The following is a 257,304-nucleotide window of genomic DNA, read 5'->3' on the forward strand; positions in this document are numbered from 1 at the left end:
GCCCAAGGTCACCCACCTGACTTCGTGCCTCAGGTGGGACTAGAGGTGGGACTCATGGTCTCCCAGTTTCTAGCCCAGTGCCTTAACTACTACACCAGACTGGCTCTTTGTCCAAAACTAATTGGGAGGATGGTTCAAATTGTTAAAAAAAGGGTTGTCTAGTTAATTCAATAGAAGATAATATATGTAGCTCAGGGTTGAACTGTGGAGTCCTTGGTGCTCTCTGAGCTTGGTTGCTTGCTTGCAGATGTTTTGTTACCCAACTAGGTACACCATCAGTGCTAGTGAGTGTGGGGTTTCCTCCGTTTATGTACAGTAGCTTGCTCTTGAGTGCCCGACCACTCAACTCACTACAGCACAATCAACAAAAGCTATGAAAAGGATAACACTACCATGCATCAAAAACATCTCAGAAACAACCAACAGACTATTATAACCACACGGCATCACCAAAGCACACAAACCAACTAAAGCCCTCCAAAACATCTTAAGTAAACCAAAAGACCCAGTAGCCCAAGAAGAAAAAACCAGGAGTCATCTACAACATACAGTGTAAGGACTGTAACAGCCACAATGTAGGACAGACAGGCAGAAGACTAGCAGAGCCCTTCCATGAACACCAACTAGCAGTCAGAAGACATGATATAAACTCCTTAATCTCACAACACATGGACAGACTCAACTACAATTTCAACTGTAAGCATTATAGACCAAGCCAAATCCACAAATGCTAGGGAATTCCTGGAAGCTTGGCATTCAGACAAATCAGTCGTCAATAGACACATAGAAATAAACAATATTTACACATCATTCAAAAGAGACAATAAAAAAGCTAAGGAGGAAACAAAAAGACCGGAACACATCCTCTCCAGCAGCCAATACCCAGATAAGCAAGGATTAACACCAGTCAAACTATCACCCAGAAAACAATACCCTAATCAAGGAACTACCAAGGAGAAAACCCTAACCTGTTGACATTGGCAGGGCAATTTTTTACAGTATAAAAAACAGGGAGCAAACCCCACACTAGCACCGATTATGTTATCTAGTTGGGTGATGAAATGTCTGCAAGCAAACAACCAAGCTCAGAGAGCACCAAGGACTTCACAGTCTAGTTAATCTTAGCTGATTAATTTTGAATTGTTTTTTCTGAACACTTCACAGAGATATTTAACTCTGTAATTGTACAGTGGAGTGAATTAGTATGAAATATTACATTTAAACCAGTTGTCCAAGTAGTGAGAAGTTTCAGAAGCACAGTGCTTACCTTTCTTTTTTTTTGAAATGAGATACATAGCAGCTTCTTGGGGTATTATAAAATGTCTAGTGTTTAAGGGGAAAGTCAGTCAGTGCTCTTTAGATATTTTGGACAAGAACTGTCATACACTTTGATCACGAGTAATGCCTAGCATTTTATTAGATTTGTAGTCCAAAACACCTGAAGAGCATCATGTTGTTTACCCCAAATGCATTCCCATGGAATTGGTTTGTGTGACTATTGACATATTTTGTCAGATACAAGATTCTGGCCAGGTATTGCCTCAAGGCATCCTGCAGTGAAAACCCAACTCAAAGGGTGAGTCCAGACAATATATATATACCCTAAGGCTAAGTTGTTAAAATACAATTGCTATGTTTACATACTGTAGCATGCTAAGCCAAAGCAAATAACTATGTTATGGCCTAACATAATTCTCCTCTTCACACTATACACTAAAACAATGGCTGGGGCCCCACAATAGTCTGAACCACAATGTCTGAACATTGCTGTGCAGGCTGCATTGGGTACCAGTTTGCTTCCGGGTCTAATTCAAGGTGTTGGTTATCACCTTTAAAGCCCTACATGGCATGGGTCCAGGTTACCTGAGGAACCGCTTCACCCCCATCACATCGACCCATCCCACCTGGTCAGGCAGAGAGGGCATGCTACGGACCCTGTCCATGAGGGATTGCCGATTGGCAGGGTCCAGGAGGAGGGCCTTTTCTGCTGTGGCACCTGCACCTGCCCTGTGGAACAGCTTACTCCTGGAGATAAGACAGGCCCCCACTCTCCCGGCCTTCCGGAAGGGGGCGAAAACATGGCTATGCCACCTTTCTTGGGATGGGAGGGGGGATAGCCATTCTTGGGGGTGGCTGGTACAGTGATTGTGCCAAGTACAAAATCCAATTCCCATCTTGAATTTCACATTTTATATCTGATATTTTTATATTTATATTGCTATTTATTTATACAGTACTGATTTTATATTGCATTGTTTTTTACTGACTGTTGTTTTATTTGTAAGCCGCCCAGAGTCATTGTGTACGAGATGGGCGGCAGAGAAATTTGATAAACAAACAAACTACAAAATACCATATTCAGCTCTGTTTTAGCCTAGTCTAGCATGTTGTTGAGCTCAGCCAAAGAAATCCAGCCAGACATCCATGTGGTATATTTCAGAGTTCTAGGGCTGAGTGCTGTTGAAATCTTCCTGATTAAAGATAACTTTATCTGAGTAAAAAGAAGGTTGGTATTAAACTTCCTTATCCTAATGTATATGCACACATTTTTGTGTGCAAAACAAAATTTACATGATTTATTCAACACATTTTTGTTTTAAACTTTAGAAACTTCGTTTTAGATGATGGAAGGCTTGTTCAACACTATCATGAGAAAAACAGTGAAATAACACTAGCATTTCACATTTGTTTACCCAAATACTGAATAAAAATACGTACAGGTGTTGAACTTTGAAGGATATAGGAGCATATTACTAGACTGGTTCCCATCAGTACATTTTCTAATGGGAGATTAGAAATTATTGTTACTGGGTTATTTTGAATTCAGTTTGATATATGTGAACAATGCAGTAAGAATGCTTATTAGTATAAATATTAGGAGAATTGCTCACATGAGATGTTTGTTCTAGTTATTACCTGGAGGACATAATACCAAATAGAAGATATTTAATAAATTTTACCTGCTGCATTTTTATATATTTAGACACTAGAGATGAAAACAACAAAGCATTAGCAAACCACTAGAGCTAATGGAAGCAGCTTCATAGAAGTAAAAAATAATTTATTTTCCTTTGCAAACGTACAGCATATGTAGATTTACAGATACTTTTTATTTAATTTCAAATATTGGTCTGAGAGGTTAGCACAAGCAATCATAAACCCAGTACCTAATTACTGTAGTCTCTACTTGAATTTTTGGTTGAGACTGAATTGAAAACAATACTACCAAATAATAGAATGGATCTGATACTAGTTTGGCTGAAAATTTTACTTGGGAAATCATCAAGGACTTGTCTGGGTGTTCTTAAATTATTCTAGACTCTAGAAGAGTGTTTCTCAACCTTGGCGACTTGAAAGTGTGTGGACCAATTCCCAGAATTCCCTAGTCAGCATGCTCTAGGATGTACCTTGGGAACTGGGGTAGTGATTGACAGAGTTTACAGTCTTGGAGGGAAAGAGATACAGGAGTTGACAGTCTGAGTTGGCTTTAATGAAGCTTCCTTGGGGTGCAAGGAACTATTGTACTTTAATTATGTGAAACAGGAATAGCAATTGTACTCCTTTTACGAGTCTGTTTGCTTCTGCTCTACTACAAAACTACTCTATGTCTCCCATATACTGCCCAAATAGAAAATAAATTTGGAGTTATTCCTCTAAAGACCTTGGAAAATAAAACAACTCAAACCAATTTAACCATATACATAAGCAACTAAAATCCTATAGTTAGCCTTCACAACTTAGTCATCTGGGCATATTTTTTACACCCCTATTATTTCTGTGGGAGATTCACCTGGTCCTCAGTCTTTCTTTTCTGGTTCCAGGCAGAAAAGATTCCTTAAAAAATGAGCTGAGCTTTGATTTATTTCATGGGAATATTTGTGCTCTTTGTTGTGTTGTATTGTTTTAACCACACTACTGGCCACCTTGAAAACTATACTAATATGGGAGGATACAGCATTTTCATTATTTAATGGCTTACCAGAGGCTGGGATTTGAAAAGAAAGGTGTAGGAGGTACACTTAGTTACTACCCAGGTTTTATTGACCATAGCAAGCATAAGCAACCTGCAATAATGCAACAGCGCAGATTGCAAGAGGCTATAAGAAAGTGGAAGGGCTTCTGTCATACTCTTATGTATTTCCAGCTATCCTCTACTCAGGAAAGAACACCAAGTAGAAATGACTAAACAGCAAATACAACTTGAATTATTTCAGAGGGACAAAGATTTTGGTTCAGACAGAGACTGATGGTACCTCAAAATCTGATTCATTGTTGTGTAAGCAATATACTAGAAGCCATTTCATCATCATAATTATCCATAGTAAGCAGATCCATTTCTCAGCCCATTTTATGCCCAACTATAGTAGGGCTACCAGATGTGAGCTGCAAAAATCCAAACAGCCACTATGTGGCAGAAATATGGAAAATTCAAAATCTTTGCTGCCACCTAGTCATCATCTGGATTTTGCAGCTCACATCTGGCAACCCATTATGGTAAACCAAAAGGTACTAAATATCTTATATTCATTAATTTAGCTTAGCACAACTGCATCTTTGTCAGCCTGTTACCACCTTCACCCAAAGCATTGTTTCTTTCTACAGAGGTTACACTTAACATGCCTTTTTCCAGTTAGCCTATTTAGGACTCAGTGAGTATGCTTGCATGACACAGTTGCCCATAGGTAATTGAAAGAGTTTACTCTATTGATCCAATGTTGGGGGTTCACACATTATTCTAGGGTAAAATGTGGCTGGCTGGTTTGTGGCTTAGTATTTATTATATGCACACAGCCAATGCTTCTTTGCTGTCTAATCCAGAAGTAGACATCTAACTGAATAGCTAGATAGCAGATGAGATATTCTCTGCATATCATATATGAATTTGAGATCCTACTACAGCTGTATCAGTCCCCAGAATAGTTATGCCTTGAAACACACTTTTACTGATAACCTGATTAAACAGTCACAGAAGGCATGTAGAAGCACTCAACAAAAAGCTGTTGCTACTGTCGATGCAAGGATATTTTCTCCAACAGAGAAACAAAAATAAAGGATAACAAATAATCAATGACGAAATGACAATTTTTGTTCTAAAGCTTAATTTTTCCCTAAACAAAAAGCAAGGGTATGTTTAGGAAAAGGAACAAATAAAATCTAGTATATACATTTGTTTCTGTATTTCCGCACAAGATCTTGCTGACCATGAAAGCTTCAAAGCAAGTTCTACAGAAGATTATTTTTACTTCATAAAAGATCCTTCTTGTCTTGCTGAAAATCTGCTGCTACACTAGTCAGAGTAGAACATACAAATCTACAAAGATACTAACCTAGTATCAGATATGACAGCCTCCTATGATCACACATGAAGTCCCATAACTCTTTCACTTACTGGGTGATGGTTTACAGTGCCAATACAATCTTGGTAGGAGACTGATTATAAGACATCACTATTTCCTCTCCACTCCTGAACTATTAAAATATATTATTACAACCACCTGAATAGGTACACATATCTTCATAAATAGCAGCTTGTATTCAGTGTAACTACTTACTCAGTTGTGTTACTAAATCTGAGGAATTGTGGATCAGGACCAGTGTGGCATATGTGACAATTTGTTGTATTTATGACAATTCAGTGAGAAGTATATCCTTTCCCATTGCAGCTAGGAAGCAGCATGCCTGCCTATGTCCTATAATGGCAAAATCCTTGCACTTATAAAGTTAACATGCCATGGGGAAGATTAGGTCAGAAATCTTTTCCTATAATGCAGTTACAATGTGAAAGGTTTTCTCCCTAATGACTTGAAAATATTTAACCACGTCTTGCAATTATCTTTGTACAAATTAGAAAGTATTTACCATTTTATCTGCTGTAGGTGCTAAACCTACTTTTATTAGGTACTTCCCTTTTCTTCATTTTCTTCTTATTGGGGTGTTTTTTCAACTTTCCAGTCTCATCTACAACTCTTGAATTTCTTGGTGATCTCCTATCAAAGTCCTAACCAGGTCAGACTCTGCTTAACCTTTGTAAAATCAGCTAAAGACAGCTAGCCGCTGCCACCTATGTGACAATTTCAGAGAAGAATTACTTCTGCAGGAAATGGAAATTGTTTTTCAGAGCTGAAAGCTGAACATCAGGTCATCACTACTCATAGGATATAACAGTATCCATCCTGATTCAAAATGTTTTGCAATTATTTTCCTAATGCTTCAAAACCTTGCTTGATAATGGCAATAAGGAAACAAAACAAAGGAGTGTACATTGCTATAGGCAACAATGGCCTCTCACCTGTTTTTTTTTAACATACTCTCTGAATCTGTCTCTTGCAGTACATCATATAACAATGGAACAAGACTGTATTTATTCTATTTTAGTTTCAAGATTGTTGTGATTTAATTAAATAGGAAGGATCTGAAATTTAAAAAACATGCATAGGGCTAGAATTTTACCATTATAGGTATTGTTTCTCCTTCACTATCTCTGCCTTTTTTGGGAGTGTTCTTCTCCTGACTTGAGAATAAAGTCCACTCTGAGGTTGTCCATTTGGAGATTGTAGCTATTTTTTTTAATAAGACATTTTCCTAAGGAAGCTATCCATTCCCTTGTCACCTAATCATAGTAACAATGCCCACAGTCCCTGAAGTAGTACGGGCTGGCTCTTCCATTGCCTGCTCTCTTTCAAAATAATTCTTAGTCGGCTCTTAAAATTCATTTTTCTCAATACTATCTAAGGAAACTTAAAAGAGTTGGAGCCAATTATCAAGGAAAATGGTGGCCTCCCCTTCACAGGCTGGACAGCCACCTGTTGAGGATTTTTTTTACTTTGGAATTTCAACTCAGATTTCAGCTTGAAAGTGTATATTACATAATGCATACACCAGCAGGGTAATGAAACCAAATATAACATTTCTATCTTTGTAATCTTTTCTATTAGATACTGATTTGTCTCAGAAACATTAGGAACGTAACATTTTCAGAAATCGTTACATAAACTCTGGTTATTTCCTTTCATTTGCTGACTAATACAAGGTTAGTTGAATGACACAATTAACTAATAATACAGCCAAAAAGAAAAGGACTCAATTTTTATAACACATTTCAATTGTTCAGACAGTATATTTTACAATTAATTTTTTTTAGAGAGAATGACAGAATTCTTGGCATATTACAGCAGGGGTTACCACGACCAACTGTTAGAAATTTTAATACCATAGTATGATACAGCGTGACCAGAACTCTTCTTCATCTGCTGAGACCAAATAAGAGTGTGCCATGGGGAGAACTGTAACCCCATACTTAAATCATACTTCTGCAGTTTCGATCAGGTAGCAATATTTATATGTATATGTATAAAACTTCAGGGGCAACTCTAGCACACAAATCAAACTGCCAGGATGCTGTGTGGCTTAACAGAAGAGATCATCACAATTCTTCTCTATACAATCTTTACATATGTTCAGTATTTATAGACTACAATGGTCATTAAGCTGCCATGATGCTTATTTTCTGGTCACTAAATTTCAATTAAGTGGGTTTGTTTTTCTTCTGAGGCTAATCAGAGGGTTCTGAGCTTGGATTATCCTTTTCTGGCATCGGCATTTGCTTCTCTGTCTCTCCATTTACATTTTCCTCGCTCTCACTCTTCACAGCATTAGATTTCTTTTTTTCCAGATTTTGCTTCAATTTGACAGATGACTCTCTCTTGGACAGGACTGCAGGATTAAAACCAGGGAATCCTCGGCTCACCACAGTACGCTTTTCTAGAAACCAGAAAAGAAAAGCACATGGCCAAATTTATTTTTATTTTAAAAAGTTAAAGATCAAAGCATTACTAGGCATATGCCCATCACTGTCACCGCACTGAAATAGCTGTAATTGATGCATATGTACAAATGCACAGAATGCATGTGTTTTACAAATTATGAACTGCCTCTTTTGAAGCAGAACCTAGCAATGGTAGGAAATAATAGCAAAGCCCATACACAAACAAATGGAATATTCCAGATTGCTGGACTTCAACCTGGACATCATAATTGTAATAGAGGACAAACAATCTTTAAAACAATTGTGGTCATAAATGCTTGAGGAAGATCAAACAGAAACACAATGTCTATTCAAAAAGTACAAGGTTATTCCTTGGCAGCCAGATAATTATAAATTTGTATGCGCTTAACTAGAAAGTCTGAAACAAGGTAACTGGCTACAGTTGCATATTTGCTTCATAGCTGAATACATCTGCAGTAATACCTCCTGGGGCAATGGGGTGCATCAGTCGATTCATCTGAATATTCCAGTGCTTTACATTGGTGCTGGCTTGCTGGAGCTTCTGCTGGGCTATCTGCAATGGAAGAGGACAAGAATAGATCTGGGTGATACCTGTTTAAAACCCGTGTAATGTTTCCAGGTATTCAAGTGGTAAATACTTGATGAATTATAAATCCTGAATCAAGTGAATGCAGTCATCACACAAAGACTTGTATTATATTGAGCAGCAAAAATGCAAGCAGCAAAAATACAATCAAGAAGAAAACAATACCCTAATCAAGGACTACCAGGGTGACAAACAATCAAGCAGAAAACATTACCCTATCAAGGAACTACCAAGGAGAAAACCACACCCCCACCAACACTGGCAGGGCAAGCTACTGTATACAAACAGGGAGCAAACCTGTCAGTACTAGACCATTCAAGCATTCACACAATGACAGTCAGGAGACCAGGATCCTTTAACTGTTTAATGAAGCGAAATGACTAGGACAGAGGTCAAGCTGCGAATGGAGAATTCCCGCTAAAACATACATTTAAAACTACATTCCCTTGATTGCCTTCCTTTCCCATGAAAGTATGTCACCGCCCTTCCCATCCAGGTGGTCTTGCTGGTGTATCTCTACTGACTGGCCTTGATGTGAACTGTCATAAATCTGTAGCCATAATAATGCAATTCACACTCCAACTCAACACCCCCTCCCATCCGGCGACAGAGAGTCTACCCCATTGATAAGGAAGTGATGGAAGATGCTCCAATAAGAGGTTCTGTGAACCTTTTGATCGGAGGAATCTGGCAAAACCCCACACTCATGAGCACCGATGATGTTACCTAGTCAGGTAATGAAATGTCTGCAAGGAAACAACCAAGCTCAGAGAGCATCAGGTACCCCACAGTTCAACCCTGAGTTACATATATTCTCTTCTACTGAAAAATGCAGGTGGAAAGGCACGTGCATCATCAGCTGTTTAGACTGTTAACAATGTTTGGATTTGGTTCAGCATAATCTGTTAACCTACCTACTGTAATTGGCAAACCATAGTTTATGGATCATTATAATGTGTGAACAAGGTCGTGGTGCTTTATACAAGAAGCCATACTTAAAATAATGGCCTAGAATGTTGTATGAAGCAAGACATAGTTAATCAGCTAAGACCACTTTCTTTAACCAGATCTAGTTAAAAGGAAAAGGACTGATACAACTGAAATTGTAGCAATTTCTTGGGGCAAGTGGTATAAGAGTGCCAGCATTAAATCAAAGAAGACCAACTCCTTGGAAGAACATCGCAGACTCTGTGATACAATTCTCAGGCTGTTTTCAGAAAAGGTATTATAAAGAATTGTACAATGGAATTTCATGGGATGCAAACAGTTGTCAGCTAGTTGTAATCTCCTATGTTCTCCTACTGTTTTCTTCCCTTTTTTTTTTTTTTAAATACAGAATATCTATTAAGAAGGGAAAAAGAAGCAGAACTCTGTTTTGCAGTTTATAGATAGAAAATACACCATTAAGGCACAGGGAGAAGAACTGTCCTGAGGGCAGCTGGATATTTATGTGGTCATGACAACTTCTCTAAAGAGTTCTGTTTTTCTTTCTCGCATTTCTTTTTTATCTTTGAAATATTTTATTAACAAAAATAGTTAAGTAGAGATGTGCAAAACATTCCATACACTAAACAGCTAGTTTTGGATGGTCCATGACTAGATCCGCGTAGTCCAGGCACAACCCTGAAACATGCATATTTTGAGGAGAAGCATTTCAAAGGGAGGGGGAGAGTGGGAAAAATCCAAGGACACTGGTTGCTAGGGGGAAGTAGAAAAAGGAGGGTGCTGGGAAGATTAGGGGAGCGGCAGGGCAAGGTTGGAGCCAAGGACTATTTATTTATTACAAAAACTTTTATGCCTCTTGAATCACCAGACTCTGAAGTAGCTTACAAACAACATACAATAGGTAACAATACAATAATCAAAGGTATTAATATGATCAGTATATCAAAAATAAAAAAACAATCAACAATTATTACAGTCATAAAAACATGATGTTTCTATCATCAAACAGGATTCATTCCAACCCATTCTTGGAACCTCTACCTATTCTTGCCTCAGTTGCCAAATGCATTTTTAAACAATTGTGTTTTTAAAAGCTTTCTGAACGCTAGAAGTGAGAGCTTGTTTCTTATATCTAGTGGGGGACATCCCATAGGTTTGGAGTTTCTGCAGAGAGGGCTCACCTCTGAGACCCCTTTGGTCAAACCTCATGAGGAGTGGGGATTCCTCAGATTCCATGCTGGCTGGGGAATTCTGGGAGTTGAAGTCCATACATCTTCAAGCTGCCAAGGTTGAGAAACACTGCTCTACAGGCACAATTTGGGCAGGTAAATTCTATTTAGAGCAAGCAGTTTTGAAGATAGTCAGGGCCCAAGCCATATAGGATTTTAAAGCTCATCATCAGTGGCTCAAATTGTAATAAAATCAAAATCAGGGAAATTACAAGTAGGGCTGTGTTGTGCTCTGAGCTGGAGATAAGAGAGGGGAGATGGAGACTATTTAAAGATGAATTTCAAAACTTATTAATAAAGGGCAATCAAGCTGGCGAGTTTTTCTATTCACACAGTGACACCAAGTAGATCAGATGAGATGTGGTAACTAGATGCAGATAGCCAGGGAGACAGCTTGAAGCAAATATTCAGAAACCTTTATGAAAACAAAGACGATGGAAGCATTCCTTAAGTCCAGGGAAAAGTGATATTATTCCAGATGTCAAGGAATGGTTGTCGGAAATGTGAGATTTCCAGTTTTGGAAAAGGCAATATTTTCTACCAAACAAAGGATGCAGCAATATGTGTTGTTATGGTAGAGATTCTGTGATAGCTTACAATAATATACTGTACTGTTTATATTATAGTAGTGAATTCATTGGTACACCAGTGACTATTGATAAGTATAAATATGACTATATCTATATCTATATCATCATCACCATCCTCATCATCAAATTTATACACCATCCATCTCACTAAGCAAGTTATACATAATAATTTTTTTTATTTTCCTTCTTAGTTTGTATTTTTTAAAAAGTTTTTTTTTAGTTTAAAGATTATTTCATTACAAAATAAGTAAGTAAATAATAAGTAAGTTCTATAGCAAGAACAACAAAAAAACCCTAAATGTAGAGATCCAGGGAGACAGCCTTGAAGCCAATACTCAAAACCATTATGTAAACAAAGAGGATGGAAGCATTCCTTAAGTCCTGGGAAGGCTGATAGTATTAAGAAAAGACTTAAGAAGACTCCTCCCTGATTCGCTGGGGTATAAGAGGGAGGGGTGCAGAAGCACAACAGACTGCAAGATTCTGTTATTATAGCCCACCTCAATAACATATAGTTCTGATCATCCTGTGGAACATGTTTCCTGATCTGGTCTGTCTTGAAGGGCTGACACTAGATCAGGTTACCCATTCTGGAGCATCCTTAAGGAAAATCTGAACTGCCTCAATTTGCAACTATGTTTATCTATAAGTATGCTTAGCTACAATTATTTTACTCTATGCAGCAGACGCTATTAAAAATGCAAAGAAATCTGAAACTATTCTTGAGTGGAATAATGCAGTCTTTCAAGTGGTGGGCACAACTATCCAGTTTCATGCATTATAAGCCCTAAATATAAAATCAGAATTAAAAATGAATTTTAAATAATTATTTTTAATTTTAAAAATTAAATGGCCACAATCCATCTAAGAAGATGGAAAGCTTTTTAGATTTTGGTTTCCTGAGATCTTAGCAATTTATTATTATTTTTAAAACAGAATTAGAGGTTGTTAGTGCATGCCATCTAGTGGCATCACACTGCCAACTCACACAGTTATGTTAAAGTAAAGTCACCTTCAATTTGAGCTCAATTCCTGATGACATACATGGACACATCCATGCAGTTTTCTTGGCATAATAGGAGGTAGTTTGACAGTAACTTTTTCTGGAAAGTTCTGACTTCCCAGTTTAGCCCAACACCCCCCCCAGCTGTATTTGAACATATTTAGTTAAGTAAACAAGTGAAAAAATCTGTAGACTTAACACAGAGATGAAAGTACCAAGAAAGCAGTGGATTCCCTTAAGTATGGCTGGCCAACAGCCATTTCACTTGGACCTTACAGCAGAAAAACAACGGCATTCAATATGTTTGTAAAAACGGGTTCCAATGGTTTCACTAAATCAATTTAATGAATCTATCAATCTTACTGAAATCAATTCAAACCTCCACAACAATACTATTCAAATTGCAGATCTTTTAACATATGAATCAAATTGGATCATTCAGAATTGACAAACCGCATCAATACAACAACTATTTACAAAGTTTGGTTCTTAAAACCTTTCCATCTGGGCATTCAATTACAGTGGAGGCATGCATCTGAGATCATATTTTCTATAGTGTATTTGCTCTCTGCCAGTAGGACTCTTTAGCTTGGATTGCATAAATTAATCTGACAGTAAATGAATGCCTAAAAATAAAAATAAAACAAAAAATAAAATATTTTAAAAATAAAAATGTATTTATATAGGAAGAGGAAGTAATTTTGCTTCAAGTGGGCCTTTTGGCCCTTTTAACACCATAATAAAACCAGCAATCCTAAATAAGAGCAACATTTGGTCCTAGTGTAAATCTAAAGGTGTTTTGATACCAGTAACCTCATTTTTTTCCAATATGGAGCAAAGTCATGATCTTAAAGAGAATGTCAGTTTTTAAAAGGGAAATACTAGCTGCAGCAATTCAGAATGCGACAGGGAAGGCCTGCCTGGATCAGGATAAAAACCCTTGGCATTAGTAAAAACTCTACAGGAGAGAAAAGAAGAGATACAGCTCCATTACTTACCATGACATCTTGGTCCATCCTCTCCCTATTAAATCTGACTTCTTCCAACTGCAGTTTGGTTTCTTCCAGAAACTTGCTCTTGCTTTTCATCTCTTGCTTGAGAGCCAGCTTTTCATGCTGGGCTTTGATAATATATTCTTCTTGTTCTTCCTTCAATTTCATCAACTGCTTCAGTTTTTCCTCCTCCTCTGCCAGCAATCTAACAAAATTATACAGGATTGAATTCAAATTCCTCCTCGCTCTATGAGTGATTTATTGTCTAAAGCTTGGGTTAGTCCTATCATTCACTAGCAATCCATGACACTGTGTAGGAAATGGAGCAGCGTCTCTGCAGGGGTACGCATGCTTACCCACTGGCATTTGGGAGATGCCGACTGTACTATGAAGTGCTTTAGCACTCCTGAAGACCCACCTCTTCAATCAGGCCTTTCCTGTGGAAGTAGTTCATTCTCCTTTTCCTACTTTTTTGTTAGATATATTTTATACCTAATGTTTTTATTTATTATCATTTTATTTGCTTATATTTTAATGTTTTTTCTTCACTTTAATTGTGCTTAGTGTATACTGCCTTTGAGATATTTCAGAGTAGGAATGTTGTAAAAATAGAACCAATACATAAATATTCAGAATTATGTCATCAAACTCATTTGTCTCTCTTATTGCTCTAACCATCCAATGCCATCCTCACCTTAAGCCTCTACATTGCCATAATTAGCCCAGGTCCTCCCAGAAGTTACAAAATACCGGTGCTGCTAGAACTATTCAGCAAAGCAAATCTAGGCGTTCAGCAATCCTACCTGGCCTGTTCATATCTCAGGGCCTCTTCGTCTTGACGAGCTTTAATCTCCTGCTGCAGGGCGTCTTGGAGTCGTTGCTGCATGTCTTCCAGCTCTGCGATGCGCTTGCGCTGGCGTTCTGCCTCTGCCTCCTTCAGAACCATCTCTGCTTGCATGGAGGCACGAGCCTGCAGGTGGGTAAAGTAAACACAGTGAGCCGCTGGAATGTATCCCTGCTAACAGCAGGGGGCAGTTACTTAAAGGCAGCCTAGTCCTCAGCAGTAGTGGAGTAATGGTAAAGTACCATAAAGCAGTAGCTGGTAAATGGCAAAGTCTCTGGTTTGATCTAGATACCAACAATTTTATTACTTCCCATATATGGCCCACACACACCCATTAACCTGCCACATTTCAGGTTATTAGCTTACAACGGTCTTTGTGGGAGGAGATGACGAGCAGGGCCGCTACTGCGGGGGAGGGCAAGCGGGGCATGTGCCCTGGGCGGTGTGCTGGGGGGGCGCCAACATGAGTGCTGCGAGGGCACCAAGATTAGTGCTGGGGGGGGGCACCAAAATGGGCACGGAATCCATGTTTGCCCCGGGTGACACAGACCCTAGTTGCAGGCCTGATGATGAGTCCGTCACGTCTGGGGAAGGCAGATATGAGTCACTAATCAGGATACAGTCAGGACCAGAAATACTGGAACAAGGATAACTGTTTTGGCATTTGGCCTCTGTACACCACCACATTGAAGTTGAAAGGAAATACACCCAGATGGGAGCGAAGGCAGGACTTTCAGCTGTAATTCAAGGGGGTTGACAAAAGTGGGGCACTAACCATTTAGGAAGTACAGCCAGTGGCATACACACACCCCCATCGTTGGTGGCTCATAAGTAATGGAACAAACCAACATCATTGCAAACATAAAGATCACCTTTAATACCTGGATGAAAATCCTGTGCAGTCAATGACTGCCTGAAGTCTGGAACCCATGGAAATGACCAGATGCTAGGTTTCCTCCCTCAAGATGCTTTGCCAGGCCTTTACTGTAGCTGCCTTCAACTGCTGCTTGTTTGTGGGTCTTTCTGCCTTCAGTCTTGTCTTCAGTAAGTGAAAAGCATGCTCTATTGGGTTGAGCTCAGGTGACTGACTTGGCCATTGAAGAACATCGCACTTCTTTGCCTTGAGAAACTCTTGGGTAGCTTTTGCTGTGTGTTTTGGGTCATTATCCATCTGCAATATGAAGTGGTGTCCTATCAGTTTGGCAGCATTTGGCTGAATCTGAGCTGAAAGTATAGCCCTATACACTTCAGAATTCACCCTGCTGCTTTTATCAGCAGTCAGGTCATCAAGAAACACCAGTGACCCGGTTCCATTGGCAGCCATACATGCCCATACCATAACACTGCCTCCACCGTGCCTGACAGATGATGTGGTATGCTTTGGATCATGAGCTGTTCCTTTCCTTCTCCATACCTTTCTCTTCCCATCATTCTGGTGCAAGTTAATCTTGGTTTCATCAGTCCAAAGAATCTTATTCCAGAACTGGGAAGGCTTTTTTAGGTGTTTGCTGGCAAAGTCTAATCTGGCCTTTCTGTTCTTGAGCATTACCAGTGGTTTGCACCTTGTTGTGAAGCCTCTGTATTTACATTCATAAAGCAGTCTCTTGACTGTAGATGTTGACAATGACATGCCTACCTCCTCAAGAGTGTTCTTGACCTGGCTAGATGTTGTGAAAGGATTCCTCTTCACAATGAGCAGAATTCTGTGGTCTTCCATGGTCTTCCAGAATTCTTTAGTTGTCTTCCATGGTCTTCCAGGCCTTTTGCTGTTGCTGAGCTTGCCAGTTAATTCCTTCTTTTTCAGGATGTTCCAAAACCGTTGTATTGGCCACTCCCAATGTTTTTGCTATCTCTCTGATGGGTTTACTTTGCTTTCTCAGCCAAATGATGGCCTCCTTCACTCGCATGGACACCTCTTTGGACCTCATGTTGAGAGTTCCACTGAACAGCTACCAAATGCAAATGTAACACTCAGAAACACCTCCACGCCTCTTATCTGCTTGATTGGTCATGGGGTACCCAGGAAACAGGCCACATCTGGCCATGCAGCTGCTTGTCAGCCATTTGTTCCATTACTTATGAGCCACCAACGATGAGTGTGTGTGTATGCCACTGGCTGTACTTCCTAAATGGTTAGTGCCCCACTTTTGTCAACCCCCTTGAATTACAGCTGAAAGTCCTGCCTTCACTCCCATCTGGGTGTGTTTCCTTTCAACTTCAATGTGGTGGTGTACAGAGGCCAAATGCCAATACAGTTATCCTTGTTCCAATATTTCTGGTCCTGACTGTATGTACAAAAAATTAAACAGTACATAGCTCCAAATATATCATTTGGGGCAAAACGTATTGGAATGTTATTTACTATAATTTATATGCAACATTTTGATTTTTAAAAAAGTATTATGTGCCATCAAGTCCGTGTTGACTCTTAGCGACTACGCAGTTAGACCTTCTCCAGGAACTGTTTTAGAACAACAATTGTAAGAACAACAACGCCATAGAAAACCAGTTAAGTGTTAAAACCAAACATTAGAAACAGCAACTGATAAGATCTGAGAGCAAGTGACTTCCTAGTCCCACATTTTGACCACTAGGCCATGCAGGCATTTACCTTTATAGCCTGAAAGCCTCCTATCTCCAACTATACAGAAACCTTTGCATTAGCCTTTTTGGCTAATAAAAGTCACTGTTTATCCTAAATTGGATGGATGATTGTTTAGAATCCACCATACATTTTAACATTCTTTTCTGCTACTGTTCATTTCACACAGAGACAGAGTAATACCTGATGTATCACGACTCCTTTTAGAGCTTTCTCTGCATTAGAAATGTCAAAGAGTATGTCACAGACAACAGGAAGTGGAAAGCTCATGGCAGGTCCATATTTATAGTGAACTTATCCATGAAGGCAAGCAGTTTACCAGTTCACCTTGTCATTAGGATGCATGAATAAAAAAGGAAAATTACAACCTGTATAGTATAAACCATAAATATTTAGTCTGCTTCCTTAGGCGTACATAAGAAACTAACTGAGGATATAATCCTCCTTCACCACATTCTGTGTGCTTATACAACGTATTTGTCCTTTACTTCCCCTCTCTCTCTTGTAGCCTCTTGTTCTGTTTATCTGCCTTTAGCCTGTCTGGGGATGTAAGAAATCCATACTTAGAGTTATTAGGCAATGAGATTATAATGTTCAACTTTAACAAGTTAAGTAAGGCAGACTTCCATTCCTTTTTGCATTTCAAATAGATGTATTCTAACTCAACCAGAAAGTTTACGCTAAATGTCCCCAAGAACTTGTTTCACATGAGAAGAGGCTAAGGCACTGAGCAAGCCACTCAAAAATGGCATGACATTCAAAACATTTCTGTCACGTTGATTGATATAATATCTTTAGCAAGCTATGGATCTCTCAGAGTCTGATTTGAGTGTGCACACCTGTTCTGCTTCCTGAAGCTGAATTTCCAACATCTTCTGCATCTCCTCATGTTGCTGCTGGCGCCGCTGCTCTTCTTCATGGAGCAAAAGCTCTGCTTGCTTCTGAGCCTCTTTGAGCAGCTCCAATTCCTGCAGCTTGCGCTCCTTTTCTTCCTGCAGCTGCTTCAGGCGTTGCATTTCCTCCTCCTTGGCAGCTTTCTTTCGTTCTCGCTGCTCCCGCTGCTCCCTTCTCTTCTGCTTTAAGTCCTTGTGGAGAGACTTCTTACCTTCGGCTTGGAGACGAATTGCCATCTGGATGGCTGCCAAGGGAACAGAAGTATGAGTAAGGCTCGAACCTTTTGCTCCCTTGGTCATAGACCTTAAGGAGCATCTTTTCCCTTAGGATATAAAATATATCTACCACAGATTTCTTTTATATTGATATGCTGCAATCTGCCAAAACAGATTCCAGAGCTGCAAACGTGGCAGCTGTGAATAGACAAGTTTGCACAACTCACTCTTTTTGTGGGGAAACAAAAAAATGATCTGTGTTCACAATTAGCTACTCTAAAATAAAGCTACTCACATCTATCAAAATCTATTAGTCAGGTATGTTTGCCAAGCAGAAATGTAAAAGAAGATACTTGTATGTACGAAACGTACGTGGTGCACTGGGAAAAGATGTACAATGTAGTGCAGCTGAAAAATTTTCAGGTTTGGAATGAATAGCCTTACTCTAGCCACATCAATCTACTCAGTCCTTTAGAATCTGCTGAGATCCTTTTCCATGTGACATCTTTTTCGAAGTTGAGATGAGTGGCAATGAGAAGGTTTTTTCAGACTTCCAGGGAAGAAATGATGAACTCCATGAACAGCGAAGCCAATGACTGTGGCAAAATGAAGATCCAGTGAGTAGACCAGCTGTTCATAATTCCTCTCTGGAAAAGGACTTGAGATCAACCCACAAGTGCTCCAGACAGTTGCTCCTCACGAGCAGACTGCAAGACAGCAGTCTCAGGTGGGTTTAGAGCTCTGAGATGAGGGAACAGCCATCTTGCTCAAACCAGTCGGTTCCTTCATGGACACTGGGTTCGCATACTTCCTTTTCTAATCACTTTTAGAAATTGCTTGTTAATTGCTTTTCTGCTATTAGGAACCTTTGGATCAACAAGTCTGAAAACACTGGCTGAGTTTCCTTCAATCCTTAGTGAAATAAATTTTAAATACAAGTTTAAGGACTTAAATTTTTTTGGGGGGGGAATAAACAGCAAAAGGGTGATTAAACCTTTGATTTTAGAAAGTTACAAGTGGTCTAAGGGTCCAGATAAATTTGAAATAAGATCTTGGAGTTAATTATAAGAATGCTTCCCGTGGGAAAATGCTTTTGTTTTGAATTTTTTTAAAAAATGAGACAAGACTTTAAAAATTGGACACTAGAGGGAACTAGAAGGAACTATATATTACAATTAAAGGAGAAGAATACTTAAATTCAACTTACAAATACAGAATGAAGAAAAATATTTTAACATTGGATATATTGAAGGTATTTTTGAACAATGGACCCAAAAGTTAATTTTAAGAGTGTCTGCCTCTATAGATAGACTGTGTTTAAAAGATGTTATGGAAGAGGAACAAGTTTTACCTGACAAGACCGAGACTGATTTGAAAATGGATTTAAAAATGGCAGGCTACAAGAATGACATGGAAAAAGACGTTACACTGGACATACAAAAGAAACTGACTGATGTCTTAATCATTAAAATGGATATACAAATAACAAATCAAGAGAGTGACCTGGATAATTTTCCTATATTGGATTTACAAAAGAGGCTTGTTAAACCTTTGAAGAATTTTGTGAGAAGGAAGAAATAAAAAATGAAAAGAAATCAAGTTCTAGGACATTATTTGAAGGAACTAAAGATCAAGATTGTTAAAATAAAAGGAAGGAATATAAAGTTGGTTATCTCATCAAGGTTAAAATAGGTATGTTGTTATCTCTGGTAACCCTAAATGGATTTTTACTGGCATCAGGAGTGAAATGACGAGGCTATGAGGATTTGTTTATAGGTAAGAGATGGGATACGGGAAGAAGAGATCATTTGTTGTATTTTAAGAGAAGAAATTGTTTATACTTGTTGTGATGAAGGGGGAAGTACTTTCTTTATATATTTTTTTTCTTTTTCTTTACTATATTCTTATTTTTTTCTTTTATATTTTTCTTTCTATTTTTTTCTTTTCTGCACCTTCTATTTTTTATTTTTTTTAGTTGTATTAGTTTTTACTGCAATTATTTTTAAATACAATTACTATAAACATAATATAAAGAAGTTTTTTTCAGTTTGGCAATTCTACTGCAGAACAGCCTTCCCAAGGAAACTTTATTTGACATCACGTCAAGGCAAAACCATTACTTCAAACTTGTTGGGGAAATATTTCTTTTTATTGGCTATTATTTTTTTAAAAAAAATCTAATAATGTATTTTAGTTATTATTATACAGTATACTGCATTTTTGAAATGTTGTACATTGCTCCTGGATATATTTTAATGTAATTTAATGTAAAAATACACCACATGAATAAAATGTACAGTATTTTAGCATGTACATTATTTAGATGTTTGGGAGCACTGCTTTCCTCACTGGCATTATACATTTGAAACAAACCTAAAGCTTCTGAGATAGATGTTAGATGGAGGGCATGAACCATAAAACCTTAGTGGTGTGCAAGCAGAGAATGACATCACATACTGGTTAGATTTAGATTTGTTTTACTGGATCATACATCTTTTTCTGATATATGAGAGACTGCCTCTCTTCAGTTGTTTCTGCCCCTGTTCAGGCACAGTGGGTGCACTCCAGGTCTCCTCAGTTAAACTTTGCCATCTTGCAGGACCAAGGAAGCATACCTTCTGTGTTGCATCCCTCCCCTCTGGAAAAGCATCTCCCTGCAGATACGTATGGCTTCTACTCTCCAAGTGTTCCAGAAGTTCCTTAAGATCTGGCTCTGTTCCCTGGCCTTAGGTTAGGGTATTTGTAGGCCCCCTGTCTAATATTTTCTGAATGTTGATGTTGTTTTGTCCGTGTGGTCATGTGTTTTAAGTTGTGCATTTTAAATATTTTAAACTGCCCAGAGTCTTTTTGGAGGCAATTAAAAAAAAAATCTAATAAATAAAAATAATAATAATTCCTTCACATCTAATCAGTAATAGGATCTTCATAAGGAACATTGTTAAAATCTGCATTCAAATTCCAAACTAGTTCCAACACCGACATTGAATCTTGAAGCACAGATGCTTTTAACCTGTGGTAAAACTGCTAGCAATCTGACTTAGTTCAGTCATACTCTACAAGAAGATGGTCCATGAAGGAAGTCTACCTAAAAAACGACAGGCTTGCTACTAAGCAGCTCAACTTCTTCATCTCAGATCATCTCAGAAGAGAAACTTGATGCAACTATCCTAACTGCCAGGAAACACGCTGAGACAAGGAACTGGTCTCTAATGTTTTATTGCTTGTACATAACAGGAATCCTAACAAACTGAAGAAGCGTGGGAAAAACCCAGTCATATAAACCCCAAAGGTTAAGGCGGTCCCGATCTGTGTCTCTTTGAATGGCTACCTAATTCCTCAGTGCTACGCATGCGCTTAACAGTCTGGATGGGAGCCCCCTGCTTGCCATCCTTACTCATGACAGCAACAGTGCAAAGCATCATGAGAATACTCACCCAGTGTCCACTCCTGTCTTTGCCTGGTATCTGAGGCACTCATTTCATAAGTCCGCGAAGGTGTTTTCACACAGAACATGCATCGTTTCCCATCTTTGTCGGGCAAAATCTTTGTATCAGAAGAGAAATTTAAATCTTAGCTACAATCTCACTTGCAACAGTGGAGACTTCATTATTAATAAGCACAAAATCTGTTGCTTCCAACCTAGATGAAGATGGCCCCCTTTCCCAGGGCATCTCCCAAGTTGGGAACAACCACATTCCTATCAGAATTTTGCAGACTGGGCATGCAGAAAGCTTCTTTCACCTCACTGGGGCAACTGTAAGCACATTTACAGTACATAACTATATTAATCTCCCAATGGTTGAAGTGATACTGTTATTTATGTGGAGTCCTCCCTGAGCTTTGTTGTTTGCTTGCAGACATTTCATTACCCAACTAGGTCACATCAGCAGTGCTTGTGTGGGGCTTGCTCCCTGTTTATATATAATAGCTTGCCCTGCCAGTGTTGGTGGGCATGTGGCTTTCTCCTTGGTAGTTCCTTGATACCAAGGAACATTAACAATTTCCAGAGGGATAGCCAAATTGGTCATTATTATGGACAGTAAGGAAGGTGACTTCGACAGAAATGTGCAAGAACCTAGGCAAAAGGAGCTGAAACTTTTTTTTTAACTCCAGAGCAAAGAGGTAACATTTGGAAGTGGCTCAGGCAGAAGCCTCCCTAATGTACTGGAGTTTATGAAGGGGGAGGAAGTGCAACACAATCAGACTTGCAAGCTTCTTTTTTTATAGCCAATCTCAATAAAAGTAGTTTTAGCTTTCATGTGGAGTTGATTTCCTGGTCTGGTCTACCTGATGGGGCTGACATTTATAGCAAAACAATTAAGATCCTTGTGGCACCTCAAGGTTAATGAACTTATTATGGCATCTGTTACTCAGTCTGATGACCAGAATTCAAATCTACAAATTGTATTACAATCTTCCTCTAATTTTTTTAGTTACGTTTTGAAATTATTAAATTTCTGCCATCTTTGAACAGAACTGTGCATTTTTTTTGGAAGCGCTCTTTTCCTTTCTTTGTTTTTGTAATAAAACACATCTTTTTCTTCCTGTATGGAAACAACTTCTAGGGAAACTGTGTTATCCATGTCTTAGTCACATCTTAAAATTATAAGTGGCATAAAATGCAATAACTAGGCTGGAGACTGCTAATAGGGCAAGATTGAGATTCATATGATACTCAAGGAGAAATATTTATTATTTATGTATCTCACATAATTTATACACTGCTCATAGACCCTGGGCAGCTCACAACAATCCCTGAGCACAATATGGACCATGTAGACATTAACATTTGCCAACCGTTCAGAAATTTAAATGACCATCTATTCAGCATAGGAGTTTTCTAGAATGCATCTCCTTGGGAGTTCTATTTAGACTCTTCTTTCTAAATTTAGGAAATCTGTAAAGAAATATTTCTATAGCCAGGGCTTTAAAGGGCAATTGTTTTATTAAGTGTTATGATTTGTTTGATTAGAATCATCTATGCCTTGAGCATTTTCAGCTTGTGCACTTTTGGGTATGTTAGCATCACTAGGAATATTAATATTCCTTCCAGTCATGGTGCCACCACAGAAATTATCCTGTGCTCTATAATTGTAATAGGCTGTAGGAATAACCTTGAGAAGGAGGAAGAGCTGCAACGAAGACAATGGTCAGATAAAAGAAATTTGAGTCCGAGGCAGAAACGTAGTTTGAAAAAGTGTCCCAGGCTTGGTCCTCTCTAGTTCTCTTGAAGATAAGGGGAGGGAGGGGAGAGGCACATTCAGACTTGCAAGATTCTGTTACCTTATAATAAAAGTAGCATTAGCATTCATAACTTTGGTTTCCTAGCCTGGTCTACCTTGAAGGGCTGACAATAATTCTGGAATCAGGAGAAGTGCTCAACTTGCTGTTGTCCATGTCATCTTGTCCTGCTTCTCTTTATTTTAAGAGGCAGGGGATGGCAGAAACCTGTCCCTTGATTTTGTGAATTCTAGAGCATACTTCCTGCTCCAGGTGCATCAAAACTTCTGCAGTCACCTGCCCTCCTGAGACATAGTGGAATTAATCTGAGAGGTGTTTTCCTTGGTTCTTGCCTCCTCTGCCTTATCTATTGGAGGTGTATCTGTGTCAGTAAGCCAGGAACTTTAGTAGTTTTTTTCCTATTTCCCATCTGAAAGAAAGTTGGGGTGTGGTCTGTGGAATGAAAGGATAAAGATGATCTTCTGTCTGAAATGTCCATGTTCAGTGTGGACCAAGTGACGGCTATGGAGGCCTGTCTCTCTTCTGGGTCCTGGGCCACCACAGCAGGCTTTGCTGGATCTGCTTATATCATTCCTGTTCTGTCAGATCTCACCCCATGTTTCCTGTTGGCTTCATCTTCAGTAACCAAGAATGCACTGATTTCCTGTCCCTTCTTTGGAGGAAACATGCGTATTGCCTCTTTTCTGTTGCTTTTTTGCTAATGGTGAAGTAAGCTCGTTACAGGTTGAATCAATATTCTCAGTATGATAATAAACAGTTTTTTAAACTGGTATACATTTACATACTCTGTAAATGTTGATGTAACAGAAAAGCTAGATCACCTTAAAGAAGTTCTGAAGAGCTAAACCAAAGTGAAGAAAAAGAAATACCACCAACTTACATGAGATTTTGGGCTTCGGTCACTATTGCTACCTCTGCTGATGGGAAAAGGGAGTCACTACTTATTTTTGCCTTTCAGTAAAGGCAGTTGCTGTTTGGAGTGGGGTGGAAGAAAGCTGTTGTGGGGAGAATGTTTGTGTTGCTTAGGGAACAAAATGTTTTCTCTTTTTTATTAAAAAGCTCTTGAAAATACAAGTCTTATACTTGTTAGAAATGTAGGACTAGTGGAAATCCACATTCTGGCTTTTACATACAGTATTGTCTTCAAAAGTCTGAGAATACCTGGAGAGGATAGCATTCTCAAACCTGCCTTAGGATTGGAAAAGAAAGCACCACCCCTCAGAAAAGAATTATTTACTGGATCAGGCTTACATACTGTATATTATAACCTCTTAATAAAGCAACATACTATACTTGTGACCATTTTATAAAAGGCTACGCAATGCCAATGTGCTCTTTTTGAAATAAAGTATGTCCAATTACCTCCACGCACGAATTTCTGTCCAAATAAATGCTCCCTTTCTTTTCTTTACGTTCTTCACTCTCATAATAAGAGAGATCACTGGGCTTCAGGGTAAACCATCGCTCAGACCAGTTCCTTCTTAGGTGGCCTTTCTTCCACAGATAGCCCTGTAGTGGTAATGAGGAGGAAAAGCAGGCACCCTGTAAACAATGATTTGTACAAAAGCTCTTTGCAAGAGACCACTTAACAAAAAGTTATGTCACAAAAGAGGCCAAGCCACATTCAGGGCATATCCACAGTACTGGCTGGCTAGGAACTATGCAGTTTGACACATTACCAAGCAACTGTATGGATACAGTTGCAATGCGCTCTACATGGGGCTACCCTTGAAGAGTATCCGGAAGCTTCAGCTGGTCCAGAATGCAGCTGCGCGAGCAGTTATTGGTGCCCGAAGATCGACACATGTGACACCACTGCTGCACGAGCTGCATTGGGTGCCAGTTTGCTTCCAGGTCCAATTCAAGGTGTTGGTTATGACGTTTAAAGCGTCATACATGGCATGGGACCAGGTTACCTGAGGGACCGCCTCATGCTCTTAACATTGACCCGCCCCACCCGGTCATGCAGAGAGGGCATGCTACGAACCCTGCTGGTAAGAGAATTCCACCTGGCAGGGCCCAGGAGGCAGGCCTTCTCTGCAGTGGCGCCCGCTCTCTTCCCCTGGAGTTGAGACTGGCCCCTTCTCTCCCAGATTTCTGGAAGAACTTGAAAACCTGGTTCTCCCGCCTCACTTGGGGTGGGAGGGGCACCAGTTCTGCTCGGGGGTGGCTAGTACCATAGATCTCTCCCCAACAAATAAGATCTTCACCTCTTGGATTGTATATCTATTTTATCTTTATTTATTGGTCTGTCATATTGTAATTTATATGCTTTTAATTTTGATTTTATTGTAAACCGCCCAGAGTCCCCCTTTTGGGAGAGATGGGACAGTAATAGAAATTTGAAAAATACATACATACATACATACATACAATGCATCACATGGCAATGCACGGCTTCCTAAGTAGGGCTTGCCCTATTCCATTGAGAAGCAAAGTCCTTCAGTGGCAAATTGGATTGCAAAGAATTGAGCTGGTCCCACACTGGAATATTCCTCTCTGTTAAAAATTATACTTAAATAAAAAAATCAGCACAGTTGGCTGAAAGGCAGAACCACCCCCCACGATTAGTTTCCTAGATGTTTTTCTCAGTTTTACATAGGGGACCATTCGGATGTGGGATCTACCACCTGTAGTCCGAACTGTTTCAGTCCATTCCTCCACTTTATTTTTCTGTACATGTAAGATCAGCCTATTTCACTACTTAAGATATTTCAGCACATGTTGGAATAGAACAGCAAACGTATTATAGGGTGAATCAATATTCTCAACATGACAATATACTGTTGTGTTAACTGCTTTACATGTATATTCTATAAATACTGATGTGACAATCTAGATCCCCACTATCTAGGTAATCAATACCTTAAAGTAGTTCTGAAGTGCTAAATCAAAGTGGAGAAAAAGGAAGTACCACCAACTTGCATAAGATTTTGGGCTGCAGTCTTTGTTGCTTCTGTATGTGCCACATACTGTACTGATTCTCCTCTACCTTGGTTTGCCCTGATTTGTGGCTATCAGGAATGCTGACTCGTTTTCCTTCCTCTTTGTACAGAGTGTTCTATTTCCTTATTGATGTATTCTACATAACATCGCATTGTAAGCTTGTGGTGATTCCAGAAAGGAAAAGTGAGGGTATCGATTTAGCACACCTAATGACCCTGTTTATACAACATAAATGATCCAATTAGACACCAACCAGTCAACTTTTCTTATTGGTGAATCTGGCAGTGTCTAACCATGTTAACCATTTTGGGATTTCCAAATTTATAATACTGTATATATCAAAGGTAATTTGAATCCAAGAAGCCCTTGCACCAGAACAATAGAGGGAGGCATCATAATATCAACAGTTTCTTCACCACTACATAGGCACACAGCAGAGGATGTGAAAAGGAAAAAGAGAGAAAAAAGAAAGGGGCATTACTGGAAGTATGAGGAATAAAGCTGATGAGGCTAGAGAGAACCACGTCATCACTAATCAGACGCCTGATAAGGCCATCAAGGGAATGGCCAAGTAACCATTGGAAAGACAAGAGGAGAAGCTTAGAATTGGAGTCCTGGGGCACTGTCCTATGTGAGGGCTTTGGTTTCTGTGTACTGCAGAGGACAATTTTTCTGTGTATATGACTTCATTCTTGTTTGCAATACAGAGACTGATCATGTTGAGTCATGTTGGTGAGCCTTCCGCCATATAAGTCAAGTCCAGAATAAGGGATTGTCCAGACAGCTGATATTCACATTTATGCCAGGAGTGAAGTCTGACTAGAAACACCGATCCACATCAAAATGTATTAACCACTGGCTGCCTGTCTCCTTTTTTGGCCACCTTTCCAGCAGTCACCAATCTACCCCTCTCTACACATCTTCTGCTTTGCCCATCCCTGCTAACATCACCCCTTCTTTTCCCAAGATGGGATAGAGGGAAGTAGACAAACTGCCAGAGATAGCACTGAGAAACTTCCCACCTCTTCTCCCACCATCCAGACTGTCAGGTCAGTTCTCCCCCATCCCAAAATGACCCATGAGAATAAAAATCACTCCTTTTAACCAAGCATTTAACAAAGAAGAGCAACAGTATAGCAGACAACTATCTCCAATAACAAGTTCCGCAGGAGCGAGAGAACGGAGGGTGAGATGAATACATGCAAGTAACTCAGAGCACAACTAGAATACCCAGCCAGAAAGTAGCAAGCCTTAGAACCTAGGGGGCACAGCAGGTAGCCAACATATTGCCTATAAGGCAGAATCCTTCAAAATCCTGACCTATGGGCTTAGTAGCAAATAAAGGACAAATGAGGAGTATCTATACAAAGGGGAGGGGGAATGGGTGAGTGGCCATAACAACCTATGACCTGGATGAAATGCTGGGTCTCTTAGAAATGTGCCACCATTTGAATGAAAGAGAGGGTCTTTTCAGCTTCCCCCACCTCCCAAAGGAGGTATCTTCTATGGGATAAGTCAAAAATCTTGTTAGAGACAGAATATGCAGTTCCCATTTGCCCCCCTCCCCCAGGGAGGTCAATTCAAGGGGCCAGGGTTCAGCTTGGCATCTCGTTACTCTCCTGATGGTGGCAGCAAGGTGGTAGATAAGTGATCTCAATCATCCCCAAATTAGAATCCTCAGATTAAAACTCAAAACCCACGCTCTTTCATTTCAAGATGTCTCATCCCACTGGGGGTGGTCTTAGGGTTCAGTTACATGCACAAGGTAAGCATTTTTGAAGACAGGAGCAGGAACAAATGCAAAGCAGAACCCAGCTGTGAACAAACTTTATTTCCTGATTTGAGCCAAACAGGAACAGATAAGGGTGGTGTACCATGCCATTTAACTGCTGGCAAAATGGGGCAAGTGTATATGGCTAACTGAACTGGCAGAATGCTTTCTGGTGCAATAATGGTCACAAAGAGATGGTGAGGAGCTCTCTTGGGGCCAGCTCCACCACCAGCTCTTGCCTTCTCTTCCTTGTTTTTTCTGCAGATGAGATGTAGGAGACTGCAGATATCAAAGCAGATTCACCGCTCTCTAAACCAATTGGGTGTTTCACTTTTCTCTTACTTGCCAATATTCATCTTCTCTCATTACTAGTATCATAAATTAGATAATATTTTCCATCCAATTAATCCCATTGATATTGTTATTCAATGGATAACTAGAATGCCAAACAGATGCTCTCTGTGACAAGACAATGAGAATTTTTGTTAAAGAGAAAGGGGCTATCACCAGATCCTTTTTCATAATAGACTACTGCAATGCACTCTACATGGGGTTATCCTTGAAGAGTATCCGGAAGCTACAGCTGGTCCAAAATGCAGCCGCGCAGGCAATTTTTGGTGCCCCTAGATCGGCACATATTACACCATTGTTTTGCGAGCTGCATTGGGTACCAGTCTGCTTCTGGGTGCAATTCAAGGTGTTGATTATTACCTTTAAAGCCCTTCATGGCATGGGGCCAGGGTACCTGAGGGACCATCTCATCCTCATTGCATCAACCCATCCCACCCGATCATGCAGAGAGGGCATGTTACGGACCCTGTCTGTAAGAGAATTCCATCTGGCGGGGTCCAGGAAGTGGGCCTTCTCTGCAGTAGCTCCCGCCCTCTGGAACATCCTTGTCCCAGAGATAAGGCAGACTCCATCTCTTGTGGCCTTCCAAAAACAACTAAAAACCTGGTTCTGCCACCTCGCTTGGGGCAGGAGGGGGAGTAATCACCCCTGGAGATGGTTAGCGCCCTAAAATGGCCCCTTTAGATACACATGATATTCCAACTAGTATCATCATCTGGATTTTACACTATATTTATCTTCAATATTATATTTGTATTTTTATTTATTTAAGGTATTTTAATGCTTTTATTTCTGTTGTAAACTGCCTAGAGCCCCCGCTTCACGGGGAGATGGGTGGTGGCAAAATTTAATAAACCAACAAACCAACAAATAAACCTAGCCAGATACTTAACAGAAGCACATGGGACATGAAGGTCATAGTATCTCCTGATACAGGAGGTAAAGTAGTCATCATTGATTCTGTACCCTCAGCAGCCTTATTCTTAACTTGGTAGTGCCACAGTTCATTCTTGATCTACCAATTTGAGCCATTTTTTCCCCCAGTACTTCTAATTAAGAGATAATTCTTTACCTGTTTGAGCACATCTCCGATGATCTCCTGGTAAACCTCTTCAATGGCCATGCTAATGGCCTCATGCTCAATTCCACGTAGTAATCTGCCTGAATTTACCAAATCGAGAAATTGCCAAACTGTCAAACCGTTCTGTTGCTGGGTCTCTTGGGAAAGATAGTCATCTAATTCCCCACTATTAAGTTCAATGCTCATAGCTGTACAGATCTTCTTCAAGAGGTATTCCACCTGAAAAAATGGGTGATATCAGCATGGTAAAACTGCCAAACATCCCACCTCTGGAACAGTGTAGTCCTTTTGCATTCATGTAGATTTTCTTTTCACTCAAGGGTATGGGATATGGGCAGGCCACTGGTGTAGTAGTTAAGGTGTTGGACTGGTAAGAGGAAAACCAGGTGCAAATTCACTCTCAGCCACTGAAATTCACTGGGTGTCACGTGTCAAGCCCAAAGTAACAGTAATAATAGTACATGACCAAGAAAGCAAGATTTGCAAAGAGTCTCATTAATAGGCTTAATGCCAAGAAAATGGGTCAAGTTACAGAATTTTGAAAATTAGATACTGTAAGTATACTCCAGCCCGCATTTATTAGTGAGTACAGGTAGTCCTCGCTTAACAACCATTCATTCAGTGACTGTTAGAAGTTACAACGATGCTGAATGAATGGTACTTACACCCGGTCCTTATAGCCGCTGCAGCAACCCCACGGTCACACGATCAAAATTTGGGCACTTGGCAGCCTGGCTGCATTTGTAACTGTGGGGTGCGCTTCAACTCTCCTTACCTGCCTATTTGCCCCCCGACTCTGCCCTTTTGGCCAGCCCCACCACCCTGCACTCCACTCTGCACCCTGCATGCGGCCTTGGGAAGAAAGCCTTGTGCAGCCAGCAGCTGCTCTGTGAAAGGCTAGCCTGGGCGCACCTTGTCAGCAGTGGAAGGAAGAAGTTGGTGAAGGTCAGCAGGGGGCAGCAGAGCACAGGGTGGCAGAGGTGGCAAAGCACAGATGTGGCAGAATGCAACGGCAGTCAAAAGGGCAGAGATGGGGGGAGATAAGTGGGTGGGGGGAGTTGAAGGGGAGGCGAGGAAGGCAGAGCAGAAGTGTGAGGTCCTGGCCTGACAATGTTAGTAGCAACCAGGACTACAGAAACTGCTGTTGCTAAGTGGTGTGGTCATGTGATATTTCACCTAATGACTGCATTGCTTAGTGACAGAAAGTTTGGTCCTAATTAGGGTTGTTAAGTGAGGACTACTTGTACATTAAGGCAGGGTATCTGTGAGCTGTCTGATCCTCTTTCTCACAGATATGCTAATAGATGGACTGATGCTTCAGTTAAGAGATAAGGCTAAAATGTCCATCTGCTCTTACTCTGCCATGTTCTGAAAACCACCTTTTTCTCTTCTAGACTCCAAAAATTCCCTTGTAGCCAATCTATCTCACAGAGTCGTGTGGAAAATTGGGAGAAAGGAGCACTAAGTATGCTACCATGAATGAAAGGTGGGATATAAATCTAACACATAAATACATCATTCCATGTATTTATGTGTTAGATTTCAGTTTAAGCTTATTTCTAACACATTATATTACTTCAGAGAAATAACTATTTCCCTGAGCATAATATTGTTGTATGCTGCCCAGAATCGCCTTGTGTGAGATGGGCAGCCATGTATATGTGAGCAATAAATAAATAAATAAATAAATATTTTCCCTTTGGCCTTATATTTATTTCTACTGTAAGGCCCCTGTTCTACATCTGGCTATCTTTGCTTACATAATCTCCCAATTAGACTACTATAATGTTCTATATACAGTGGGAGGGCGTTTGTTCCAACACTAGTTCTTCAGAGTGTAGCTCCTAGACAACTAACTGAGACCGGGAGCTATGATCGCATCGCAAGTATATTATGCTGTTAATGGATCAATTTCCGGGGTCCATATCAGATGCTGGTTATTACTTTAAAGCTTTTCACAGTTTAGATCTAAGATAGCCCAAGTGCATGTCTACGTACCTATCCATGCATTCAGACACCATTTCAGTGAAAAAAAAAACCCAGTCTTTTTCAGTAGCTGTATCCTATCTATGAAATACTTTTTCCAGAGTATTGGATGCAGAACTCAAATGAGTGTGATCACATCATGATGCAAGTTTTGAAGGAATAATGGTAATTATATAACATATAAATACTATATGTTATAATATGTTACAATATAATATAATATAATATAATATAATATTATAATTATATTATTATATATTATAGCCAGTTTGGTCTAGTGGTTTAGGCAACGGGCTAGAAACCAGGAAACTGTGAATTCTAGTCCCACCTTAGGCATGAAAGCCGGCTGGGTGACCTTGGGCCAGTCACTCACTCTCAGCCCAACTCACCTCACAGGGTTGTTGTTGTGGGGAAAAGAGGAGGAGGAAGGAGTAATGGGTATATTCACCGCCTTAAGTTATTTATAAAAATAATAAAGGCAGGATAGAAAAAAAAACATAAATAATATGTATACATGATGTTTTTGTGTAACTCATTTTTAAGAAGTGCCTGTCTTTTGTACACAATTGTTCAAGCCGTGGACACTTCCACAGTGGGCCTTTATATGCTCCCAAACAGTTCTGCAGTTGAGACTTCCGGAGGAGGCATGGCGAACTGAAGGCGGCTCTGTGAAAGTGGAGCTGACGACTGTGGCAAAGACCAAAGAACTGGTGAGTAGACCGGGTCTCTGGAACCTCTCTGGATAAGAAAAGGATGGGAGATCACCCACATGTGCTCTGGGCAGGTGCTCCTCGCAAGGAGACTGCAGGAGAGTGGTCTTCTGTGGGTTTGAGCGCTGGGAGATGATGGGATTGGCCATCATGTTCGCAACCGTGGTGGAGCCTTTTAAAGGACACTAAGTTTGCAAGTCTCAGTTTCCACCAGTTCTGCAGCTGTTTGCTGTCATCTTTTCATTTGCAACAACAAAGTTTGGCAGAGCTTGTGGATGCTTGCTATTCAGTTAGCTAGAACTCTTATACTGTATTTCTAACTCTCCACTGAACTTCTTAAAAGGGAAGATGGCTTGTAGTTTCACAAATCCCACTTTTAGCAACTGTGAAGTGTGTGTGTCTGTTTGGTGTGTCCCATCCCTTCCAATGCAACCCAATAAATGCATACCATACAGCAATGCTCAGGTTTCGTTCGATTTTGGCAAATGGGCAAAAAAATGTACACATGTTGTAGATATGTGTGGGTGGGGTGGAGAAACTACCAATCTAAAGTAGATGTTGTTGCTTCAGGTATCTTGGAGCACAGTATCTTGGAGAAGGGTACAGACTGACATATTTTGGTTCCTGGAGGGAAAGCACAGACAGGCTCAGTCAACTTCAGAATATTCTGGAGAGACTGGAGAGTAGAAATAGTGATGTGTGGAAGTGCCCTAGCGTTCAGGCTTTTTTGCCACCTGTTATTAATCCTATCCATTGACTTAGAAATGTCACGTGCAGGCTGGAAGCCAGTGCTAACAGCTAAAAAGCTAGAAAAATCCAAATCCTGCCCTCATGGCCTTAGACCTTATGCAAGCACTAAGGAAGTCATGTGATTATTTCTCATTTCCTTCTTTGAAGTGGCAGGTGAAACCTAAAGCAGCTGACCACACAGATTGCAGAAAGCTCCCTTTACTTTTGCCTGGGCTTCTTTTCCAGGCCAGGCTATGATTGGAAGAATGATTCCACATACACCATACAAAAACACCACAGATCTACATTCTTAACAATTTGCTCCCTTTCCAAGTATTACTTGGGCTTTAACCTCTTGCCGAGTCAAAGAGATCAATGTTTGTCAATCTCAACAACTTTTAAAATGTGGCTGAGGAATTCTGGGAGTTGAAGTCTACATATAGTAAAGTTGCTGAGGTTGAGAAACACTGAGATAGATCAGTTCTCCACCATGTATACAGTATAAAAATTGAATCATAGCACTGAAAGAGACCATAGAGGCCATCTAGTGCAACCCCTTGCTTAGTGCAGGATCCACTACAGCATCTCTGACAGATGACCATCCAAGCTCTGTTTAAAGATCTCTAGTGAAGCAGAACTTGCCACTTCATGCGGCAGTCTGTTCCACTGGCTAACAGCTCATACAGTCAGGAAGTTCCTTCTAATGTCTAATGTGAACTTGTAGTTTTAACCACTGGTTCTGGTCCCACCCTCCAGGCAACAAAGTACAAATCCATTCCTTCTTCTGTATGACAATACTTCAGATATTTGAAGAATGCTGTAATATCTCCCTGTAGTTTGTACGTTACCTGTACCCAGTTCCTCTAACTGTTCTTAATAGGGCTTGGTTTCCAGATCTTCACTATCTTGATAGTGTCCTTTCTGAGCTGTGGTGCCCAGAACTGAATACAGTGGGCACTTTCTTTCCCCTTCCTCTTCTCTTAAAGAAAGACTTTTTAGGTTTTTGCTGTTTACTGTATTTCAGATTCTTTAAATTCTTCAGCTTATAATTGAAGTTTTCATTTGTTCAGGATTAAAGGCAGACTCACCTGGTGTTTTCAAACTTGTCATTCCTAGGTCTCTAATAGTTTAGAAGTAGCTAATGAGCGATTTCCAAAAGTGATTGGAAAGTGAAGTTTGTGAACGTAGTGTCCTTCAAAAGGCTCCACCACAGTGGCGAGCGAGATGGCTCATCCCATTGTCTTCTGGTGCTCAAACCTGCAGAAAACCGCAGTCCTGCATCTCCTCTCAGGGAGCAGCTGTCCGGAGCACAGGTGTGATCACCCATCCTCACCTTATCTGGAGAGGTTCCAAAGAACTGGCTTAGCCACTGGTTTTTTGCCACTTCCAAGTTCGCCATACCTCCCTTGGAAGTCTAGTCCCTGCACACTTGATAGCACAAGCAATTCTGGTCATATGTCTGACACAGTGAGCACTAATGTATCTGATCTGTGCGGGTGCAGCCTGCTTCTCTCTGGAAAACTGCTAAATCATCACATAATATGCAGAGCTGTCTTGTATCTACTAAGTTGGGTTAACCTCCGCTAAATTCAACAGGAGTTACATTTCATATTTATTTCAAATATTGATACCCTGTCTTTTAGTACTACGCATCCAAAAGATTACTTTCAACTGGAGCTTAAAAACTCAAAAGATCTCCACTATGTGTCATCATCACACCATTCTGCCAAACAGGCTTTGTGTTAACAAATGAAATGGTTGAACAAATGCTAAGAACCCAACAGGGCTCATGCATTTTTTTTTTCTGATATTGAAGTCTGGCCGGTGTGGCTCCTTACAGGAAGTTATTTGTACGTTCCTATCATATCTTTTAACTTTGCCCTGAGATAGCATTATTCTTGAACAACACTACGTCGAAATCACACTGTGGGAAGATTCAAATAACTTCTTCACCCAGAAAGCACCATCTTGGTGCATCTCTCCTTGGCTCAGGAACTGGATCTCCTGTGCATCACATAGGACTACAGTCATCTACTGCTTGCTCAGGAAACCTACCGCAGCCCAGTTGAGCCCAGAATAGGAAGGAAAGAGCATCTAAGTTTTCTGGGAACTTAACAGGGCCCACAACAGCAGCAGCGGCAAAGGGGCTGTTCTGAGGTGTTGGCTTTCCTCTCAAAAACAAAACGTTAACTGATACTCAACTCCAAACAACTGTAGCTTACTAAGATTTTTTTTTAACAATTTAGAGAAACAGGAAATACTTTGGTGGAAACAGGAAGCTTAGCTGGTGACTTCATATTCATGCAATGCTTTTTTCTGCTGAAGAACAGGCAGGGGGAGTGGGATGGGGCAACCCAGAAGACAGCAGTGTGTGAAGGAAAAGAAAGTTGACTACATCTACCTGCAGATGTTAGACAACATGAGGAAATGTACAAGAGCGAGCAAGATGATATACTCCTTTCTATTTCTGGCTGGTCTTCTACTGGCTTTCAGACTAATGCAAGTGAGGTGTCATGCATTAGGTTTACGAACCATCTGACTGAGATTTGCCTCTGTACTAAGACTTTCCTCTTGTGAGCAAGTACCGTGGAGTTTAGAGATTATTACTGTTATTAGCATTTCTTGACTACAATTAACTTTTTGAAGGGTTAATTATATAGAGTCGTTAATTAATTATACAGACAAATTAATATGGTGATTAAGAGGCTGAACTAGCCACAGAAGGCCTGGGATGATTTGGGACCAGCTTCTTTCTCTCAGGCAAATCTACATTATAGGGTAGCTGGGGATCTTCTTTCATTTGATCTCCACACATACTCTGCCTCAAGCTCCAGCGGAAAGGGAAGATATGCATGCAATAATACTTCCTTTTCGGATAGATCAGTGAGCCTAGAATGGCTGCTGCAACCCACAGCAGCTATTCTGTGCATAAGAGAAAAAGATTCAAGAAACATCCCACATCCTGTCACTGTGCACACTAGATGATTTTCTACCTCTGTCCCCAGATACACACACATGGTGTTACAGAGAAGGACAGCTGTATGCATGACTACCCTTAATGGAAGCCTCAAGCTACATATTTCCTGGCCAACATTCTCCAAGTTGAGTGGCTCATTTGATGGTTTAGGATGATGTTTCTCAACCTTGGGAACTTTAAGATGTGTGGACTTCAACTCCCAGAGTTCCCTAGCCAGCCATGGGGAAGAAACATTGGTTTAGGGCATTGTATTCATGCACCCACTGATGAAGAGAAAGTGTACATGAATATATATCTTTAAATAAAGATTTCCATGGGGACTTCTTCCTTAAAAATGTATAACCTATATAGTGGACTTACAAATGAAAATTACAAAGTTGAAAGTAACTGGAAATATACTAACTCATCCATCTTTATTCCAAACTGCTGTTTCTGACAAATTATATAAAACATGTCAGCTGCATCCAAATGTACAGGTAACTGCTATAAAATTTTACATAACTGCTATACATAAATTTTAAAAAGTATACCTAACTTGTATGTAGGGATGTGAAAAATTTGTTGAGTTAGGAATGGAACATTGCAGAGAAATCCAGAATGTTCTGGATCACGCCAAACTGGAAGTAGCTTGTGGTCCATCCCCCACCCCCACACAAAACAAGCCTGTTTCATGTCTGGAATACTACAAACGACTTTTAGTTTGAAGGATTTGCTTCTGAAAACCATCGAACTGCCTCCAAAATTGCACAGTTCAGAGAAGATTCACCCTCATCCAGAGGGAAACTGAATGTTTAAAAAAACCCTTCCATTCTTGGATCAATGAATTTTTCCCATACTTCCTTGTACTGAATCATTCAGTGAATTGTCAGTGAAATAACAGATTTTATTACTAGATACTAATAAATATGGGAAATACTGCTGCTAAATTGCATGAATGCTTACATGATTTAAGTTTAGAAAAGGAGAGCTTTTTCAAAATATGGGGTAAGGCAGCTGTAGATACTTACCATGCCACAACAGTGAGTTTCAAGCAATCATTATAATAATGTAACTAAAGCAAGAGCAACAAATTTTAAAAACTGTAATGCAATCATACCTCATCTGGGACCATAACAAGAGGGTATTTGTCTTCAGAGAGGAAGTTAAAGAGGCACCAGAGCTTGAAAGCATCTTCATGGGATACAACACTGTTCCCATTCCTATCTGGCTTATAATTCTTCTTTGCTGTCAATGTCCAGCAAAGTTCATCAAAACTCTCCTTGACAAAAGCCCCTTCTGCTACCTGCAAAAGCAAAGCAGAAGTGATTTGTTTTTAGAGAGACAAATAATCATGACTCATTTTCCAAATTGGAGGGAGAAACCCAGAGCCCACAGACCCTAATTGCTACTGAAATTTGGCAGCAAAATCAGCCAAATTTGCTTGTCAAATTTTGGGGCCTTTCCAGGAGTGATTTGTCTCCCAATGGCCTTGTGTGCCAATTCCCATCCTTAACACACCTTCCAAAGCCAGAAAATCATCCCTTCCATCGGCCCTCCAGAAGGCATGAAGGCTGAGTTGTGATCCCCACCCATTCAAAGGTTGCTCTCGTTAGTAGCTGAAAAACAAAACTTACTGACTAGACACAGAACACAGAACAACACAGAACAATAATCCTGTATCACTGATATAGGAGAGGAAATTTTAATACTCCTCCAAAGCCAGAAACTTGCTTCTAATTTGTGGTTTTTAACATGGTAGAAGAGAAAATTATTTAATATGTGGACATAAGTCAATGCTGTAAGTATTCTTTCTGCCATCAGTGCATTATCCCCCATATTATGGAGATGCGGGGAGGTGACTATATTATAACTGATGGTTGCTTGCTAAAACACACCTAGCAACCTTCTGCTAGAGGTAAGATGCAGACTGGAGCCTTCCTGATATACAATTCAATCTCTTAACCACAATGCTATACCAGCTTTCTGTTCTGTTTGCTTTGCTCATTTATGCAAAAATACTTGGCTTCAAGTAAAGCAGTCCACAATCATTGTGTGACTCTTTCAATGAGGTTAGAATTATTCTTTCATTCTTTGGATAGCTTCATGCCTGTTCTCCAGCTGTTTTTCATTATTTAATCAGGATCAGCAAAGTAGCATTTCCAGGCCATACATGTACACAATCCCCTTGTAGTGTCTGCCAGGTCCCTTTATCTTCTTGTCAGACTTCTGCTTTGCTATGGGCAGGAAACTATTCAGGTTGCAGACATGGCACACCAGATAAGCATCTTTACTGCAACCGGAATAAAGCTGCATTGGTCAGCTGATTTCTCTCTGTCAACATAAGAGCCCAGATCCTTCTTATATCTGCTGTAATCTTAATTCTAAGTTTCTTCTTGACACCTTTGTCACAAGGGAACCTCCCTTAGCCTGTATTTCTTAGGCTTGGTGCTAAGCAGCAATTGCATCCCTGGGTTATTAACATAATTAACATTTCTGCCCTGAGAAGCTCTAACTCTCTATGTAACTCCAACTCTTGCTCCTCCTTCACCAATTGGAGTAGTCTACTGCATGGTCAGATTAATGGGACCCATACACTCTCCTTCTTTCTAGGGAGGAAGTTCAGTGTTCTCTGGCAAAAACATCAAAAATGGAGCTACTTTAACGTGCTTCCATGGAAGGAGAGAAGCGGGCACCTGCCTCTCTTTCTCTTTCCAGTAAAGAGCCTTCTGTGCATGTGGAGGGATGGGGGGTATATGGAAGGGAGGAAGATTACATCATTTATGTCTGTGTGGGTGAATAGGAGCGTGAGAGCAGGCTTTTCTTAAGGTTTTTTATCTATTCAGAAGCTAGATTGTATATGGGGAAGACTGCATCTCTGGTGATGTTTTCTTCCCCTCCCTCCCTCCTTTCCATCCTCATGAAGGTGCTGCCCTAAAAAGCCTATCCTGCATCTACTGCATCCAATGCCCAAATGATTGCCTACCTCTGAAGATAGCCCTGCTCTATCACTTCAGACATATGTACCCATTCCAGAAGGGGTTGCCAGAGACCATAAAGCCCATCAAATAGCCATCATCCTTGTGATTTGTACCTGACACCAGTCATACAAGCTAGTTGCCTGCATATATTCAGCCACTGATTGAAGTGGGAAAGCTCTTCATGGCTTGGGGCCGGGTTACCTAAGGGACTGCCTTCTCCCAGTTGTTTCTGTCTGTCCAATTCATTCTAGTAGGTTGGGTATGCTGCGGGTCCCATCAGCCAGGGAGTGTCGGTTGGCGGGAACTAGAAGGCACGCCTTCTCTTCCGTAGCGCCTGCCCCCTGGAACATCCTCCCTCTAGAAATTAGGATGTCCCCAGCCCTGTTGGCCTTTCGTAAGGCCAGGAAGACCTGGCTTTGTGCCAGGGCCTGGGGCCTCGAGCATACGGATGGTCCTGTCTCTTGGCTGTATTAACATCCATGCATTGCTCACTTGGCAGCCATGTATATTTATTTTGTATTTATTTTATATTTTAACTGTTTTAATTGTAATTTTTTAAATTGTTTTATAGTTTTATTGTTGTAAGCTGCCCAGAGTCACTCGCTGAGGTGGGCAGCTATAGAAATCAATCAATCAATCGATCGATCAATCAATCAATCAAACAGATAATCTGGCATTTGCAGAGCATTCAGCAAATGTCCTGTGGCCCATGTCTGTCCTTTGTCCAGGGTATGAAAGAATCTAAAGCTCTCTTAACATAGATGACAACCCTCCTCCCCTCCCTTGGGTTTTCAGCTGGTGCAGAACCCAGAACCTGAGTCGGCACATTGCTGAGAAGGGACCCCCTGGGCCCAACCAGATCTTGGTGAAAGCATGCCAGGTTGGCACCCTCCTCCAAGATGAGGTCGTGGATGAGGGCAGCTTTGTTACACACTGACCTGGCATTCAAGAGCAACAGTCAAAGTCCAGGACCACTAAGTAACCAGGTGCCAGGCAGCAGGACAGACAGCAAGACCGCTTTCAACCAGTGGGCCCAATGTCCCCAAGGGTGGCCCACTCTCAGATTCCCGCCATATCTCCCTCTGCTTGTTACCATCAAGATGACCCTGCCTGTCCCCTCAGCTCCTCCTTTCCACCCTCCTCTGCTATGCTTCCTTCCCAGGCCCAGGCACTGATGGAGCATCAGCAGTAGAAGCATAAAATAGCCTTACTCTAGTGACAACTTAGAATATCTGTTCTTCCTGAGCTTTTGAGCCCTTAGAAAAAACACAGAAAGTAATCTTATACTGAAGAAGACTATTGATAGCCCCTCTCTTGGCAGAATTATCTATCTTTAGCCAACAAAATTGCAGCTGGGGATCCAGCTTAATTTTTTAATTAATTGTATAACAATAGTGCTGCTCCTGTGGTTAACCTGCATCATCTGAAGATGCCAACAGTTAACCCATCTAGGGTTCACCTGCATCAATTGAAGTTGCCAACAGCAACAACTTTCCATAGTATCACAGGACTCTATATGATATACTGTACACTAGGAGCTGTATTTGGGTTATTCTACATAAAAGGCATCTGTCCCACCACTGAACAGTGGTCTTTCCGTAAAGGAGGTCTTATTGTTGAGGCTTCCCTTGAATATTGGAAACTTATTCCTTTTGAAAGAAAAGTAGAAAGCGTTTCAAAGGCAGGATTTTCATGGTACTGTATGCAAAGGACCCTGCACACAACTATTATCTTTTCTATCTTTCTCGGCCTTCTAGACATATTTCTGAACTTTTATACTGTAGCAGAAGCACATTTTCAAAGCGAAGTTTCCTTTGTGCTCAACTTAAAACAATATGTCTTCATATAAGGGCTGAGTATAAATAGGTTAGTGACAAGACAGTTCCAGAATAATTTATTTTAAAATACTTCCTATGCATTTCCTTGACTATTTCACACTTCAGCTGGTTGGTTTGCTGTGTATACAATTATTGATAGCTCTTGAATCATGCAAAAGATAGGTTTTTTTCCAGCTGACTGAAGACAAAGTAAGAAAAGTGCTATCATACTACAATCCTAATTTAAGGCAAACTAATTCTGTTGATCCAGGTATCACAGCATAAGCTATAGTATAAACAAGATAATGGGAGACAGTAGGGAACATTTAATGACTTTTACCATCTTTGTTTTACAGACCATTTTTTGTTAAATCATGCCTTCCTCATTAGCTTTCTAAAAACTGTAACAGGGTTATTTTAAAAATGCTTATGGAGAAGAAAATCTCACAGAGTTCCATAGGTCGTGCTCCCAAAGAAAGGTGCTTCAAACTGCAATATAACAATGCCACTAAATAAATAACAGGGTGAATTCCTTTAATGCAAGCACTACTGGATTGGCTTGGGATGGACAATCTTTTTTCCTGCTGAGGATCATTCTCAAAGATAAACTGTTAGAGACCATGGGGTCAGCAGAGCTGATGCAAGTACTGTTAAGGATTGAAATTTGGCAAAGTTGCGTCTGCTTCATCGCTCCTGCACACTACCGCACCCCATGCCCTCCTTCCCAGGCTTCCCTGAGCTCCCACACACGCACCCCAACAAGCACCCTTTTTTGGGCCTCACTGCGCTCGCACGCACCCTGTGCCCTCTTTCCTTGACCTTCCTGCACTCCCACACACATGCATGCACCCACCAGCAACCTCCTTCCCAGGCCTCCCTGCACTCTCACACATGCACACACCCACCAGCACCCTCCATGCTGGCCTTCCTGTGCTCACGTGCACCCTGCACCCTCTTCCCTTGCATGCACCGCAGCACTTCCCTCCACCAGCTTGTGCATGGCCTCCCCCACCCCCCATGGCACCCCCGCAGCAGAGGTATCTGCATATCACACCAAGCCAAACTCAAGGGCAGAATGCAAATATGATTTACAACACAAGTGAGTGTGTGCGTTAGAGAGAAACTGAATGGCATTTAAAGGCATATACTACTTATTTATAACAATGATTAAGAAAACAGAAATATTAAAACTGGAAAATTAATGTTTTAGCATTCGTGTTTTTCAATTGCTCTATTGTAGACAATTGTTTTTTCAGTCAGAGGAGCTGAAAAAGGCAGAAATCAAAGCATTTTTCTTTCAAAAGTGGTGTGTGGATTAAGCCATTCCAGGAATTCTGTAAAAATTAGCATGAATGATAAAAATGTTTTAAATAAGCTGTCAGCCCTCCCTGGTAAACCAGATGGGAAACACTGTGAGATAAGCCAATTCTACTTTATTGTAAGGCTACATTAACAGAATCTTGCAAGTCTGAAGTACAAATCTCCCACCCTCCCTACTTACCTCCAGAGTAATTAGGGTGGGCCCTTTTTAAGTTTCTTTCTTTGTCCCTTACTCAGTTGCAGACTTCTCTCTCTTTTATCTGATTGTTTCCATCTCCCCCCCTCTCCCCAGTCTTCCAAGGCCACCCTCACATTCCAACACATCATGAGTACATCAAGGTTGGGAGTACTACTATATCACATTTGACATCTGTACTGCACGTTTTTGAGCACATTTCTGAATAGAAAGTTTTCCTACAATGTGCTAAGTAACAATTGTTCCCAGCAAAATTCGTGTGATGCAGAATAATAATCTGATCTTGACTTGAGACAAAAGCACATTTAATTAATAACACTTTTCTTCTAGGTAAACCACATAACATGTAGCCACACTACCCTTTGGGATCTGAAGGCTTCTCTTTTTAAGGAATAGAGATCATGTTCCCTCTTGTATATACAAGGAAAATGTAAGAACAACTGGTCAGAAAGTCCTCCTGAAAACTTTAACCTCCCACCAAAAACTGGAACTGTCAGTTTATCCAAAGTATCCAAGAGGCTGAACTTCAGGCTGTCAAAGCGAGTGAAAGAGAAATAGGCTTACCTTGTCCAAGATGTATTTGTTGAGATATGGCATATATCCCTGACTTGATACTGGACCATCATCATCATCTTTGAAATGCTCCTCCAAAGCTACAGGATCATGAGGGATACAAAGCACAGTATACAGGTTGTGAGAAAGCACCTGGGACAGTAAGGGAAAAACAAGCATTCAGGGATGAATTAGGTATAATATGGGAAGCCATGCTTGTTTGTTTATTGTTTACATTATTGCCTTGTTCACATACTAAACAGGATGAACTTAGTGCCTGCCATTCTCACATCCTTATTGAAACTATAATTGGCCCTATTTCTGAACAGACAACATGTCCATCCCCCAATATTATTGGCTAGGGGTAGACTAGATTAGATAACAAATTCTTGCAGTCCTTTCTCCCTTAAAGTTATTTTAATGCTACATCTCAAAATCTGAGCAAAGATAAAGTATTCAAGACTTTCAGAACCTATCGGAATATTAACTTCTTGTAACAACAGAATACAAGGCCTTGAGTGTTAAATAGTAGGTACAATATACTTTAACTCTTTCCCTCTGTACCATTTCCTTCCCTCAAGTAAAATGGCTCTGTATCCTTACTTATAGAAGACATTCTATAATGTCTACCTGAAGACATTCCTGGCTCTGCTCATAAAATGCACTGAGCCACAAGCTAGCCAACCATATTTCAGCCTAGTGTGTTGGACAAGTCCAACAAAGATTCTAGAAAAGTGAATTGAGTAAACCAGGGTTGTTCACTATGGATAAGTGTATAAACAAAGCTTCTATATGAAGGGATGGTTTAAAGTAAAGAACCATAATCAGAGCCTATCAAATGACCCATAGTGGTTATAACTGGACAAGAGAATGAACAAGCAGAGAGATTATATATCACAGTCTTCCTCTCTATGGTGATATGAACTGCACTTCTACTCTATTAAAATCATATGAATCATTTCTAAATGCATACATGTCAATTTGCACATGCTACTTAATGCAAATCTACATATTTTATGACATATTTCTCTTCTGGATGATAAATGGACATTCTGTTTCCAAATTATTGGGTACAGAGGGGAAGACACACAAGTATATGTTGCTTCTCTTTCCTGAATCAGATGTAGGAGCAGCTGGAATAGAAAGAGAGAGAGAGAAGTACACAGTACAACATCCAGCATCACAGCCTCAATTCAATTTGGAAGCCCTGAGACTGCATTAAAAAAAGATATGGAGGATTCCAATCATCAACCTGCCATGTCACCTCTACCTTGGGCTGACAACAAGGCATTGGGCTCTTTCTTATGGCCATGTTAACATGTGATCCTCCAACCAGTTAACAGAAACATATGCTTGAGTCAGCAGAAAAGTATGCTGGCATAATTTGCGCTACCCTGACTGCCCAGGCCTTTTCTGCCTCAGAAATAAGTCTGGGGAGTGGTGCTGTCCTTCCAGTTTTAATGATAAGTTAAGGAACATGACTGGTAGATTCCCTGGCTCCACTGTACTCTGATCCAGTATCACCTGTCAGTGGGAAAAATAACCACCAATCACTCTGTTTAATGTGTGGTGTGGTGGGATTGGGCAAGGAGAGGTGCTAGGAGGAAGAGTTTAGTCGCTTTTCAAGCTGCGTGAGTGATGGCTCTTTTGAAAGAATGCTAAACATGTGTCCAAAAACAGCCTCCTGACAGTTGATGGGCACGGAGAAGTGGCTCAAAATGGACCAGGGGTGTTCCTTCTCCCTTCACCCTGTGTGCCTGTGCCCCCTGTGATCTGTCACTCCAAGTAGTACTCTTTCTTGCTTTCTCTTTCACTTGTCCTCTTGCATCACTAAGAGAAAGCTAGTTCTAGTTTTTTAAAACCCAGGTCTAGTGCTTTCTCAAAAGAATGCCTAACCCTATGCACATAAGGAGCTCAGAAAATGTTGATCAGGCATCATACAGGCAAATACATATGATGTGAATCATACAGGCAAATACGTAACAAAACTGCATTGGGAAAAGTGAGAAAATACTACATTAAAATGGGAACAGCTAAAGACATTGTTAAGTTGTCCTTGATGAGGGCTAGGGATGAGTCAAAAGCAATGCCATGAGGACTTGTCATTTAAAAATGGTTAGTGGGTATGTGCATGCTGCAGTTACAGGAATGTGAGGATGAGCCCATTATGTGTTTTGATGCAGAAATAATAAAGTTCATAGGCAATTAAGCATATGATAAAGTTCATCACCATAATAAACTGTGCATATTAAAATGTTTTTCATAAGGCAAGGATAAGGGGCTCAGGTCTCATAGGTAGGCCACAGTTCATTGCTTACACATACAGTAAGCATAAGGAATACTTATTATATCCAGCAGAGAAAGAATGGCATAAATTAATACAGTCATAGGATAGCTGTACAGAGGAAGGCAAGTTCACAGATAGTAGAAGAAATACAAATAGGAAGGGGTTGGGGAAAAACAGTATGGGATAAGAGACAGACCAGGTTCTGTTTCTTGTTGTTCCTTAATCTCCTGTTGTTTTCAACAGGGCAAATCCTACCATTATTTTCTCTTGCGTCCTCAGAAGAGCATCTTGGCTCTAATGGTTTTCCATTTTATCTTGCCAGAAGAAGGAATATGTCAAGGTCAAGCTTGAGGAACCAGGACAAAGCAAACGGAAATTTCCTTCTGCAAAATCCTCTACTAATATGTACAAAGGAATAATTTGCATTTAAAATTCAACATGCACAAGACTTCCAGAATTCATAAGGGCCCAACCTACTTTTGTGCTTAAGGTAAGCAAGCCCTACTGTACACTTACTGAATTGGTCATTTAGAGCACTGAGAAGTAAAAGGAACACTACACAATAAAATTTCCCACTCAGTGCTAATTCATTATTTTCTCTATCAAGCGTATTTTGATCTACTGCTCACAGAACACACTCAGTGAAATCCTCTATATACAGTATCCACTCAGAAATTAGTTTAATGAAGTTCAGTTGGACTAACTCTCCAAGAAAGTGACTGCAATCTGACAGACTTAAAGGTCTCTCAGGCAGAAATGCTGACATTAGGTATTCTCTGTGATGACAGCCTATTCCAAACTCCAACCACTATAATTTTATGACTAGACAGAAAAAAAAATATTAAGCAGTTTCTCAGGAATCAAACAATGGAATAGTTCATATGGATGAATATACTCCTCTAAAAAGGTTTGTTTGTTTATTTATCAAATTTATCTCTGCCCATCTCCTCCCACCGGAGGGACTCTGGGTGGTCTACAATAAAATAGTCCATTAAAACAACAAGCATAAAATATAAATACAACATATAAATATAAAATTACCCTTAATAATAAATATAAAAATAAAGTAAGAATAAAATCCAAGTGGCAGGAGGATCTAACACAGTCCATATGTGGGAGAAGAGCTCTAAGGTACCAGCCATCCCCATGTGGAGCTACTCCCCTCTCTGCCCCAAGCGAGGTGGCAGAGCCAGGTCTTCAGGTTCCTCCGGAAGTTCATTTGGGATTTGTAGGGCCTATGTTTATGTTAACTTATTAAAAAAAAAAGTATTTGTGTTTTACACAGAAGGCATATAAAGGGCTTCTTCACTAAAAGGGCTCGCCAAAATGGGGCCTGCAAACACCAATATACTCATTTTACCAGGAAATGATAAAGTATGAAACCATTTTACAGAAACAGTAATAAAATGAGATAAAAAAATATCTGAAATGGCTAAACCTTGCACAAAATCATGCAGGATTTTGGGTAAGAACGTTGAAGCTTCATAAGATTTGAGGTGATTCTATGTGGTTTTGGGGTTCTTGTGAGAGATTGCACACAATCTCAAATCTAAGATAATCAAAATCTCACAAAACTGTAGCCATTACTTACTCACACACATACCCCTAACAGAATGCAGTTATATTTGATACTTGTAAAAACTGCCAATTTCTGGATTAAAGAAAAAATCTCTTCTCAGCTAGGGGAAATATTTATGTGATAGGATTTTATAAGTCACAATATGGTATGGATTAAACAAATAGTTTTGTCTCTAAAACTACAATGTTAGGTACAATTTCCTGACACAGTGGGACTTAGTCCTGAGTAAACACAGATAGGATTGTGTTTGCAGGCATCTTATCTTAACCTTTAGACAACAAAAGCTGAAAACAATTCAGGTAAACGGACCCAAATGAGGCCATGTGATATTACCAGGTTGTCACTTTTATATAGACTTTGACCTAGAGCCATCAGTAAAGCTAGTTATATTGTTATTGTCACAATTGTCATAAATGTAGCCCAACTTTTCAGTTTTCATTGTTCTTCATCAAGATCCTGGACATGGTGAGCTCTGCAAAAACTCCCAAAGCACATTTCAGATAATTCTTTGGTTTTGGGAGAACTCCTGGATTTATGAGAAATAGATTCAAGGATGTTTAAGTCAAACTGCATATAGTAGGCTAGCTCAGAGAATGCACATAATATATGATCAGACCCAAGGTCTATCTCAGGGTAGGCAACAATTTTTGGCCAGAAACATATTTAGTGTTCAGAACATGTTCTGGACACTTTCTCAATCAGGATGCCATAAGGGCATCATCTATTCACAAAAAGGTTATGATAGTGGATGTCGCTACTCACAAAATGTCCAAGTAGCAGAAGGTGTCATGTTCGCCGTTTCTATGTCTTTGATGCATCGTAACGTTTCGCATGTCATTAATTGGATGCGTGTTTCATCTTTCTGGGGAGGATGGGAACGGTTATCTTTTGGCTTTGCTTTGGAATGTATTTGTATTATCTACTGCGCTCAAGGTTACTTTCCCAGGCTAGCAACTCTGACGTTTGCTAGCACCTGTGCCGGGCGGGGCTGTTACGAGGGAGGCGGGATACGTTTGCACCAAGGGTTTAAGTTTGTATTTGGCGCGCTTTTGCTCATTCTCAGCTTTCTCTGTATTTGTCTTTAGTACTCTAATAAATCAGATTTCATTTAGCAGCCTCTTGTGAGTCTGAGTATTTGGGGCTAGGGCAATCATTACATAAAGCTGAGAATCTAAGTTCCTAACTCCGCTGGCCCCTGTCCAGGAAAGACAAGCGTCTAACCCTGTGAGGGAGAGAGCCGCGATGACTGAACCCGACATCATGATGATGGAGGAAGGGGAACCGGACTCGACCGTGAGGCAGTCCGGCCGACCGTCCCAAGGTGGGGAGCTGTCAGCCATCCGAGAGGAGGCGAGCTCCGAGTCGGAGAGTGAAGCCGGGGAGCTGAAAACGGCCCCAGAGACCACCGTAAATTCTCCGGGCGAGCTGCTCACCTGGGATGAGACCCAAGGAGATGCCACGGCAGCGGGGGGTCCCTCCTGGAGGCAGAGATACCCATTATCCCCCAACGTGGTGCAGGTGCAGCCAACGGAGGGCTCACCCACTCCGGATCGGATCCGAGTGTTGGAGTCCAAAATGGATTCGTTGGAGGCTATATTGAAACAGCTGAGCTTGGATGTGACCTCGTTGCGAGAGGTCCGGGAAGAATCAAGCCAAAGGCATTCAACCCCCTCTTCCCAGGGGCTGTCCCCGGAACGGCGACGGGTGGTGCGGAGGCGCGAAGGGGACCAGTCGGTCCAGATGGAAATCGCAGCATCGCCAGGGCGATCGCCCCGGGGCCCCGTGCCGCCCCGAGCCAGGGAAACACAAGCCGCGGCAGCACCGGTGGTGGGGCGCAGCGCGGCGGGAGGCGGCATGCGAGACTTCCCTGTCAAGTTTGATGGGGACCCGACCAAACTCTCGTTCTTCCTGACGAACGCGAAAGCCTATATGGAAGAATGGGGGGCGTTTTTCCAATCGGAAAAGGCAAGGATCATCACCATTGCCACCAAACTGAAGGGGAGGGCGGCAGACTGGTATGTCCAGATGTGCCAGTCGGAGGCGCCTGAACTGGAAAGTCTCGAGGAGTTCCTCGGGGCGTTGAAGCAACACTTCGAGGACCCCTTAGCAAAGGAGAGAGCAAAGCGAGCCCTGAAGGAACTCAAGCAGGGGTTCAGATCAGTGGCCGATTATGCTTTGGAGTTTAAAGCGCTAGCTGGGAAGGTGGATGACTGGTCCCAAGCAACCATTATCGAGCTCTTCAAGGATGGCTTGAAGACCGAAGTGCTACGCTGGTCCCTGGGGAGGGACGACCCATACACGCTGTATGAGTGGATCCTGCTGGCGGGGAGGGCTGAACATGCCCAGGAGATCTTTGCCCAGCGGAAGACCGCCAAGTCAGGGTGGGAGGTGAAGCCCAGCCGCCCATCGACCACCGGGGGGAAACCGGGACAACGACCCTGGGACGAGGAGCGGGAGAAGCGATACGCAAAAGGCTTGTGTCTGAGATGTGGTAAGGAGGGGCATCGAGTGGCAGCATGCCCGAAGGCGAAGGTAGAGGAACGGCCCGGAAAACCGCCAGCAAAGTCCCCTGCATTGCCGAGGAAACAGAAAGCTGCGGTGGCTGAAACCGAGGGAGACGATGTGATGTTCTTCGAAATTGAGGGGGAGACCGAAATCCCGCAGCCGGCGGGAAACGCCAGCCACCTGCTCTAAAGGGCGCCGCTGGGCAGGTGGTAGAGGACGGGCGCGAGCCTCCATCGGTGAGTGGCACTTACCGCATACTCATGGTGAAATTGAAATTGGGCTCCCAATCCAAGACTGTGGAAGTATGGGCCATGATTGATTCGGGGTGTTCCCGGTGTCTTATGCACCCCGACGTGGTGGCGGCTTTGGAGCTCCCCACGTTCCCTTTACAGCGACCCATCGCTTTTACTCAATTGGATGGGTCCGTGGCAGGGGGCAAACCGGTCACCCATTTTACAGGGCGTGTAGCCTTGCAACTGGGCAGTCACCAGGAAGGGTTGTCTTTTGTCGTGGCTCCTGTTGGGGGACCATTGGTGGTGTTGGGGGTACCCTGGTTGGTGCAGCAAAACCCCCAAATAAACTGGGTCTACCGAACTATCACGTTTAGGGATGGGTTTTATCAAGCGGCAGAGGGGAAGGGTGCCCCAGAGGAGATGGTGGGGGTTGCGGCAGCTGCGACTCCGCCTTACCCGGCCTCTCCTCTGGAAGGCTTGCTGGCCGAGTACTGGATGTTTGCTGATGTATTCGGTGAAAAGGAAGCCGATCAGTTGCCCCCCCATCGAAAGACGGACTGTGCCATAGAACTGTTGCCCAACACCCAATTGCCTAAACCAAAAATTTATTCCATGACGCAGAAGGAACTGACTCTGTTGAGGGAATTTGTGGACAAAAATCTGGCGCGCGGATTTATTGAGCCGGCGAATTCACCCGTGGGGGCGCCGGTTCTTTTTCGCCCAAAAAAGGACGGGACATTGAGACTTTGTACGGATTTCCGCGGATTAAATGCCGTCTCAATTTCCAACAAATATCCCTTGCCATTGATAAAGGACATGTTGTCACATCTGGCCAAGGGCAAGATCTTCTCTAAGCTTGATTTAAGAGAAGCCTACTATCGTGTACGGATCAAGGAGGGGGATGAGTGGAAAACTGCATTCAATTGCCTGTTGGGAGCTTTCCAGTATAAGGTGTTGCCGTTTGGGTTGGCTGGGGCCCCTGGGGTATTTATGCAATTAATCAATGAAGTTTTGCATGAACATCTGTTCAAAGGTGTACTAGTGTATTTGGATGATGTGTTGATTTATACTGAAACCATGAAAGAGCATGTAGCTCTGGTAAAGCAAGTATTGTGTAAACTCAGATCGGCTGAATTGTATGCCAAGCTGTCGAAATGTGCCTTTCATCAAACCCAAATTGACTACTTGGGGTATAGGATTTCAGCTAAAGGCATAGAAATGGACCCTGCCAAGGTGCAGGCTATCATGGACTGGGAGAGTCCCCGCACCCGCAGGCAACTTCAAAGTTTCCTGGGGTTCAGCAACTACTACAGATTGTTCATAAGGGGGTTCGCTGAGATTGCCTTGCCCCTAACTGAGCTGCTGCGAACCAAAGGGGTGGGAGATACTAGGAGAGTCAAGAATCCCGGAGCGCTGTTGAGGTGGACGCCTGCTTGTCAGACGGCGTTTGAGCAGCTGAAAGCAGCTTTCGTCAAGGAGCCCATTTTACAGCATCCTGATCCCTCAAAGCCGTTTGTTGTACAGGCAGATGCCTCCGATTATTCTATTGGGGCATTGTTGATGCAAAAGGACGAGGCAGGATGCCTCAAGCCCTGTGCCTACTTATCCCGCAAATTTTCCGAGACTGAGAGGCGTTGGCATGTTTGGGAGAAGGAGGCATTTGCCGTAAAAGCTGCATTGGAAGCTTGGCGGCATCTGTTGGAAGGGGCAAATCATCCCTTTGAAGTATGGACTGACCATAAAAACTTGGAGGCTCTTAGTACCCCTCGAAAACTGAGCCCCAAACAGGTTTGTTGGGCTCAATTTTTCAATCGATTCAATTTTCAGTTCAAATTTATTCCAGGGAAAAAGAACTTCTTGGCTGATGCCTTGTCAAGGCAACCTCAGGACTCTGGGGCAGCGCCAGATGTGGTAAGCACCCTATGGACGGCGCCCCAATTGGGCATGCAGGCTGTGACGCGAAGCCAAACGCGCGCGCAGCAGCCGCCCACCACAAGCGCTGTTCAGCCAAGTGCTTTGTCAATTCCCTCCCAGTTGCAACAAAAGTTTCTCAAAGAACTAAAAACGGATACTTGGTTGCTTGCGAATAAAGACAATGTTACTTTTGACAGAGGCTTCGCTTGGAAATCCGACCGCCTCTACGTTCCTGAAAGCCTCAGAAAAGATGTGTTACTACGTTCACACGATGACAAACTCGCAGGTCATTTCGGGTTTGTAAAAACCTTGCACCTCGTTCGGAGGCAATTCTGGTGGCCCACATTACGTAAAGATGTTAAAGACTACATTGCCTCCTGCACTGTTTGTGCAATGTCCAAGCGCAAGGCGGGCAAGCCCCAAGGACTGCTGCAACCAGTGGCAGCCCCTTCTTCCCCTTGGGAGGAAATCTCCATGGACTTTATTGTCGAGCTACCGCCCAGCCAACGCAAAACGGTCATTTGGGTGGTCAAAGACTATTTCTCCAAACAGGCTCACTTCATCCCTTGCGTGTCCATTCCGTCGGCACGTCAATTGGCTCGCTTATTCCTTGTACACGTGTACAGGTTACACGGATGTCCCTCCCGCTTGATTTCGGACAGAGGTACACAATTTACCTCGCAATTTTGGCGGGCGTTTCTCAAGCTGTTAGGCACGAAGCAAGCCCTGTCCACGGCTTGGCATCCTCAGACGGACGGGGCCACTGAGGCGGTTAACTCTACTTTAGAGCAGTACCTTCGAGCTTTTGTGAATTATCAGCAGGACAATTGGGTAGACCTCTTACCGTTTGCTGAAGTGGCTTACAACAATGCAGTGCATCAAAGCACTGGCCAAACCCCATTTCGGGTAGCTCAGGGTAAAGACTTTGTACCTATCTCTGATCTACCACAACCTCCAACAGCTGCAGTCACTCCAGATGATTGGACAACACAACTGGCTGACTCCTGGCCAATGATTCAAAAGGCATTGGCTGATGCTCAAGCGGATTATAAATTGTATGCTGATCGGAAGCGGGCCCCCCAACCTGCATTCCAAGTTGGGGACTCGGTGTACCTTTCTACCAAGTTTATCAAGTCATCACAGCCTTCAAAGAAACTTGCGCCTAAGTTTGTGGGTCCTTTCCCGATTATCGCTCAGATTAACCCTGTGACTTTTAAACTTGACTTGCCTCATAACCTTAAACGCTTACACCCTGTTTTTCATTGCAGCTTACTCAAACCGACTATTCCTTCTGACCGCTGGCATCGTCAACCTCCACCTCCCACCCCCATCATGATTGATGGTCAGCAACACTTCGAAGTTAAAGAAATTCTGGACTCTAGACGCCTTCGCAATACTTTGCAATACTTAGTTCGTTGGAAACATTTCCCTCATCCAGAGTGGGTCGCTGCACCAGATGTAGCTTCCCCTGTTTTGGTGGCCCGCTTCCACTCTGCTTATCCCACAAAACCGGGTCCCTAAGTCTATTTTTAGGGAGGCGGTATGTCATGTTCGCCGTTTCTATGTCTTTGATGCATCGTAACGTTTCGCATGTCATTAATTGGATGCGTGTTTCATCTTTCTGGGGAGGATGGGAACGGTTATCTTTTGGCTTTGCTTTGGAATGTATTTGTATTATCTACTGCGCTCAAGGTTACTTTCCCAGGCTAGCAACTCTGACGTTTGCTAGCACCTGTGCCGGGCGGGGCTGTTACGAGGGAGGCGGGATACGTTTGCACCAAGGGTTTAAGTTTGTATTTGGCGCGCTTTTGCTCATTCTCAGCTTTCTCTGTATTTGTCTTTAGTACTCTAATAAATCAGATTTCATTTAGCAGCCTCTTGTGAGTCTGAGTATTTGGGGCTAGGGCAATCATTACAGAAGGCTGCTCAGCTTGTCCTCTTCCTTGGTACCATCTTAGCTTATTTTGTGTGTGTCTATGTTTCCCTCTGTTTATGTTTTCTGGCATATTTTCTGAGCATATTTCCAACAGTGCTGCGGAGAGCCATCAATTATATCTTCTAAGAATGCTGTAGAGCCTATGCATTCAGAGATACATTTATAAAGACAAGGCACCAAGGACTCCACAAGGCACTTTGTTCTGCAGCCTGCCAACTTCCTACTACAGAAATTTTAATGTAGTTCTTTGCATGGTTTTTAAATGTATATAATGTATGATAAACTGCCCAGAGGCTTTGGGAGTGGGCATATACATTTGTAAAATACAGTAAAAATAAATAGAAGCATTCACCGACATTTTGTTGTCTATGGGCCTCACACTCCCAAACCCAGCCCTTTTAGTCTGGCATTTGGCTTCCCAGAGTTCAGCCAGCTCTTCTGTGTCTGTGTGCCTTCAAGTCAGTGTTGACTCCTCGTGACTGCCTGGACAAGTTCCTACAATTTTCTTGGAAAGATTTGAGAAGTGGTTTGCCATTGCCTGCTTCCTAGGGCTGAGGAAGAATGACTGGACTAAGGTCACCCAGTTGGCTTCGTGCCTAAGGTGGACTAGAACTCACAATCTCCCAGTTTCTAGCCTGATGCCTTAATCACTACACCAAACTGGCTCTTGGAAACTCACAAACAAAAGTTATGTGAATGCCAACAGTCATGGCCTCTACTGTTCCCCAATTAATAGCTTTTTCTTCAATTTTTTTGATTGAATCCCTCAAATTATTGGTTATCACTACAACTTGGGATGGCAAATGCCATATCACTAAGTATATCCCCACCCTTCCAGCATCTCAGTTCATGAAAGAGGGAACATACAAAGCCATTAGAGTAGAATCTCAGTTAACTGGCACCCATGGGGATTGGTAGATGCTGGATAAATGTAGTTTCTGGTTGTTTGAGGGTTACTATTAAAAATAGGCCCACCAAGTTTGGACTTGCCTTTCTGCTGGAGGGGGATCAGCCGATCCCTTTCTGGCAGAGGGGTGGGTTTGGGCTTGGTGTGCTGCGCCACACTGATCTGGTCCCTTCCTAGAGGAGGGGTGGGTTTGGGCTTACCTTTAAAAAGGTGGGTTTGGACTTGCCTTTCTGCTGGGGGGGGATCAGCCGATCCCTTTCTGGCAGAGGGGTGGGTTTGGGCTTGGCGTGCTGCGCCACACTGATCTGGTCCCTTCCTAGAGGAGGGGTGGGTTTGGGCTTACCTTTAAAAAGGTGGGTGTCATGAGTAAGGATGGCGAGCAGGGGGCTCCCATCCAGACTGTTAAGCGCATGCGTAGCACTGAGGAATTGGTCAGCCATTCAAAGAGACACAGATCGGGACCGCCTTAACCTTTGGGGTTTATATGTCTGGGTTTTTCCCACGCTTCTTCAGTTTGTTAGGATTCCTGTTATGTACTAGCAATAAACATTAGAGACCAGTTCCTTGTCTCAGCGTGTTTCCTGGATGTTAGGACAGTGGGTTTGGACTTGCCTTTCTGCTGGGGGGCAGTCAGGTCGGCGCGGCAGGTTTGGACTTGCCTTTCTGCTGGGGGGGTTGGGTCGGGTTGGCGTGCCAGGTTTCAGCTTGCCTTTCTGCTGGAGTGGGATCAGATCAGTGCAGCGTGCCAAGTTTAAACTTATCTTTCCACTAAAATTGATTTTATTTAAATGTTTATTTAATGTATTATTTCTTCATTTTTTTGTCAATTGTTTGAGAGTGCTGGTTGCTCGAGTTCCAGTTAACCGAGATTATACTGTATCTACTTTGTTCATAATTAAGTAAAATTTGATAAATCTACTGTGATCTTCCCATTTCCCTGTCTCTCCTTTTCTTCTAAGCTAAAAACCCCACTAAACATTTAAGCTCATCTTCATATGCAAGTTATCACTGCCTGATCATTTGGGTTGCTTTTTTCTGCATTTTTCCAGCTCTAAAATAGCTTTCTTTGAATGTGCCAACCACAATGGTGCATAGTATTCCAAATGTGATCACACACTTGTTAATATAAATCTGTGTTAACACTGACCATTCTCTTATCCTTTTCTTTCCTAAGAATCATCAGCATGGGTCTAAAGTTTTTAACTACAGCCATACTGTATATCTGGTTGACATTTGCATGGTTTCCTGGAATTTCCAAAAATAACCATTCGGGATCAAAACTCCAGAGAAATATTTTTGATTGCTGGATGCTTCCCTCAATGGTTTATGTAAATTTCTTCTCTTTGAATATGCAAACTATAGGGGGGAAAATGAAATTCTTGAAACTGTGAATCAGTTATACCTTTAAATCTATGTTTAAAGATTGGACTGGCTGATTTTTAAGTAAAGGAATAAGATCTATAATATTTTTGAACCTTACTTCCATCCCACTTTATCTTAGTATAGTTTTTATTAATACAAACACTCCTATAGCCATCAACAACCTTAATTTGCTCTAGATATAAAGCAATGAACAGCAATATTCTTTTCAAAACAGTGGCATTAGGTGAATTTTCACAATTTTTCTTTGTTCCACCAAACCAGTTCCCCTTTTTTGTAAGTAAGTTTATTGCCTCATGCTTATAAAAATATTTTATAAAGCTAGTCTATTTTTATAGCTGTTGGATAGATGTTTTCTTTACAATGAATTTATTTAACTTACTTTTATGGCCTCTATTACTGAAGAATTCTGCTTACAGTTTCAATAAAATATTTCCTTAAAACATTAAACATAAAGGAGTCTTGGCACTCTGAAGAATAACAAGCTTTTGTGAGCAAAGCTCACTTGATTACACATATTGGACCAAATTGGTTCTATAGTAGATTGTACAGTGGATGTCAAAATGGGTTAAGATGCCACAAAATTCTTATTTTTGCCATAATAGCCTGGGAGGAGACAAAGCCATGATATTTACCAATTTACTTTCTTCAAAAAGCAAAAGGTAAACTGCGAACAAAAATATGAAAAATAAATGTTAACATTAACTATGATTTTATCAATTTATTTTATTTATTTCTTTAATTTATATAGCCCATCTCACTCAAATGACTCTGGGTGGCTAACAAGGATTATAACACAGAAAAAACCCACAACACATAATCCTCAGCACTCAAGGATAAACAATAACAAGAGTCCCTCCTTGTGGGGGAGATGGGCGGTGCTAAAAATTTGATTAAATACATACATACATACATAAACCCAATCCATCAAAAAAAAAAAAAAAAAAAACACCACACATCGACAACAGCGGAGCCAATATACCCACCAGGCCCAAATGCCTGGGGAAACAGCCAGGTCTTCACAACCTTGTGAAAGGCTTAACAAGGTTGGGACCATCCAAGGGGGATGCTGTTCCACAGGACTCACTCTGTCACGGTGAAGGCATGACTCCAGGGTGCAACAAGATGGCACTGTTTGATAGAAGGTACCTGGAGCATGGCCTCTCTACGAGATTTGGTGGGGCGAGCAGAAACAATGGGAGAAAGGTGGTCCTGCAATTAGCCTGACCCCCTGCCATCTAGGGCTTTAAAGGCGATAACCAGCAGCTTGAACTGCATCTAAAAGCCTACTGGGAGCCAGTGTAGCTCATGCAGCAACTGTGTTATATAGGCATTATAAGAAATGCCAAAAACTGCCTGCACCACTGCATTCTGGACCAGCTGCAGCTTCCAAATACTCTTCAGGGACAGCCCCATGTAGAGCATTACAGTACTTCAAGCAGGAGGTGACTAAGGCATAAATCACCATAAGCAGGACCTCCCAGTCTGGGAATGGTGCAGAAGACAAATCTGTGCAACTGCCCCCCCCTGCTCTTTGAGCAAGAGCCAAGAGTCCAGGAGAACCCCCAAACTGTGTACCAACTGACTAGGGAAGTATACTTCCATGCAGGGCAAAAGACGGAAAATCCCCAGAGCAAGGAACCTTAAAACCCACAGTCACTCAGTCTTGCCAGGATTTGATGACTCAGCTATCAGCTATTATTCACACACACTTACATTATGTGCTATGTAAGACATCAATCAAGCGAGACAAGTGCAAAGTTTTTTCATGGAGATGAAAGAGGCATTCAGGGAACATGTGAAGGAGGTGCAAAACAATTGCAACTGTGAGCCTCATCCCCAAAGGATCAAGAAAATTACCCAATAGTCAGAGCAGGTCTGTGACCCTCCACTTTTTCTGTCTATGTAGTCCATTTAAATATACTATACACCTTAGCTGTGTTCAAGGAGTTAACCAGAGGAGCAAAGCCTTCTTCAGAAGTTGATCTGAAGAGGTGAAGGCTTGAAAATGGGTAGAACATAGGATTACATATTCAGCGCCACCTCCCCATCTCTCTGATTGCTCTATACCTTGCACAGGAGGAGGGTAGGCTTCTAGATCCATGGTGTTTCTGTCTGTGTTATTTTTTTACATTTTTATGTATTGGGGGCTTTCTGGCGTATTTTTCATAGGTTTAGCCACCTAGAGTTTCTGGGAATGGGCAGCATTCAAGCAAAATCTAAACACTATACATCCAGCTGAGATATTATAAGAATTGTACTTGTGTTTGCTGGAATGTAAGCACATCTCAACAAACAACCTGGGATCATAAAGCAGGAGCGCGAACTGCCCAGAGAGCTGTATTCATGTTCAAGTGAGTACAGCTATCCTTCAAATCAGGTGAAGGCTGGAGGGAGTAGGAGGCAAGGGTTGCCCACTTTCCCACTCTGGCATATTCAGGTAAATGCTTGAAGCAAGCTTGTAAAGTGATGGCTCCAGAAAACCAGTCCTTCTCTTCCCCCTCTTTTCCTGTTCAGCAAGGTAGGAAAGGGCAAAGACACAGGAGAATTTCCCTAAATCTTAAAGCAATGAGGGCCTAAAAGGAGGAGCTCAAGGCCTTTGCACACTAGATGGAGAGACCTAGCATTTAGCATGAATGTGCGAAGGACTTAATTCTGATGCAGCATGTCATGAGCCCACCAATCCTGAGCAGCAACTGAGACTGAGAAAGAGAGGAAAGAGCTGCTAAAGAGTTGCAGGACATTTTTCCACTAGTGCTTTATAGCATTTTGTAGTATCTTCCAGTTATCACTGATGTGATATTAAGCTTGTCCTCAGTACTGCTACACTGGCATAACAACACAACAGTCAGATAATGCTGGAAGACACTATAGATATAGTGAGGAAGCAGCCACAGAGGTGCTACACCCAGATAAAGGATCCTTCAATGAGTTTGAGCTGAAGCCTATCAGCCTGGAGGGCTCTGCATCCATGGACCCCTAATATAGCACCCCCTGAGTCAGATTACCTAAAAAAAAAAAAAATCACAGGCAAGGTCAGGTTGGGAGCTTACAGAAAGGCATGGTCGGTTCTCAGCCAGGGAACTGTCCCTTTAAAAGTTCACCATTTTTCATGAAGGCAGCAGAACCTGGTCTGGCCAGAAGGATAAAAGGCCAAACTGCACCCCAGCTTTCAATGAGTGCTTGGAGCTATCCAAGGTCCTGCAATCTTACAGTGACCCTACACTCCACTTTCATGGCCAAACTGCCCTTGAGTGATGGTGACACCCTGCAGGCAGCTGAAAAATTGAAACCATTTAAAAATGCACACAGCCCTACAATACATCTGCCCAACCTATTTGGGGCTAATAGACGTATTTGGAATATTGAGAACATGTGCTCTTGCAAAATGGGCTACAGGGAAAGACACATTCACAAAATGGCTGTCAGAAGGGACATGACCACTTATGAACCATTGATCAGAATACTACCCACCATCCTATCTACCACCGCCTCATTTCACAGGGTGCTCCCTGATGGAATTTTTAAAGGTTAATAAAAGAACTCCAAGCAGCAAACAGCAATCTTGCAGAGTAGAAGCGTGAACCAAAAAAGGAACTTGCACATTAAGCTTAATTGCGTTCAGAAATAAATTCAGTCTTCACACTGTAGTTAGAAAAAGAAAAATAGAGATAGCTTACTTTTATTCAGTAGATCTGGATACAGGTAGGTTCATAGTAGAAAGCATTTAGTCATCACTGGTTCTTGGTAGCAGAGGATGGTTGGGGGAGGGCTGCATTCCTGCAGCACCTCTGCCCATGCGGTAATGGAAACTGTTAATCTCCAAGCCCGAGGAGGAGGAAGAGGAACTCAGGTGACCCATGTGACATCCACAAGCACAACAGAGATGTGATTTGCTAGAGCGACCCCCTTAAGCTTATGAGACAATGCTGAGCTGATCCCTGATAATTCCAACACTCCCTAGTATCTTGTTTGCCTTTGTTTTGTTTTCTGAGTAGGTGAGCATACTTCCAAATAAAGCACTGGGCTACTGCCCCTATTGTTTTTATTTTCTAAGAAAACTATATGGGACACTTTGGGACCAAAAAGAATTCTTGGAAAAAAAGATGATATTGGATGCTGGCATTATGCTTTGCAGCATACCAGCTTCCTATTTCTTATTTTTATGTGTGTTCGTGTGTGTGAAAAAATCATGTTGGACCAATGGTGGGATCAAAGGAAGAATATATGGTCACATTGGAGCCCCAGATACTTTACTGGGACTTCCTGCAGAATCAATTCCTCTATGCAATCAGAGCTCTTACTCATCCAGATTCCTGGTTAAACTGAGGAGAATTTATCTAGGCATTTACAGCACCTAATGAAACCTAAGGCAAGAGCACCAGGGCACCATGCCACTTCTTGCTAAAATCCATTCATTCATTCACTCACTCACTCTCATTCCTTTTCAGTAGAACTGAAATCAAGAACATGTTCAATAAAGTACAATCCAGTAACTAAAATTACAAGGAGTAATTACATGTAAGGCTGTATGTATGTCGATTTTTAACTCCACTGTTTAACTTTAAAAAACAAACTAGAGATTGATTTTCTTAAAACAAATATTAAGAATTTAGAGCAGAGATCCAGAATATCCTTGAGAATGTTCCATACACATTGCCAAAGATACAGATTGATCCCATGGCTTCAGCCACATTGCCTTTGCATTGTGCTTTTGAATAGTATCAGTCATTTTCAATTCTTTTGTAGAGATTTTGTGCTATATGAGCAGGGAGGCTTAGCATCATTAGATTATTTTGATTCTACATCTACCAACACATTCCTCTCTATTGCATGCCCCTCCTCTACTTGTTTATATTTCTGTTCAAGGCAAGTCAATATTCAGTGAATGTCCAAACTTACTTGGCTAAAGCATGTATGATCAAATATGGGCTGATTTCAAAAGTAAGCTATGTGCTTCTTGCTAAACCTTTGCTGGCATTCCCACCCCCAGACAGAGTTTTGTATCCTGAATTGTAACAACATTTCCTCTATATGAAATCACTGGAAGGGCTGGAATGAACAGTGTTCTTTGCTCTAATTCATAACTGCAGCTGTGCTACTCCCAGTGGCTCCTGGGTAGCAGACTTGTTGATTATGGGTCCAGCTTAATAATTAGTTACTTTCAAATATCCATTTCTCTTTCTTTTTCTAGTGATGTATCTGGTCTTTCTAAGAACACATAACTTCAATGTTTTCACAAGGTTGCTATGGCTTCTGCCCAGTACAGGTGGACAGAAAACACAGTTCACTGGTATACAGTTTCATCATGTTTCATGTCTTCTGCAGATTATGGCTAAACTCAGTACAGTAATGTTCATCCTAAACTAGACAGCAAGCCAGCTTAAAGCTTGAGGCATTTGCTGATTTAATGATGAAGTTTAACCCTAGCATGATGGAATTGTTTGTTCACTATTATTCTTTGTCAATTCCAGTGTTGTCTTTCAGAGCAGAAGCATGATCCCGGAGAATACAGACTCTGTTGAGCAGGTGAAGGTCATGACCAGGAGGGCCTCTGCCCAGTTCCTACTGGTGCACCAGCTGCAGCCCTACTTGAAACAGGGGGCTCTCACTACAATTAATCTTGCCCTCATCACTACTTCATTAGACTACTGCAAAGTACTCTTTGTGGGGTTGCCTTAGAAGACCACTTAGAAAGTACAACTGGTGCAAAATACAGCAGCTCACTTATTCGCTAGCATTAGTCACTAATAATATATGACATCTGTATTATAGGCTCTGCCCTGATTGCTATTAGGTTTCCAGGTACAATTCAAAGTGCAGGCTTGACAAGACTGCCTTCTCCAGCAGGATTCAAAACATCCAATAAGTTCATCCTGGGAGAAACTCTCAATGATTTCCCACATTTGTGGGGTAAGGGGGGGGGCAATGCTAGGAGGGATACTTCTTAGTTATAGCTCTGGTACTCTGGAACAATCTCCCCCTAGAAATTAATTGGCTCAATCACTGAATGTTTTCCAGAAGCGAGTCAGGACAAAGCTCTTCCAGAGAGCTTTTGTGTTATAAAGATGTTGCTCTTTAATATGAACCTTATCCAAGTTTATGCTCCAACCCCTGATGCTGAAGAACAGGAGGTTGACAAGTTTTATGGTCAAGTTTAATCCAAAATTGACAGAACATGCAGGCAAGATGTGCTGCTTATGGTTGGAGACTGGAATGCCAACATTGGAAATATTAAGGAGGAAAACATAGTTGAATTGTATAGCCTAGAAAACTGAAATGAAGCAGGAGAATGATTTATCATTGGATTCTGCCAATCCATCATTTTTAACTGCTAACACAGTCTTCAAATACTGTACAGAATTTCTCTCTCACTCCTTCTTATACCAAAGAGAGTCAAAGCGAGGTAATCTTGAGTTTCTTTCTCACCCCCTTCTGTCTTTCTGGGTTAAGCTGATGTTTTTGTAATGGCTGTTGCATGCCTCCTTCAAGGCTATCTCTGTACTTCTCTACTTTAATTCCTGTACCTCATTGATAGGGAACCTGAAGAACTATGGAATAAAATCAAAGTAGTTGTTAAGGATGAATATGAAAAGAAGACTGCCAGAGCCAAAGAAACAGAATAAAGCAAGCTGGGTATCAGAACAAACAGTGGAAACTGCCAAGAAGAAAAGTGTAGCCAAAGCCAAGGAAGACAAGTATCTCAGGAAGGAACTTAACAAAGATTATAAGAGAACTGTTAGAAGAGAAAAGAAGCAGTATTACAACATATGTAAAGGTACTAAAGATGGAAGCAGACACAGAAAAACAAGGAAAATCTTGAAATGGCAGGATGTTAGGGCAGTGAACTTTAAACAGAACTTGGCGCCCTAGCAAATGCCCAGTCTTAACATTCCTGGAGTGTGCTACATTCAAAATGATGGTTTTGAAATGTAGATGACCAGGAATGAAACTTGAAATCTTTATACAAATTTACTGATAGACACTGCAAATTTGTGGATCTGTACTGATTTATACCCATTATAAATGAGGAGTGTTGAAAAAATGCTAATTGTGAGTCTCAGAGAAAGTTCCTCCACATATCTGATTGTGGATTCCCATGTACTTCAAGCTGACTGAGGGTATGATGGAAGAATATAGCCCTACTGCTTCAGGCAGGTGGTAGATAAGCATTCTGGCCACTTCCCTTATCTTTAGCATACTGGACTTGTTCTCTAAGCTGAATGAGGAATTATATTTGGCTTTTGTGTGGCGCAGAACCAGGCTCTAAAACTGGCGCCAGCATGAGTTGGGGCGGAATGTTTAATGCAAGAGGAGAATGACAGCTCCTTTTCTTCCCACTGTCTGGGGATGCTTTGAGACGCTGCTGAGTCTGGAATGATCCTTCTGGCTTCAGTCCAGAAGCTTGCCTAGAATGCTAAAAGGTGAAAAGATGCTTTTTTTTTTTTTTTTAAGAGTAAAGGGTGAGTTTCCAAAGTTCTGTACATCAAAGGGAAGAAGTGCCACTTCAGTGTCAAGATAGAAGGCAGTCTTCAGAAATCTTCAACAGATTTGGTCCATGCTTGGTTAAACTGACTTTAATGCCCCTCCCCAAAAGTTTCAGTGCCACTTGAGTAAGGGTTTCAAAGCCCTGGATTTAGGATTGTCCACAGAGGGGTCAAAATAGTCAAGGTGACATCTGTAATGGTGTAATCAAAGCCCTGCCATTTTACATGTGTTGCATGTTCAATCCACATAAAAAAGGGCTGGGTTCAATCACATGGTCACGGTCTCCATCTTGACTTTTTTGATCCCCTCAGGATACCCCTGCTTGGATTTTAAGTAGAAACTGAGAAATCCATACTGTAATAAAAGCATCACATCTCTGTCAGATGATGGAATAGCAGCGTGCCTATGTTCTGGACCCAAAGCACCTGGGCATGAGTTGTTTCTACCAAGGGCACATTGTGCAGTTTAGCCATCCACTGTTTCCCAAACAAGTTCCCTGTTTAGAATAGAATCAACATTAACCAACATTATAGATTTAGCACAAAGTTATGAGAAAAATTTTAGCTCATGTGGTTGTTATAAGAAAAAACAGGATCATACCATGTGCAGAAAAAAGCAGTCCTTCAAAGAAGATTAGGGAATAAATATACTTGAAAGCAGAATAATTGTTGAGGGGCAACGGCATGCAGGGTTCAGGCCATAGCATTTCCATTCAATGGGAACAGTTAGTAACAGGGGATGGGGAAGACTTTTATATGAGGACCCTGAACAGCCACTTCCTCTCTGAATAGATCAGCTGTTCCCAAGTTTTTTCTTCTTGCAAACCACTATGTCATCATCAAAAGCTTTGGAAGACCATCACATTAGACTGTACTAATGTGGCAGTTACATATACCATGAGTACATTGTACTCATGGCATATGCAACTGCTCCAGATGGCATTCATGGGACCCCAGCACTACATATAGTAAAGGTAAAGGTTTCCCTTGACGTAAAGTCCAGTCGAGTCCGACTCTAGGGGGCGGTGCTCATCTCCGTTTCTAAGCCTTGGAGCCGGCGTTGTCATAGACACTTCCGGGTCATGTGGCCAGCATGACGACTCGGAACGCCGTTACCTTCCCGCCGAAGCGGTACCTATTGATCTACTCACATTTGCATGTTTTCGAACTGCTAGGTGAGCAGGAGCTGGGATTAACAACGGGAGCTCACCCCGCTACGCGGTTTCGAACCGCCGACCTTCCGATCGACAGCTCAGCGGTTTAACCCGCAGCGCCACCGCGTCCCTAGCACTACATATAAGCACATTAAAAATAATATAAAATTGACACATGCTGGATCACTTGCAGTTCTTTCATGACATGCAGTTCCTCAAGACTGGGAAGTAGACAGTTGTGGAGGAGATAAACAGGGTCTCAGGAGAAGCTGACAATTACCTGCCCATTTCACTAGCACATTCTTAAGAGGTATAGCACACTGTCATAAATTATAGAGCTGAAGAATATTTTGTAAGCCATCTAATCCAATCTCCATTCCATAGGAAATCCAGAGCTAGTCTACTTACCTTCTGCTTGAAGATCTCCAGTAGAGTACCCACCACACATTAATAGATTATAGGAACATTTCAGTACTGGAACTATCAATATGTTTTGACCAATGCTTCAGCACAATCTAACTTTTTGTAATTTAAGACCAACAGATTTCTTTCAGGCTTCGGGGATAACAATAAGATTTTACCCTTTTCTTTGTGATACCTATTCAGTTATTTCAAAAATTTTACAACAGTTCTCCAGATGCAGTTTAACTATTGCAATAAAAAACAGAACATACAGATACATTCACATTTTAGATTATGGTTGCACTGAAAAGTAGGTCAGAACATTTATAATTTTATAAATAGATAAAGTTTTTCCACTCTATCACTATATAATTAGCTCCACAAATCAACCTTTTCCACCCATTTGCTATTTTAAATGAAAGGATAATATAACATCTATTTGTGTGCCAGAAGAGCACTTTAAATACTGAGCCACAGCTGAACCTGCAGGTGTTACATCTATGGGGGAATCTCTTTTCTGTGAAGGACCACTGATACACAGGAACAAAAATGACACAATGGTGCTGTCAGAATGAAGACAGAACAGGCTCTCAGAATTATTCTTCTCTTGCAGTCTCTGTCTCTTCCCACATAAAATTAAACAGGAAGCTAAAGATCCTTCTGATCTGGGTACCACAAATCTACTGGCCAACTTGACGGATCAAATCTCCTTGGGCCTCTGATGTAGGAGGCCATTTTGCAGCCCAGACACCCCTTCCCCTATGTTCTCTGCAAAACTGCAGAAGCTCCTGAAGTTGAGAGAAGCTCCTGTTTCTAGTCTCAGCATGTAATGAAGCCTATTCTTTTTCCTAACAGAGAGTTGGTGGGGTAGCTTTTCCTGCATGCTAAACCATGCAATAGACAATGTGCCAGAACCAGTACACTTTGAAAAACTACCATATCTTCTAAATTCTCAGGGACGCAAAAGAGGTTTAGGGGAGGAGCTACAAGCAGTGACAGTCACAAACAATGATCAGCTACTGAGCTAAGCTAAAATCTGTGGACATTCTCCTAACAAAGAATACTATTAATGAGATTCTCAACGGATGGCTCATCCACAACAATGCTGCTTCTATCTCCATATTGTCCTGCCTATTTTGTGATCAGTTTTTGCTCAAAAAATGGGGGGTGGGGGAGTGAAGAACATAGAAGCATATGATCAACAACAAGTGGGAGCATAGACTGAGATTAAATAGTATATCTGAAACATTTAGGCAAAACAGATTTCCTTCTGCTATCACCAATTCTGTAGTTAAAACAGACAATTCATTTAAGTTTACTTCAACTTCTGCCCAGAAGCTATACTGATTGATTCAAAGCAAAATTTAAATGTGGAGTTAATTACATAGGTTAAAATTATGATGCACTTTGATTTTTATTTGGTAATTTTACATCCATGAGTTTAATAGATTCTCTACATTCAGCACGAAGTCATAGCATTCACTAATATTTTATTTCATTAAGACCATATTGCCTTAGTGGTATTCTACAGCCCTGACGGGTTATTATCTTCACTTAATTTTGTCCCTCCAATATGTTCAGGGTGGCATACACGGTTCTCCTCTCCCATTTTATCCTTCAAACACGCTTATTCTTGCAACATGCTTCTGTAATAGTCCAAGGAATGAAAAAGGGATTAGCCCATGGTTTCTTAAAAAATTGAGAACATGTAATGGTATGTGGGAATGATCTTGGGAGACAGGGCAATGAGACACAGCCAAGGCAATGGTAGCTAAGGCAGCTTAGCCCGCAGCAGGAATATGAGTAGGGCAAGAGGCTCTGAAAAGACCCTCTCTAGTTTCTTGGGCTGTAAAGGGGACGGGGGAGAGAAATACTTTCAGACTTGCAAGATTCTGTCAATGTAGCCTTACAATAAAGTACAATTAGCTCATCTGGTCATGTTTCCTGTCTGGTCTACCTTGTAAGGCTGACAGAATTGGAGTATATTTTTAGTGTTTTATTGTTGTGAAGTATTACTGTAGCCACCACTGTGCTTCAACACTCCATAAACAGCTCCGAGACTTTACACCCAGAATATTATAATTAAATGAATAATTCAATAATTATGAAATAGTAAATAATTCAAATAAATAAAATTAAGGAGTTAGCAGGAATATTTTAATAATCAGCTGAACCAAGCAGGGCACTTAATTCTTGCACATCCTTATTAAAACAACAGGTAGCAGGCACCATCTTGTTCTACCCCTCTGAGATAGTGAAGAAAGGACAATGCTTCTTCTAAAATGATACCTCTACAGAAAATGGACATACAAGTTAGTGAAGAAAGCATGCCCCTATTTGTTAAAACTGGAGGATAAGTCTAGATGAAACAATAAACTAGTCTTGTCATGAGTAAAACTCCATTTTTGTTTAGTATTAAATCCAAACAAGAATTCCCAGTACATTAATTTCCTAGCAAGTGGAAATCTGAAGTCAAGGTTTAGATGGATGTTCTGTTTTACTTAGCTACAATTCTGAAGAACTGGGTTATCATTTCATGTAAACTGGACCCCTGTGCTCTCCTCAAATACTATTTTTAAAAAATCAGCACAATTACAGCTGACACAACTATATTTTTAGATTAGGTGTTAACTCTAATTCAGTCAATTAAAACATGTGAAAACAGCACAAATTAATTTAGAGCCATATTTAGCTTTCCCATGATAATTTTGCTACAAAGTAAAATATTTTACCTGGCACTAATAGGTTAGATCAGAAATGTCAAACATACAAACTGTAAAAAAAAGTAAATTTAGGAAAGAGAGAAAGGACAGATCAAGTAAGACCTGTCTTGTTGCAACATGCAAAATGTACAGACAACGAAACCATTCTGCACTTGCATACCCCATCTTTCTATTAAAAATTATAGCAGTGAATGCAGTTGTACTACGTTAAATATTTTCCTATAATTTCAGCTTTAAAAGCTTTTAATTTCTCGGTCAATCTATTATGAAGAATAAGGTTCTAGAAATATGCAGTATAGAAGAGGTACAAGTCTAAATAAATGATAGTCTGTAAAAATTAATGAGTGTTGAGTTGGAGCCTGCGTGGAAATGCTTCAAGCCACATTCGCTAATTCTACACAAAGAAAAGCTCTCATTTTTCCATCTTGAGTGGGCAAATATCTGACATTATTTTCATGTTAGATGTGCTGACAAAACAGGAGATAATGTTCTCAAGTTATAGATGATGGGAACAGCTAATAATTTTGGATAGTTACAGAAATAGCAAAAACCTGTGAAAAACCTCAAAGGAAATGGTTACTTTAATAAATGTAGGTTAGTGCAAGCGACACAACTTGCAGAAAATATAATTCATTTCACATTTACCATGAACAGGTAAATTTGTGGGGACAGTGGACACATTTGAAACTATGAGAGTATATCACAGATGCTCTCACAAAATGGCTGTCACGTAGATAGCATGCCAGTTCGTAAAATGATTGTTACAGTGGGCATGGACAGTCACAAAATATCTTTTTATTAATAGACAAACTGGAAAAGTTGCTTGCTGCTACTTAGCCCAAGATGCTACCTACTAACTCACCTTTTTTTCTGTGAAAAAGGAAAATTCCCTATTTAGGATTTTAAGGAAAGGAATAAAAAAGAAAACTGGCAATATTATATATAACTCTGTGGTATGCCCATCTGTGGAATGCTATCTCCATTTCTAATCATTAAAGAAATCCTGCAGAAATACAAACCATTTTTTTTCAATGCTATAAAAAGCAGTCGGATAGAGATGCGGTGGGAGTGATTCCATTATGGCCACCAAGCAACTCCATACTTACTCCATGACAGCTTTCATCCCTGGCTTTCCAAACTCATCAGTCTATGGAGACAGGCTTCAAAACATGAACTCAGAAACTCTCAGTATAGTTTTTCAATGTAGACTGAAGAAACACACTGCACAGATCCTAGATATGTGATCTCATGCTGTTAGGATGACTTTTCTTTATTTAGAAGAGTTATTTTATGTTTAACAACTGCATGTCATTTCTGGCAGCTTTGGTAACACAGCACTGGCAATGTCTAGTAACAGAGTCTACTAAACTGAGTAGACCTGGCTTCTGAAGAATGTGAACACCTTGTCTTATTCTTTTTCTTAATAAGCCTATTGGCCATATCTGAGTAGACCTGGTATCTAAATGACTGTTTTCCAAATACAAATAAAGTCTTGAACTCTTTGCATGGTCTGTTCACCTGTTCCAGTCCTTACCACATTATTTTTACTATGGAGTTTACACTCCCCTTGCACTTTTACCAAGCCTAGATAGCAACACTGGGCCGTACTGCAGAGTATCATACATTAACTCCCCTTCTGCTACCAGAATCAATATACCACCAGGCTACTTAACTGGCTGGAGAAATGCGTCCTTTCCCACCAGTAAATCATGAGTATACCAGTGCCCCCGTTTGTGTTCCTCAGCAGCTGGTATTCAAAAGCATGCTGCCCCCAAATTCAGGAAGGGCACACATCATGACTACCAGCCATTGATAGCCTTACCCACAGTGAATAACCCCATTTTAGCACCTTCTGAATTGCTGCACAGGCTTCGTAAAGACAGTCAAAGTAGTATATAAACAAGCAACAGGAAGATACCCTGTGGCATGTTCCATGTATTGCACAATCTCTTATTTTTTAAAGAAATATTATTTGCTGACAGAACTGAGCATCTGTTTATCTTCTTTTGTTTTTAAAAAGAAAAAGAGAAGCACTGAGGACTATTCAGATATTAACTGCAACTTGCCTAAAGAGCTCTATACTTAAATGCAGGCACTTCCTACAGACCATCAGCTGAAAAAGTTAATTACAACTTGGATTTTAGATTTAACCAGTGGTCTGTGCCAGTAATGGCGAACCTATGACACACGTGTCAAAGATGACATGTCACAATGTTTTGGGTGACATGCCAGCATTCACCAACACCTGACCACAACTATTCTCCCTGTTTGAGTTACCAAAGGAACTGAATGAACAAAAGGCACTGCAACTCCCCCTACTCACTCTATCTCTGCCCTTTTAGCTGCCCTGTACCCTGCTTGCCACGCCCCGGGCACCCCACCCCAGCCCAGTCCCAGCCACAGTTGCCCTCACCACCTCCGCAACCCCTGCTGCCCTGCCCTACACCAGCGCAGCTCACCTGGCCATCTTCTTGCTTCCTCTTGTGCGAAGCTGGTGCCTGCAGAAGCTGCTTGCAATTTGCAATATTTCCCCTTCATGCAATATTGCAAATTGCAAAAATATTGCAGTTTGCAATATTTCCCCCTTTGCACAAATTGCAAGCGGCTTCTCCAGGAACCAGCTTTGGGCAAGGGGGCAATACTACTACTAATTATTGTTATTGCCCCTTCGTGCAAAGCCGGTTCCTGGAGAAGCCATTTGCAATTTGTGCGAAGGGGAATGCCTTGGCGCCAAGGGGCACCTATGAGTGAAGGGGCGTGTTCGGGGGGGTGACACACCAGCAGAGTCAAGTTAGGGATTTTCTGAATTTTTGTTACGCCAAGCCCAACACTGCTCTATGCATTTCATTTATTCAGTTTTAATTCTATGAAACAATACATTTTCAAAATGATTTTTCCCTAATGGATAAAAGAACAGCATAGATAAAAAAAAAAAATTCCTGCTCATATCATTGACTATTATAAATATTTAAATGGGCCTATATATTGTGAACACTTCCTGAAAGTAGAAATCCCATTGTTTATCAACATATAAAGACTGTTTTATCTCTTATTGATAACTCTAGCAATGCTGTTACAGTTTATATAAAATAAACCACAATGAATGTTCAAGCCACGTTTCTGAAGACACCCGACACAGGTCACTTTATTTCAACTGATGATTTAGGCCTCAGCGTCTGGAGGACAGATAATTTGGGAGTGCATACCACTAGGAGATCCACAATGTAAGAAAGACAGATGTATGCCAAAATAAATCAAATAATATAATGTAGTGTCCTAAGGGAAGGAAAATTGCATTTGAACTTCAGATTCAAAAATATCAAATAAATCTTCCAGCTACAACGTCTGAAATGGTTATGCCTACTTTACAGCATTCAGATTAAAGAATAGAAATTGCTAGCTTGCTAACACAAGCATATAAAATAATTCCTGTCAGCACTATTCCATGAAGTAACAATGAGGTAATGGGAGCAATGGCTCAGAACTGAGGGTTTTGCCCTCACCCTTTCAAGCCCTGCTTTCTCTCTGCGAGCCTAGTAAGCACAAACTGAAGTAGGCCTTCAATGAGGTTTCTTTTCATGCTAGCTGCTTAAAAGCCCAATATGTAAACTCACACACATATACTAGAAACACATTAAAGATTCTGCTCTTGGATCTGCCCAAGTGCCACGTTCTGATAATCCTAGTCAACTCTAACTAGAGAAAGATGCGGTAAAAACCTTTGGAGAAAAGTGCAATCCAATCTCAAACTCCAATGCAAGACAGAATTTCTGTAGAAGTTTTAAAACAGCATATTTGCATCCGAAAAGCACAACTGACATGTCATGTCCCTGGGGTGCAAAAGTCTGCAAGAACATCTTGTGACTCCAAAGAGCAGCAGTGTGGGAGTTTTCTGGAGTGCTGAGGACTGGGGCAGCTGCACAGTGCTTGCATTCTTTTGACACTGTGGATAATGGTCCAGAATGACCAAACCAATTTTCCATTGGTTCAGTTCCATTATGTAAGAGAATAAGGAAAGGCAGCCTCTTTTATATCATTTAGATGCATCTGCTTAGCGCTGATTTCACAAGGTGTCACTGCTATTTGTATCAAACTAGATTTCTATTTGCCCTACTTTTCTTGCACCTATTTACATCTCATCTTCTTCTCCCACATCTGACAAGACCCCAGCCCTAAATTTTACATCCGAGCACCACCCTTGCTGCTATTGAAAAGTTATAATGCAGGAGGAAAAGGTTATTTTTTTCCCTCTAAACAAAATAGTCTTGTTACTTCCACGTAAGATCTTTCACACTCGCCTAGCCGGTTACCACGGGAGGAAGGAGCAAATATGAACACTTTTGTAAAGGAAAGAAATAACTATCAGTCGCTGTAGAACAGTTGCTCCGCATAGGAGGAACCTCTTAGATTGATCAAAGCTAGTTTCCACAGAATCATTACGATATTTGCTTTTTGCAACCAGATTTTTTTTCAACAACACTTCATCGAGGGTTTAAGGGAGCAAAGGACGCAAAACAGGATGGAAGATAATACTTGTTTCTTCAACTGACATCTCCCGCCACGACTGAAGAGAAACAAAGGGTTGTTACAAGACGACAGGATTCCAGAGTGTTTCCACGAAAACAAAATAAATAAATAAAACCTTGACTTCCCTATCTTTGCATGGAAGATATTTTTTTTAAATTTGATTTTGCCCTGAAATCGCCTCCAAACCCGCAAACTGCGCGTCCACTCAGCTCCCGGAGCAAAGCTAGCAGCAGCAAAGCTCGCTGCGCGCTCTTCTGACAAGCACGCCGCCTTCCTCGCGCTGGCACGACTCACGCCCTTCCCGCCCGAGTCTCAGCGGCTCTTGCGCGTCGCTTGTTTGCTTTTACTTACTTTCAGCTGAGATTTGGAGACTTTGCCGCTTTTCTCCGCGTCCAAGGCCGTGAAGGCGTACCAAATAGACTTTAAGAGCTCCGTCCGCAGCTCCATGATGCCTCCGGGCCAGGGCACCAGGCACAGAATCTGCTCGCTCAGCGGGGAGGAACCTCCCTCCAGCGGTGGCCAAACTCTCAGAGCGGCGCTCCTACCACGCGCAGCAGCCGGCGGGGCGAGCTCTGGAGCTGCAGCGCCTCCTCCTGGTCGTAAATATTAACCCTCCTCTTGGTCCGCCTCGCTGGCCGCCTTCTCCCGGTAAGTTGGGTTTGTTTTTCAGTCGGCTGGAAAGGTAACACATACTGTACAAAGAAGAGGAAGAAAACTTCTAATCTCGTTAAATCCCAAGGAAGTGTCGAATGTAGGTCAGGCGAGCAAGGTTCCGGCATCCCTCAGTCTTCCACGTCCGGGTTGCGTGCGTGCTTACTCCGGAGTAAGCTTACTGATTTTAATATAACTTGTTCAATTAGTCGAAGCTTGGAAATAAATTGGGCTGAATTTAGTGGGACGCGCATCGGAAGAAGAGTTTTGCTGGCCATTACTTGTAGAGCCAAAACGGCACCATCCAAATAAAACTGGGGAACAGGCGGTCTCAAAAAGATACTGAAAATGGGACGATACTGTTCAAAAAACTGTAGGGGGAAAAGGTGGGATGGGGGGCAGCCCTATGTGGACTGAGCATGCTCAACGGCCAGTCAATGTTGAGCAAGGGAGGGACAGAGGATGGAAAAGGGGCGGAAATAGTTTCTGGAGATAGGAATGGAGTGTCAGTAGCTGTAATCATCACTTTGGGGGAAAATCTGTTTCCTTTTACTCATTCGCGTTATCTTCGAAGCTTAGCGGTAGATTGCGGTTGTGTTTCTGTGAAAAACGTGTACTCAGCCCCAACTATGTAGGCAATGAAAATACAATTTTAAAGAAGTATTTTAATCCCGTTTCTCACAGGTATTGTCATTAAAATCACACTAAGATGCTGCTTTTCATTTGTTTATAGCACCAGCTCTTGTTTGGAAATTGCAAATGCAATCCTATATGAGTACTCTAAAGTAAGGCTTATGGGCCTTGGACTGTAATGTAAAACTCCACATTATCTACTTAATCATTGGGAGTAAATCCTGTTTTAAATACTGCTAGGATTTATTTAGATTAAACATCCACATGCTATTAATATGCTCAAATATTTAAATACTACAGCTTGCAAATCCTTTTAAAGAGGTTCCCCCCACCACGTACAAAGCATTTACAGTATTATTGAATTATTTGAATTGGTAAAGCGTCCTTGTCTTGTTCCAAGGCCATGCTATTGCTGGTTCTTTCAAAAGATTTACCTTGCTCTACTGAACCCCAAGATCTGGAACCATGGGGCACTTCAGCAAAACGTGATTTGTCAGGCTGTGAGAAAACTTCTGGATAGTGTCTCAATTACAGTATTAAAGTAAGTCCATTTTTCAAAAAATGGGAAGTAGCTTCTGTTTATTAGCAATGGCCTAGTTTTTTCTTAAGTGGCATTTTACTAAATATATCACTTATGCTTGTAAAGGTATTTCATATTTAGGTAAAGGTAAAGGTTTCCCTTGACGTAAAGTCCAGTCGTGTCCGACTCTAGGGGGCGGTGCTCATCTCCGTTTCAAAGCCTTGGAGCCGGCGTTGTCCATAGGACACTTCCGGGTCATGTGGCCAGCATGACTCACGGAACGCCGTTACCTTCCCGCCGAAGCGGTACCAATTAATCTACTCACATTTGCATGTTTTCGAACTGCTTGGTGTGCAGAAGCTGGGACGAGCAACGGGAGCTCACCCCGCCGCGCGGTTTCGAACCGCCGACCTTCCGATCGACAGCTCAGCGGTTTAACCCGCAGCGCCACCGCGTCCCTCATTTCATATTTAATAGTGTCATTAGGATTTCTATGACCTAAAATGTTAGAAATATGCAATCATTTATGACCTTAAAACTGTTTAAATATGACCAATTAAACGAAAAATACAACTTTTAAAACAAAAATATGACTTTACAATTTTTCTGAAATTAGCACCCAATTTTTAAAAATCTCTTACACACACACATTAAAAGATGTATTCTTTACTTCCAGTGCAGACGTGCTAGTATTGAAGGAATCAGATGAACATTTTGAGAATAAAATGGTCATTCCTGGATTAGTTTTCATTAACAGCAGAATTGCATTGGTTGACCACGTGCATCTTGAGGCTACCAAACTCAAAACTCCTTCTGTTGTCCACCATTATGTTCTTGTATCTGGAGAAACTCCATTTGACATCACAAGAGGTTATAGGAACAAGTTTGAAAAAAGCAAACTCATCCGGAGAAAATTCTGGCTTGAAGTCTTCAAATTTTGCTTCAAGTCCATTTAGAACATTACTTATTTTGCAAGGTGTTGAATAACCCAGATTAGATTGCAGCACTCTTTGCAGTTTATCACTAATTTTTTCAGCCACTTTCCCCTTTGCTTGCTTTAAATCACTCTGTTTGTTTTACAGTGTTCAGTGCATCACTAAGTTCCATTCCTACAGTTTCAAGGTGGGTGATTGCTCTTGATAATCCACTGAAGTTAGATCCTATATACGCTAATTTTCCAGCCAAGGTTTCAGAAAAGGAATTTTGCACAATCTTGATGAAGATTCACAACAGTCAAATTCTTTAACTATCCTCTGCAAGGAAGCATAATTTGTGAAATAATATATAGCTGCATCCAGCCAAGTCCCCCAACATGTCACGACAGGTTGGGGAGGGAGAGCCAGTAGGAGCAATTTCTCTGAACTTTTGTACTGGAAGTGGAGCTTTAATGAACATTTTTTTCCCATTTGAAATTATCTTACCTACATCAGGATAGTTGCTTCGAATCTCTTCGGCCACTCTGCGTAAACCATGTGCAAGGCATGTGATATGGATCATTTTTGGATAAAGAAGTTTAAGTCCCTTGGCTACTTTAGTCATGTATGGAGCGGTATCTATTACAAAGAGAAGGGTATTTCCCCTTTTTACACCATCCATCCAGAGTAGTTTCATAGACTTGTCAAAGAGCATAGCAATAGTGGAATTGTTTACTTTTTGTAGAGTTTCATATGTTAGAAGAAATACTTCACCAGGCTTGTCACATTTCAGAGTGCCAATAATAACACTGGCTACATATCTTCTGTTTACATCACTTGTTTGTATTGAAACCCTTATCTTATTGTTGTCAACAGCAGATCTTATCATTCCTAACACATCTTCATAGCAGGCATAGATGTAATTTTTCCTTACAGTTGAGTCATTTGGAATCGGGTGACTGGTGTACTTCTCCAAAAAATGCCTGAGGCTACCACTATCTAATTTCCTTAAGGGAATATTTGAAGTAACCATCATTGTATAGAGATCCTTACAAAATTCTGACTGGGTATTTGGTGAACCTGCAGTTGAAGAAGCAGCTCTCTTGAAATGAGATGCTGCTTGTTCTCAGTGAAGGTAAATCCTGCTAAACAACTCTTGTGTTTCACAGTGTCACAATGTTGTTGAATATTAAAACGCTTTTGGGCCAATACCTTAACTTCACACCATTTACAAAACAAAATATCACTATCACTACTGAAAATCTGATCCCCAAATTCTTGAATAAGACGCTGTAATTTCACACTTGCTGAACATCTATTTTTAGGCATGTTGAAATCAGATTGCAGCTCTCACATGACTCCACCACCTCGAACACACACACTCCTGAACTGGGGAGCAAATGAGAAAAAGAAGAAAAAAGGCAAATTCTTTTTTTCAGGCCTGGTCAGGGGAGAAGCCTCTGCCTGCTGAAGTCATCTGAAAAAAGGTTGCTCTCCCTCTCTTACACACACACACACACACACACACACACACACACACACACAGCCCTGAGTTGGGGAGCAAATAAGAAAACAGAAAAACAGGCAAATTCTCACCTTTTTTTCAGGCCTGGTCAGGGGAGAAGCCTTTTCCCTTTCCCTCCCTCCCTCACACACACCCCTGAGTTGGGGACCAAATTAGAAAAAGAAAACAAAACAGGCACATTCTCACCTTTTTTTTCAGGCCTGGTCAGGGGCGAAGCCTTTGTTCCCGCCTCTCCCTCTCTGAGAACACACACACCTCCCTGAGTTGGGGAGCAAATAAAAAAAAAGAAAAAAAAAGCAGGCAAATTCTTACTTTCTTTGCTGGCTTGAACTTGCTGGCTTATCAGGAGGGTTGCCAATGACCAAAATTTGACCAAAATATGATGTTTGTTATAAAATTAAGCAGAAATATGACATAACATCTTTACAAAGTCAAAATATGACTTTTCAGGCAAAATAAAAAGCATCTAATTCTTACCAGATTACTCTAAAACATGTTTTAACTTACTTATAAATTCAAATAAAGGTTCCAGAAAAAATATGACATGTCATATAAATCCTCACCCTAGTCATTAATTATGGAAGAAAATAACACTTCTAATATTTTGATCACTGCAATCAGAATAGCAAGAAAAACAAGTCCAGTCTGTTTAGTCACATCAGAATTAGATTTGTGAATACATTAAATCATTGACTTCAACTGAAAGGGTTAAGTTCTCTTTTCTTAAAGATTCAGCCCAAAGTATAGTGTGATCCAGGACTTTTGGAAAAACAGGTAAGCTCCATTGAGCTCCTTTGACACTTTCTTTTCAGAGAACAGTGATTAGGATTGTACTCTGTTTCAGCTTGAAATATCTGATACCATGGTTGGATAAAATACAGCTTTTCTGTCCAGCTGTAAATTCTACTTCCATCCAAAAAATCAGACATTGGGAAGCAGAGAGAGCTAATTCTTCCCAACTATAGACCTTTCAAAAATTCCAATTTGGTTTGCAGTTCTACAAATGATGTGTAGAAATTTCATTCCACAGTTAAAACTTTGCATCCCATTTCCATGCATGCTTAGCAAATACTATTGTATTGAATAGGACTTTAGCAAAATGTTTTTAAGGTGCAGTCACACAGCCCCAACCCTAAGCAGAGATGGAAAGAGCAAAGCAATCTGAAGAATTCAGTGGATTTAGGCCTATTGCTAGCTTTGAATATGACTGCAACATGTTCTGTGCCTGCAATCTGTAAGAAAGCTACAGAAATTCTAAGAATGTCCTAGAATTAAGTACTAGCTTAGCCGGCAAGGTAGTTTTATTTTCAGACCCAGAAATATGTGTACAAAGCTAATTCTCTTCGAGATTAAAACATTACTTGGTGTAACCATATTTTTTTTCCTATGCTTTTCATCTACCAAATAATCCACAGTTCCATGCCTTTGTTTTTAATAGGCATCTAACACTCAGTTAAGCATATAAAGCTCATCTTTATTTTCACAGTATGGAAAAAAACCAGCTAATTTTTTTGGTCAGCTTTCTGTTGCTGAGCATTTATCAACTGCCAGCTGCTGACAGAGCTGTTCTCTGCCTCACTTGTTTTGCATCCTCTTTCATCTAGGATAGGTCCCCATTCTTAACTCTGCAGTGGCCAAGTGCCAGTTTCCAAATTTACTGGCTGCATTGCAGGATACTTATCTGGGAATTCCTCAAAGTCAGGCTGGTGTTGGAAAACCTAGCAGTAGTGCCTATCCACTTTCCTCCCTTTAAGGGAAAAGAAGAAAAGTATTGTGAGAAGTACAGGAGACAATGGAAAATGTGCTTATTTCAGACCTGTCATTCTTTCTCTGAAAACTGTGAAGATAGCTATGACAACTAGCCAGGATATATATAAAGAATGATAAGGGGGAAAGTAAGGTTTGAGATTTGGCAACAACTCCATTAATTCTACCTTTATGCTTTGATCAAGCCTTCTTAGGAGACCTCATTCTCAAAAGGATTAAGGTTCTGATTTGTCAGAATCAGAGCACAAAGAGGAACAGTCATTTTCCTTAAGCCAATTTCTATTTCAGTGTTCCAGCTAAACCACATACTGTAACATTATTGTTCTGGAATTAAGTGCTGGGATCAAATATAAACACAAAAGGAAGGAGCAGTGGCTGGGTCCTATTCAATACAATAGTATTTGCTAAGCATGCATGGAAATGGGATGCAAAGTTTTAACTGTGGAATGAAATTTCTACACATCATTTGTGGAACCGCAAACCAAATTGGAAGTTTTACAACCTTATACTGGAATATTTCCAAGGATAAAAGCCTAGGTAGATGAGGTCCTACCAAAAAGACACAAATAGCATTGTACATGTCAAAGCTTAAACTGAACAACAGAACAGGAGATATTGTCCATACACTATGGAGTACAATATTATTTCATGAGTTATAGCAGACAGTCATACAAAAAACTAAGATAGCATCAGTTGCAAACTGACAATGTAGTAGATAATGCTCTTTTAAAACAATCTTCTTTGTCTGGCAGGCTGACTGGAAACAACTGGTTTTCTTCTTTCCAGTTGTATAATATGCATTTTGATGGCAGAATACCATATCCTCCCTAAGACATGTGAGCGTCCTACAGTCTGATTTCTATGTGGCCCACAGAACCTCATGACTTTTTATGCACAATCAACCATCATTTATTACCAGTGGGAAAATGACTGTTTTCACTAGGATTGGGATGTGTACAGAAAAGCCTCTTTCTCTGCCGCCACCATAGATTCTTGATTGAAATTATTGTTTCTTGGCTGTTAATTAGCAATAAGGAAACATGTTGATCACTAGTGATGGGAGCAAGTTTAAACTCTTCCTGATCTTGTCGTTAGGATTCCTGGAGGCAGGAGAATCTGTACATCATTTACCAAATGATCTTAATATATGGGACTAGGAGAGAAATGGAATGGTAAAGCTGAAGCTATTAGAAAACAAGTTCAAAGTTTTATTAAATAAACATCTGAACCTTTCATTATCTCTTCCAGAGTGAAAGAGGAAAATAAAATGTTACATAAAACCAATTCAATTCATTCCCAAGTTCAGTTTAGATTGTCTACCTCCATCTATTAGACTCTTGCTGAGATTTAGAGGTGACCCTGGTAGATTGGGGGGGGAGGGAGAAAGAAAGCTTCCATAGTGCTATTTCCCTGTCCCCAATACTATGCATCTTGGAACTGCCACTGGTAGTCTTATCTAGAGGGCACTTCATTCCTTTCATGCTAATAGTTCTCTAGGATATGGAGTAGCTATGATCCCTTTCTGGACATTCACTGCTAAACACATTCTTAAATGCTACAAACTCTGAAATGATAAAAGTTCTTGTTGCTGAAATCCAATAAAAGTCAAACTTTAAAGGCTTTCCAATCCAAAAATGGTCAGTGAAACACAACTGCTTGCTCCATTAATATGTACTAGAAATGATAAAGATCCAAATGATAAGACAAATGCTAGCCTGGGGAAGTTGCTTTCTTAAAATGGATATAAAGCATATTGTAGGTCCATTTATTTAAAAAAAGTCAAGCAAAAATGTTGCTCCATCATCTATTGTCAGTTATCAACTGCATGCATGACTAGCTGTAAACAATTCTTAAAAACTCTCTCCAGATTCAGATGGGCATTTAGTTACCCATCACCTGACTCCTGAACTGCAAGCCCTTGAAGAATCTGTTACCTATCCAACTATTCTTGTTTCTGCACTGCACTTCTTTCCTTCAAATGCTCAGGACAAAGTCTCAACATCCATTTTTCAATGTGGCTGTTTTCAGTGCTGCAGACTCTTGGTGAAGTGCTGTAGTTGCCACACTGATCGTACTTCCCAGGCTCGGTTGCATTTCCAACTAGAAAAGGAAATGATAAGACATGATTTTCAAACTGCTCAAAGAATGTATATTATACATAAGGTAGGAACAAATCACCCCTTTACATCACCATGATTGCCTCATATAGTAGCTGCATTTTATTTTGTTTTAAAGGAACAGCCATCTTAAAGGCAGGATGGAAGTGGTGGGTGACTCCTCCTTTCTCCAGTCCTGCAATGCTAGTAGCAAGAACCATTTGCCTTTTCCAAATGAGCTGGCATTGGCATTTTCTTCAAGAAGATAAATTTGGCCATAGGCTTCCACACTGTCCCTAGCCAGCATGCTAGTCTGTTGTATGAACTGATTTTAACATACAGTAGGGATGTGAAAGCAACTTGGTTTTGGTAGAAGGGAATATGGCAAAAAGAACTAAACATCCTAAATTTATTTTAATGCAAAAACACTGAATGCAAAATTAACAGTTAACGGCTTTTCTTTATATAAACTGTTTAAACCAATATTTCTCAGCCTTGGCAACTTTCAGATGTGTGGACTTCAACTCCCAGAATTCCCCAGCCAGTCCACACATCTGAAAGTTGTCACGGTTGAGAAATACTGGTTTAAACTGACAAGAGCTGCTATTATGAATGGTTATTATTGGAAGACTTATATGCAGAAGTAGAAGTAGCGCAAGGAGGAAGTGAAGATGAACATACCGAATTAAGTGGAAATCTAAAAACTGCAGAGTGGGAAAATAGTATAAAAAGATACATTTGAGGAACACACACACGTGCGCACACACACAACAATATTTTGCATGTCTATATGCAAACAAGTTTTCCCATTCTGATGTCTTGCAGTATACTGAAACTCAATCTTGTCATTCTCCAAGCAGGATGGCTATGTGCTATATATACTCAGCCAACTGTGATTTATTCAACATACCATGGCTGAGGATGTGTGAACCCAGTTGGCAAGCATGTTTAGAATATGGTTTGAATTCAATCCAATGAAGTTGGCTGTATGGTGATTTCATAGAATCCTGGAGGGACCTCAGAGGTCATACAGTCCAACTTCATGGTCAATGAAGAATCTGCTAAAGCATTTTGGATAGATGTCTAGCCAGCTTCTGTCTGAAGACCTCCAACATACTACTTCAACCTATTGCACTGGTTTACAACTCTTATCATCAGGAAATTCCTCATAGTATTAACCTGAATCTACTTCTCTGAAGTTTTAACCTATTGGTTCTAGTCCTGTCCTCCTAGGCCACAGAGTATAAATATCTGAAGACTGCTATCACATCTTCCCTAAGTCTTGTCTTCTGTATGTTAAAGATTCTCAGTTCCTTTAAACCTTCCTCATAGAACTTGGATTCCAGTTCCCTCATTCCCTTGGTAGTCCTCCTTTGAACTTAGCCCAGTGGATCAATGTCCTGTGCCCAGAATTGGGTGCAGAATTCCAAGTAGAGAGCAGGGGGACATAATAATTTCCTAAGATCTCAACTCTATGCTCCTGATAATCCATCCCAAAAATATCATTTGCCTTTTCAGCAGCTGCATCACACCGTTGGTTCATGTTCCACTTGTGATTCACTAGAAATTTGAATTAAGGTAACCTTAGCAGATCTAACTAATTTACAGATGAAATTCCTGAGAGCTCCTTTAAATGTCCCAAGCTGTCTTCCAAACACTGCAGTCCTTTTGAAACCAGATAACGCCTCCTTAAAACTAAAGCCTGGTTTGCAATAACATTATGGCTTAAAATTTATGTTTTTAGAACTGTAAATGGGTTAGTATTTGAACTCTCAAGCAATAGTTTTATCAGCTATTGGAATATGCTACTAGCCCCCAAAATTTGCTACCTAGATCTGTCACTGGAGTCTTTGTTTCAAAGGGGCTAACAAGTTGATTCACTTCCAAGTGAAGATAACAGAATATTCCTGTACAGCAATTAATAGCTGAAGTGAAATCATTGTGCTAGTTATCAAACAATTAATTATAATTATACCTTCTAGATGGCTTTCTATTTAAATAGTTTAAGTTACAGGAACTATCAGATTGCTTTTATCAAGCCAAATTAAACACTTAACCCTTGCATGTTTTTTTACCCTTGAAATAGGGAGACAGTTGATGGAATGTGTCCTCCTGCTTTGCTATTTTTGTTTGCCAGGACTTGATCTGCCTCATATTAAAAGCTGTATCAGATACAGGTTTGTATATGTAAAAAAGTTATCTAATAGAAATTTTAGGGTAATTCATGCTATACCCATATTTTAGGTGGTAGCTAATAATAAGCAACTTGTGACTTAATTAGTAAAGTATGACATTATTCTCAGTACATTATTAAAAGTTCACTGTTGTTGAATATTTTATGGTTATATTGCTTAATGCTTGGGCACGTAATATTTGTTTTGCATTTAGGTTTTTTGATGTACTATCTATGATTGAGATAGCAAATCCAAATAGGATGTGTCTACCTGAACAGCAACAGGAGTACCATTAGCTGTTCCTAGCACTGCCATGTGCTGATCATGGATGGATGCTCTGAATGAATCTTCAGATACCGGTGTCCCAGAAGCTACTATTGTGACCTGAAAAATATTACTCTGGTATAACAGCTACATTTAAAAGATTACTTTGAGACTATGTCCAAGTGAAATATTTTCAAGATTTCTGTACAAGATGTATCCCAGTTCCAATAGTGTTAATCATAGTCACAGCATTTGTACCACTCTCAGATCACAAATGCTGCAGTGCTAATTTGTGTTACTATGGTTATGTCACTGCTAAGTGTCTGCCAAGTCCTCCTGAAACAGGCTAATCTACAAACAATAAATGAATATCAGACAGGACAAATCACAGGCTACAGACAAAAAAATATCAAATTAATAGGGCCAGAAGTATGTTGCAGTCCTGAACTTCAAAAATACTCTATTTGCCTAAGTAGTCTAAGAACACAGAGAAAGTTATTATATGTGTTCCTGTCACTCTCTTAAACACATTGCTTTTCCTGGTTGCCAATTACTGCCAAGTTGTACTTTGATATATGTGCATGCAGGGAAAAGAGAGTGGACAGTCTTTGGGTTTTAAACATAGCAAGAGCCATTGACTCTGCTTCATTATGACAGGAAGAATCACTTACTTGAAGGTTTGTCTATCAAATTGGAATCTCCAGTGCTAAAATAATTAAATAAAAGTTACAGTATCTTGTTTACTGTATATCTAAGTCAAGATACATTAAAACTGTGTAAAATCAGGAACGAAATCTCTATTCATAATCAAGATATGAGAATAATTCACATCAGAAGGTTCACTCACCCAAACTGGTATAATCAGAATGTAGCTTTAGATCATGGTAAGTCAAAATGTTTTAGCAAGCCTCTAATTCATACTAAAAAAAGCAACTCAATTTTCTTTCAATTTTCCTTTAAGATGCCACAAAATCTTTAACATGCCTGCTAGTAAAGCTAAGAAAAAATTATGTGAGAGGTGCAGACGGATTGGCTGATGAGATACTTAGAATTAGATAATTCTGAGAGCATAATCCCCCATTAGAATTGTTTCAACTGATCTGCCTTGGATACTCATAGCCCAAGAATTCTCTCTCTCCTTTAATTTAACTTCAGCTCCGATGAATATCTCCTTCTATTGTCCTTCGTACCTGCTCTACACCATCCTGAGAAACAAGAGCTGCTGCTGATGGCACGGAATCTTCCTGTACTTCATCTTCCATCTTCATAGAAACAATACATTGGTGCTTCAGTTGAGGCATGCTGTTATCCACTATGGTATCTGAGAGAACAAAGGAAGAAGAATCAGTGGAAGAATCCAGTTAAGAATCCAATCCTACAAATGGCTTTGTAGGCAGAGCAGTTCCAACAGTGTTAATCATAGTCATAGCATTTGTACCAGTCTCAGATCACAAATGCTGCAGTGTTAATTTGTGCTGTTACGGTTATGTCACTGCCACAAAATGGAAACAAAGCTGTATGACAGCAAATTGGAGAATGGTAAGAATTACAAGGCCACCTTATGTGCTTACTCACCTTCCATCTGGTGTTCACAGAGGGCTTGCTCAGTCTCATCCATGGCTTCCAGCTCCCCATGCATGGTACGTTTATGCATTGCCAAAGTAGAAGTTTGCCGATAGGTTTTGCCACAGGTGTTGCAAGTGTATGGTTTGCAGTGTGTGTGAACTACATGGTGTTTGTAGAGACTAGAATATTCAGTGAAGCGTTTTCCACAGCCTGGTACCAGGCATGCATATGGCTTCTCCCCTGGAACAGAATTAGGATTTAGATAGAGAAGTCAGCTTTTTATTCATCGATTCACGGCCTATAGGTTGCAGTCCTAGAGCTGCTGCTAGAATAGTGCCAACTCAACATAACAGGGTTCTTCCCCAAGTAAACATCCACAAGATTGCATTGTAGGATTATTGTGAATGTAATCTACATGCCAGACTGCAGATTTATAATCCACAACTCTATGAGTGAGGGATGGCTCTGTCACATACAAGTCAGATTATTCTAGCCCCTTTCCAGCTAAATATAGAAAAGGTTTTGCTTTTTAAAGAACAAAAGAAGTCAGTCGGAAAAGGATGGGGCTACTCATTATCCCCTACAACCTCTGAAGAACAACTGAAATCACCAAGAAGCTAGAAAAGTCCTGGAAAGAAAGCAGAGGATCTTTGCTTCAGGAATCCTGCTATTTTCTGTAGAAACACATAGCACATATAACTAGGAATTTATGCTAAGTTTTGGATTTATCTTTTTTGTGTTGTGCTAAGTCTTACTTACTTTATGTCTGTACAAGTTATAGAATTGGGGGTTTACTTTCAGCCCTTATTGATGCTTCAGGCTCTGTTCATGATACTTTTCTTTAGAATCTCCTTGTGATCTTCTTGCAGCACTGTTGAAATTTAAATGTTTGCATTTTGACCTTTTAATCACTAGAAAGGTGAGAAAGCCCTGTCTTGCACACTGAGATTAGGGTTAGGGTAAGGAAAGATGTCAGATATTCAAGAAGAAAGCTGCTGGCAGCAGAAACGATCAAGTTGTTATTTCAAAGCAGGAAGCAGGTCCAGAGTGTGAAGACTCAGGGGCCCTTTAGGAGAAGACATTTGGGATCTCCAGTGTTTCACCCTGTGGGCTTCAGCACAGCTACAACAACTTTAAGCAGTCAAGGAAAAAAAAAGAGTCAGCTCCAACTCCAATGGCCTTACTTAGTAATTAACAATCTATTGCTTTTTCTGTTCATCTCACAGGATGAACAAGACCAGCATCATTCTTTATATACTGAATCCATAAATGAGTCCTTGGACCAATTTAACTTGGCTTGCCAAATATAATTAGATGACAGAACAAGTGGAAGTTTTGATTTATTTTATTTTATTTTATTGATTTAGGCACTGCCCAACTGAAAACAACTCTGGCTGGATCACACTATAACAAAGAAAACAAAGAAAAAATACAACACAATTAAAAAATATTACCAACAAAAAAACAAGTAAAAGATAAAAACCAAGATGATGAATATATTTTTTGAAGTTTACCTGTATGGATTCTCATGTGATTCTTGTAGTTGGTGGCACTAGTGAAACCCCTTCCACAGTTAGGCTCTGGGCACATATATGGACGCTCTCCTGTATGTGTTCGTATATGGACCTTGCGTATATTGGAGGTGGTAAAAGAGCGGCCACAGCCTTCAAAAGGGCACTGGAAGGGCCGCTCACCTTGATGGTGAGAACAGATAGAAGAACTCTTTTTTGTTGTTGTTGTAGTTAACCACTAAAACCCACAGAAAATTCAAGATAGATTACTTCACTTCTTTCAAGCATATCATACTAACTGGTCTGAATACCATTTTGTCTGGCAATTATCTTTGATCTCAGTATATTTTTAATTTAATTTTGCACAGCCAAATATTAAAATATACATGAACCTAGATTAGCCAAACAATTTAGACTGTCAAAGTATTATTCTTGGAAAACTGTAACTCAAACAGTGCCTCATTCTAGCTACTCTAAGATTGTATCAAATATATAGCCACCAAGGACTGAAAGTAAAGTGGAAGAACGTTTGCCCATCAGTGCCTTACTTTACTGATTGACTAGTGATTAGTGGGTCATATTTAGAGACCTATTAACATGTTCACACAGATCTTTGATAATCTCTGCTCCTCACAGTGTTACCTTGTTTGGGATCAGCCACTCAGAATCTCTGGAAATTAAACTGCATAGAAGTTGTAGTGAGTGAGTGAGTGAGTGAGTGAGTGAGTGAATGAAGAACATAGGCGCACAGCCTTCAGCCAAAGCAGTGTGGGAAGATCAACCCCCACATCCTCCGTATTCTGTTACTCACTAAAGACAAGCCCCAGTGCCACTGCTATCTCTTTCTCTCTCTCTCTGCCTCCTCCTGAATTCTTTTTAGTTTTTAATGTTTTTTTTCCCTCACATACTTAATTTATTTTAAACCTGGGAATCAAATGAGATGTAAGAGGGCATGGAACATTCTAAGTATATGCTTTGAAAAAATGTAAGATTTAAAGAATTAAAGTAATTAATGTGAATAACATAATCAGTAATACAACTATTTTATTTACACATTTTTCATCCCTGCTCATCATCCTGCCTGCTGTGCAGTATAACCTCTGACATGCCACTGAAACAGTGGTCACATTTCTGTTTGAATATGTGATTTGTCACTGAGCACAAAACATGAGACTAGTACAGAATGAAAAAACAAGCTTTCTGAAAATCTAGAACACTCTTCTAAAAAGACACAGCCTTGTTTTTTTCTTATCTTTTTGCCAAAAGCTCAGTTTCTGCTAGCCCTAAATTAAAATAATAATCCCCCCAGGACATACCAGTATGTGTTCGGATATGTTTCTGGAGATCTCCAGAAGTCTTGAAGGCTTTGGTGCATAAATCCTCTTGGCATTTGTATGGCTTCTCGCCAGTGTGGGTTCTCACATGGCTCTTCAGACTATAACCTGTCAGGGTAAAACTTTGTGTTCTAAGCACAATCACAAAGCAGTGCACATAGCATAGCAACCTAAGACTATAAGCCATGTCGTTCTGAAGATAAAAATAGCCAGAGCCACACCTTTAGCTTGTATTTATATTCTTTTCATCACTGTTTGTATAGTAGTTCAACAATCCGTGGGTTTCTAAAGCTGCATCTTCATTCCCAGTCACGAGTAACTCCACCAGAGCAACACAATTTCTCATTGTTGCTGTTCTGAAGGTTTCACAGCAAATGCCTTACCTGTAGCAAAAGTTTTCCCACAGCTTGTAAAATCACACTGGTATGGCCGATCGCCTGTATGAACACGCTCATGCACCTTCAGGAAAATAAAGGAAAAATCCCAGCTCAGGCCAGTGAGGATAGAAGAAGCTGGCCCTCAGACTCTTCCTTGCTGCACATTCAGATCCAGCACTCCACTTCTATTCCGTTACGGTGTTTTACTCTGTTTCATTTTCCTTGCATCAATTAATTCTTACTTTTAAAGTTCCTACGTGGATGGGAGTTTAAGGAGGAGTCTGTACTATAAACAAATACACAGATGTGTGTATTTTAATATTTGCTAGCTTAAAGCAATTCTTTAAATTCAGCCCTGCCTGCTAATTTGTATTTCAGTCAGTCTGAAATGGGAGTAGAATTATATACAGCATTACATAAACTATACAAACCTAGGGTTTCCGTGTTGCCTCTCTGGCAAGACCACTAAGGGAAGCCCTGGCTAATTCAACTTCAAAATAAGACTGGATTAATCATGGTTTATGACTGACATCTAGTATGCAAACTTTGGCTAGTTTAAAAATGATGTGTGTATATAACTAAGTTATAGTTTTTGTTGGTGGTTTATTGTAAAATGTAAAAAGTAAATTATGCTTGTCCAATCTTGCAGTATCTCATTTTGTATAAAATGAAAAATGAATTCTTTTTGTTATAGTAAGTTTCCATTTGTTTATTTTTAAAATTACGAATATTGAAATACGTAAAAAGCCAGTCTGAGACCATTTGATGTAGTGGTTATGGTGCTAGATAGAAATCAGGACACCATGAGCCCTAGTCCTCCTTTAGGAATCACAGCTGGGTGGCTGACTTTGGGCCAATAATTTTCTCTCAGCCCAACCCATCTCACAGGGTGGTGGTTGTGGGGAAAATAGGAGGAGGGGGCATTAAGTACACTGCTTTGAATTGTACAAAATAAATCTAAAATACATCAAAAGGCTAAGTATTTTCAAGGAATACTTGAAAAACTAATGCAGAAAGCAAATAAATAACTTCTAATCCTACTAATGCCTTGTTGCAAACGTATTCTACTAAGGAAACTAATAGCCAGCCTTCAGCAAACATTTCTAGCTGTCCTCAACCACTTGTTTCCTGCCTCTCCCCTCTCAACGTTATCAGATAAACTGCTTCACTTCACACAGGCTTGCATCTCTTACTGGTGGCGTTCATGATTTCCTGTTAGATATGTTTCTGTAGTGGTGCCATTATGCACTTAGGTTGAAGTTTGGAGAGGCAGGAGAGATTACCTTTAAATGGTGGGATGTGGTAAAGAGGCGGCTACATCCACTGTATCTACAACAAAAAGCTTTGTCTGGGATTTTTGGTTCATGTCCACTGCTCTTCACTTCTTCTTCCTGGAAATCCTGCTAGGAAAGAAAAAAAGAAGTTAAACCTGAACAATGCTTGCAATATCTAAATTAGGTAGGCCTGGATTTTTAAATTTTATTTTAAGGCATTTTGGGAGCCCAATATTGGCAGAAAGGCAAGACACAAAAGTTTTCAATAAATGCATTTCATACTTAATTTTTTTATTATTATTAGAATATATGTTGTGTGCAAAGTAATCTACCATCTTTGCCTTGAAGTAGGTCTTTCTAAATGCTATTTTGTAAGTGGGAAGCTATAGTCACACATAATCGTAAACCAAGATTTTAAACTATGGTTTGCTGAAAAAGTTGTAGTGGTCTGATCTGCACATAATGCCAAGCCATAATTAGTGATTTTGCAGATTACACTAAAAGTAAACTGCATTTGTGGTTTAGAATTAGTGCATGTTACATACAAAATCAATATTCAAGACTCTTATCAATGCTATTCACCTTAATGCCCTCCAGATATTTTGGGAATATAGTTCCCAGAATTCTTGCTCAACAATCAGCTAACCACCTATGAACAATTTTACTAAGCAGGCTAATAATCGAAATTAAGGTAAAAGAAACAAGTTGTGAGTGATGCATAAGGCTGTCCCAAATTTGGTTGCCTGTCTGACTTTCCATGGAGCCACACACTTTCTGAAGGATAGGATATGCAGTTTGGGATGTTCTTCAGTCTTGTTGTCTGATCCCTAGATGATTGCTGTGGAATGGGGAATATTCAACCAGTTTCAGCTGCTGCACCAAACTGTTTCTGGATCATACTGTACTGAACTTTCTAGACTGATCCAATCCCTTGCCACTTCTTGGTTAGATTACTGTAACACTCTCTACATTGGGCTGCCTTTGAAGATGCTTTGGAAGCCACAGATGGTCTAAAGTATGGTTGCTAGGGTTGTTACTGGCTCTAAAACATCAGAGCATATAATACCACTCTTTAGCTACACTGCTTACCATTTTGTTTCCAGATGCCATTTAAGGTGCTGGTTATTACTTTTAAACTCTAAACAACCTAGGACCAAAGTAACACATGAATTTGTCTGGCTTATAAAAACAACTACAGACACTTCCCTAAGGTGAAGCCAGGTTACTAGCCACACAGAGAACGTGTCTTATCAACAGACATCGACACTCCGTGAAATTTCTTGAAATTTGAATTACATCTCTTTTCAGATTTACAGTGAAGATGTTTTTTTTCTTCAGGCCTTTTCTAGCTTTATCTTGTGATTTTTCCACTTTCAGATTGATATTCTAAATATATAAATTTATTTTAAATCATAGTTTTAAATGTAGCTTGTATTGTGTTTGCCATTCTAACTAGAAAAGTTGGGCTTGAATGGAATAGAATGAAAATGCTTTTGGTTGAACTGAGCTTTCTGTTGCTGGCACACTAAATAAAAATACTAAAAGTGATCTGCACTGTTCTTTCCATTAGCAGGGAATATTACATGTGACATGGGTATGACCAAGGATAGTAAGCTAATGTACATCTTCCCTATTTGACTAAAAATGTTGTAAGAAGGCCTTGACTGTCCAAAGCCATGACAATATAAATAAATAGTTATTAGTAGAAGTTAGGCAGGCTGTGTTGGGGTACTACAGCAATTCAACTCAAATGTGTGTTTCCCTGGGACAATGTGATTGCCATGTGACCCTTTTCTAAAGAGACATTAACAGGTACAGCCAACATGCCCATATCCCCTGCAAAGTACCTTTATTGCTTTAGACCTGAATAACTGCACATCCCTAATCAATATCTATGGGCCCATCTGGTGATGGCCAGAGCAGATGAAAGACTGATTTGGAATATAAGAGGAGTAAATGGTGAAGAGCATACATTTATGAAAACAATAAAAAAGAAAAAAATAGCTATGCTGCATTTCTGTGAAAATAAGAAAAAGGGGAAGAATAAAATAGTTTTGAACGAAGGTTGTCTTCTGATCTTCTGGAATGGAGTTGGTGAATACATATAGGGAAGTGAAGATGTAGGTTTAATATGAATGAAAAGGATAAAATATACAGAGAAAGTATAAATTAGAGGTTTAAAAAAGATCTTCATTTCATGTCCATAGAGGCATTCCACTGTTTAAATGGCTTCATTCTCGTATATGATGATTCTTATCTAGGCATCTTGATTGTTAGGGAGCTTTTGCTGAGGTTGAGCCAGAGAGCCTGAGAAGTGTCATTCAGTGATTAAAGAACTAAACTAGCTACCTGAAACACTGCAGCTCACAGTTTGCCTCTCTCATTTGTGGACTACATCTCCGAGAATTTTCAACAAAAGCTGCTCTGGCTAGGGAATTCTGGAATTGAATTCCATACAACTGGAAGTTGCTCAGGTTGAGAAACCCCATGCTAGAATGACAATATATATGCTACACATTTTGCATTGTCAATAGGTAACTGTACATCATAAGATTAGGCTGTTGCTGCTTTGAACATGTTCCAACATCAGGAAATAAATCAATTTCCATTTTCATAAAGAAGATTTCTTTTAATTTTATTTATTAGATTTTTATTCCATTTTTCCTCCCAAATAAGTCCAGTATGATTTGAAAGAGGGGATGTGAAGACTTAAATGAAACCATCACAATAAAGCCAACAATGCTTAAAAACCATAAATAGAAAAATTAAAATAAAGTTCATTTTAAAAAGCATAAAAGCAAAATAACAACAGGCAACCTGGTTCTAAAAGATGCCATTTACAAATGTACAGATTTGGGGGTGGGGGAATTATCTATCATGCTGTTAATGCTGTTAATGAATCAAAAGATGATACAGTAAATCTCTTTTTTCCCCAAATATTGGGAGCACTATTATTCAGGCAGTCTCCTAAATATACTTCGAAGATTGAAGGGTAGCCTCTAGTTGAGGAAAAAAAAAAGCAAGCTAAGTGCCAGGAAGACCTGTGTGCAGCTACACATTGACACTATGCCTTGGAAAGATAGATTGTATCAGCTGAACTGCAATACAGTACACTAAACACAATGACAATAGTTACATAGCCTAAGCTATATCCAATACTACAACTGCTTCCCAGATGTAAGATGGCACCTTTGATGAATAATATTCAGAAATGCTGCCTCATATACCAGAATAAAGCAAATTCAAAACAGATTTTATTTGAAAAAACTGAAGAGCAGTTATACGTATTTTCATTCTACTACGAAGTTGTTTTCTGTTTCCTTCTCTTTATGAACTGATTTGTTTGAAAGACTGAAGCTGAAAAACCAAACTAAGATATAAAACAATCTAAAGAATACACTGCTTCTCACAGCTCTAATATAAAATATAGTGAAACAAGCACAATCACCTATATGTATAATCGGAATGACTAAAGAAAAAAAAAGCTGTGATGCTTGGTAGCGATATCCACAACATATCCAAATAGCTTGGATTGTTTATTACATCTGTTCAGTAGCCTAGTGTACCTATGCCATTTCATTCCATATTTAAAGTTCTTACATATCTCTTTCTGATGTTTCAACAAAACATTGAATTCACAGATAAGCCTTTCCCATCCAAGTGGCACCTATGACATCACAGCTGAACTGGCACTTGAGCATCCAATTGTACATATTAACACAGGATCTAAATTCTACAGCAGTCAATACATACACAGATGCGTGCATGAAGTTTTCTTCAGTACAAGCACATATTGCTCTAATTAGTTGTCAAAGGCCTAACTTCAGATGGTAGGGTTTATCCTTGCTGCTTACATGGTGAGTTCAACAGTTTCTTGTAATGGTGGACCAGGCTATTTAGGCCCTAAGAAATGTAATTCTCTGAATCATGTTATGGTTTAGAATTCTCATAAAAAAGCAGAATATTCTCACCTTGCTGGCATAATCCTTCAGAGTGGTATCAGTATCTAAATCAAAAGCATCATCTTTCTTCCCTACTGCCAATTCCTCCAGCCCCACATCTGCTTGCACAGCCAGGATGGTTCCACCTACTGTCGTGGAAACAGGATGGTGTATGAAAGCTGTAGATCCATCTTCCAGCTGGATGGCTTCCACGGTGTTGGGGTCAAAACCCTCTGAAGTGGACCATAAACACTGTAGTACCACATCTCAGCTCTAATTACTACGTATCTATCCCTTGATCATTTAGAGCTGATAAAAGGTGGAGGTTTAAGGCCACCAATAGCAAAATCTAAACTATACTTGAGAACTCAATTGCTACATATCAACAGATCTTACAATCCACAACCAAAGGTCGATAGAATCAAAAGACCTTGTTGCTTTGATGCAGCAGACTAACATGGCTGTCTCTGTGGAAGTGTTTTATCCATTCTTGATTTGGCTGAGGAGCACTTGAAGAATGGTATTGGTTTATTTTCAATACATGAGTTTATTATTTATGGCTGTAAAGAATGGGTTGGAAAAAATAACATATTCTCAATGTTCCAAACCACAGAAAAGAAATGAGTAGAAAGGTCATGCACTCTCCCTCCCATCTCTGAACTTCCTGGTTAATTAAAACCATAGTTTACCCACATCTTTTCCACCAAATTGTCAGTAGGTTTTCAGTGATCCCATTAACCAAGAAAAGATTCTCAGAGAAGGCGGGAGTGCAATACAAGATAACCCTATTGCCGTACGCTGCCTAGAAGATCTACAGTCAAAATAACAAATACAAATGTTTTATCCAAGGGTGGTACTTTTTTAAAGAAAAAACAACACGCAATGACAACTATAATCCTATTGCTTAGATGGCTTTTTATGGATTATTTATTGAAAGCAAGAGTCAAAGACTGAGAGCTACCTTTGGGAGTGTGATGTATAAAAGCCATGGTGCCATCTTCCAGTGCAACAGGCTGACCATCTTCAAAGGTAATCGATTCTATAGAGTGAACCAGAATATACACAGGCACACACATAACCTCAAATAAAGTCATCTTGCCCAGTTTTTCATGCAGCAGAACACAAGCAAAACTTAACAAGAACAAGAATCCCCATCATTGTTCACTTCTTTTGGTTTGAAGAATAGCCACTTCAGCCATAGGTATATTAAAAAAATACTTTAATAATAATATGAATGCAGAAGTGCAACAAAGAACCATTCTATGAATTAAATTTAGTGAAAGTGATATTATTATTCAATGTTTCTCTGACTGTAAAACTTTTTAGATATAGTAAACTAAAGTACCAACAAATGCAAGGCACTGCTTTATTGTTTTTACAGGCAAAGAGGGCACTGAAAAAATACACCATTTGCTAATCAGAAGACACTTTACCAGGTGATTTGCACACTAGAGAGTACTCTGTCCCTAAGATATTCACCTGGCTATTGCAAGTGCACTACTTTTTAATTCCTACACTATACAGGTAGTCCTCGTTTAACGACCATTCGTTCAGCGACCATTTGAAGTTACAATGGTGCTGAATGAGTGGTACTTACAATCAATCCTTGAAGTTCCAGCTGTCCCAGCACCCCCGTGGTCACATGATCACCATTTGCGACCTTCACTGCTGGATTCCCACAAGGAAAGTCAATGGAGAAGCTCGCAAGGAAGGTTGCAAGTTACTCTGGTAAGTCACTCGCACCCTCCCCCACCTGGCAACAGTCACCCCTGGCCCCGCCATGCTCGTGCCATGTGGGCCACTGGTGCACCCTCCCCTGCCTAGCAGCAGCCACCTCAGGCCCTGCCACACTCATGCCGCATCTTACTTGTCTGCTGCTTGCAAGCCAGCTGGGACTCACTTAACAATCCACGATCCTTGCTTACCAATGGCAACAGAGACTGCCATTGCTAAATGATGCAATCATGACGTTGCACTTTACAACCGCATCACTTAGCAATGGAAATTCCAATCCCAATTACCATCATTAACCGAGTGCTACCTGTACACCTCTACAGCTGTTTGATGTCAGTTTTGAGATACACATAAGCAACTATGCAGACAGCATACTTGGTGTCTCCAACCATTTTGGCTAGGGGACACATCTAGAATTTTGAAAATATAGCACTTTCATTAAATGGTTGCCATGGAGGGCATGGCTAGTCACCCAAAGTGCAAACTGATGAACCTTTTCCTAGCCACTCCTATTAGGTCCCCAAGATACTCCCTATTTATCTGCTTACCATTGTCAAGCATATGGACACACAGCTGCAATCACTCACCATTTCTGTTTTCTAAGAATGAACGTTCACCTTTATTTCTTAGAAATAAAGATGATGCTGGTGTTTTCCTTGTAGCATACTAGCTTTATTTTAATTAAAAATTTCTAAAGGGATAAAATGCGACCTCCTAAAATAATAAATCTGTGTGACAAACCCCCTGCAAGGAATACTGATATTGCGGAGTCCTTGGTTGTTTTCTTGAAGATGTTTCATTGCCCAACTAGGCAACATCTTCAGTGCTAGAAGGGAGTGGGCCTTGCTCTCTGTTTATATACAGTAGCTTGCCCTGACAGTGTTGGGGGGGGGTGTTCTCTCCTTGGTAGTTTACTGCTTGATTGTTTGACTGAGTTGGTGGTTCCTTGATGAGGGTATTGTATACTGCTTGATTGTTCATCTGGTGTTAATTCTGGTGTTAATCTTTGCTTATCTGGGTGTTGATTGCTGGCAAGGGAGTGTACTGGTCTTTTGGCTTTTTTATTCTCTCTTTTGAATGGTATTAAATGTTGTTTACCTCTATGTGCCTGTTGATGGCTGACTTGAGTGCCAAGCTTCCAGGAATTACCTAATGTTTTTGGATTTCGCTCGGTCTAGGATGCTCAGGATTCAGGTCTAGGATTATCTTGGATTGGTCTAGGTTTGGTCGATTGGTCTCTTCGATTGGTCTAGACCTAGACTCAGGTCTAGGATTCTTTTTGATTGGTAATACTGATATTGATGGTGGCAGAAGTAGTTGAGCACCCATGCTACTTTTACTGTGCTATGCTCTACAGATGCTGCACTCCATGCCCATCTGAATTGCCAACCTCCCTCAAATTTGCTCAGTTGGAGAACCTCTGGTATGAGGTTGGTAGTGTATAAAAAGGTGCTGCTAGGCACCACACTGGAACCTAAAGCAGGGATGGGGCACCTATGGTACTCCTGATGATGCTGAATGACAACTCCCAGCAATCCCAGTTCAGCAACTTTAGGAAGTCCACAAGTTCTCCATCTTGCTTTAAAAAATCCACAACAGGTATATCAGCAATTTCACCTCACCTTTCTGTAGTGTTACTTGTTGGAAAAAAGCTGTGGATCCATCTTCAAGTTCAATCACTTGTCCTTCAATTAACTTCTCTTCTGAAACAGGTAGAAAGAAAGTTCAAACACTTGTCAGTCTTCCAGGCTAGCAGGATAAAAAATTTTCACCTAGATATCCATTACAACTTCTTACTAAGGAACATGAAGTGGAATCTTATATAATTATTTATTTTTTCCTGAAATATTTTATCAGAAGTTCAGGTTTATATATGGGATCTAGAACACTAAATTCAAAGGCAGCACTAGTAGAACTCTTGTATACTGCATTTATCTCTCTCAGTAAAGATAGTATTTCTTCCATATGGTAAGGAAGTAAGTAAAGAAGACCCTAATACCACCTAAAAAAATATAGATTAAAAAAAATTGTTCTGTGCACATACATTTGCAACCAATTATAAAAACCTATAATAGTTTAAACACAGGAATGAAATTACTTTTTTCCTCAATAGATTAAAAAGCATTTTAGAAAAATTATGATAACTGAACCAGAGAGTACTTTCCAGCCTAAAATCAGAACACTTTTATTTTTCTTTCACTTCTATAGCAAATTTCTAACTATAACACTAAATTGCCAATATGAAGTCAAAGTACTTTGCTTGTTGCAACTGTACCACATTGATGATTTAAAGGACTCTGTTAATCTACTAAAACACATGTATACCTTTTTCTTTTCACTTTTACATCCATCTTTTATCAGTAGCACAATTATCAAAATGTTAAGTAATGTTAAGCAAAATACAGCCTATAAGTCTATCCTGCAGAATTGTTTTGTGAAAATTACTGAAAAGAACTATTCTATAAATTCTTCTCCTCGCAAGATTATTGAATGGAACAGTACAATTGATGCATCATCCTGACAGTTACAGAGCAGCAGGATACTTTATATAATAGAGGCCCAAGTGTGTGAACTTCTTCTCAGTCATACATACAGTTAGCCCAAGATATTTGCTGCTAGAAGTAAAGGCTTCAGCAAAGGATCGTTACCTTGCCGTGGTGCTGGAGCTTGAGCACCTCAATGATGCCATGAGCTAAACCGTGAAGGGCCACCCAAGACGGGAAGGTCATGACAGAGAGGTCAGACTAAATGCGATCCCTGGGGAAGGTAATGGCAACCCACCCCAGTATTCTTGCCGTGAAAACTAAATGGATCAGTACAACCAGAGATATGTCGGTATACCATCGGAAGATGAGACCCCCAGGTCGGAAGATGGTCAAAATGCTACTGGGGAGGAACAGAGGATGAGTTCAACTAGCCCCAGACGTGATGACACAGCTAGCTCAAAGCCGAAAGGACGGCTAGTGGCCGACGGTGCTGGTGGTGAACGGCGAATCCGATGTTCTAAGGATCAACACACCATTGGAACCTGGAATGTCAGATCTATGAGCCAGGGCAAATTGGATGTGGTTATTGGTGAGATGTCAAGATTAAAGATAGACATTTTGGGCGTCAGTGAACTGAAATGGACTAGAATGGGCCACTTCACATCAAATGACCACCAGATCTACTACTGTGGACAAGAGGACCACAGAAGAAATGGAGTAGCCTTCATAATTAATAGTAAAGTGGCGAAAGCAGTGCTTGGATACAACCCCAAAAATGACAGAATGATCTCAATTCGAATTCAGGGCAAGCCATCTAACATCACAGTGATCCAAATATACGCCCCAACCACAAATGCTGAAGAAGCTGAAGTAGAGCAGTTCTATGAGGATCTGCAGCACCTACTGGACGACACGCCTAAAAGAGATGTTATTTTCATCACAGGAGACTGGAATGCTAAGGTGGGCAGTCAAATGACACCTCGAATTACAGGTAAGTATGGCCTGGAAAAACAAAACGAAGCAGGACATAGGCTGATAGAATTTTGCCAAGACAATTCACTCTGCATAACAAACACTCTCTTCCAACAACCTAAGAGACGGCTTTATACATGGACTTCACCAGATGGACAACACCGAAATCAGATTGACTACATCCTTTGCAGCCAAAGGTAGCGGACATCTGTACAGTCAGTCAAAACAAGACCTGGAGCTGACTGTAGTTCCGATCACGAACTTCTTCTTGCACAATTTAGGATCAGACTAAAGAGATTAGGGAAGACCCACAGATCAGCTAGATATGAGCTCACTAATATTCCTAAGGAATATGCAGCGGAGGTGAAGAATAGATTTAAGGGACTGGACTTAGTAGATAGAGTCCCGGAAGAACTCCGGACAGAAGTTGGCAGCATTGTTCAGGAGGCGGCAACAAAATACATCCCAAAGAAAGAGAAAACCAAGAAGGCAAAATGGCTGTCTGCTGAGACACTAGAAGTAGCCCAAGAAAGAAGGAAAGCAAAAGGCAACAGTGATAGGGGGAGATATGCCCAATTAAATGCAAAATTCCAGAGGTTAGCCAGAAGAGATAAGGAATTATTTTTAAACAAGCAATGCGCAGAAGTGGAAGAAGACAATAGAATAGGAAGGACAAGAGACCTCTTCCAGAAAATTAGAAACATCAGAGGTAAATTCCAGGCCAAAATGGGTATGATCAAAAACAAAGATGGCAAGGACCTAACAGAAGAAGAAGAGATCAAGAAAAGGTGGCAAGAATATACAGAAGACCTGTATAGGAAGGATAACAATATCGGGGATAGCTTTGATGGTGTGGTCAGTGAGCTAGAGCCAGACATCCTGAAGAGTGAGGTTGAGTGGGCCTTAAGAAGCATTGCTAATAACAAGGCAGCAGGAGACGACGGCATCCCAGCTGAACTGTTCAAAATCTTGCAAGATGATGCTGTCAAGGTAATGCATGCTATATGCCAGCAAATTTGGAAAACACAAGAATGGCCATCAGATTGGAAAAAATCAACTTATATCCCCATACCAAAAAAGGGGAACACTAAAGAATGTTCAAACTATCGAACAGTGGCACTCATTTCACATGCCAGTAAGGTAATGCTCAAGATCCTGCAAGGTAGACTTCAGCAGTTCATGGAGCGAAAATTCCCAGATGTACAAGCTGGGTTTAGAAAAGGCAGAGGAACTAGAGACCAAATTGCCAATATCTGCTGGATAATGGAAAAAGCCAGGGAGTTTCAGAAAAACATCTATTTCTGTTTTACTGACTATTCGAAAGCCTTTGACTGTGTGGACCATAACAAATTGTGGCAAGTTCTTAGTGGTATGGGGATACCAAGTCATCTTGTATGCCTCCTGAAGAATCTGTATAACGAACAGGTAGCGACAGTAAGAACAGACCACGGAACAACGGACTGGTTTAAGATTGGGAAAGGAGTACGGCAGGGCTGTATACTCTCACCCTACCTATTCAACTTGTATGCAGAACACATCATGCGACATGCTGGGCTTGAGGAATCCAAGGCTGGAGTTAAAATCTCTGGAAGAAACATTAACAATCTCAGATATGCAGATGATACCACTTTGATGGCTGAAAGTGAAGAGGAACTGAGGAGCCTTATGATGAAGGTGAAAGAAGAAAGTGCAAAAGCTGGTTTGCATCTAAACCTCAAAAAAACCAAGATTATGGCAACCAGCTTGATTGATAACTGGCAAATAGAGGGAGAAAATGTAGAAGCAGTGAAAAACTTTGTATTCCTAGGTGCAAAGATTACTGCAGATGCTGACTGCAGTCAGGAAATCAGAAGACGTTTAATCCTTGGGAGAAGAGCAATGACAAATCTCGATAAAATAGTTAAGAGCAGAGACATCACACTGACAACAAAGGCCCGCATAGTTAAAGCAATGGTGTTCCCCGTAGTAACATATGGCTGCGAGAGCTGGACCATAAGGAAGGCTGAGAGAAGGAAGATCGATGCTTTTGAACTGTGGTGTTGGAGGAAAATTCTGAGAGTGCCTTGGACTGCAAGAAGATCAAACCAGTCCATCCTCCAGGAAATAAAGCCAGACTGCTCACTTGAGGGAACGATATTAAAGGCCAAACTGAAATACTTTGGCCACATAATGAGAAGACAGGACAGCCTGGAGAAGATGCTGATGCTAGGGAGAGTGGAAGGCAAAAGGAAGAGGGGCCGACCAAGGGCAAGGTGGATGGATGATATTCTAGAGGTGACGGACTTGTCCCTGGGGGAGCTGGGGGTGTTGACGACCGACAGGAAGCTCTGGCGTGGGCTGTTCCATGAAGTCATGAAGTGTCATGAGTAAGGATGGCGAGCAGGGGGCTCCCATCCAGACTGTCAAGCGCATGCGTAGCACTGAGGAATTGTTCAGCCATTCAAAGAGACACAGATCGGGACCGCCCGATCTGTGTCTCTTTGAATGGCTGAACAATTCCTCAGTGCTACGCATGCGCTTGACAGTCTGGATGGGAGCCCCCTGCTCGCCATCCTTACTCATGACACGAAGAGTCGGAAGCGACTAAACGAATAAACAACAACAAGAAGTAAAGGTGCTAGCCACCCTTCCCATTACTGTATATAGAACAAGCTAGCAATTCAATTGTACTATAGTACTATAATAGCAGAAACATCCCCAGCTGCTTAATTGTAGGCCCAGCCCGGCGAATAACTAAAGTAACTTGTAACATGAGCTCTCAACCATGAGTCCTGACCAAACAAAATTTCAATTGACATTATTCACATCTTACTTTTGAGAAGGAAGGCAGGCAGGCAGGCAGGCAGGCTGGCCACTATTTTTCTATATTGTTGAGAGATCCGGTGTGGTACAGAGGCTAAGGTATTGGACTAGCAGTGGGGACCCAGTGAGCGGAGACTCACCAGGCAAGTCTGGGCCAGTTATGCCTTCTCTGCCCAACATACCATAGAGGAGTCTTGTAGGGCAAATTAGGAGCAGGAAGTGCAATGAAAACAGACAGACATCAGAGCAATAAAGATTAGTTTATTGCCAACGAGTATTTCCCTAGATATATAACCTGCATCACATACCTTCAATTTTGCTTCACTATCCTTGTCTATTGACAAGGGATTTGGAGTCTATCAACTTCTGGAGGATTTAGGTGAACAGTGGAGGGCAGCATAAGCTTTTGTTTCTGTATGGCTGTCATGAGTAAGGACAATGGCTATCTAAAAGAATTGTTGGAAAATATACACAGACAGTAGATTGTGTGTGTGTGTGTGTATGCGTATGTGTGTGTGTATGTGTGTATATCTATCTCTAGAGACTCAGAGAGAGAGTGATGGAGAGCAAAAGAGCAAGGGATTTGTCAACTACCCTCTTGCTGAATAAAAACATATATTAAATAATTTGTCATTAATGCAAAAATAAACCGTTAATTTTGCAAATGACCAGAAAGTCTCTAAAATAAAAATATATAAAAACCTGGGTTGCTGAAAGACTTTGAACATAAAAATACCAAAGATGACAGAAATCAGATCCATGCCATATCAAAGGAACTGCCAGTTTATTACCTGTCTTTGACTAACAGATATATTTCTTTGAAATAATTCCCAATTTGCATTTGGGAACCACAAGACTATTGTTTGATTTCCAAGATTCTAATCCTACCAAACAGTCTTAAATTTCACTCAATGTGTTTTGAATGACTTTTAAACTTTATTACATATAAAGCAGAAATTGATTTAATGAAATATATAACCAAGTTAGATTGCCTTTTGCACTCTCTTCTGTACAATGTTTTGATCATAAGGTTCCTGATTTGACCCAGTCTCACTGACCAGAGCTGCCGCAGCCTTCAAATGACTTACCACTTGCATCCTGCTGAACATAGGCTGTTGTCCCATCAGAAAGGGTCATTGCCTGTAGACTCAAGCTCTCCATTTTGTTCTGATGGCAACTTCTTAGACATGTATTCAACACTGAACGCTGTTCCCACTGATGCAGCTATAATAAAAATTGAAAGTTATATATGTATATGTGTGCACATTTCTTCTTCCCACTTCCTGTTAAGCATAAATATAAATTTGGGGAAAAGTCATTAGAAAGGATTAACAAGAAAGCAACATTCTTGATCATTTCAGCCAAATGGAAACAGCAATACACCTCAGGTAGGGGACAAACAAAAAAAAGAACTGCTGTCTTTTTGCCCTACTTTTATGTTCTCAGAAGCATGTGGCAGCCAATGTTAGATATTGGAGAAGATGAGTACCCTTTTATTCCACAGAACTGCTCTTACTATTATAGAATAATGTGTATAACTTTTAGCGGTAAGCAGGGATCTGAAAGAAAATTAAAATAAATGTACACCTAACCGGAACAGGAATATATTCTCTATTAGGCAGATTCCCAAGATACAACTTGATATTTGAACAAAACCAAGATGAGAAAAGGTACCAAGATGAGAAAAGAAAATGTACCTCACCTTATTTGGCTATCCAGTGGTTTCATGCTTCTGTACCAAGTGAAGAACTTTCACAGATCACCAAACTGAAAATTAAGCAACCGAAGCATAGAGGTAGCTTGTCCTAAACCTATCCTTCTTTTTAAACCTTAGGAGAGAAAAGTTCAGGGTCTGAATATTGTTCATAGAATGTGTCTTTGGCATAGAATGGTAAAATTGGAAAAGGCCAATTAGGCCATCAAATCTAAACTAAAACATCCCCAACTAATGGCTGTCTGGCCTCTATTGAATACATCCAGCAAAAAATTTATAACTTCCATTGGTAGTTGGTTTCACTGTCAAACTACACTGGGAATTCATCTGGAATCTTACTTCCTGTGACTAAAGACCTTTATTGTGTTTTCTGTGCGAGGTCCCTCCAGGGTTTGAAAAGTGCTTTCCTATTTCCCTTTAATCTTGTTTTCCCCAAACTAAACATATCCAGTTCTTCAGACTCTCCTCTTCACGGTCTATTCCTGTGACATAAGAGAGATTTTTTTCTGCAGTATAAGTTAGACAGAGGTCCAAAGCAAAGTTTAGTTGGAAATTCACATGTTCAGAGCTGTAGATAAGCCAAACATAATTGGCTCCAGCTAGCACAGATTTGTTGTATGGGTGCTAAAGAAGCAGGGGCACCCTTATTTTTACTATACTGCAAAGCCTAATCTTCCCTCTTTAAAAACAATGGCAAACATATTCCTATGGCATAACTAGACTTATTTTTTAACTGCACTTTGTTTTTAGAAATAACATACATGAATGAAAAAATCAGCTAAAACAAAACAGACTATAATTCATTGTATCACTATAAAAGCAGATTGATACTGCAGTGGAATTTACTCTAGGAAATTTAAGAAATTATAAAAAGACATTCAAGGGATTATCAAATGTTCTAGAACCCCACTGATTTATGTGGCTTGTAGATGAGTTATAGTGAATTAGTACCAATTGTATTGTTTGCAGGCAGCACAGCATGATTCTTCTGTTTACACCTTAATTTTTACTAAGAAGTGATTAAAACAAATTCCTGCATTGACATCTTGAAGCTTTTCCTCCAGTACCTGTTGCTACCTAGAGTGCTATTTTTTTCTTGACCATTCCTTTATATAGGTATTCTGTTGTTGCAAAACACAGTATAAGGCCAAACAGAATATATATGAGGCCTTTACTAGAAATAAAGAGAAGGTAGATCTTTGACTGACTTCTGTATCTGTGAAGTTTCTCACTCCCAATTATTTCAAAGTAGTACAAAGATTACTCCTGCCAGCCCTAAATATCGCTGAACATTTCTTACCCTTAGAATAACTAGGAATTAATAATGATCTAATTCATTATTGCCTATGTTGGGTGGTAGAGTCTCACCAGGATTTCAGAAAATGTTTTCAGCTCTACCCAAAGTTGGCAGGGATTCTGCTCTCAAAGTATGTGATCTAACACTGAGATACTGTCCTTCTCATTTTTCCCCTTTTTATATAGAAAAGAGCTCTCTAAATGTAGGAATCATTTCTGCTTTTTTTCTCACATTCTGTTTGAAGAACTGACATGATTTTAGCATTTGTGAAGTGCCTCCTAAAATTCGTAATTCCATCTTTATTTTCTAATTTAAAAATGCAATATAATCAGCAACATTTATTTGAAATTATCCAAGTTTTAATTTTTAAGATAAGTTTTGAAGGAGAAGAAAGGGAACAACTGGATGGATTTGGGGAGAACTATTTATGGAAAGGGCACTTCTGAATAATTAGCAGGAATTTGGAGCACATCAACCTGTGGCTAATAAGAGTACAATAGCTTGAGGTGTGCACCAATAATGGCCCCAGAATGCAGCCACCAAACCTGACCAAGGTTGAAGAGTTAGGCTGTGTTCACACAACCTATGCCATGCATTGCTTAACCATGATTGATTGGATTCACACGTTAAGTTGTAAACCACACATTAACCACAATAGCTTGCTAACACAATAAACAGGCCAGCCATGTTTTGTCTAACATGTTTTGTGAACACGGTCTTAGTATTTGAACCAAGAAGTACATAACGTGTTCTCCTTAAGTGAGCTATCAGATCAGAGAGTTTCTACAAAAACTCTCCTCTCACGGACAAGTTTTAAGAGCATTCCACGAGAAACTTTTTTCCTCTGCTTGACTGGCAGGATTCAACCAGCAAAATCTTTTCTCAAGGTAACCGGGCACTGATGGCGAAGGATTAGGCCACTGCATTTCTGCTTGAGGTGATGGATTAAGATGGTATTGACCGAACAGACAAAAGCTGGCAACCCTGGCAGCCACCGGCACTACTCCCACAGGCAAAAACACAGCAGGGGCAGCTTCTCCTCCCACCCATAGAGAATTCCGCTCCGGTTTGTGCTCGCCGATTACAAGCTACAGAAGTCGGACTCGGCAGGGATTTGAAATGCAAGGAAAGGAATCAAAGTAGGATCGCAAACTGAAGGATCGCGCAGCGGGCAGGGGAAAGCGCTGGCGCCTAAAAAGGGGCCTGGAGGATCTCTTCCAAAATTCAAAAAAGGAGAATCAGGCCAAAAAGCGTCGGCGGAGGAGAAGGAGAACGGAATCCACCCCCTTAATTGCCAGGGCTGCGCATCTTCCCTCATCCCCGCCTCCCTGTCAGCACCGACCTGTGGAGGGCCGAGTCCGCCGCCTGACCGCCATGCACCGGGCCTCACTACAGCTCACAGCCCCGCAGCCTGAATTACACCTTCTTACTCCGGCTTCTTCGACTGTTCACCGCCTTTCATCCAGGTTCTGGGGCCCCGGAAAAGGAAAGCGGAGGCCGCGGTTCTTGGCATGCGCCGCATTTCTCGACATGCGCAGAAACCACGACGAAGCGTCTGCCCTTTCTTTTGCACCTTCGGTTTTCGGCGGAGGTACAGCCTGCCTTTCACCCAAATCCAAGTCAGACGAAGTCTGGCTCCCGCTGCTGGATTCCCAAATCCGGATCCTATCACTAGAATTCGTAAACCTCATGAAAGTTTTAATGGGCGCCTTTTCTTTAAGCAGTTTAAATACAAAGGGCAGAGATCTACTGTATTACAATTTCTAATTGTTGACTTGCTGGTGGGATTTTTTTCCTGGGTGTTGGAGTAAGAATGGATAATCTGCCCTCATTGGTTTAATTCCTGTGTGGGACTCTAACGTAGAAGCTACGGTATTCTCAGGTGGGAAGCAGTCCAGCAGCTCAACGCCTAGAAGTGGGAGATCCGAATCAGCTAGTTTCCTTTGCAATTAGAAGTTCTGCCTGTTTATTTGTTAATTGGCTTCTCGCTATTCTGCCCTTGTGCTGAGTTTTAAAAAGTTTCCAAGAGAAGTTTTCTTTCTTACCAGCCTAATTGTCTATAGAAGCTTTTGAGGGTTAAAAGGTACTTTCTCCTTCCCGGGGTCTGTGTTCCCCCTTGAAGTATCCCTTGAAAGGTGAAAGGTCCCCTGTGCAAGCACCGAGTCATGTCTGACCCTTTGGGGGGATGCCGCTTTCGCAACGTTTTCTTGGCAGACTATAGTGGGGTGGTTTGCCATTGCCTTCCCCTGTCATCACCTTCCCCAGCAAGCTGGGTACTCATTTTACTGACCTCGGAAGGATGGAAGGCTGAGTCGATCTGAGCTGGCTACCCGAGAATCCAGCTTCTGCTGGGATTGAACTTGGGTTGTGGGAGAGTTTTCAGTTGCAATACCGCTGCCTACCACTCTGCGCCCCACAAGGCTCTTACTGCTATTAAAAATAATAAAAAAGATAAGCCTTTGACTTGGGTCTAACTCCTGCTGACTTACTGACATGGACTGCGTCTGTGCAGTTTTCTTAGCAACGTACAGAAGTGATTTTCCAGAACCATCTTCTGAGATGTTTTTGGAATTCTAGTCTCACCTACAGCTCTGAACTTTGTAGGTGGTTCCCCCATTCAAGTGTTAGACAGGCCCAACACTGCTCTGGTTCCAGTATTAGCCAGGTGCTGCCATCTGCTGAGGCCTATTGGAATGCGATTCTTTATAAACATGTTAATACCAATGGAAACCTTTAAAAGCTTGATTGTAGAAGAGGAAGGATGGTGGTTGGAGATATGTGCATCTGGAGAAAGGAGCTAAAGCTGTACCACCCATTCAACAGTCAGCTCCCCACAAAGTTCTGTTCTCCCATAGAAATAAGCTGCAATTTGTATCCTGCAATGCTAATTCTTTTTATTAATGTTAGTGCTTCAAATTAACTAAGGAATTACTTTTATGTTTTTAAATCATTGTGTGCTTAGTGGGGATGGCAACACCAAAGCTATTTAATCTGGTTCCAGATAACTTTTATCATCTGTTTGATCTGGCTTAACACAAAACTTTGTAAGAGATTGTCTGGTTATTAAAAGCCTTGTGTTTTTCCACTGTTTCTGCCATCTTCTTACCAGAGCTAGGCATCAGCCAGAAGTTGGCAGCAAAAATCTAGGCAAACACAAGGGGGCAGCAGAGTTGATTGTTCTGTATTTATTCTAGTATTCATTCAGATTTTTGCAACCAATATCTGTAGCCCTAACAACACCTCTACCAGAAAGAGGAAATGGGAAATATTAATGCCATCTTTGATTAGAAGCTGTCCACATTAGAAGCACCCTGACTTATAAGTAACCACAGATACCTGAAAAATAGCAAGGTGGGAGAAAATTTCCCTTTTCCAAACCATACCCAAAGGCCAAGATTTCAGAAATCAGACAGAAAATCCATTTTACAAAACAGTTTTTATTTCTTAGTAAGCAAGAGCAGGTTCTGCTGTCCTTTTGCCCCATGATTCTGATATGCTGCACATTTTATTTGCAATTGTGGAATGCCAGAACAGCAAACTGATACACTTTTGACTAAGGAGTAAGTATGGTAGTATGCTAGCAATAAAGTCCCCAAGCATTTATTTAGCCAGAAAGATTTTGCAACTAACTGATCTTTCAGTATTTAAAAAAAGACTACCTCTGCACTGTAGCAACACGCAACACACGTTTCCTGAATGAAAAAAAAATTTTTTTTGATAGCAACAATTTGAAATTGGCAAAGGATCCAAAATTTCTCTCCATCTATTTGGCTGGATATACTAAGGACTGGATATAGAATTTGAATGGAGGGTCAAACTAATGTTATTTTGGCAAGTGTGTGGAGGAAAAGTATCAAATAGTCCCAAATCGTGATGGTTATATCCACCCTCTAGAAATAATGTGCTTCTGAATTACAGTTGCTGGGAAACAAAGAACACTTGCCTTTCAATCTGCTTGTTAGCTTCCTAAAGCTTTCTCCTTGAGCACTGTGAAAAAGAGGATGGTGGAGGAAATAGGCTCTTGGTCTTACCCAGCATGGCTTTCCCTATGTTCATTTGTAGAAAAGGGTCACTAGAAAAGAGTGCATCTTTTTTCTTTTCCCAGGTGATACTAGTTTTGACAAGCTGTGCCTATTGATGCTCCAAATACTCTAGCAGGGAGAAATGGTTATGAAATAAAAGCAAGAATAGTAGTTGTCTAAAAAGTGCATTCAGCTTTGCGTACAGAAATAGATTGCCAGAGCTATGCAAAACAAGAGGGCTATTAGATAACACATCTCTGAACCTGGTGCTTAAAAGTATCACAGTCCTCTTGAAGGCTCAGCACCATCTCTTCTACCCATCCCCTTGTATCAGCTGAACATACAGCGCATGCCAACAACCCTTCTGCCAGGTTTGACCTGCCCCTTCAAATGGTTTTGTAAAGTCCCTATGGGCTACTACTGATGGGGAAGGTGAGAACTGAAAATACGTCAAGTCTCTTTCTGGAAAACATTGCTGAACAACTGTGATTCACAGTACCTCCAGCCTTCCTAGACAGTGAATAATGTTGGGAGTTGCAGCTCAGTAACATCTAAAAAGGATCCTCGTCCCTGGTACAGAAAAAGCTAATCACTGTTTTCATACTATTGGCATGTTTTCTGTTTGTATTACTTTTATACAATTTTAATTACTTTTATATTGGAGTTACGGTTTTTATTTTTTCTTTAGCAAAAATGCATAACAGGCAATAGTATGCATTTCACAGTAGAAAGGCTATGTGCAGGCTTTGGAACTCATAATTGTTGGTGCCTACAAACTGTCTAGTGTAAAAAATCAGCTGATTTCCAAAGAGAAAAAGGAACAAAAGGGGAGGGAGGAAGAGATCTCCAAGCAGCAATAAATATGCATCAGCCATTTTACAAACAATGGAAGACAATCTGAAAGATCAATGCAACACCAAGAAATTCCATTTAATAATTTAAATGGGCAATATGAAATGCAAAATTTTATTTTTACAAATCAGATACAATTTCTTTAATCAAGTGCAAATAACTTTATGGACTACACCTTTTTCCTCATTTTTCAAGAGATACTGGATGATGACATATGGCACAACAACTATAAATAACTTAGCTTTGTTGTTTAAAAATGGTTATATTTCCTATTTGAGATGGACTTTTTTGAGATCTTTAACTTTTTACATATTGATACAGGCAAAATGGATCTCACCAACAGAAACCAGGTAGAATCCAAAGCAACATTCAACATATTTTTCTTTTCAAAGCTGCCTCCCATTTCTGGTTCTGCCCCTACTATCTTCCACTAAGGTAAATAATGACTTGAATGTCTGCCTCTGTCCTTTTCCACCAAATAAACAAATGCTTATAAGTTTAAGAACAGCTGTATCCAATTAGCACTCACAGTAATGGAATCTCACCTACTGAAATACTACAACAATGTTTACAACAAAACCAACCAATTCTGTTTCATGGTTGAAATACTGTGAATTTTGGTAGAACTATTTCTTGATTCTGGATCAGGTTCAAAGTGAGAAGTAGCAAACCCACAGCATACAGTGCCAGTGAAAATTGACAGTACTGCATACAAAGATGAACTGATGATAATTGCATCCTACTTTCAATAATTCTGATTGCTAATTTAGACCATGGCTTAAGACTGCATTTCAACATTAGCATTTGCACTTGAATATGAATCAGTGCTTGACAAACAGTTTAGGTAATTTTATATGGACAAAGAAGAAACACAGGTCATGATTTCATATCAACCAGAGCTACCCTAAAATCTAAATTCAATGCAGGACTCAACTTTGTAGCATAAGAAAATAAGAGTACTTCTGAGTAGGTGTAGGAAACATTTCCCTCCTCACTGAGAATCCACAACTACATTTTTGGAATTAGGAGGAAAAGAACCCTTGAGTTAAAAGGTATGACTTCCCGAAAGACCCGTGACCCTCATTGCAGAACCTGCAGCTAATTGGAGCATCAGAAAGAGAACCCAGCCCTCTCTGGATATCGGATCTTAGAACCAAATGTACCAAAATTCCTCTACCTGTACAAAGCTAAATGGTCAGAAATAATGAGATTACGCAGTATGTTGAATGTGCTAAGAGGGTTTTAACACGGGGACAGTTTCCAGTATATGGTCCTTGGTATGTTCTTTAAAGATGTCTTTGCTAACATTTGAACTGAGCTGCTTGTTGCCGAAGCATAATTTCCATGTCATCTGGAAATGCTCAGTTCATGTATTGTGTTACTTCACTTACACGAGGAACTCTAACTTCAGGAGTTATGTTGGAGTCTACTGTAGTGAGGAAAATAAAATTCCAAGAGCTGAAAATGTAGTCACATTTAGTCATCATTCTCCCAATTCCATGTTTGGATTCTTTTCTGTTTCTTACATATGCACACACACATTCTCTTTCCTCAGGCAGGTATAAATATTGTAGTTTCTAGTAGAAAAAAAACTCCTCTAAATAATATAAAGACAACTCAAAATGATTGCACTTAATAATATGGAAAAGGTAGAAAGGAGAGCATCCTAGTGCACAAACATTCACTTACTCCTGCCCTTCACAACACCCCTTGCTTTCTTATCACTGAGTTACTCTTTGGCAGAGCTTACAAGAAATCTGATCTCTCAGCACAAGTGTCTGTGGGGAGAAATCATGTAAGAAAATCTCACTTTTCACCAACTTCTGCTCCCCCTCCCCTTTTCTAGACATTTTTCTGTATGAGAAGGTGGCAGGCTAGGCTTTCTTCAACATCAAACTCCATCACGAAATGATGCTCTTCTAGTCACCACACTTGTCATCCCCAACAAGGGCAATTTCCATTCACATTTCTGTGATACATCTTTTCATTCTGTATGATCTACATCCACTGTATCCCCCCAATGTATCTTGTTTGATCCTCTCTGCAAGACTGATTTATTTTTCAATTAAAAACACAACAGTCTGATAAATAAGGCAGAACCTTCCGCATTCCAGGTGTCCACTGCTCTCAGTTCTTTAAAAAAGTGTTCAGCTGGACCAATTCCATTGCTTAGCAGTTGCTCAGTCTCCCCATTTCATTGGTGTGCCAGAAGCAGAGGCATGGTATGATAGCAGAAGTACTTCTCTTCAGAAGCAAACAGTCATGCAGAGAAATGTACCCAAACAGCTTCTTTGGCAGCTGCCCGGCAGCACAAGGGGCCACACATAATTTGCATATATGTGAGAAAGCTGAACTGACTGGGAGATACAGGTCCCAGTAGAGGCCTCTTGTGAAGAGTGTGTCACTTACTGGGATATGTGGTCTCGACAGGCTGAGATTTCAGTATGGAAACACAAGGGATGGGATTTAGTTCCTTGTGGTCAGCTGTTCCTTCCATGGTCAAATCATCAGTAAATTTGATTTGAAGAAAAGCCAAGGAATGACCAGTGGTTAGATGCATCTGCATAGTGAAGGATGGCAGGTTTCTATTTGTAGAAAAAAATCACTGAAAAATAACAATAAGCATAAGAAAGAGAGTTTTCTTGGCAGTCGAGAAACCTGGAAAGTTGGTGAAGATATGAGGCTATTTGTAAGGTCTAAGAAAACTTGAAACTTTGGAGCGGAGGAGTTTGATGAAAGACCGTGGAAGCATTTCCTTATGTTTCTCTGTGTATTTAAAGTAGTTTTGTGGATGAGCTAACACATCAAAGAAAGCCTTGATTAACTTCTTGTCCTGCAAAGAAAACAGAATGACAACTTTGGATATAACCACAAGAATCGTAATATATATGGTTGAAGTCCATAGGGTCTTCTTTGACAAACAGATGAGCAGCCTAGAAACTGGTACCACCTTTGCTATATAAATAGCAAGGCTGAGAATGGAATCAATAGTGTTACACTAATCCAACAGATTATTTTATACACACCAAGCCATTCTGAACCAAGTGCCAGGAAAATCCATGAAATCCATCTACAGCCCATACTGTATGTTATAGTGAGATACAACACTATTCATCCATGTCTCCCCAGCTATGTATAGGTAGAAAAAAATACAAAATCATAATTTATTATTTATTTATTAATCAAATTTATCACCTCCCATCTCCCAAAAGGGACTCTGGGTGGCTTACAATAAAACACAAAAAAGAAAAATATAAAACTGTAAAATACTATAATACATAATAAAATAAATATGATAAAAACCCGAATGGCTGGAAGTTCTCTGTAATTTGCAAGCAGAGCAGGGTCCTTCTAAGAAAGTAACTATCCCCAGGAATGACTATTCTCTCTCCCGCCCCAGGCATGGTAACAGAACCAGGTCTTTAGTTGTTTCCTAAAATCCAGTCTAATATAAATATATTATATATATTTATATAATATAAATATAATATATTTATATAATATGAAGTCTAATATAATACTATAGCACATATTTCTTTAATAATACATTATTGGGGAGAAATAGGGAATGCAATAGGATCCACCTCTTCCTGTGTAGCACATAGGTTGTACCTATGTCTGCTAGTATTAATACATTAAATCAGAGGTCATTCTTATGATTTATTGATGTGGCAGTGATCAACTTGTTTTTGACATGGCTACCATTTTGAATATTAGGTAAAGGTAAAGGTTTCCCTTGACATAAAGTCCAGTCGTGTCTGACTCTAGGGGGCGGTGCTCATCTCCGTTTCTAAGCCGTTAGAGCCGGCGTTGTCCGTAGACCCGTCCGTGGTCATGTGGCCGGCATGACGACACGGAACGCTGTTACCTTCCCACCGAAGCGGTACCTATTGATCTACTCACATTTGCATGTTTTCGAACTGCTAGGTGAGCAGGAGCTGGGACTAGCAACGGGAGCTCACCCCATTGCGCGGATTCAAACCACCGACCTTCCGATCGGCAAGCTCAGCAGCGCAGCGGTTTAACCCGCAGCGCCACCGCGTCCCTAGTTAATTTTACTGCTCTCCATGAAAGCTTTACATAATCATTCCAAATGCAGAAATATACTATCCCCACCCCTGAGTTCTGGTGATAAGCTTGAAAAGTATAGCTGAATAAAAAGTATTTTCATTATGTTTGAAAAGTATGGCTGAATTTCAAACTGTGTGTTAGGAGACAAATTGCCACATCCCTCAACCTTATGTTTTTCTAGTAGTATACCATTGGGGAAAAGAAGTGTGACTTGAGAGTCAACCACATATGTTAAGCTTGAACTCAGTAACATTATTACAAATATACCTTCTGTTATATTTTAAATTAAGTAAAAACAGATATTTCTACAATGTCTCCAACTCCTCGAGCTACTATTTGCCTCAAAGGGCCATGGAGCAGCTATAAAAGGAAAGGAAAAAAAATTGGCAAAAAGCTGGAGCAGGAAGGAAATCATTAAAGCCCTTCCTCACACAACCTGATGTGGTTCTGTATTCAAAACTTATATAGCTGCATCTGTGAAAAAAGAAGTTGGGGGGTGGGGAGACTAACTGAAAGCTATTTTCTAAAATGTGTGCTTAGTAAAATGCTTTTTGGCTTTTATGTTAGCAGTTTAGTATTTCTCCTCACATTACAAGGAGCTCTCCAAGTTCTCAAATAGAAAAATCATCATTAGTCCTGCTATCAAATATCTTTTTAAATAGGAGATGTGTAGGAAACAATGCACATATGTATATGTATGGTAAAGGATACCAGTGAGTCAAATCCATGTCCAGTAATACAAAAAACTAGCCTTACCTTCAATATTTCCTGATGATTTTCAGATGCATAGAGTCTGCCATCTCGGACAATGTCCTCTACCAGCTGTTCATAATCCTCTGCATTATTGGGCGAAATGGTCAAGGAGATATGAGAAAAGAAAAGCAGCCAGTAAATTTATTTCAAGTGCAATGTATACATACATGCATAGTAAAAACAATTTGATAATCTTGAGGTGTTGTTCAAGGAACTTATGGGGAGAAAATCAAGAAATACACTGCTGACTAGCACTAAGTTGAGTAACAATCAGGGTCTTGGAAAAGATATTCAGATGCCAATGTAGTTATACCTACAGAGATCAGAATTGTGCAAGCAATGGTTTTCCCTGTGACACTCTATGGAAGCAAGAGTTGGGCTGTGAAGGATAGAAAGAATATTGACCTTTTGAACTTTAGTGTTGGAGAAAAGTCCTGAGACAGACTGCCAAGCAAACAAATCAATCCAGAGTTTTTCATTTGTGGACAAATGATCAGACTCAAATTATCATATTTTGGACACATTATGGGAAGACTTAGCTTTATGAGAAGTCTATAATGCTGGGAAAGGTGAAAGGAAAGAATAAAAAAGGACAACCAACAGCAAGGTGGATGGAATAAATTAGAACAGAAATACTGTAGGTGCACCATTGAAAGACCTGAAGGACCAGGTTGGAAGCAGATAATCCTGGACAAAATCTACCATATGCTCTGTAAGAGTTGCCACTCATTTCATGGCACATCATTATCATCAGAAAGAGAAAGTGATATTAACAAACTCATCTATAAGATTCAGAGGCAATCGTTCCAGAGATAAAGATGAAGGGAAATGCAGAAACAGACAAGGATTTTGTTGTGCAAAACTTCTTTAAGCATAGTTCTAGAGTTACTGAGACTATAGGAAAAGATAATAAGAATTTTATCAGTTTAACCTTTTTGATGTCTACATATGGGTCAGCAACCCTGGTGCTTCAGAACCCCCTTCTGGCATTAAAGAATTTTGCAAAATAATTGCTTGTAATAGCTTGTAATAGCTATTTACAAAAGCATGTTAAATTAGATATTTAGAAGTAGAGGGAAGCTTGAAATAAAAATTTGCATTGTCTGATACATGAGCTTCAACTGAAGACTCTTTTGTCATATATTTGTCATGTTTCTATAGATTTAAAATAACACAATTCAAGAAAATTATATCATAGCTATTGCACATTTATGCCTTTTTGAAAGATATACCAAAAATTTGAAAACTAATAGAAAGACAACAGAACTGGACACTGTGTGCTTTTATGATTAACATCCCCCATCCCCAGATATTAAAAGGCTGGAAGGACACCCATTCTCCATTAATTATACATTGGTCTAAAGTACTCACCTTCTTTATATATTTGAACTAACATTTTACCGCCAGAAATCTTATTTGGAGAATTGTATTATGCCAGCCATGTTTTCTGGTATCCATGTATGTTGCATGAATACTGCAAAGGCTATAGATTTAAATGTATGATTAATTTTAATACAAGTATGTATGTATGTGTGTGTGTGAAAGTTTTGCAGATGTCCATGCTTAACATCAGAGACTGGGGCCAACTGGCATCAGAAAAAGGACTAGGAAGCATAAGTCCACTTCCAAAAGGTACCTGCATGCTGAAAACCTCTGTAAGATCAGACTGTATAGCATAGCTCTGTAACTTACTCATACTTACCATCATATGTGACATAAGGGATTTGGAAGCCTCTGGCGCTGTTAGCTTCACTAGTTTTAAAGTTGATCCATAATTTTCGGGATCTTGCAGTGAAAGCTATAGGCCTCTCATAAGTCTGGCAGGTCTCATAGGTTGTGATGGAGGAGGGAGATGCTGTAGGAGAAAACAGATCACGTACATGTATTATTTGGAATCACACAGCTCCTACACCATCAAACAGAATGCATTAAAACATTTTCAGAGGTGAAGGAAGATATGTCAATAATCAAAGACTCTTCTTCCTTTTGCCTTCTTTTTGCCAAAGATCCTTACACTTGAGAGATGAAAGGGACTATATGTTTTGAATTCCAATCTTTTTTTTTTTTAAAGGAACCATAACTTAACCAAGTTTTATCATCTTTGGCTGAAATCTCTAAAGGCCATTTAGGTCTGAAGTATAGAAGAGCAGATCCATTCACATGAGGACACTTTTGAAGACAGGATCTAAATACCCAAATTTGGGTGTGTGTATATTTAGTAGAATAGCAAGATTGCCCTTCATGCAAATACAATATGCTTTAGCTGCTTCGTCCTTCTCATCTTAACAGATTTTCTGGAGGAAAAAAAATGATGGAAGCCCTGGGACAAGAAGATTACAAATCAAAGTTCATGTGTCAATTTCATATAGAATTTTGTAAATGAGGAATGGAAACTGCACAGTGAAGATCTTGTCAGAAGGCTTCTGAACTTGGTGCAGTTAGAGAATCTCACAAGGGTCCCTCTTGAAGGATGCAGGCTTTCTGACTAACAATGACAATTGGTAAATCTTCTTATACTCATGGATTGCTCAGAGGTATCTGTTTTGAATGTCATTACATTCCCAATTTAAAATCTGTAAGCATATTCCAATCCAGGAAAACTCAGATCCTGAGTGTCAGTATTTTATAGGCTGTTATCACTGTAAGGCATCAGTTTCAATGTAGCGACTAAAGGCCCCAACACTAAACTCTTTACAGACCATTAGGACTTGCTAGAGGAATTAAGCTTTTGGTTTGCTTGCTACTTCCTCTCCAGTGAAGATCAAGGAGGATGGTACTACATCTACCAATTCAGCAGAGATCTGCTGAAAGCTGATCCTATAAAGCTATCTTCTGTATGGTCCCAACGAAGCATTTGGTTACCTACAGTTTTTCCGCATGACCAGGACATCCCCACATTCGTCCTCAGATGGCAGGAAGATTTCAGGCACCACAATCAAAATCTTGCGCTTTGGAGGTGGGTTGATGTTCCAAGTGCATTCCACATTTGCAGGGTAGTTTCCAGGGTAATTGGGAGACTCAATATAGCCAGTGTACTCCCCCAGTTCCCCCCCACACTGACGGTCTGCAAGAAAACACATAAAGAATACTGGGATATCAGCTGAGAAACTGGCTGTCAAAGGAGATTGGAGCACTGCCTTGTCAGTGTAATACAATGTAAGCGTGTGTGTGTGTGTTGTGTGTAACATGCACAAAAATAGTAGGAAGTCAAGAAAACTAAGATAATTTCAGGTAGTCACATCCAAACAAATTAACTCATTATATTGTTCTCCTTCCAAAATCCACACAACTCTTGCTAGACAAAGCATACTTTTGCACTGTGATACGGAAGTCGAGCCGTCGAAGTCTGTTGTGGTGTTCCCAGGGCATGCGATACAATAGTTTTGACGGAAGTCTGGCTGATAGGTGCCTATAACACAACGAATGCAGCGATGGACACTGGTGTTGTAGTAATGGCCTGGAGAGCACTGAACTGCAAATTAAACAAAATTTTTTAAAATCAGGGAATTTAAAATGCAATAGAAAAAAACACACCAATTGGATAAGCATCTTTTTAAATGAAAAGTCACTTTCAACAGAAAATACAATAACAGAATGCCTTCTCTTTCCCTCTCTTCATTTTACAGTACTTCTAAATGCCTCAGACCTGAAGGACTCTGGGCAGCATACAACATCAAATCAAAGAAAAAAAATAAAAACATAATAATGAACAACTAGGTCAAAGTCAGTATTAAAAAGCATCACAGAAAGAAAACTAAGATAACCCCCCAAATACATGTTCACAACCAGTAAGCTGGCACTCAAAGCACAGTGATATAAAATATTTAACTTTTTTGAGGAATTATAGAAATGTGGAGATGGCATGTACTTTGGGGGGGTGGGACTTATCCACAATGTGAGGGCTCCTATAGAGAAGGCATATCATTTTGCCCACATTCCTTAGAAAAAAAAGGAATTTTCAACAGTTCCTCTCCCAATGACAGGACCAGACAGACTGTTTTAATTCTAACAAGGCATTGCCTGATATATGCCAGTACTGCCCCATTAAGGGCTTTAAAGTAAGAACCACTTTGAATTAGGCCAAGAAACCTACCAGCAACCAATGCAGCTAATGCATTTTGTACTACATGCAACTACTGGGTCTTCTCCAAAAGCAGCCCCATGTAAAGTACATTGCAGTAGTCCAATCAGAGCATGACAAGGCATCCTGATCCAGATAGAGATATAACTGGCACCCATGGCCCTCCTGCCCAAGATTTCCACCTACTGTTTGGGCAGGAGTCATGATTCCAGAAGGACCACAGGGGGAACACAACCCTATCTAGAATAACTATTGTGTCTAATTGAGAATTTGTCCCCAAAGCACTTGGAACTGAAGCATTTAGTGCAATAGGTGTGATCCAGGGTAATAATATGCAGTACAAAGTGTATTGACCACTAGCAACTCCATCTTGGTAAGATTTAATCTGACTTGTTTTGCCCCTCCAGCTCCTCAGAGCCTCCAACACCAGTTCAAGGCTTCCATGACATCACTGACTCAGCCCAGGGTGGCAATGTATAATTGATTATCATCAGCATACCGTTGAAACCTCATGCCAAATTGATGGATGACATCTCCCTGTGGTTTCATGTACATAATAAACAACATAGGGAAGAGCCCTGAGCCCTGTGGGACTTCACATTGGAGCTCCCATGGACTTAAACATATTAAGATCACCGACTGGAACTACCATAAAACAGTGTGCACAATTTCCAGCCCTTGTAAGCAATCAACAGAAATTCCATGGTTGATAATACTGAATACTGTCAACACCCCACCCCATCTAGTTCTTGACAACATCACTGTGTGCACTGATGATGTTACCTAGTTGGGTAATGAAACATCTGCAATCAAACAACAAAGCTCAGAGAGCACCAAGGACTACCCAGTTCAACCTTGAGCTACATATATTATCTTCTATTAATACTGAACACTGCCAAGAGGTCTAGTAAGACCAAGAGTGGCATACTCTCTCCCCCACCATCTAGTTTTTGACAAAGGCCATCTACCAGAGCAACCAATATTGTTTCTGTCATGACTGAGCCTGAATCCTGACTGAAAAGGATGCGAATAATCAGCCTTCTCAAGGACCCTTTGTAGCTGATTCCCTACCACCTTCTCAATAACTTCCCCTAAAAAGGGAAGTTGTCAAACACAGCTAAATTCAGGAATGGCTTCTTCAAGAAAGGGCACACAACCACCTCCTTCAAAGCAGGTGCAAATACCTCCTCCTCAAGGAAGCACTGATAACCTCCTGGAATCAGCCACTCATACTCCATCTAGCCACCTGAAGAAGATAGGAGGGGCATGGATCCACCATGCAAGAAGGTGTAGAGATATAGGGAGATGACCTTGGAGAAGGAATCCAGAAGTAACACCAGGTGAAAAAGAAATGTATTAAGTCCAGAAAGGCAAGAGACTGTTATGAAGAGACTAGACTAGCCCTGCCTCCACTCGCTGGGGTATAAGACGGAGAGGAGAGAAGACCTAGGGAGACTTGCAAGGTTTTGTTATTATAGCCTATCTCAGTAGAGTATAGTTCTAGTCTTCCTGTGAAGTCTGTTTCCTGAGCTAGTCTACCTTGAAGGGCTGACAGAAGACCACATGAATATAATAGAAATTATGCAAAATAATTTGAAGATTTACTTCAGATTGAAATGCCTGTTGAACCTGATTATGACTTCTCTATTAGCCTCCTGATAAAATAAAATTATAGAATATTTAGTGGTTAATTATTTGGGGGCAATAATGCCAACAATAGCTTTTTTATCAAACATGGCATCAATACACCATAAATAAGAATCCCCTGTAATACAGATATCCTACCTATACAATTGTATAATACTTAAAGTTTATATAGCATTGTAAAGTGTTAAAATGCTTTCAATGCACTATGCTATATGTAAAATGAAAGCATTATTTTAATCCATATAATGGGAAAAAAGGTACTGAGTTAGAGAGAGAGAATGCGGGCACACATATAGCTTGTCTATTATAAGTTCAGAATGGAGATGAAATTCAGGGACTTCCAATGACTTCTTGAGTCCGAGTCATTACATTACACACAATTGATTCCGTAACTAGCTGCATTATTCTGCTAAGTTACTTAAAAGCTAAAGCACTAAATGACTTGGAAAACTCAGTCACACTGGAAAAGGTTCTACTATTCAATATGATTGTTAACTCCATTGTATATAAACTGGACCAAGGGTCATAAGTTGCTTTCTCTCTATCACTCCCATAGGTTGTTGGTGTAGCAGTGATTTGTATTAAACTCCGATGCTGCCACAAGCATACCTTTAGTATCACAATCCTGGAAGGAAAAAGCTCCATCATGCTTGGTATTCAACCCTCCACCACAATGGAAACATAATGCTCGGCCAGCTTCAGGCTGGTAGGTGCCACGCACACACAATTGGCAGGGCTTAAAGCCATTTTCAGAGTACTGTCCAGGAGGGCACTGACCTATGAGCGTTCAGGAGAAAAGACACTAATTGGACTAGATAAAGTACATTCTCTCTCCACATATGGCTTGTAATGTAATTTATCAGCAGCATGCAAGAGGCATTATAATATATGGAACCATGGAAAGGACCATGGGAACCATCCAGCATCCCAGAAATTACCTAGGACATCACTATGCCTCAGCTCTGGAATGAGATAATGGCATTGTAAGGAGACAAGCCATTATCATAGCTTTTTATCCAAATCCTAGATGTGAAGCTGATTTGGACAAAATAGTTATTAAGCTGATGATAGTTATTTAGCTGTTCTAGCTTCACAAGCCCTTTTGTTGTTGCTTTGTTGTCAAAGCATTCATCATTTGAAAAGAATGACAGAAGCTGAAGCAGCATAAACATAAAAGGGAAGATGCTCTGACCCCTAGAACACTTCTTGCCTTCCTGCTGCTCATTTCTGGGGGCATCTAGTGGCAATAGCTATTTTTCTGTCCATTTTCAGAGAATCAGGACATAATGTGGAAATGCGTAAACAGCGATAGCCTCTTGTGAATTAAGGATTTCATAGTAGTATGAACTCCAGAGCAAGACATTTTGCTGGAGAAAAAGCAAAATGCATGATATAACAGTTATCTTTGGGGTCCTTCCTCTGAGGTGACACTGAGATATTGTGAAAGCTTGCAGCACTAACAGTGCTGAGTAATTGCAAAAGCTGTTATTCTAAGCTTTTTGGACACATTTCTTAAATAACATAAAGGTTTAAGGTTGCCATTTTTGTGGAAGGCACCCTTACAATACTGTTTCTGTGGATTCTGATAATGCCACACTCTTTTCTGAAACACTAATAGCCCTTCTTCCTGGCATTTCTGATATACAAATCCTCCCATGTATTAGGATCTTTAACCTCAGTTCTAATCTTAGGGTCTCTTGCAGCTCATCTCTGTACCTGCGCAAGCGCTTATATTTGTTGCTCCAGCAGGCCCATAAGCATCACTCCCAGGGCAAAGGTCACAGGAGAGCTGGCCTTCTTTCTCCTGATAGGTCCCTGGAGGGCAAGGGACACACTGCTCCATCTGGCCATGGTAGTATGTTCCTTGCAGGCAGCTAACTAAGAGAGAGGCAAATGCACTAGTGACATAGGTAAAAAGACAATATTCAAGTTAACCCTTCCCTGTTTTATAGGGAAGGCACCTTGCCTGGTTCACCATAATAAAGCTTAAGCTTTTAAAAGAATGAGCATAAGAACTCTGCCTCTTGTTCATAAGAACAAGCAGTTGCCATAGATGTTAAAAGCTGGTAAAAAAAAATTTCAAGCAGCAGCAGCACTAAAGGCTTGTAGTTAATTTGCAAGTGGCTCTTCCACTCTTTGCTTCCTCACTCCTCACTGTCTTGGGTGTTTTTTTTTTTCTTACCACACTTGGATTCCAGCCTCTGCTGTCCTGGCCCACAACTCTCCTGCCTCTCAGGAGACAAGATCAGCTTCCGGGCCACCTCGTATTCCATCCCTGAGACACGGATGAGGAATCGCTCCTGGTTTATAGATTTCTTCAAGGCTTTGATAGCTAACTTCAGTTTTTTCTCAACCTTTTGCCGTACACAGTTCAGATTGCAGCTGGCTGAAGATAAAGGAAGGCGATTAGGTTATCTCCTAGCACTGGAATGAGGAAAGTCATTTCTTTCCTCATGTCAGTTCATTCAATAGCAATCTCATGTCAGGGAAAGGGTGACAATGAAGCAATAGGGCAAATTTTGCATTCAGAAGATACTGAGGTTTAGTCTTTCAGTGTGGCAGTCTGAACTAAATTGTGGAAACAATTTACTGGTCTTTTTCTATATCTACATCTAGTTATGCTCTGTGGATGTGTCATAGTGGCTGTGGCTGGGCTGTCTGAAGCTCAGAACCCACTCAAAATACACGTTGTGGAGTCTGCCATTTTATTATACTGTTCTTGTTGTTCTCAAAGATGGAAGACAGTTAAAGCTCATAAAATCTTACAAATCAAGAACCTACACAAGAGTGATGTATATTTGTATCGTTTAAAATCAAGGAACTTCTGCAGTTATCAAACAATATGTTCTCTTGAAAGTCTGTAAAAGAACTTTACAATAAAAATAATATATACAACAGATGTATTACATTCTCTTAACATTTAACTATAGTAATCAAAGATCTAGATTACACTGGAAAGTTGTAATCAAATGGATATACAGTACCAATGTATATCCAATGCCACTGGTGGCAATATCCATTTACTTACTGATTTTAATTTAAGATTTTTGAGGAATTTGCAAACATTACATAACAAACTGTGATCATTATTTCTAGGCTGGCTGTATTTTTTCTTCAACTTGACTTTAAGTGACTAAATGTTACAAACTAATTGTTGTATAGCTTTACTATACAAAATCAAAGGAAAATTTAAAAAATATTTTTCTTAGACCAATAGAGTTTTAAAAATATGGGAAATAGCATCGGCTGGAAATTAAACACAATAGCAAAACTTTTTAAAGAATCCCTTCCATCAAACATTAATTTATTCATGTTTAGTTTTAATTATTATTTACAATAAGTAAGTCCAAACAGATTACTTCCACATATGTGTGTGTGTGTGTGTGTGTACAATTTTGGACAGAAATATTGAATATGAACATTTAAAATTTTGTATTTTTCCATACGACTACAGTGTAAGGATACACATATATACACACATACACTCTCCCAAACTATGCAGCTCTTGTGTAGTTTCTTTTGAACCAGGCTGTTTTGACTTTCAATAATTTGTTGATTATTGTTTATGAGGAAAGAATGAGTAACACCTTAACATGACAATGCAATACTGTAATATTAATGTTTGCATTTTTGTTGGTATTATTATTATTGTATTGGCTGTTGCTTTTATATATTGCTCAGCATTCAACTGAAGCAGTTTAAACATTAATAATAAATAAATAAATAAATATCAATGAAAAATTTCCTTGTTCTTTTATCAGCATGGTTAGTGATGGTGATTGCAAATAATTTTTTAGGATTGCTAAGAAATCGCTTTTCCCTGCTTAAAAATAATCTAATACTTATAATAAGGGTGATGGTTGGTCATGAAATGCCACTCATCACAAGGGTTACAGGATGTGCTGATTCCTGTTTCTGATCTGTCCCTGTTCACAACACATCCCTGCCCTTTTAAAAAAAAAGGAAAATAGTGATAAAAGCACCTACATCTCTAGGGATTGAAAAAAAAATCTACTTCTCTAGAGATGCACTACCTTTGGTAGGACTAGATGACGAAGCCCTCCCCATTTCCCAGTCTTCCCTGTCACTTACTCTACCTGTGATCTCTTCAGGTTTGATTTCAGCTTCAAACTCCAGGGTGATGCGAGTCACTTCTTTGTTGGGAGAGTTGCGAGCCCGACGTCCTTTGCCTTTCTTTGATGAATCGCACTTTAGGTTCACAAAAGACACTTGGCAATCTGAGCAAGGGGCTGACCCGCCTAATAGAAACAATGTTAGTGTTCTTTAAGGAACATATTTTCAAAACCTTGACAAGCATCTTCCTCTGTCTAAGGAAGCAGAATGCTTCTTTCTTCCCCTGATGAGAGGACTGAACAGGCATAGGAAGGCATTCTAGATGAGGAACCCCAGAGCTCTAGCACAGTATAGGTCTGTGGTGAAGCAAAGGCTCCCATGCTTTGGGTTTATCTTTTTTCCATGCTTTCTACTCTCTCTTCTCTGCTTTTGGAGTCTGGCACTATCTGAAGAAGGCACAAAAATATAGAACCCTCAACTGTTTCCAGTACTTCTTAAATCATGCATTTGGAACTACCTTTCAGCAAGACTGCATGCAAGATAAATCTGGATTTCTCAAGCTTCAATCTCTCTCTCGTTCTCCCTCTGCTTTTTAATGAGTGCTTTACATACATACAGGTAGTCCTCGCTTAATGACCATTCGTTTAATGACAATCCAAAGTTACAAGAGCCTCGGAAAAAGGCGGCCTGTACTCACACAACCATAGCAAAACATCACACCACCCCCTCAGTCATGTGATCTCAGTTTGGGCACTTGGTAGCTGGTGCACATCTGTGACCAGCTGCAGCATCCTGTGGTCACGTGATTGTGATTTGTGACTTTTGCCAGCAAAAAACATCCATTGGGAAAGCTGGATTTGCTTAACAACTGTGGTGATCTGCTTAACGACTATCATAAAAATGGTTGTAAAATCAGGTCCAGTCACGTGGTGACTCAATGACCGCATCACCTAACAACCAGTTTTCCGGTCCCTGTTGTGGTCGTTAAGTGAGGACTACCTGTAACCATAAAACAGAAGACACAGACTACTGGTCATAAAGCCCATGTGGGACAATGTTTTACAAGTCTATGGCCATATATGCATATTGCTTTGTCAGAATTCTAAGAATTTTGGCTTAATTAGGAATAATTAAGAGTACTGCTTTTTTTAATCACTCTTTTTTGCTCCTCTTGCACATGGAAATAAATATTGTGATGTCCAGTCCTAACAAGTCAAAGTACAGAATAAACCACAAGTCCAAAATCTCAGTTCAGATATCATAATAAACAAATAGACAATAAATAAATACTCCTTCTATGGTTTACCTGCTTACACTGGCTGGAGGATCCATGGAGCACTATGTATTATTGTGTTGCTTTCCTGATTAACTCAGAATTTTGGCTATGGAAACACAGTCTAGCTGTGGTCACTGAAAAACTGATTCTTGGTTTCACAAAACCTAAGGTTGGAAAGAATTCCAACTGAAGATTGTGCCAAGACATACAGAGGAGAGAGTACCTCACCTAGTCCACCATTCCTGCCCGTATCATCCTGCTTGCCTTTCATGGTTGGATGGAGGTGGCATTTAGCATCTTTGATTTTGAAGGAAGCCTTTTGTTTGATTGGAGCAGCAACAGCCTCTAAAAGAAAAGGCAGGTGCTAAGTATGGGAGCCAGATGGATTAGAGAGGAGCTCTGAGAGCTCAAGAGTGCAAGCTTACCAATGCAGGGATGGCTACCATTGCTGGACCTTGGGGGTGGCCCCTGCTGCAGAACTGGTGTCCCGCAGCTCACAGTGTAGCTGTTGTCAGACTCTGCAAAGAAAAAGTCTTTAGAGGCATGGAGCTCTAGGGCCAGATACTTCTAAACCCTTGCTGTGTGGACCTGCATTTACAAACCCAGCCCAGTCCAAACCCCAAATGTTTTTTGAAATATTATCCCAAGCCTGATCTTGCCCACGGATCATATGGATGACAGTAGCCCGGTTTGAGCCAGAATTCATTACATTATTTTCATTATTAAACAATGCTCCAAAGAGCCTGGTGCAATAAAAGTACATAAAAGAAGCATGGCTCGTGCCAAAGAGGTTAAAACCTGAACAGGTTTCCAGGGCTTATAGCCTTGGGGTCAAGGGTATTCATGAGTCAGATCACAATGCCTGCCAAAGAAGGATGGATCTGAGCTAAATGCACAGAAAGCAGTTGACATGCTTTTCTGCACTGCTCTTAACAGAGTCTCAGGTACTGCATTGTCAGTTAATACTTTCAAGCTGAAAATAGTTATAGGACAATGAAATACCCCTGGGTTTTCTTTGGAAAACAGACTGAATTGAGATAGGCAAGTATGATCTTCTGTTACTCAGGGCGCAGAAAAACTGGCAGCCAGCTCATCCTAAGTATCAGGTGAACAATACATAAGCATAGCATTGCTGGGCAAGCTATGGGAAATTGAAAATGGTGGGCAGCTCCCAGTCTCAGCCATTTCCATGGCAGATGATAGCAATGAATAATGTTGCACATTTTAAACCTTACAGCTAACTGTTGAAGGATGACAAATACTGACACTGGCACCACCCATGGATCAATACTAACACAGCAAGACCAACTTCTTGCACCTGCTATAAACAAAATGGCAGTTGAAAACCTCTAGAAGCTATTGCAAGTGTAAATTTCAGCCTTGGAGACCACAAAACTAAGGTATGGGATTCACTATGTTTTAAATGCGGAAAAAAAAATTAAAGCAAAGAAGACATACTTTATGCTGTATACTGTATGCATCAAAGATTAAATAGAAGGTGGCACATGTATGACAAGGGAGTCATAAAGGCATAAAACAGTGCTGTAAAAACATCTTGCACCAAAGCTATCAAATTACAGCAGTGTGCTGGGGATAGATCTGAGCACTTACCTGGCAGAAAGCGAGCCTTGGAGGCACAGGTGAGGGAGCAGCTGTCCTTCTTGCCATTCTTGTTGCAGGTAAGTATGGCTCGTGGAGATACTGTGCCGGCCAAACAAATCACCAGCTCTGAAGAACAAGCATCAATTGATAGCACTATGCAGATGACAGTGCAATTCACAGAGGAGCAGCCAGACTCTGCCACTGGGATGGCTACAGGGCAGAGCCACACCTGAATCTCCAGCAGAAACAAATAAGCATCAGTGCACTATTGCTATCTCCACTTGCCTCTGCCATGGGTTATGGCAACAAGTCCTGTTCATGTTGAGCTCTGGCTCATTCAGCTCATTGCTGATACAGTAACTTCTAGGAGTATGCATTGCTGGTCCTGAGCCAAGTTGTAGAAACTTTAGAAATTTAGAATTCCCCAACACAAAAGTGGTTGTACATTTGTATCTTTCATTTAAAGTTTTGTTTCAATATGCTTGGAAAAAGAAAAAAACTGAAAAGGCCCAACCCATAAAAAAAAATAGGACTTTTGAGCAAACAAAAATCCCTTTGACATGAAATCATGACATGACAAGCAGCATCAATCTGAGACTGCTTTATGGAATATCCATTCCATTATTTATAATCTTCAAGCTTTAGATACTTAAATCATGAGACAAATGCCATGCATTACAAACATGTGTGTTGTGTTGTATCAAGTGTTAAATACAGGTTCTAAGCAGCAGTGGATAAGGTGCTCAGAGATCACCAATGTTTACAACAATCTTCCTTCTTGGCTGGGGTAATTTTCACCGGTAAAGCCTATCTTGCTGAAATGCATTCTCCCACTAGAGGGCAGCGTGATTACAAGCCTTTTCTATATAGTACTCACCTATGCAGTCTTTTTTATTCCAATGAAGTTTGCAACCTGCAGGGCAGGTACATTCGTAGCTACCTGGGGTATTTACACATCCAAACTTGCAGCCTCCTCGGTTGATGCTACATTCATCAACATCTGTAGGGAGACCAAGAAATATAATTAACAAACTATAAAACATAAAACAAACTTTCTGACTGGAATAATCATTATGACTCCTAGATCTAATTCAGGAACTATAACTGAGGCTGGTAAGTGGAACAAAGAGAATTATGGATTAAGAGAAAGAAAAATCGGGTGAAACAACAGCAACTATGAAAAACAAACTGTTGTTGGCTCAATCTGTCATTCAGGAGAGAGATCTGGCTGCTCACTTAATTGATTATACATATAGGACCATTAGCATACAGGACACTTTATAAAATCAGTAAGAGAAATAAGACACAATTCCAAGATACTTACAAGACTGATAATGAATTGGAAACAGAGGATAGGAAGCTAACAAGAGAGAAATGGGGACAAGTGCAGCTATGAGTTTTGCTACCAAATTGTGATAAGGAAGTAAGACAATCCTTTGGATGCCTGCCATAGTACTTGGTTCTGATGAGCTTACAGGCATGCTACAGTGGTCTATGGTGATAGTGATTTACTATATGGCTGTCCCATTCAATACTGATCTGGGGACATTTGACCCTATACCAAACGTATGAATGTATTGTGCAACACATTCTCTGCCTCCTAAGAGGTTATACACATTTGTATACTGTGCTTATATGCAGCAGTATATATTGTATTTATATTCCCCTCTCCAACCTGGTACCCTCCAGAATTCTAGCAGCAGTTGTGCCCAATGCATCCGGACAGCATTAGGTTGGGGAAGGCTAATGGACAAATTATGCTTAATGTTGCCCATATTTTCATGCTTCTCTTTCATCGTTATTCTTCTCTATGAAACCTGAATGTGAAGACATTATATATTACTATAAAAAAAATCTCACTTCTTCTTAGCCTTTAAATGACTAGAGAGTATCAAATATAGGTTGAACTGTGCTTCAGTTGGAATCTCTATTTTTCCCTATTCTATTAAGCACTTGCAAAATTATCCTTCAATTTAGTAGCAAAATTACTTTGGAGGTAGTAAAGTACTGGGGAACAGGGGATTGCCTTGAAGCATCCTGAGATGTTTTCAAGAACCTGTCATTCAAGACCATCCACAGCAGTCTTTTGGGCAGATAACAGGAATATGTATGTTCCTCTCATGTATATGTTTGGATTAACTGGTATGAAAGCACTTTTAAATTGGTCCCATTGCTCTAAAAACATTAGGTGTGTCTTCACCCTGATATTACCTCATCCTTTCTACTTTTTGCCTTGCAACACAAAACCACAGGATTAAACTGGTAGAGAAACATTTTTAAAGCATGCTTTAATTTGGCAAGCCAAACTAGAGCTTTGTGGAAAACTATGTTCAGAGGTCTGTTGCCTTCAGCTCATATAGAAATAAATAGAGGAAAGAAGATAAAAGAAAAGAAGATCTTCTAGAGAACCCTTCCCAACTGTGTGACCCCCAGAAATACTGGACAACATATCTTGTCATCAAAACTTAGTATTTCCAGAGGTTGTAGAGGTTAATCTGGGGGCTTTAGGAAAAAGAGTTCACTGTTAAGTATTTCTGCACCTTCTTCTCATGCCCACAGAGAAACATCTGAAAGAGCATCTGATGAGTCAATTTATTCCTATTACCCTTTTAGCTCACAGCAGCCATATTTTCTGTAAAATTCTCCTGACTTAAGCAAGCTATGCAGTAACTTCGACATTCCCTTTTCTATACCACAATTACTGGTTCAGAAGCCCTATCTTTTTTAGCACCTCAGCACCCTAAACCTGAGGGAGAGAAAAGACATTTCAGAGTTCCTCTGACATATTAAATGAGCACCAACTGACAAGCAAGACATCTTCTTCCTCATTAATCAATGTAGTGGTTAGCGTTTTAAAAAAAATGTAAATCAGGGTTTCTCAATCTTGGCAACTTTAGGATGTGTGGACTTCAACAGCATGCTGGCTGGGGAATTCTGGGAGTTGAAGTCTGCACATCTTAAAGTTGCCAAGGTTGAGAAACCCTGTTGTAGATATTTACTTTGACCTGTGCCATCCCTGGTTTTGTCAAGAAAAAGAACTGGCAACCAGTGATGAGTGAGCCTCTTAGAATGCCATTCCAGAGATCAAGTGTGATGAAGAACAGAGAAAAATGGAATGGCATGGGAGCCGAAGTTCAAAAAAACAGCTGTGTCAGTCAGCCTGCCAATTCCACCCCTTTTCAGCATTCCTGCTACCTTATGGCACATAATTTCACAACCATGGAAATCAGTACTAAAGGTCTGACATGAAAAAATACACACACACAAACACAATGACAGCAGAAGAAACAAAACAATCATAAAGGCCCACTTTGTTCTGAAAGCTTCACATACAAATATTTCAGTTTTCCTTCCACGCTTTGTCAGAGCACATCCCACACAATGTGGCACATTCAGGTCATGGCTTTGCTCCCAGCTCCTTGGAGTAGGCTGAGTGCTGACTCATATGTCACTGTCAAGGCATTCTTCAGCTTGGCTCCATCCGATCATGTTCTTTTATGCAACTCACTTCTCTTAATCTAAGTGAGTCCTGAGTTCAGAATATCATCTTCTCCTTGCAAACTAGTAAAGAGGTTACTCCGCAAAGTTTGGTGAAGCTGGTAATAGCTACTAGCTAGATCCAACCAACATGCTTAACCAAAACAAACTAATCATATCTTGGCTTAATGACTGGCTTAACAATATGCATGCAGTGTGACTGTAGCCAGTTGTAGTTTATACTGTAAACCATCTATAAACAAATCATAGTGCCATACAATTTCAGCTACAGGAAAAATAGCCAATAATTTCTAAAACTTGAGTAGTATATGATAATCTTCCCTTAACAGCAGGAAAGAGATAGTTCCTTAAAAATGCCTCATTGGATCAGGCCAAAATACTATTTAGTTTAGCTAACTATCATGATCTAGAAATTTCTTGGTAAGCTCTGAAGCAAGGCACAATAGCTTTAGCCATCCACTCATTTTCTTCACTTTCAGAATCACAGTCCCCGTATCTTATGCTTATTAATTCCATTGTAGGACTTTAGCCACTGCTGAAGTTAGTTGCTAGAATGGATAGCCATCCATAGTACACACTGATATTAATTTTATTCATCCTTCATTTGCCTAATTTATTTAAAATAATCTAAGCCAATGGCAAAGTGAATAATTCCTTCCCTTCCAGGCTTACTTGGTAACATATTTTAGTCAGATCTCTTTTCTTTTCTCAATTCTTCAAATTGAGGATGCCCATGCCAAAATAAATAGGGGTATACATAGTATTGATTTATATATTTTATTTTAATAAGAGAGTTTTGCTCCATACTTAATTTTACAAGCTTCAAAATACTCAGTTGTGTACAAAGTTTAGGTCTCACAGTCAAACAGTACATTTCAATGAAGTCCTAAGTGAATAGAAGCCAATGTAACGTCAATGTGGTACAAAATGAAGCATGAGATCTTTCTGCAAATTTGAATGCATATTTACTATTTAAAGTGCAATCGTTCATAGATTCAAAATAAGAAAACAGTTAATTTGGCAGGTGCAGAAGTTTGGACACCCAGTTAATTCAATGACATTTTTTGTTATTGTACAGTAAGTTGTTAAAAAAGCCCAAAAGGTGATTGACCCATTAGCCAGGTCAAGACAATTTTACAGATGAACAAATAGCTTGACTTTAACCTCTCTGGTTCTTTCAACAACCATGGGCTCCTCCAAACAGATTTCTGAGTATGAAAATGAAAATAATTCATTCTTACAAAGCAAGCAAAGCTATAAAAATTCTCTAAATGCTTCTAGCTAGCAATTTCAACTATGAGAATCTTTGTTTTAAAAGAATAGAAGTTACATGGAACTTTTGAGGTCAAGACAAGATTTGAAAGTCAAGAGAAATTCTGGTTAGAAATTCTGTTGAAAACTAGTCAGATCTGCAAAACGGAACCCACAGATCAATGCAAATGGCCTGCTGAAAAGTTTGGTTGACACTGGAGTAGGTTCCCACAGATACACAGTACCACACTGTTTATACAACAGTGATCTGCATGGGAGATTTGTCAGAATGAACCCTTTCCTCCACCTTTATTACAAAAGTCATTGTCGAAGGCAATATTTTTCAAACTTGGCAACTTTAAGATGTGTGGACTTCAACTCCCAGAATTCCCAGCCACCCAGCCACATTTGAAAAACACTGGTCTAAAGTATGCAAAAGAAAAATTGTAATAGGCCGGAAATGATTTGAAACAAAGGGCTTTGGACTGATGAAACTAAAGTTGAAGTGTTTAGTCACAACCACACAACATCCTTTCAGAGAAAAAAAGAAGCATCTGAAGAAAAAACACCTTGCCAGCTGTTAGGCATGCGGGTGGCTTTATGATGCTCTGGGTTGTTTGGCAGCCAGTGGCAGAAAATATTGTGTGGGTGCATCCTAAAAGCTAATGTCCCACCATCAGTGAAGGAACTGAAGCTAGAAAGAGATTAGTATTTCAGCAAGACAATGATTAAGAAAAAACCCTCCAAAACAACCATTAAATATTTATGGGAAAGGAAGATAAAGGTTTGGAATGGGCCTTACAGTCCCTAGACCTGAATGTTACTGAAAATCCATGGGGAGATTTCAACCCTGCAGGGTATGCAGGAGGCTTTAAGAATATATCTGAGCTAGAAGAGTTCTGAATGGAAGAATGGGAAAAACATTCCAAAAGCAAGAATATAGAGAGTCTTCGTGAACTACAGGAAACATTTGAAAGTTGTTATTTCTGCCAAAGGAGATGTTGTAAAGTACTGACTGAAAGGGTGCCCTAATGCCTCCACCTACTATGTTCACTGTTTTCTTTTTCTGAATCTGTAAAAAGTACACATAAATAAGTAGATGCCCAAAAAAATGTGTTTAACTTTGTGCCCTGAAGACATTGTGTCACTTACTGTTCACTTCGAGTTTCATCAAAACATATAATTTGACCCGGGGTGTGTGTGTGTGTGTGTGTGTGTGTGTGCGTGCTGAAACTGTAGCATGCATGCAACAGTTTGGGGACTTGCTTTTCTGTCTCAAGGTAACTTCTTGTAGCATAATAATTAATTAAATCTCTCTGGAGCTCAGTAATGATGTTGCTCAGCATATCTTCAATTATTTTTATTACCAAAAAGATCCATTGGATATTTTTTGTTTAATGCATGTTCTTTCCGTCGCTCCCCTCACATCCTGAGGGGTAAAGTACATCTCACTGAAGAAACACAATACATTCAGGGCTTAGATAAATGTTCTAAAACTGTTCTGAATACAAAAACAATTGTTTGATGTGGTCTTTGATAAAATTCTTTTGCTGCTTTCAGTGTGAATCATGGAGCTCCATTTAGACAACACACAGTGATCAACTCATAAAGCTGTAAGGAAAGGCAAGGGATCATAAGCTTCACTTTTGCAAGCAACCTTACTGGCAATCAAACTATTCAATGCTTTTAGCATGTTAAAGAGTTTCCATAACCTCTTTTAATATCATGTTTAATTATCTAAATTCCTTACTCATAGTCACTCCCTCTATATTTATGTCTCAGGCTTTCCTAAGCCTCTCTTTGAGCTCTCCTCCTTCTGCTAAACAGGGTGCTGAGTTATAAAAGGCAGAAAATAAATGTTACTGTTGTGGGGAAAGTGAAAGGAATAGTTGGAATAAAACTATTGTAGAGGGCAGGCCCGCAACTAGGGTCTGTGTCACCCGGGGCAAACATGGATTCCGCGCTCCCCCAGCACTCATTTTAGTGCCCCCCAGCGCTCATTTTGGCGCCCGCCCTGCTCATTTTGGTGCCCCCCTGCTCATTTTGGCACCCCCCCAGCATGGCACCCGGGGAACATGTCCTGTTTGCCCCCCCTAGTTGCAGCCCTGGTAAAGGGTGCAGATATTAGTTAGGATACCTACTATAGGCAGAATGGGGAGTTATACAAAGTAGTTTTGTCTTACAAGTTAGAGGAGTGGGGTCAAGGAAAACCACAAAAGTTTTCAGAGACAGCCTGAATTAACAAGGAAAATGGTTGAGGGAGTGGATTATGGCAGAAAACAGGGAAAATCCAAGGTTTCCACACAGTATACTGAAGAGAATTAGGAAGCAACTTGGTGAAAGAAAAAGTTTTAAAAACCCATACAATCTTGAAACAAAAAGAATTTGGGGTATAAAAAAACAAATAAGTGAATGAGTTCACATATTCAAAACAACAGGATAATTCTTTGGCTACAGATGCCTATCATCATTTAAATTCTTTATAACTTCCTTGAGCCAAGGAAATGTGGTATTATACATTCTCTTTTGAAGTATTCCCTACTCAAAGTGCAGCTGAGAATTGGTGCTAGAACTGGGTCTTATAGAGTATTCCTGCTGATAAACATCTCCAAGTGAGCCCTTGCTCTTTCACAGGCTACCTATTTCAGCACTTGGGTAATTTACTTTTCATTTTTACTTTTCACCTCCTTTTCTATAGCACTGTGGTTTGACTTAAGCAATTCCTTTGCTTTTCTTTTGGATTGGTTTATTTCATCAACAACTAATGTAATATAGGCGATAAAGAACCTAAACAGTGGGAGCCTAAAAACTTCTCAAGTTTCAACTCCATCAAATCCTGAAATGTTTTAATTGAGCCTACTTGGAATGCAGCCTGTTCTGCCAAAATTTTGGATGGATTGTGACACAGAACGATTTGTATATTCCCAACCTGAATTAGAAAAAAAAAATTGCTGTAATTTTGAATTACCCCAAGGGCATGTTAAACCTTGTTTCACTATGAAGTTTTCTATTTTTCTTGGATTGTATAGTTGCCCTTTGCAGCTGCTCTACAATCTCAGGAAAATATATGGCTGCTTTAAGGAGCTCCAGAGAGGTGCAACATTCTGGAATTGTTCCTTTGTAACAAAAATTCTTTGTCAGCATCTACGATCAATAGAAATCTACATTGTTCTACATAAATTTTATTGTAAATTTATTGTAAATTTTATTGTAAACCACCCAGAGTCCCCCTCTTGTGGGGAGATGGGCAGTAATAGAGATGTGAATAACAAACAAACAAACAAACAAACAAACAAACAAATAAATAAATAAAATGGGGACAGCTTTATCTCAGAAGCACAGAAGATACCTCTATTCAGGCAGTGACAAACATTAGTACACACCCCCACCAAAAAAGGGTCACAGTGATAAAGCTGCAGTATGTCTGTGAACCATGTACTGATTCTGATTTGTGATCAGAATTGAAGTCCCCAAGTTTGTTCATCAAATGGATTTGGGTTTTCAGTTTTCAGATATTTTTCATCTTGCCACACTGTTTTGTGTGTCCTTAGCTTGTACATATATAATTGCTTGTATAATTGCTGTAATCTATTTTCACATCTATCTTAATCTCCTCTGTTATCTGGGACATCATAAAAGACAGAATTCTCACATACATTTGTGTTGTAGCAACACAGTTCAATAAACTATGCTTTCCAACTGCCTCTTCTTTCTTTTTATGGGTGTGTGTGTGAGAGTGAGTCACGCACACACACAATCTCAATTCTCTCCTTCCCCTTTATCAAATAGCTGTAAACTCCTCCCATCTCAAACTCTGTTCCAAAAACTCACAAAAGAGATTTCTCTACCCCATTTCTCTGGCCAAGGCACAAATGGTTTTTGTTGCTTTCTTTACAGCTGAAGGGGGGAAAAAAACCAGCCCGACTTCCTCTGCAAACAGCAGCAAGCATCATTCAGTGAACATCTTTCACCAAATAAAGTAAAAATTAAGACAAAGACAAAAAATCTTTGTGTGGGAATGTTAGACCTGGATTTAAAAGTCAGCTGAACACCTGTCTTGCTTATTGGCTTTAAGTAGGTCTTGATTCTTATGTGAAATGGGATAACATTGCAACAGGAATTTTTTTGCAGACAAATATAGACTACCAAGAATTCCACATATATTAATCTCAAGCAAGTGCAAATCTACAAAACCTGCAAATACAAAATAGGATTCACTGTGCAAAAGTGAACTGAGAGTTAATTATATGCATGTTTCGCAAGCAGACAGTCCCAAATTCATGTCTGTATATGCAGATTTTCAGAGTCTTGTGTTGGTAACCTTGTCTGCATGGCCACCCACTGCTCCTAAACCACACCATTCTAGTAACATTTGCTCTATTAAAACACATTTTATTGAGTTTGAATCTGTTCAAGTAGCATATAGTATTATATCAGAAATGCCATTCTACATGGTACCTTCTTAAGGAGACACAGGTACTGTTATTAACTTTACTATTAGGTGGCATTTCAATTCCAGGCTTTCTTGGATGAAACTGATAATATGGAGCAGACATCTTTTCTGATCTAGATTCAGGTCTGGGCTTGGACAGAAAGAGCATTTTTAGTCAGGTCCTAGCATGATCTGGACCTTCATTCTCCTATAATGACTGAACAACCTTAATCAATACTACTTTATGAGATAATAATGTGACTTTTATCACAGCCAAAAACCAATCTCAAGAGAACATAGAAGATTTTTCATCATTATTATACTGACAATTGTCTTTTAATTAATTATCAGAAGAGAAATAATGTAGTGTTTGCCAAAAGCCCCAAGATGAATAATAAGAACACCTGGGATAAAATCACCAAGCAAGTTAAATTATTTTAATATCTGGGGGTAGCATCTCATTCTTCAGGCAAGATGGCCCAAACTGAATATGTGTATTGCAGACAGTACAGAAGAATGTGGCATACATCTTAACGTTCTTCTGACTGAAGGAGGCAGTGTTGTGCCTCATGCCATCAAACTACTTGAGGCCAAGTTGTTGGCTCAGCTCTAATACGGAGTTCAGTTAGAGCTATATACCAATTATGTCCCTCTAGAAATAATTCCCTCTACAGTATAATCAGTATAATCAAAATCTTGAGAGCAGTGCTTCAGATACCCAGGTTCATCCCAATGCCTTCTTGTGACAACAGACTTGGGTTTGGCTGGCCATCTTTAATCTCTGGTTGAAGTTTAACTTCTGGTTGATGTGCCTGGCTCCCCTAATAATATTTGACAAATTTCATCTGCCTAGAAGAGTACCTTATTCAATAAACTGCCTCTCTCTCTCTTTCCAGAGTTTTTGCTCTCCATGGACTATGATTAAGCTAGTATCCAAATCCTGGACAATGAATCATAAAACAAGTTCAAGCTAGTCAGCAGCCAGCTACTGTAAACATCTTCCTCCTTTGGAACTGTTTAACCATCACACAGTCTTCTTACAGCCCTGATTTAACTTCCTTCTGTCAGCTGTGCTGGAAGATAGATTCATCAGTTTTCCCTGTAAAACGTGTATCTGCCCATGTGCCTCAAGGGAAACTGGAGCAGTTGGCATATTCTGCTATGCTGCAAACTTTATAGGGATCTACGCAATAAATTTATTATCACCCTTTCAGTAATTTTTCCAAGCCATTCAGATGAATTCCTTCTGACCCTTTTATTTGCAGATTGGAGGCCTGCTGCTACTTACAATGTAGCAAAATTTTGTGCACTGGCACATTGAGTGTGGCAAGAGATAACAAGGGGACCCCAGCAAAACTGGTAATCCACCTTTTTCTGCAGCTATGGTATATCATCTCTTACTGACTGTGTTATTGTCTGTTTTATTATGTATGTATTATTGTCTGGATATTTCAGATCTTGTAGACTATTTTATGGTCTTTGCTGTAATAAAGAATTCATTCATCATGTTAGTATTTGACTTATACTGGGAACCAGACAGCAGGCATTAATCATGGTTTAGTTGTGCTGATTTTCTCAGCAGCATTCAAGCTATCCATCACAGTATTTTGAGATGTTTAGCCAGTAAGGGACTTGGCTAAATGCTCCCAAAAAATGGTGCTTGGGACCACTGTTTGGCTTCTTGAACACTGGCTTATGGCATACTTTGAGATTCTATTTACCCTCTATGTTTTCTAACATTTATATAAGGTTGCTGAGAGGTTAAATAGAGCTTTTATGCTCTTTCTCTCTTTTTTATTTTATGCCAAGAAGATTGTTGAAGTCCTGGATCATTGGATATAGAATATAGGCTATCAAGTTAAGGATTAATGTAGACAAGCCGGAGATACCACAGGCCTACAACCAAACTTCTCTGCCATTGAAAATATCACCTCCCTCTAAAGAATCAGATTTGTAACAGCCAGATAACTGCTATGGCCAAGAATGCCTTTGCCCTGGTATGGTTGGTGTGCTTCCTCTCTATGATGAACTGTGCCTTAAATACTGCCATTTAAATTGCTACAGTCTGTCAGTAACTCTACCTAGAACAGTGTCTGGAAATTATACCTAGTATAAAATACTGTTTTCTTGTGTGTGCTCTGTTGGCTATATCATACAAAATCTGTAGCATCTGCTTCAGTTCCCAGTTTGTTTCTCAGTATAGTTCAATGTGAAAATTCTTCTCTATATAAGCTTTAAGTAAATTGGGCCTCATACATGTTAAAGACCCTCTCCACTCATATGAACCTGGCTATAATTTACAATCTGCACCATAAACAGGAACTTGGTTGGCAATAACTTGGGATATGGACAGCACCCAACCATGGAACTTTCCCCTTAAGGATGTTAATCTGTCTATCTTTGTTTAATTTTAGGTGGTCCATGAAATCTTTCTCTGCTTTTGAAAAAAGTAAAATCTAAACTTGTCCTAGATTTTATTTTATTTTTCTTATAAGATATGACATTAAAGTTAAAGTTGCATGTTGCCTTGTCTCCCTTTTCCATGGCAAGCAAATCATGAATTTAATAAAAAAATTAATAACTGCAATTAACAAGCAGGCATGACCTCCATATTTAGATCACAAAACATACAGCGTTTTTGCCAAACACCAACTCCTTGTCCTTCACTAATCAATAACCTGAGATGTTTCCTAGGAGATGGCTCTGACTGGAAATGTTTAAAAGACACTGTGTTGCCATTCCATCTTTCCCTCCAAAATAACTTTTCAACATTAGAAAAAAGAGAAAGGAAGAGGTGTGTTTCAGATATAAAATAACCTCTTTTGGAAATTTTCTGACTAAGGCAGTGGCTCTTCCCAAAAAGTCTTCTCAGTTCATTAGAGCTGACAGTCAAAAGGTTCAGTACTTCCATCCTTCCCTCAACAGATTTGTGATCATAAAAACAAACCATAAAATCATCAGGGAAATACAGGCAGATTCCAAATAGAAGAAAACATTAATGTACACCTCATAAAATGTTATTCCATATATATAACAAAAGCTCATTTGAACACTTTGCTTGTCTCACCCTAATTTCTTAGCACCTTGTCCAATCCTCTGCCCAACCACTGCCATCTAACACTATTTTGCATGTGAACTATCCTTGATTAACATCATAGCAATTGTTACTGAATCTCTAATTAAATTTCATAATCTATAATCCAATTTCCAGCTGTGGCCAACAGCAAAGTGTTCTGATGATAAATACTATATTTATAGATACCAACTATGCAGCACAAAGGTTTTAATAGATAACATTGTGGGTAATATGGTTCTCCAAATGTATTGTCCATAACCAAATTCCAACCCTACCTAAACCAACCAAACTGAACTAGGTTTGTTTTTGGATGTCAGAGGCACTAGGCTCCAGCTAAAAGAAGAGGGAAGATGTTACTCATTGGGAGAGGCAGCAGGATGAAGATTCACAAAAGAGGTATCAAAAAGGTGACTGGGACAATGTTCCATCCATCCCCATCTATCACACTTATACCTCCACAGTGGGTGAGTCCATACAGCATGTAGCCTTTGTGACACAGGCACTGGAAACTCCCTGGTGTATTTACACAGATGTGGTCACAAGTTCTATCAAAGGAGCATTCGTCAATATCTGGGAACAGGAAAAGAGAGCATAAGCTAGGATTATTTTGCTTTTTTACTAAACATAAATTGTGAAACTGTACTAAATTGCCCAGGATTGGGAGAACATTAGGAGAAAATGTCATTCTAATAGAAATTCACTAGTTTACTTTGGTAGCAAGATTTTTCTTGGACTCTCCTCTCCCCCCTCCCCAAAATAAGGGTGCAAATTAAGTTCCAAAATCATTATACATGGCAGTTTCTGACTGAAAACTTATATTAGCTCTAGGGTTATGTTATTGCCCATCTTATCACAATGCTAACATTCTGAGAAAGTGAAAGAAATCATGGAGGCATGCAAAGGAGAAGTTTTAATAATTGGGGACTTCAATCACCTTCATGCAGATTGTGTACATTTAGGCTCAGGCCACAAAAAATAGAGCAAATTTCAAGATCCCCTAAATGTGTCTAAGCTTTAGAACAGTTGGTTTTGAAACTGACCAGAGAGATGCAATCCTAAATTTAATCCTAAATGGTAACTATGATAGGTACAAGGTATGTTATAAACCAGATGGATACAATATACACAATACTGTTGCATTTAGCACATGTGCAAATGAGAAACTGCCAAGAGGGTCCAACACAGTCACATTTGCCTGCAAAACTAGAAACTTCTGAAAAGGAGCTGGTGAAAAAGCTGGTGAAGGTGCTGGTGAAAAAAAAGACTGAGGGCAAATTCACACAGCCTCCTGTGTGAGGACATGAGGACAGCCCACTATCCATATCTACAGGATGTGCCTGCATGCCACCTGTATTTCATCATCCATCTGCAGCTGAGGCAGCCCAAGGCACTCTGCTCTGGAAATTGTGTTTTCCCACTTATCCTGCTATATTGATGAGCAACATTGAGAATATGAAGCCCTGAAACTGAATAGCTTCTCCCTGGCTTAAGGCACATCACTAGAAGTGTAATTCGAAGGACATATCTCCTATACTTCTGACAGAGAATTCCTTCCTAGTGGCTGCTGATCCCAGAATCCCTTGTTCCTTATCTCTCTCCTCATATAATGTTCTTAGGGGAATTCACAACTCCCACTGATCCCCACAGTTAAATCTTTTTCTCAAAATCTAGCTCATAAACAGCTCTTATCCAGCAGCTGTATAAATCTGGTCAACCACTCTATGGAAGCCAAGGGATGCTCTAACTTTTTGCTGGCACATAGTAAGAAATAATTTTAAGAAATAGTTTAATGGGTTTTTTTAAAAAAAAGTTTCAGTCAGTCAATAATTGATTAAAAATTGTAGAACATGGAGTAAGTAAAGTATTGTGCATGCCAAGTGGAAGAGGCTTTTCCCATGATAGATGATAATGGGAAGGGCTGGAATATCAGCTGAGGGAACCACCCTAATGGCCCTTTGAATGTTGCATTTTAAAGCTCTGAGAACAGTAGTGCAGCCAAGACCCATTCATGGTAAAAGCGCATCATGGGGGCAGCAAGATATAGGGCAGCACGATTTCCTGCTGACTCTGGGACAGGAGGGGAGCAGGGCCAAGTAGCTATATGGATGTGGTCTGAAAAGAAAAATTAGCAAACTCAAATCTCTCCTTAATGCCTTAAAGGCAGAGGAAGAGGATTCTTGTTGTTATTCTTATTATTAAGGGGAAAATATTAAGAAGTTCTTTATATTTTAACTAGAAAACAAGCCAGAACATTAGCCAAAGGAATGAAAAGGATGCTTATGTTGGCATAAATGGATAGTTTTCTCAGTGGGGGGAGGCGGAAGCCTTACAAGACTGTATCGGGATCTGTGTTTTTTCACTTATTCATAAATGATCTTGATTTAGGGGTATACAATGAACTTCCAAATTTGCAGATAATAGTATTCAGGATGGTAAAAAAGTGACTATGAAGAGCTGTGGAAGATCTCTAAGCTACATGAATGATCATTCCAAAATTACGTATGCTGAGGCAAAAAATCCTAACTTTACATATACTGTGCACTATTGAAGTCTGAGCTGTCTGTAACTAACCTGGAAAAAATATTGGGGTCACAGTGAATAATGAGGATATTGACTCAGCGTGTGACAACCGTGAAAAAGACAAATCCCATAGGACAGTAATTAAGAATGAGAATGAAAATAAAACTGCCAACATTGTTAACCTTATTCAACCAAAATGACCAGGAAAGTAGAATATTTCCCCTATGACAAAAGGCAAAAATATTTAGGTTGTTTAGACTGGAAAAAGAATGACTGAGGGGAACATGATCAAGGTCTATAAAATTATGCATGGCATGGAGAAGTTGGATAGTGTTTTCAAAATACTGGCTTCAGGGGTCATCCAATGAAGCCAATTGGAATTAAATTTAGAATAGGCTTCCTGTGGGGAATGGCAGACTGAACGGTGCTGCTTTTTTGAGGAGCGCCGACGGCACAGCATTTCTGGCACAGGCTGAGTCCTTGCAGCCTGAAGAATCTCTGGGTAAGGAGAATCCAGGAAATCATCCCTTTTGTTCTCCGGACAGCATTTTCTTGTGGGGGGTGGGTGTCATGGAACGGAGTCCCTGTGATCAATCCATGATTGAGAATGCTGGGAGGCGCGGATGTCATCAAGTTCAGGGATGCACTGAAGCTGTAAAAAGGACACTAAATCTTGCAACCCCATTTCTAAAACATCAAGGGTTGCATTTTTGTTTATTTGTTACTGAAGAGAGGCCTTTTGCAACAAAGAAATGCAAAGCTCTTGGTGATTTTCATTATTTTTGAAATTTCTTAATTTGGAAAGTTGGCTTTTTTAATATTTAAATTCTAATATTGAGATTTAAAGATTTTTGCTGTTTTGTTGCCATTTTTTAATGTTTTGAGGATTATAAAGTAGATTTATCTACTTTGTTGAATCTGCAGAGTTGAATTTTGAGCTACCTGCCTCTGCTTTCCTGTGAGAACGGCTCTTGTTTACATCTTTTTTTTCTCCTGATAACACACTGTGGGGAGACATGGAAGAAATGAAAGCGATCTTTAAAGAATTCTATCTTGACATCACCCGAGCCCTGGATCATCTCCTAGAACTTGTGGAGTCTAAAGCCTACCAACAACTTGAAAAAGAAGACAAGAGTGAAAACTACTTTGAGATTAGTGCTCCTTCTTTAAAGAAGAAAATAAGGATTAACATTTCTAAGTCAAAAAGTGAAGGGAGAAAAATTGGACTGTGGAGAGTTAACTTTGATTCTGAAGAAAGAAGAGTTTCGGGCGCAAAGGGAGAGATATGATTGGCTGTGTTCCTGGAAAATCGAGACCAAGAATCAAGGATGGCTGCTGAATTTGAGACTTGAACAGGGAAAGCTTTGTGTGTAATACTGAGATACGTAAATGACTTAGTCTATTTTGAAGTTGGATAATTGTTTAAATGTGTTTATCAGGATGGTCTCTTAAAGGTTTAGACTGATGTTTTTGTTTTGGTGATGATGATTTTACCTTGGATAAAAGGACATCAACCAAATGTAGATAATTTATTTTTTGTTATTTTAGTAGGCAGAGAGGAGTAAAATTTTAGTGAAGTAGGATAATATTTGAGTATTTGCTTATGAGGTGAATAATTATGTTAGAAAAGGTTTATTTTTTTAAGAGGGAGAGATAGTTTGTTTTAGAGGAGAAAGTCATATAGAGATGGAAATGCTTTATAGAAATAATGTTTATTTTAGTTTAAATTAGAGTAAGAGTATCTTTGTTGTAGAAAGTTGGAAGCCCCCATGTAATAGTCTTTTCTGTATTTTCGCACTTTTTTAGTTTTCTTTTTTCTTGTAGTATTCTTTGTTTCATTCTTGTTAGTGTTTATGTTTTTTATGTATATGTTGAAAAAATTAATAAAGCTTTATAAAAAAAGGAATTAAATTTAGAATAGACCAAAAAAAGAGCACTTTTTCACACAGAATATAATTCTCCTGTGAAATTATGAGGGCCACTATCTTGGATGGCTTTAAAAGGAGAATGGATAAATGCTTGGACAACAAGGACATTATTATAACAAGTCTATCAAGATTCAGGGTTACATCCAAGCTGAGGGCACTGTACCACTAAATAGTAAATTGTAATAAAACAACAGCAAATATCTCCTGCTTCTGAGCATCCTAGAGGAATCTGGTTGGCTACTATAAGAAACAAAATGCTAGACTAAGATGAGCATTGACCTGATCCAGCTGGGCCAGTCTTATGTTCTTAAGTTCATATTATATAAAATAGCACATAGCAAACTCAAAGCTATGAAACATTGAAATCCAAACCTCATAGACAGCTGTTTCCAATGTTGACCATCAAAACAGAAATTAAATTGAGAGTGCTTCGTATACTTTTAAGCTCTATGCCTAAATCTTCATATTTAAATAACTGTTTCATTATTATTTCCAGCAAGATATGAGAAGACTTTACCTTGGCACGTCCTTTCATTGATAAGCAATTTATATCCTTTTTTACAACTGCATTCAAAACTGCCCACTGTGTTCCTGCAGATGTGGTCGCAGCCACCATTGTTCAGTCTACATTCATCTATATCTGTAATGAGGAGAAAAAAAAACAGAGCAAAACACGCTTAGCTACAAAAGAAAGTGACAATTGAGTGAATGCCATATAGTCATCAAAGGATGATTCAACAGAAGAGGAACAGGATAAATGGCTGGGATTTCTGGGTTCAGATTCAATTTATATGCTAATTTTGATGTGTATCCTTAATTCCTTGTGCTGTAAGGTACTTACAGATTAGGTTTTTGTTACCCAATCACCCTGTACTGCTTGGAATTTTATGATAATCCAGATAAAGGTATGCATTGGATCTGGCTAACCCCCAAACCAAGCTAAACTGACTTGGACAGATTCTTTTAACATGGATTAAATCCAAAATGGAGCTTTTCTGAAGCTTTGTTAGTGTTTTGGGGATTTCTAAGGATACTGAGCAGTTGTGTCTGGGAAAAATTCATAATTTCTCTCTAAGATCCCCATGTAAGGAAATGCAGGGGAAAGAAAGAAAGAGAGAAGAGGACTGTAGTATAGTGGTGTGTTGGTCCCAGGATTGGGAAGACCCAGGTTCCAATCACCATGAGCTATTTAAACTCCCTTTGTGACTCTCATTCTCTCTCAACCCAGCATACTTCATAAGGTATGGGAAAAAGCTCTAAACATAATAAAATGTAAATACATAGTTTTGTAGACTATACAAATGTGACTACATAGAATTATTTATTGCAATATTTATCACATCTTTCTGACATAAAGCCCATTTATAACAGTTAAGTGAACATAAGATCACACAAAGATTAATGAAATGATATACCTTTTAAAACTCAAAACGATTTGAATCAGCAGCAACATACAGGAATCATCAGTTTCAAAAGCCAGGAAAAGCATGACTTCAAAGAGAAGTTTTCAGTAAGCATTTGAAAGCATCCACTGAATGGGCTGTGATAATTTATTGGGAAGGAAGAACTTCCAGACAGTATGTGATCCCACTGACACCCCTAATTTATTGACATCTATATCATTTTTAAATGGGTAGCACAAGGTAGCACTGAAAACAACAAAGAATCAATGCTTCATCTGTCTGACAATTAACTTCAGCCAAATGATTATATTCTAAATTTAGCTGTAACTTTAGAATTATTTTTCAGGGCACCCTCTTGAACAACTCATTATGAGAGGTCACTGAACATGCCAGGCAGTAGCTGGACTCTCACAAATTGCAAATCAATCAAAGTTGAAAAACTCACTTTTGGTTATTTATTTATTTATTTATTAAATTTAGCCACTGCCCATCTCCCCCCAAAGGGGGGACTCTGGGCAGTTTACAACAAAGATAAAAACATTAAAATACTCTAATTAATATAAATACAAATATGACATAAACATAAATACAATATAAAATCCAGATGATGGTAGCAGTTGGAATATCATTCACACGTGTCTAAAGGGGCCATTTAAGGTGCTAAACATCTCCATAGTTATCGTTATGTCTGTCTCTTAGATGTCAAATACCAACAGCCACTTTAAGTGTTCTTTGGATAGAAAGGTGGGATATAAATTGAATTAATAACAGTAATAATGAAGAGACCCTCCAAAAACAATTTGGCTATTGAGCAAAATAGAGGATCAAGGTAAAGGATCAAGGAAAAAAAACTTGCTGAAGGAGATAATGAAGAAGAATTTGGCACATGTACTCAGAACTTGTGTGCAAAGCAAGTCATACACAGTATGTGCAACATCTGGTAAGTGACCATGATATGTAATTTTTGTCCTATAAAAGTGCTACCCAAAATATGTCAGAAGAGAAGGCACTAGAAAAGTGCAAATAAACAGGGAAATGGATCTTAAAAGACAGTATGTAAAACTATTGATAAAATAATGTATGTGTGTTGTATCACATTTCAAGTGTAATTGCTCAAAACAAATTCTTGACACAAATTATTTATCCTGCATTGGTCATTTATGATGTGCTGATTTTCTATAGCATTGCTTTAAAAAGCTTTCCCTCACCTGGTGCCTTCTGGATGAGTTGGGAATAAAAATCCAACTATTGGAATTTTGAGAGTTGCAGTCCTGACATATTTCAAAGCTAAGATGGTAAGGTTGCTCTAAAGGAAGAGCAATTTGACTAAGTTGATCAGGAAGTCATTAGTCATTAAGAGATAAAGGCATGGCCAAAGATTGCCTTAGATTCCAATATCACAGCTACGAGGTCTATATGAGGCCTGTGGAAACTGCTCAGTATTTATAGCTCCTATGAAGAATATCTTTGAAGACTGAAGATTATAAAAATCAATGCCTGAATGAAATAGGAGAGTGGTTTTGGACAAATTCAAAACTATGGGGAATAGTATATAAATAATAGATACAGTAGAGGGGGAAATTGGGGAACCAAAAATTGAAAGTTTATATACATACATACACACATACATACATACACACACACACACACACACATACACACACACACACATACACACACATACATACACTACATACACACACACACACACACACACACATATACATATACATACTATATATATATATACTATGTATATATATATATATATATATACTGCAGGGTGGTTTGCCACTGCCTTCCCCAGTCATATATACAATCTGATTGTTTTGTCAAAAAGAAAGAACATATTCTCTGCCTCACTTAATTCCCTAAACTCTCAAAAAGTTCCTACTATCTGTAAAGAAATATTTTTTACTTGTGGCACATGCCAGAAACTTTACTGCTAGGAAATGGTCTGTAAAAAGCTGATGGATCCCAGAAAACATGCTCAACCAGACATCATCTAAAATTGCTCCCTTGTCTTGCCCAATCCAACCAACTTCAGCAAGCACAACGAATTGTCAACCTTGTTGCTGTTGTTGTTATTATTTCTGAAATGTGTTAGAAATAAAATAGCTCTGAACAGTAATAAAATCCCAGACACAGAGAACACAGCTCTGAGTTATTATGTTTTCCTGAAACTCCAGCATCTTAGAGTCAGTGAGCTCTGAAAAATAATGAAACGAATGGGGTCTGGAATCAGTAAGCTGGTTAGACAGCTTTCAGCAGAAGAGCTGTTTTTTACTTTTAACTAAGGTCACATTCCCTGGAGCTGCCAGAGACAGAACACAGACACCATCCATTTGTGAAGTCTCACCCTTTTTCTCAGCAAACTTTTCCAGATTGTTCTTTTTTTTAAAAAAAAAGCTCATAGTTTTCTCTTAATGCAAAACTCATCTAGTGCCCATCCATCACCGATAGCATAGTATCTTATGATAATGAAATAGATTGGGTGGGGTTCCATATACTGATTTATATTTTCACCAATTATTAGAAGTAGATGTAGTTCAATGTCCAGAAGTCCTAGCTTCCTGCAATTTTTCTTAAGCTAACATTTTTCTTGTGAGAAAAGGTAACTATTATCTGTATATTTATGAAATAGGTGGGTAGCAGGAGGATAAGAGAAGTGAAGAACAAAGTAGTGCTCTGTCTCCAAAGCAGCAGCTATTTCCCACTATTACAGTGCCATAATCAAATGAGGGAACTGTGCTGCTTGTTAATGAAATGATGCCAAAGTGTTCAGGAGACACAAGCAATGGCATTTCATACAGCATTCTCAGCTGCAGTATATATTCTAGCTGGGAAGCCAAGGTAGGGACTGTACTTCAAAATACTATTATACCATGGAAAAGATGGAAAGTCAACTACAATTACTTACAGAGGAGGAGCAACTCAGGTACGTGAAAGAAGATGCTGTTTCATGAATGTGGTTATCCCAAGAAGTAGCAACCTACTTGCATTGCTTTACTGAAACAGAGATCTGGTCAGATCTGTAGATTTATGCTGATAGATGGCCTGGCATAGAAAAGTTCACAGATAACTGAAGCCCACGTAGCAGCCCAAGCTCTGCATAAAGTGGGGGGTGACTTATTATAGTGCTTCTGCTCCATCTTTTTGACAAGTGTGGTTTGGACTTAAGTAGCTATATGTATTAGACCCACACATCAGTGCATCTTCACTATTAGCAAGCTTCAGTGTGGTATAACAGTAAGGATGTAAGACTAAGATGGGAAAAACACAAAGCACCTCTTCTCCGCTCCAGGCTGACTGGAACCACATGCCTAGAAAGAAGGGGAATCAGTGCCCCTAACCCACACCCATTGGTACTGAGATTGAGGGAGGTGGGATTTGGACACTCCTGTGCCTACCCATGGAACATTTTGTGGAAATAACATTTTGATGAGACAATTAAATAGAAGGAAAATTATTTACCTGGTTGAACAAAAGCCTGGTGAAAAAAGTTTTTATACAGCAAACTACTGTGCCTAAAATACAAATAATTCTATTATTCTGGGGCATAATAACAGAGGTAGATTATCTCTATCAACTGATCTTCCATAAAAGTCAGGATAGAGAAAAGTATCTCTCTACCATGTTGTAAATTGCATACAGGCTGCTTTTAAAGAACCAAGTCTCAAGATATCCTAGACCTAAACTGTTCAGGGCTTTAATAATAATCAACAATGTTTTGAATTGTGACCATGGAGAAAGTGGTGTATGTAATAATAACTGCCATATATAAAAGCTGAGATATGTATAATGTTAGCTATTTGAGTGCCACTGCTTTGCTTAGGTAAGACACACTGTTAATGCACACACAAGAATGGCTTAAGAAATGTGAACCTAACTGGTTCTCCCATCCTGCCAACACTTGTAACAGATGAAGGACACATGAGTATCTTTTTCTCTGCATCAGGTCCATTTACTGGATCTAGACTTCGGTTGCTACTTACCTTTGCAAGTTTTTCTGTCAGGCTGAAGCATGAATCCCATGGGGCAGCTGCAATGTACTCCTGTGGCTGCATCATGGCATTTGCTGTCACAGCCTCCATTGTTAACAGCACAGGTCTCTGAAAGATTAAAATCCAATTAAAATTATTTTAAAGTACACATACATTTAAGACTTTGCCAGTATCTTGAAAAGGCCTTTCAAACATGGATATATGCAGTTCTATAAAGATTCTAATGTAGGAATGAGATGTCTTAAGAGCTGGGTTTATGCAGATGATGGCACGGTTTCTAGATGTAAAACTCCTTGGCTTAAATATAAAATCTGAATAAATCACTTAGACTCAAATCCAAATCTCTGAAAAGTGAAGGCTTTTAATAGGGTAAAATGTATTGTTAATTCAATTAGTCAATGTTTTTATAGTTATTTACAATATAGTTATTATAAAAGTATAAATATATTTCACTTCTACTCTGACTGAATGCCTGGATTTTTCCAAGACAGGTATAGGGAGAAGAATGAACAATAATATGCCCTATCATTACAACTGGGTCAAAAGAGATTTAAATAATATCTAACTCATTTCCTACTAAGGAATAAATGGAGCTATTGGATCAAGCTTCTGTTTTGGAGATTATGTGAACTGGAGTCCAACACATCTGGAGGGCATAAGATTGGGTTATAGTGACAGCCAGTGGGAGGGCTGATATTCTCAAGGAAGAATTGATGGGTGTGGAGAAAGAGGCTTATCCTTTCACTTACCTACCAAATCTCCCCTTGATTTTTTAAGAAGTATTTTTTTCTCCACTAGATTATGATATTAGAAGTGAGCCTGCTTGAGAAAAGAGGTGGGGCAGAAGAGGCTTTTGCAGGAGGAAAGTGAAGGAGACAGGAAGGGTGAAGCAAATCAGACCTACTTTCTACCTTTAAACCTGCTTCTCCATCCCCAGCATCTCAGCAAATGTGGAGTTAGACAACATGTTTGCAGGAAAAAAAAGACAACTGTTAAGTTTCTTCCTTTAGACATCCACATATACAAATACCTTCCTTGAGATTTAGAAATTACAGATCCTTTTGTTTAAGCCTGCCCCAATTATTTATAATGTGTACACACACGTATTGGATAGGTGTGCATACACACATATGGATTAGTGGCAACATCCTACCAATATCCAGATGACATAATCTATAAGAAAGGTGAAGTGGAGAGACATAGCTTAGTTTTGAATTTATAACCGGTATTTTTTCTACTGGGAAAAAAATGTCAGGCAGTAAAACCAGAACAGTCATTTAATACTGTAGTATCAGCTGACAAACTTAAGAGGAAATTATAGATGTGAATCCCCTTTTCCTTCTGAGACGTATGTGGAAAACTTAAATCCTTGTCTCACTCTACCAAGCCATTATTTAATTTCACTGTGACAAGAGAACACAGAGTTGGTGGTCCAAATTTGCAAGCAAAACATGCACCTTTTAAGAGCAAGATTTCCAAGAAAAGAGATGTAACAAAATTTTATATCCAGAAGATTAATAGAGTGGGAAAAGGTTACATTTTGTCAGCCAATTCTACTACAAAGGTAATTCCTGGCATTCTTGCCAGCGAGAGCCCTTGGATATAAAGGCAAAAGAGGGGCACATACATACATGCCCAGGAGTAAAAGTACCAATGGCAAGGAATAGACTGAAATGTTACTTTAATGTAATTCTACTAGCCACCTCAAGGACTTATCTGACAAGATAGTGCCAGGAAATCAATCTTAAATTGTTGTAGGAAGGAAGTTTGGTTAGAATAACTTGTTAATGAAGATTAAGCAGCAAGAACATTAGCTGTGATGTGTCTTGGGCTTTAATGAATGGAATATCTTCTGGATGTTACTGAGGGAAGAAACTGAAATGGTTTCCATCTGAAAGCAACTGATACCTTGAAACTAAACATTTTTCCTCAGTTCTTCAACTCACTAACATTTTAACCCGTGTAGAATCAGGGATGCCAAATTAGAGCACTTTAAAGTTATACTTTCCTTTAAACAATACCTTGTAAAAACATCTATGAAGTCTGGGCCTTTTGAATGCAGAAAGATCCAGAAAGGTCAACACAAGAGGCAAACAATCCACTCCAAGACAGCAAGAGTTTATATTCAGGTTATCAATGTTTTACACAAATATTTATTTAATACGTAATCTCTTATTCCAGAATTTCAATGATAGAATTGAACATTGCAAGTAGTCCCCATTAAATAACAGTTTCACAGATGATCATCTGGGTGTCCCTGATCTTGAGAATAGAAAGAAAGGGTTGTATCATGCTTTTTAAACAGACCTGTCCCTAAAACAGAGCATCTAAATTTCCATTTCCATTTTTGTTCAGTTTCATAGAACCATAAAATATTCTTGGAAATCACCTAGTATAGTCCAAACCTCTACTCAGTGCAGAAATTCATTGCTACAGAATCCCTGTCAGATGGCAACCCAGCCAGAGACATCTGCAGAATCCTATGGTCTTATCAGAATGAAAAAATGAGTGTTGTGATGCAAGCGCCATCCCTTATGTATGTGTGTGCAACATCATGACACATGTCAAAAGGGGTGCAGCTTATGTTACATGGCACAATAATTATTCCATCCTTTGTACCCCTCCCATGGGTCCCTCAATATCTAATCTCTGTTTAAATACTTCCAGTAAAGCAGAGTCCATTCCCAAGGCAGGTGGCTCCATTGATGAACGGCTTTTACCACTAAGAAATTCTTCCTGATGTCCAATAAAACCTATTTCCTTGTAATTTAAGCCCACTGTTTGTCCTTCTTGTCATCTGGAACAAAACTGAAGAAGAGTATTCTGTCTTCTACATGACAGCCCTTCAAGTCTTCTTTTTCCAGGGTAAAAGTAACAAATGCTTCCAGCTATTCCTCATAAATCTTTCAAGTTCCTTATAATCTGGATTGCTCTCCTCTAACACTCCAGTTGGTCAATGTCCTTCCTAAAATGCGCTGCCCAGAACTGGATACAATATTTTAGATACAGTCTGACCAATAAAGACTAGAAATAAATTACTTTTTTGATCTTGATACTATACTTCTGTTGATGCAGCTTAGTGTTTGGGTTTTTTGTAGTTAGATCATACTTTTAAAAGAATTTTATTAAATTTCAGAAAAAGATACAAGATACAGAAAAATGAAAAACTACAAAAAAAAAACCCTAAAAAAGTGTGAAAACACAAGACAAAAATTTTAAATAGATTACAAAGAGAAGTGACTTCTGACTTTAAACATCACGGATATACAGCAATTTCCCATAATCAATCCCTTACTCTACATTAAACCAAAATCACATTATTTCTACAAGTCAACCCCTTAGCACGTTATAAAAATCACTAAATACCACTGCTTCCTCCTTATATTAAAAGAAAAGAAAAAGTATAAATCACCTATCAACTTCACCCCCCAAAATAAAACTTACTTAATTATTCCCTTCCTACTACTATTCTATACATTCCTGTCTACTATAATAAAGATCACAAATAAAAAAGCATGTAAATTGTCTGCCATTATAATTAATAATACAAGAAACATGAATTAATATTAATTTTTTTAAAAAAATAACAATCATAATCCCAATCATTAACAATAAATAAAATCATCCAAAGCCAAAAGACCATCCAGATAAATATTTTTGGTCCCTTAACCACTTCAGAATAGACCAAAACATTTACATATCCCCATAAGAGCTATTTTCTTAAAGAAATCAAGTAGCTCCCCTCACCAACACTGACTTCTCTTCAAAAAACCTCCCATACATAATAACCCCTTCTCTTCCATAACATTCCATCAGAAAGTCAAATTCACTCATGTCTTTTAGCTCAATTTCTCCTTTTAAGTTCTTCAATTCAGCATTGTCAGTTTCATCCAGGATTTCAACAGAAGCCCGAATCTCACTCTTAGGAGAGACATTTCGATCGCTGTTAGATTCTTCAGTTTCATCCACAACATCCCCAACCAGATGGCACATTTTAGACCACATATTTTCCACAATGCTCTGAATGTCTTGCATAATAACTTGACAGGAATCAGAAAAAAATCTGCTTAATATCTGCTTTAATATCTTGATGAAAGTCAGAGAAAGTCTGGTTAAGATCCTCCACGTCGGAGGCAGTAAGTTATGGCACCCCCTAGATACTTAACCAGCAGAAGTGAAAGGTAATGGAAAATTTCCAAACTGGGTTAAGATAAGATAACAGATAGTTGCCCAGAGAAAGTAGCAGCAGGAAAGCAAAAGTTCAGAATGGCAAATTCAATGTGTAGGAAAAATGCTAAAATCTTCAAAATTAGCACAAAAATAATAACAGAGAGACAATAACATACTCTCAACCCTCCTTAGTATTGGATGGGAAGCATAATCCAAAGCTTTAAAAAAAACAAAAAAAAAATTAATCACAAAAATAATGATAAGCACCAAGAGAGATTGTTGCTCCTTAATGTAGAAAGCTTCTCTTAGGGTAGAAAAACTTTAAAAAAATAATAAATTGGGTGCTTTAGAAATGGGATGGCTGGACTTAATGTCCCTTTAAGGCTGCAGCGTGGCTTGGAAATGGTGACGTTCCAGCCTCCTGCAGAAGTCTTATCCATCAATCGCGAATGCTGTTTACAATCTCCTGGCTGCAATTCACCATCTGGAGGACAAATGGGTCCATTCCAAGCGTTTTCCTTGGTCTGGAAAAACTCTCCTGGGCTTCAGGAGGAACCAGCCTGAGCCTGAAAAAACTGGCATCATGCCAGTTCTGCCCGCAGAGCTTGCTGGCACAGCTGTTCAATCTGCCATGTTCCCACCGGAAGTCCTAGTTAGATCATACTTTTGACTCATGTTCAATTTATGATTTATCAAGACATCCAGATTCTTTTTGCATTTACAGCTAATCAGTACTGCCTCATGCCTTTGATGGTTCCCGTTTTTCCCACCCAAATGAAAAACTGCATTTTCCTAAATTAGGAACTCCTGATTTCCTAAATCTCCCCTCTTTTTTCCTTCTTCCTGAAGTGGTGTACAACTATATTGCCCATGTCTTATTTTTGAGAAGTACTCAACCCTCTTGTACTCCTACAGATCCAAAGGTTTCTATTCATGGAATTCTGTCTAGTAATTCTCTAAGCTTGTTGAAATTGGCTTTCCTGAAATCTAATGTGAATTTATGACTATGCTCCAATGTTCCTTCAGTAGAATCTTGAACCCTAAGATAATGTAGTCCTAAAGTTTCCACCTCTATTCTAGAGGTAACGGACTCGTCCCTGGGGGAGCTGGGGGTGTTGACGACCGACAGGAAGGTCTGGCATGGGCTGGTCCATGAAGTCATGAAGAGTCGGAAGTGACTAAACGAATAAACAACAAAAGTTTCCACTGCTTTTCAGCTGTTTCCTATTGGAAAGGATCAGATCTAGGACAGCCAGTTTCCTTTTTCTACTTCAACCTTCTGGAAAAGAAAATAGTCAGTAAGACCACTAAAGAATTTTTGGGACCTTGCTGTCTTGGCTGAGTTGGTTTTTCAAGAAATGACTGGGTTGATGAAGACTCTCTTGTCAGAAAGTCTATAATCTAGTCCAGATCTTCTATCTGATTGGGTGATCTGGTTGGGTGATCTAGAGCATACACCACAAACACTGACTGTTGCTTCCTCTGCCTTATATTCCTTTATAATATTTTTATAAAGTGGTTCAGCCTTATGAGAAACATCTCACCTAGCTACATTTCTCTTCAAATATTTGATCACTGAAACTGTCTCTGCTTTCATGTCATTCTGTAACAGTTGTTCTCTCCCAGCTGAACGCTGCTAAATAGGGATCATGCTCATTAATTTCAATAATGCAAACAAACAAAAAACAAAGTACCCTTAATAGTTAGAATTTTGACTAATTTTATATGAGGACTAGAAGAAATTCAGCATGTTTACCAAATTCTAGGACCACACAATGTTGTTAGTACATTGTTAGCTTGCTCCTCACTCCCAAATACGATTTATTAGACTTTAAAATTCTAATATTTATCACCAGTATTTGATTTTAGACTGAGCAATGCAAATGACTATTTCCCCTGCAATTATCAAGCACATACAAACCAATTGTAACACATGGACTAACGGGACAGTATAGAGGTAATTACTATTAGCACCATACCTCTTTCTAATCTGATTCTACTCTTGTTTGTTTCACGGATGCCTGAGTGGACAGTACCCTTAACTGATACTTCAATGACAAATCCACAGTCACCTTCATTCAGTGCATGTCCTTGCTTCAAAATGTAGTACCACTAAAGCATACAGAATTTTGTATAGCTATCAAAGTTCTGTGGAGTTCTAGACTGCATATAAAATAATTTTTGAAAAGGGTATTTTCAGAATCATAAGCAGAAATAAAACATTTAACTGATTTTCTTATGGCTAGCTCTTATATAGGGACGCGGTGGCGCTGCGGGTTAAACCGCTGAGCTGTCGATCGGAAGGTCGGCGGTTCGAAACCGCGCGGCGGGGTGAGCTCCCGTTGCTCGTCCCAGCTTCTGCACACCAAGCAGTTCGAAAACATGCAAATGTGAGTAGATTAATTGGTACCGCTTCGGCGGGAAGGTAACGGCGTTCCGTGAGTCATACTGGCCACATGACCCGGAAGTGTCCTATGGACAACGCCGGCTCCAAGGCTTTGAAACGGAGATGAGCACCGCCCCCTAGAGTCGGACACGACTGGACTTTACGTCAAGGGAAACCTTTACCTTTACCTAGCTCTTATATACTACCTTAGCAAGCAGCAGCACCTGGTTGTTCCTTACTGATTTAGAAAGTGAAGCAAGGTCAACTATACTTAGTACTTGGATGGGAGACCACCTGGGAAATCCAGGGCTCTAGACTAGACCAAGAAATGGCAAAAACATTGTTTTTGTTTTTATCTGTTTGATGTCCCACTTTTGTTTATTTTTCTTTTCTTGTGAATTACGTACCAGAAATAAAATTTCATCCCCAACAGATGGGGTTGAAATCCAATTAACTACACAAAGATATTAAGTAAGAGGATAGTGCTGAATATCTGGTTGCATTATACTGAACAAAAGCTAGTCACACTAAAGAAATACAGAATTTATAATCTGATATAAATGAGCTATTTTTTTCTTTTAGGACTCTATGACTCTCCAGTCAAAACAGACTCTTAATGATATACAACTCTTCCATACAGTAAACTAGTATTACTAGTTAGTATTCCAATAAGCTAGATTAAAATAATACACACAAATAACATGGACAAGAAACCAACCATTGGTCTCCAAAAATATCTTAATTATCCACAAAAACTGTCCTGGCAACCTCAGGAGCCAATTCACACTTCATTCTGCCTCAGTGGCCCTTGGGAAGAGCCAGGATTTCAATACCTTCTACCCATATTGCTGCATTCTGGACCCTGTGTAATTTTGGATAGTCTTCAAGGGCAGACCTACATGGAGAGAATTGTACCAGTACAGATATGAGGTGACTAGGGCATCACTAACAGCCATCAAACCCTCCCATTCCTGGACCAATTTGTGTACCTCTTCCAGCAGGAACTGTGAGTCCAAAAGTATCCCCATTTGTGTTCCTGCTCTGCATGGGGGAGTTTGACCCCAACTAGAGCCAAAATCATCAGCTTCTGAAGCCACAGCTATTCTACTTGCTGGAATTAAGTTAAGCTGTTTTTCCCCTTCAGGACCCTAAAAACTTCTAGGCACCAAGAAAGAACTTTAATGAGTTCCATGGATATCAGAGAGTGATCTCCACAACAAGGCACTGATAGAAATGTCCACCTTCAGATCACATCTCAACTGGTCTGAGACAAAAAACTACATCTAGCATGTGTCTTCTACATGGCTTGGGTGCATGAAGACCTAGGACAAGCCCATGGTAATCACCCTGCCATGAAATTATGGTGGATGCCTCTGACCCCTTCCTCAAAGAAGACAAATTGAAGTCTCCCAGGACCAAAAGCCTGGACAGGTCCATTACCAACCTAGGAATGAGGTCAAGCAGCTCAGACAAAGGTGCAACAAAGTGTAATAAACAAATTGATCATTTGATTCCTCATGCTTCTGCGTGTCACAAGCAGTCAGGAAATACATCAGCCATTCACAGTACGACATCGGGAATGGGAAGGGTTTGGCTTAGGACTGTCTATCATATCTCAGCTCTTTCCTATGCCTCCTCATTCCATACCCCAATCTGTCATAACGCAAATTGAATAAAGTAAAACACAGATAAATCAGTGTCATGAAAAGAGCTCAATCAAAACAGCATTTTTATTTAGAATTTCTACTCCCTTTTCTTTATTTATTTAGGCAATAAACACAAACTTCTACATATCTTGTGTCCATTCAGAAGGCAATGAGGTTACACCATTACAAGACCTGGCAAATAAATTTTGTTGCATTTCTTGCATCACTATTTTCAGGTCTTTAGGGAGACAACAGCAGAAAGGTGGCAGACAAGGCTGACCAGTGACCAAAAGCTCTGAAACAATCAATAAATACCTTTCTAACCCTCCCCACTACTTGTTCCCTTTACTTCACTTCCAATGTGATGGGTAGCAAAGCACAACAGATTTCACACACTTTGTAGTTATAGCTGGATGCTGTTGACTGAAGAAGTAAAACACCACTTTAACACTAGTACAGCCAAAGATGATTTAATCCTGTTTCACTCATGGGGTAGGGATAAGATGGTGGTCATGGCAGAAAAAAGGATGTTCCTAAGAAAGACCCAAAGTATCACAAAGATACCAGACACTGGAGAATTAGTATTCTATACATACTCTCTGTTTCAATCTCAGGAAAAAGTATAACTGAAGCAAAGCAATTACCAGTACTTGAGACTTGGATTAGCTGCCTTCTATCATAAACAGTCATTTCAAAAAGAATCCTTAAAAGGATGATGAATATGAAACATGCCCAACTTGTAAGAAAGATGACTACCTATCACCAAGTGTAACACTATCTTGTTTTCAGGAGTGCTGCCTGATAGCAGGAAAAAAATTAAGAGACTTTTAGCATCTGCAGATTTGTCTGTAGAACAGTCATAACAGGATACTTTTTGTCTCCTTCTGAAATTTACTTCAAATCCATTTTTGTGCTTGATTTCTACTTCAATTCCTCCACTGTGAAACAGGAAGAATCTAAATGTTACAGGACTTTTGGCAGAAGTTTTGCCACCCATATAATCATTCTTGTCATGTATTTTCTCAAGGAAGAAGATATGAATAATTCAGTTAGCTTATCTTTCCAACTTGAATTCAGGGCAGTACACAATGAGGGGTGTTAGTCATTACTGAGTCAAATAGGACACAAAGTGTCTAGATGGAAACAAAGATTCAGTTCTTTGAAGTTACCTACAGCTTCCTTGGGTTTATAATGAGTGCAATGACTACTAATCTCTATGTACAGTTTTATCTAGATTTGGAATCAAACCTTAAAGGCATTGGTGTCCTCAAATACCTCTTTCACTCTGCCTGCCTTTCCTTCCTGATTTCCTCAGAATTTTTTTACCTATTTTGTGTGACTGAAAAGCTGTAGAGCTGCAACAACCAGCTGCTTCCCCACTTCTGTTTCTAACATGCATCTAGATCCTGTATCAAAAGGAGTAGTGCTGTATCCTAGCCATCTCCCAAAACAAACAATCAAACCATCTCTCCTGAAGGAAAACTGGTGTGAGAGATTTGGAGATCAGTAGGAAATGCTTGGGAGGCTAGGGGGAAGGTTTGGGAGATCTAGGGAGATCTAGTGTTGTTTGTGTATATGGGAGGGTGATCCAAAGAGAGAAAGGGCCAGAGAAATAATGAATGAATGTGATTTGGGAGAGAGATGAATGGGGAGGGGAGGGGAAGGGTTGTGTGCATTTTGGGAGGAAGGTAATTCACAAAGAAAGGAGAGATGTTAAGTCAGGGAGAGTGATTCAGAGAGAAATATATGATTTTATGATTTTGTTTGCTAAGAGTGAAAAAATTCCTGTATTTGGCAGATAGATACAAAGAGAAAGAGAAACACAAGCTACAGGGATAAGTAGCTCTTATATTCTGGGTGTGTGAAATGGGGGAAAAAATCCAAACTTGAAGGTCCTTTTGGTTTCGATGGCCAGGTCACATGGATATACTCCCCCATCCATCCACCCCAGATCTAATTGATCATAGCAATTAGAAATATAGGATCAAAACCAACTTTTTCAGGCAGAGCTATAGTTGTCTCTGATGCAATTTCTCAATATAATTACTGATCCCACGTTGCCTTCTTCTTTTCATTTATGCAATAATGCTATCTTTGGCCACATTAATGACAATGGTAACTTCTATTCTTCTGTTACATATGTTTGCAGTGATGAAAGTCAGGTAATGGTGAGTATTCTTGGAGAGTGCTAAAGATCCCACAATACAGAAGCAAGTAATAGAATACATAGGTTGTCCTTAGCTTTTAAGAGCTGATGGTTATAATTTCTAACAAAAGAACAGGCTACTAACACAAGCAAAGCAAGCAGCTACTTAAAGCCCCCCATTTCAAACATGGTTTGTTCCTTCTTGATAACCCTGTTGGCCTGAGTATCTCTTTCTCCACTGTCCAGACAACTCCAGGCCTATCTACATTTTTCTTGATAGCTGGGGCCATGCAGACTTCAAGAGCAAAAACGGATTTTAGAAAGGGCAGAAATGGCAGGTTAACTAGTTAGCAATCACCATTGTTCTGTTTAATGCCCCTGCTACCTCTTCTCCACAATGCGAAGTAAAGCATGCAGTTAGTAAGACAGCTGTGCCTGGTTATTTTATTCCCAAATAGAAAATGCGGCTATGGTTAAAACTCCTCAGAGAGATATAGAACAAAAATATTTACCATTAGAAAACGTCTGGGGGGTAACGTGCTGCTGGAGGTGCCTCTCCCCTGTTTAACATTATAAAAAAGTGGTTTAGAAACAGTGTCCAGCAAGGAGTTTGGCTTTTTAAAAATGTAAATATTCCCAAAGAACAATTGAATCACAGATTTTCAGTGATTTCCCTCCCCAGTTCCCCACCCCACCTCCACATATAATTCTAGCTAAAATCAAACTACCAAGTCATTTGGCCAATGGATCAATTTCATAACGGTTTCTTTCATTTTTGCCAACAATATTTTTCCTCTCTGTTCACTAGTGTAACTCTCACTTTATTAAAAACTAGCTAGGGGTTTTTTGTAGGGTATAGGCAGAGAAGAAAAAGAAAGGGACAACAGAAAGGAAATTAGTACTTAATTCTGTTAGTATTTAAAGTTCCTTTCTAGCTAAATGTAGATGCAGCTTTGAAAAAGCTCTTGTTTTCCACAAGATAGATCAATACCCTTGGGTAGTAAGCAGCATGCATATAAATACATACAGTATGTATTTGACTGTTCACACTAGCAAAGCAAACAAATTATTGTGAAGCCTCTAGTAACAAACCAAATTCAGCTTGTGAATTAAGTGGCAGTCAGAAGAAAGCACACAGTAGCCCTAAAAAAACAGAATTCTAACAGATTCATCAGCTGAAAAAATCTCCTACTGCAGTTTAAAAACATTTTTAAAAGACCCTACCCAAAGACTTATAAACAAAAAGATACAACAGAAAAGGAAAACAAGAAACAGGAAGGAAGCAAATTCACACAGTTCTTAGTGATAATCTTCTTCTAATGCTTCTTTAGATGCAAGCTAAATTTATCAGTTCAACTGATCCAATCAAATATAAATGCAGGTAGTCCTCATTTAGCGGGCACAATTGGGACCTGCAACTTGGTCATCAAGGGAAGCAGTCGCAAAGTAAAGCTTTGACTATGCTAATGATTTTATTTCAGCTTTCCTTCACTTTACAGACCTGTAAAGGTTTAAATGCGAGGATTGGTCACAAAGTTACTTTTTCATCATTGTTGTCACTGCGAACAGTCGCTAAATGAGGCAGTCACTAAACAAGGGCTACTTGTATAGACTTTGAGCTATGTTGTATTTTAAAGTATTTAATAACCTAATCCTATGCATACTTCAAAAAAAAATGCACCAAATTTAATTATTCTAAATGAATAATTAAACCCTAACTCTAACCCAAATAAGTCTATATAGTATACATAGAACTGTAAACTGAAATTAATACAGCCCATCTAATCTCCCTAATATAGTTTCTTTGGACAGGAATGCATTTTTCAAATCACCATGACTTTAGATCTTCTGATAAACATCTGAATAGTTGAACTGATATACATCTGAAGAGCTGAATGTGCATGCATCTTTTTGTAAGATTCTTGAAAGGTATTTTGAGTATTTCTCACAGAAGTTACAACATTTCTCAGCATGTTTGTAGTGGATATGTTTTCTCTGAGAATTGTGTGTTCCAGGTAAGTGATCTGATTCCTAGGGACCATTCATTTGGGAAGGTAGGCTATGATCTACAGCACAATAGTGAACAGACTTTCATAGGTTTCCAAATTATTTATTTATTTATTTATTTTTTATCCTGCCTTTATTATTTTTATAAATAACTCCCAACACTTTTCCAATAGCACCATATCAATATGATTTGTTGCTTTGGAGTGAAGTTCTGCTGCCACTGTAAAAACAAAAGCAATATGCCCTTGCAGCTTTGCCATGCTTGTTTACACATAGCAAGTTCAACCAAACATTCCAAATCCCGGTTTCAAGAATTATTGGAACTGAAGGCCAAATGTATCTTGAATTTGTTCAGTAGTTGCAAAACAAAGTTCAAAAGAAATTTAAGTAACCTCAGAGGAACATGTGTAACTAAAAAGAAAAGTAAATAAATATTGGGAAGGGAAGGGGTTAACTCTTCTTAGCATGGCCTATTATGAATATCCTCCTAAGAAATGAACCTGTGCAGATATAATTGTTTTATCTTCTTTTAAAATTAATGCAAAAGTGAGTCTTGCAGCAGCAATAAGAGGCCAACTTCATGAAACCATCTGCCATTCCTGGAGCATCTCAGAGATGACCTACGTTAATGCCTTACACTTGTAAAGTTCACAGAGAAATAGCTAATTGGACAAGCCTAACCCACAGCTCAACAAGCTGGCATCAGAAGAGAGCCTGCAACCGGGCAGTGCAAACCAAGCATGTGGAACAAATTATTCCAAAGGGAGTAAGAGAGTCACAGCGTCTGAGTGCAGGCTTGTTAGGTCTAATGAGAACCAAATCCCTGAGTCAAGTAACACTGTAGAGAAAAGACAGATGTTCCCTGAAAATGGAAGAGAGAATAAATGGACAGGGATAGTCTACTCCCCATTGCTCCTGAAATTAAGCTCCATAAAATCTAATATGCTTGGCAAATAGAGCTTTTGAAAAAAAAAGCCTCATCATCATACAGACCGCTAATGATCAACTTTCTCAGCCCCCCAAGAATGTGGGCCACTCTTTGGGGATTTTCTGTTGCAGCAGGGAGGAGATTATGTTTTCTATGTGGTCAGTTTCCCCATAACACAGTGGCTTTTCTGGTTTCTGGGTGTATATCAGATCTAAACATCACCTTTTGTGTATGTATTTTTCATACCATTCTGGCTCCAACATAATCATTAACCTTACAGTTAATGGTGTCAATATGCTAAATCCACACAGGAAAGAGTTTGTTGCATCCATAATTCTCAAGCTTCCCACAAGACATTAGGGACAGTTGAGTTTTTGGACAAATACACACCTGTTTGGATCAGCAATTTTATGCTCCAGACCAAGTACTTCACTTAAAAGAAAGGGAAACTTGTCATGACTACCTGTATACAAAACTCTTATATAAAAGATAAATTCTCTTGAACGATTCTAAAAACATGTTTTGAGATTTGAAATCAACCCATCTCTTAGGAACTAATTGTGGAACATAATTCTTTTAAATCTGTACTAACAGATTTAATAAGAATTCTTAAATCTTATTAAGAATTGCCCATGCAAATAATCATAGGTGATCTTAAAACTATACTAAAATTATGCTATAGTACCTGTAACTATTTTAGATTGCTCTGATGAAATTGTCAGCAAATTGGAACATATTGCTATTTTTCTGGGCATTACCAATTAGTTAATAATTTTGTTTATTAATCTTTGAAAAATTTGGGAAAATCACCCAACTATTTATCACAATGAATCTTGGTTGGCTAACAGTCTAAGGCATATTAATTGATGCACTATAAGAAATTGATTCAATTCTTGGTGGATTGCAAACAACTGGAAAACTAAAACACATCTTAAGGTATGGGAAATGGCTTTGACTAAAAATGAATACAACAAGCTTTGAAAAATCATACAATGAAAGATGAATTCGTACAGATCTGATCATCATTTATTAGCTACAGTAATACTGTTTTGAAAAGTAGAAAGCAATTGTTCACCACCTGAATAAAAGTAACTATGTAAAGAAATATTAACTATAGATATTTCCTAAGATCATGTATATAAAAAATTAAAACAAAAACAAAGCAAGCCATTAAGAGAAAGCATATCTAGCAGATATGTAACTGGGGTAATGGAACAGAAACTAGGCAATTATAATTGAACTAATATTCCAATCTCTGGCAAGGTGCTGGAGCATCTGGAACAACAACCATTTCTGGATGAGAATCTGGTTATCAGTTTGGTTTCTGGAGTGCTATGAAACATATATTACTCTGATCACCTTTATGGATGAACTCCATTGAGGATTGTTGAAGTATGTCATTCAGTTATGCTGGATATCTCAGAAGCATTTGGTACCTTAATCATGGTATGACTTTTTTTTTTTTAATTGTATGGCATAGCAGTTCGGTGTTCATGCTGCTTTTTCTTGCTGGGAAATCCTTGTGAGGTCCAGCAGCCAGATGTGTAGACTATTTAGCCGTGACAAGTCACATTGCCCAGGGTGCACCACGAGGAGGCTAGTCTACATTGCACTGAGTTGGGCTGAGAGAAAGTGACTGGCCCAAGGTCACCCAGCTGGCTTTCATGCCTAAGGCAGGGCTAGAACTCACAGACTCCTGGTTTCTAGCCCAGAACCTTAATGACTACGTTGCTTTAGCCACTATTTTATGGTGATTCTGGCCCTTCTTGGACAAGTTGTTGCATTAAATGGTAAGAGTCAAGTGGTAACTGGCAAACAGTTATTTGCCAATAGTGTCATTTCCCTGTGTGTGTGTGTGTGTGTGTGTGTGGAGAGCCAGCTTGGTATAGTGATTAAAACCACAAGGCTAGAAATGGGAGATCACAAGTTTTAGTCCTGCCTTAGGCATAAAATCCACTGGGGGTCTTTGGACCAGTCACTCCCTCTCACCCATAGGAAGAAGGAACTGGCAATCGCAAACCACTTCCATAAATGCTGCCAAGAAAACTGCATGGACTTGTCCAGGCAGTTGCCAGGAGTCGAGACTAATTTTAGCATGTTTGCGTGCATGCACACATAAATAATTAGCTAGCTATAGCTTATAAGAGAGCTTCCCTGAGGTTTGGGGGACTGGTGACACAGGTATACTACAGTCATCTAACAAATGCACACTATCTCATTATGATCTAAATCCAAAAAAGTTGTTCAAGGTTTAAAGCAGCTGAAATTAGCAATGACTAGAAGAGGGCAAACAAAATGAAAATTCAGAGGAGACAGAGGTTCTCCTGATCAGTTAAAAGACAGAACAGAGATCCACTTTGTATTAGATGTAATTATACTTTTTTTGAAGGCTCAGTTTCACAAATCCCAGGTTTCAACACTGACTAAAAATATATTTGCACAGTTCAGACTAGTGTGCTTACTTTTGGATAAGTCAAACCTACTCATGGTGATACATGCCTTAATTACATCCTTTTTGGACTTCTACAGCATGTGCTATATGAAGCTGCCTTTGAAAAACATTCAAAAACTTCAGTTGGTCCAAGTTATTGCAGCCAGACTACTAACCAGAACTAGTTATAGAAAACATGTGACTCTTTTTTTGCAATTATTTCATTGGTTTCAGATCCATTTTGAGACACAACTCGCTACAGTATGTTATAACCTATAAAGCCCTATCCAATTATTTTTTAAAGACCATTAGCTTTTAAGATCCTTGGGAGAGGTCTTTTCACATTGGGAATGTGAGAAAAGGCCTTCCCAGCAGTTGCTCCCAGATGCTGCTAGCACAGGAGGTGAGGTGAGGCCAGTTCTTTCTTCTTTTTTGCCTACAGGCAAAGCTAATTTTATGCAGACTGACTCCTGGCTTTTTCAACTGACATGCTTTCTGAAGTACATTTTAGCTGTTTTAATTGACATGTTATATGTTAATTTCAATTTAATCTACATTTTATTATTATTAACAAACCCAAATGCTATTTCTGACAAAGGCAGGATTTAAATGTATTAAATAAGGAAGTATTAGCACCATCAATATGCGAAACACACATGTAAGTTTGTGCTTTTCATCCTGCTGCAAAATGTGTGAGGCTAGCTGTCTACGAAATGAATGTGCAGCACTTTATTCACTAATCATTTTTACAGAAGATAAATAGCTGATACTTAAATGTTAGCAGCATGCTCTTCTCTGCCTTTGATCCTAAGGATAAGGCAACCTTCATTAGGACTGACTCTGCCTAAAAGGAGAAGGTTACTCATTATTTACATTTTAAAACCAGCATTAAAAAGCTGGGTGGAGGAATGAAAAATACCAGCCACGACCTAATGAAACTGTCATTCAAGGAAGCTGATTGCACTCCCTGCCTTGGTGTGATCTGAAGGGGACCTGTATTAGGCAGCCTGTTCAGGGCAGCCCTTCAAATACACCGCATTCGATTTCAAAGTGCTTGGCCAAGGGAGTGAGTTTGCATTTTGAAACTTTATTCCTTGTGAAATGATGAAATATGTCAGTGGAAATGAAGGATCAGAAGGGGGAGTGGAGGATGGCTGTTTGCTAAGACCCGGCTATTAAATGAAAAAGGGCAGTTATAAATATCCAAAGAGGTATCTTAACCTCTTGCCTAGCTATAAAGCTATCCCTGTGTTTCCCTACTGGGAGAGTGAGACTGGAAGTTTGGTAATAACTCCGGACTGCACAATTCAACAGTGTTTTCCACGCATAGCAGCCATGAACAGAAAATACACTACAGTGTGTGTGAATAGGATGCTTCAGCTGTTACTGTTCTTCTCATTCATACAGCTGGCAAAAACCACTCAGAAGACAGACTCAAATTATAGAGCCAGCTTCTCAAGTCAAGGAAGAGCTGTTCCAGAGGGCAAATTCCCTCCATATCCTATCCTGAGAGAATAGACCGACCAGAAGCATCTTTGTTGTTTATTTAAAGACCCTGGAGGCCACCATCCATGGTTGCTGGGTCTAAATCTGAACTCCAGGAAAATTAAGACTTTCTCAGTTATGGAGATGGGGGAGGGCCTTTTCCCAGAACTTGTTGTGAAAATCAGGTTAATGCATTCTCCAAGTTATTCAGCATTTGGGTGAGACCACGTTAAACTATAAAGAATTCAGATTTCCAACTGAGTACATTTATTCATCGAGGAAGCACAAAGAAGTTCAATTGTCAAATACTTTTCACATAAAATGAAGTATAACATGACAAACAATTATTACTTCTTAGGAACCAAAACTGTACTAGTCACTCATCAAACCACCTTCTCAAGTGAGGAAAGGGCACACTCCAGTTTTGACTTTGCCAATCACTCCAACAAAGAAAAAAATCACAGAGGGGGTATTCTCTGGAGAGTAAGCAATTCCAAGTGAGCTATAATTATGTATTTGTTGCATTGTAATATCTATACCTGGAAAGTGGAACATAATCAGCAGTATTGTGTGATATGGTACTGGTACAGAATCTCTTGAAAGCAGAACGAATGAAAGTCAATGAAAGTCAGCTAGCATTGGTATGAACTCAGTCATAGAACCAAAGGCATCCAAAGTGGATTGTTTAGATAAAATAAGAGGAGCCACCAACTGAAGATATTTATTTTGTTGGAATTAACGTGCAAAACAAAAATTAAGCACAATATTGCATGGCAAGAAGGAAAGAAATAGCTCAAAGACAAGTTGTACAAGCAGTGAAGCAAAACTACACACAGTATTAGAATTTCATTTAAGGAAACAGAAAGGCTAATCATTACTCCATAAGAGAAAACTAAAAATGGGTCTTGGCCCATATTCAGGATCTTTCAGGCTGCACTCTAAATTTATATTTGGTTCAGTCAAATTACTGAGACTTATTTCCAAATATATTTGTTTAGAATCCAGGTGCCAATTCTTCTGGATTAAAATTATCCATATGCAACCAAAATAATAGTACTAAATGAATGGCTTGAAATACAAGCCAGTTGTATTCCAGTGACTACTTCAACAGAGAAGCTCTTATATTATTCTAATCTTCAGGGCAGGAGGAGGCAAGATTAGTCTAATTAAGTATCATTACATGGATTGTTAAATAAAAGTGGTTCTTATATTTTTTCCAGTGATAGAGCATAGGCTGGCTTGACTAGGTCTAGATTCCAGCAAGAAATTGCTATGAAAAGTATGTACTTTCCCAGAGGCTCAGGCCACTCAGCAAATTCAGCTGAAGTAAACTGTCTTTAAATCCATTAAAGTAGAACAAGAAAAGGAACATTTACAGTAATTTGACCATTTTCTATGTGGGACTTCATAAAAGTAATCTGTCAAGCTGTATAAGCATCTGAAACCAGTAAAGCATTGATGCATGCTCTCTGATATTATTATTCCAAAACACATACAAAAATACCCAATCATATTATTTCACTGTAAAAATTATTCTCAGACTAAACCTATATGATGTCAGTTTTTTGGTTAGAACAGGCTGCTATGTTCTAGAGTAGCTTTCCAACTCTTTCCAGGGGATCAGAGGATATCACAGTCAAGCCAAGACAGCAGGTATCCTTGAACATGGTAGACTTCATTCAACACATTTTAAATTCTATAAATCCCTTGATGTAAGTATTCATGATAGAATACATTTGTGAGAGAGAGGAAATCAGAAAATGCAATCAACTATGTTGTTACATTAAGTAGAGATTAACAAATACAAATGTAATAATTTTAAGCTATGTTTATTAATTAGTCATTTATATTAATATGAAATGTATTTTTTTTAAAAAATAATAACTTTTAGAAATCAGGTACCTAGGGTGAAAGATAAGATGTATGGTTTTCTTTGCTTGTTCAGTTATGTCAAATCCAGGTTCTTGTACCTGATGGCCTGAGGATCAGGCTACTTCAGCAACCTGTAGAATTTTAGTTCCAGACTTCTGTTAACCCAACCTAGCAGGACAGCTATTAGTGACAACTTCCCACCAAGGGACAGAATGGGGCTACCTGTGAAGAGAGGGTTGGTAGCAGGGCACCCCACTTATACTGAACTCTCTCTGTTGACTTAAATCTGAGAAATTGGAAGCAATTTGTTTTAAAAACAGTTTAATCTATGAACTTTAAATTCCAAATGTGCACAATACTCAGCTAATCCTTGTTACCAATTTAAGCCAAAATGTACATTGTTATAACCCCTATGTTCTCCTAAACATACTGAGCAGAATCACATCTGCTAATATTTCTAGCCCAACAGAAAAAATATAGACTGTTTATGAAATTTGAAGCTAAGTAGGAATGATTCTTCCCAGCTGAGAGGACAATTCTGTAAACACATTTAGATTATGTTTATCAAATTATTCCATGGATGCCCTTTCTGTATTCTGTAGCTAGACACAGTAGTGCAAGACCCCTGACAGCATTTTTCATATTTATATCTTTTTTAAAAAACAAAGCTGTATTACTATACCAGTTTACCTGGGGGAAAAGTCTCAATAAACTGAATGGAACCTCAATCCCATATTCAAATACTGTAAGGACACAGCACTGAGGTATGTTGGGTGCACCTGTGTATACACCTGCATGAACTCTTCGTCTCAGCTTGATGCCTCCTTTTTCAAAAATGAATTAAAAATGCTTTGGTTCCACAGGGGAAGCTACAGTTTGCATATTTATGATTTTCTCCATAGGGGAAGAATAGCAGGAGAAAGAATAGTTTTCAGTGAGAAAATAGCATGGAGGAAAGTGTTAAACTCCCCTCCCTTAACAGTGCAGCTATAAAACAGATTTAAAAGCTGCTGTTCTGCTGTTAAAAACAATGGAAGATCTCATCATTCTTCTGGTTTGATTCCTAGAGACAGAGCATGACTGAATTGGTCCTTTGAGCACTGAACTTCGAGTAACATTTGGACTGGAACAGTGAAAGACAGTACTGTACTTAAAGCCTCCTACAATGTCAGTCTGGCATTTCAACAGGATATATGGCAAAGATTATCCCTGAAAAAAAGAGAATCAACCTAAAGAATTCTCCATGTGGACTGTATCATTCATTCCACCATCCTGATTCCTCACATCTGCTACATGCTCTAGAATAGATAAGTCTGTGCAATTCAACATGGATTTTGTGTTGTTGGTAAGAACTGGACATGTTGAATCAGTGCAGTGAAACTCAACGAATATCACATGCAAATGTTTCCTATATAGCCCAGCTCAGAGAAGCAGAAGTAAGAGAAGAAGCAAGCATGCACATGCAATTCTGAACAAGCATTTGATGCTGTTACGCATTTATTGTTCACACATATACATATGATGAATATGGCTCTGTACAGTATATATTTTTTTCCTTTTTCCCCTACAATATTGCCCCTCCAACTAGAACCAAAGGCCAACCATTCAGATTGAAATAATAGTCCCCCAATAATTCTTCTGATTCTGCACTTTTCTGAATTCTATGATGCAATTCTTAGCTTAAAACATTGCAAAATATATTATGTATTTTACAATGCATATAAAATAAATATTTTACAATAAAGTGTGTATACAGAAATGGGATGATCAGATTTACCGAAGAACATATGCAAAACTATGACAGACCAAATCCTTGGATCTGTCCATTTCATGTCATAAAGACACTGTATGTATGTACATTCCAAACAGTGGTCAGTTAAGGAGAAGAGTACCTCCCAGACTGCCCAGAGGAAGTCTGTCCGTCTATGTGGAATGAGAAGCAGAGAACTACGGCCACCATTGTGTTTGGCCTGTGAGGTGATCTGCCAGATTTTTAAAAAACTCTCCTATACATTCCTGTATAACTTACAGTAGAAGAGTAGAAATGAAACAAATGATATATCTAATCAGGAAAGTTTTCTCTGAGTGTGAGTTTGTGTGTGTGTGTGTTTGTGTGTATAGGAGAGAAAGTGGATGCCAATGAAAGCACACAATAAAAACTGGCCAGCTAATGTAGCTCTACAATAAAGTAGAATTAGCTTATTTGGCCATGTTTCCAGTCTGGTCTGCCTGGTAAGGCTGACATCAATCTTGTAAATCTTAAAGTACAATTCTCCCCCTGTCACTTTTGCAGCCTAAAAGTTCAGAGTTCAGGGTCCCTCCTGAACCTCTTGCTCCATCCACTATGCAGCTGTAGGCTATGCTACCTCTTATCTGACATTTCCTTAGGCAGTATCTCTATGCCCAGTCTCCCAAGGTCATTCCCACATACTATTACAGCTACCCTAAATTATAATTTCACACACATGCTTTGAACCAAAGCTTACATAGCTCTCACTTACCTATGCATGTTTTCCCATCAGAGTGCAGCACGAACCTCACATGGCAACCACACTTTGGCCCTTGATCTGTATCATCACAAGTGTGCTGACAACCTCCATTACCATAGTTGCAGGTCACTGAGGGATATAAGAGAAGAAGCAAAGAGTAAGAAATACTTCCAAACATTATTATCATACTTGGCTAACCAAAAGGCTATGTTTGCACAATACACTAACTAAGTCATCTTAACTGAATTAATCCAGCTGCTTGGGTCCATACAACACACTAGGCTAAAATGTGGTTGTTTGGTTTGCATTCAGTGTGTTATGCAAACAAAGTCCAAACCAGGTTCAAGCTGCCAGATTTCTTGAAATATGGATTAAGATAAAACTTTATGCACTTCAAAATCATTCATCAAATCATCCAGAAGTACTGCATGAAAACTTGTTCTTTTTAAAAAAGTGCACTGCATTTAAGTTTTTCTTTCCTGGCCACTATTCCATAATCCTTTGAGGGTTTTCTTTGTCCATTCAATTGTGTCTGATTCTCGGAGACTGCCTGGACAAGTCCCTGCAGTTTTCTTGGTAAGATTTTTCAGAAGTGGTTTGCCATTGCCTGCTTCTTAGGGCTGAGGAAGAATGACTGGACAAAGGTCACCCAGTTGGCTTTGTGCCTAAGGCAGGACTAGAACTCACAGTCTCCTGGTTTCTGGCCTGATACCTTAACCACTACACCAAACTGGCTCTCTCCTTTGAGTTTAGTGGAATTTAAAATAGCGAATGCGTCTGCACATAAGTCCAGATACTATGTCAATTAAAAATGCTAATTTATTTTAGCAGCATCTATGTACAGTCCCATCACAAGGGGAGTATTGCAAACTTGAGATTTCTTTTATGAGAAGGTTGTCCCTCTTTCATCACAACAGTGCATTACATATACAGAGGACATGACTGGTACATGGACGCAACTGTACAAATTAATGATGGCAATTCTCGTTCTATGATGTCCTCTCTCTTCTGTGATATAACACACTTCTATTAAAAATCCATAAAATACTATTTCTGTAATAGTGTTTCTAAAATACATCAAATGCTACCTCTTCGGCAAAGGCTCCCCAGGTAAACACTTACATTTGCAGTCTCGTTGATTCTTAGTGAGCTCAAAGCCAGGTCGACATTCACAGGCAATGCCACCTTTGGGGGTCTCACGACAGATGTGTGCACAACCATGATTCTTGTTCATGCAGTTCATTCCTTCTAAAAGAGAAAAGAAACAATATAAAAGCTACCCAGACAACACAAGAAACAAGAAACAGCAATAAGGATATATATTTGTATTTCAGAATGACCTGTCCGAATAGTTCATTCTTGCTTAGCCAACCTCTTTACCTGTCTATCTAAAGTAAATCTCAATAAATTCAATAGGACTTACTCCCAAGTAATTGCACATAACTGTAGCCATACTGCTAAGATGACTGTAGTTAGCTTCCATATACACTCACTTGTTAGAACTCTTAAGATCTACTGGTTTCAGAAACAACTTAGGCTTTAATTCATTGGAGGCATATGAATTAACATGTACTGAACACAACATAATATCCCGATTTAAAGGTAAAAGTGACCTGTGGTCAATCTATTCCACCAGGAAATCTTGCCTTAAAGGAAAAATCCTGAAAACAGGAAATTCCCTCCTAACAGCTCACTGAGAGAATTTGGTGTACTATAGTCAAGTTATGCCATAATGTCAAGATAATATTGTTCAACCTATTAAATTAAAATCTGTGAGGCATCATGTGTGTTGCAGAGCTGACTACCATTGCGAATACTTTATTGTGCTCAACCCTTAATGCCCAGTTTTCTCACCATGTATCCACCACCAGAACAATGAACTTTCATTTACACCTTTACTCTTATGACCCTTAGCTGATGCCTTCTCATCATACCAGCAGCCCAGAAACTGACTATCTTTCTCATTCAAAATCCCTGATTTGTTGTCCAATGATACTACAGGCTATAGTGCTGTTTCCTCAGGAGCGGTCAAAAAGTCTCTCAGGCTTTCTCAATACTGGAAATCAGCCAAAGCAGCATTAGCTACAGACACTGCTGTCTGACCTATCCAAACTGCAAACAAAGCAGGGTGCTGCTGACTCACGTCCCTGGATTGTTTGTGCTTTATTTTGGCTTGAAGGACACCGAGTTCTGGGCCTTAGCCTCCATCTCTCTATGTTGGCCACCCACTGTAAGCGGCAACCAGAGCCAACAGGGCCATGCCCCCTGCATCTTGGCCTGGGTGTGCTGAAGAATAGTAGGATCCATAGGGACCGGGCCTGTCTACTTCATACCACAAGGCAGATGTTGGGGTCTAAATGGGAGAAAAAGTATCTATGAGTAAGCCAGACCTACCACAGGAGCGGAAGCAAAAGTCAATCTGTGATCTAGAAAGAAGGACACTTATTTCAGAGTGAGTCCTATTTTTAGGAATAATTTTAGTCATATTTTTATTATGTGTTTTCATGTGGTTGTTTTTATTACATTCTCTCTATATTTTTATTGCATGTTAGCTTGATCATCCCATTTGGACAGAAAGACAGGATATCAAACATTCACAGTTGCCTAGTGAACATGGCTATAGTCTAGACTATCTGGAGTCACATCTGAGAAAATGATGTATTCCAACTTAATAATGCAGATGACCAAAAGTATCTGTGCAGAACAATTCAGGAAATGGGAAAACACTTGGAAGCTTCCAATAATTAATCAGATCCATCTTCCTGAAACAGATGAGAGTAAAAAAATGGAGCTCATATCTAAAAGGTGGACATGTCAAGAGACCATGAATATATTATTTGAGTAGAACCAGGTAATGTATCAATATGACAAAATATAGTGTTATTCTGCTATGAAAATGGCTGTAGCATTATATCCTCATAGCTTAATCAATGTTTGTCTGTAAACCATCTGTTAAGTGCCCAGAATTACTAAGGAGAAGCACATAAATCAAGAACATATAACAAACAGGTTTAAGCTCAGTAACATACAGCAAATAATCTCTTGCTAATACTGAACCAGAACATTTGCTGCATCTGAAAAATCGCAGCCACAGGGGCAAGTCAGACTAGCTACATGCTCAGAGAAGCCTTCCATAATGGGCAATCAACTTAAACAGAGACAATGCATACAGATTGACAGTACCTATTAGATATATGCATTTGGCACTCTTACTTCTCTTGTGCACTGAACTGAGGTCAGATCCTGGTCTGGTAACATAATTCTATTTCTACAGCAACCAGCTAATACATCTATATAATACTTCTGCTAGCACTGAAAGTTACATGAAAAATACTTATCTCCTTTTAAAGAATTACATAATTAGAAGTGGTTATTTATATCATTGATTCTAACCCCCTGGCAAATCCACAAATCCACATTAAAATATCCCCAAGTTCTAGCTGAGCGTTGCCTTACAATTTCTGGAAGGAAGCTAGCTGCCTTACGAGCATTTTGAATACACCAAACTGAATGCTTTTCATATTCCAATTTCCAGTCCATATATTCTATTTAGAACATACTTTTTCTTTCACTCTCAAATATTGGAAGGTGTCCAGCTGAAAGAAGGAAGCACAAAGGAAAAGAGAAAACAGCTGATCAAAGATCACGTATCAGCACCAAAACAGTCCTTGGTATATTATCTTTCCTTCCATGTAGCTTTCTGTTTCTCAGATTATTTTCGCACTGAAAGCTCCCTGTCCTTCCCCACACTGTAGATATGGAATTGATTCAGGATGTCAGCTTAAATATCTGTATATTCAAACCCTAAACCAGTCAGTGCAACAGCTGAACAAATTACATTTTCACTGTACCAACAAATGGACATAGGGGTTTTATTAGGAAGACTTAATAGACACACTTGAATCAAATAGATAGCTGCAAAACTAACTCAACTTGGATTTCAGAGGATGTCGGCAGCAATCGGGATCCCTTTCATTCCTGACTACTACTGTTACTCTTGGCAGATGACAGCATCTCTTAGCAGGAGAGGGTGCAGCTCTGTGTTCTCAGCTCCTTGACTGCCAGAGAGTTGCTGACAAAAGCAGCCCTTTTAACAGGACCCATGCATCCCTAAGCCAGTGCTAAAGTGAACATCATATGCTCATTTTGAATGCTGAACATGGATATTTACATTAAATGTTTTTTTTAAAGGATCCCTTCCCTCTGAACACTAACCAAAATTGCCATTACCGGTGTCTGTACCCTGTCTGGTAACCTTCTTAACCAGTGAGGAAGCAGGGTGTGGAGTTAAAGGGAAGGAAGAAAAATAGAACACTTGTATATATGGGGTAAAACTGTCTTTAAAGGTGGTGAACCATGCAGTGCAGTAGAATAGGAGCACGGCAATTAGTTGTGCTACACACGGAACAATAAAGCTAACATTCTGGAAAGTGGTTTCATGTTTTTTACATTAATTCTATTCTTTTACTTTCTTAGAAGCAGAATCTTTTGAAGAACTGTACTTTTTTAGAAGCCTTTTTAATGGTTAACACTATATCCTCTTGACCATTAAAGCAGCCACATCTGAATACTCTGCTGGTTGTCCCTAAGAGACATCTCGTCTTAACACAGGGATCTAGCTAGCAACCACTGCTTTCTTCCTTTCATGATCAACTATATTGGAAGTCCAAGGTTTCTCACACTGTTTACAGCAGGGAGAAGCGGAACCAGAGAAACTGAAAAAGACATCTGGCTATTTTACAGATCACAGAGGTTATCTCCTCAAACTTGCTTGGGGATGTGTGTCAGCCCAGTACCAAAAATCTCAGAGCAAACCATGGTGATGAATGGGGCAGCTACAAAAAGGGGGAGAGGTTCAAAGTCTTAAGTCTTTTCTATATAATGGGCAAAATTAGGAAGTTACTACAGTCCCTTTATCTTGGTAGGGACTTGGTTCCTCTTTCAAAGTCAGTGGCTCTTGCATTAAAAGCTACAAGACATGCTTAGAATATTTTAGGAAAGAAATACAAATTTGACTTAGCTGTCATGAGAAATTGACACTATGGGACAATCTGATCCCAAAGATTAAATAAATCCTGCAGTTTATTTATTTATTTACTTACCTAATTTGTATGCTGCCCATTTGCGGATGCACAGGGCAGCTAATGATCAAATCATCATGAAAATCATTATTAAATAATTAGCCTTTCCAAAATAATGAATAAACCCCCAAATGTAAAGAAAAATTAACAACATTAAACATTATAAACCAGAAAACACTGAATGATGCATTCACTGGAATACAGCCTTCAGTCACAACATATATATTTAATGAACAAAAAAAAGGTATAAAGTTATATTCTAGATCAGCTTATTGCCAATCAATCTTTTAAAATATCTGGTGTTTTGCAAAAACAATTTCAATTGGCTAAGATTAATGAATGATTACATATTCAGTTAAAACCAAATCTCACTATTTGAGCCAGATGCACTGGCTGTGTCTAAAGTTCCTAATCTATTAATATTACTGGAAAAAGTTTGGAAATTCCTAAATCTATAGTTATTTTTTGACCTACAATTGAAAAGTTTTACATACAGTACATACAGTGTACCTCTCTACCTCTGTCTCTATATCTATCCTACCAGATACTGGAACAGCGTTGGGATACCTGTTCTAATAAATCAGTGTGCTAGAGTCTTAAAGAATACTGAATTAACATCCCCCAATCTTAAAATGTGCTTCATTCAACAACTTTTTATATCCATTGTCCTCTCTGGAAGATGTGAAATACTGACTAGGTTTGGAAATCAGAAGGGTCATGACTCATGTTTGATGCATGTTCTACACCGATACCTTTCTGGTGTAATGATATATTAATATGGTATATTAATATATTATATATGTACATGTATGTACTTATATATAAATAATATTAGTAATTAATATTTCTATCTATAATATGGTTATAGATAGGAAGCTAGGAAAAGACGTAAGGTCTAAAAATGTGATTGTGATGTTAAATTCCATCCTCTAAATGTGGATCTGATCAAATGTGAAAAACTTTGGACTTTCCATGTATGGGCAACAGCTGCTTTACTCCAACAGAAGTACTGCCATGTACGTGACTTAAAGAGAACAAGTTTGGTGTAGTGGTTAAGGCACCAGATTAGAAATCAGGAGACTGAGTTCTAGTCCTGCCTTAGGCCCAAAGCCTGCTGGGTGACTTTGGGCTGATCACTCTCTCTCTCAGCCTGAGGAAGGAGGCAATGGCAAACCACTTCCGAAAACGTTGCCAAGAAAACTGCAGGGGTTAGTCCAGGTGGTCTCCAGAAGTCCACACTGACTCAAAGGCACAAAAAAACAACAACCGAAACCCTACCTTGATTTAAAACCCTAGTATGAAGACTAAACTATACTTTCTACATATGAATGGATCTTTATCAGTATCTCAGAAATCTGATCAGTATGATTCCAATATAGTCAAGGTTTAATTTGTTCTTTAAGTCTTGGGTTCCACTGTACTTAAATCTTTTTTAACATCTATGATTTTCTTTAGTTTTGTTTTCATTGCTTGTATTTAAAACTTTTCTAATAGAGATTAAAGGCACATTTTAAAATAATCAGTCTGTTCTGCATGAAAGCTACTCAGGGAAGGTACACATGCTTAGAAGTTCAACTACTAAGTTTTTGTACCTCAATTTCTCCATGCCCAGAAGCAGTGTGGAACTGAGAAGGCCTAAGCATAATTATGAGAAAAAGCAGTTTATACAATGCCTTTTTTTTGAAAAAGCCTTGGCTCATTTTTTCACTCCCTCTGGGAATACATTTTTATAGATATTTTGCACTTATATAAATTGGCTCAGAGCATTCCTGGTTTAAAAAACAAAGTCTTATGTTATATGGTGCAAAAATGGAGTTACTGTTTTCAGTCTTTTTATTCAAACTTCTGTGATACTGTGAAAAACTGTGTTTTCTTTCGAACATCCCACACAATAAAATATTCAATCAGAGCTCCATCATAGCTACCATTTTCACCAAGAAAGAAGCATTAAGGAAAGCCCCAAGGAATGAAAAAAAGCTTAGAGGACATACTCAGAGTGACAGCATCAAAATTTACCAAATACAGTTTCTCAAATGCTACTCAAGCAATGCTGGCTGGGGAGTTCCTTCTTTTGTAGAGGCTTAGAATTCTGGGAGTTGCAGTCCACACATCTTAAAGTGCCCCAGATTGAGAAACCCTGGTCTACACTGCAAACAATATAGGTGTAGGGGAAGGCTGGCTACTGTAAAGTGCAGGGATCAGATGCCAATTTGGTGGCAGTAAAAAACATGAGAAAACTGAACCTTGCACAGAATTAAGGTGGGAAATTTATTTGATTAACACCATATTTTGATTGATACTGTAGTCCTTTTTTAATGTTCTCTTGCTACTCCCTGTTGTCGTTATTTTATTAAGAATAAAAATATCTGCAACAGGGAGTTTCTTCTTTTGTAGAGCCTTAGAATCCTGGAAGATCAGGGTTAGTTAGAAAGCAGGGAACTGAATGGAAAATGTATAGTGACTTTGTACAATGGGCCTAAGGAGGAATGATGGGATATCAAGGAAAGAAACTAATTGTGAATTGAAACACAAAAAAGGTTGTTTGATATCCTGTCCTTGCACACTGCAACATAGAGTGCTATGTATTTAAATGTTTGATGCTACAACACAATGTTCAAGATCTGCTCTTGTTAGAACAGCACATTCAGCTTTAGAGCTCTTACAGTATTTCAATATTTCTCTGTGGACAATGACTGCAAACTTTTGTCCAGTTGGCCTCAGAATCCTAATCAGCAATGAGCCATCATTTGTTGAACTCTATCAGTCTCTACTCAGAGGCTTATAAGTAGTAGCATTACAGGGAAGAGGGATTTCACATTTGCTGGACTTGACATTTTTTTAAAAAAACAATAAAGTTATAATAAAACCTATTCAATAATTAAAAATGATTTAGACATTAAATCAAAACAAGACACCGTTAAGATTGATTTTAAAATCAATTAAAATTTATTTTAAAGGAAAACGAAAAGGTCAACTGAGTATCAAAGCATCTTTAATCCTTACCTTATGCCTAAGGACTGTAAGAGGTAATGACATACACAGGAAAAAAGCATGATGAAAGGGGATTTTAATAAGATGCTTAGAATTTGATAAATAGCAGGAATAAGGAGAATACAGAAAGCAATCAGGATATAAAAAAGGGAAAGATCATGAACAAGTCAGAGGTTATAAGGAGTTTAAACTTAATATGGAACAATTAAGGAAGTCAGTGAAAGTAAAGAAAAAGATAGATGTAATACAATCCAACTTAAAAAAAAAGTAAGTTGAAGACTTGACAAGGACCAGATTTAAGCTGGATAGGAAAACCAGAAAGCAAAGCATTACTTGTTCATTGGCAATAATCAGCACTGGAAAAAATGGAAGTTGGGATCTATTTATAGCTGAATCAGTAGAAAGAGAAAGGATGCATTTAAGAAACATTATACTTAACATTCTTGCAACCTTTAACTATAGAACTATCTAGTTAAGAAAGAAAGAAAATATGAAGAGGAAACTGAAAAATTATGTTGACAAATGGGGAAGAAAGTAAAGATGGAAATGGAAGTGAACAGTATTTTACAGCAGAATCTGTATTCTGCAAATTGAGCATCAATTTGACATCTTAATTAGCCATAAAAATTGGAAGACCATACAGAAAGGATAGAAGAGAAAGCACCCTGGATTATGATGTGATAGAACAGCCCAAAGAATATTGTAGTCAGGAAAGAAAAATGGGGAACAACTGAGCTCCAAAAATGTCCAACCTACGGGGGAAGCTGAAAGTCATTGACACAAATGTTTGGTAAGCAGGAATGAAACCCAGAAGAAGAACATCATCCCCAAATCCCAAAGGATGTGGAGAAACAAGTAATAATAAATGAAATCTAAAGCTCAGGCAATGTTATAGAAAAAAAAAAAAGAACGGAAAAGATCCCTTGTCATTTAGCATATAAATCAAACATTTTGAAGCCAAAGGCAACTTAACCTTTCTATAATACAGCAGGAACCACACTCTAAAAAGTGGGAGGAGTTGGGAAAAAAGCTAATTTTAATTTTAATTAATTAAATACTATTGGTACAATTAGCTATGTATTTAATCTTACTAGGAAATCTCTCCCACGTGGAACAGGCCAAGAAGGATATCTTTTGTTAGGCCAAAGAAGTCAGTGAAGAGAGTGACACCGATGCAAAATAAGTAACTATGACCAAACACGTGCATGAGCTCAAATTTGAATCTACTCAATGGTGATCAGAGCAACTAAGCAGAATCACTTCTCTGCCTTTATTAATCTCCATCATTTTTTTTTCAAAAATGTTGCCCCATTCTCTTCTGTTTTTTGCAGAGTTATCCTGCTGATGGACAGATAGAGTTCTAAGCTCCTTTACATTCTTTCCAGTACTCTGCTGGATTGGAAATAATACAATCTGATGATTTTATTAATTCAATCTGATTAAACACCCCTGCTTTAACGTCTACATATGATTTTCAGTACTGTAGTCATTAATTTCAAACAATTTAAGGTTTTTTTCCTCCATATATTTAGTATGTACCAGTAAGTAATGGTTAAAGACATGTTGCTTGATGCAATCTACACCAGGTGGAGTTAATAACTAACAGTGATGTGCCAGGCAGCAATTTACTAGAAGGAAAACTACTGGAGACATAATAAAAGCAGAGAGGCGATTGTGCTTCACTGCCCTTTTCACCGCAGAATAAGCTCAAAAGCATCATCTGCCACTTCAAATTTATCTTCTTTTTTTTCTGACAGGATGAAACGTTTTCCACCAAAGTACTAAAATGCAATCATCCACCATATCTATTTTTAAAGAATACCTAAGCAGCCAATTCAGCCATTATTAATAGAATATATTACTTTGAGCAGCACAAATAGTAACTGCATCCTTTTTTAAAACAGTAGTAAATCTCACCTGACAGAATAGGATGTCAGAATATGGAACCTGGGCTCTCCAAATAATTAATCCACACTATTAGAAAATAGACAAAGAAGTCTGTGAAAGGATGGCCTCCTGTTTTCTTTTACATTCATCGTACCTCAGGAGGTCCTCTCCCAATAAATTAATTTTGGAAGGCACTCTTCTAAAGGGATAACTGATTATTTTCATATTATACCATTAAGCTTCCTTGTTTATTATTCTTTTCTTGGAATTTTATACAATAATTTGATTTCTTATTTTTATTTTAATAATACTTATTTTGAAAAGGATGACTATATACTGGGAATGAAACGTGACGTTAGATATTTGTGTTATAGACACAATGCTGTGGATTGAAGTTCTATATGGTAGTTTGAACGCATCTTTTTTGAGGAAATTGCTGTCCTTAGTCTACTGCATAAGTCCACTATTTGCCTTAACACCTTGCAGCCTAGCACCATGAAGGTAACAAGTATGCTCAAAGATACATTTAAGGTTAAACTGCATTAGCAAATTTGAATACATGAAAATATCCATGAGAACTAAGAAACTATCACTCTTCATTGCCACCACAAATAATAGGGATCGGTTAGGTCTTTGAAAGAAAAGCAAAATAATTGAAAAACAATGGAAACTCTTTGATTGTTTGCTAGTGAGACTAAAATCTGGGACTGGGATGAAAAATATCATGGATCAATCAATTAAAACTACTCTGAAGTCTATGAAAACGCAGGTGCACAGATGGATCTCACTTGATAACTCAAAAGAACAAGGTTACCACAATAAACAATTACACTAGAGAAAAAAACCTGGACTGAGGAACGGAAAGGAAAAAAATTCAAAACAAGATCTTCAGTCAGCCACAGTAAATTTAATGGCAAGAACAAAACCTCTTTATTTCTTAGTTTTTCAGAGGGTTATTTAAAACTACAGAAAATAAACACTGGGGGCGGGGCAGGGGTTGTAGAGCACAGATGACACAAGAAATGGCAAGAAGAGGCAAGTTCTATGGATTGTTGTTGTAAGATTCTTTTCTCCAGCTATCTTCTACTTCAGAAGCTGCCTCTACTTGGCATTAGAGTTTCAGATGTTTTTGAAAGGGACCCACAAGATCTTTGATGCCTGGATGAAAAAGCTTGTCTGGTTTTGCTGCAACTTTTCTAAATGACATAATAATCTCTAGCAAAATGCTGTCTGCCAGAAAGTTTGAATCGAGCAGAAGCCTGTTTGCGCACAGCATTTATAGCACAGCAACTGAGACTAAACTACATATTAGGGAGTTCAGGTGTCAAGAGTTTTCATGGTTAGAACCAGGAGAGTATAATTTTGTTCCAGAACAAAGTGCCAATCAAACCAGAGTTAGAACCAAGAGCCTATCAGAGCATTATACTTTGGAACTTCTTTGTAACAATTTAGTATTCTATAAGCTCCAGGCTGGAAGGGCCCACCCAGGGTAGCCACTGATCTTTCCTACATTTGAAGAGCTAAGAAGACTTTCTGGTTTCGCTGGGATCTTGTGTCATGGTGTTCTTGGTTCTTGGTTCAAGGAACAGAAAGCAAAACAGCAGCCAGATAAGGTACCAGGAAAGATCAGTCATGAAGTCATGGCAGAACAAAACCTACAACTCCTGACTGTACACCCAGAGATGAATGGATGATTATTTATTCATTAAACTTATATATTGAAAAATCAGGACTGGTTTACAATTAAAAAAAAATAAGCCGTAAGTATTGAATATTCCCAAATATACAAAAATAAAACCCATAAAAACATAGAAATAATAGAAGTAAAAGACCAAAAAGCAATCATAAGGGTCAACCCCTATCTAATCACAGCAACATTAATTCTGAAAGGTCCTATGGAAAAGTTTAATTTTAATAGCCTTTTGAAACAACAGGAGGGAGATGCCAACTGAGCCTGGGGGTGGGGAGGTTCCACAAGATGGAGTCCACATCCTACATATAAGAGGAATATTAAGCATCTTCCACCAGGACAAATGCATAGAATGGGCTGCTTCTTGGAGGATGGCATGTTGATACCCCAGACCAAGTCAACTACAAGAGCAGGACTGATCATGTCAGTCAGTGAAATATTTCAACATTTCTTTGGCTTGTTGGAGCAGGCCTTTAAGTACCTGATGTATCTGAAGTTCCTGCAGAGGGATGGGAAGGAGAACTGGATCTAGAACTGCCTTATTTTGCAGCTAGTCTATCTTCCTGCTGTGTCTAGAGGCCAGAAAAGGAGGTTTAACTTCAAAGGTCCAGATTAAGGTGAATACATTTATATTTAACCTTAGATAAACACTGGGTAAGGTCCTTTATTTTAATCACTGGTATCTCTATTTATAACTTAGTTTTGTGTACAAATGTGACCTTAGCTTGGTTCTTGCTTCTGAACTTACTAGATGGCCTTACATGTCACTTTTTCTTAGGCTCAACTTCTGCATCTGTATTGGGCATATTATTGACCATACTATTTGTCAGGCTGTAAACATTTTAAAAGTAATATATAAACCCCATATATTATCATGATGTAGCACTAGAGCTACTTGGCCATTCCTGCTGATTTTCTTTATGAGAAATCACTGAAACATAAGCCTAAAATGCTTAAATGAACACCATGGTAGCAGTTACATAGACCCAGCATAAAGGTAAAATACCTAACGAATTAATAAGGTTGATAATTTGAATATCACTGCAGGCCTCAGAATTTAATGGGACTTTTTTTTTAACTAGACATTCATAGGATGACATAGTTTGTGATATGCCCTCATCATTAAAATGTACTATACCCTCCTCCCCACCCACCCCCAATTTCCTCTTAATCAGTCTTTTTCAACTTGCTGTATTTCAACTATATTGGTCAATAGTGGTGTTGGACCCAAAAGATCATGCTGGTTGGAAATTCCAGGAACTGAAGTTCAAAACATCTGGAGAGCATCAGTAGAAGGCTGCTCTTAAGCACATATAACAACTAAATCTACTCCAGATTGCTCTGTGTTAGACTACAATTCCTGTTATCCTCAGTCACCACAGAGTATAAAACAGTCACATTTGGGATAGAGCTCAAATCCTTCCTGCTTGCAAAACAAATAATATTCTCTTAAATGTGGTTCTAAGTGTTAGAATTTTGCATTAAGCTCCCATGCACACTCATATGAATATGTCAAAACAAACCTGCAGAACACAGCTGACAGTGATTTACTAGATCATAACCATATTGCTTTGCAAGAAAGGTGGGCAGGTATGTAATAAAAGCAAGTCAGTTCTGAAACTGACATCGGTTTTAGTTATTCATTTATTCTAAATGTTTATATCCTGTCTTTCAGTCAAAAATTATCATGAGAGCTTGTGGGAATAATTTTTTTTTTTAAATGTTATGTAAGAGAGTTTTTTGACACCTGATGCTTCAAAGTAGACCCTTTTAATCAAAAATCCCAAATGGTTTAGCAGATTAACTTTAGCCAGCAAATTAAGCTGCAAATTCATTTGTTATTACAAATGCCACCAAAAGTGAGATAGTTAAATACAGGAATGTTCAGTGCCTTGTGGCTCCAGTAAGAGAGATGGATTTTCTAACCCTGACCACAACCATATATTAATGAAGGGTATCTCAAAACAGTGACGGTAACAAAAAACCTTGATGAAAGGGGTTTTGAATCAGGATAATGAAACCTGCAGTTCCTATGAACTGAAATTTGACCCATCTGCGCACTGATCAGATGTCAGACAGTTTAACAGAATAAACCCACTATATCCTACTCCATTCACAGTAGTTAGTACCAATTTGAGAGAGTGTTTTGCCTTTTACTTCCATCATAGTAGGGTATCAACCCATCACTGTTTGAAGTGGAATTGTGAAGCAGCCAACTCATGATCATTAGCAACCTATCTCAACCTGGTGTCTTCAAGATGTGTTGGGACAACCACCAGAATTTCCAACCAAATTGGCCCACTTCTGGAGAACACCAAGTTGGGAAGTGCTGATCCAAAAACTTGAAAGCAGGACTGTAATGGCACCCTCTATTTATCTATCCACAGGCCAGGCCAACTCAAATATAAGAAACTGTATTTCCCATCTCTTCCTTAAACCTCATAATAGAGTTAGAGAACCAAAACAGAGACTGAGATGCAGAAATAAAAGCATTAAAGACCAACCTTCAGGGCGCTGGATGCAGGTGTGCTGATTATCACTCAGGAAAAAGCCATCACGGCAGTGGCACTCATAGCTTCCCATCATGTTGACACAGGTCTGTTGGCAGCCACCGTTCCCCTCTGCACACTCATCCACATCTATTTCAGGAATCAAGGAGTGAATGAGAAGAGTCTGAAAGTTACTATTATTAAGAAAATAAATAAGACAACACAATACAGTAAAACACAACAGAATAAAAGCAGGAACAAAAACATTCCCTTAAAAAAAGCCAAGACAGTAATAAAATATCTTACAAGCCCAGCAAAATCATTTTTGACTATTTAAAACTTAGTAGGGAAAGAATACAATAGTTACTTTAAAATGGTTAGGGTATAAATTCTGTAATAAATTATAATGAAAAAACTTGATGAAGAACTGCTACAGAAAAGACATTTTCACATATATCTAATTACTTGGCTTGTTGTGGTAATGGAACATAACAGCAGGGCCTCTAATGAAAATTGTTGGTTCCGGGCAAGTTTATACAAAAGGTCTTATTTCAAATATCCTGTCTGTAAGCTGTTTTAAGGCTTTCTAGATCAAACCCAACTTCTTGTATTGGATTGAAAAACAAATCTGAAATTAGTGCAGATGGATTGAGTATATGCCATATTTTACATCACCCTTTTAATACAACAAATAAATGGAATATATAAAGCCAGTCCCTGACATTCCATAATACTCATTCTACCTTCTGATAAGATTTAAAAAAGAAAAAAGAAATGCAGGATAGACTTATGTAGACAGGAACTGGCTTGAATTCTCCCCAGTTTTTGTTTAAAATGACAAAATAGTAGTATTTTGCTATTTTTAGCATTAAAAAAGAGCCTTTGTGGAATTAAGCTTACTTATGAGTAAGCAAATGGCATTTTGGCATAGAGAAGGGCACTGCTGAAACACATCATGTAGAATCTCTCTTCTAATTTTATTTTCTAATTGTCAAATACCAACGTGTCTCCTGTCCTAAAGAGTACTGAAGCATTTTTCAAAGTGAAAGTGGATAGTATTGGACAAAGTTAGGGCTACCAGATTTGGACCGCAAGAATCCAGATGACCACTAGATAGCCACAGTGAATTTGTGTTTTCTTTTCTCTTTGCTACTATTTAGTGGTTCTCTAGTAACCTAACCTAAACCTGGTAGCCATAGGCTAAAAGATTGTCTTTCTCAATAAAGCAGCATTGGGCAACTGTGACCTTCAAAGATATTGCTGATTTTCATTTCCCAACAATGCCAGACAGCATGGTGCGGAATGCTAGGAGTTATATTTCAAGATTTGGAGAGCCACAGTATGCATATTCCAATACTGTTTTGACTGAGAGCTTCAGTGGCACATCTACTACATCTTGACTGGGTTCTCAGAACATTCTAAGCCATGTCTAGCTTAACCAAAGCTTATCAATTGGCTGGGTTCATACAAATATTAAGCCACAAGCCAGCAAACTGCATTATGATTAGCATACTATGCAAACCCTATCTACTACTAAGCCAGACTAGTCTGTGTGAGTCAAGGGGATCCTCTAGGTTGCAGCAGTATCAGCTGAATTCATTAGCTAATGCAGACTCACCAAACTTAAAACAAATCCAACCAAGTTGTTAAGTCTGAACGACTAACTGTACTAACTACTAACTGTATCAATGGAGACTCCCTAACTAAGCCCTAGCCCTAGTGGTTCAATTTCTAAACATTAATCTATTCAAGAAAATATCTCAGTTCTAGTTTGCTTGCTCCCAGTATCTGATTTCCAGCCTTGTCTCATGCCCTGACTTCGGCCAAAAGTCAGTGGGACTCTTAAATGTATACGCTCAACTTCACCAATGGGTAAATGGAAGTTCACTCAATGTAATATGAGGAGAAAATGTAAATGGATAGGTACTCTCTCCATCACTTCTGTTGATTATTCTCAGATGAGTCAGATTCAATAATGGCAACTACACTTTTCTGAATAATATTTAGCAGCAGATAGCAAAATTGCCAAGAGCAAAATCAGTAAAATTATTTTCAAATAAGCAATGAGAATACTCTGGTAATTGAAAAAGAGAGGATTTAAGTAAACTTTCACACTGACATTTTTCAAGTGTTGTTTGCTAGGATCCAATCAGACAAACACACTTCCTCTAAGCAGACTGTTAATGTGAACAAGAATTCCTTCAGAAACAGCATAACAAATAAACAGCAACATTCTACAGTTCTGTTTAGAATCCAAAAACCGGATGCAATCCTAGTTGGACTTAATTTTTGGTGGAGAGAGGTTATATATTTTTGAGCAAGAAGCTAACCATAAACAACACTGGGTTTTAAAATCTTGGTCAAAAAAACTTTCCAATTCTTTCTGGTTTTATGTCCCCAAAACTCAACAGATGTTTTGTTGTTTGGAACAATGAAGCTTCCACACAGAATTCATTAATAATAAAAAGACTCACCCTCTCCTCCACTTTTTTGAGATCTAGTCCTCTCGAAGCAAATATTTGTAGCTCAGGGTTGAACTGTGGAGTCCTTGGTGCTCTCTGAGCCTTGTTGTTTTCTTGCAGACGTTTCATTGCCAGACTAGGCAACATCTTCAGTGCAAAGAGGGAGTGGGCCTTGCTCTCAGTTTATATACTGTGGCTTGCCCTGCTTGTGTTGGTGGGGGTGTTGTTCTCTCCTTGGGAGTTCTTTGATTGGGCTGCTGTTTGCTGCTTGGTTGACTGCCTGAGTTAATAGTTCCTTGATTAGGGTGTATTGTGCTGTTTGATGGTTCATCTGGTGTTAATCCTAGTGTTGATTTTTGCATATCTCGGTGTTGATTGCTGGCAATTTACATACCATTCAAAAGAGACAATAGAAAAGCCAAAAGACCAATACACTCCCTTGCCAGCAATCAACGCCCACATATACAAAAATTAACACTAGGATTAACACCAGACGAACCATCAAACAGCACAGTATACCCTAATCAAGGAACTATTAACTCAGGCAGTCAACCAAGCAGCAAACAGCAGCCCAATCAAAGAACTCCCAAGGAGAGAACAACACCCCCACCAACACAAGCAGGGCAAGCCACAGTATATAAACTGAGAGCAAGGCCCACTCCCTCTTTGCACTGAAGATGTTGCCTAGTCTGGCAATGAAACGTCTGCAAGAAAACAACAAGGCTCAGAGAGCACCAAGAATCTACTCTAATTTGTATTAATAAATGAAAGCTATTAATAAGAATAATTCTTATGACATTTGTTATTTGAGATCTAGTCCTCTATTTTGTATTAATAAATGAAAGCTATTAATAAATATAATTCTTACGACATTTATTAATCTGAATGAAAAATGTAGATAATCCAGAACCTTCAAAAGATAGCTTCATAGTAAGTTTAATATCCAATGATAAAACTCATTGAAATTATTGTAAGGCCTGCAAACCAGAATGTTAGTGGTTTAAAACTTCTCCTAGAACCCCTCTCTCTCTTCACACTCTGGTCCTACCTCCTGCTTTGGGGCAAAGATAGGACAATAGTTCCTGCTGCCACACCTGTCTTCTGGGGAGCCCTCACTTGGTGTCCACCTTCTAATTCTGGTATGCAAGAGAGACAGGACTATAATAGGCTGTGCTGCTTTTTTGCTAATTAAAAAGCCCAAATACACTATTTGAAATTGTTTTTACAGTGCCATCTCTTGGACATGTAGTGAAGAGGCATGGTAACTAGAGGATTCAGCCCTTCTTCCCCCTTGGGAGATACATCAATCTTTCAAGAGAGAGAAAAAAAAATATTAAAAAGGGGAAAAAACAAAAACAACCCCCCCACACAACATTTTAAGTATTCAGCATGAAAGGAGATGGTTAACAAACTGCCCTGAACCTGATAGTACAGCAGCTTATGAGTTAAGAAAGAAACAGACTATAAGATGTTTCTGGTCTGCTAAAACTAAAGAGCCTTTGGCCTCCAAATTTTTTTTAAAAAAGGCTGCAAAGTTTTCAAAATATTATTACAGATTGCAAGAGATTCTAAAGAAAAAGTTATCCTCATGAACACATCCTGAAATCTCAATGAAGGGTGAAATTAAATACCCGATTCTATAACTTACGCAGAAAGATGAAAAACATGAGTCTTAGCACAACCTAGCAAACAAAAATAACCTCCCTCCTCCTTCTCCCTAATTAGTGCAAATTCTTGATTCTTGGCTACACATATCCTATAGAAATAGAAGTTTCCTGAAGCAAATGTTCCTCTGCTTCAATTACCTGGACAACTTCTTAAAGATTCCAGAGGCTGTTGGGAAGATAGAAACCTCATTCCCTACCCCATTCCAGCTTCTTTCCATGGGTTTTTCTCTTTGTTCTAAAAACACCAAACCTTTTTAATATCCAGCAGAGAGATAGGCTGGGGTATCTGATCCTGGCAAGTGACCAAGAGCCGTTTGTCATTCACGGGGATATAGGTTGAATCTATAGTCTGCAGTCTAACATGCAGGCTACATTCACAATACTCCTCACCAGAAAAATGCAAGGAAAAAAATCATCTTTAAATTTGACAATTTGAAATTAAATATACATACTAGTCTTTTTAGAGAAAATGCAAGATATTTTAAGCTTCAACTGTCAGTCTGTCAATCAGTCAGTCCTTCATTATGGTCAATGATCAGAATTCACTTAAAAAAGAAAAAAATTAAAGCTTATGAAATAAAAGGTAAAACAACAATAACCAAATAATCAATATGATTGGTTACAGTGGGTTTTAGCTTCAGCTCTAAAATTGTTTAAGAAGTCAATTACTATTTATAACAGCTTTTTGACAGTAATTTCAAAATTGTAAGTTTATACATAGGAATATATTTAATTGAATCACAACAGCAATTCTGAGAAAACAGATCTACTTTCCAGCTATAAGCATTCTTTAAGTCCTTAATGACTACTTTCTTTATACAAAAATAATATCTTTTGGTTGGGGTGATAGACACTATTTATTTACATTATTTAAACTACTTTTTTTAGTTAAAATATATTCAAATAGATTGCAAATCAGGAAACGTTAAAAAGAATTCCTGTAAAACTAATTTTTAAACAAGATGTTATGTAATGTCATAATGTTGACATGGGAAGAGCTCAAGGATTAAGCTGGTCCACATTTTTCTGCACGGATAAAAAAAAAAAACCCCACCTACTTTGGCATTGTAATTCCTGGCTGAATTTAAACTAGGAGGTCCCTGGACGAACCACTGTCTCTTATCCTAACCTATCCTCATAGGGTTATTCTAAAGGAAAAATTCTCTTATAGAGAATTTTGAGTTCTTTGAAAAAAAAGAGTCTTTTTTTTTTTAAAAAAAGGGAAATCAGATTATGGAGAAATTACACATTTACTATGTATTATTAAATATAATTCTTATTATTTCTAAATAGGTATCTCAAATAGAAGTTTCCAACTTTTTTGAGCCAAAAGAGCAGTCACAGAAGGTACAGTCAGCAGGTACAAACACATAAAGCTGCTTAATCCCTCCTCTAGTCCATCATCATTTTAATGCTAAAAATGCCTTATGGGGCACACTTTGCTTTATAGTAGGTCCACTTTCTCTTTTTTAATTAAAGGGGAATAGAAACTGGTGGGCACCAAATAAAATGTCAGTGGCCACACTGATGGCCTGGGGTACCATCTTCGAAACCCCTGCTGTAATACCAAGAAAAAAAAGTTAATCTGACAGTGTTACCTCCTGTAATAAGTGCAGATATTCCTCATACCATTTAGCTGTAGTCTGAGAAAATGTTGATGAACTAGTTTTCAACTAACCCCATTATTCAAGAAATCTGATACAGGAAAACGAATAGTGGATTCAGCTATCATTTTCAAGATGTATTGCAAGAGTATCAGAGGTTTATATATTTATTTACAGAATTTATCTGACCATCTGAAATCCACCAGTCTCTTAAGTGGCTTACATATTTTACACAGTAAGAACAAGGTACAAGATCAGAAACACAAGCTGACAGTTATGAAATTGTAAAAAGGGGGATTGTTTATTTATTTATGAAACAAATCGGTCCCAAGCGAGGCCGAAGAAGTTACATGCTAGGGACCTTCCGGAGGATTAACAGGCAGCTACGGAACAGTTCTTCCATCAGCACAACTTGGAGTGAGGAGTCAGACGCTGTATCAACATATTCATTGGGACTCTGTGATCAACACCAGCAAAAGGTCTGATTGTCCTACACTTAAGCATGGATCTCTCCTTCAGACAAAAACTTTTAAATGAGGCCCCACACCTTTGTCTTAGCAAAGCATAACTTTTTCCTCAGAAATAGTACACCATTATTTCTCTAGCAAGTTTTGCTCCAGTTATACTGTTCGTTTGTTTTTAACAGCTCCTACTACCATATAGATATTCCTGCCTAACTGCTGGAGGCAAATTTTCTAATTCTGAAATGAAAATCAGATCATAAAATATCTCATTGTATATTTTATCCAAAATTCTTTAAAAGTGCTGCTGTTCAACAGAATGATTGTTCTACTGATACTTGGTTTTTATTGTGCTATGTTATTGTAATTTTGCTGTCCAACTGTCTTTTTGTTCTGATCACTGATCTAATAAATTTGTGTGTGTGTGTGTGTCTATTGATACTTCTTCCTTTGCAAGACCAGAGAATCACAATTCCTTACTGATTAACATATTTTCTCACATCTTGATTTTGGGGTGTTGGTGACTGTAGTGAAACCAACTCTTGCTTTCAGGAAGCTATTCACAATTAGCCCAATGTTTTCTTAATGAACAACAATCTTTAAATGAGTATCACAGGTAATTCATTGGAACATTAAATTTAACAACCAGACAATTGTCCAGTCTAATGAAAAAGTATGTCCAATGTTTTGCTGAGATTATTTGATATTTTTGAGTCCTGCTGAATAGAAAATATAAATAATCTTCTTTGACTTATTATGGGCCAAGTAAGTGGACAGACTGCAAAACTTGTACCAAACTGGAGGAAGGTGCCCTTTCTCCTATAACATCCAGAATCAGAGAATAGAAGAGAAATGTAACCAGCGCCTTTCTCAAAACACACAGAGGAAGTACGGAGCTCAGTGCCAAAGAAAACCTCTGTGAACTCAAGCATTACAATCCCAACAGCTAAGTAGAAAGCTGAGCCCCTTGGACATCAACGGTGGGGCCATGCAGCAGACTCCGGAAAAGCCAGAATAGCAGGTCGATGACAACATGAACAGACCTGAATATCTGAACAAATGTGTAAGAGGTTAATTTAAATACACATATCAGCTCACAGGCACACAAAAACCAAATGTACTGTCATGCAGGGCCTCTTGCAGACAGACAAGACTATTGCTAACTAATAAAATTTTATCCACAACTATGCAGGCTTAACTGCTGCTTAAGTTCCACAATAAAAAATAAAAAGCCTGAACATTTATTATGGTTTCAAAGGAAGACTTGAGATCTGACCACAGATAAAAGTCTTAGAACAAAAGAAACAACAACCTCTAATTGGTTTGTTGAATAGCAGTACTTTAAAACAGTACCATAATCTTATGCAAGTCTTTTTCATGATCTTTTAGATCTTGACATGCAAAAGCCATCAAAGAAGAGCTGGGCATATATATACTGTAATACTTGTGTGAAGAAAAATCTACACAATTTTATTTGTGTGTGGATAGCTTATACATGGATTAGATAGATTTCCCTTCAAATGTTTGCCAACTTCATAATAGTAAATACATTAGGTTTATATGAAAAATTGTGAGCCTAAAAGCAGGAATGTTGATGCTGCTGCCCTTCAAACAATTGGGGGAAGTAGCAGCTCAGGAGGACACTGGCTCTCCTATGATCTGAAAGAAAAATGAAGACTTTCAAGTCAATCTGGCACTTTTCCTTGGCATCAACATATCTACTAACCCTGACCTCTCTTTCTTAATGAATATCTCAGCAGCGAGAAATATTATTAATCTTGGGGAAGGGCAACACAATATATCATATGAGTTTATGACAGAATGGTGATGCTGGAAAGGGAAAAGACTACAGGGGTGGGTTTACTCTCCATCCCCACCCAGATGCAATCTTTGTAAGCAAAGTCCCCATCTGTAAAAACAAAGATAACCTTTCTTTCTCAGAGGGCTGTCATTCATACACACACACACACACACACACACACGCACATACACACACACACACATACACACACACACACACATACACATACATACACATACATACACACACACATACATAAAATCTAAAATGAAAGAGCTGAAAACAACTAAAAATCAGGTTTAAGTGCCTCCACTGTAATGTGAAATTTCTATCTATGTAATAAGTATCCTAGTGCTCAGTTCAACACGCATAACATCCTCCTGAGCATGTCCTTCTCAGTTTTGATCTAAAAGGAAGTGTTTATGAGAGGAGAATCCTGGATTATCCTTGAGACAATTTAAAGGGGTCATGGTACAGGGTGAATATTTGCAAACTGAGAAAGCATATCAAGGAAGCATTTTGCACATAAAGTTTTGTTATCAGGATTTTATTCATTTTTGAGATATGTATGTATCTTTGATCAGATTAAGACATAGCCATATTGGATCAGATGGATTCTGCAAGTGTGATCTGGTGGTGGGTATGCTAATAATATGATTTCTATCTTGGGCATATTAAATTTTCTGTATGTTAATATAATCTTCTGTAGAACTCTCAGTGATAAACTGCTATTCCTTGTCTTCAGCTCACAACAAGAAAAGTTAAACTAGTTGCTATAAGACTTTCAATCTAATGCTTGTTTTATTAAAGGCAACACAAATCAACAAAAGACTCCCCATCTTTAATTTAGCAAAGAGATCAAATTCCTTTTCTGGTTAAAAGGTCACTCAAAATCTTATTAGAGATAAAGCAAGGTAAAATACACGAATTTATTCTACCAATAGCCAAATTTCAGACAAACGTATAAGTTCCAGAAAAAGCTAGCCTTGATTTGTTATCAAACCCACTTGTTCTCCTTCCCACATATGAATCAGGAAACAGGAATATTAAGGCTGCCAGTCCACACTACTGTCCAACTGTAGCTCCTTTTCATGTTACATTATTGCTCTTCCATTTTATGTTGCTTTACTTCTGATAAATAATCCACTATATCTTGTCTATGCCATAACTTTGCAGAATTGATACTGATCACAGGGCAAAGTTCAATGCTATCTGGAATTCCTTCCCAATTCTTAAGGAAATGGCTGGCCATGAGCTGGTGGGGAAAAGAAGTAACAAGGCAGGATCACAGGATCTCATCAGACCCATGATGAAAGACTTGTACTGGTTGCCAAGTGCATTTGTTTTCCAGACACAATTTAAAATGCTGATTTGCATTGTTAAAGTCTTCTGAGAGAAGACCTTGATTGTTGACATCCTCTACTATCAATTATTATTAAAGCAACTCTATCAGAAGTAAATACTGGTTAAGAAAAAAAGGAGCACGTTTACCATCAGAAAATAATGTTTTCACCTCATTCCCACCTTGCCAAAAGGTGCATAGTTCACAGCTACCAGTCTGCTAAAGTCTCTGTCGTCTATTTAAAAAGAAAAATGCATTCACTCTGGGAAAGAACTCAAAGAGACAAGACAAGACAGGCAAGGGGGCCTCTAAAGCAGCAGTGTGAAACATAAGGATGTAAAGGAATATGCTTTTTGAGAACAAGGAAAATAGTCTGTGGAATAATAAGAATATACATATTTGAGGGAAACCCTATTTTCCGACACGTGTTTGTTTGCAGCATAGGAAAAGTTATCAATTATTTTTCAGGGAGGCGCCAAGTAGAAGGAAAAACAAAGTCCCAGGTTAAATATGGACCCTCTCTTCCCAGATAACCACCAGCATATGAGACAGTTATGCAGGATTCCACTAGGCTCAATTCACCCTACCAAGATAAAGTGCAAATTAGGCCTAAGAATTCTCAGAGCAGCTTTGTAGATAAGACAGGTAGGGAAACACAAGTAGTCTGTACATAAGATGTGTAAGTTCCAGACACATGAAACACTGATGCACATTGCTGTAATAGAGGGAAATACACATATTGTCACTTTTGAAATTAGACAATAGATGCACACAAAAAAAGGAAGGTGGATTTCTTCCTTCCTTCGGTTCTTTATTCATGATGTCTTACACTGCTTTCAAGAATGAATCAGTCTAATAATTCCATGCTTCTTCCTCCTGATGTTCATCTGTGCAGCTTGTGTCATGAAGCCAAAAGTGAGAAAGGTATCAGGTATTAAATTTTTTTGAGAGTCAGTTTAGTGTGGTGGTTAAGGCATCAGGCTAGAGACCGGAAGACTGTGAGTTTTAGCCCTGCCTTAGGCACAAAGCCAGATGGGTGACCAGCAAAACTGTAGGGACTTGTCCAGGCAGTCTCCAGGAGTCAATGCTGACAAGGTGTGTGTGTGTGTGCGCAAAAAATATCCAGCTGATTCTCAGAATTATTGTGCCCATTGTCATTTCTGTATAACTACCTTCAGTGTGGATCTAACTCCATATTACCTAATATTCCTAAAATCAGCTTCATTTCATTCTTCCCTCCTTCTCCTTGGGGTCCATCATACCACGGGGAAAAAAAGGCAGAAGCGCCCCATTGGCTACTTTCAGCTGTATAAACGAGAAAGTTTAGGAATGAATTATACACCCAAGGGGCTGTGTATAATGGAAAGCTTATGTTTAATGGAAATCTACTCATAATAAAATCACTAATTGGAATGACTGTCCTCCCAAAGTTGTTCCCATATTTTTTTCTTTGCTGATCTTCCAAACTGATTAAGTACCAATTCTATGTTCAAAGTGATATCCAACATGTAAGCAACTCTAACAGCAGCAAAGGAAGGAAGGGAACAAGCAGCTGCATGCTGAGAAACAGTTGCTGTTTAAGTGATATTTAGCTCAGAAATATGTTAGCTGTTTTCAGTAAAAGAAAGCAGCAAGAAAAGATGTGAAGTTGATATTCAGGGTTACAAAAAAATACTGTAATTCTTTTGAGGAAGAAGTCCAGGTTCCATTCAGGAGGAACAGATAGGCCTCTCAAAATCAGCAAGCTAGGGATACCACATTTTGAAATAATGATAGTCTAAAGAGAGAGGTTCGTATAAAGACAATTAAGTTCAAACTCTAAAATTACTTAAATTCAACGCTATCCACTCTAGAACCTTGTTCACATTCAACTATTTCAACTTTTGCAGCCTGTGATAAGCTATACAAGTTAACCTATCCAAGAGAGAATGTATACATTCCAACTTCATTAACGTGATAACTGCTTTCATTACTAATTTAAAGAATGACATCAAATGTCAGTCTCCTGTATCATGACTTTAGTGTTACTTGTTTGTTGTTCTGAATATCATTTCCCTGGAAAGTATAATGCCTCTGAACATATGCAGTACATTTCTTCATCCCTCAGTCTCAAAGCCATGCAGCTGGATTAAGCAGAAGGAACGAAAGCGAGTATGACAGAGAATGGATGATTTCCAAGCATGTTCAAGAACTGACACCTCTGTTTCTGTATATTAATAACCAAAAGGTGGCTCATACATATACTAAGTAAGAAGGGACTAGCAGGCTTTCCAAAGAGTGTCTGAAAGTTTACTTTGGCTTGGGATTTATTTGCACACTTTGTCCCTCTATTATGCTTTTCACCAAATTTGCTGTTAACTCATGTACATTAGTAGATGTGCAGCTCACCTCTGTATCAGCAAAGTAGGAAGCTGGGGCTTCTCTACTGGGAGTCTTACTTTCCTCTTTTTTAAAAAGTAAGGCCAGTGGGTAAAAAAGAACCAAGATCTCACATCCAGAGAGCCAGTCTGGCAAGCAATTTGGGGTAGAAATGTATGTTAAAAATGTTAAATGATCCTTGTAGGAAGTTCATTTCAGTACAGACTATAACCGTGTCTTTAAAATTCTGGTCATCTCTGTACTTGACTCTCTTATGGACTCTTCCATTTTAACCAACAGCTAATACCCTCCTTTGTCACAAATTTATTACTCATGTAAGTTACATATACTATGCTAGTCTTTGGTAAGAACAGTTATTTCTGGCCAGCTCCAATTATACTTCATGGTTCTCCACTTCAAGATCAGTAAGAAAAGATGGAAGATGATAAATATAAAAGTTGTGCCCTTTTAATCTGCATCTGTTCTGACATTTTCTGCACTACTGGAAATGCTATTTACTCCCTTATCGTAAGATAAAGTGCTCAGACTTATTAAAAACCATAAAGAACTGGAAGCCTAGCTGAAAAGACAGACAAAATATTCTCTGATGCAAAGACCAGACTATAATAAAAAGATAAAAGCAAAAGATGAGTCAGCCTGGCTCTTGAAAGTAGTGAATGGTATAAAGTTCATGGAGAGAAAGTTTTCTGTCCCCTTCTCCCTACTATCATTACCTCTGCTACTCCATTCGCTGTTATTTTGAGATTCAAATCTATTTCCAAACTTGGGTGCCAGGGAAAGGGTGTGTGCTTTTTTGGGTCTAGCATTCCCCTAAATTGTAATCATATGCATGCTTACCTGTAAATAAGAGGTAAGCATGGAGTAGATGGGATTTACTTCAAAGAACTGAGCCATAAACAAGATGGTAATAAGGAGAATGCTTGCTTTCCCAAATTCTTCCAAATCATCAAGGGAATTTTGGGTGTCAAGGCTGAAGAAGAGTTTCCATAGCCAGTCTCAAGAGAGTCAGTTGTTCTTATGTGCTTTTGTACAAGAAATTGACATCTAGTATCATTCATTATACTGGGGTTTAAATGACAATACAAAGAAAACTTCAAAAAAAGTACAATGCAAAAAAAAAAAAAAAAATCAGACTGCAGTGACCTGGTAAGTAGAAAATTAAAAGGATTAATGGATGCTCAGCTAAAATATTTAATTCAGTAACATCTGCCCCAATGACTCAAAAAGTTAAATAAACTATATTCTGCCAGTGCAGTAGGAGGTCACCAATCCATTTAACCATTAAAGGACATCCCTTAATGCAACAATTCAGAAATTGTGTTAGACCAAGACTAAATATGCCTTTCAACAGCAAGCTGAGACCACACTGCAAAGGGGGCAGATAAAAAGTGGAAACAAAAATTAATTTAAATTAATGACCATATTTTAACACACACATACTTATAGTAATCCTCATAATCTCATGTTGCAGTTGACTTTCAGGATTAATTAAAGAAGCATATAAGCAAACAAAAGAAAAACTCTTTTATGCCCACTCAGAATCTCATACACAGTAAATGGTAAAGGATAATCTGATTCTCAATTTCAGAGGATAGGAATCTAAAGTTAGCCAGACTGAAGGGTAAAAACAAAGGGCAACAGGCAGCACCCAACCTCTTCAGAGCAAGCAGAAATTGTGAAAAAGGAAAGATTTGAAAAGCAGAAAACATGAAGGAAACCAGCTGAGACAACAGAGAAAAGGCAAAGGAGAGAAAGGCAATAAAATTGGACCTTGTTGTCTGGGTGAGAAAGAAAATAAGAGGATATAACAGGGCACTCTGGATATACTGGCAGATGAGACAGAGAGCACTTCTAGACAGACATGTTGTCATGAGTGCCGTTGAGCTGAAGTCATCAGCGCAATGGCACACATGACAATAGCAAGGAAATAGGTGAAGGGGCTCAAGATAAGTAGCCATCAACCCACAACGACTAACGGCCAACAAACAATAACTAAACGGATCACGGAGCACACCCAAGCCATCAGCGCCAATACAACGGAGATCGCCCAGCTGACAGCAATCACCAGAGGAATAGAAAACCTGATGATGGGCGATCCCGGAACCCCTCACCCACCGGCAGGGCAACGTATTGGACAAAGGGGGGTGACGTGACCGCGAGTGAGGGGGCGCTGACCGGCGCGGGGTATTTAAACCCCGCACCGGCGCGCTCCTGTCACTCTCAGCTTTTTCCTTCCGACGCTGTAACTGCGCTGTGAATAAATCAGAGCCTGATCCACGAACCAGTGTCTGAGTATTATTCAGAGGCAGGCAGCGCATGACACATGTCCATGTAATCAAAGTCTACTCAAGGAAGACTTGACTTGTGCTGTACATATCCCATTGACTGGACATTTACCTACAAACCATTCCCAATACAATGCAAATTTCAAAAATGCCACCCTCAAAAAAACTGTTTCCATTTTCTCTCCATAGCCTTCACTTCTTGACAGTTAGCTAGCATCTTGCTCATCCCAAACTACAAGATAAACCATTAAATGCAAATTTCTGAACATGTTGCTCTCAAATGGTTTCCTATCATGCAGCAGTCTTCAGGTTTGCTGGAAAACACACTTAATGGGATTTAATGGGATTTACTAGAATGCCTCTTTCATAGGATTGCTCTACAATGCTGATCTGGCATAGCTAGTAGAAGGCTTTTGAGGCTTCTTAGTGTATTTGTTAGTAGATTTTTTTCAGCCTTCCTCTACAGCAGTGTAACAGGAGGAATGTTTTGCAGACTATTGGATAAATGGATAGAAATTCAAGTGAGCAAATGCATGAACATTATGCATTATTGGGGGGATTAAATGCTAGAAATTTGCTTCTCTTTTGTGAAATAAGGATGAAGGGCTGTTTGTTATTTCAATGACCACTGAAAGTTCTGGGGATAATACACTTAAGTGACTGGCTAGTTTGAAAAAGAAAAAGAGCACTAATTCGCTGCCTTCTTAAACTCAGCTACTGATTAGCTTAAACTGAACAGTGATTGGTTGAAGGTGGTCTCTGTGAGTGTCAGACTCTCAAACATGTAGACCACAACATGCTAAATGCTGAAAACATTTAAGATTCGCATATGGGGAGGACAATGTGAAGAAATAGTGGTATGATTTTAAATGGTATTACAAATGATTGGCAAGAGGGAAGGAATGGAGGCAGACCTCAGAAAGATGGGAAGTGATTGTACAGAGTAAGCTGATACTGCCGTAAGTCAGTAGCAAACTATGGGCATATATAAAGACTATACCACATGGGCTACACATGGATCCCATAATGCAAGCTGTGCACCTATGTTTTAGAATAAACCTATGGACTAACCAGGAAGGAAAATAATCTTTGAGAAACTGGATATTCTTCATACTATGTTCTAGAAATACAGGCATTTATGGAGTTCGCTTCTATACTGTCTAAATCCCTAAAATTGCCAAGATATGGAAAGGTTTTCCCACTTTTTTGCTGGATGATAGCTTGTGTCCTACTATCATCCTATCATGCAGCAATTACAGATTTATTACATGAGAGCAAGATTCCAAAGCCAGCTGCTTCCCCACCAGCAATTTTCCCTTAAAATGTGTTTGAAATATAGAACTTGGAGATCACAATCTTTCAACATGAGACCCTAGGGCAGTGAGAGTGGGAGGGGCAGCATTTCACTGGTGAGATGTCAGTGTTTAAATAATTCTGAAGAATCCCAGCTGTTGCTCCTGTTTTTACTTACACTTGTTTATCCAGACACAACAAAAGATAGTTCTACAACAATATTTTCCTAATATGCAGTTGGACATGGGTGCTAAAGCGTCCAAGTTTTACAAAGCAATTTTGAATTGAACTGCAGAAAATGGAAGGATGTTGCAGAGAACATATTTCAACACAGCTACAGAAAGCAGGCAGCTCCAGAATGGGGAGGGGGACACTGTTGAAGAATGGACTTGTCGGAAAGAAGGAAACGAAGTATGAGTAAAGAGTACTACAGTAGCATTGGAGGCCAGGAATAAGCCCAACAGCAAAAGCAATTTACTATAACAGACATTCTAACACAGAGTTTCTTAAACTTTTCAAGACAACACACCATTTTAAAAATGAGAAACTTCTAGGACTCCTTAATAAAAGGCATATTGAAATAACATGTTTTAATAATAATTTTTATTTTCCCTTAATTTCAATTCAGTGATCATAACTTTAATGGGATATATATGAGCCTACATATGATGTTGTATTTCATCAATGTCTAGAGTGAGATTTGATGTAATATTTAGCTAGTTTAGTCTTTAGTAGTCATTGTTGTAAGTGCTGAAAATCCACTGAAACCATTATATTTTGAAGGAAAAGGCAGTAAGACCTTAAGGGTTTTTTCACTTAAAGTTCAGCTCAATTTTCATCCAGATGTTTTCTAGTGATTCCTTTTTTCCAGTTGTTTCAAATGGACATTTAAGGAGAGAATCCAATTCTTTGTGAATGGCTAGGGAACTAATGTAATGATTGGAAGAGAAATTGGGGATCACCTAGCCAACCCCCTGCTCAGTACAAGAGTCCACCATGTAAATCAGATCACATCAATTTTCATTACGGATCATAGGTCAGCATAAGAGGATGGGGTACAGTCATTAGAAGAAACATAAAAAATATAATAGGTAAAATGGTATATATGAAAACCATATAAAATGTATAAAGAAAAACATATACACACATGCACACACACCATATTGATATAGCTGCCCATCTCACAGATTTGTCTAGAAGTCTAGAAACCTATTATGTTTTTGTGCCATTTTATCTCTTGAAAAGCTAAGCAAGGTCAGATCTAGTTAATATTTGGTTGGGAGGCCACTAGGAAATCTCAGGGCTATAGGCAAGACTAGAAAGTTGGAAAGCATCCCTGAAAAGGGCAATGGAAAACTATTTCCATAAGTTTGCTAGGCAAGATACATGACTGTCTGTGAAGTCACCAGAATTTAAGCTCAACTCAACGAAGCCTTGTCATTCAAATCTCACCCTTTCTCTAAGAAATTGAGGATCATATATGAAGGATTTTGCTTTTTTTCAAATTAATTCATTTTCCTTTTAACTTCACCACTGCTACCAGTTTCAATACTGTGACTGTAAAGAAGGGATCAGCAATGTGGCACATCCATGATAATGTCTGCAGACCATCAAATTACATTTTTAAAAAAATAAAATGGCCAAAATGATAGAAATTCACCGAATCTTGTGCAGTTACAGCATTCTCACATGGAACTGGGTGACAACTCAGGAGTGAGATTGCTGAAATATCACAAGAGTTGGCAAACGTTAAAGAATTCAGCTATTTTAAAACTGCGTATTTTATTCTCATATCACTGCATATGACTCATATCACTTCTGCCTGAGAATTTTGTTACTTAAACCATTCTTTTAAGGTTTGTTTCATCACACCAATGGAGAAACATTTGACTATTATAAACTGAAAAATATCAGTTTAGTAACTCATACACATACTTCCTGCATGTGCATCGCATGAAGGAGGTCCTGGGTTTCCCAATGAATGATCTCAGGTATAAGGGCTAAAGAAAGTTTTTGGTTCAGTTACTGGAGATGAAGGGACATTACAAATAAAAAAGCAAACCTATCATCCGACTCAGTATGAGGGCAACTTCATATACGTGGCCCATAAATTTCCAGTTTCAAAAGAAAAATGTAATCAATACTTCATCAGAAATAAAAAAGGGTGGGAGAAGAAAAACATTCTTCATAGTCTATAATTAAGCGCTTCTCTTCTTTTGTGACTACAAGTTCAATGATTTTGTTCATCCTTAAGCAAACAGCTGAGACAGTAGCTTTGGCAAGCAAACAAGCAACGAGGCAGCCAATTCATTTGTTAGCTACCTGTATCCAGGGCTTGCCAAGACTTGCTCCTGACAAGCAGAGCTTCTAGGAATGTTGTCTCTGAACACATCCAGGAAAACCAGTAACAACTTTGCACTGTTGTTTTGCTGGAACAAGAGCTGAAGATAAGGAATGTGCAACTCAGGGGCACATGAGCTCCCATGATATGCCTCAAAAGGATGAAAGTATGTGAATGTCCATATAAGTAAAATCTCTGCAAAACATTCCTTTCTAATACTTGCAAACGCTCAGGGGCTCTTACCAAGGACTTACTTTGCTATTCTAATAAGGAGTTGGACTATTATCCCATAATCCCCAGAAGCAAATCAAAACAATCAATGCCATATTTCTAGAGAACAAAGCTCTCCAGAAGAAGTTTCTTGGTTGTATAATAAAAAAAGGTCAAGGCAGCTGCATACACATTCAGGCCAAGCGAAGTCTTACAGTCAAGGCTGTGCTCATGATGCCACTTGAATGTTCATGACTTCCTCTGAATGAAAACCTAAACCAGTCAGTAGAGCAGGTTTCTCAGGTAGATGGTATCTTGAACTACAATACCCAGATAGAAGTGTTAACATGAGCTTTGCATAGTATTCTTAAAAAGAACAGCAACAACTCAGTTGATTGCCATTTGCTTTTTCCAAATTTGGGAAAAAAGCAGTCTCTTCTCCTCCCTACTCCTTGGAAAATCCATTAAATCAGGTTTGGCTACATGACATTAGTGAAGTTAAACAAAGCTCACTGAGAATGGAAATAATGAATCTGGTATGAGTCACATGGGAGTCTCATGGGCCAATGGAGTCACTGATTACCCTGACTTGGAATGGCTTAATACTCTTGTCTTCTTTAATCAGGACAATGTAAAATGCAGCCTAATTTCAGGAACAACAGCTAAAGAGTACTGGCTACACAAATATTATTTTTATTTTTTATAAGCAAAAATAATACTGTCAGAATTGGACAGTATCAAAATTCAGTGTATTTTAGTTGACTGCTAGTTTGCTATTTAGTTCATAGAAAATGTACCTTTTTAAAAAAATTAATTATTCTGAAAGACAAATTAAGTATCAAAGACTAAACCAAGCTAATTATGTGAAATATGGAGAGACAACACAAATTTTCTTTATTTCCCTCAAATTAACTTCAAATTATTAAGCAGGAAAAAGGTCCATAGCTCAGGAGCAATGCAAATGCTTTACTTCCTATAAACTTTATTTTACATAAAGTACCTTGTATTTCTAGGATAAAGTAAAACAGTCACTATGAGTTTCCCTTCCCTAACTTGCCACTTTGCAAAATCGAATACATTTTGAGCTCTTTATTAATTCATTTTTAATATTTTTAGCCTGCATTTCAATTTATAAAGGACTGAAATCATCTCTATGCTATCCAGGAATAAAGAGGATTGTAGAAGACAAAATTTCATGCGAAGAATCAATTCTGACTTGGAATAAGGCAGGTAAAGTTGACATAAAAATATAGGGATATGCACTATAGTAATTAATCACTGAGATAAAGTTTAATCTGTTGTGGATTAAAGCTCCAAGGATTTAACACACATACATCTAGACTATCTCAGTTAGGCAGGCTGAAACTACTAAGAAATGTTTTGATAGGGTTCATCTATTGCACTGAAGCACCTTAGCTCTATTTATCTAGTAGTTATTACATTTTACATCCTTAAAAGTAAAATGTTTTATCAGTAAAATGGAAGAAACTGGGGTAACAGGTTAAGTTGATAACTGCCAGACATCAATATTTACCATCTTTCCTCACCATTTTATCTTGTTTTCCCCCCACTGGAATAACAACAAAAAGGTTTTTTTAACTAGGCCAATTTTTTTTCATAAAATATTGGCAAAATAAATCCAGCTGTCACAACCCTGAACTCTCAGAAAGGGTGGAGATTACAATACAGACCTTTGACAGTAACAGCAGAAACCACTTGAGAGCAGTTTGCATTTCTCTGTAGGACAGAGAATCAATAAACACTGCAATACAACTTCATAGCTGGAGTGTTTATATAATGCCATATGATGGCATAGAATCATTAGAATCAGGAAAAACATTCAAACCGTATCACTGGCTTACTCTAATTTTTATATTAGAGATACACAAAACAATGTGAATAGAACAAGGAATGTGGGATTCTAAGAGAGTGTGGTTACAGCAGATATTTTCCGCATACGAGAGGCCGCTGCCATTGTCAACTTTAAACAACACAGGACTCTTTCTATAAAATCATGGTGAGACTGACTACATAAGGATGTACTTCTATTTTACCCAACTCACTAAACCAGAATGGGCAGCTTTAACATTTAATTGAAAGAATTCAGTATTAGGATCTAGTATGCAGCTTTTAGCATAATGTGGCTTTAAAAAAAAACCTTAAAGTTATAACATTTAAAAGTAAGCATTTTAGCAATATGTAAATTTCTTACCGAGACAGTTATGACCATCATGTGCAAGATGAAAGCCATCATAGCAGGTACATCGATAATTCCCTGGGATATTGACACATTCATGAACACAGCCAGCATTGTCATCACGTTCACATTCATCAACATCTGAACAAAAAAAAAAGAGAAAATGTGTGATCTAGGAGAACTTCAGAACCAAAAATTCACAAAGCTCTTACGCAATATTTATAAAAGGACTAAACTGAGTACAACTGGGATGCACCCATTTACCTCATACTGATGGAGAAAACCTCTAATGAGAGGATAACAGACTTCAGCCAAACACAATTTCAACCTTCCACACAATTGCGAAGTCTGTGAAATCTTGAGTTCCTGATTCCATATAGGGTTATAGTTGACATTGCTTCAACAGAGGAAAATAGGAGGAAGCCATAGTAGGTGTTCCCATCACCTTTCATCCAAAGGGCCTCAACTTTCATTCAAAACTATCCTAAAATTAGAAGATCTTAAGTAGAATGTTCCAGTATAGTACACTAACAATATTTTTAATGATTTATTTATTTAATAAATTATACCCCAGTTCAATAAAGGCAAAACTGTTCACAATAAATCTCTGAAATGAATATTTTATATTGTTGAAATTGATCCATATTCCCATATATTGTGCCCTAAATTCTTACTTATACCCAATGGTTGGAACTAATTCTTACAAAGTCATTAAAATTGTACTTGTGACTGCTGTTTCAAATACAGATGGCTGAGTCACTACCATTATCCAATAGAATTTCCAAAATAACAGCACTGTGTTTTTCTCTCTTTCACATTATGTAACGGTATGTGGGAATGACCTTGGGAGACAGGAGGAAGAGCCACAGACTGGACAACTGTCATGCAAAAGGTATCTCAGTCCACAGAAGCAGAGGGAGCATGGGAAGCATTTCAGAAGGGATCTTCCCTAGTTTTCCAGAGAGTAAAAGGAAAGGAGAGGAGGCATACTTTCAGACATGCAAGATTCTGTTAATATAACCTTACAATAAAGATTGAGCCAGTACTCATTGATGTGCTTCTTGTCGGGACTACCTTGAAGCGCTAACACATTACCTATCATAGATGCAATACCATCACAATGTTCTGGTTAAATGAGGAATCAGTTGTAATTTCCTATTTATTATATCATTTCAGAGTCTGATCCTCACAATTCAATTTCAAAATGGGCTTGATACAAGGATCATTCACTGGACATGAATCTTTAACATTAATTTTGAAGTAGCCAACTTTTTTACTTCAAAATAATTAATGGAGCACACAGAATTAATTCCAGTAAACCACTCCTCTTGCTCCCTCAGCTGCATTAAGTAATTCAGCCACTGCTATGGAGCACTGAGAGAAAATTATCTCAGAATACCTAGTTAAAATTAAGCAAGGTTCTTCCTAGTCTATGTTTGAATGGAGACTGGCTGAGTCCTCCATCAAAGAGGGATGGGTTTTCCAAAGGAAAGAGAGAAAATGGGGAAATAATACATTTACTTAACTAAATAAATATTTTTTAAATAAACTTTTAAAAATCTAGAATAGACCTTATTCTGACCTCAGTTGGCCCAACTATAGCAGATGACCACATTTGTAAAAGACACCTACAACACTGCAGTCAACACCCATCTAATAAAAACTCCTCAAAATCTAATGAGTGTTTCTTTTCCATTTTGCAACATAAATGTACACTATAGCTGGATTTCCCTTCCCGCTTTTCTTTTATGTGCCATCTGCTCTGCCTACCTTTGCAGTGCTTCCCATCCCCAGTGTAACCAGATTTGCAGATGCATTTGTATGATTTGGGAGTGTTCTGGCAGATGGCATCAATATGGCAGTTGTCAGTCCCATCAACACATTCATCAATATCTGCAAAGAAAAAGGAAGAAAGCAACATAATCAAAGGCTGGACTTCTTGAATTTTACCAGGGCTATCTAATCACCGTGCTTTGTGGTAGGATTATTAAAGTAAGGTATTACAAAATCATAGTCATTTTCAGAGCCCGCTGCCATTTCTCTCAAGTTGGAATCTTAAATGAGGTCTGTTGGAGGCTACGGAGATCCTTTACAGCTTATGTATTCCTCCTAAAGTTTTCATTCAACATAAAACCATTATGTAATGTTTCCTCAATCTTTCCCAGTCAAGTCCTTTCCTATAATGTAATTCTTATTGTTTATTTGTTTTTTTTAATCCTTATGGCCTTAGTCTCAAGTGATGGGTTAGAAGTTAGAAGAATGATTACTCCTTTTACATATACCCTGTATGACCCTGACACTTATGTACCCCACTTCTGTCCTAGTTGAATAGATTTATTTTTACGTTCAGTGTTTATGAATTGATATCTGGGTTGTTAAATGTTAGACTCCAAAATTCTTCTGTATCTGCCAAATGCCTGCATTCACCATATCCACACCCCAGCAATTTTCCAATTCACTGTGGAAAAAAGCTTGTGCACATGTGCAACACATGCTTGGCTTAGTTTGGCACAAATCAGGATATATCATTTACCTGGGCATTTGGCATCAGACAACTGAAGTATCCAAGGACTGCCCCAGTTATATAGATATTTATAATCTCTATAATGTCCATTTGAAAGACTCTAGGCAATTTACAATTATCATAATATATCAATATACACCAAACAAACAAATCCCCTCATAAATCATCTAATCCCATAAAATTACAATAAAATCCAATCTTACTGTCAGCCCTTCAAGATAGGCTAGGTCAGAAAATGGACCCCACACATATTCCAGGAATGTTATTTTATTGTTATTGTACCATATAATCATAAAAGCCTGTCTAATTTTCTTTTGGTCCCCTTTTATACTAACACAATAAAGGCAGGGTTACTCTGAGTTGCTTTCTCACTGAAGTGAATATTTGTAGATCAGGGTTGAACTGTGAAGTCCTTGGTGCTCTCTGAGCCTTGCTGATTTCTTGCAGACGTTTCATTGCCAGACGTGGAAGCAAGCATGCTTTTTCATGCTTGTTTCTATGACTATGGAACAGCTTCTTCAAGTCCCTCCTTAGTGGTATTTCATCCCAAGGTCATTTCTAAATTCATTTATACCTACAGAAATAGATCCTATCAAAATATCCATCTTGTCCACCATTAATCACCAAATATTCACTGAAAAATAAGGTCTTCATGGACTTCTGAAAGGCTAACAGGTTGGGGGACTCCATAAACTCCAGGGGGCACACTGCTCTACAGTGTGGAGACAGCCATTAAGAAGACTTCATGTGAGGTGAAGTCTCTCAGCATCTTCTCCCAAGAAGAACTCAACAACACGCAGTATTGTAAGTACATGGGGGGCTGAGCCATGTAAATCTTTATAGTTCAGCAGCAACTGTTTGAACTAGATCCAGAAATCTACTGGTAATCAATGCAGCTACAGAAACACTGGTATAATATTGCTAAGCCTACTTGTACCGGTTAGCCGCCAGACCACAGAATTTTGGATTCACTGGAGTTTCCATATTATCATCTACAAAGGCAATCCCACATAGATTGCATTACAGTAGTAATTAATACCACTAGTTGCATGGTAATTAGGACATGAGTCACTGTTTCTTGGTCTAGAAAGGCCAGCAATTAGTTGTGCAAAGGCTGCCATGGCCTCTACTTGTTACTCTAGTAGGAGCCATGAATTCGGGAGAACCCCCAAGTCACAAAGCTGCCCTATTTTTTGTGGGCCGCTCTAACTTCTTGTCCAATAATTCTATGATGCAAAGCATTTTCATACAAATTGCTCCTTCCAAGTCCACAGAGGAGTTAAATGAATCCACTTTTGAAAATGCCCATCCTGTAAATACATGAAGGCAAACCATAGGCCAAATAAGACACTTGGATATATGTGTATATGAGAGAAAAAGTAGGGGAAGGAAATGAATAAAAGAAAGGTGAATGAACAAACAAATGAACAGAAAAAGAGACTAGGAATGTTCTCTTTGCTTTTAGTCCTCCCCATTCTCAGTTTTGGCTCCAATCACTACTGGCAATGTGGAAATTGAGCCCTCAAATCCAGAAAGTTTTCCCAATCCTGCTGTAAAGGCTCTTCTTGCTTTAAAAACTCTTGAATGACTGCTCATGCAGATTTCTTAAAACTATTTAACAGAAAGATACAGCTATACCTACATATTATTCAAAAAAGAAAGAAGAAAGTTGGCAAAAGTTTTTAAAAAAAGATATACTGTAAAGGCCAATATTGTTCCACCTATTTCTCAGGAATTTAGCAATCTTCATTCCCTCAGGAGCCCTGATTATGCCCCAAAGTTTTGACAAATTTTGTCAAAATTTAAACAGTTATAACTTTCTGTTGACTTCAAATTATAGTTGATGACAGGAACAAAGACTGAGTTTTAGACTGAATCAAATCAAGTGACCTCCAAATCAGTCCAAACTGAATTTGATCAAATTGATTATCAAAATTGTATTGAGAGCTGTAGTCACTAGTCTCAGCCAGTAAATTCTTATATAAAGCCTAAGCAATTCTAACTGATCTCTTGTTTAGTAACTGTAATGCATTTAACAATTATGACCATGTTCCTGGTCCTCTTGTATGATCAGATGGAACATTTCTGGCAGCTACAACTTTCAAAAAGGAAAGGCAAGATAGTGTTTATTTCAAGGACTATTTCATTCTCACACATCATAAAACATTTTAACAGAGACCGGCAAATCTCAATTGGTCAATGCCAAATGCAAATAAATTCAGAAATGGGGTTCCAGAAATGAAGTAATAGGAAGAGAAAAACAAAATAAGCATCTCCTAGCCAAAACACACCATATATTCTTCTCTGCTTGCCAAATGTTGCTAGCAGCTTTGAAATTCACAGTGAATTTCACTAGACAATAATCTTACATAGTTTTAACAAACAGACTGTACAATAGTGCTTGCCTTCTTTACTCCATGCCCAGAAAGGAACAGAAAAAACATGAATCACAAAAGCAGCGTTCATCAACTGCAAAAGCAGCCCAAAACACCTCAGTTTCTTGACATGGATAGTGTCTTAGTTTATTAAACAAGATAGTCCCAAATCTTGATATTTCCAGAAAGTGAATCTGAGCAAGAAAAGCAAATTAAGGTAACAAGAAAAGATATTCTAGAACAACTTGAGAAACTACACTATTAATAAATCACTGTGTCCTAGTGGCAAGCACTCAAGGGTTCTTTTAGAACTCAAATGTGAAATTACTGAGCTCCTACAGAAACATGCAACTTGTCCCTCAGTCCCCCAGAAGATTCAAAGATAAATAATGAGACTTTCAAAAAAGAGATCTAGGGAAGATTTGGGAAATTATAGGTGAGTCAATATAATTTCTGTTTCAGGCAAATTGATATAAAAAGGTAATAAAAAATAGTAATACCTAGGCACATAAAGGAACAAAGCCTGCCAAAAGAAAATCAACATGGATTTTCTATATTCACAAAGGTAAATTCCCTCACCAAACTTTTACAGTTCGCTGGGAGTGTCAACAGGCATGCATATGGAGATGACCCTCTCAACACTGTATACTTGAATTTTCAAGAAGCTTTTGACAACATTCGTCATCAAAGACTTTTGAGTAAATGTAGCATTCAGAGGATTAAGAGGACCTGACCTTTTATGAATTACTAACTGGCTTTTTAAAAAGGAAAGAGGAGAAATAAATGAACAATTTTCTCAATGGAGGGAAGAAAGAAATGGAGTCTCTCAGTGATATTGCACACTGGGGCAAAAACCACTCTAACTCCACATATATACACTGATGAATTCTAAGCTGTCTGTAATTAATCAGGAAAAAATATCAGGGTCACAGGGGATAGTTCAATGAAGATGTCAACTTAAGTGTGCAGCATCTCTGAAGAAGGCAAATTCCATGCTAACGATCACTTTAAAAAGGGATTGAAAATAAACATGTCTTTATTATAAATTTATGATTTGTCTGCAACTAAAATACTAGTATATCTCAAAATAGATATAGCAAAGTTGAAAAAAATGCACAATTTTGGGCAATAAAAATGATCAGGGGTCTTGGACATCTGTATGAAAAAGTCCAGAATATTTAGGAATCTCTAGATCATAAAAAAGAGAGCCAGTTTGGTATAGTGGTTAAAGGACTAGGCTAGAAATCAGGAGACCATGAGTTTTAGTCTTGCCTTAGGCATAAAGCCAGCTGGGTGACCTTGAGCCAATCACTTTCTCAGCCCTAGGAAACAGGCAATGGCAAACCACTTCCAAAATCTTGCCAAGAAAACTGCAGGGACTAGTCCAGGCAGTCACCAGGCATCAAGACTGACTCAAAGGCACACACACACAGATATCATAAAAAGAGTGACTGAGAGGGGACATGATTGAGGTATATAAAAACATCTGACATGGAGAAAGCTCCTCCCTCTCTTAAAATACTAGGACCAGGGGTTACCCAATTAAGTTGACAGGAAGATTTAGGCAAAAGAAAGTACTTTTTACACAATAGACATGAGAAAGTGCTTCTTTACACAACACATCATTTGTGGAATTCATTACTCAAAGATATGATGATGTCCTATCTTGAGAAGGTTTAAAATGAGACTGGAGGATAGGTCTTGTTGAGGGCTAGTAGTATTGAGACTTAATTTTATCTTGGGTTGGAGACTGTAATGGTTGCCTAATCCCAAATATTCAGTCTCACAAGCTCGGGCTTAAAGATAACTGATTTATTAAAGGAATAGTATGCAAATACAGAGAAAGCTGAGAATGAGCAAAAGCGCGCCAAATACAAACTTAAAAGCATTGCCTGTAAGCAAGTTCCGCCCCCATCCCTTGTCAGTGCCTACCCCCTCCCAGGTGCTAGGAACCGTTAGACGCGCCTGGGAAAGTAACCTTGAGCAGGAGCGCAAACCCAAACATACATTCCAAACCTTGAAAACAACGGAGGGCGGAGGAATGGAAAAAGCCTGCATGGGCGAAGTAACACGGAACAGAAGATGACATGTGAAACGTTACAATGTTAACAGAACACTGAAATGGGTAACATGACAGGAGACATATCTCCAAACCCCAGTTTCAGAAGAACAATGGATTCAGTATGTCTCAATCTCCTGCTTGTGAGCACCTCAGGGGCATTTCTGTGGTCAGTGAGAAAAACAAAATGCTGGGCTAATATCAGCTTTGGCCTGATCCAGCGGGGCTGTTCTTATGTTGTCTAACATAAAAACAAAGTATAAGAAATAAAATTTGATGGTCTCCTCTCAGTAAGGAACTTTTGGGATTGTTCTTTTGAATGTTATTTGTAAGACTGTTTACTTCGCTCTTTCCAAGCTACTAGAGTTCAGTGCCCACTCCTTATTCTCAGATCTGCCAGGAAATAAGATGGTAACTAAGAATAATTTGCTCTGCTCAGGATGTGGTTCAGTAAGTAAGTGAACGTATTTTAGTCATGCCTAGTTCTTTAACAGCAGTCATCTTTAAAGCATCTTTAAATGCTTGGCATTTATAATCTAGGCTTTGTTTGATCCTATTACCCAGAAAATGGTCAAGGATAGATGATACGATTTACTGCTGAAACTAAATGGTGTGGTCCTACCATTTGGAATCTGCAGAGGAAGCATTCAGACATAAACAGAGTAAGCAAACCAAGGCTATTTTAAACCTACATATAGGAAATCATGTGATATTTATTTAATCAATTGACATCTTTCATCCGAGTTTTCTTTGTTATGTTTGATCTGTGATTAATGCTCTAAGCTTCTGCCTGATGAGAGTTTTATAAAATCTTTTGACTCAAGGCTCAGGGGAACAAACGTGCCTCATGTAACAAGGGCATTCAGCAGCACCTAAGCAGAGGACAAGCTTTTGCACAAGAATTGGTAGGCAGAAGATGCAGTCTTGAAATAATATATATTTTAATGTTAATCATTCTACTTTTATCCAAAATAGTTTTATACCCTAAGATCCAGGCAATACAAACACCTATTTTTAGTATCATTTACAAAAATGGTTTTACTTGAATTGAATTCATGGTTAGAAGTAAAGAGAAAAATTCAATTATATGTGGACTGTTTTGTGTAGAACTAAAACTGGGAAATCTATCTTGGAGTTCTGGACAGAGGTACAAAACATGCAGCCTGGGAGCAAATGTGGTTTGCTTCTGTTTCTTTTGTGGCTCCTAGAGTGGCTAGGGCCAAAAACTGTGGGCCCCTTTTTGCGTTTGGAGGGGAGTTTAAGGAGCAAAATAGGTACCTTTAGCTTTACACAAACTCTTAAAATTCCCTCCCAGAGTGGGCTGTGGCCATACCCACTTTTAGACTGTGGCCCTCAGCATGCCATTAAAAGGCTGGGACAAGTTTTGGTCTGACTGAAGTTACACACCCCTGCCCTACCATACTGTCATGTACACAGATGACAATGTTCCCAGATATTAGCCACCTACAATTTATTACTTTGTCCTATATATGAACATATCCCTGCCGTCTTATAACCGTTCCCTGTAGTTTTTCAAACAAAACCTGACATATACGAGCTGCCTTTTTACACCCCACTGAATTCAGTTGAAGTCAAATCAAGGTTCTGAAAAGCCTCTGAAATGGTTTTTGATTTTGGATTGCGATAAAGATGCTATGGATTTTCCTCCAACAATTAGCTCTGACTTCAATAGACTGCACCTGTAACCATTATGAATCTTGGCAGTGCCACGTGTCACCACATGCCAACTGAGCAATCTAGTCATGTTATCTAGCCAAATTATCAGTGTGCAATGTGGCTTAACCACTAAATCAGGAAATGGATCTTTCAACAGAAAGCTGGTTTCTGTTTTCCTCTCTGTAGTAAATCTTCTCATGTCTCCAGTGGTTTGGGTCATATTGTAATTCTCGACTGATGACTAGGGGTGTGTTAGTTATCCAGGGCTGTGGTTAATGTAAAATAACAAATATGAATACACTATATAAATGTTTATACAATGCATACTTACATTCAAGCATGCACGCATACAGGGAGCCGCTGATACATACCAACACTACAACTATATTATATCTCCATCATGTTGGGCAGTGGAATTGTCTTTCAGTAGTTGAATAATGAGGAAATACTCATCCTGTCAAGATTGCCAAAGGATATCATCCTATGGAATTTTTGCCTAGCATGCAGCTTTTAAAAGTACAGGAACCTACAGAAGGAAAATGGGACGTAATCCTACTGGTCAAAACGAACAGTCATGGCTGAAGAAGCGATAATAATTTGTGGGTTCTGTTCCTGTATACAATAAGCTGTAAAACTAATCCATACAATTAGTGGTTCCCAAATAAACACACTAGAGTGGAACATATATCTCAAACATAACATTTGTAGTGGTCAGACATCACTGGGCAAATGTTCTCCCACTGAAGCAGTTTAGTTAAATTTGGACAATCAGAGCATCCATTTGAAATCTGTTTTTCTTCTGTGAAGGTCCAGTCTTGTCAGCAGCACTTTTTTTTCAGTGTCCCTTAGGATTAATATCAGCCAATTTATCTCTTCTTTTCTACTTTGAAGAGACCACTGTCTTTGACGGCTGACCCCTATTACACTAACCCACTTTGAAATTGGACCTTTCTAGTTTTTCTTTAGTTAGTTTCATTTTCCTTTTGGTTTTGTAGCGGCTATTAAAACACTATTTTTACGAATGGAAGTCAACAGGCTGTCAAAAAGCACTTAATAACTGTAATAAGTGAATTTTTCTGCAAGTTTAGTGAAATAAGCTTTGCAAAATTTGATTTTATATAATCAGAAGAACTTGTGAAATTCAGCTCCATAGGTTTTACAGTACTAAAGCCAAGGATGCATGGAGTCTCCTCTACCTTATGCTTGTAGAGTCCTACTGCTTGTTCCTAATAAGACAACTTTCAAATATACTCCAACTTGAAAGCATTTTTGAAGGTTGATGCTAACTAGTCTTTCAACTATCAGGGCTCAAAAGCTTTGTTTATGAATGGCAGATTCTTCAAGGAAGGGTGATGGTATCTAACAAAATGTCATGCAGGCTATAGTGTTTCCTTCCATGTATTCATGAAACGTATGTTTGTGTAGATACACACCTGTACTGACTTTTTATTATTTAAAATGTGGGTGAATAAAACAGAAAACTGGCAGGAACCCACAAGAAAATAAATTCTGCACTGAGTCATATTTTCTTATCCCTGGGAATAGAATTGGGCTTTCCAAACAAGACCATACAGAAAACTCAGTGACCACATTTTTCAAAATTAGACTAGGGGTTCATAGAGAGCCTGCCACTAAATGGGAGAGGCTCCAGACCCTTGGAGTTATTAGACCAGCAACCCATGAATAAGGCTGTGGTTGAAGGTTCATAAGTTAAATACAAATAGTCACAGCAGGATATGCAGCACCCCCTAACCTTTTCCTTCCTCTTCAAAGCACTTTATTCTGGCCACATGTAGCCACAGGCTCCACTTTCTTGTCTAAGATAGATTTGAGCTTCTGTAGACTTTGAAAAAGATCTTAATATCAACATCTTGTCCCCCAGCAAATCACCACTTGCACAGAATATATCTTAGTGATAAGCACCACAGCTTTGGAAAAGAAGAAGCCTGATCATACTGCAGATAGAGGAGTGAGACTTGCCAGATGTATCTATAGTATGTCACATTCAAAAGGTACAGTAATTCAGCAAAGGCAAAGGTTCAAGAATAATCAGGTCTTAATTATTAGTAGTACATCCATCTACAATGTAAGATATAACTTTGAGTAATATTTCTCTCTCTTCTGAAAGGCCATTAAGGCCAGAGAGCATTATGCCCTTCCACTTTTCACAGAATCTATACACACTGGCTAAAAGGAAAGCAAAAGGAAGTATTAACTCCCTCTTAAAGATAGTCAAGAAAGGGCATCTTTTTTTTTTTAAGTGCAAAGGCCAAGTGCTTACCATAGGATGTTACAGCCAGTCCTAATTTCTTTGTAACCATTATGGCAGGATTAGTAGAAATCTCTAAAAATAATATAGAAGCCTATTTTAAAAATCATTTGTTTTTCTAGGGAGGGGGGAGATAAATACGGAATGGGATGGAAAGATCCTGAGATTTTAAAAATATATAATGTGAAAGAAAATGAAATTGTGAGATTCACATCTAGGCAGAGAGCCTTGAGAACCTAATGTTCCATATATCTAAGGGAATAATCCAAAAGAGTTTATAGTTTAAGAAATGTGTGAAGTGCCATATTGCCATGCTTGTGATACTGAATTAGTGTTGCCATCTTTTTTCTGCCAGACTTGTTGATGTCAACATATAAACAGTAGACCAGCCCAACATGGTCATCCTTCATACTGAGAATGGGTGGACCAACTAAATTTGGCCATTGTGGTTATTTGACTTAACCAGAATCTACAGATTCAATCTGTGAACGGAATAGTTTTATACCTTTAGGTATTACAATTTTGGAACTGTATTTTTATCTGATGGTTCTAATTATATTTATGCCTCTGTTGTTATTACCTGCTTAATGCTTTTTTGGAGAAGGCATTATATAACTGTTTATTAGTTATACAGCTCTGCCAGTGCTTGCCAGAGTAGCATATGACAGGATCCTGCTTAGAGAAGTTCTACAATTGAAAATTTAATACAAAGAAAACAGAGGGAGGAAAGGGTGATGGAGTGAGGAGCAGGAGGAAACAGAAAAGCAACATACAATCATTTAAATTGTACTTGTAATAGTCTGTGTAGAACCTTGAAGTTAAAAACTAGGAGCATGGATTTGGAAATGAGAGGATGCCAATACAGGGATTAAAGGAGGGGTATCACATAGTCATACTGATAAGAGATGAATAATTTTGGTAGCAGCATGCCAGAAACAAGATGAAACAAAGAGAAACCAAAGACTAACATGATCTAAATAAGAAATGAACAGGGAGTAGCTCAAAGGTTTTGCTGAGAGGTTAAAGAAAAAAAAGTTGAATTTTTGCAGTGTCTAAAAACATTGTAAACAGCTGGGGGAGAGAGTGTGAAAGTGAGTGTGTTATCAACAGCCAAGTTCAGCTGTTCAACAAGTTTCACTGTTCAACAAGACAGATTGCCAATGGATAAGAAAAGTGAACAAGGATGACCTGGAAGGAAAATGAATTTGGGCTTGGATATACTGTGTTTGAGTTGAGAGCCCCAAGCAGAAATATTAGAAAGACAACTGGAAGTGAGGATTTGAACGTGTGTGTGTGTGTGTGTGTGTGTACATATATGTGTGTATGTATATGTGTGTGTGTGTGGTACTGGAAGCCATATAATTTGATATGCTCTTCTGGAGATAACAGAGGGGAAGAATAGAAAGCCAAGAACAGATACCTAAGGGAAAACAGAGAATATCAGAAAGATTAGACCCAAGCAAATAATAATATATTTATATAGGGTCACCTATATAAGGTGCAAAAATCGCTTTATAGTTTTTTTTAACCCTTTTGCTACCATACAACCATCTGAACTTTTGAAGCTCAGATACAGTAGCTCTAATTTATAGCTGGAGATGGTAGCTATGAGAAGATGAAACTCTGTAGTGAGCCTCATCTTACAATGTAAGAATAAATTGCATTTTATCCTGTAGTGAGATAAAATATATCAAAACATATAGCCAATTTCCTACATGTATATTACATGCATGCATTTAGGCATGTGTATAAAATTGGTCTTCTTTCTCAAATATGATACCTGCTAAGTTCTCATCAATGGCAGTCTGGAGTACAAAATGTAACCTGATCCAAAATGTATTAAAAGGATGGCTGTACAATCCTTCAGATTTGAAGCGAGAAAGGTACTTTGGAGACAATGGGCGCTCACCCACCCTCAGCATTTGGAGAGCAATTCCAGGAAATATATGTTTGGTTTAAGAAGTTAAGCCCACCACACACTCCAAAACACCTTTTTGCCTTCAAATCTGAAGCATTGAACAGACAAACAAAACAAAACAACAAAACAAAACCTAACTTCCAAAACTGACCAGTTCCCACCAGTGAAGCTGATCTTCACTGATGGGCAAATGTAAACAGTTACCTCCAAATGCCAAAGTTATAGTAGCTCAGGCATTTGTTCAAGTATACTAAATGAGTGAAAAATTGCTACTTCCCTGTTGGAGAATCAGCTTCATGTCTAAAGGCCTCTAGGCAAGAGGTCCACAGTTGAGCCTCTCCTATGCAGATGCATTCCCTCAAGTTTACCTAACAGCATTCTCAGCAGCAGTTCTCTGTAGGGCAGCTTGTAATCAAGTGATTGATGCCAGCCATGAAAGCCTACACCAACTTGTAATCAGTGTTGTAATTTCTCACAGTGCCAAAAGGTTGATGTAGAGAAAGTCCAGAGTACTGGGGGAAACCAAAATGGCTGGCATAAGGGGGTCAAGGATTGGTGACTAACACTGCTGGATCCTATCACGTTGCTGCAGCCTTGGTAGCTATCCTTGGATAACAGATACAGTTCAAGGCCTTGCAAATCTACCTTAAGTGACAGTGCTTCTTCACTGGTACAGTAGATTGTACCTTAAACCAGCGTTCCTCAACCTTGGCAACTTTAAGATGTGTGGACTTCAACTCCCAGAATTCCCCAGCCAGCATGTGTGGGAGTTGAAATCCACACATCTTAAAGTTGCCAAGGTTGGGAAATGTTGCCTTAAACAATCTTCTGAGGCACTGGGAAGGAAAAGCCAAGGTTTTGTGAATACAAGAGATGGCTACAGTTGCCTTATGTCAATGTAACATTCATTTCTGGAAGGAGCTCATTGTGAGTGAGTGAGCTGAGTGGAAGAAATGTTCTCCCCCCATCTCTCTCACACACACACACAAATGCACACACAGACATACTTCTTCCTAGCTTGACTCTCTGGAAAATCAAACTCTTGGACAGAGACTCTCTAGAACTATGTGTACTTTAAACATCCACTTATCCCAACAGGAACAGAACTAGGAATTTAAAAACAGGCAAACAAGAGTAAAACCAAGTAAATAAAATTACAGTACATCAGTCTTGGCCTATATAGTTGCAAAACTCACTTAAAAAGGGGTTGGGAAACATAATTTTTTGGATGTTCACAGTTGTAAGAACAAGGCTTGTAGTTAGCTGGGTTGTATTTTTGCTGGGTCTTAGTAAGATGTCGATACAGTTCCATAAATTGTATGAAAAAATACATACTTGGCAAAAGAGGAAACTGTGAGAAGCAGCTGGGACTGGTGGTTAAAGGAGAATAAATAAACTGGAGCAGGAAAAGCGCAGTCCAAAGGAAAAATTAATCTAACAGGTTTCACTGAGGGAAAGTTTTAAAGGAGAAAGTCTAGAAAAGGACCTGCAATATATTTTTGTTAGATTTCTATCCTACCTTTTCTCCAGAAGCTCAAGGCAGCTTACATAGGGAACTCCCTTCATTTTATCCCCACCACACATTTCTGTGAAGAAGGCAGGCCTAAGAGAGAGTGACTAGACCAAAGTTACCCCACAAGTTTCCATGGCTGAGGGTGGACCTGAACTTGGGTCTCCCTGTTTCTAGTCCAATACCTTCATGTTCACAGAGTGCCAGCCTGAAGGTGTCATTTAACCCAAAATATTACCCAAACTGCAGTACATTTCAGGTTGAACAGGAGGCAGAGCCAGATGACTAAGAGCAGAAAGAAAGAAATACATAGTCATGCACGCACGCACACGCACATGCACAGAAGAATGCCTCCTAAAAAAGTATGAGCATCTTGTTTTGCATAATAGTCAGCAAGGTGTCTCTGAAAACCAGAACACAAGGACAATACCATTCCTTATTATTATTTAATTACTGTCAGAGGAGAGTGTTTTTGAACTTACTGCATCATGTACCAAAATATTTAGTTGGCCTTGCATTCAAAATGAGGGAGGTATCATTTGTTGCTATCTTAGGCAGTGAAGTACCTTGGATGAGCCCTGATACTGATGACATCAATGAGTAAATTTAGTCCTCTTCTGAGCCAAAGTTAGCATAAAAACAAACCAACAGTGTATCAGAACCAACATTTTCTTCCCACAGGATCCAACCCTAATGAAAACCACACAAGCAGGCAGGTCACAAGACATCAACTCCTTGGGAGGTTATCAACAGGAAGCGCTCACAGGGATAGTCTCTAATCTTGGTGAGAGTGTGTATAGCCATCACAAATTTTATCTACTGATAGTGTCCTAACAGTTAGAAATCACGCTGAGACGAGGAGTAGGTCTCTAGTGTTTATTACTGCTACATAAACAGAATCCTAACAAACTGAAGAAGCATGGGAAAAACCCAGACATATAAACCCCAAAGGCTAAGGCGGGTCTGATCTGTGTCTCTTTGAATGGCTGCTTAATTCCTCAGTACTACGCATGCGTTTTCCACCCTGGATAGAGGCCCCCTCCTGCTCGCCATCAGTACTCATGACAGATACCCTTATTTATTTGTTAGATTTATATCCCTGATTGCTTCAAGTAGTGGATGCTTATAACAGATCTGATTGCTTCAAGTAGTGGATGCTTATAACATCATCTAAAATAAAAAATACATAAACTGATAAAAATACTTGTGTAGTTACATGAAATAATGTGTTCAATTTTCTTATCAACTAAAGAGTTACCTTACTCAGAGGACATGCTGCCTTCCTGTTGATCCCAGAGCACGGTACACTTATTAGGCTTATTGGCCAACCTCAAGGTGAATTTAGGGCAACTGTAGTACGAACTTGCAGAATATTTGTCATCTCTTTTAATTTAGAATGAAGTTCTTAGAAATAGCTATTTTAATTATTCTGTTTTAAATTTAAAACACCAGTTAATAATTGTGTGAGACAAAAGTAGGATTGGAAGGATAGTAACTGGCCTGCCATAATAAAAATATAAACCAGTCCAAAACTATTCATAATTTTCTTCAGTCCTCCTAAAATTCATGCATTGGTTTTACTTTTACCTAAGAAACATTAATAAGGACACAGAGATTAGGGCTGTACAGAAATCCAGTTTTGCAAAGACACATTTGGTGTAAGACAATCCTGCAGGTGTTATTACGAATCACATTTTGCCCTTCAACTCTGAATATTTACATAGCCCTAATATATGTATAAGTTTTTCTTTTAATCTGTTTAATCGTGTCCAATTCTCAGAGACTGCCTGGACAAGTCCCTGCAGTTTTCTTGGCAAGGCTTTTTCAGAAGTGGTTTGCTACTGCCTCCTTCCTAGGGCTGAGAGAAAGTGACTGGCCCAAGGCCACCCAGCTGGCTTTGTGCCTAAGGCAGGACTAGAACTCACAGTCTCCCAGTTTCTAGCCTGACACCTTAACCACTAGACCAGTCTGGCTCTAAGTATTTAGGAACATCAATATGTAGCTGTTGTCAGTGCTGCAGAACTTCAAATGGAGCCCAATAAAGCTTTAGAATGTAGAAGCCTTTTAAAAAAAGGCCATTGAACTAACTGCCTCAGACACTGTGGTATGGTTTCTTTAGCTCAGTGGACAGAGAGGAGAAAAGGAAAGAGTTCGCTAAGGTAATTTGTACTGCACTTAACTAATCTGATCAGAAGATAGCACACTGCTTTGTCTTGAAGATGAAGACAGCAGGTGTGAGAAGTACAGAAACTCTTGTCCTACCCCTATTTCTAGAAAGGGAATAACATCCTAACTGTCTGGGGGTGGTGGCACTTGAGATGTTACTGGGGGGGGGGGGTACTGGGGTGTGGCACTTGAGATGTCCTCAGTCAATATGCCTTTTAGTTTGAACTGTGAATTCTGAGGTTCTCTTTAAAGGTTAAAGCTGAAATTAGTAGCACGCAATTGGAATTTTATTTCAGAGAGAGTCCAGCAACATTATCTTCCACATGTTCTTCTACCATTTCTATTCCATTTCTTTTCTTTCCACAGGAAATTCATGAAGGAGGGAAAGAAAAATTAGAGGTATTTACAATATACAGTAAATATGAGATGCCAGTTTGGCATTGACATTTGGTGCAACTTCTCTACAGAGCCCAGCCCAGACCCTTTCCCAATTTTACCCCCTGGAGCTTACCCAGTCCAAGTTCTTAAGAGCAGTATTCCAGATACCCCTATGTGTCTCTAAGGTTGATTTACAACAGGAGACTTGATAAAAAGTGGAGGCCATAGTATCTATACAAAATGTTGGGCTAAGACTATCCTTTTTCCCGAGGACTTTAAATGTTGGAGGATGAATATCAATCCATCTGAAAACAAACCCTGCTGGCCAAACTATGAGTATTTGGGCTTTCACCCTTCCATCTATTTTCCCTTAGTTACAAGCAGGCCAGTACACTCCTTGAATAGCATTTATTGGATACAGAGCATCAAACTGACCTGGTCAAGGCTCTACACACCCCATCACTGAAGGCCAAACCTACAGAATATCTCCAAATGGGCATGTCTTATGTAGCTAGCAGCGCTTAACCACAGAAAGGCCTCATTGCAACCCATTTCCTTCAGCTGTGTTAGAAGAGTAAGAAGATCCTCTTTCCTGAACATCTGTGCCGCTGAGATGATGGACAAGTCAAAACACTGAGCACTTCTCCTCCCGTTCATTTTACAGAGACATCCTGAGGACCATTACTCTTCCCCTACTCTCCAGGTTACCAGGACATACAGACCTATCTTCCATCTCCCTAATACTGACTCCAACCTCCTCACAAGATATAATGTTGCCAGGTTTTGCCTAGCAGGAGGCAAAATTCATTGGGTATTGACTGCCACCTACATCCAATCAGACTCAACACAACTCTTGCCAATACTGCTGTTTTTAGTCTCCAATTATCTAATTTTATAGCTGTTGGTTGCCACAGTTTATACTTTAAGCATTTTAGACAGCCAATTACAGACTCTGATTTAACTTATAATTTTACCTGTCCATCTTTTAACCCTAAAGTCACTGTACTTACAATATGTTGATATAATCTGTTCTTCTGTCATAGCTGTTAATCTCATAGTCTCCCTGTTTTCACTTTATGCCAGTCAAACATTGAAATAAAGATATTGGATTATACTGACTTTAGATTTATTGGATTATCTGTATGCATAGCAGCTAGTTCCAACTACCTTCACATTCTTATGACCCAGAAGCAAGCCAATGGATGAATTTATGAATATATGTTTTGATCTACAGCAGGGGTGCTACCCTCTCTGAGAGTCTAGTGAAACCTATGGACCCCTTCTCAGAAAAATGTATTTAAATTACAAAATAGAGTAGTGAAAATAAAATTGTAAATTGTTTCCCATCCAAATTCATAAACCCTCTGAAATATATCCATGGGCCCCCTGAAAATCTGTGGACCCCAGGTCTAGAGGTTCCTATTCATCTTCCAAAAGATAGAAGAACTGGTCTACTTGCACTACCATTAAGGAAAATGGAACTGAGGAAAGAATTGCAATTTCAAGTCACTCCTTGAGTGAGATGGGGGTGAATAAATTTGAAGTATCAATCAATCAATCAATCAATAAAAATTTCCCCATACCCCCTATTTTTACTCCCAATCATCAGTCCTGTTGGGCCTTACATTAGAATAACATAACAATGGGAGAACAATTGTTTAAAAAGTGAATTGAAGCAGCGTATACAGTAGCTACTATTGGTAGTCCAACATCATTTTTCCCCCCCAAGTAGTCCGCTTAAGAATGAAATATGGATTGAAAGAGGGAAGTTTTTATCCTGAAGTCACCTGTGGCAGAAACATTTTGCGCTCAAGGAAAAAGGGTTAGTTAAGAATTATAATGATCTGATTCATTTGCTTTTACCCACACAAGTTTGTTTTTTCTTAAGGCACTGCTGAGGCAACGTCAAGCTAGGAGATCAAAGTTGGGTTAGTCAGCAAGAGGCAGGATAACACAGTATTGTGTAGCATGAAGAGCAGTAGTACAAAAAATTCCCCTGTAATCAAAAGAGCAGATCATGCATTTGTAATTGTGTGGGCAACAGGGATGGAATGGGACATTTAGACTACTGAGTCCATCTTCTTGCCCCGCTACAGTTAGTATGCATAACTGCATTATACTTGTAACAAAATCAAAATCCTTTAAACCTCTTTTCCAAAAGTTTAGAGTGTCCTTACAATGCTATGCAAGAGAATGGCAGAAATAATATAATCACTCCAATGTGATATTTTTTAAAAAGCGATTAGAGATTTCACTTTTTGCTCAATCTTTATGGTCTGTTTCTTGACTTTTTTATTTCTGAGACAATAACATGTGCACCACATCACTTAAGGTTAAAAGATCTACAGGCAAATCCGACTATCCCTGCCTTCAATGCAAACTATTTTAGCAAGGCAGTGACCATATCTGGATATAGTAACTGTCATCTAGAACATTTCTAAAGAGAATTGAATATAAGCACACACACTAGCCATAAACATACATGAGATCCATTTAGGGGTGGGCAACTCTTGGCTTGCTTGTGGTATTGAACACCCTTTTTGTGGCCTGTTGAGCCCTCCTTTAAAATACATCAGCCCCTTAAAAAGCCTTTAAAAAGATGTCTGAAAATTTTGAATCCACACCCTTCCACTGTATCATCATATCTGCAACTCCAAGATGGTGTTTTGTTTCATTTTTAACCAAAACTTATAACCTCTGGTTGCAAAAATCGCCCACCCATGATTTAAATAATTGTCCAAATAATCAATGACTCAAGCGTCCTGTTACATCCACAGATGAACCAGGTCATTTACGAAGTATGATGTACTTTGCTGTTATATTTGAACTAGGAAATATACACCAACCAAACCAGTTCTGAAATCACAATTCTGGCTTGGCACTCTAATTGGACAATTTGTGCAAATCACAATTTGTTTAGATAAATGGCAAAATATAGCCTGAGTAGATTAGGAAATGTTATGTGGCCAAAGGGAAGGGATGGAGAAAAGGGATCATTTAAACCCACATATTTATTTTTTTAAAATATGTATATTTACCCAGCCATGATTCAGAAGATTGTTAAACTGCAGTCATTGGTCACTATTCCATTTCACAGAATGAATTCAAGACCCAGATCCAAGAATGTCCTTTTCAGACAGAGTATTCATACAAAGAGTATTCTGCTAAGTAAAAAACTGAGTCTAAGTATATTGTGTTGGGACATGCCTTGTTCCTTGTTAGGCATATTATGGAAGGAAAACCAATTATAGTGTGTGATTACTCAGAGATAGCAGGCTTTGTATACATAAATCAGGAGGCAACATTACACAGCTGGCATCTCTTTGAAGTCTGTAAAAATAACATGATATATAGTTTTGTCCCTTTTAAAGGACTCAGGGCATTAATCCACTGAATTTCCATTCCTATGAATAATCAATCATGAAATGAAATTCTTTCATTAAGTCTACTTGCATAGATTAACATTAGGATCCAGTGAAGTATGCATCCCTAAAACACAGTGGACCAGATGAGTATAAATGCTTGGGGAGCCAGTAGGACATTTGATAAACTTTCCTGAGACCACAACTTTGTGGTGTTGTCTTCTGTGTTCTTTTTTTTTTAATCATCAGAACATGCTTAATATTGCATGGTTTGGAAATGCACAATATTAAATCCCTTGCTGCAATTTCAATTTCTATTATAAATTTATTTACATTACTTCTATCTTCTTTAGCAAGATCCAGGTTTGGTTTTAAGTAACACTGCTGACTGTTTTTGCATGATCAAAGTGAGCAAACCTCTGGCAGTTGGCAGGGAGCAAGGGCTACAGTGAGCAATGATGCAAAGTGGACAAGGCCATGACACACACCCAGGCAGGCCAAGATTTTATACAGTACTGCCTCCTGGGTTAGGCAAGAGTAGTTTTTTTTTCTTTTTCTTTAAATGATGTTAACCCTCTACTAAAACTTTTGCTGGAGTTTTTAATATGTTTCCCACCTAAATGTGATGGGGGAACTGTACTGCTTATTTTTAGCTATTATAGTCTGGGAGCTGCAGAAAAGTGGCTTCTGGGCCACTTGCACTCCTGCAACCTCAGATCAGGGGTGTCCCCATGTAAAAAGGAGGCAAGGCTTCAATTCCTCAGTTGCAGCCACTATCTTGATTTTTTGAAATCCCCTCCCCCCATGCTCTGCCTCTGATTAGCCACCCTAATATACAGCATGCCCTGAAAAATGAGCATTTGTTTTTATTCTCAGGTATGACAAATATATACTACCAGAAATGCTAGTTTCTCTTTATTTCTGGTTTGCATATATTAAAAAAACAGTTGTGAATTTGCTAAATTTGCATTAGCAGACTAAGCAGATTTCTACATAATTTATTACTCCCATAAACAAATAAGCTAGTTTTCTTTTTTCTTATAAAGATGGAAATCCTTGTTTGAGGTGTTGTTCCTGAGTAGTTAAGCCATCCCTGAAGTATTGACATTTCACTGAAGAAAGCACAGAGATGCTTGAATTTCACCAGATTTGCTACTATGCCAAAGGCTGCGCAACAGCATATGAAGGTTACACTTTATTGCCCATAATCATAAGCTTCTCCTAAGCATCTGGGGGTTTATAACTTTAAAACTGAAGATTACTCTGGAATTTTTTCTTATGCAGATTTCCTCTAAAGTGCCGTTTTGGAAACAATATAACCTGTTACATCCTCAGGAGACTGAGGATGCCCCTCAGGACAGGATGATCCAAGGTGTCTGAATATTTTCATTTTAACTGCCTTTTATAAAAACACTTTTACCTTCATTCCCAACCTCACCACTTCCATCAAACCTAAGTACTGGCATGTTAAATGCCTTCAGTCATTTTCAGTTCTTTTTTGAATGCCGCATATTGAAATGTTTCTGGTTTATATTTAATACTTAGGGTTGCAGGAGACCATCACCTTCTAGGTTCTGAGGGCAACCAAGGAAGAAGGAGTTTTCATAAGAGGTGGTGGAAAGGGATAAGATCATGTCTCTACATCAAATGAATTATATTCTTTAAGAGTAACACACTCCATACCATCACCACCACCCCATTTTAGGCCCTGCAGGTGGATTCAGACTTTAAAAGAATCCAACCCATTATTTTCCAAACCTATCAACGCTCTACACCATTCATTGCATAACCATGCTGTACACCTTTGCCTCTGGGAAGATATAGCTTGTAAAGGGAGGTTGAGTCTTTCTACTTTCATTGAAACACAATTCATTAAATTGTTATAATTTTGAACAGCCAAAATACTTATTTTAACCATGAGTTAGCAATTGCTTGAATTATTTACTCTACCTATATTTAATACTAGTTAGATTGTCTAGGATGTCATTTGCTCCACTATATCTGGCACAAGGGAGAAACACTGCTATAATGGAACATCCAGCACACAGGACAGGCTGAGACTGAAACAGAGCTAGCCACTGCTTTAGAATAAACCCAGTAATAATGAGGTAACAGGGCTTCAGGTAGTATCTCTCTTGGGATCTGTCTTACTTCTATGAGCAAAACCAAGTAAGTAGGCACACAGTTTTCTAAGTTGCTTGCAAAAGTATTTAACTGAGCATTGAAAGGATGAATTTATATGTATCAATACTTGATTTTTTTTTCAAATGTCAATTGAATTAGTTATTTCTAAACAATGGATAGATGCAAAATAAGAAGCTTATAGGTAATAATAAATCTTACAAGCAGAGTGCATGTTAGAAAAATAATATTGCCCAAAAGGTTAAAGAAAATTTATTTTCAGATTGCAGGAGATGGGCCCTCAATGGCAAAACCTCTGTAAGTCTTCAGTGGCGACATCCTCGAAACAATACATTTTCCGCTTTCTAAGTCCTGTGTCCTGGATGTTACACTATAGCAGTGTTTCTCAACCTCAGCAACTTTAAGACGTGTGGACTTCAATTACATAGAATTCTGGAGGGATTATCCATATCTGTCTACTAGGTAATGTCTTCCTACAGTTGAGTTCCACTCCTGGCAACTTTATGCACATACCTATGTAGGATTTTATGGCCATACTATGGTAGCAGCTCACAATTCTTCCAGGATTTATTTTTTTCAACTTTCCAGCCCAGCATACAGTCCTGGGATTTTCTGGTGATCTCCCATCCATGTAGGATATAGGCCTGGCCTTGCATAGCTTTTTGAGGTCAGCCAAGGGCAGCTAGGTGTTGGACTAGAGGCTGTCTACCTAGTACCTTGTTTATCATTTTCTTACTTTAACTAAGTCCTGTTTTGCATTTGTAAGAACACACACTGGTAAGTTTGAAAACAGGTTTGATTCAGTAGTGTTCATTTATTGTTTAAATAATCTCTCTTCTCGATTGTCTTCAGAGAAAGATACTGATATGTCTACACCATCTTGGCATCAACTGTGTGTGTATATGTGTGTGTGTCTGTGTGTATTGCTGCTGCACCCATGTCCAGATGAAGCTTTGAGTGCAGAGAGATCAATTCCAAAAGCCTCATGCAATTTATCCTGCAGAAACTCCAGTGCATACAATCTGTCACTGCAGCTTAACTGAATGGCCAAGTTCACATATAAAGTATGGGACAAAGCATAAAACATAATTCAAGATTACATCTGGATAATGTCTTTAACCTTAGACTGCCTTTTTTGCTTTCTACCTTTGTGAATGTCCAAGCTAATCTGCTTTCAGAGCAGTTTATGTGTATGAAAACAAAATGTGCTGGCAGTTCACCACTTTGCTAGCATCTCCTGTTGACTATTTATGAAAACCAGATTTTATATGGATTTGTATTGTTAATTCGATCTACCATTTCCCTAAGGCCAAATCATTATTTTTTCTTCCTGCTTTCTCTTGAAACAAGCCTGGAGGATAAATCTGTTGCTGTCTTACAGACTAAACTTCCAACAAATAATCCATAATGTAGGAATGAATAGCAGCAAAGAGTAATTTAGTAATCTAAGTTAGCGAGCAACATAAATGCAGGTAACATTTATTAAGGCTCAAAACATATGGTTGTGATGACTTTAGCACTGATATTATTGGATGGCAGACTAGTAAAAGCTGAGCACTTTTGTAATTTAAATGACTACTCAGTTAGTAATTTTCCTGGAAAGAAAACACGAAAATAGGATGTAAAGTGGTAGACAATTTCTCTATCACAATCCTTTAAATTAGAAAAGACAGTTATAAACAATGCTCCTCCTATAAAGTTGTTCTGGTTCTGAACAGGCAGCATGAAGAAGAGCACCTGGTGTGAGACCAGATTTGGCCCCACAGTTTCTAGTTGCTGATCCTTAAATATTACATCCTGTCATGAGTACTGATGGCGAGCAGGAGGGGGCCCCTATCCAGGGTGGAAAACACATGCGTTTTCCACCCTGGATAGGGGCCCCCTCCTGCTCGCCATCAGTACTCATGACACATACAGTACACACAGTTGGAAAATACCATGCCTGCTGTTACACAGCAGTGTCAGTGACACCCACTCACTCTACTTCATAAAAACAGGGTTCATTGTAGTTATTTGGGACAAGAGTAGAGCTACGTTTTATTTATTACTGCTTTTATATTCTGCTACTTATTTCTTAGATCTCCTCTAGCAAGCATGGATCTGCAAAAGGAGTTTGTTGAAATGGAAGAACAGAATACAGCAAAAAGGAGGAAATGCCTTGTTATCAGATGGACTTCAGACTTACACATCCAGGTAGCTGCTGCTCAGAAGCACCTCTCAGATATTGGAACATACGTATGGTAGGCTGGAGTTTGTTGTGATGTCACAACACACATTTCATTATCATGATTTGTTAACTGGCAGTCATGGTATTTCAATATATTTGTTCTTGACTACCACAATTGCTGCTTTTGCAGATTTGGGAAAAGAGAAAACAAATAGGTTTTTTTCCTGCACTTGTTAAAGATTCTTCTGGTTAGTATTCTGCAATTTATTTTGCATAGATGCAAACCATCAGCTCCCTACATGACCATTACCCCAGTCTTCCTCAGCTTCTGGAAGTTATATTGCCATTTGGACATGCTTACTGAAACTTTCAGAAAGTGTGGTCCCAACGCTTCTGGAGGGTACCAGATGCATAATAAAAAAAACATTAATCTCAGAATACCCCTATTCTAGTTACCGTTTTTAAACATTTATTGCACTATTTCTCAGAAGGACTTGGTTATTCTGATAAATGATGCTGGATCTTAAATATGGATTTTACTTTTTCATTCATCAGTGTATATGTTTTTTCAAGATTAATCCTGTTTGTCAAACTTCCCAGATTTCAAGGTAATTTGTTCACTCTTTACAAACAAATTACATCCATCACCACTTAGGAAATGAGGATTCGAGTTTAAACTTTTGGGTTTTTAACTATCAGTCATCTTCAGTCTCCCCATCATTGCCCCAAACTTTCTCCCAGAAAAGTTAGTATGAACAACTAGTATTCTGAATAACAACATTAATTTACATGTCTTGTATGATAAGTGACTGTTCTAAGCATAATGAACTAGAATAAACAGTAGGAAGTATTTTTCATTAAAATGAGACTGTTGGGGATGTTTTTAAAGTGAGAGTGAAGTATAAAAAATCAGTCTTCCAACTAAGGTGGGATCTGCAAAATTCCACTGAAATGTCATTCTTGTCCTCTACTGAAAACTGATGTAACAAAGAAGACATTTTTACCTGCAAGAATCTTGCCCAAATCCACCTCATGCTCCTTCCCCTCCCCCAAAGGCATCCGTCAAGTTTCTACAGGATGGAATTTTGCTATGCTGTTTTAACATAAATATGGCCACAGCTTTAATGGAATTTGAAACCAAAAAGCCTTAATAAATAAATATTATGATAAGAATATGAAAGAAATGCACACACTGAAGCTAATTGGAAGCAAAACCTAAGCATTCCTTTCTAAACTAAAATCATAAAGCTTCACATGAAACTAGTTCTCTTTAGAGGGCCTGCAAGGAAAAAGAAATAAAACCAAAACACCCTTTTCGGTCTTACTTCCCATTTATTGTAAAAAAAAAGATTAAAGTGTTAAAAAGAATACTGCTAAAAAAGTAACAAATAATCTTAAAACTCTCACCATTTCTAAAAGGAACAGTACAATCTACAAAGCTAAAAGATTATCATTTTCCTTAACACATTTGTATCACACATTGTCCTCTCTTTATATCACTATGATATGACATGTTACTGTTTTAGAAAGGGGAAACATCTAAACAAACTGTGTGGATTTGCATGTCTGATTTTAAATGGAAACAGATAAGATAATCAGATAGATAAGCTGTTTCAAGATAAGTTAAAACACATTTTTGCCAAGAATCTCTGCATCTAACATCTGAAGTCTCATTACATGTAAATTCTTATCCCACAAAACATTCCTGCAAGTCTTATGTCCCACCTTAATTTTAAAAGTAATTGTTTCTAAAAGTATTATCAACCTTGTAAAAAAGCAGGAATCTGAGCAGAGGTTAGAGATAACAACACTCTGAGTTCTGGCTGGGAAGGAAAATTCATATTCCCATAACCATTCCTTCTACCTCCTTATCCTTAAAAGCAATTCAAAGAACAGATTTCTTTAAAAACAACAAGGTTATACGGAAAGGTTTGCATCCAACAGTTAAGGATACATTTTTGCCAGGGACCAGATTTACTAATCTCACGGACAAAACCCAACATTTAAAAAGTGGAGGAATAGCTCCGTGCCTACGTATGTGCGCTCGCGCAGAAACAGAGAAAACCCGGGTGTCCGTCCAGAAGAAGACCGGGGCTGGGTTGGGATTCTCCTTACCTTGACTAGCTTTAGCCATGGTGTTGCCAATGGAGAGAACCAGGCACAATCCAAGGATCTCCAGGGCCCCCATTCCAATCGATGCGTGCGTGCAGAAGGGCTGTGCTAAGAAGGGGGAAGTTTTCTCCGATGCTTTAAAGCCGCGCACAGAGCGCACGCAAATTTTAGCGGAAAAAAATCCCACAACACAAAGGAACTGTTTCTCTGGTGGTGTATGGAAGCGGCTACTGGAGATGGCCAAATTGCTCGGGGTTAAGTCTAGTTTCTCTGATGCTACTAACACAGGAAGGGAGGGAGAGAAACCCGCGGAATCTTTGAGCGGACCTGGTCGTCCTCCTTCCAGTTGCCTCTTTTATTCGAGGAGGAACGTAGCCAGTTGCAGTTTTGTTAGAGCGGCAGATTTTTAAGTGCCGCGGTCCAATGCTGAAGACCTGTGAAGGTCCATCCAAGCAACGCCCTTTTTCTTTTCTCTCTTCCTTTCTATTTGCCTTTGCTTCGCCTGCTCCTTCTTCACTCCCTCCCACCCGTCCGGGCTCTGTTCAGCTCTGCCTGCAGGAATTTACAGTCTGCCACCGGGGGAGTAGGACCAGTAGCCATGGAGACCGCTTCCCTGGGAGCAAGGAGGTCAGGCAAGAGACCGTGTGCAATCAATGGATCAATGCAAGCTCCCGGGCGAGCTCCAGACCCAACAGCCCCTGTGCCGGGCGAAGGAGGGAAGGGGAGGGGCATGAGAAAGGGGATTGTGCTCAGAAAAGAGTATTAAGAAGGAAGGGGGATGAGAGAGAGAGAGAGAGAAGCGAGAGAAACCAGCTTGCAGATGCCCTGACCTGCAACACTTAAAAAAAAAAAAACTTTTTGGTGCTTGGTCTGAAGGCGAAGAGACGCACTCGCAGGATCAATGTAAACTGCAGATCAAAGCGCTTTCTCGGTCCCCGCTGTTCGGCGGAGGGGGATGGGTGAAAGAAAGAAACGAAAAAAAAACCTCTCTCAATCACCGAGGATCTTTGCAGCGTAATACCAACGTCGTCTTGCATGAGCCCTTGGCGATTTTTCTGTCATCTTCCTTCCTCTGGACCCGGGCGGATTTTTACCTCCCGGTTGTCTTGGTGAAGAGCAGTCTGTGTTGTCAAATAAATCATCTCATAAATCAAGGAAGCTCTCTAGGAAGTTTAATAGGGAGTAAAGTTCTGGCCCCTTCTCGGTCTTTCCACGCGCTCGGCTTAGTGGATGTGTAAAGAGAAAGAGTGTCTCTAAGCATGAGCAGAATGCCCACGACGCCCCTCCAGTCATGAAGGGCAGGAATTGGGCTGCCAAGAGGAGTTTTGGTAAAATGGGGAAATACCAGGAAAATTCGGCGAAATTACATTGCAGCGGTTTTCAGCCCTGCATCTCTTGATATCAATCAATCCTGATACACCTTTTTCCGACACAGGCTGCTCCCCTCCATATTGGCCATCAGAGATGGAAACCGGAGGAGTTCTCTCCTCACCTGTATCTTGCTTGTTGCGTTGGTATATTATGGGTTGTTAATCTGTTTTGGTTTTGGTTTTCTCCCAAATAATTGATCATTTCAACTCAAACTTACAATTTTGTCCCCGGGGTTGAGGGGAGGGTTTGAGGGGAACTTTTCGTCTCTAAGGAAGAAAAGTTAGTTTCTTCACACAGACTGCTAAAATTGCCTCTGAATCTCTTTGTTTGAATGGGGCAGGGCAGAATCCAGGGAAATCATTTTAAACTGGCAGCAAATGTAGTTTTTGTGTTTAGTATTTTAAAATGCACAAAAATAATTTTTGAGCATATATGATGCCCTGTGTGTCACATAACATCTTAAGCTATAAAGTATGATAAAACAAAAACCAAAGAACCCAGTGTGCTGTGTAAACCAGGCATATTTGTGTCTGTGTGTCTGTGTGTTGTGAACACACATTATGCCTTGCTAACCATGATTTAGCCCTTCAATTAGGACTACTAAATCTAGACTACAAAAATCTGGAGCACTTTCAGATGCAACCAAGCGTTTTCTGTACCTCTTTGCTGTCATCTAGTGGTCTTCTGGATTGTTGCAGTCCAGTTCTGGTGATGATGATAATGATGTGCCATGAAATAGGGGTCAACCACATAGATAGATTTTCTCCAGGAGGATTTGTCCTCAACCTGGTCCTTTGGGTCATCCAGCAGTACATCTACCACCACTATAATTGAGTCCATCCACCTTGCTGCTGATTGCACCTTCTCCTTTTTCCCAGTCTTATAGACTTCTCAAGAGAGCTAAGTCTTCACCTAATGTGTCCAAAATATGATTAATTTGAATCTGGTGATTTGTGACTTCAGTTCTTTAGAATCAGAAGCAAGCCAGGCAAAATGGTTATTTAATTTTAGAATCAGTTGGAATTGGCATTTGTTGCTGTAATATACCTGAAGTTGACACTCTTGCCTTAAATTATTGCTAGGATAACTACCAGTAAACATGATAGCATCCATGGTAAAAGGAAGGAATAATTAGAAAAGAACGAGGCTAGTTGTGTACCATGCAGAGCTATATAGACTGAATCGCCGGGTATCTTGAGACTCCAATTCCCTACTTCATTTCTGGAGGATATCAGGCTGGGCAGGCTGATATAGAAAAGTTAGTGTAATTGAAGTGTCATAGAAGCTATAGTAAGAAATAGATTAATGGCAGAATGAACCTGCTTTTTAATTTTTAATTTATTATTGTTGGGTTGCGTGATACTTTTATTCCCAAGGAGAGACGTTTGTGCAATTTTCTGTCCTATGGATAGACTTGACTATAGGGGAGGCTTTGTTCTGAGGTGTGTTTGGTGGCCTTACCAGGAGTTGTGGAACATCTCTGTTCCCCAACTCTTGGCTCTTTGCAAAATGGTGAAAGCCTTCCTCTTTACACCCTCTTTGGTTAATTGGACTAACCATTCTTCTGCACTTCAATATACTTTCATTGTTCAATAATCTATTTTAGCTGACTGCTTTTTTACTTCTCATTTTGCTATTTAAACTTTTTATTTTACTGTATTGTATTTTTTAATATGGAGGATTGGGATACACAGTCTTAGTAGAAATAGTAAATAAATCAACAAATATTGTGGTATACAGGGTTGAGGCCAGAGAGTCTGCAAAACCTGAAAAAATCTGGGAAGCTTGGAATTCCATGTAGTATTTACTGTAAAGATGTCATGTCCCTCATTCAGTAAGGTATGACAAGGAGGCTTATAAATAGCTAATTTGGAGGGTTGTGTTTCATAGTTATCAGAACTGATGTCCTGCTGCTAAATTAAATAGGATCATCTGTTTAATCAAATAGTATAAGGATGTGCTTCAGGAACCCATGAAATAAAGCAACCAGACTACAGATCAATTATATATATTTTGTTGCCACCATAAACCACATGAAATTAGAATCCCAACCTCAGCAAATTGAAAATCATGTGCTGATTGCCTCAAGATGTAGCTTTAAACTCCCAGCTGACTTCAGTTCTTTAGAATCAGTAGCAAGCCAGGAAAAATCAATAGCAGGAAGAACAGGAATTCAAGGACCTGAGAGATATGGAAAAACAACGGTAGGATGGAGACAGAAATAGCAGCAGAAAAACAAAACAGGTTTTAGAAACAGAATAAGATTATCCCTAGAAAAATGGGAGAGGATCTGTTCTGAGATACTTATTTAGATAAAGTTGCACAGATCAATTGCCTTCAACTTTACTGGATCACATCAATTGTACATGGTTCTAGTGCTAACATTAATATATGTAGAGATTTGCGTTATTACTGGAGGCCAGTATATAAAAGTTCCACAACCAAAGTCAAATAAACCTATGGATTAGACATCTTTATTCTTTGGTAACAGTGTGGAACCTTTCCAGATGCAATGCTAATAATCTTCCCATCTAGCATTCTAAAATTAGCTGTGCAGTAACTTGTCCCAACATAATGGATTATTTAACTCTGCTGCAGGATATAGAACAGAGGAGGCATGGAGCATAACCATGTTAGGGATCCTTACTTAAGGACTTTTGGCTCTGGCGCCCTGGCTAAGGAAACCCATTCCCAATGAAAGCTTTCTTCATTATTTTATAGATGCCAGGTTTTATTTACTCCAGGTTCTTCATTTATCATGTAATAGCATCGGATGCGGTGGTGCTGCGGATTAAACCACTGAGCTGCTGAGCTTGCTGATTGGAAGGTCGGCAGTTCGAATCTGCGTGACGGGGTGAGCTCCCGTTGCTAGTCCCAGCTCCTGCCAACCTAGCAGTTTGAAAACATGCAAATGTGAGTAGATTAATAGGTACCGCTTTGGCGGGCAAGTAACGGCGTTCTGTGTAGTCATGCCAGCCACATGACCACGGAAGTGTCTACGGACAAACGCCGGCTCTTCGGCTTTGAAACGGAGATGAGCACCGCCCCCTAGAGTTGGACACGACTGGACTTAATGTCAAGGGAAACCTTTACCTTTACCTAGCATCTATCTGATCCTTTTAGCTTCACGTTTGACAATGTCACTGGAATTACATTAAATGGTAGGGAATCATCCTGTCACCCTGGAGTCACCTATAATAAAGAGTGGCATGTACCTAATAGCAGTCAGTAAAATGATGTGTTTATGCCTCTCATACCAGCAGCATTTTGGGATTTGAGATGACTGGGCACTAAGTCTAACAGATGAACAGTGTCTCACACTGGAATGAATAGGAAGACCCTCAGATATGGTGGGGTTAGGTTTTACATTTTGAAGTAAATAAAGCAGTACGTATAGCAAACTAAGAATGGGCTTAGAAGGGAGGAAATCCTGTGTACGTCCAGAATTAACAATCATCTAAGTACAATGTTGTTACCTGAAAGAGTACCCTCTCCTGTATGTACCTACCCATACCTTAAGATCTTCTAATGAGGCCACCTCCAGGTGTCCTGACCAGAGGAGGTTAGATGAGTCTCTATAAAGGAGAGAGCCCTTTCTGTGGTGGCACCTCATTTATGGAATGCCCTGTCCAGAGAGGCTCAATTGGCGCCCACATTGGCATCATTTTGGTGCCAGGTGAAGACCTTTCCATTTTCCCAGGCTATTTAATTTAATTTTAATTTTGTATTTGATTTGATTTGATTGGATACATTTTAACTCAAACTGTATCATTTCTTTTATCCTTTTTTGTGTGTTTATTATAAACTACTTAGAGAGTTTCAGCTGTTGGGAGGTTTAAGTTTTTTAGATAAATAAGCATTGATTTTGGGTTGGGTTGGTTTTGATATTAATCACTTGAAATTCTTTAATGCGAGAATGTGCATCTACCCTATCTTTTGCCAAATCCTAATAAGTCTACCTCATTTCCTGTCAGGAGTCCCTGCCGCTGTTAAGGAGAAGATACCAAACTCTTTTATTAGAGAGGGATTTGTCTGAATGGCACTACAAAACCACCTTTCCTTACTATTTGGAAAGATCTTCTAATCCATACATTTATTTAAGTTTGGTTCAAGAGCTATTGTACATATCCTAATACTACTAAAAATAATTTGCTCTTGCTATGATAAGAGAAGTAGAACATACAGTAGCATGGATTTCTGCAGTCTGACTTCCCCAATATGCACTATCTCAAAATATTTTCCCCTCCTTCTCCTGGAAAACTTTTCTTTATTTGCAGCTACCACTTTGACCACCCAATTCTTCCTGCAAAAATTTCCCAGAAACATCATAGTGTGGTTTAAATGCTGGGAAAAATTAAGTGACATTTCTCACAACAGATGGACTGCTGAGAAAAAGATGTTTGGATCCCAGAAACAATTGAGCAACAATTGCATGAGCTGGAAACCACTGCAATCCCTGAAATTTCAGCACAGCCACACTCCATAACTTGGAGTGTCTCTCCAGGATCCACAAGATGTTATAGTCTTTCTACTTCACTGGGGCTTCTACTGACAGGCAAGTATAATAATCTCAGTACAATTATCAAAATGCTTTTGAGGTTAGAGTTGTCGATGGAAGTATGTGCAAATATCAGAAGGTCTATAAAGGAAACAGTTTTGATTTTTCTACATCATTCTTTGTTGCTCTATAGATAAATTACAAGAAGAATGCATGAATTCCAGGATTTTTTTAGTGATATAGCATGCCCCTTCTTGTTCACTTTATTTAATGTTAGGAAGTTGTGTCCCTCCAGATGTTTTTCCAACCTGGGGTACATTTTTTATATGAATATAGCAAAGAATGACAACAAAACAAAATAAAAACAAATAGATTAAAATGGAAGCCCTGACAGATTTAAAAATGTAGTTCCAAAATGACAAGTGACAGGGAAACCTTTCTAGGAAAAACGCTTTTGTAAGTGATGCAACATAATTAAGAAAAGCTCTCGTTCATCATCATCCACCTCAATATCAGATGAGCCCATCATAAATGATAAAATAAATGATCCTTCATATACTGAGGTCCCAAGCTATATAGAACAAGGTAAGCAAACACTGGGCACATAAATGTTATAGTCTGTTGATGATACCCAATTCCAGAATACCTGATCCCCAAACTCAGCAGCTTCATATAGACATCAAAATGTATTTTATTTCAACAGTCTTCTACTTACATTGTGAATAATTCAAAACAGTGAGTTTTAAAAAATAGTCAGAGGTGGATTTAAATATTTATGCCTCATCTTTGATTACACTTTTTAACATGAGAAAAAGTTCACCAAACATGTCTTTCATGGTTTCAGTAATCTATTTTACAAAACAGAAGCAGATACTAAAATAAAATGATCAGAGTCAGAATATGTGTTTACAACTGAACACAGTTTTTCCAGGACAGTTTTCAATGATGCAAAGAATCTTGTGGCATCTCCCCATCCTGCCTCCAGTTAAAAACCTCAATTACGACACTCGCTTACAGCAACTTTCTCCATATGGTTCCATGTTCCATTTCTATTCTTTATGCTGGTTCCCTTTTGAGAGATTTGTTGTAGCTACCAGAATGCCTGTTGATATTTGCTGTTAGAAGATGTATTGGGACTGCACATTTGCCTGGCTTCCGAGGATGGTTGCTGTTCTTATTCTTACTCCTCTTTCTTGTGTGTCAGCAAGAACACAGGAGGTTGGTGATTTTAAATGAACTTGTGTTACAGACCAGCCAAACCCCTTCACTAGTGGATGGCATGGATGATCTTAATTCTTCCTGTGCAATCAGCACCTTTCAAGGAAGGAGAGAGCCAGTCAGATGGGATAGACCTGCATAAACACTCCAGTTTGTCAGAAAACAGAATATTTTCTGAGAAATCATAGCCTTGACACTTTTGGATCAAAATGTACCTTTTGGATCAAAATGTACATCTTTCTTTGATATAAACTTGACTTTGCTGTAGATGAAGTTGGTTAGCTGTTGTTGCTGCTGTAACTTAAGGAAGCATATAATTCTGTCCATGTTTTGCAAACTGAAGAAACCTAAACAGTGGTTTTTTATATGTATATATTCTAAATCTGGAAACCTACTTCAGAGCACAAGATCTTTAACTATGTTGATTTATATGACAAAAGTAAAAATTGCACAATGTTATGAATGTGCCCTCCTTGACAATCTATAGGCTCAGACATTCACGGATGCTCAGATGCCTCAATGCATTTCCAAAGGAGAGATGTCCTTTATCACAGACACAAAAGCTGATATCTACCATTTCTTCCTCTGTAGGAATATATGTGTCTGTCTGTGTGTGCATGTATAATGTATATGTATATGTATGCATGTATCTTTATTTTATTTATTTATCATATTTTTATTACCACCCATCTCCCCCACTTGGGGGACCCTGGGCAGTATATGCATATATATATATATATATATATATGTATGTATGTATGTATGTGTATGCATGCATGCATGCATGCATGCATGCCTGCATGCATGCCTGCATGCCTATCTGTGTGTGTGTTTATGTATGCATGTGTGTGTGTGTGTGCGCGTGTATAGACAGACTTCAGATAGTTTTAAATCTTGAGTCAGGGTTTTGGGGTTTTTTTGCTTTAAGGGAAAAGCTATTTCTATAGATGATCAAGCCAGAATTTGAATTGAATTGTTAAATTTAAATTGTTAAATATTTTATTCTGTGTTTTTTACTGTTATTTCTCCATTCATGCTAACAAATTCTGTGTAATTTCAGCCTTTACCCATTTTTCAGTTTGAGCATGAGGTTATTATTTGTATTTATAAACTTCTTATAAGCTGTAATCAGTTGAACTCCTTACAGCATCTCTCTTGAAATTCTGCCAAATAAATTGCTATTTGTTTGCAACCAGTGCTATCTTGTGATCTGCCTGGAGCATTTCTTTAGCATTTTCTTGTGGATATTCAGTTAACTTGCTAATCCTGATGAAAGGAACTCTGTAACTCCTTTTCTACAGCCTTGAATGAATACATTTTAAGATTTAAACTTAAAAAGAGATGTTTAAATTTTACCTCTTCTTTTTTGTAATAACACATGCTTTTGTTTACTTCTTATGAGATTGATCTGTTTCCAAAGGAAGGGCTGAAATCCTCTAGCCACATATCCTCTAAGCCATGTGGCCAGGAGATTGCTTTATAGATTTTTTTTCACTTTTTATTTTTTAATCACCAGAGGGGCACAACGAAGTATGAGAGACAACTCTCACACACACTGATGGTAGGAGGAAGACTTCAGGTGAGTGCCCCTTGGAAGATAATGGTGGCAGCAGCACTATTTAGTTGCTACTCAAAGAAGGAAGTGGGGCCAGGATGTGAAGACACAGTGGACTGACACGGAGTGCTTCTGAGGGCAAAAGTTTGAGACTCCAACCCTATTTTATTTTTAGTACTTCCAGCAGTTTTCCCCATCTAGTGAACAATTCCCATTATTCCCCAACTGCATTATCAATGGAAGTTATCCAATATGTCTGGAAGATGGCAAGTTAGGAAAGGCTGATTGAAAGGTATAAGTCCTGGATTAGTGATCAAGCATGCTATTTGCAAGCAGTAGTTGTAGTACCTACAGCAAAAAGTAACTCAGGAACTGCTGTCAAGCTTCATGGACAACCTCCTTGGCCTTAAGAAGTTTTCAGTGCAAAATAATAGAACTAGTGGAATAGCCTCAATAGCTAACCTAGCTCTCAGTAATTTTAAGAAGGCTTCGCGACAAAGATCGTGCTAAGCCATGGTCTGTTTAAAAATAATTTATAATACTTTGGTAAACAATACTGCATGAAAATCACAGCTTTTTAAAAATTGTATGAAATAATCAGAGCTATACCAGTAGATATAGGCCATTTTCCTGCTACTGATTTAAAGTGCCATACACCCTTCCTTTTGTTGGCCAAAAAATGCCATTCATACGTTTGATTGTCTGAAATTATTTTTATTTATTAAAAATTGCTATTGTTGATGCACTGCTGGCTGTTTCAGCTTAGTGCTGAATTGTATTACTTGCATTAGCAGGTATGCCAATAGACCCCCTTTCCAGGCTGACCTTTTATCAGACACTATCATACATACCGTTGCCAACCAGGTTGCTGGTGGGAAAGGCGCAGAAATCAGGCCTGCTTCGTTTACCCTGGCCTCAGTTCTGCTTTTCAACATTTCAGCCTGACCTCTGCATAATTCCAGCTCCACATAAATCTACACTGTGTTACCCTCCCCTCTTCCCCGTGTTATTTTTAGGGGCTTGTGGGATTTTATGTGAGGCCAAAAGACCCTGGGAAGGTGAAAGTGACTACTTTGGATTAAGGAAGGCTTTTATATTTGACAAGTCTTTATGCATTCGACAACATTTCTCTCTCCCTCTCTGGATTCCTCAACTCTATAGCTCATCCCTTTATAAAGCTATCCCTTTTCTGGGGTATGTTGCTGTGAGGCATTGTGCTTGGCTGGTGAGTAGATGAGCGAGGGGGGGGGGGCTGAAGAAGATGAGGAGTGGGCTGGGAGGGGTGATTGGTGGGAAGACCATATCTGGACTTCCTAAATCCAACAACCACTAAATGGCAGCAGCAAATTTGCATCATCTCTTGTTTGTCTTAATTTTTGCAGTCCAGACATGGTTGCCCTCCTGATGAGAGTTTTATCAAGCTGTTCTAACCACTGAGACAGGGCTTTAGCTCAGAAATGTAACATGAAGATAAGATTATAAGCCATATACCTGTTAACATTGTGCTTAATATTAACATTTAAAATCAAGTATGATTTTAAAAATGGGGGAGCGGGAGGAAGAAGGAAGCAGGGAAAAGATCTTGAGATCTGGCAAGACCACAACAGAAACGGCAGCAATGAACGCCAGGCAGTGATGGAGGAACAGGGCATGACCACCCCTCTGGACACAAACATATCTGGGATTACATCCAGAAGCAAATCACCTGACCTAATTGTCTAAAAAAAGGAGGCTGCAAAGTAGAATAGGTTTTGTTCCCCTAGTTGTTATGGGGAACCCTGTTATTTTAAACAGGAAAAAGTACTTTTAATAGGAAGTTAACAAGATGTTAAATTCTGCACCGGGAACTAAAGAAGAGTATCATGGGATCAAGGGGAAATTTGCAGGGCAGGATAGTGCTGATTTGAGCCACTAAGGGTCATGGTGTGGAGATAGTGTGTTAGCAAAGAATTATAGCACAGATGACCTCCCTGCTATTCCTGCCTTTATCTCTTAGCACAGTCAGAGAAAAAAAAAGGTACTTGTGGAAGAATTAGAGTACGTTGGTTCTATGCAATCTTATTTTCTGTGGGTTTCCCTCCCAAGAATCCCGGATTTTGTGGTTTGATAAATATTTAACATCCACTTGTACATACTGCACAACCCCAGTAGTAGAAACGACCATTATCAAAGGAATAATTAGTAAGCTAGTCAAAATCCTCCGAGTGTAATATTTACAATGTAAATGCTGCATGAGCAGTGAACTGTGATCCATGTTGATGTGGCTACAAGAGTATAGTCTTTGACCAAAATGGGAAGGTAAACATTCCAAAAGGCACTAGAAATAACACACACAAACACACACACACACAAACACACACAAACACACCATTAGACAAACAGATATTACATCTACAGATCAAAAGAGCTGCTTCCTTGTTCTGGTTTTAAAGGTTTCTGCAACTGAAGTGTTTACACAGAAATTCATACTACTTAAATTTTACAATGTGGTTCTCTTATCTTCTCTTTTGGTAGAACAGTCCCAAAAATATGATATGATATCACTAAGACCGTGTGCAGTATAATACTTTTCAAATTAGTAACTTGCAAATGGGTATGCTTGAATAATGTGCAAGGAATAACTTCTCCAGTGTCATGTTATCAATCCCCAGTCAGAACAGCAAAAGATACCCTCAAGATTTCCTCCTTCCGCAAAATCTGTTGCATGAACTGTTCATACGACTATCAGATCAAAAGAGCCATTCCCCTTCTTGTATTTAATGCACACTTTGGTCTATTTTAAGGAGTCCCCAGGGCTAAGGCTCATGAAAGCTCTGGATATGGCTCTAGAGCAATGTTTCTCAACCTTGACCATTTTAAGATGTATAGACTTCAACTCCCAGAATTCTCCAGCCAGCATTAAGAAATCCACACATCTTAAACTTGCCAAGGTTGAGAAAAACTGCTCTAGAGCCCTTTCAAATTTCTGCCAAATTATACTTTTTAATGTAACAGAATGGAAAATTATAAGTGAGGCTTAACCACCCTGTTTTTATGCATTTAATTTATTTAAATCAAACTTAGTTTTTCTTTTGGCCCCTCCTACTTTATGGAGTGCAGCTCACCGCATGCCACTCAAAGGACAAGGGTAACTCTTATAGACAAAAATAGTTGTGTATTTCAGACTATTTAATGGAACAGGTATATTCTTAACATGGAAATTAGACTGCAGCTAAAGTCAGAAATAAATTAGACCATCATATAAACAAAGCTTTCTGTTGAATCTATGAACTTGCCTTATATATAGACTTAGACCACTGATCCTGAAGTGGGAGCAACTGCATAAAATTTTAAGTGCAGAATTTCTTTGATCCTACTACCTGAGATCTTTTAAACTGGAGATATGCATGGAACTTGGGGCCGCCCTTAATCAAACAGCTCCTTCGTCATAATTCTATCCCTTCCTTAAGTTTAAAAGGCCGTAGCTATTGCTGTCTCTGTTACAGGATTAATGTAAACCATTATATTAGCCAATACAGAACAGACCTTGTTGTTGCATCACAGCTGCTGCTAAAATTATTTCATGGTTTGGCCATAAAAAAAAGAGATCATTTGTTTTTATGTTTTTGCACTGATCATGGTTTTGGCACACCAAATTCAACCCAGACTTGCTGCTACTTAGATGGCTAATAATTTAATATAACTGTCAGAGCTCTATAGAAAAACATGTGCTTAAGCAATGCTTAATGCAAGGGTAAGTATGTGCTTGATTTCTGCTTTGCATCAAGTGAAATGGAAAGCTGACCACATATCTCAGCAGGAATTGGAAATGTCCAAATTTGGGTGGGTCTTTTTTTTTTTGTTTGTCTAGAAGATAATCCTTTTCAAAAACAGTTCATACAAACAAATATTAACCATTTGTGATCAGAAATGATCAGCAGTGACTGAAAATAACTAACAGATTAGTTAAGAATATAAGCTTGTTGGCTTATATAGGAGAGAATTCTTATTAGTAGAGTGTAGGATTGCTGACTCCAAGTGTCCAAGAAAATATGAGTAGGCCCCCCAGGACTGGTTTATCAATATACTTGTTGCTGTTAATTAAGGTTATTTGCTTTATAGTTGCTGAGGCTTTAGGGTCTCTCTCCAGTCATAACTTCTAATTTTTCTGCTTAGGCAGGAAGATCAGAAAATGTGGGATCAAAAACATCATGAGATTTACTCAAGGGTGTGTTTAAAGCTGGGGCCTTTTTTAAAGGAAAGTTGAGATCTTGTGAGACTGTCTCTAGGAAACAACCAAAATCTTTAAAATAAAATCATAGGACTTTGTGTAAGCCCTATAATTTCACTAACCAAAAATTATATTTAATCAACTAAAAGAAGCAATACATAAAAGCAGCAAATGTCATAGTAAGGCTACCTCTATTTTGCAAATTTCAATGTTTGCTCTAATAGTATATGCATTCTAATCACACTCCCCATGTTTCTTTAATTCACTTTTGACCAAAATATGACCTGAGAAAGATTGGGCCTTCCCTGTACAGTAGATTTGAATGCAACGGTAATATTAGGTCACTCTGAACAATTTTAATCAATTTTTCTCCAATATTTGAAATATACAGGATAAATACCAAACTGCTAAGAGGTTAATATGGTATCTAGGCCTCCTTTAGCAGGAGGTTAACTTGAACACTTTTCACTTTGCCAGCTATTTTATTATATACTTTAAACAGCTAGAGCAGAGATTCTGATTAGTCTCTAAATACGCAATTCTTTCAACAGTTAATTGGAATAGTCCACCTTAGAAGAAGTGGGACAAAACATGAAGAGGACTGTAACACTGACCATCAGTGTTTATGTCAATTTTTGTCAAAGTTAGCCTTTGTAGACCAAGAATGAATAACCTTCCAAAAACAAAATTAACAGTCCATCCTATGGCACTATATATACAGTGGTCACAACTCATAGAATCCAACATGGGTGTTGCTTAGTATGTTGTCTGTAAACGCAGCCATTGTAACTCGTTCAATAAACCTGGGTCATTTTAGGGAAAGATGGGAAAGATCAAGTGACTTCAGGAATGTTGTAGGAGGTTTATTTGGGGAGAAACTCACTCAGGTCTAGATGCCTTAGACCTGGGCACCATCATGTGAGGGGAGTGGGTCACTTTCTTGCAATGTGAGCAAGAATTGTTTTGAGCTTCTTGAACCTGAGAAAATGGATAGGGTGGTCTACCATCCTAGGTTGGGTTGTTGCCCAACTTGGCTCCTTCAGAAGTCCAAGGGTATGTGTATTGCTGGATTCAGGTATGGTGTGACTTATCTAGAAGAGGCTGTTTCTTGATCCAAACATACTGGACAACCTTCCCTTTTGCGGGGGGAGGTTGCTGAAAAGGTAATGGGGAATCAGGTTCAGAAGAACTTAAAAGAGGTAGATTACCTAGATCTGTTCTGGTCAGGATTCAGGCCCAGACATGGGGCATAAACAGATCTAGTGGATCACTTTCATTGGGACCTGGATAGAGAGAGTTATACCCCTCCTGGTACTTTTAGATTTCTCAGTGGTGTCTGATATCATCAATCATGGCATACTTCTGGGCCACCAGCAAGGATTGGGGTTGAAAGCCCCATTGTGCAGTGGTTCTGCTTCTGTCTGAGTAGGAAGTTCTGTCTGAGTAGGAGGTTCCAGTCTGTAATCATGGGGAAGAGTAATCAAGCCCAGGGCTGCTTCAGTATGGGACACTACAGGGCTCAATACTTTCTCACAACCTTTTTTATCATATATTTCAAGCCACTGGGAAATCTATCAATTTGGGCTGAAGTGCCAGATGACACTCAACTCTACCTTGTTGCACCAAGAAGACCTGAAGATGCTGTGGAAATCTTGAGATGGCATCTGAAAGCTGTGAGCAAATGGATGGTGAGGAAAGTTCAGCCTGAATCTTAGCAAGCTGGAAGTGCTCTTCTTCTGGAAACATCTAGGCATTCCAGAAACATCATACCAGAATTGCTCAAAATGGGATTGTATTTTCATGAAAGAGCAATTCTGCTACTTAGGAGTTCTCCTGGACTCACAGCTCTTGCTGGAATAGTAGATAGAAGCCTTGTCAACAGTAACTCATGCCCTCATCATCACATGTCTTGACAACTGCAATGTGGGGCTGCCTTTGAAGATGACTTGGAAGCTACAACTAGTACAGAATGCAGTAGCCAGACTGCTAGTGGGTGGAATCCACTATTGCAGGATAACACTTTTGTTATGGTCATTGCATTGATTGCCAATAAGCTTCTAGGCCCAATTCAAAGTGCTGACTATCACCTAGAGAGCCCTACAGTATATGGTGCAGTGGCCAGGTTACATAAAATACCACCTTGCCCCAAAAGATTCTGTCCACTCTGTAAGATAATTGAGGGTGGGTTTCCTAAAAATCCTACCATGTGGAAAAGATGTAGATCAGAAAATATGCCTTTTCTGAGATTGCCCTGACACTGTGGAATACACTGCCCCCTAAACTAAGTTGGTCCCTTCTTTCTTGTCATTCTAGAAAGCTCTGAAGACTCTCATTTTTAAGTGAGCATTTTATTAGACTTTATGCTAACTGGGTAACCATTTTAGCTACAGTATATTGGTTTAAGGCATGCAAGTCTTTCATGCAATGTAAGATCAAATCAGGGCCACAACTGGGGGGGCAAGCGGGGCATGTGCCCTGGGCGCCACGCTGGAGGGGGTGCCAAAATGAGTGCTGGGGGGGCATTAAAATGGGCATTGAATCCATGTTTGCCTCGGGTGACACAGACCCTAGTTGCGGGCCTGGATCAAATGCCCATCTAGTCTAGCCTTCTGTTCTAACCACAATTGTAACTGGACACAACCATGATTAACCTCACTGTGTTCATGAACCTCAGCAACTAGTAATAAGAGGCATTTTACCTTCATTCCTGGAAATAATAACTATCATTACTAGCATCTACTCAACTGTTCTTGAAATGGTGGGGATGTTTCTGGGGAGCATGTACCACCTTTAAAAAAATTTGCAAAGACCTGTCTGCATGCAAATAAATAGATATAGATAAATCTTTTGCTATATTAGAAAGAGGGAGAAAACACTTTTGAAAAATGGTTTGAGGAATGGGATCAAAGTGAAGATGAGGAAAAGAAGAAAAATATATCTCACCACTGATAATATAGGGACTATCCAATAGCTACTCATTAAAAAAAATTTCTACAGCTGCATGTTGTGATATTACTCACAAGACTGATAGCTGCACCCCAGACCTCCCATCCCGCAGAGGGACAGAGGACACATACTGTGGTACACATATACAGGAAGATCCCCTAACCTCTTCTCTTTTACAATAAAATAAAATAAAGTTTTCCATTCTTTTAAAATATAGGCCTGAAAAGAGCAAGCTCTGGGGGGAAAAGAGAGGACAAACAATGAAAGTAATAACAAACTGGTACCAGGAAAAAGAAAAAAAATCCTCCAGAGCCTCTGATTAAAGGTTACAACTCAGAGGGAAACAAAGAAGATTCTATTATTTCAGGAACTTGGATTGTCCCTAAGGCACAGATAAATGCTTTAGCTAAGAATCTGGGAAATAGGTCTTTGATTTACTTTAATATGGGTGCTTGTTACAGGCTTTGTCTGTCTAATTTCTCATGGAGGATTGCTTTTTTAAAAAGCTCTTATGTTACATACTAAAAGACAATTATGAGCACATCTGCCTATCAGAATTAGGCCATGGACATTTTTGCTCAGCTGAGAGAGGAGGCCTTGATATAGTAGCTTTGCTAATCCCATTCCTGATTTATGTCTTGTACAGAAAAATAATGTTCTGGCATTATTATTAACTCTTACCTTTTTCCCAAGCAAGCAACAAACTCAGAATTGGCAAGGGAACAATAACCACTACTGAACCATGTAAGGAAGAGATTTTTACAGTGCACATGTAGTAATGAAAACTAATTTCCTTCAGTATTTTACTATTCATATTACCCTGTTGTACCACTTTCCACTGGTCAGCAGATTTTGTGTGTGTGTGTGCCTTTGAGTCAGTGTTAACTCCTTGCGACTGCCTAGCCAAGTCCCTGCAGTTTTCTTGGCAAGATTTCAGAAGTAGTTTGCCATTGCCTGCTTCCTAGGGCTGAGAGAGAAGGACTGACCTAAGGTCACCCAGCTGGCTTTGTGCCTAAAGCAGGACTAGAACTTATGGTCTCCCAGTTTCTAGCCTGGTGCCTTAGCCACTACACCAGACTGGCTCTCTGGTCAACAGATATGCAGCTGCATTCTATGTCAGCTGTAGCTTCCAGTTGTCTTCCAGATGGCTTCCAAGTGGCTTCATGCAGAGTAATTGAGTAGTTTAACTAGGAGATGAAAAGTATGTGAGTCACTGTGCTTCCTCATCCAGGAAAGGTTGCAACTGAGGAACCAGCTGAAGTTGACCAACTGCTGTCCTTGCTATGCCTCCATTATTGATCCAGTAGAAGCCACAGGTCCAGGAGAAACTCCAGGTTGCACAACTAATCTTTCAAAAGAAATGCAACAAATCTGAAAGGCTCTCATGAACAGTAACTCTGATCCAACTCATCCAGTCCTTCACAGACTCTAGGCACCAGGTCAAAACTTCTACTACATCTCCTACTCAGCCAGTGATGGCTATAAATAACTGGGTATCACCCACTGTGTTGGCAATCTCAATGTTATTCTACGGTAAAGATTTAAGGCTTAAGAGTGAACATAAGTTACACTTCAAAAACAATTTTGAATTGATTTATGTTTATTTGGTTATTGGTTATTTATTTATTTAAATTATTACATGAGACCAAACACTACCCTTCAGCCTCCCCCCAAATTGGCTACCCATGAAACAAAGAATTGCCTTCAGACAGCAATTCAAATAGATATCTCACTCCTTTAACACCTGGCCTCATCACTTCTATAAAGCTATTCCAACTCCAGGAATCATGTATCCCAATCTGCTGGCCTTTTGCAATTAGTCTGGGATCCAGGTGCCTAAAGACACAAATGTACCTGAAAACAATTCCCTTGGTGACTGCCAGGCTCCCTGACTCACCTTACATTGTTTTTTAAAATAGAAACTAACCTGCCGAAAACCAAGAGCCAGCCTCAAGCATCATCCTTATCCTGTCTCTGTGAGCAGGGCCGCAACTAGGGGGGGGCAAGTGGGGCATGTGCCCCGGGCACCGCGCTGGGGAGGTGCCAAAATGAGCGCTGGGGGGGGCACCAAAATGGGCGTGGAATCCATGTTTGCCCTGGATGACAGAGACCCTAGTTGCAAGCCTGTCTGTGAGTCCTTGGGATGGGCAGATGCATCTAGATGCCTTACGTGGAAGGGTGCCTGTCTACCCAGAAAAAGGATCGAACTAAGTAGGGTAGTAAGACGTGTATTGCAGAGAAGACTCACCATCAAGAGAAAAGGTACTTTGTAACTTGTTATGTCCTCCATGGGAGCCATTTTGTGTATGAGCACTCCCAGTAGTCATTTTTTGAATGCACCCACAAAATGCTTTCAAAATTTAGAATGCCTCAATTATAGACAGACCTAAAATTAAGAGATTGGTTCATAAATCAGTGTTTGGATGAAATGTGAATCCCTGGAGATCTGCCACGGCTAGTGATGTATTTATACCAATGTCAGTTGACTTCCTGGAGTACAGGAGATAAATAGGAAAAAACCCTCGCCTTTTATGAATCTTCCATAATAGTTAAATAATAAGAAAGAGAGACAGCTTCAGCTTAAAAATAGTATTGGAATAAGTCAGAGGGCTGCTAGGAATTGTTGATGTTAAACCACATATATTGTAACAGGACTCACTCACTAACAGTTGCTTGCAAGCAGAAATTCAGTAGTAGACAGAGTTCCTCGCTTCAAGGTGAAGTGATAGGAAGGGGATTAGGTTGCATTCAGATTGCCATGCATCTTGTAAAAACAAAGAAGCCCTACAAATAAAAGTGGATATAGGACAGGCAAGCTTAATTAAAAAAAAAAATATTATTTATGGAGCCTTTTAACTTGCAAAAAAGCAACAGACACAATGGTTTCTGTCATAAGAATATTTAGCCAATGACTGCCTCCCCACCACCTCTCAAATGGGTTTGCTTTATATATGCACTTTCCCTGGAATAAATAGTATCGTGAAAACTACACTGCTTATTCCTTTTCATCAGGAAGACAAGTGAAAACCCAAGAGTCTACAACACATCAAATTAATTGTTTGTCTGAAATTTGTACTGGAATAGACAGGGAGTCCCTGGTTTCCTAACAACATGCAACTTCAGAGCATTGATTTTTATATTAAATTACAATTTCCACATTTTCACTCCAGAAGAATTTGGATTAGTGAAGGAAATGGGGGACGGTGGGGTTTGCAAGACCTGGCTGCAGGAAATAGAAGAGCCATACAGAATTTCTAGATTATTAAAAGAATATTTACCATTTACACGTTCTCCCAGCCCTTGGGGGTTGTGGAACCAAAGGAAGTCTCATCGTTTATGATGTATGTTCAATGCTGATAAAATTCTTTGGCTCTTTATCTGAGATTATATCATTGCTTACAAGACACCAACATCTGGGACAAGAAAAGCCAAATAATGTGACCAGTAAATCAAATTATATAAATTGAAGGCAGCACATCTCTCTTCTATTTGTGTAACTAAGTATCTTTGCTGCTAGTCTTTTCAATTAAACTACAAACTAGTTTGATTGCATCTCCAAGAATAAAACCCATAGATTGGATAAGTATGTTTTTTCTCCTCACACTACTTTCAGCTAACTGGGTATGTGGTGGGAGAGGGAATAATATGCATACTTGAGGAAGCAAAAAGGAGCTTCATCCTAGTAGAGATATTAGGAATGAGCTTTATGTCCCAGCTTCAGCCCATTTTTCTCCATGACATATACTGTACATTTGATTTTGGAGCCTAGCTGGTGGAAAAGGCCAGAGCTTCTGGATGTAACTTTATGCACACTAAAGTAAACTATTGATTTACTCAGATTTTCTTCTAAAAATAAGGTTATGTATTGTAAGAACATCAGCCATGTCCTCTCTCTTTAATTCTGGTATTAATATTATTTTGACAAATATTCATATAAGAACTCACTGGCAACACATTTTCTTTTATCTTAACTGAAATCCTTTTTCTTCCTTTTGTATACTATTTTGTTTAGTTTATCCTTAGTATCAAGAGTTTTCTATATGATACAGTACTGGATGCTTTTTTGCTGGGTTCATACAACAAATAGGAAACGTTGTTTGTTTGTGGCTTGTTTGTTTGTGGCTTGTAAGTCACAGTTTATGGTAGGCCCAAAGCGACACGCAACTCTCAAGTCTCCTTTTTGTGGGCCTTGGTGCCCCCTCTGGCTTCTTGAAAATTGAAATCAACGTTTCCAGCCATTTTGAGTTCAGAAACAGATGAAAGCTGTTCTATAAGCCTTAGAATAAGCATATTACCAGCAGCATCTGTGGTGGTGGGGGAGGGGTTGGGGTAAAAAAACTCATATTGTTAATGTGTCAACATTATATGCACCTACAAAGGAGCAGAGCTTTGATTGTGCTAGTGCAACTTCCATCTTCACTTTGAAACCCCACCCTGTGATACTACTGTGTATCATAGTTAAAAACCAAAGAGGAACCACAGAATTCCCATCAAATCATAACCCATGTGTTCTGCCCACCAGCTCTGCAGACCGTAATCCTTTGAATGTTAAATGAGGCCTTTGTGTTGTATGAACCCAGAAAACCTTATTCAATAAACCATGTTAAAATGAGATTAGAGTCAATGCATTTGTTTTGTTTGCTTGCTGATTTAGATAGTTCTAATTTTGATAGTTTTGCACTTTAAATGTATAGTTATATACACTTAGAATCATTTTTAAATCCAAGGGATAGCCTTCTGAATTAATTCAGAAGTCTCTGAGCTCAAAATGTGCAGTGTTTCTACCTAGACATGCTAAGTAGTCATGGATCCTTTCTTGCTTGCTTATTTGCTTGCTTAGAAGTTTATATTTTAGGGAGCTAAATTTGTTAAATGTCCATAGCAAGCCTTATAGTTGGGTATCTTTTATTTAATTTCACTGAATTTAACTTTGGCTAGATCCTTGCTCATAATTTTCCTAGCTTTGTTGTAACATTCCTGCTGAACACACAATTCCCACCAGTGGTTTTAAAACAAAAGTGACATCAGCCTAGCTGGATTTAATGCCAAATCAGTGAAGACCTGGGATCTTGTAAAGGCTCTCAAGCATATGTTTCAGAGCCACTGAAACAGCACTTGAAAACTTAAATTACCTTCCCCTTAGATCGGACATCACTCCATGCAACCAAACACCAACCAATCAAACATACAAAAAAAGAATTAAGAATTAAAAAGAATTTTAAAAAAAATATTCAAGAGCTCATTTGCAGACAATTGCTTGCATGCAGTAATGGAGCTGGAGGTACTTAATTTTGATGACAGCTGTATGATATGAGTGCTTTTTCACGTGCTAGCCAAGAAACACTGGAAGGAGTTAAAGGGAATGGAATACTTCATATTTCAGTAATATTTATTTCCATGATCTAAGCTAGAACTAAAAATGGCTCATCACTTCTTGCAGAAGAAAATACGCATTTCCCACGTTTCTACAGTTAAAGAAGGAACATTGCTCAAAGCAATTATTTAGTAAAGTTATGTCAATATTATAAATGAAATACGTCAATATAAATGTTAATATTTTTTCCCATTCCTAATCTGAATCTAAGTCTGAAAAAGAATTACTAAAAATAGGAATGAATCTCATATTTGAAATTTATGTCCACCATATATATGGAAATAGAGTGATGCTTTAACTTTATTTGTATTTGATTATTTAGTATAATTTTTGTTACGTTTGGCTGATGACAGCCACAAGATACTAACTTTTTTGCAGCATAATTCTGAGTACCATTTTGAGCTTTATTGCTAAAATACTACTTCAATCTATGTATGGGCTTAATTTAGTTAATTAAACTAATTAAACCTGAAATACACATTTTTAACAATCCATTATTAGTCATGTAAAGAGTTTTGAAGTAATTGCTGGAAAATATTAAATTAATTTCAATATCTGTATGCCAGGGATAGTAATATACCTCCAAACAAATGTTCCTAAAATATTTGCTGCATACCTCTGAAAGCTGAGAAAAGGATTTACTAGATACAACACAGAGCTTTTCTGTACAACATATCCCTGTTGTTTTATGTGTTATCTACAGTCATAGAGGGGAGTCAGATCTTCAGTGCTGGGGAAAGAATGGCTCCAGGTTTTGGATGAAAATTATCTTTCTGAGGCTACTATTTGCTCCACGGCGAAAACATACAATTTCCCCAATTTCCCAAATCCAAATCCAATTTATTATGGCACCATATTGGCTGCATCAGTAACTGTAACGGCATACAAAGTGATTGGTATAACTACAACAGTGCATTAAGTACCAAGAGAAAATCTCTGCTGTTTTACTGCAATCCTGTTTTAGAAATTTATCACTAAATTTAGTTTTTGGTTGGGAGACTACTAGGAAACTCCAAAGCTGCTGGATATACTAGAAGCCAGAAAAACATCATGGAAGAAAGCAATGGCAAACAATTGCCTTATTGTTGCCCAGACAACTACATGGATGTGCCCCGAAGTTGAGCTTGAGTCTTTATCTTTACTTGCTATGCTTACCTTTCATCCAGTGAAAATGGCCACAGCTGAAATGCCTTTAGAAGTCTGGTTAAGCAACTTATTCCAATACTAGCACTTGTCACACAATTTCTGTGGTTAGTTCTATGTAGTTTAACAGCTTGAGTCAAACAGCTTGCTAGACTGCTGTAAAAATCCCTAAGTCCCTGCTAGCATCTATCAGGATCTATAAGGCAGCTGGGGCAGATCATCTTAATTGGCCTCCCAGGCTGTGGCCCAATTTCATCTGGACCATAAAGTGATCTGACTGTAGCGAAGGGTTCATAATTATGTCTTCCATCTTCAGATGACACATCAACTGCTCTAAGGCACAAATGAGTTTTAACATGTGTCTACCTGTGTGTCCTGCTCAGACTATGAGGCAGCCAGGCTGGTTATTATCAAAACCACTCTTTATTAAATAACTGTTTACAATAAATAAGTCCTTATGGTCAAGAGGTAGGCTGGGTCCGATCAAGACCACCCAGGTAACAATGGGGGAACCGGCAAGGTTGCAGGAGGAGACTGTGGTAAAACAGCAGAGCGGAATTCACTGATGGGAGCTGGAAAACTGGAAGAAGCTAGGGCACATGGCACCACTGGAACTGATCGTCCGTGATCTGAAACACCACTCAGACTAGGCTGGCACTGGAGAACTGGGTGAGACTGAACTGGAACCACTGGGCAAGGCTTGGCTCTAGAGGCAGGACTGACCGAACTAGGCAACTCAGGCTGGACCGGATACACCGGGCTGGAGACTTGGAACAAGGCTGATAACTCGAAGCAAGGCTGGACATGGCTGGAGATTCTGGGCTGGGCTGGAAGCTAGGCACATGACGAGGCTGGACTGGAGGTCCTTGACTAGGCGAAGAGCTTGAAACACAGCTGGACTGGACCACAGGTGCCAGACTAGATTGAAAACCTGATTCACAACAAGATAGATCTGAAGTTCCTGAACAACGTTGGGCAACTGGGACACAGCTAGGCTGGACTGGAGATCCAAGGCAAGGCTGGGGGTTGAAAGCACAATGAAGCTGTACTGGAGACTCTGGACAAGGCTGAGAGCTGGAAGCGTGATAAGGCTGAACTGGAGATCCAGGGCAAGGCTGAGGACTTGAAGCACAACGAAGCTGGGCTGAAGATTTTGAACACGGCTGGAAGCTCGAAGCAAGGCTGGAAGCACATCTGGAATGCACACAATGATGACAAAGAGGTCTGAAGCTGGACATTAAGGCTGAGGTTGCTGGGTTTGGCAGGGAGAAGATCCTCTGTGGCAGTGGTTGCAGGATCCAAGTCCTCTCTGATAGGAAACACTGGCACTGATTCCCCTCCAGCTACAGACAAGGTTTCTGACTCGGGTAAGGACTCTTCTGCTGGACCTACAAGCTCGAAGGTTCGGTTGTCTCCGGCAGCTTGCTCTTCGTGCATCTGCCTTTTATGCCGATCCTTTGCATGCCTATTCCCTTCTGCAGCCAACTGGGCTGCCTTCTCCTTCGTGCACTTTTCTGCACGTCATTCATGTGTGCTGATTGGAGGATTCAAATCCTCCTCCGAAGACTGGCCAATCAACGTCTATGACTTTTCCCATGCTGCTGAGTCATTTCTGGGTTTTGCTTTCCCAGTTTCTGCCTGGTAAGTTTCTGTTTCCCCCTCTGATTCAGAAAGAGTTTTTTCTGAGTCAGAGGTTGGCCGAAACCTCACACTGTGTACATTAGTCTGAAGATTACCTTGGATACACCCATGGTTGCTTTGAAGACCATGAATTCAGAATCTGGATGTTGAAATCTCACGACACTAGTAGACAGAGAAATTCTGATACCAATTCAGTAACAAGATCCAGTACCTTAGGAAGGACAGCAAGGCAGGCAGTATATGAGCAAGATCTTCAACCTGTCTCTATCCCTTGTCACAGCAAAGCTGCCTCTCCAGATTATCACCACTCTGTGACCTTTACCTCACAACTGCCTGCAGGAGCAAAACCTGTGCGTCTCTCTAAGCCAGAATCCCACATTATCTGAGTTGGTAAGGACAGAGCTTCTCCAAAGTGCTCATGATGAGCGCTCTGGATTTAGTAACATATTGTGTGAACAAAGATTCTCCTGCCATCCAAATGCAGGCAACAAATCTTCTGAAGGCTGGTAAAGAATAACAGAAACAATTAGAGAATATATGCACATTTATTTTTAGCATCCCACTGTACTTTTCAGAATACCACTTTGGCCAGCCTTCCCTAACTTGGCACTCACTACATGTGTTGGCTTGCAACTCCTAGAATTCCAGTCATAGAGAGCTGGTTTAGACTGATAAGAAATGAAAATTGTGTCCAGAACTGGAATTTGAAAGAGGAGAAATACAAATCCTTAAGGGCACAAGTTTTATTTTGATTCCTACCTCCACTTCTTATCAAATCCTGTTCTCCCTTGTCTTCTTAAAACAACAGCTATATTAAGACAACCAATAATTTATACACTATAGGAGACTTCCATTGTTGCATGAAAACCAATATTCCACTGCACAGAAATTATGAGCTATAGAAAATAGAACCTCTCTATTAAGAATTTGATTAAGTTCTCTCCTAACTGCTGGATCCTATCCCATAAGGCAGAACACTGGACCAGGTTGAGAAAAGGTAGATTGAAGTCCATCCTTACTATGAATCTTGTGGATTAAGCCTGAGGCTCTTTCTATTTCTCCACCTATCTCTCAGGCTCATTGTTAAGAGTAGAAGGAAAAAGAAACTACTTTCTGGGAGATTTAAAATATAAAAATATAATAAATAAGCAGTGAGACTCTTTCTTTACTCAATGCACAAGGAGAGAACCTCATTCTTCCAGTGTGATGGGTGTTTAATACTTCACCAAACAGAAATGGAGAAGTGGAGAGAGCCAGTTAAGGCGTCAGGCTAGAAACCAGGAGACCATGAGTTCTAGTTCCACCTTAGGCACAAAGCCAGCTTGGGCCAGTCACCTTCTCTCAGGCCTAGGAAGGAGGCAAGGGCAAACCACTTCCAAAAACTTAGTCCAGGAAGTTGCCAGGTGTCAAAAACTGACTTGAAGGCACAAAAAAGCTCAGAGAAATAAAGGCTTAGGAGAGAAACCTGGTTGCAAATAATAAACAAAGCATCTAATGTATATTACAGTCCCATACTTGAAAACTGAATGTACTTAAGATGAAATATTTGCAAACCAGATGAATTAAATTAAATTATTTTAATTAATAAGGGGGGAAATTAAATTAATTTAATTAATAAGGCCAACTGAGCTCGTCAAAAACTCATCCCTAAAATTTTCTGCTCACAGCTTTCCCAGCTTGTCTTTCTTTATTGTACCTTCAAGGTCTACAGAGGTATTAGATTTCCTTTTGAGCAACATGCAGGAAATACATTAAACCAGACTCAGACATGAACATACATTTGACCAGTTGTAACTCTTAATGTTGCTACCCGCAGTAGGGGAGAATAGATATGGTGCTAATTCATGTATGTTTATATATGCAATGGAGGTCTTTTGGGTTGTGAGCCTGGAGGATTTATAGACTGAGAGGCCTGGGCTTTGGAGCCAAGGGGACATAAACTGAAAGAGAAGCTGTCAGAGCAAAATTTATTCAAAGCTGGATCCCAATTTTAACAAGAACCTCGCCTTCCAAATTCACTTAGGCTAACCCCTACCCCTCGGTAGTTTTAATGCCACAGAGTTAAATGAGCTCTGGCACTGAGCAATACATGCCTCAAATAATTCTCACAGGCACTGCCAAAAGCAATCCAGGAAGTGGTTTATCTTCCTGAAGTTTTGCTTGAGTACAACTGTATTGCCTTTGAAGGAATGTGTCTATAATGTTTTCACACTACAGAGGATACTCAAGTCTCTCTTGCATCCTTATCAGTTATAAAGTAATTCTTTCCTAACTGAGGTATTTTACTAATGTATACACATGATCAACATTCTATATAAGATTGATGTAACACTACAGCATTTGCTCTTGGATTGTCTGGGTGCAAGAAACTAGTGACTCATTGTAATCTGTTAGTTTGGGAACTAATAAAACAATTGTTTGGATCTTCTCAGGTTGGTGATTTAAGGGTACATTTTCCACCACAGTGTATTTTTATAAAATAATTGCTTGGTGTATCTTTGTAAATATAACAACGTACATGTTGGTATTCCACAATACAGTGTTAATCAACTAGAAGTCTGTTTTTTGAGTTGGAAATAGCCAATTATTATTCATACAATATTATCCTTTTTGAAAAGGAAGTATAGGAGGTTGTACCAATGTCTTCTGCTAATCATAGATCTTGAGTTTCAGTTTAAGAACAGGCTCTTCTAGAGTAAAATATCAGATAAACCTTTTAGAAATGAGTCTCTTCAAGTTTGGCAATGAAGTATTAAGAGATTCCTTTTAAATTTAGTTTCCCATCTACTCAGAGTCTAACAGAAATCAACATTAGAATCACTTCTGGCAGATCTCACACCAGGAGTTGATAACCATCTGGAGCTGATAACTGATAATGGACATTAGTGGCTTATATCCTGATTCTTTACATTTTCACAGTATTCTAGGGAACAAGAATGGTACATATATATAAAAAATATAACGTCTGCTGATCTGGTCTTACACAGATCAACATTATGTGTCTCTACATGAGCAAATAAAACCATAATTAAAGAAATAAAAGTAAGAAAGTACCATAGCAGAAGATCAAGGTGTTTCTAGGCTAACAAAATAGTGTGTTCATCACTGTGTTATGCTAGTGCTCTATTGCAAATAGTGAAGAAGTCTTTGCCTAGGCAGGGACACATACCCCAATTTCAGTATGTCTGTTCATGTATATTTTTGAAGCACTGTTTTTTTTTTATGTTCTGACATCAGTGTCAAGTGCTGAAAATACCAAATATGTATTATTAGCAGAATAATAATAAAATTATAATCAGATCCCCAGATGTAGAATGAATGCATTTTTATGTCAATTCTGCTGCATGTTTCTCTTAAAAAGCAGCCAATATCACGTGCCCTTTTAATTAAAGCCATATGTTTATTATTTATATTAGGAGTATGGAGGTCATTGCTAATACTTATTCTAGGATAGGCCTCGTTTAGTTTGGATGGGGATTAGCACCTTGTAATGCTGCAATTATAGGGCAGTTCTGAGGCTTTTATTGCAAATCTAAGGAAATTACCTTTCCAC

At 39.1% G+C, this 257,304-nt stretch overlaps 3 protein-coding genes across 6 annotated transcripts; all 3 read right to left on the bottom strand.

Annotated features, from left to right (window-relative positions):
• Positions 1-6,907: 6,907 nt before the first annotated feature.
• DEF6 (DEF6 guanine nucleotide exchange factor) lies at positions 6,908-71,889 on the bottom strand. 2 transcript variants are annotated; one of them, XM_063297601.1, is made up of 11 exons: positions 71,706-71,889; positions 42,333-42,473; positions 36,575-36,760; positions 29,068-29,295; positions 24,290-24,436; positions 21,121-21,229; positions 17,417-17,715; positions 13,935-14,101; positions 13,138-13,336; positions 8,249-8,339; positions 6,908-7,761 (listed from the first exon to the last, which is right to left on the bottom strand). In XM_063297601.1, exons 1-11 carry the CDS (start codon positions 71,799-71,801, stop codon positions 7,553-7,555), a joined length of 1,872 nt encoding a protein of 623 aa, XP_063153671.1. In that variant the 5' UTR covers positions 71,802-71,889; the 3' UTR covers positions 6,908-7,552. The 2 variants fall into 2 exon arrangements, with proteins under 2 accessions (XP_063153671.1, XP_063153672.1); XM_063297602.1 differs by lacking the exon at positions 36,575-36,760.
• A 6,662-nt stretch (positions 71,890-78,551) lies between these two features.
• ZNF76 (zinc finger protein 76) lies at positions 78,552-104,885 on the bottom strand. 2 transcript variants are annotated; one of them, XM_063297603.1, is made up of 14 exons: positions 104,249-104,885; positions 101,598-101,724; positions 100,984-101,119; positions 95,258-95,338; positions 92,863-92,940; positions 91,932-92,134; positions 87,970-88,089; positions 86,693-86,768; positions 86,292-86,417; positions 84,979-85,158; positions 83,474-83,704; positions 83,089-83,219; positions 81,905-82,018; positions 78,552-79,464 (listed from the first exon to the last, which is right to left on the bottom strand). In XM_063297603.1, exons 3-14 carry the CDS (start codon positions 101,054-101,056, stop codon positions 79,360-79,362), a joined length of 1,518 nt encoding a protein of 505 aa, XP_063153673.1. In that variant the 5' UTR covers positions 101,057-101,119; positions 101,598-101,724; positions 104,249-104,885; the 3' UTR covers positions 78,552-79,359. The 2 variants fall into 2 exon arrangements, with proteins under 2 accessions (XP_063153673.1, XP_063153674.1); XM_063297604.1 differs by lacking the exon at positions 81,905-82,018 and having other exon boundaries at positions 104,249-104,876.
• A 4,322-nt stretch (positions 104,886-109,207) lies between these two features.
• Positions 109,208-230,182, bottom strand: SCUBE3 (signal peptide, CUB domain and EGF like domain containing 3). 2 transcript variants are annotated; one of them, XM_063297605.1, is made up of 23 exons: positions 229,799-230,182; positions 204,907-205,029; positions 203,152-203,277; positions 183,110-183,244; positions 170,079-170,204; positions 168,969-169,085; positions 158,257-158,304; positions 147,388-147,504; positions 142,507-142,629; positions 137,995-138,111; positions 126,162-126,284; positions 125,294-125,410; positions 124,108-124,200; positions 123,911-124,027; positions 122,430-122,591; positions 120,515-120,718; positions 120,049-120,210; positions 118,942-119,109; positions 115,915-116,076; positions 115,471-115,668; positions 114,307-114,459; positions 112,608-112,687; positions 109,208-110,613 (listed from the first exon to the last, which is right to left on the bottom strand). In XM_063297605.1, the coding sequence occupies exons 1-23, from the start codon at positions 229,869-229,871 to the stop codon at positions 110,464-110,466; spliced, it is 2,994 nt and encodes a 997-aa protein (XP_063153675.1). In that variant the 5' UTR covers positions 229,872-230,182; the 3' UTR covers positions 109,208-110,463. The 2 variants fall into 2 exon arrangements, with proteins under 2 accessions (XP_063153675.1, XP_063153676.1); XM_063297606.1 differs by lacking the exon at positions 158,257-158,304.
• Positions 230,183-257,304: the final 27,122 nt, after the last annotated feature.

The sequence above is a fragment of the Candoia aspera genome, chromosome 3 (assembly GCF_035149785.1).
Source record: "Candoia aspera isolate rCanAsp1 chromosome 3, rCanAsp1.hap2, whole genome shotgun sequence".
Taxonomy (NCBI): Eukaryota; Metazoa; Chordata; class Lepidosauria; order Squamata; family Boidae; genus Candoia; species Candoia aspera.

Bases quoted from the DNA above. Each gene is read 5' to 3' on its own strand.
- SCUBE3 (XM_063297605.1), bottom strand. From the start codon at position 229,871: ATGGGGGCCCTGGAGATCCTTGGATTGTGCCTGGTTCTCTCCATTGGC. The intron at 170,205-183,109 runs GTTGGTCTTTAA...TTTCTCTTTTAG, and splicing joins CTGCATCCAGCGCCCTGAAG to AAGGAATGAACTGCATGAAC. The intron at 124,028-124,107 runs GTAAGCTTGCAC...CTTTTCTTTTAG, and splicing joins TGGTAGCCATCCCTGCATTG to AGGCTGTTGCTGCTCCAATC.
- DEF6 (XM_063297601.1), bottom strand. From the start codon at position 71,801: ATGGAGCTGCGGACGGAGCTCTTAAAGTCTATTTGGTACGCCTTCACG. The intron at 29,296-36,574 runs GTATGATTGCAT...CCATTTTTTCAG, and splicing joins TTGTTATGGTCCCAGATGAG to GTGGAATACCTCTTGAAGAA. The intron at 13,337-13,934 runs GTAGGATTGCTG...TAATTTTGTTAG, and splicing joins CTGAGATATGAACAGGCCAG to ATTGCTGGCAGAGGAGGAGG.
- ZNF76 (XM_063297603.1), bottom strand. From the start codon at position 101,056: ATGGAGAGCTTGAGTCTACAGGCAATGACCCTTTCTGATGGGACAACA. The intron at 85,159-86,291 runs GTATGTCCTGGG...CTCACCATCAAG, and splicing joins ACATATCCGAACACATACTG to GTGAGCGGCCCTTCCAGTGC. The intron at 83,705-84,978 runs GTAAACTTCAAA...ATTCTGTTCCAG, and splicing joins TCACATGAGAATCCATACAG to GGGAGAAGCCATATGCATGC.